The following is a 288,358-nucleotide window of genomic DNA, read 5'->3' as shown; positions in this document are numbered from 1 at the left end:
CGGGCCTCCTGAACTTGGGAGTCCAGAGAGCGCCCCCAGCACAGAGCCACACGGTTTATATACCCGCAGCGACCAATCAAAAGCTCTATAGTGTCCATGCACACAGCAGTCCAATCCGTGAGCTGATCATGTGAAAGGCATGCGTCTTCTATCCAATCAGCTACGGGATCACGTGGGAGGCATGCACCTCGTCGCCATTTTGTTGTTTACTTCTTTAGCAGTTCCGTTCCCTGCCAGCGCCATCTTGTTCACCCTGAGGGGGACAACGTCTCGCTCCCTTCGTTCCCCTGGAGGGAGAGCAGCATCCCGCTTCCCACACTGTTATTTGAGTATTAGGAGGCATACAAACTGGGTTAGGTCTTAGCACAGCCAGGCACAAGTGTCGCAGCTAGCTAAGCATAGGGTCCCTTATTTTTATAGCTGCACCTAATTTTAGCTTTGGGGGAAAAAGTTGAGGGTTATAATTTTTAAACTTTAATTTTATTTGGGGCAAAGGTGACTTCTTGTTTTTAATAGTGTTAGCTTAAGTCACTCCATCTTGGTTTGATTTTTAAGGTTCTTCAGACGTCTTTTGGTTTTAGTTTCTTCTTTTGCTTAACAATTCCTCCTTCAGCCTGTCTCCTTTTGCATTTCACTGGGAGCAGTAAGAAAAAAAGCAGGTGGCACTTCAAGACTTTATCCGACACTTGAGATTCTAAGATATCCTCTGCTAAGGACGCAAACCCTTCCCTCCCTAATTCTACCTGCCATAAAACACGGGGAGTTCTCTGTGAGCTCTCTCTGTAACAGGGATCAGCTTCCCTCCCGGATCTGAAAAGCGTGATCTCGAGTGTCAACCGAGGCCTTAGCAGAAGCGGCTCCTGCTCTCACACCCACATCTCTCTCCTCACAACCTTGGCTTCTCCTAATGTGGCCCTCAACACACTTCCAGTCTCCAGTACCCAGCAAACCTAGGTCCACATTTTTAAGTACTTGCTGTAGCCACACCTCATGGCTCAGTACTGAAATCTACATAGGTTAGCTGGGGGAAAGCTAACAAGATACCACAGAGCAGGTGGCATAATTAACTGAAGTCCAACCTCGAGGTATGGTTCACACGCCATCATCTCCAAGCACAGTTGGGCTTGGGGGTACTCGGGGTTATGGCTTCGAGAGATGAATGTTGGGAAAGACACAAGTGATTCCACAACAGTCATCAACAGCTGTACTTTCACTTTTTTTTTCTTGTTCTTCTTCCTTCTCTGCCCCTCCTCCTCCCCTGTCCCCGACGCTGTCTTTCCTCTTTCTCAGCATCCCGTGTCACATCAGGAGGTGTCAAGACCTGTGAGAAGCAACCGTCCATCGCTCTGTGGTGTTTCACTTGCACGTGTGTATTCCCACCCGAAGGCCAGAGTTGCAGCCCAGAAGGAAGGTATAGGCAGGCACAAGAAACCTGAGCTCATTCTCAGTGCTCTGAGCACACGCATGCGCACCTCTTCCCCTGCGGTGCGCTTCTCTCGGTTGTTTAACAAAGTGACTCCGAGATGATGAGAGAAGGAACTCCCCATCCCCTGTCCTCTGTGCCCCTGAGGGATTATGGGATTTTCCATCATTAAACAGGAGCCGTGTCATCCCTCATCCTCTCCTCTCTGCTGTGTGTGGCTCCCTCACAGTTCCTATTTCAAGCGGAAAATGTGATTCCCTGTGACAAATATGCCTCCTCCTCCACCCTGGGCCTTCCCCCTCCGCCGGTTCTCTGGGTGGCTTCTCCAGGCTCTGCGTCCACATCCCACTGCCCTGCCTGTCTCTGCTTCTCAGCCCACATAACCCAGCAACCTGCTTCGGATCCCAAGCAGGAGAGCGAAGGAGACATCCACAGCTGCTTAGATGGAGGCAGTGGGCAGTGGAAAGCAGGTGACTAAGCATCTGTGAAATGGGTTTGAATGTCCCCAGCTGGTCCACATGGAAAGAGAAAAAGCCCTGTGATGGCCCAGGCCTGTGAAGTTGCTTCACAACCAGAAATTTCTAGAATAATATTGCTCTTGTCAGGGTGTTTTGAAAGGACTGACTCTGTAGCCACAGGTGGGAACACTAAGGGGCAGCAGGGGCCCAAGGGAATCCTGATAGTGCCAGAGCTGCCCGGGATCTGCTGTGCTCCTATGGCATTGCTTGGGGGCTCCAGACCATTCCCCAATGGCAGCCCTGCAGGTGCACACAGTTGGAGAAGGGATGGCACAGGCTGTCTAGGGGCGGGCCCCGCAGGCTTATGCCTTCAGGGTCCATGTGAGAAGAGGAAATGGATAAAGCAGGCCAGATATTTGGAAGAAAAAGCAGAGTGAAGAGAGGGTGGGAATTAGAGATTTCCTTTCAAAGCCCTTGTCTGCAAACCCTGGAGCATGCCAGGGAACGCACTGCCCAAGCAGCATCCGGCCCAGGGGGCTCAGTGACAGCTCTGAATGCGATGCCTCTGGCAGCTGCTGCGGCCCAGCCTGCCTGGGGGAGGCCTGCAGACAGGTCTTGGTTACAAGAGCAGTCTCCTGTGCCTCGCCACCTGGGACGGTGTGCGGCAGGCCAGTGCCCAGGACAGGCTGGAAGTGCCTGAGCATTAACACCCCAGGAACAAACCACAGCCAGCGAGGAGCAGTGCTTGGTGGGTACGCACTCCAGCTCCCGCAGCCCGCAAGGACCCAATTCGGGGCTTTGTCCAGCTCTTGGCCACTGCGTGCCTCGCTCGTGACTTTTTCTTGGCTTCCTTCCCTTTCCTGTCTCACCTCCCTATTCCCGAGGGCGTTTCTAGCAATCATCAACAGAGTGAACTTCTTGCATCCCAGTCCTTGTCTCAGAATCTGCTTCCAGTGTTCCAGAAATAGCCTCTTCCCCAACGAAGGCAGCCAAGTAGGCTATTTCAACGCACATGGCTCTTGGAGAGTTCGTTACTCCATGAGTTAGCCCATCCCATTCTTTGATGGCTCGGGCCATCACAAAGTAACATTTGAAACTTCATCACAAAGTAACATTTGAAACTTCATCACAAAGTAACATTTGAAACTTCATCACAAAGTAACATTTGAAACTTCCTTAGAATGGAGGGGCAGCCCACCTTTTCTCTGCAGAGTAGTAGCAGGGTCCACTCTGTCCCCCTGGGTCTGTCTCTCTGTTTAACGTAACCTGAGGTTTTGTTGCAGTCTTAGTTCACTCTGAGAATAGAGAAGATCTCACCCTTTTCCAAAATGAGCCTGGACACAGGCGTGGGAGCCTTGGTTGTGGAGCTCCTCAGAGGCTGTTGGCCAGCCCAGCTCTGAGGGCCCAGCATACATGGAATTTCCGGGGCAGGGAAAGAAGCAAGGACCAGCCTGAGAGAGGGATAAAATGTAACACTGGGACAGAGGATGGAGCCTTAGGGAGGGCCAATAAGCCAAGGCGGGGCCGATAAGCCAAGGCGGGATTCCTTCATCAGGTTGTTACAAGTGGATTTAAAGTCCAACTCAAGAAAGCTTGACCAACAGCAAAGTCACATTAGCGTGTGTCTCTGTGTGATTAGCGTGTGTGATCTTATAGTCAGATCCACCTGCAGGTCCCGGGATCCAGCTTCTCAGGTTATGTAGCAGACAAGACAGCCGTCCTCATGATCCCCTCTGATGCCCCTGCATAGAGTTTATCATCAGCAGGCTCTCAGATCCTGGTTGCCCAGACGGTCTCTGGAAACTCCTAGTTCGCACCCTCCCAGTTCCGCAGTGCCAGGACCAACAGGAGGTCTCCTTTCCAAGAGAACCAGGAAGTGCTGTTGGGTTGATTCCTAATTGACCACCCTGGGTGACTCTCATAGGCCAGCCAGCAGCAGAGCCTTCAATAGTGGCTGCCAAGACAGTGGGGCATGTCACCCACAGTAGCCATGTCTGGACCCCTTGGTTACTGTTCGTAGAATAGGACCCACGAGGATGCTAATGGTCCAACTTGGCTTTGTATTTACTGTGGGACAGCCCACCAGGCAGTGGTCCACAGCTGGTCTTTCACCCAGTGTCCCTCTGTCCCTATGTATGCCAGGATGCCTGCATTTTACCCCCAAGCCAGAGCCACCCCTCCCCATGCGATTTCAGTCAAGAAGCAATGGTGAACTAAAATCCAGCTGGTAATGTATTTCTTATCTGCATTTGTAATCTTAATTGTATTTCCCAAAGAACTGCTCCCTGCGCTGGTACCGCTAGGCTTGAAAGACTGCTGGGGGGCCAGCGCCGCGGCTCACTAGGCTAATCCTCCACCTGCGGCGCTGGCGCCCCAGGTTCTAGTCCTGGTCGGGGCACCAGATTCTGTCCCGGTTGCCCCTCTTCCAGTCCAGCTCTCTGCTGTGGCCCGGGAGTGCAGTGAAGGATGGCCCAAGTGCTTGGGCCTGCACCCACATGGGAGACCAGGAGAGGCACCTGGCTCCTGGCCTCGGATCAGCGCAGTGCGCCAGCCGTAGTGGCCATTTTGGGGGTGAACCAATGGAAAGGAAGACCTTTCTTTCTGTCTCTCTCTTTCTCTCACTGTCCACTCTGCCTGCCAAAAAAAAAAAAAAAAAAAAAAAAGACTGCTGGGGGCATGTTCCCCCCTCGGTGCCCAAACCTCACCTCTAGCCACTGGAGCCTGGTTCATTGTAAGAAAAGGAGCAAAGAGAAAGCACATGGCTGGGTGTGCTCTGTTTCCATTTTTTTTAAATAGTGAGATGCAGACATCTATAAGGGTACTTCAACCCATTTGTGGACCATGGACATTTTATTTTAGAGCAAAAACTTTCAAAATCTACAGGTATTTTGTCATCACAGGGACTGTTCACAAATTTTTTGAGCATTCCCCATCCGTATGCATTTCAAAAATAATTACACCAAAATGAACTTACTGTTGAACTCTGTATGTCCATGATTCATTTATTTATTTGAAAGGCAGGGTTTTACACACACATACATACACACACACACACACACACACACAGAGAGAGAGAGAGAGAGAGAGAGGGGTCTTCTATCTGCTGATTCACTCCCCAATTGGCCGCAACAGCCAGAGCTGCGCTGATCCAAAGCCAAGAGTTTCTTCCTGGTCTCCCACTTGGGCCATCTTCTATTGCTTTCTCGGGCCATAGCAGAGAATTGGAAGTAGAGCAGCTAGGACTCGAACTGGCACCCTTATGGAATGCCGGCACTGCAGGTGGCAGCTTTACCCAGTACACCACAGAGCAGGTCCCTGTCCATGAACTTTTTGTAGTGCTCAGATACAAAATAAAAAGTCTCAGAAACCCCCATGCATCCACCTCCCAGATTCCCCCCCACCCCCAATCAACATTTTGCTGTGTTTGGTTCATATATGCCTTATTTTTGCTGGGTTATTTTAGACAAAATCACAGACACAATTCCATTTGCACCTAAATACTTGAGCAACATCTTACAAAGACAAGTGAATGCTATTATATATCCCATGCCTCACAAAATTATAATTTCATCTAATGCAAATTTCTCAGTTGTCTAAAAACATGTATTTTAGAGTCAAGTTTCCCAAATAAAAATTCATTCAAGGTTCATTCTCTGTATTTGTGTGTTGACCTCTCAAGCTTCCTCTAATAAAGGGATACAACTTGTCATCTAAACCTAAACACTTTTATTTTAGATTCTTTTTTTTATTTGAAAGACTGAGAGTAAAAGTGAAAGAGAGAAAGAAAGAGAATCTTCCATCTGCTGGTTCACTCTCCAAATGGCTGCAACAGCTGGGATTAGGCCAACTAGAAGCCAGGGTCTAGGAACTCCATCCAAGTCTCCCATGTGGGTTCAGGAGCCCAAGCACTTGAGCCATCTTCCACTGCTTTCCCAGGCACATCAGCAGGGAGCTGGACCAGAAGTGGAGCAGCCAGGATTCAATCTGGTGCTCATAGAGGATGCCTAGGTAGAGGCCTAGTCTGCTGTGCCACAGGCTGGCCTGAAGACCTACACACTTTTGAAAGTGAAAGAGATTATGGTTAATAACAAGTCAGAACAAAGAGCATAAACCATACATTGTCCAGGGGAAACCTTGTGGTGCTCCCCTCTGTTAAACACCTACCCCTCTCCCCAATGCTTTCATAAGGCTGTCCTACTAAGAACAAGGCTTGTTTTTGTCTTGGTTCATTGCCTGGGTTCTTATAGGTAAGAATCTGCCACCCAATGTTTGATTAAGTTAAATTTGCACTTGATTTTTAAAGAAAAAATTATTGATTTGAAAGGCAGAGAAAGAGAGAGACAGACAGAATTCCCATCTGCTGGTTCATTCCCCAAATTCCCCCAACAGTCCCAGGTCAGGGGCAAAGGCATGGTCTGGGAACTCAATCCGGTTCTCCCAGGTGAGTGTCAGGCACCCAAGAACTTGCACCATCACCGCTGTCTCCCAGAGTTCCTATTATTCAGCAGCTGGAGTCAGAAGTACAGCCAGGACTCAAACCCAGGCACTGAAGTATGGGACATGGGGATCCCAAGTGGTGACTTAACCATGCATGAGACTTAAATGTGCAGTGTTCTGAGTATCTTATTGCTGACACAGCAAATTACCACCCAAAACAGTGGCTGAAAATAGCACACATAGTCTTGATGGTTGAAGTCTGAAGCAGGTGGCCCTGGCACGGCGGGATACTCTCTTCTCACCTTTTCCAGCTTCTAGAACCTTCCTCCTGCTCCGGTCCCTCGTCTTCTTCCTCCATATTCGAATCCACAGGGGCAGCCTGAGCCTCACAGTGCCCTCTCGCTGACTTCTCTTGCCCATTCAATGGCCCTGGGGCTTACATGGCATCTACGGACACAATTCACCATCCTCTCCTTAGTCTAAGGTCATCTGATTGTGCAGCCAAGTCCCAACCACAGCCTTAACCCCTCCTTCTCAGGAAACCTGACACAGTCCTCATTTCTGGGGACTTGGACCTGGCCAATATTCTGGCAACCATGGTAGCTGACATCCACGCCACAACCCGTGGCACCTTCCCTTCTCTGTAGGAGAAGTGACAAGTAGATAATAGGGTCGGATCTGCAGGTTCCACGTCCCTGGCTTCAACCAACTTCAGATCAAAAATATTCATTAAAAAATGCATGTGTACTGCACATGCACGGACTTTAATTTCTTGTCATTATTCCCCAAACAATACAGTGAAACAGCTATTGACAGCAAATGCGTTGTGTTAGATCCTATCAGTGATCCAGAGATTTGAAATACAAGAGGACGTGTACAAACTACGAGCAAGCGCCACAATGCTTAACACAAGGAACTTGAGCTTCTGTGAATTTGAGGTTTCAAGGGAACTGGGGGGGGGGGGTGTCCTAGAACCAACCCCCCCCCCAAGAAACAGCCCTGGACTCAGCATCTTCGCACACCCCTCCCGCCTTCCCTTTCTCTGGCCATGTCCCAAGCTGTCCCCAAAATCTGACCCCATTAAAGGGAGGCAAAAGAAAGCCAGCACGGTTAAGGGCACCTGTTTCAGGTTCACAGGTCCTGGCTGCATGGCTCGGGAATGCTGTGTCCCCTTCTTGGCCCTTGTGTCCCCTCAGTAAAGGGAAGAAACAGATGGCCAAGTAAGGACAATTGAGGTGATAAACAATACTGTTGAGAATAGCATCTGGCATCGAGAAGGTTCTCCGTCCCTGGTAGCTGTTACTAAGAAATGGGAACAGTGCTTCCTGCCTGCCTGCTGTCTTGGTTTCACCTGCCATTGCTGCTGGCCCTTGCTGCGCTGGGAGCCTGACCCAGCTGTCACCACTGCACAAACTCCTGTAGCTGTCAGTGTGGACCTTGTCACGGGTGTCGCCGGTGGGGTCAGCCTTATCCGTCCCATCTCAGTAAAAGCAGAGCTGACTACCGCAAGAGAGGGTCCTCCCATCAGCGCGCAGAACTCCTCAACCAGACTCCTGAAACAGAGCAGGGGTTCTCTCTGTAAGACACTGGGTCCAGAGAGCTCATTCCAAGTATATGAACAAAAACCAAAGCCCCCAGCCTGCAGTGTAGAACAGGCGCCCAGGAGTCAATGCCGAGGGAAGTGGCCCAGGGGAGGCTGCCAGCCCAGGAGACTCGGGGTCCCTTGTTCGGTCACTGGGTCCCAGGGTCTGGCTAACCTCAAGCCCTTTAACCAACGAGGAGATACAGGAATCCCACTTCAGCTTCACCACACGGCACCGGGAAGGGAGAAGGTGGAACAAGAAACCACTGTCTCTCACAGTCCCAGACCGGGAAAGGACCGGGGTGACACAGAGAGGGTGGAACTTGGTGCTGGAATGTGGGTGCTTCCTGTGAGGGGCTTGTCTTTGCTCCCAGCTGTCCTGAAGCCATGAGCCCTTGGGCCAGAGCTGAGAGAGGGACATCCACAGCCAGGGACTTCCACAGGAGGACTAGAAGAGAAGGTGATATAGACAGACGCATGCGTACTTACCTACCTGCCTACCTGCGTATAGCTGTGCACACACACAGAGCCCCTCCAAAACTCATGGGAAAAATGAAATTAACTAAGTCCATTTCGATGCATTTTTTTAAAATCTGTGCACAGTTTTAAAAAATAACATGCGTTCCCCATGAGCTATTTGAATACCTCTCCTAAGCATAGAATTTTTTAAAAAACTGCATCAAAATAAGCTTATCTTTTAAGTCTACTTTCCACAAATGTTTTAAAGTACCCAAGGGCCTGGTGCTGTGGCGTAGCGGGTAAAGCTGCCACCTGCAGTGCCAACATCCCATATGGGTGCTGGTTCGAGACCTGGCTTCTTCACTTCCAATCCAGCTCTCTGCTATGGCCTGGGAAAGCAGTAGAAGATGGCCCAAGTCCTTGGGCCCCTGCACCCACGTGGGAGACCCAGAAGAAGCTCCTGGCTCCTGGCTTTGGATTGGCACAGCTCCAGCCATTGCAGACCAGCTATTGCAGCCATCTGGGGAGTGAACCCACGGATGGAAGACCTCTCTCTCCCTCTCTCTCCCCCTCTCTCCCTCTCTCTCCCTCTCTCTCTCTCTCTCTCCCTCTCTGCCCCTGCCTCTCTGCAACTCTGTCTTTCAAATAAATAAATGTGCACAGAAGAGCTGGGTATCTGAAGGAAGCGCTTTGATATTTGCATATCTTTAAATCTTGCTCTAAATGGTATCATCACTTTTCAATAGACTAAGCGACTATGAATAATTAGCAATTAATAATTATGATGCCTCATTAACTTAATAAAGGGTTATGTCTTTATAGCAAATGCAGAGCTAATTGAAGAAGAAAGTTAACCTGTACATTCCTGGCTCCCACAGGGATGGTCTCTGCCCATTAGGAGCAGGTGCCCAGAGTCCAACAAACTGCTCACCTGCGACTGGTTTATTATTAGCTCAAGGCGCCAACCTAGTGAGCACCAGTGACCTGGAGAGCCGGCCTCGTGAACTGACACCTAGCACGGGCCCAGCCACTAAGCAAACAGAAATCCCAGGAAACAAAGCCCAGCAAGAAGCCTGGTTCACAGCGCTCCGAGGGCTGCCCACCTGTGACCCAGAACACAACGATCCTGGGGACATGGGCAGTGTTGAAAGTTCAGAGTTGCCATTGCCAGAGCAGCCACTTAGGAAAGATAAATATAGGTCAGGCAGCCCTGTGGACCAGGAAGACAGAGGATGGGCGAGCACATGGCACTGGGGCCTTGACACACAGAGGGGCATGCGTTCAGGGAGCACAGATCCACCCACTGCCCTTGGCTCGCAGCCCTGCCCCCTTCCTGGGCCAGGATGAGGTTGCGTCCCCTAATGATTCCCCTGACCTGGCTAATGGCAGCCAGGGTGCGTCTTTCCAAAGCAAAATCCAATCCTTTCTACTCTCCTTAAAGTCTTTTTTTTTTTAAGAAATTTTTATTTATTTAGCTTAAAGGCAGAATAAGAAAGAGGGAGAGGCAGGCACACACACACACATACACACACAGATTTTCCACTGCCTTCCCAGGTGCATCAGCAAGGAGCCAAATTGGAAGCGGAGTAGCCGGGAATCGAACCTACACTCCAATACGGGTTGCCAGCATTGCAAGCTGTAGCTTAGCCTGCTGCACCACACCACTGAAAAAAACAGGCTCGGCCGGCGCCGCGGCTCACTAGGCTAATCCTCCGCCTTGCGGCGCTGGCACACCGGGTTCCAGTCCTGGTCGGGGCGCCAGATTCTGTCCCGGTTGCCCCTCTTCCAGGCCAGCTCTCTGCTGTGGCCCGGGAGTGCAGTGGAGGATGGCCCAAGTGCTTGGGCCCTGCATCCCATGGGAGACCAGGATAAGTACCTGGCTCCCGCCATCGGATCAGTGCAGTGCGCCAGCTGCAGCGCTGGCCGCGGTGGCCATTGGAGGGTGAACCAACGGCAAAGGAAGACCTTTCTCTCTGTCTGTCTCTCTCTCTCACTGTCCACTCTGCCGGTCAAAAAAAAAAAAAAAAAAAAAAAAAAAAAAAAAAAAAAAAAAAACCGGCCCAGCCACGCAGTCTGCAGCTACATCTAACAATGCCACTGCTTTGAAGAAACACTGTATTAACAATGGAGGTGCACTCGGGCTGATTGTGCAACCGGGGACCTGATACTCAGACAGCCTCAGAAGAGTCTGCCCAGAGGTATAGATGCAGCAGGCAGCTGAGCCAGACATCCAATGTGCGCTTGTGTGGTCCACAAGCCTCTGCTCCTAACCACGTTGTCATCAGCTTCCGACGACACCTGCTGTGGGAGATGTCGCTCTCCCCCAGGCTCCCAACACCAGCTCCATCCTCTTCCCAGCTGCCCCTCCAGCCTCTGCAGAGCTGCTGCCTCCCTGACTTCCTCAGGCTGGGTCATGTGCTCCACGTCCTGCTTATCCCTGTCCAGGCCCCATCCGCCAGGAAAGACTGGGCTCCAGCAGCAAGCTATCATGAGGCTTCCCAGGGCCAAGCCGTGATGTTTGCTTGCTCTCTTACACCACTCGTTCTTCCAGGGTTGCCATCCTTGCTCAGGGCCCAGGTGGACACATCCGGTCTTTGTGGTGGGTGGCAACATGGAGAGGGTCACCGTGGCAGGGGCCCAGTTCCTGCTGGCTCTGCTATGGTTGGAATGCATCCCCCAAGGTTCAAGTGTTGGAAACTTGACCGTCAGAAATACAGCAGGGTTGAGAGGTGGACTCTTCCATTGGTGGAACCTTCCAGAAGTGGAACCTTCCAGAAGTGGAACATTCTAGAGGTGGGACCTTACAGAAGTGGAACCTTCCAGAGGTGAAACCTTCCAGAGGTGGAATCTTCCAAAAGTGGAACCTTCCAGAAGTGGAACATTCTAGAGGTGTTTAGGGCACAAGGATTCTACTTCCATGATTGAATTAATGCTAATTATAGCAGAGTGAGGTTGGGTACCCTCTCTCACTTTCTCTGCAACATGCTGCCATGGAGGGACACAGCCCCGAGGCCCCTTTCCGGGGGGGGGGGGGGCCCTCTTAATCTTGGACATCTCAGCCTCCTAAGCAGTGGGCCTATGTGTGTCTGTTCCTTCTGTGTGCCCGGGTTGGTGGTGTGCTGTGGCAGCTGCCCAAAACTGGCTGGGACAAGCTGGCAAGGCAACGCTCAGCCCCGCAGCTCACACAGTGTGGTTCAAGGCAGGCCCTGGGAGGGGGGAAGCATTGCTCTGCACCCTCCTTGACTGGACGTTCATGGCGTCCGCCATGCTGGGTCGCACACACTGCGTTTGAACACAGTGGATCATTACCTCCGTGCCTGTGCCCTCTCACCTCCCCTGGGCTTTGATCTTTACTCCAGATCTTGCACCAAACTCCCCGGAAAGCAGAGATAAAGACTTAGCACTGGGATGGGCATTTGCTGACCAGTCCCTTCTTGGAGTGGCCCGGGTTTGAGTCCCAGTCCCTGCCGCCCACGTGGGAGACACAGATGGAGTCCCTGGCTCCTGGCTTTGGCCTGGCTCAGTGCCAGCTGTTGTGGGCATTTAAGAAGTAAACCAGCAGATAGAAGATCTCTGTCTGCCTCTATCTCTCTGTCTTCCAAAACAAAATGTAAATAAGTGAAATTATGGGGCTGGCATTATGGCCCAGTGGGTTAAGCCTCTGCCATATTGGAGTGCTGGTTCCAGTCTTGGCTGCTGATGTGCCTGGGAAGGCAGCAGCAGATGGTCCAGGGGCTTGGGCCTCTGCTGCTCATCCACATGGGAGACCTGGATGGAGTTCCAGGATTTGGCTTCAGCCTGGCTCAGCCCCAGCTGATAAAGCCCCCTGGGGAATGAACTAGCAGATGGATCTCTCTCTCTCTCTCTCTCTCTCTCTCTCTCTCCCTCTCCCTTTCCAACAAATAAACAAATCTTTAAAAATGAAATTCTTTAACAATATAAGTTCTGTTGCTATAAAAATCCTGGGATTCAATCAGTTCTAGTCACAATCTGCACTTTCCATGAACATTTTGGAGATCCCTTGAAAAACCTTTTTGCACTAGAATGACCTTATTTCTTAATTCCACATCCTAGGAGCAGCTGGAAGGACCTTGTGGGTCTCCATCGTTTGCACATAGAATCGATGAATCGAGACCCACTGGAATGAAGTCCAGGGCAGAGTCCCTTGTCCACCCCAACTCTCCCTTCTGTGGTCGCTCCAGTCACATGGATAAGCCTTCTCCTCAGCACAGACACAGCAGGCTCAGCCTTCCCCCTGCCCCAGGGCCTTTACACCTGCCATCCCTTTGCTCTGGTCCACTGCCTCACTTAACAGAAAGCTCCAACCACAGCTCTCCCTGTCTCACATCTGCTTCATCGTCTCCATCTCCTGATCACTGTGTTAAGTTACATTGTTGCTTTGCTTACTGAGTTTGTTTGTTTTCCTGCTGAAAACATGTCTCCAAGAGGCAGGGTCTTTGCCTACTGTTGTTTGTCACCATATCCCTAAACTAGAAGGGTATTTGGAGTTACAACGTAAAATACATAATTACAGGATTAATGAATAAATGAACTAAACAAACATGTAAATAAACAATTGATTGCTGCAGCGTGGAGAGCGAACCGTGAAAATACACTCCCTACAGAACACAGAATTTTTTTCTTTCTAGAGAAAATAAATGCATGAGTTCAGATTTTCCTGGATTTTTTTTCCAGGTCCTTAACCCATCAAAATCAGCCTTAGAGTCCCTTTCTGAAATGCATTATGACAAGCGAAACGTGGGTGAAGTAAATGTTTACTTGATGTTTATTATTGCTACTGTGTTGGCTAGCAGTCAAACTGATGACCCCATAGATTTGTTTTCTTGATGAGTGACAGGTGATGCCATGACACCAAGGTCCTTGGCATGAGCAGGGAATCCCACGCATTTCTATGGTCTTCCAGCTCCTTCTGCGGGAAGCAACGTTGCATAGTAAGACGCAAGAACACTCACTCATTTACTCAATGAAACCCCACTAAGAACCTACTACACCTCAGGCTGGGCTAGGCACCACCGTGAGCAGGCTGGGAGCCAGGTATGCGTGCATGTTAGCTATATCCCTATCATGTCTGAGACAATCTGTGACGTGGTGAAATCTCACCCAGGTTCCCACCGCTAGGGGGCAGCAGTGGTAGGCTGGCCCCAGGCTGAGGTCTGCGCTGGCCGCGTGCACAGCTCCTCTCTCTCGTCTTATCTTGCCTAACCCCACACTCAGTCCATGCGCGAGTCCTGGAGGACCTGGCTCCATCCCTTTGGCCCCTGTCTCCCTCCTCCCCCACCCTGCCAGCTAGCCTAAATCTCTCCCATAGCCTCCTGACCGTGTCTTGGCTTCTGTTCCTGCCCAAACCCAAACAATTGGCCAGAGTGCATGCGTCCTAGGGGGGGATTAGACTGCATGGCTCTGTGCATGAAGTCCCCCGTGTCTGTGGCTGCCTTGGGAGTAGAATCCTTTCTCTGATCCCAGCCTGCAGCCTCTCTGTGCACCCTGGCGTGGGTGTTCTCTTTCTGCCCACTAGGACTTTGTTTTTAAAAGTCCTTGAGAGGTGCATCGGTGAGCACACCTTCAGCTCCACACAGGAGAGAATGCAAATCAAAGAATCTTGGTCATTTCCCTTAGAGGAGGACTGGTCATATGATCTTTCCAGGGACAACAGGAATCCGAGTTTGGGGGCAGCGCTGTGGGGTAGCTGGTAAAACTACTTCCTGCAATGGCGGCATCCCCTATGGGTACTGGGTCTGTCCCAGCTGCTCCGCTTCCAGTCCAGCTCCCTGCCAATGGCCTGGGAAAGCAGCAGAGGATGGCCCAAGTGTTTGGGCCCCTGCACCCATGTGGGAGATCCAGGTGAAGCTTCTCACTCCTGGCTTTGCCTTGGCTTAGTCCTGGCTGTTGCAGTCATCTGGGCAAAGAGCCAGCAGATGGAACACCCACCCCATTCCCACTCTGTCTCTCCCTCTCTCTGTAACTTTTTAAAAATAAATAAATACATATCTTTAAGAAAAAAGAACTCAAGTTTTTTGTATTCTGATTTTCCAGTCTCAGCTATTGCTTCCCTCAGGCTGGTTCCCTCAAAGTGTAACATGGCTGCCATGGCTCCAGCTATTACACTTTTCCCCACATGACTCTTTCTAACCTTCCAAGAAACCCTGTGTGCTTCCCTTCACGTCTCATCTCACAGGCCAGGATTGTCTTAGAGGATCCTTCTTAAACCAGTCAACTGTAATGGAGAATAAACAGCCTCCATCATGTGAGACTTACTCAAAGTCAACGCTGCTGTGATGGAGTAGTCGATGTCCAAACAAACCTTGATTTTCTGTGATGAGCTTTAACCCCAGCTCTGCCCCTGGGCAAGGCGTGTGATGTAGGAAAGGTCTCAGATTCCTTCGGAATAAAGCCGAGCTCACTGAAGCGTCTACTCTCAGGGTTTCTCGTGAAGATGAACATAAAACGACTTTGAAAGACCCTAGGGCTGGGCCCAGCCCGAGGTCAGTGTCAGTTGTTCTGTTCAGTTCTGTTCTTTCACACCAGTTTGTGAATGGCCTGTGAAATCAGCTGAACCAAGGCGCAATTGCTGGGTCAGCCCTGGTGAAAACAAACAGTAGGAAGCCGGCATTCAGTCCTAGGGTTCTAACGCTCACAGCTCACATCAAAATCCCTGGGGCTGGGGAGGGCGCTGAGGTCTGACTGCGAGCAGGAGAAGGAGCGGGGCTTCCTGAGACCCTGTCTCCCTGCTGAGTAGCCATCCACTGCTTCCCCCTCTTATGGCTCCGGCCACTCACGTCTGTCACTCAACCCCGACAGAGAAAGACATGGGTGAGCCATGTTGGGCTCCGATCCCAACTCAGAGCCTCTGGATCCCAACACACTGGCTTTCAAGATCATCGGGAGACTGGGGGCAGCGCCCAGCCCACCACCATCTCGGGCAAGAGCTGAGATTCCAGGGCACTATGTGGGCACTTTACTCGCTGGTCTGAGTCATTTTAAGCCCTCTCAGATTCAGTCCGAAGCCTGCAGCAGGACTTCCAGCACGATGATAGAGAAGATCAGTGGAGACGTATGGTAATTTGAAAACATCTTTTTTAAAAGGCAGCCAACTTCACTTAAGAATGGTGAGAGGCCGGCGCTGTGGCTCAACAGGCCAATCCTCTGCCTGCGGCACTGGCACACCAGGTTCTAGTCCCAGTCGGGGAGTCAGATTCTGTCCCGGTTGCTCCTCTTCCAGGCCAGCTCTCTGCTGTGGCCCGGGAAGGCAGTGGAGGATGGCCCAAGTGCTTGGGCCCTGCACCCCATGGGAGACCAGGAGAAGCACCTGGCTCCTGGCTTCGGATCAGTGTGGTGCGCCAGCCGCAGCGGTCATTGGGGGCTGAACCAACGGAAAAAGGAAGACCTTTCTCTCCATCTCTCTCTCTCACTGTCTCACTCTGCCTGTCAAAAAAAATAATAAATAAAAATAATTTTAAAAAAAAGAATGGTGAGAGCAGGAACTGGTGCTCTGGCGTAGTGGGTAAAGCCACTGCCTGCAGTGCCAGCATCCCATATGGGCACCAGTTCAAGTCCCGGCTGCTCCTCTTCTGATCCAGCTCTCTGCTGTGGCCTGGGAAAGCAGAAGAAGATGGCCCAAGTCCTTGGGCCCGTGCTCCTGAATGGGAGACCTGGAGGAGGCTCCTGGCTCCTGGCTTCAGATCAGCGCAGCTCCAGCCACTGCAGCCATTTGGGGAGTGAACCAGCAGATGGAAGCATTTAAGCCCTGACACACTCCATGGCTCCCTCACCCCCAGCTGTAGCCCAGATGTGTACAACTAAGAAGACAGAGGCTCCATCTCCCCCCAACTCCCAGTGTGTCTCTCCCAGGCAGTACCACCACCCTCTGCAGCGCCCCCTCGTGGAGGAGCAGTTGTCTGCCCTCAACCCCACCCTCAGCTGCAGGGTGTTGTTCCCAGGGAGAACCCCAGGCATAAGCCAAAGCGTGGTCTGAGTACACTGACTTTATTTATTTATTTATTTATTTGACAGGCAGAGTGGACAGAGAGAGAGAGAGAGACAGAGAGAAAGGTCTTCCTTTGCCGTTAGTTCACCCTCCAATGGCCGCCGCGGCCGGCGCACCACGCTGATCCGAAGCCAGAAGCCAGGTGCTTCTCCTGGTCTCCCATGGGGTGCAGGGCCCAAGCACTTGGGCCATCCTCCACTGCACTCCCTGGCCACAGCAGAGAGCTGGCCTGGAAGAGGGGCAACCGGGACAGAATCCGGAGCCCCAACCGGGACTAGAACCCGGTGTGCCGGCACCGCAAGGTGGAAGATTAGCCTAGTGAGCCGCGACGCCGGCCGACTTTATTTTTGAAATGAGGATGGAGAACTCTACACCTAAGGGCATTGCAAAAAACAGTAGAGACTGAGGTGGAGATCAATTAAGAAGCAGTGGATGGTTCTGATATGCTTTTTTCAAAAAGGCAAAGCACAGAGAAGTTTAATACAGAGAACCAGGCAAAGAGAGAAACAAGAAGAATCACCCCAGGAGCACACACAGTGCTGGACGTTGGGCATGCTGTGTGCACACATGAGGCTGCACCTGTTCCCCAGGATGTAGTGTGGACTGAGAGGAAGTCCCCGAGCTACCCGCAGCCCCATCAACGCAGGGAGGAAACTTCAGTGGCACAAGGGGCTTCATCACAGATTCTGATCAAACCCTGCTCAAACAATAGGCTTCTCTGACCCTGAGAGATGCTGAGGACGCCAGCCTTTAAAAGAGTTCACCGAGTGCATGCCCAAGGCTCCGTCATCTCGGAATCGATCAGAGAAGGAACCTCTGAGCTACTGAAAACAGTCATGATGGTAGCTCCCAGCCACACACATAGAAATTGCAAAGGCATGAAGTTGGCTGGCCAAGGGGATGTCAGCATGACCACTGTGCCAGCTCAGGGGTAAGAACGAGGCAGCCAGGCTGAAACAGCAAAGTAAAGAAGAAAATATGATTTGGGGCAATGGAGCCTACATATCAAGGAAAATAGGCTTTGTAGAGTAAGTTCAGTTGAGCTACCATACAAATAAACAAACAGTCAAGCAAAGCATATGAGCACCTAATGTTGCTACAATATATTACCTAAGATGACCAGTTTCCAATAATAATGACAAGATAAGCAAAGAAACTGGAGCATGTGATCGCAGGAATAAATGCAGGTGATGGAAAATAACTTTGACAGAGTATAGATGGTGGAAATAGCAGACACATAGCGCGACAGCTATTATGAATATGCTCAAAGAACTAAAGAAAACTCTGCTTAGAGAATTAAAGGAAAATATTGTGAAAATGTTTTGTGAAGCAGAAATAGAAATATTTAAAGAAATCAGAGGGGCTGGTGCTGTGGCGCAGCGGGTTAAAGCCGCTGCCTGAAGCACTAGCATCCCATATGGGCACCGGTTCTGGTCCCAGCTGCTCCTCTTCTGATCCAGCTCTCTGCTATGGCCTGGGAAAGCAACAGAAGATGGCCCAAGGCCTTGGGTCCCTGCACCCATGTGGGAGACCCAGAGGAAGCTCCTGGCTCCTGGCTCCTGGTTTTGGATCAGCATAGCTCTGGCCATTGCAGCCATCTGGAGGAATGAACCAGCAGATGGAAGACCTCTCTCTCACTCTATCTCTACCTCTCTCTGTAATTCTGCCTTTCAGATAAATAAAATAAATCTTTAAAAAAAGAAATCATAAATTCTAAAGTTGAAAAATACAGTAATAGAAATAAACATTTCACTAGAGGGCTCAACAACAGAACTAAGCAGGCAGAGGGGCCAGCACACTTGAAGGTAGATCAGTGGAGATTCAAATTCTGAAAAAAAAAGTAAAGAAATTACTAGAACAGCACAGTAATGGAAGACACCTTTAAGCGAGTCATCTATGAATAAGGAGAAGGTGAGGAGGTAGTTCACAAGATAGAAAAGATATTTGAAAAAGCAATGCCTGAAAGTTCCCTAAATTTGCTGACAAAACAGTAATCTACTCATCCAAGAAGTTTCATCAACTCCAAGTAGGATGAATGGAACAAAGAAGCAAACAAAAACCCTGTGACCAGACACATCATAGTTAAAACATTGAAGCCCAAAGGAAAAAAATCTTTGAAGTCCACAGGATAAGAAGAAGCCACCAGATACAAAGGAACCACAATCAGAGTAACAGACGACTTCTCATCTGGACAGTAAGGGCTGAGACGCATTGGAACAGCACATCCAAACTGCTGAAAATTGAACATACAGAGACCAAACGGCCAGGGCAGTGCTGTGGCATGGTGGGCTAAGCCACCATGTGCAGCACCGGCATCTCGTGTTGGAGCCCTGGTTCAAGGGCAGCACCGGCATCCCATATTGGAGCCCCGGTTCAAGTTCCAGCTTCTCTGTTTCTCATCCAGCTCCCTGCTAATGCGCCTGAGAAAGCAGTGGAAAACGGGCCCCTGCCACCCACCTGGGAGACCCAGCTGGAGTTCGTGGCTCCTGGCTCAGGCCTGGCTATTGCAGCCTTTCGGGGAATGAATCAGCAGATCAAAAATCTCACTCTCTTTCTCCTTGTCCGTCCTTCTCTCTCTGTCACTCTGCCTTTTGAATGGCAGGTATAAACCTACTCATATCCCTACCGTGCAGTGTGACTGTAACTTTACACCATCCAATCCAAAGCCAGAGGCTGCCGTGCCGCATCAACCACATGAGATCTGCCGGAGACACTGCAGCTTCCAAGACACCGCATCGGCCGGCTTTCATGACTACAGTGAAATAGCTGAGGCAAGCAATTAGAAAGGAAAGGAAGGTATATTTGCCTCACAATTTCAAAGGCTGAAAATCCAAACAGCATGACGTAGACATTGGTGAAGTTCCCTGGTGGATGGTGGAGTACCCAGGGATGAAGGCTCCATGAGAAGCCAGCAAGTAGACACTGGGGGCAGACTCAGGCTTCTATAACAACCCTTTGGCTATAACTGCCTTCTAAGACCCACTCCCAGCAGTCAAAGATCTGGTCTCCTAAGGTTCCATCACCCCCCTCAAATAGCACCACCTTGAGGACCAAGCCTTTAACAACGGGACCAGGGAGGACACCCAAATTCATACCCAAACCATAGCAGACACAAACAAGGTGAAAGCAAAATGATGCAAAAGATAATATCACTCAAATAGCAGCCATAAGGTACCAAGAGTGGCAACACCAATATTGCATGGGAGAGACTTTGAAGATAAAACTTGTTATAAGCAACAGGGATATTTCATCATGCTTAAAGGATCATTCTACTGAGAAAATAGAATAATTATGAATATATATTTATTTATGTCTACCTTCTAAAAGGCCCAAGACACATGGAACAAAACATTGCCAGAATTAGAGTGGATTTATCAGGTTTTCATAACCATAACAGATACTTGAGAGGAGCTGCTTAGAAAAGAAGATGGTGTCTTCTCAGCCACAGTTTTGGAGGTTCACAGTGCAAGATTAGGCATCCTCAGGAATCTGCCGTCTGCTGAGGGTGGTGGGCGGTGGGAGGTGTGCAGAGGGAAAGTCACATGGTGACCCAGAAACAGAGAGAGCATCTGGACCAAACGCAGGCATGTGAATTCTATCTGCGCAAAATGTTTTCTGAAAATGAGAAGCCCTTATGTTATCCCAGGTCCAATAAAGTCCTGCCTGGCAGGAGTCTTGTCCGTCTGCCGTGTGCGACAATGTCCTTGCAGGTTCAGATGAAAGGGCCAAGTGGAAAGAACTGGAATCCTGGGTGGGATCGGGAGCCCTCCGGGCTTAGCCTTATGGCCTTGCACTAACCTGTTCCCCCATCTGTCAGAGGGGATGATGACACCTGTCTTCCTGGATTGTGGAATGACAGATGGCTTCATCTGGGATGCTAGCGCCACAGTTAGCACAGCACACAGCCTTAATAAATAATCATGATTCTCATCATCAACGCTCTCGAAGCACTGCCGTGAAAGTTAAAGCGAGGGATGCCGCTCAGGCACTGAGCGCTTGGCTTTAGCTCCTGATAAACAATAAGTTGCTTAGGAAAGGTTTGCTGGATGGCTGAATGAATGAATGAACAAATGAATAGCATGCCATTCTGGGCGGCTCAATTCCTCCTGAAAACAGATCTGATGTGTCAAAATGCTGAACAGCATGAAAAATAACCCCCAAAATGAAAACCCTAGAGAAATGGATATTTTAAGTTGGATTTTTTTTCCTATAAAAATGAACTATGAACAAGACAGATGGGGGAAAAAAAGGGTCCAGCCTTGACTTCAAACATAAATAAGGTGTGACAATAAAGGCAATATACAGCCATGAATATTTAAAGGGCGATAGCTCCAGGAGTGGGGAGCTCCAAGCTGAGAAACCCCACTTGGGGACCCCTGGCAATGGGAGGAGGGAGGCTGGTAAGAGGGTCTTGAGATCACCATACTCAAGGCAAGGTGGTATCCTGTTCTGCTCCTGTAAAAACCAAAGCCCAGTGGGATAAGTGGTGCTGGTTGCGGTAGAGAAGTGGGGAAAGCAAACATATTTATTTGGCATCTCCTCTATGGAATCCCTGTTATGTATTCTCCCAGCAAACCTCAGAAGCCGATACTATTACTCCCATTTCATGGATGAAGCAGTTGAGTTTCCAAGGAGAAGGTGACATCCTGAAAGGTGCACATTCTGTTCAGCAAGCATATCTCAGCCAGACGCATTGATTCCTCCCTACAACACTGAGAAGTAGGGACTGTTCTTTTATTCCTAGAACAGACAAGGAACAAGGGCAGAGAACCAAGAGGCGAGGTAATCTCCCGGTGTTATTCTGAGACCAGCCTGACCCCAACTGCAGGCTCGAGAGAGTTCACGTTCCTAAGCTTTGTTCAATGTAGATTCTCTGTGGCAAGCTAGGATTCCAACTCATTCCTCCCATTTCCAAGGCAAAACTTTTGCTCTGTCCCAGGCTGCTCCCTGCCCATGGGAAGCAATTCTAGAAAAAAAAAATGATTGGACCAGAATTGGAAAATTGTAAGTGGCTATTGAGAATCAGGTGAGGTGCACCTGGACAATGAGAAATGGGGTCGGCTCCAAAGGGGGCAGCTGTCCTTATGACAAGGTGCTTGTCATAAGGAATTGAGGGCCCCCATCTGCAGATTTTAATGGTGATTTTTCCATGTTGTAAAATACCGAGAGCCAAGTACTTCCTGTGTGAGTCCATCTATGTGAAGTTTAGAAAGAGGGTGAAGGACCACCTGCCGTGGAGTGAAGAGAGCAGCCCCCAGCGGCGGCGGCGGGGAGTGCCAGAGAGGGCAGTTGGGGGTGGCCGCATCCCATCTCCTGATCTGTGTGAGTTACAGAGCTGCGCTCACTCTGTGATAACTCACAGAGCTGCTCACTCTAGACCTGCACGATTCTCTCTATGCTTAGTATACTGAAGAGAAGTTTTCCTTTCGGACATCATGGAACTGGAATGTCATGTTCTATGTCCATTACAGCTCTCCGCACATTGAGGGAATCATTCTTTGCCCTCGGTTGTCTCAGAACATAAAATCATGCTGGTTTTTATTAAAATTTCATTTGCATTTTTTATTTATTGGAAAATCTCAGAGACAGAGAGAAGTGGACAAAGAGAAAGGGACCAAGATCTTCTATCTGTTGCTTCAGACCTAGATGCCCGTGACAACCAGGACGGGGCCGGGCTGAAGTCAGGATCCAGGAACTCAATCCAAGTCTCCCACGTGGGTGGGTGGCAGGGATCCAAGCTCTTGAGCCATCACCTGCTGCTTCCAAGGGTGCAGCTTAGCAAGAAGCTGCATCAGAATTGATGGAGCTGCGACTCAAAACGGAACTCTAATATGGGATGCCAGTGTGCCTGTGCCAAGTGCATGCCCCAAGCATGAGCTTTTCGGCGTGGAATCAAGCCAGGAGTTTCATGCATGGGCAAACAATAACATCAGGGGACACACAACTTGACCTAATACACACAAAGCCCTCGCAACCCAGTGAGCCTCTCCACGAGGATGGGTAGCAGCTCCCGGAGGAGGTGAGCTCCCTTCCTTGCAGGGGATGTACAGCTACCTGCTGGAGAAGAAGCTGACCGAGCTAACAGTGAGGTTCCTCCCGGCCCTGAGCACCAAGCAGTCTGACACCATTCACCCTGGCCCTCATTCAGCAAGGAGGCACGGGTGCATCCCCTGCTCCAGGCACAGGCCCTGGGGAACAGAACAGTGCGATCCCTCCACTCAGAGAGCTTGTAAACCCACAGGGCAGAGAGGCAGGCCATGGTGTGGCACGGAGAGCCCTGAGCGTAGACGAGGGGGCTCCCCTTCTGTCTCCGGGGGGGGGGGGGGCCCGTGCTACTCTAGGTGGAGGGACAGCACCTTGTGGGAGGGGTATTTCAGCTGCTACAGGAATTAGGATGTGAATTAGCCAGGCACTAGAAGGAGAGACGGATGGCAGGAAGCAGAGAAGCAAAGGCCCATCTGAGACAATGCGGAAAATTCAGCCCAATTGAAATGCACCTCATGGATGGCCATCATGGCCCTGAAGTCTGGCCACATCTTTGCTCCCAGGATTCTAAGAATGTGAAGTTCTGAGCTGTCATGGTTCAGCGCATCTATAGCTTTGTGATTTTAAAATTCTCGGAATTTGGTTTGCCCAGAGTTGGTGACTACACCAAGTCTCTGCCTTGCAAGTGCAATGAGTCTGTGTTTGGCTTTGGATTAATCCTCTGCTAGTGTAGACAGAACTAAAGAGAAGTATTTGGAAGGGGAAAAAAATCCCATCTGCATTCGCTCTGCCGTCTGCTTCCAATTAGACCCTGTATTCTCCTCGGCTCTGGGAAAAGAGACAAAAGGCAGCGCAGACAGGGCTCCTGCTTATACTAATGAGTGAGCCGCACAGGCACAGTTAATGCCAAGCCCCGTCCAGCCGCCGGGCCGTCAGCAGCAACTGGGCGAACACACTGACTAATTTATGTGGAATAAGAACACATTTTTACACGGTGTCCTGACACCAGGGCAGGCATTTCCTCCCCACAAAACAAGCCCAATTATCAGGGTCTGCTCTGTGGCCTTTGCCGCTCTACGAAAGAGTTGCAAATTTTCTTGACCTTTTATACTGCTAAGAATGAGAGCAAACGGAACAGAGCCCACAGAGCTTCATGGGTGAGCAGGAAGTTGAGTCTGGACAGGTGGGCTGTGCAGCTGGGGGCCAGGAGCCCAGACATTGGAGCAGGGGTGCTGGATCCCAGGGGATGGCTCACCCACCTATTGGTGGCTCAGTGCCCTCCATGCAAATTATCCGATGCCCCACACAGCCTGCCATAGTGAAGTGCATTAATGCACGCACCGTGCCTGGCATGCAGTCGGCACTCAATAAATGTTTATGAAAGGGAGGTCAGAGAAGGCTGCACCCTTATCCCACACCAAGGGTTGTTGGATGTATCCAATGAGTAGGTTCCCTAGTGCAATGTCTTTAGCACAGAACAGATCAGACAGCTAGCACTGGCCTGGCTGAGGTGTGGAGGGTAAATGAGTGGCACCAGAGGAGCGCCAGGGAGTGCTGCACTGGAGGGAACGGCAAGTCACTCACTGCAAAAGCAGGGTAGCTCCAAGCAGCCCAAAGCAGGGCGAACAAAGCAGGAGGTGGAACTGCGATTCCTAGAGGGGGGCCCTGGCCTCTCCCGCAAGCTGGAACACAGCACCGGGACAAACAAAAGTGACATCTCCTGGCTCTGGTGGCTCCAAGACTGGAAGTTGGGGTGCCAGCCCGGCTGGGTTGGGTGTGGAGGTCACCCAGGGCATATGATGGACGGGAAAGTCCTTAACTAATAATGGTGGCAAGATTACCCAGCTGCATCGGGAAAGGTAAACGACCTCATCAGCAAAGCCGCTGAACCACAAGCAAACTGAACTCAGCCTGGCTGGGAGGAGCTGCCTCTGCCTCTCCGGTTCCAGCCCTTTGAAGCTTCAGCCTCCCTGGCTGCCCCGCCCACGGCTCACTCTAGCTGGCTGCTCTGCGTAATTCTTCCTCCACCTGCAACTCCGGCCCCACTTAGGTGTTTCAAGGCGGAATTTGGGTAAGGGCCCTCTTCCCGGTTGCAGACGGCTGACTGCCAGCTTCCCTCATTCCATGGTTGAATGAGGGTGAGAGAGCACTCGGCATCCCATTCATGTAGGCGCTATTTCCATTCATGAACTAAGTTGCCCTGCAGAGGCCCCACTTCCTAATGCCATCACTTTTGAGTTAAGTTTCCCACGTATGAATCTGAGACAAGGGACAGACCTGGAGTTCTAAAGGTTTTTTTTGGGGGGACGAAGTAAGTCATTTTAATTCTACTTTTGTCCCAAGGGTCAGACATAACTCATACTGGCTTAAGAACAATGTTATAGGGGCCAGCGTTGTGGTGCAGCTGGTTAAGCCAACACCTGCGGTGCCAGCACACCCCACCCCCTGCCATGAGCAGAGGTTCAAGTCCTGGCTGCTCCAGTTCCCTGGTAGTGTGTCTAGGAAGGTAGCAGAGATGGCCCAAGTACTTGGGCCCTGCCACCCACATGGAAGACCCAGATGGAGTTCTTGGTTCCTGGTTTCAGCCTGAGCCACTCCTGACTGTTGAGGCCAGTTGGGGAGCGAACCAGCAGAGGGAAGATCTCTCTCTCTCTCTCTCTCTCTCTCTCTCCTCTGTTTCTCTCTCTCTTTCCTGCTTTCCTTGTAACTATGCCTTTCAAATAAATAAATAAATCTTTTGGAAGGAAGGATAAAAGGGAGGGAGGGAGGGAGGGAGGGAGGGAGGGAGGGAGGGAGGGAGGGAGGGAAGGAAGGAATAGAGGTTCATGTAACTGGAACATACTGTGATAAAACTAGCTCTTGCCTAGCTTAGACCAGACTGGTTCTAGACTACATTCAGAGCTGAAGCGAATTCTTGAGGGCACTGCTCCCTCCATCTCTGAATTCAGTTCTCCATCAGCATTGGCTTCATTCAGCCACAGGGGCTCTCCCACTGCTGTCTCACGGCCATCGGCAACTCCAGGCTTGCAGCCACCAGTAAAGTTTTCTTGGAGGAGGGAACATTTCAGGTTTGCGCCTCACTGGTCTGGTTTGAGTCAAGTGTGCATCCCCTGAGCCAATCATTATGCCAGCAGAGGAGTCTCTGCTATCTGATTGGTCAGAGTTTTGTTATGTCTCATGCACGTGTTACTGAAGAGGAGAGTGATGTTACAGCCTCAGAGTGAGACAATAACAGATCGGTGCAGTGTGTGTGTGTGTGTGCGCAGGCATGTGTGTCTGCACGTACACCTGTCTTTTTAAATGATTTTATGTTTGTTTTGCTGTGGTGGCTGTGGTTGTGTTGTTTTACTAGAAGAAGGAAGATGGATTCTAAGCAATCAAAAATAATGTGTCCATAGTGCATATGTGTAGGCGTCTATTGGTGCTTTTGAAAAGAATGTGCATTTATGTAGGGAAAAAAAAAAAAAAAGAAGACTAGAGCAGAGATGGCCAACATGTGATTCCCTTGTTCGGCCACACTTCTGATACTCACATGACATGACTAGTGGATTGCTAACACATGGCAGCCCTCTTCCCAGTTGAACCTGGAAGACACAGTCAGTCCCCGTAAGACGTGTTAGCCATTGTTGCACTGGGGACAAAGAGTCTAGTCTGACTCTTCTCTCTGATGCTGGGCGTACCTAATCTGCTTCAACCAGGAGGAGGTGGATAAGGGGAAAGTGAGACTGATGATCTTTCACACATCCATGTTGGAAAAGAGAAGGGATGGACTCTGTGCAAATGCTCCGAGCCAGGGTTTGTGGGCGCTCTCCTATCTGCAAGCTGAGAGCATTTTCCCCCAGCAGTAGGAGCCCAGGAATCAGATGGTTCTTTGTCCAACTCCCATCTTTGCTAGGTATTAACCCTGTGACCTTTGGCTAATGATTTCGTCCCTGTAGACGAGTTCTTTCATCTGTAAAATAGAAATAATCTCTGCCGTTGGGGTCACTATGAGGACTGAAGGGGCAGGGGCAGGGGAGCGCCCAGCCTGACACCTGCTCAGTGCTCAGACACTGACGCTATCTTTGTAGCCACTGCCGACAGAACTCCCGGCTGTTTTCCAGTTTCCAGGATCTTACTGGTGTTTTGCTTTTTAAAAAAAATCAGTTGAGGAAATTAAGATAACCGAGTGGTTTTGTGACAACCTTATGCAAAAATGTCTCCCTGTGGATCTTTCCAGCTAAATAGAGAACAGAATTTGAATTTCCAAAAGTAACTCAGTAAACTCTCTGATCACTGGGGAATGAGGGGACTGGTTAATCAAATACAGAGAAATCAGAGTTAATCAAATAAAGAGTTACTGTGTTGACCATGTTGGAATTAAGCTCACGGAAAGAATTAAAATACAGCAAAACACAGTCAAAGTGCCTCCAAAGAGTCCACATTGCCCAAATGATCAAACACCCTGGAACCTGGCACCAGGTTAAACTTTGGGCCCATGGGACCTCACATGGTCTCCATCATGGCCCACATCCCTGGGGCCCCAGCATGCACTTGGCACCTCTGTGGCTTTGCTCAAGCCATGATCACCCCCTAGGGGGCTTGAGTTCTACACCACTTTGCCTTTCTACTCTACTGTCTTTTGTCTCTAACTAGGCAGAATGGTATCTCCTCACCACGCGTGTGAAAGTGCCTGGAAGAATACTCACTGGGAGGAAGGTGCTCACAGAGCCCAGGGAACCTGGGCCTGGGACCCCAGAAACCCCTGGGACCCAGGTGGGCATTTGGCGAGACAGTCTAAACGCTCCTTTGGATACCTGCATCCCATACCAGAATGCCTGGGTTTGAGGTCCAGCTGCAATTCAGATTCTCACTTAACACTACTGCCAGGGTCTTGAACTGGCGCCCATATAGGATGCTGGCAGTTCAGGCCAGGGCATTAACCTGCTGTGCCTCAACGCCGGCCCCAACCATTGGGATCTCATGCACCAGGCACCCATCTAAGTATTTTCTATGCATTGACCCATCCTATTAAAATAGATGAGGAAACAAAGCCACAGAGAGGGTAGGCACTTTTCCCTGGGTCACACAGCTGGCAGGAAGCAGAGCCCAGGCTCTTCACCACCGTGGAACTAAAAACGCCTCTCACCAGCAAGCCCCAGAAGCAGCACATCGTGATACCCCTCTTTACCCAAATCATCTTTCTTAACAAGCCAACTCTCCAACATGTGTGCCCGAGACCCAGGGCACACACAATACTCAAGAACGTTCCACAAATCAGCGTCTACCTTTACTACAGCAATGTGCTTTGTTACTTACCATGATAGTCTCTCTTATTTTATATTATTTTTAAGCTCTGGCTACCATCTGCTTAATTGATTTCCAGATGCACTACTTAGTCATACTCTGCAGTTTGAAAAAATATTGTGCTAGACCAGAAGTTACGAAAGCAGTGGGGCAGGCACTGTAGCGCAGCAGATTAAGCCGCTGCCTGCAACGCTGATTTCTCATATGAGCACCAGTTCTGGTTCCTGCTGCTCCACTTCTGATCCACCTCCTTGCAAACGTGCCTGGGAAGGCAGCAGATGATGGCCCAAGTGCTTGGGTCCCTGCCACGCACCTGGGAGACCTGGATGGAGTTCCTGGCTCCTGGTTTCTACCTGGCCCAGCCCTGGCCATTTGAGACCTTTTGGGAAGTGAACCAACCAATAGATGGAAGATCTCTCTTGCTCTTGCTCTTGCTCATTCTCTTCCTCCCTCCCCCGTCCCCATAACTCTGCCTTTCAGATAGAGAAATAAATCTTTAAGAAAAAGTGCAAGGGCTTACTCGCCACTGTAAACAGTGCCAGGCTCATAGAAGGTCCTTCATCATTGCTGACCCAGTGACTGATGGCTCAGAGCTTGCGACCAGCCCACAGAATTATTTATTTTGCTTTTTTGCTGCTTCCATTTTTGAAATGTTTCTAACACATTCAAAGATTCAAAGAAGCATCCAGATCTCCACCATCCACTCTAGCCCATGTGGCTACTAGGGCTGCGTGGCCACAGCCACACCTTCCACTGCCCTCTACTGGGTTCCCTCACTCAGTCCCTAGCCCATGACATCCCAGCCCATTTAAAAATCTTCATCCCTCCCAGCTCATTTCCTGTTTGCTACCTACCTGGGCTCCAACAGGCAAACAGATGTGGTCTGATTGAGGACCTTAAGATTCAAGAAGAAAGAGGCAAAGTCCTACAGACAAGCAACCGCACTGAGCACTCCGCCCTGCCCAGATTTCCCCAGTGACCTCAAGGTACGGTTGCTTGAATGCCTGGAGACCCTGGACTGTGGACTCCTTTTAAATCCTTGCATTTGTCTGGCTAGACGGCCATTTTAAGACAGCCACACTCATTCTCTGCACCGTTTTTGCCTGGAGCTTTACAGAACCCACCCAGAGACCCAGACTCCCTTCTGGGAACGCAGAGGAGCCAGGTACTGACCAGATGCCTGGAGATTCTGCTGCTTGCTGTGCTTTGGCATCTGACCTGTGGCTCTAGACAGGCTGGGATGTTGGCACGGAGTTCTGACTCAGGGGCCAGGCTGCCATCTGCTTGCTGTGTGATATGGGGATGGGGCGGGGGGCGGGGCACAAATCTTTCAACTTCTCTGTGTCTTCCCCAGTCAAATTTGGAAGAATAGCTTGCATCACACAGGGTGTGGGAAAGTATTAAATAAGATAATCTGTGCAAAGTGCTTCGCCCAAATGCCTGCCCAGTCATTGAAGACTCAGCTGTGTTGTCAGCCTCGTTCTGCATGAATAATGTGGTGGGGTTTCTTGAGCACAGGAGGGTCTGTCAAAGGCTGTCACCCACTCAGGCTGCGGCTGAAGGGGAAAGACTCGATTGTGTTTCGAGTCCACCTCTTATATTCATCATTCCCCAAGCCTCTCCGGTAACCATGGTGACCCGGCTTACAGGTTGTCAAGTTCAAAACAATATGTTTCCAAGCAAGAAGCTTTGCCAACATCACCCCCCCTGATGAGAAGGGAATGAAGGCTCATGGTCCAGGGCTGAAGACAGGAGTGCGGCCGGGAGGTCTGTCTTCACACGACTTCTTGGCTAATGACGTCTAGGCAAAATGCGAGCAGGTCATTACTATTTAATGACCAGAGTAATAACCTTGAAAACCCACTGGCCTTGCGTTGAGTGTAGTGCACTGAGCCTGAGCTTGGGGATGCAGCTGCCTAAGAGACATTCACCACTCAGCTACTCATGTGGAACTCTGGGCTGGTAACAGAACCACTTGGCAGTTCAGCTTCCTCCTCCGTAACGCAGGCATAGCAAATCCTCCTCAAGTGGTTCCTAAAAAGACGTTGCAAGTCCAGACAGAAGAAACCTGTAATACCCTGCCTGGTACACAGTAGCCCTGCAGTAACCAGAAGTGCCGTGTTCCACTTCTGCACTTGTGGCTTCTCGGATCCGCCTTGTGCATCCTGTTTCTATTCCTTTGCTTTCTCCACCTGTCTGGCAAAACTCAATTCCCTACCGTTGAAAACATGCTCATCTTTTTTCCTAAGGAAATAGCTGCACAAGTGCACAAAGATCTTAATCACCATGGTGTTTGTAAGGACAAATGTTGTAAGCAATGTAAATATCTAACAATGGGGAATTGATTAAAGAAAGCTGCATTCATAGAATATGATTCACCTGAATAGAGTATGATACACATCTGTATTTATGGATGCAGAATTGATTGCTACATTATAAAATAAAAAGTAGATCATAAAAGAATATTCACAGGATGGTCATATTTAATAGACTGGTAAGTCAGTAGATACATAAATGTCCAAATATTTATAGTTGGGACATTTTTCTTTTGTTTATTGAACTTAGCCGTGTTGTCTACATTTCTTACCAAAATAATTATACTTTATGCAATAAAATACCTCTAACACAGCCCTGAGATTAAGCCTCTAGCATAACATGAATATCCATTTTCAAAAAAAAATACCCATTTTCTAAGATTCAGGTCAAATTGCACTCCCATCATGGGGTTCTTGAGTACCTCTGGTCACGCGGATTTTATTCTTCCAAGCAGGTGCTGTCCTTCACTCTGCTTTATGTCTATGGGCCAGTCTGTGTCCCCCCAGGTCCTGCTCAGCCACATCCTCCTGGAAGGTAAAGGCAGCCTTGCTTAGTCCCTGCAGGCTGCAGCCATCAGGGACTCTGTGAATGAATGAGTGAGTGGGTGAATAAATGAATGAATCCAGCCTTCGCTCTTCAAATGCCTGATGTGATGCCTTCTGTGTGCTGTCTTTGCAGCCTCCATCCCAGTCATGTGGGTGCCGTCTTCTTAGCTGATACTCTCATCACTCTCACCTCTGTTCCTCCTAAACTCCCTCCAGCTGGTTGTCTGAGACAGAAGCCAAGAGAATCTGACTGAGAGATCAGTAGACACAGTCCTGGCTCCAAGGGTGTAGGTAGGGAAGCAGCCATCAGCACCCAGGAAGTCGGAAAGGCTTTTCAGGAAGGGGACACCACAGCCATTCTTTGGTGTCACATTTAGTGTGAATCCTGGCAGAGCAGGGCACAACCAGGTGGCAGGAATCCGGGAACTGGTCCATCTTCCTCGACTCATCCCTTAAATGCCAGGTCCCAATGCAACATGGTGGAATGACTGATACTAAAAGATCCAGTGAGAGGTGGGCATTTTCACAGTGGTTAAGAAGACACTACTTGAGGCCAGCGCCGTGGCTCACTAGGCTAATTCTCCACCTTGCTGCGCCGGCACACCAGGTTCTAGTCCCGGTCCGGGCGCTGGATTCTGTCCCGGTTGCCCCTCTTCCAGGCCAGCTCTCTGCTGTGGCCAGGGAGTGCAGTGGAGGATGGCCCAAGTGCTTGGGCCCCTGCACCCCATGGGAGACCAGGAGAAGCACCTGGCTCCTGCCTTCGGATCAGCGTGGTGCGCCAGCCGTGGTGGCCATTGGAGGGTGAACCAATGGCAAAAGGAAGACCTTTCTCTCTGTCTCTCTCTCACTGTCCACTCTGCCTGTCCAAAAAAAAAAAAAAAAAAAAAAAAAGACACTACTTGAGACGCCCACACCAGCCCATGTCAGAAAGGTCGGTTCGAGTCCCGGCCCCAGCTCTTCTACTTTCCCTCCAGCTTCCTGCTAATGTGCCTCCTGGGAAGCAGCAGGTGTTAACTCAAGTACTTGTGTTTCCTTGACAACCCACATGGGAGACCTGGATTGAGTTCTGGGCTGCTGGCTTCAGCCTGGCCCGGCAGCCCCAGCTGTGTGGGCCTTTGGAGAGTAAACCAGCAGATAGATGATCTCTGAAGGCCTGTGCCTCTCTATCTCTCTGCCTTCCAAATAAAGTGAAAATAAATATATAAATAAATTTATTAAATCTCCTGGAGGGGCCAGCGCTGTGGTGAAGCTGGTAAAGCCACCGCCTGCAATGCCGGCACCCCATATGGGCGCTGGTTTGAGTCCTGGCTGCTCCACTTCCAATCCAGCTCTCTGCTATGGCCTGGGAAAGCAGTGGAAGATGGCCAAAGTCCTTGGGCCCCTGCACCCATGTGAGAGACCTGGAAGAAGATCCTGGCTCCTGGCTTCAGATTGGAGCAGCCCCAGTCATTGTGGCAAAATGGGGATTGAACCCCTGGATAGAAGACCTCTCTCTCTCTCTCTGCCTCTCCTTCTCTCTGTGTGTAACTCTGACTTTCAAATAAATAAATAAATAAATCTTTTTTTAAATAAACCTTCTGGAGAGAGTCTTTAATTCCCAACCTCTACTGCCTAGGGACTACTAGGGAAGCTTTGTTAAAATAAAAAAAATAAAAAAATAATAAAAAAAAAAAAAGCTCAGATTCCAGAGAAATTCTGATTTAATTAGTTTGGTAAGACTGGGCATCAGTACCTTTTAAAATCTCCCCCAAATTATTCCAGTGTGTAGCCAGAGCTGAGAACCCTTCTAGCAAGGGGTGGCGGTGATATCAGAGCAAGGCGTGGGGACACAAAGAGAGGCAGGCAGCAGGTGGGTGAGATCTTTGCCCCACCTGGTGTGGGAGGTTTCCCTCCTCCTTCACCACGCCCTGAGCCTTCGGCACCCTTGGAGCTCCATCACTCACAGTTAAAGCAGCAATGGCTGAGGTTGGTCCAGGCCAAAGCCGGGAGCCAGGAGCTCCATCTGGGTCTCCCGCCTGCGTGGCAGCGGCCCAAACACTCGGGACATCATCTGCTGCCTTCCCAGCATGCCCATTAGCAGGAGGCTGAGTAGGAAGCAGAGGCGGGATTCAGTCCTAGTCAGTCTACTAGGGATCCGGGCATTGCAGGGGGTGGTTGTCCCAACTCTCCAACACACACTCTCCTGACACAGTCCTCCCTCGACCCTTCTGTCCCCTTCTGCTGTGACTTCAGGGCCACGTGTGCTCCAGGCAGCCCGCTCACAGGGTGGAAAGCGGCTCTCTGGCCACCATGGCACTTCCACAACCATTCAACAATCTTTTCTGTGTTAAACCAGTTGAAATTTTGGGATTTTTTTTTTCTATTCCAGCAAAGTCTCGCCTAGGCTGACATATCTCTCAGATTCCACCCAGTCCCTCTTCCCCCATCACAGCCCCCACCAAAGTGCGGTCAGAACCATCACAAATTCCAGGGTTCCACAGCACAGCAGGGCAGCTGAAGTTCACGGTGATGTATTCCACTCTGTATGAAGAACTGAAGGAAAGGAGCTGGCAATCTCCAAGCACAAAGAGCAGATGGGGAAGCAGGAAGGCTGGCTGCTTTGTTTGATCTCTTTACACTAAGGGTGTGTATTGAAATATTGCAACACACTCTATAGAAATGTGCAAGTATTACATGGTCATCAAAAAATGTTCACATGCATTTGTTTAAAAAAAAACTTTGCAATAAAGTAACCTTGCATTTTGCAGAATTAAAGGTTTGAGCCATTCACAGGTTGAGGGATGGTAGGGTATCACTCTGCTGGTGCATGGAATAAATAAACATGTGTGTCTAAAAATGAAGAAGGAAATAAAAGTCCTCATCTCTCCCAGCAAAGCCAGCAGCAGCCTCTAAAAGAAAGCAGAAAAGTCTGGCTCCTAATTAGGCATTTTCTCCTGTCCTTGAGTTTAGCAAAAGGAGATCCATCCAAACGGAATTCATCACTTTCCAATGATTTCCTCTCGAGCAGGGAAAACAGCATCAATTAGACCCCAGGATGGATGTAGGTAAAACTTCACTTCCAACAAGGATTCCACCTGTCTTGCTTCTAATTGTCCATTTATTTCTCTCACAAACAATGCCGATAACCCAGCTGCTGGCTGCTCAGAGCAACGGCTGCTCCCGAGGGAGGCAGGCTGGGGGAAGTGGTTGAGTGTGGCATGGAGGTTTCCATGGTAATTACACACCAACCACCAGAAGGCTCTGGCCACTCATTAGCCACCCGCCAGCTAATTGGAAGAGGCCTTCAGCCCCTTGCTCATGTTCTGGAACATTTCTTCTGTGGGCTAGGAATGGACAGTCAAGGCTGTGTCCAGGCAAGGCCATGTCTCTAATCCCAAGTCTCAGGGAGAGCCCCAGGCATAGGAGAAGAGTCATTTATCCCACTAGTCCACAGAGAGCTGACATTCGAGAGCTGTCCTTGTTCAATTTTGGCATCTGGCAAACCCTAAGGTCAAGTCATGGCCATGAACCTAGGTTGCAGGCATGGGGTCCCTGAAGGGACAAGGTGAGCCAACCGTTTTGAGCAAGACCCAGAGAGTGGCCAAGGGTACAGAGGAGAAAACCCCACCTCTAGGGAGGAGGCTTGGGGACAGGAGGTATCAAGAGAACATTCTGGGCCGGCACCGCGGCTCAATAGGCTAATCCTCCACCTAGCGGCACCGGCACACCGGGTTCTAGTTCCAGTCGGGGCGCCGGATTCTGTCCCGGTTGCCCCTCTTCCAGGCCAGCTCTCTGCTGTGGCCCAGGAGTGCAGTGGAGGATGGCCCAAGTGCTTGGGCCCTGCATCCCATGGGAGACCAGGAGAAGTACCTGGCTCCTGCCATCGGATCAGCGCGGTGCGCCGGCTGCGGCGGCCATTGGAGGGTGAACCAACGGCAAAAGGAAGACCTTTCTCTCTGTCTCTCTCTCTCACTATCCAACCTGCCTGCCTGTCAAAAAAAAAGAGAGAGAGAGAGAGAACATTCTGGGGCTCACAGGTGAGCTTCACAGGCAGGTGCTCTGAGCCCCACTCTCAAAGGGATCCACCCTTGGCTGCATGTTCTGCTGCCACCATCTAAGAATGTTAAATGATTTTGAAACCCGAGATTCTGCCTTTTCATTTTTGGCTGAGTTCCACAAAAATTATGTAACTGGTTCTTAGTAATCAGGTGGGCAGGTGTTCTAAGCAGGTAAACTGAGGCAGTGGGCTACGATATGGAGAAATCCCCTGTGCACACAGACAACCAGTACTCCCCAGACCCCCAGATAACCCGTCACTATCTGCGTGGTCCGGGATTAACTACCTAATCCAGGACCTGCCCCTCAGCATCTTTATTTGTAATACAGAAATCAACAATAGCGACCCCATGCGGTTCAGGGAAAGATTGACATGCAATCATTACTTAATACAATTCTCTTGTTAACATCATCGCTGTTTTATGACCTTAATTGTGTTTCTGTCCTCATCTTGCTACATGTGCACCTGTTGAGGCTCCTGAGCGCCCCCAGAGCCATACACACTTACTCACAGACCTTGTCTCTCCTTCCAGGGGTTTCAGAGGAAGCCCACCTGTTTCCCCACCCTTCTGAGTTCTTCCGTCTTGCCAGCATCTTTTCTTTTATGCACATTTTTTCCTCACTCCATATCATGGCCTTGAAGGTTTCAGAATCGACTCTCGCCTTCTAATTTTATCAAAGAAACCTACCTCAAGGTCAGTGCCTTGTTCAAGTTCACCGAGTGAGACAACAACAGAGCTATGATCCCACCTTGGTCTCCCAGTGCTTTGCAAACTTCTCTAAGATATTCTATTTGCTGCTTGGACATTGCACCCTAAATCTCTGTGTCTGGAACTTAATCCCCAGTGCAACAGACTCTGATTCCACAAGTGGATGAATTCCATTATCATCCAAGTGGGTTCATTATCATGGGAATGGGTTCCTGATGCAAGGGTGAGTTCAGCCCCCTCCCCTGTCTCCTGAATGTGCTCCCACTTGCCATTCTGGCTTTCGCCGTGAAATGATGCTACAGAAATCTCTTCTCTAAGCATAGGCCCCTTGATCCTGGCCTTTGCAGCCTCCAGATCTATGAGGAATAGATCTGTGTTCTTTATACATTGCCCAATCTTAGCTATTCTGTTATTGCACAAAACAGCCTGCAACAACTTGGTAATTGCTCCTCATTTCTGCCAGCCTTGGAAAAGCACTTCAGCATGTGTGAGTTTGTAGGATCTGCTCTCTCCTCACTCGAATTCTCCAGGATAGAGGGACCTCCAGGAAAACCAAGAGCGTCCTGATTGGGTGCCGATCAGAGCGGAGCCTGGGCTCAAGGCATCAGTGAGCAGAAGGAGCTGCTTGTTTTAAACAGGAGTGGGAGTGAGCCAGCTGCAAGGCTAATTGGCAAAGAAAAGGAGAAGAGGAGATTGTCGGAGTGGGACCCAGGCTTGGCTCATCCGGAGACAGAGAGGAAAAGGCAGAGTCAGGGAGAGAGTGCATGGCGTCTCAGCTCCCGAGAAGATGCAGCTGGTTTTCCAGCCGGGCTAGTCTGCAGAAGAGCTCAGATGCCAGCTCCGAGTGTGCCTGGGTTCGAATCCCTCCTCCGGCTGTGGGACTCGGAGGAAATAGCTCTCCTTGTCTGAGTTTGTTTTCTCATCTCTAAAACGGGGCTGTTAATTTGGACCTCTAGGAATCAAGGTAATGTTTGAAGGTAATAATCCAGTTCATTCATAAAGTAGCTTGCACTGGCACCCAGGGCACCTCCCATCCTCAGGGCTAAGACAGTCACTGCCATGGTCACTGCAGTGGGCGTCAGCAAAGAGCAGCGAGATCCTTCAGCTTTGTCCTCCATTGAGTCTGGTGATTAGGAACTAGAAGGGTAGCAACAATAGGTGTCAGGGTGATAAGAGTAAGAATGAGAGGAGAGAGAGAAAGAGAGAGAGAGAGAGAGAGAGAGAGAGAGAGAGAGAGAGCATTGACATTCAGGCACTCTCACCCTGATCCACAGGTCACATTTGGCCTCACCCCAGACCTGGGGTGGGGGGCAGCCAAGGCAGCCAGGGAAGCCCTGACCCTGAGTCCATGGGTCCTGGAGACCCTGGCTCCCCCGGATAAGACAGGGACGAAGAGGACGCAGCACAGGGTAGTGAGTGAACGGTGGCAGGAAAATGAATGGGGGAGTGGGGAGGAGCAGCCTGCCATTAATCATCATGAAGAATAGGTCCCGGGGAGCTGCCTGGGGCTCCACGGTGATTAACGACCTTTGTAATTTCTCTGTGCATCATCCCAATTATGCAGAGGCACTGAGGGAGGCCCCGCCATCCCCAGGGGAATCAGGGCGGCTTCCGCAGGGCCCTGGAGTGAGGCAGAGAGGAAGGCTCTGGAGGCACCCCCCTCCCCCCGCCGAGGAGTTTCCCAGGGAGCTTGGACCCAGGGGCCAGGACTTGGTGGCGCTGCAGGCCAGCTCACAGAGTTCAGTCCAACACAAGGCCAAAGAAAGACATCACCAGTCTCTGGGGAAGGCTGCTGATGGGCGCCACTCTTGCCCTCAAACTCAGATGCAAAGAAACCCAATCACCTCCTTACAGGTTCACCTCAAGGTGTCCCCGCTTCCCTCCACAATGGCAGAATCTCAATGTTGTTCCTGAGTTGTGTCTAGGATCCGAGCATTGAGGCATGGGTGCTCGGCTGCTTATGGTTCTCAGCCGGACAAGTATATTGGGATTCATCCATTATCTGGCCAGAGCCCAGCTGTGGGTCCATGGAGGTTGCTGTCCAGCCACTTCACATTTCTGTTCCCATCCAAAGGCTTTCTCTTTGTCTCTTTGTCTCTGCTGTGCACCAAACAGCAATGTAAATCCCCCAGACCTTTCTAATGTGCCTGACACTCAAGAGAGATGCTCTGCTGAGAACTCCAGAAGCAAGGGCTGCCTCTATCCCATGTCAACCTCTTATCCTTGCTGCTCTCTTCCCGTTGACACAGCCATGGGAAAATCATCATGTCTCAAGCATCCTCTCCCCGTCCCACAGCAGTCCCTGGTAATAGAGCCACGGCCAGTCCACTAGGTTCTCTGGCCCTGCAAGAGTCAGGGGTTTTGATCACATGGGCCAAGGACTAACAAAGTGTTTCTGTTTGGCATCTGGAAACATTAATTGCACTTGCTGAGGCTAAGGTCCTCTTTCTCTCCCTCTCTCCCTTCCTCCTGCTTTGATTTTGCAAAGCAAGGTAGCAGAGGGAAGAGAAAGAAGAAGAGAGGCAATGGTTAATATCTTATAAATATTATCCTGCCACACTTACAGAATGTCGTGGAGAGGCTCGGGAGAAGAAATGAGCACAGCACGTAAAAAAAAATCAATAAAATTGTTCATGCACAGAGCAGTGTTTCTTCATTATTAAGAGCGAGGGCTTCAGAGTCTGGTCCTGGTTCATTCTCAGGCCCCCGTTAACTGCTGTGTCACCTTGAGCAAGTGGCTTGGTCACCGCCAGACTCACCACTCTCATCTGTGGAGTGGGGAGGAGCCGGCTGGTGTCTGCCATGCCCAGGATCCACCAGGCCGTGGTGGAGAGTGGGCAAAGGGTGAGAGGGCGTGACAAAACTCTGTGTAGCCACAGAGTTCAAGGTCTCATTGAAGCCAACAAGAGAACTGAGAGTCTGCAAGGAGATCATAAAATCTTGATTTGTACTGTCGTCCCCTGGATTTGCTCGGTTGGCCCAAAGCCCTATACAGGATGGCCTCATAGCAAGAGGGAGCCAAAGGGAGCCCAAAGCAGAAGCAAGAAAGAATGACACATAATAGGGAAAACACCAGGACTCAGAGGGCTCTAAGGAAAAGAATGGCGGTGATTGTGTCCCCACCATACACACACACACACACACACACACAATCACAACTGCACACACGGAGAGGAATTCCCAGTGAGTTGCAAATGCACATCTCTTTCTGGAAGTTTCTCATCAACACAGGAGACAGGGCATGAGATGATTGCATGGATCCTAAACCTAGAGGACAGGTGGAATAGCTGTCTCTGCCTTGCTTGTCCTGCTGAAACAAAATACGCAGAAGAGGTAACTTACGAAGGAGAGGGCGTAGTTTCTCAGGATTCTGAAAGCCAGCGAGTCCAAGGCTGAGAAACCCACACCTGGGGACGGCCATCCATCTCCCCTGCTGGAAGGCAGAAGGGGTGAGAGCAGGAGACAGGGAGCAAAGAACCAGAGCTGAACTCAAGTTCGTCTCAGGAAGCTCCTCCCGAGACGACCAGCCCATGCCAGTGAGGCTGGCACTGGTCCATGCATGAGGGCTGTGTGAATGGAGGGATGGTTGCTCCCCATCTCTAGCCCCCTCCCTGGGGGAGCTGTCACCCCGTCCTCCTCCTGGTAGGGTGGGTAGGGAGGGGCTACTGTCCCTCTCATGCATTTCCTGATTTCCAGCCTCCCCTCGTCAACACACCCATGCACACACACCCCTGCACACACACTGCTCCAGTAAGCATGAATGCACTTATTTTACTAAATGAGAGAAAAGCCCATTTCCCTGCAAAGTCCTCTGAGGCCCCTACAGTCTTTGTCTCCTACTTCCTGGATCTCTAAGATCCACTCTCACCGCGTCCCAGCCACAGCAGCATCCTTTCCGCTGCTCTAGGGCCACAGTCCCTACCCTGGCTGCACTCCAGAGAAACCTGGGGAAGCTGTTTCTTCCTTTAAAAATGCATTTCTATCTATTTAAAAGGTGGAGTTAGAGAGAGAGAGAGAGAGAGAGAGAGAGAGAGAGAGAGAGAAAGCATGTGCTTCTATCCACTGGTTCACTCTCCAGATGGCTGCAACGGCCAGGGCTAACCCAATCCAAAGCCAGGAGCCAGGAGCCTTATCCAAGTCTCCCATGTGAGTGCAGTGGCCCAAGCCCTTGGGCCATCTTCTGCCACTTTCCTGGACACAACAGCAGGGAGCTGGATCAGAAGTGGAGCAGCTGAGTCTCTCAAATTGGAGCCCATCAGGGATGCGGGTTCTGCAGGCTGAGGCTTAACCTGCTATGCCACAAAGTTGGCCCCCTGGGGAGCTTTTAAAACCTATCAGTGGCCAGGCCAAGCCCCAGACCAAAGAGATCATGATCTCCTGGGGCAAAGGAAACCAGGCATCAGTGAATTCAAAAGCTCCCTAGGGAACTACAATGAGTGCAAGGCTGAGAATCTCTCTGACGTTCTGGAGCCTTCCACACGCAGTTTCGTGTCTTCACTCCTATCGTCTGCCCCGTCCTTTGCACGCCGGCTCCTTCTCACCAGTCAGATCTCAAGCGGTCCTCTCATCAAAGCTTTCCACGAATATTTATCTAAAGCCATCACTCGCTTTAGTTTCTTCCTAGAATTCACCGCAACCTGTCATATTTATTTAGACGTTTGCTTATTCGCTGTTTCTTTAGCTGAAAGATTTCTCCAGCGGTGCCGAGAACCACTTCTGGCCTTGTTGGCCACCACGCCCCATGCCTCCCACAATGTTTGACCCATGGGAGGGACTGACACAAGAGTCGGTGGATGAAGGAAAGACCCATGCACCTAATAGGGCGGTTCAGTGGAAGACGTGGAACTCACAGGTCCCTGAGCCACCGTCAGGGAGGAGGTGCTGGACGCGAGCTTGCAGATAATGGAGTCCCCTCCAAGCACATGCATTTCCTTGCCCTCAGCCACCTCACCGGGGTCTGCAATGCCTTCTTCGTGGGGGTCCCTCCGTGAGGCTCACTGGTTTGCTGACTCCACAGTGCTCATTTAAGAAGCCATAGTCCAGCAGGCACCGCGGCTCACTAGGCTAATCCTCCGCCTGCGGCACCAGCACCCCGGGTTCTAGTCCCGATTGGGGCGCCGGATTCTGTCCCGGTTGCTCCTCTCCTAGTCCAGTTCTCTGCTGTGGCCTGGGAAGGCAGTGGAGGAGGGCCCAAGTGCTTGGGCCCTGCACCCACAGGGGAGACCAGGAGGAAGCACCTGGCTCCTGGCTTCGGATTGGCGCAGCACGCTGGCCATAGCGGCCATTTGGGGGGTGAACCAACGGAAAAAGCAAGACCTTTCTCTCCATCTCTCTCTCTCTCTCTCACTGACTCACTCTGCCTGTCAAAAAAAAAAAAAAAAAAGCCATAGTCCTCCAAAAAGGAGGCAAGAAAAAAAGCAATCCTTTCTCAGGGTTTCCACCTTTTGGTATTTGCACCTTTTGAAAGCATGCGTTAAGGTCCACTCAGTGAATTTGCTGGCTCCAAACAAGCAAAGATGGCAGCAGACCCAGAAAGAAGAGAATGCTGAGGATCAGCTCCATGTCTCACACAGTCTCCCCAGCGGCAGAACCCTTTCTCTTGAATTCGCCAAAAACCATGTCCTCTTGCTAAAACCAACATTCATTTCCTTCAGGGCAAGGAGTCATCGTTTTATATCAAGAAACCACATCTGTCTTGTTGGCATAATTTTGTCCCTTCGTTTGCTGAGCAGTAATCCCACCATGTTTTTTTTTTTAAGATTTATTTTATTTATTTAAAAGAGTTACAGAGAGAGGTAGAGCTAGAGAGAGAGGTCTTCCATCCACTGTTCGCTCCCCTGGTGACTGCAACAGCCAGAACTGAGCTGATCCAAAGCCAGGAACCAGGAGCTTCTTCTGGATCTCCTACATGGGTGCAGGGGCCCAAGGGCTTGGGCCATCTTCCGCTGCTTTCCTATGCCACATCAGAAAGCTGGATCGGAAGTGGAGCAGCCGGACTTGAACTGGCACCCATATGGGATGCTGGCACTGCAGACAGAGGCTTTACCTGCCATGCCACAGCACTGCCCCACCCCCCCCACCATGATTATTTCAAGGTTCAATCACTGGTCCCTGAACCAGGCTCCCCCTACTAGTGATTATTCCTTCTTAGCCTTCTAGGACAAGAGATGTCATAAGGGCTGGTGCCGTGGCCTAACAAGTAAAGCCACTGCCTGCAGTGTCAACATCCCATATAGGCAATGGTTCAAGTCCTGGCTGCTCCACTTCTGATCCAGCTCTCTGCTATGGCCTGGGAAAGCAGTAGGAGATGGCCCAAGTCCTTGGACCCCTGCACCTTGGACCACCTCCCACCTATGTGGGAGATCCTGAAGAAGACCTTGGCTCCTGGCTCTGGATTGGCACAGCTCCGGCTGTTGCAGCTATCTGGGGAGTGAACCAGTGGGTAGAAGATCTCTCTCTCTCTCTCACTCTATATCTCTCTCTGTGTCTCTCTGTAACTCTGACCTTCAAATAAATAAATAAATCTTAAAAAAAAAAGAGAGAGAGAGAGAGATGTCACATCCCCCATCTCTCATCCCAAGCTTCCCAGCTCATCCGTTGGTCCAGAATAGCTGTACTTGAACTTCTCATGTCCTCTCTTTCCCAGCAAGAAAAAAATAATTATCCCTTGATGAGATATTTTCCATAGAAATGACTACTGAGAAAATAAGATCTGCAGGTTGTAAGCTAATAGGCAGGAAGTTGACAGTAGCAGACCTGGTCCATGGTAGGTGCTCAACTAGAAAACAAACAAACCTGTAGTAGCTGTTTTTCCCTACTTGGTTGCTGTGTCTACTTTTGCCATCCCTTGCATCCCTGGCACTTAGCAAAAGACCCCATGCATTAGTCATGTGAGGAAGGTTTGCTGAATAAAGGACAAAGCCTATTAAGACGACATCAGTCCACCGTTACACAGGTAGAAACACTGAGTCACTGTGGCAACACCATCAGTCCACCGTCACACAGGTAGAAACGCTGAGTCACTGTGACAACACCAAGGCAGCTCCCCGTACTGCCCACAAGGTCAAAGCTGAACTCGGTTGGTAATTTCCTGTGGCACGGTGGCCCAGTCTCAGAGGCTCAGGGCTGCAGGCGCCCAAGTCCTATTGCCTGGGAAGGTGTCTATACAAGGTCACCAGTACACAGTCATTAACAGAGGGCTCCCAAGTTTATTTGCAGAAATCAAATCGTTGGTATGGAGAATTAAATGCTGCAACAGGACCCACTATATCCCCAAAGGCCGATTCACACAAGATGGCATTTTCTTGAGAACAAAGATAAAGTCTATACAGCATTCACAATTCTACTGAGCACGTTCAAGGTGGGGGAGAATCATTCAGCTGTGGCCTGAGTGAAAAAGAAATGGTATTTACATTGGAATAAGCTCATGGACAAAGAGACTCTTTTCTGATTGAACAAATAAGATAAAATATATTTTTAGCAAATACAGAATTGGCTCAAGTCACCCTCAAAAAATAGAGTGGGCAGCTCTGTATTTTCACTCTAGCTGATAAAGGAAAGTGATGTTCAAGTGACAGCAAGGACAGCTGCTGCCACTAACTGAGGGCTTACTATGCACCGTGTCAAAGCCTATTAGGTTGGTTATCTCAACTATGCTAAGTCCTTTCCTCTCTTTAGAGAGATTCAGTTGTCCAAAGAACTCCGCCACCACCAGCAAAGGGAACTGAACATTGCTCTTAAATCTCAAGTCGGAGGAACTCCAACAACATGGACAGGCTCCACCTGGCTCCTTCCAGGACGTAGAGGGGGTGAACTTATCACCTACAGAGGGAAAGCATTTATTCAAATCCCTGATGGAGGAAGTCGATGGCCACTGAGCTCCGACATTTTGGAACAGGTGAGCCATGTCTTCAAACGCATCTCATCCCACAATGGCAGTGGACGGGGGGAGGATGAGGAGGGGGAAACAATATTTGCCAGGAGCCACTGTGTCTCACAGGGCTCAAGGACTCTAAAGGAGACTGAGAACTTTTTAATTGGGCCAGAGCTGTGGTGCAGTAGGTTAAGCTTCCACCTGCAGTGCTGGCACCCCATATGGGCACCGGTTCGAGTCCTGGGTGCTCCACTTCCAATCCAGCTCTCTGCCATGGCCTGGGAAAGCAGTAGAAGATGGTCCAAGTCCTTGGGCCCCTGCACCAACATGGGAGACCCAGAAGAAGCTCCTGGCCTGGCTTCAGATCTGCCCAGCTCCAGCCATTGCAGTCATTCAGGAAGTGAGCCAACATACGGAAGACCTTTCTCTCTGTCTCGGCCTCACTCTGTCTGTAACTCTGCCTCTCAAGTAAATAAATAAATCTTAAAAAAAGAAAAGAACTTTTTTTATTATTTTTTGACAGGCAGAGTGGACAGTGAGAGAGAGAGAGAGAGAGAGAGAGAGAGAAAGGTCTTCCTTTTGCCATTGGTTCACCCTCCAATGGCCGCTGCAGCGGCCAGCGCACCGCACTGATCCGACGGCAGGAGCCAGGTGCTTCTCCTGGTCTCCCATGGGGTGCAGGGCCCAAGCACTTGGGCCATACTCCACTGCACTCCCTGGCCACAGCAGAGAGCTGTCCTGGAAGAAGGGCAACCGGGACAGAACCCGGTGTGCCGGCGCCGCAAGGCGGAGGATTAGCCTAGTGAGCCACGGCGCCGGCGAAAAGAACTTTTTAACTCCTCCCACAAACTGGACTACTGTTGGACAATACTGGAAAGAACTTCCTTAGAAGTAGATTAAAAATCAAGATCAAGGTAAGCAGAGATTTTAAAACTCTTATGGATCAACAAGAAAAAAATCTCAGGTATCTCTTGAGGTTTTTTTTCTCATTGGTTCAACAGAAACCTTGCATTTTCCTGCTCTGTGCTTACTCTAGCTATTTGGGATTCTAGCTAAAGACAGACAAATCCCTCTCTTGAGGACGCGTATACTCCCATTGTGGGATATAAACAATAAAAAAACAAAATTAGGCAGATAGTGAGCATCCTTTACCCAAAATGTGCAGGATTAGATTGATTGAAGATTTCAGAATTTGTACAGATTTGGGATATTTACTTATGTTTCATATCCATCTACACTGAAGGGAATGTCCTACGTCATATTTATTGACTCTGAATTTTGACTGTGACTCATACAATGAGGTGGAATTTTCCACTTGTGGTGTCAATGTTAGCCTTGAAAACCTTTTTTCGATGTGGAGCCTTCTTGTTCTGCACTGAACCCTCATTTTTTAAATAGTGCCTGGCACATGTTAGGTACCATATAAATGCCTGTTCCATGAGTGAACCTGTCTTTAAATTGTGAAATATCAGGCATGAACTCTAGATCAATCCAAATGAAAGATCTAGCTAAAGCATGCAGTTGTTAAAGAAGCATTCTGGAAAGCATAAGGATCCTATTCCAAACTACATCCCCTGCCTGTCTCCTACTAAGGAAAGTGATGAGGACTTCCCAAGAACTATACCTCTCACCGTGTAGTAGCTAACTAAACCACTGGCCCATTCCAGGAAGTTTCTGTCCAAGTATTTGACCTTCAGCTTCTCTAAAATTTGTGTTTAAAACAAAATTCTTAAAGTTAGGGCAAATAACATTAGAACACATAGAGCTGGCTCCTAACTATTTTTATAAAACCTTTCATTTTGAGATAATTCTAGATTTGAAGGATCTTTTTGCTTTTTACCTGTTGAAGTCTTAATTTCAGTTAAGTCCTTGATTGTAATGTAAATTAAAATTATGTTATCTCAGAAAAACAAGAAAGAAAGAGAGGAGGGAAGAAGGGAAAATCATTGAATTCCTAGAATTGTATCTATGACCTATGTTAAATCTGTTAAAGACTATAAAACTAAAAATAAATTTTGAAAGTGCTAACAGGCCGGCGCCACGGCTCACTAGGCTAATCCTCCACCTAGCGGCGCCAGCACATCAGGTTCTAGTCCCAGTCAGGACGCCAGATCCTTTCCCGGTTGCCCCTCTTCCAGGCCAGCTCTCTGCTGTGGCCCGGTAAGGCAGTGGAGGATGCCCCAAGTGCTTGGGCCCTGCACCCCATGGGAAACCAGGAGAAGCACCTGGCTCCTGCCATTGGATCAGCGTGGTGCACTGGCTGCAGCGTGCCAGCTGTGGCGGCCATTGGAGGGCGAACCAATGGCAAAGGAAGACCTTTCTCTCTCTCTCTCTCTCACTGTCCACTCTGCCTGTCTAAAAAAAAAAAAATAAGAAAGTGCTAACAAAGAAGTAATACAAAAATACTATGTGCTTATTACTCAATCACTCCAATGTTAGCATCTCAAAAATAACAGCACAATATCACAACCAAAGTACAGATACTGATACAATTCAACAGATAGAAAGTGTTTCTTTATTCCAGACTGTTAATGCATACTCCTCCCATAAAGCTTCACTCTAAACACACTAGTAACTAACCAAGGCATGAAGGCGTTAATCCTTTCCAAATAACTGTATTTTAAGATAAATCATTGAGTGAAAAATACAATTGAGTATACGAGAGGATGCACAAGCTCACTGTTACTCAGAGAAACACATAACAAAACAGTATCAAGATACCACTTTCTTTTTTTTTCAATGATAACCTTTTCTTTTTTTTCTTTTTTTTAACTTTTATTTAATGAATATAAATTTCCAAAGTACGACTTATGGATTACAATGAAGATACCACTTTCCATCAGTCAGAGAGGCAAAACTAAAAAAGACAATATCCAGTGTTAGTATGTTTACAGGGTAACAGGCATTCTCATAGTTCTGTTGGAAGTCTTGGTTGTCCTTAACAATTAATCTAGCAATAGCTACTACAATAAAAAGGCATATAGCTTTTGATGTTGACATTTCCATGCAGAAAGAAAAGTAGCCCTAAAGAAATATGAGCATGTTTATGACAACATCGTTTGGTTTACAGTGTCAAGCACACACATGCAAATACCCTGACACAGCCTGAATATAAATCAGTGGGAGAATGGTTGACTGCATGATGTCAATCCAAACTGTGAGATATTAAAAGATATTTTAACTGTGAGATATTTAAAAAGATTAATTGATCCAACCAGAGATCTGTAGGAATTTCTGGTATGATAGGTGAAAAAAAGGAAAGGCAAACTGTGGCATAATGTGTGCCTGAGAATTGATAGAGAAAAGCAGAAAACTCTCCCTGGCTTTTTTAAGATACAAGACCCCTTGAGAGGTGCAGTTTCAAAAGCCACTGCTGCACAGGTATAAATGCACAAGTAGTGGAGCCTCCAAAAAACACCCCCAGTAAAGGATTGGAGGGGCTGAGTCCCCAGTCAGAAATGCTTCCTGCACAGACCAGTGAAGCATTTATTTCACCCTTCATGTCTGCCCCACCCCTACCCCCAACCCCAACCCCACCATGCTCTCATCTAATGCTGCTGAATCAAAAGGTAAATGACACTGTCCTCGGGCAGAGGTGTTTTCTAGCCACCCACACGGTGCCTATGAAGCCGTCATCTTCAAAGGTGTTAATGAAGCTCTATGAGGCTCGATGTCCCCATCTATGTGATGGGAATAATAGCAGTCCCTACCTCGTAGGAGTGTTTTAAGAATGAAATGGGCTGGAGCCAGCCCTGTGATGTAGCAAGTTGAGTCTCCTCCTGCAAATGCCAGCATCTGATAATGGCTCCAGTTCAAGTCTCGGCTGCTCCACTCCAATCCAGCTCCCTGCTAATGTGCCTGGAGAAGCAGCAGAAGATGGCCCAAGTGCTTGACCTCCTGTTCTGATGTGGGAGACCTGGATAATATCCTGACTTTAACCTGGCCCAGCTCTGGCCACTGTGGCCATTTGGGGAGTAAACCAGAGGACGGTAGATCTCTCTCTCTCACTCTGTCTGTCTCTCTTTCATTCCCTCCCTCCCTCCTTTCTGTAACTCTGCCTTTCAAATAAATACACCTTTTAAAAAAGAGAATAAAATGAGTTAATAGATGAAAAGGCACTTAGATCTCCACCTAGCATATGGCAAGTGCCCTGTATATTCTTGCTATGATTATTAAGGTGGGATTTCTATTTTCCCTTATAAAGCAGGCTGTTTACAGTGAGACGCCCACAGCCTCTTTTTGTACAGCAAAGCAATGAGGCAGTATTTAATCACCACTGGCAAGGTATGCTACACCAGGCCATCTGCCCTCTACCTCATCTCCTCTACGCATCCTCACACAACCTGACGAGGTAAGCTCTGGGGTTGCCTTCATGTTGCAGAATTTTGGTACGTATCTCACTACTGGCCGTTTGCCATGCAGCTAGGATGAACACTGAGATTGCCATTCAGACCCAGAGTGGGGGGTGGGTGCGCCCAGCTCTCAGCTCTGAGCCACCACGTGCACTGCTGCACGGGTGAGCAGTGGCTCATTTCCAGGGGCCCCCACACCTGGCTGCCCAGGACGCCTTCCACAAGTAGATCTCTGCATCCTTCTTCCCCAACCCCCAGCCCACCACTCACACATATTGAATCAGGTACTTGAGAATGAATCTAGAAATACATATTTTGGCAAGCTCCTCAAATCATCCCCATGCAGTTACTCTGTACGTGTGTGTAGAAGCAAATCCAAAGCAGAGTTGGGTTACTGTTTAATCCATTGGGAATCCCTGTGGGGAAGTGAGTCTTCCCACCTAACCTAGATCCATCTGGCATTGCCTATCCTAAATTGAGTCAAAATCTCTACAACCAAAAGGTCCTTGAATGCTATGCTTTGTTTTCAATTTACATTTTTTTAAAATGCTTTCATTTGAAAAACAAGGAAACAGGGAGAGGGAGAGAGAAAGATAACTATCTCCCATCTTCTGGTTCTTTCCTCAAAGACCCACAGCAGCCTGGCCCCAGACAGGTCAAGTCCAGGAGCCTGGAACTCAGTTAGGATCTTCCAAGTGGGTGACAGACACCGGTACTTGAGCTATCACCAATGCCTCCCAGGGTGCACAGTAGCAGGAAGCTTGATTTGGGAGCAAAGGTAGGACTCGAACCCAGACACTCCAGTAGTGGGTGCAGGTGCTGCAAACAAGGTATTGACTGTGTGCCAAATGCCTGCTCCTGTAGCTTGCTTCTAATTAAACTTGCTTTGGCCCCAAACTTTCCAGGGAAGCCCTTTTCTGTCCTCCCGTTCTTCTTCCTTTGGCGTTCCATCCGCGCAGAAGGCTCAGCCTGCCTCATCTATTAAATGACCTACAGTTATGAACAATGGGAAGATAAATCTGTTTCCTTCAATGGAAGCATTTACTCAAAGAGTCTGACTCATCAAAGCTCCGGAAATTTTGACACATTCATTAATTTTGTTCAACTTTATTTGTTAACCATAAAACCCAGGAACCATATAAACTCTGAAGGCTTTGCCTGCTACATGAAGATGTATTTGTTGGGAAGGAGTGCTGAAATGAACACTTCCCTCCACACCGGGATTCTTAAAGTCATTACCCACGCAAAGGAGAAGAAGAACTTGAACACATATTATTCTATTAAACCCTATTCGTCGGGCTGGCACTGTAGTGCAGTGGGTAAAGCCACCGCCTGCAATGCTGGCATCTCATATGGGCACCGGTTCAAGTCCTGGCTGCTCCACTTCCAATCCAGCTCTCTGCTATGGCCCGGGAAAGCAGTGGAAGATGGCCCAAGTGCTTGGGCCCCTGCACCCATGTGGGAGACCTGGAAGAAGTTCCCGGCTTCAGATCAGCTCAGCTCTGGCTGTTGTGGCTATCTGGGGAGTGAATCAGCAGATGGAAGAATCTCTCTCTCTCTCTCTCTGTCTGTCTCTCTCCCTCTCTCTCTCTTTCTGCCTCTGCCTCTCTGTAAATCTGCCTTTCATATAAATAAATATTTTTTAAAAAGCAATATTTGCCGAGCACCTGCCACATGAAAGGCATTCCTTGGGGTCAAGCATGGGATGATGAAACTGATACAGTTTCTGACCTGAAGAAAGTCTTAGTGGGGAGGAGAGAGAGGAAGAAATATTTTCCTGTCTTTTGATCAGATAGCTATGCACACAGTAGGTGCATAATGAATGCTTGCTGAGTTGCTGAATTACATTCTTGAGCAAGAGGCTAAATTGCATTTCAGGAGACAGGCATCCACTGATTAGCAGACACAACTCAGACAACAACACAATCCAAGGAAATGTCAGGTTTGTCTTCCACGTGATAGAGGAAAGTGCAGAATCAGCTGTTGCTTGTTTCTCAAAATAGGCTGGCCCCAGTCTGGGGATGCCAGAGCCCTTCAAGACCGTGATTACCAGTGTGGTCTTTTTTTTTCCTCCAAAACCTCTCTTATGCTTTGAATAATGCCATCATTACTATGACTGGAAGGCATTCTCAAATGCTCCCGGTTGCATCTGCACCCTGTGCCACCTGCAAAGAGTGAAGCCATTTGTTCCACGTGTCTACATGTACGTGTGTTTTCCAGCGTAATTTACCACCACTCTATCCAAGCACAATCCTCCCACCGGCTCCCATGTACAAGTCCAGCAGAAGTTGGAGAACAATAAATGGAAATCGGGCAGTGAGATTGATAAAAATCCAATCCTGGGATTACTAAGCAATAAAACACACACGTCAGTGGAGTTCATCCAAATCAGATCCTAGGCTTCCCAAGCAATAAAAATGCACGTGCCACATTGATTGGCACACCCTCCTGAGAGCCAGCTTACCAGAAGAGTTTTTCAGGTCTAGATAGGGAAAAGAAACGGGAGGAGTAGGAGCCTGCAATCTTAACCAAACTGGGATTTTGTTTGTTTGTTTTGTTTTGTTGTTGTTGGTTTTTGTCCTGGAAGGGAGCAAAGCTTTTCCCACTGAGAAAGGTCCCTGCGTTATGTGCATGCTCCATTGCAGGTGACAGTAAGTGTCTTGGCTGCCACCACCGCCATCTCTGCCATCCCTCCTCAGAGCTGGTTCTGTCTTTCCTCGGTTTGAGTTAAAAATTGTAATTGTCGGGTTTGGTTATTTGTTTGTTTCCTATTCCTAGAGGGCAGAAAAATAGCCTCTCTGGCTCATGCTATATTCCCAGTGCCTGAATTTAAGACACCAGATTTGGTGTCATAACAGAGCGGGTGCCCAACAAGTATATGGGAGATGATTGAATAACCAAGTGGGGGAAACGTATCAGGGAAAGGAAACTGGGCTTGGAGTTATATTTAAACCAGGTCTGATTATTGCATTCAGTCCCCACGAGATGTGGGGGGAGTGGTTTTATAAATCTGGGACAATTCTGGTCCCCTAAAAGGAAAGGGTTAGATGATATTTGAGTACAAAAGTGTGTTTCATTTTATAACAGCTTAACTCTCCTAAGAGAAACATCAGTCATATTTGCATGTCTTTGAGGCATGAAAGGACTGCTTGGGGCAGGCCTTTGGCACAGTGGTTAAGACGACACCTGGGACCCCTGCATCCCATGTCGGGGTGCCTGGGTTTTAGTTCCAGCTCCACTTCTGAGTCCAGCTCTCTGCTGTTGCACACTCTAGTAGGCAGCAGGTGAGGGCCACCCAGGTAGGCGAAGTGAATTGAATGTCAGCTTCCTGGTTTTTGTTTATTTGTTTGCTTGCTTATTTAAAAGGCATAGTTACAGAGAGAGATCCTGCCTCTGCTGGTTCTCCCCAAATGGCCACAACAGCCAGGGCTTGGCTATATTTAAAGAGGGGCTACTCCACTTAAGGTCCAGAGTGAGAGGAAAAGACTCCCCCTGGCTGTTAGACACCTTTGCAAAACTCAAGTCCCCCTAGAATATATTTTATAAACCAGAGGATGAGATGTGGTCCCCTCTTATTTAATGATTCAATTATGCTCAAAACGATGCCAAATGAATGACTTCGAGACAGAAATGCAATGCCTGAAGCAGCACAAATGTCAGACACAAACAGGGTTTTGCACCAAGTTTCTTTAACTCAAAATCCCATTTGCTTTCCATTCTTCAGTCCATCCATCCATCCACCCACCTATCCATCCTCTTGCCCATTCATCTTTCCATCCAATCATTCATCCACCCCTCTATCCACATATCCATCTTTCTATTGGTTCATTTATTGAACAACTATTTATTGAGCCCTAAGCATTTAGAATATGTACTGAGCAAGCACAACAAAGTTCTTGCCTTTACCAACTGTCACTTTAGTGGTGAACTTAAGCAAGAAAAAATGGTTGATAGATAGGAAGGTAGACAGATGTTAGATAATAGATAGATAGAAATAGATAATAGGTAGATAATAGATGATACATAGATGATAGATAAGTAGAAAGAAAGAAAGAAAGAAAGAAAGAAAGAAAGAAAGAAAGAAAGAAAGAAAGAAAGAAAGAAAGAAAGAAAGAAAATCAGGATAAAGGGAACAGAGACTAATGGGGATGCTACCTTGCAGAAGGATGTCCAGAATGGCTTCGGGGAGGAAGTGACTTTTGAGCAGATGTCCGAAAGAATCAGAAGTATGTGCAGCCTGTGAATATCGACAGGGAAAGTATTGCAAGCAGATAAAACTGCAAAGAGCACAAGGCAGCAGTTCTCCCTGGCACCCCCTGTCCCCGCAGAGCACCTTAACCATGCAGTGGGGCCACCTGTGAAGAACAGTGAGAACACTCACCTCACATGGTGTTCCTGACGATTCAATGAGATAATCACTGATTACCCAAGTGCAACATATGACACTCAAAGAACATTTGCTGAGTGAGGGAAGATGGATTTGATTCCGGGTTCCCCAGATCTCTCAAGCATCAGATAGCTGCTGAGCACTCGTTCTAAGGAGGCTCTTCCATGTCATCATATTATTTAACCAGCTCAGTGACTCTAGGGAACAATCTCTTCTGAAGCCTGCCTGGCATGTGGGAAAACAGGGGCAGGCTGTGCACCCACAGCAGAGAGGATGAGCCAGGCTTTGACCTCATTCAAACACTTCTTCCTCTGTCTTCTGCAGACTCATCCAAAGCCGGAGCCGTTGGACTTAGTCACAAGGCCACCCTGTCTGCTCCAGTCTCTTGGCCCAGAGCTCTTGCTGTGGAGCCATGGGTCCCAGAGAACGGATTCTGCAAGAGGAAGAAGCAGAGCAATGGAAGGGCAGGTGGCCACTTTCTTTCCCAGCAGGTGCCTTTCTTCTGATGCCATCTTGAGAGAGGTGGCCTTTTACACTGACAAAAGACCTTTTTGCAACAGATCAATCATGGTTTTTGAAACACGGAGACCTTCCCTAGGAGGAATGTGATGTGAGGGAGCCCAGGAGAGATGTGGAAAGAGTTCTGCCACCTCAGTCACCCCCCTAGGTGCTCATGCAACTCCTCTCATCAGGGTACATGGACCCATCAGGCCTCACCCTAGATGCTACGATGCCATTGCTTCTGGTGCATGTTCCCTAACCAGCCCTGCTTCTCTCTCTCTCTCTCTCTCTCTCTCTCTCTCTCTCTCTCTTTCCCACACACACACACACACACACACACACACACTAGCTGGAAGAGATGTCCCTCCTGTGTATTCCCACACGCCCCTATCTTACGTCTCTCTTGGCCTTTATCACCCCATACCCTATGTTGTGAGTCTACTGGTCTGTCCCACTAGCCTAGAGTCACTGGTGTTTATAAAAGGCTTATAGCAGGGCTGAACTGAAGACCCAACTCTACCACTACTGGGTTGTGAACTGCAAGTATTTGAATTTCTTTTCTGGCCACATTGTCTTTATCTGTAAAGTGGGGATAACAATAGAAGACACGTTGCAGGGTGACTACAAGTATAAAGGGTTAATGCCCATAAACCACAAAGCATAGTGCTCAGCACACAGTGAGTATTCAATAATGACCACTTGCTATACGATGAACATTTCCAAGAGCTCAGAGAGTTTCTCCAGCTTGTTCACTATGGTATTTTTGGCACCTGGCACAGTGCTTGCTGTAACAAAAGGTGTCCAATGATGATTTATTAATTGAATGAGTGAGTGAAGCTCAAAACAGAAGAAAAGAAGATGGAACTCCTGGCTCTATCCTAAGCGTGGTAGCTTAGATGCATCATGATAACTCAGATGCATCATTTCCTGTCATCCCCATGAAATAGATTTCACTGTTTTCTGTTTTATGAAAGAGAGGTGATGTAACACAGCTCAGTAACAGAGCCAATTTTTAAAACAATTCTGTGTGCCCTAAGCTCTTGGTGGGAATACCAGCCCTTGCAAGGCAAAGCGCTAGAATTGGGCCATGGAAAAAGAGACCTGGAGACAAGCTAGTCTAGACAATAGAAACTGGTGACTAGGGTTGAAATTGGATCAATGAAGAAGAATATTTGGTTTGCTCTGTTTCAAAAATTATTAGGTCAGCATTTAAAAAATTGTAGAGTTGGGGGCTGGTGTTGTGGTGCAGCAGATTAAGCCACTGGCATTCCATATTTGAGGTCTGGTTTGAGTCCTGGCTGTTCTGCTTCCAATCCAGCTCCCTGCTAGTGAGCCTGGCAAAGCAGAGAAAGATGACCCAAAGACTTGGGGCCCTGCCACTCCCATGGGAAACCCAAATGGAGTCCTGGGCACAGCCCGGATGAGCCCTGGACATTGCAACCATTTGGAGAGTGAACCAGCAGGTGGACAATCTCTCTCTCTTTCTCTCTCTCTCTCTCCTCTCCCCCAATTTTACTCTCCTCAACAATCTCTTCAACAGTGTTGGGAAATTAGACCTATGCATGTAGAAATATGAAACAAGACTCCTACCTTAAACTCTAATAAAAAAGTCAGTTCACAATGGATCAGAGATCTAAATCTAAGACTTGAAACCATCAAGGATGGTTCAGGATATATAAGGAGATCAAGAAACTCAACAACAAAAAGCAAGCAATCCAATTAAGAAATAAGCAAAGGACATTAACAGGCATTTTGCAAAGGATGAAATGCAAATGGCCACCAGATACATGAAAAGATGCACAGCATCACTAGCCATCAGGAAAATGCAATAAAAACCATAATGAGGTTTCCCCTCACCCCGTTAGAATGGCTATCATCCAAGAATCAAAAAATCACAAATGTCGGTGAGGATAAGGGGAAAATGGTACCCTACACAGTGTTGATGGGAATATAAACTAGTACAAGACTGTATGAAGATTCCTCAAAAATCTGAAAGCACACCTATCGTATGACCCAGGCATTCCATTCCGGGGACTTTACCTGAAGGACATGAAGTTAGCATATGAAAGAGCCATCTGTACCCACCACCCCAGCCCTGTGTCTGTGACAGCTCAACCCACAATAGCTTAGATATGGAGTCAACCCAGATGTCCATTAACTAATGACTGTTTAAAGAAACTATAGAAAAAAACATGATGAACTACTACTCAGCCATAGAAAAGAATGAAATACCGTCTTTCACGATAGACTGCATATAATCAGAATCTGATTTGTTCTGTGAAATAAACCAGTCCCAAAAATACAAATATCATATGTTTTCCCTGTTTTGTGGTAACTAATATACAGAGTACCAAAAAATGTAATATATATGAGTGAAATTGACATTTTGAGATACGGCTATTGTTTACAGTTCTTGTCTATAATCCTGAGGAATAGTGGTTTTTGCTACCTACTACTTGTTAAATTCTTTATTTAGTGGAAGTTAAGTTTGTAACTATAAAGTAAATTGAGAGTATGGCATTGCAAAAATTAAAAGAAAATAAGAAAGGAAGAAGGAGGGGAGGTAGTATCAGAAGTATCATTATGTTCTTAAAACTGTATTTGGAACACATGTGTTTTGTTCCCTTTACACAAAAAAAATTTTAAAAATTCTTTAATATCAGACAACAGACAATATAAAACATAAGCTTGCTTAAGGTCACACAGTTCCTGACAAAGATCCGAATTCTGAGTTCTCCTTCTGCAATGATCTTTCCAGAAGTGTATTCTGAACATATCCAAGAAGCCTTCCTGCTTCAATATCTCATGCCTGCAGCTGCCCACAAATACGATGACTACAGCAGGCTTAATTTCCGGGAGAAGTAGTCCAAGTTGCAGAAGGGCACAAGGGACAAGGTGCAAGTTAAAGAAGTGAGGATAATCAGAGGAGGCAGAGGGTGAGGAATGAGACCCAGCACACCAAAATGCACCCCATCCCCACTGCCAGCTTCTCCCTGGCCATTGAGGTCATCAGCAGGATGCTCTTTGAACACTCCAGAAGTCCCAAAGTATAATTGCTTCTGTGGGATGCCCACCCATTGGAATGCTTCTGTCTCTGATGAAAGGGAATGCAGCCACCAAAGCCAGCCTTCAGGGCTCCAACTCATCGGTGGCTACCTGTGCACATCCATTCTTCAAAGCCTGGCATCTCAGAGTTTAGCGACACACAGATTTCTGGAACCACAGAAAGATTCCAAATAATGAATGAGTTTTGTAGGCAAAGCTAATCAGCTCCAGAAAAGTAGGGGAAGAGAAGGGAACCGGTTACGCTGAGTAGGTTGTAGAGGTTGCCTCTGTGGTCTCTGATGCTGCCTGAGTCCTGTGCTTTCTGCCACAGGCATGCTGGAAGCGTCAGCTGGGAAGAAGCTCCAGGTGTTGGCAACTCCAGCAGGGTGTGTGTGTGTGTGTGTGTGGTGTGTGTGTCTGCCTCTGTGAGAGAGTTCCCAAGCACAGTGTGATTTCTCAGGCACAATCGATCCTTCTACTGCTACACAAACACGGATATCCAATAACGCTTCCTTGGTTATTGGTCTGTGAAAGGCCAATCCAGGGGAAAGTGATTTGTTTATGCTACTAAGAGTAAGCAGAAAACGTTATATATTGTTGTCCTAGAGAAAAGGGAACAGAACACAGGATTTGTGAATTGAAAGCCGGTGATTACCTTGGCGATGCCCATAGTACAATAAGTACAAGCTCCATTATTCAGAGAGACTTATTTTCCTGGTGTTGTGTTTATACTTAAACTGATAGCAGGAGCACAGACAGAGAGCCCTCCCTCCCAAGGATTTATGCTCTCAGGACTATTGGACCAGGATGCGTCTGGGTTTGTGGATGAAGTCCACGCTCTCCAGCAGGATCTGGCCTCACCCAAAGCCAGCGTTTCTCCAAGCACCCGCCTACAATCCTGCTATGCCCCAATCAACCTCCTCGTGGATCCCCAGATACTCCATGCTCAGTCACATCTCTGGACTGTGACACATCCCACTTCCTCTGTCAACAACGACAACTGAATCACCTACAGTTAAAGTAGATTTATGGGTGAGCATTGCTGGCCACAGATAAGATGCCACGTAGGACTCCTTCATCCCATATCCTAGGATCGAGACCTGGGTTTGAGTCCTGGCTCTGCTTTCAATAAAGCTTGCTACTAATGAGCTACTAATGACCATTCTAAAAGGCAGCAGGTGATAGTTCAAGTACTTGGGTCCCTGTCACCCACGTGAGAGGCTATATAGAGTTTTTTCTCCTGGCTTCAGCCTGGCCCAGACCTGGCTGTTGCAGGCATTTGGAGACTGAACCAATGGATGGAAAATTCTCTATCCATGCCCCTCTCTTCTCTCTCTTTCAAATAAAATGAAGATAAATAATTTAATAAAATATCAGATCCTCATATTAGTTTGTTATTCTACTGAGGGAATTTTATAATAAAGATGTCAGAGTGGGCCACTGTAAAAAGAGTTTTTCAGAGGCCAGCATTGTGGCACAGTGAGTTAAGCCACTGTCTGCAGTGTTGGCATCCCATATGGGCAACAGTTCAAGTCCCAGCTGCTCCACTTCCTGGAAAAGCAGCAGAAGATGACCTAAGTTCCTGGGTCCCTGCCACTCATGTGGGAGACCCAGATGAAGCTCCTGGCTCCTAGCTTTGACCTGGTCCAGCCTCCAGCCCTGCTCATTGTGGCCATCTGGGGAATGAACCAACAGAAGGAAACTTCTCTCTCCCTCTCCCTCTCCCTCTCCCTCTCCCTCTCCCTCTCCCTCTCCCTCTCCCTCTCCCTCTCCCTCTCCCTCTCCCTCTCCCTCTCCCTCTCCCTCTCCCTCTCCCTCCTTGTGTGTGCATGTGTGTCACCCTATCCATATTTCCCTCTCTCTCTGTGATTCTGACTTTAAATAAATAAATCTTTAAATAAATAAATAAATAAAGGGACATTTTCAAAGAATTGCATGCGTGCATCTCTCTTTGCAAACCTGGTCTGGATCCAGAGACTTGCACAGGCAGCCTGCAGTTGGAGGTGGAGTCCTGGAGAGCGTACATGTAGAAGCCGTTTGCAGAGATGGCATTTGTATCAGCCCTGAGAGGCTTATTATGGCCTCCTAGGCAGCAGAGGCAAGAGCAGACTGAGGGTGGACACTGCTGTCCCTGCTACCAACTCTGCATGGCTTTCAGTGCAGGGTTGTGTCTCCTAAGATCAAGCGGTTTTCTGATTATTCCTCCCCAAATTCTGCTGGGAATCTGGACAGCAGGGGATGACCAGGAAGGGAGCAATCAGAGAGAAGGACAGAAGTGATTACAGCAACAGCACCTGTGAGGTTTCCAGAGAGGGGGTGAAGAAGGCACTGCTGCAGGACAATTTGTGTAACATCAGCTACCAATTATATCAGTTAGGCATGTGGCCAGCCGCAAGCAGAAGAAAACCCAACTGGCAGCGGCTTCAACAAGGAAGGGGCATAATCGCCTTAGACAACAAGAAGCCCAGGGGACACTCACGAGCAGGTGCAGCCACCAGAGGACGAGGCTGAGGTCCTTTCCTCTTGCTGTTCAGCCATCCGTGGCATTTGGCTCTTCTCCTCGTGACCACAAGGCAGGTGCCACAACTCTTTTTTAAAGATTTATTTATTTATTTGAAAGGCAGAGTTACAGAGAGGCAGAGGCAGAGAAGAGAGAGTGGGGGGTTCCTCCACCTACTGGTTCACTTCCCAAATGGCTGCAATGGATGGGGCTGTGCCGATCCGAAGCCAGGAACAAGGAGTGTCCTCTAGCTCTCCCACATGGGTACCAGGGCCCAAGGACTTGGGCCATCTTCCATTGCTTTCCCAGGCAATAGCAGAGAGCTGGATCAGAAGTGGAGCAGCCAGGACTAGAACCGGCGCCCATATGGGATGCTGGGACAGCACATGGCAGCTTCACCTGCTACACCACAGCACTGGCCCCTGCCATAACTCTTGGCAATGCACTGGCATCACAGTCAGGGAGGAGCACAGACACTGAAGGATGCATGACTGAGTCCATTTCTTTCCTTCAAGAAAGCAAATGCTTTCTAGTGCTCTGCTCAGTAGCATGCCCCTAAATGCCATTGACCAGTGCTGTTTATGAGGCTGTCTTTGCCTGGACAGTGACCTGGGAGGTCAAGATTTGTGCTCCCTAGCCTCTTTAGGCAAAGAAGGCAGGAGAGAAAGAGTTGGGAAAAAGAGTTAGAATGAACATACCTACAGTGTGTGCCCCTCAAGCATCTCTTAAGTTTGGGAAGTCTGAATCCCTTCATACTCATTATACTATTCTCCATACTGAACTCACAGCCAAGTCAAAACCCTCGATATGGGACTGAGTGGAAAGTTAACCATCACAATCAAGCAAACACCCCTAAACTCATTAGATAGCAGACACTAGGTTCAAAGGTCAGGGGCAATGTTATAAATGGGAGTTAACGGAGCTGTCCCAGTCTTGAACGGTTCGTGCTCCTGGTTGTAAGAGACAAGAGATGGGGAGAAAGAATGAGCAACACAGAAGAATCTGGCCATTCATTTAGTTAACATCGTTGATTTTCTTCTACCTGCCTGTCACTATGTTAAGGCATGGGGAAACAGCAATAAATAAAACTGCTAAGGTTCCTGTCCCCTTAAACATGATGGATCATGGGTTGCAAACTAGAGCCAGTGCCAAATCTGCCTCACATTTGTTTTTATAAATACAATTTTATTGGAAACAAGCTACACACATTGACTTATAGACTGTCAATGGCTCTGTTTTCATTATAATAGCAAAGTTGAGTAATTATGATGAGACCCTGCGGTCCACAAAGCTGAAACTACTCATATTTGCCTTATCTGGATGAGGGAAAAAATCTCTTTGTTCCTCGTCCAGTAGAAGACAAAGACAACAAATAATTAAATGCATGAATGGCCTGAGTTATTGTTGAGAATGATATTGTTATTAGATGATGTAATGAAGAGGAAAGCCTGGAAACTTTACAATGGCCAGCAGAGTCCTACTTGCAACAGGTCAAATAAGAAGGAGATGAGGGGTAGGCATACAGCCTCACAGTTAAGACACCACTGGGGCCATCAACATCCCACATGAGAATGCTTGGGCTTGAGTCCAGAGTCTACTCCTAATTTCAGGCTCCCTGTTAACGTACACCCTGGTGGCAGTATGCAGTTCTTGAATCCCTGCCACCCACAGGGAAGACATGGGTTGAGTTCTGGGCTCTGAGTTCAGCCTGGCTCAGCCCTATGGTGAGGGTGTTCAACAACAGGGACAAATGCCATGGAGCAGCAAATATCTCAGTGTGTCGTGTTTCAATGTTCAGGTGGAGTTAAAGTGGCCGAGCTGCCTCAAGGGGAAGAGAACATGGGATGGGTCTAAGATGTAGATAGGTTTTCTGCTATGTGGGACTTTGTAGGATGTAGGAAGGGGATTGTGTTTTATTGCAAAGGGAAATCAGACTCAACAAAGCAAGAGCTGATGATGAAGAATGAGTAGTCTGGTGCAAAAATGCAAGTAATACCACCAAATGTCTATGCTAAGTCCAGGTGTGGCAAAGATGGGCTGTACACCTGCCAGAATTTTTACTGCTTTGGAGGACTGGGGAAACTGAAGACAGAACATGCATTTAATACAATATTTATAAATCCTCTCACAGTCAGGTATAGGCATGCGACTAGAGTTTCAAACCAATGAGCTCCGAGCAAAAATTATGGAGCCCCTACTGGGCCCCACCCACAGACCCTCTGGGTCTGTGAACAACTTTGAAAGCCACATTCCAAAGTGGAGAGGCCACAGCCAGCAGAACACTAAAACATTGAGTTGCCACGTGAAGATGAGTTACCCACACCTCAGGAGCAGCAGTTTGGGGCTTCACAGGTGGCAGGAATAAATGTTTATGATATTGAGCCATTACAGTTGTTTGGACTTGTTACAACATTGCCTTGCCTTTGCCCATTGATGGTGGAGGCTAAGGTGGCAGTTGTGAGAATTTGATTGCCCAGCGCCTATGGGTGTGGCCAGCTGGCTTAGATCCCGGGGTAAGCATGAACGTCTCATTTTGTGCATCCCCTCCTGAAACACTGTTCGGCACTATTTTGGGGACTCAGCTAAACCTCCTGGATGCTTGCTCCTCCCCCAGTGACTTTGGCTTTGTGCTCCCCAGGGACTGGCTGTTTGATTCCAGTTGCCTGGGCAGCTCTAGCTTGTGCATAATGATGTTCTACACCCCATGTTTTATTTCTTGGGTTTTCAATCCTTTCATAAAAAATGCATGCTGGATGAAAGGTTTTACATACCAAACAGGCCAGAGATTTAGGGCGGCCAGCTTAGTGGTTCAAAAATGTTCCTTTTTTTTTTTTTTAATTTTTATTACAATCGCTCTGAAAGAAATCCCTATTGCTTGATATTAACAAATGTAGCCACTGAAGCAGATGCACATACCCAAAAACACCAGGAGAATTAATTACCTACAGTTAGATCCGTTTCATCCTTTTTTCTCCCAAGGCAATGCTGCAAAGATGAGAGCTCTTTTGCAGTCAGCCGCTGAGCCTCAAGCTTCCTGGTCTTGCATCAGGGCCACCAGGCAGTGGAGATGACATGAGGCTTGCATGGGAGAGACCCCTGGGTGTCCCCTTCCGCTAGATAGGTCCAGGAGTAACAGTTGGCTTCCAGTTTAACTGGAATCTGGATCCGAGGGATATCCGAAAGGCATGGGGTCTAAGAGTCAGACTAATAGCAGCTTACATCTGCATAGAGCTCCTGGCTTACAGCAGAGTTCCTTCATCTGTTAGCTCCATTGGTTTCTGCAAGGGAGGGAAGAAGGTATCTAAAATGGCTGTGATACCTTGTTGGCAATAATCCTAGCTATCAATTCTTTGTGCCTACTGCATGAATACATCCTCTCATTCAATGCTCGTGACATCCCAATGGTCACATTACCTTTGTATAATAGAGGAGGAGGCTGAAGTGTTGAGGGGGGAACTTACTCAAGGAAACCAATCTAGGAAGTTGTGGAGCTGGGATTTGAACTTAGCAAGTCTCGAATCAGAGTCCATAGTTAGAAGCACCATGCCATCTTGGGAAAAATCACTGGATTTGGAGTTACACTATTCAAATTCCAGCCCCAGTTCTGCCATGAATAAGTCATTTTAACTGGGGAAAATTGTTCTCTCATAAAAATGACATACTGCCTTTCTTAGTGATCTGGAATTTGTTCATGCTTTTTTGTATCTGAGACCTTAAACTAGTCCCTCCCAGGCTGTCTCTGAGCTCAGTCTTGTCTTGTTCAAGCCAACAGGACAGTAGCAAAAATGATGCAGTCATATAGGTGAAAAGTGCTTGTGCAATGAGAATCGCCCTCTCTCACTGCTCTTGGGGATTCTGTTACCATTAAGTGAATGAATTCAGACTTCCCTGCCAGAAGGTGAGACACACAGCCAAGGTCTCAGCTCCCCTGGGGCTGTATTATTTCATCCAGCCCCAAGGCAGCCACAGTTGGCTACAGATCAACTAAGTCAATCCAGAAAATCATAAGGAAAGTAAAAATAGATGTTGGCTATTTAAAGACACTGGGGCTGACACCGTGGCTCACTTGTTTAATCCTCCACCTTGCGGCACTGGCATCCCATATGGGCACCGAGTTCTAGTCTTGGTTGCTCCTCTTCCAGTCCAGCTCTCTGCTGTGGCCTGGTAGTGCAGTGGAGGATGGCCCAAGTGCTTGGGCCCTGCACTCCATGGGAGACCAGGAGGAAGCTTCAGATCGGTGCAGCGTGCCGGTCATAGCGGCCATTTGGGGAGTGAACCAACGGAAGGAAGACCTTTCTCTCTGTCTTTCTTACTGTCTATAACTCTACCTGTCAAATAAATAAATAAATAAAGACACTTAGTTTGGGAGTAGTTTGTTATACAGCAAAAACTATCTGATACAATTGGTCAGGATTAATTTTTACTGAATTACTGAATAACAGACAATCCAAAATATTAGTGGCTCAAAAATATATGTTTCACTCTCAAGCAAGTGAATTCAAGACCAGTAAGAAGGTATCATTATGATGCACATGACCAACAGGAACTTTGTTGTCCAAAGGGCTCTGAGTATTTAGAGTTTAGAAGGAACCTCAGCCAAGTGGCCTTGCTTGTACCTGAGCAGGGCACCTGTTGCTCACTCCCGCTTAGATGGTTGTGGACAGGACTCTGTCCTGACTCAGGTAAGAGAGTTCTATGTCCCTGTCGTGACAACTTCATCAGGTAGACTTTGTCATCATCAGAGCCTCTCTATGAGATGAGTATAATTATTATTCCTACTTTCAGATGAGCAACTTAAGACCAGAGATGTTTAGGGAGCTGCCTAAGGTCACAAGACATGAGTTTCAGACTTGGTATCATGTGTGCAGCTCGGAAACCTATTCCAGTTCATCTGTTCATTGCCTCATTCCACTAGTATTGATTAAACACCAAATGCTTAACTACTGTGCTAAGCTTTGGAGATGGCACCATCACCAGGAAAGACAAAATTCCCGCCTTCTCATTACTTAGTCTTAGAAGACAGATCAAGCGCTCCAACTCGGAGCTCCAATAGGTACCCAAAACACTATTGGGCCACGGTGATAAAGAGTGGAACTTCTAGTGGAAGGATCATAAACTCAATCTTCTCCCTTTCATAGACTAACTTTTAAAATATCTTTGTTTTCTCTAGAGAATCTCCCTTTTTGCTTCACATTAAAACTGGCATCCCATGAATCTGGAATTCACCACCAGGACAAATAAATAATAGGTCAATCCAGGAAAAGAAGCCAGAGAAGTTTCTAAGTCTTCTTCTATCTCAGGAAAGAGAAGTGCTTGGAGTTTACACCTGAAGAAGGTGGAAGAAAACACATTCTTCTCCCCATCTGCTACCTTATGCCAACTGGGGGTGGGCAGCCTTCCAACAGGACTAAGTCTGATCCCAGGATACGAATGTACCAGGTATGAGGAGGACAACAGGGTGGCAAACTCCATGTATTGGAATCACCTGGTAAGGAAGAATCTAAAAGTATAGTTTTTAGGGTCGAACATTTGGCCTAGCTGTTAAGACCCCTGCATTCCATATTGGAATGCCTGGGTTCCTGTCCTGGCTCCACTCCCCATTCCAGCTTCCTGCTAATGTGCATCATGGGAGTCAGCACGTGATGATTCAAGCGATTGGATCCTTGTCACCCACGTGGAAGACCCAGACTGAATTCCTGGCTTCTGGCTTTGGTCCCAGTCCAGTCCAGCCATTATGGATATTTGGGGGGAATGAACTAGCAGATGGGAACTATGTCCATCCATCCATTTGTCTCTGCTTCTCAAATAAACCAATAAAAACAAACAAGTAAAAGTTAAAAATAGTAAAAATTGTAGATTATATTTTTCCATCTCTTGCCTCCAGGCTGCGGGCTTTCACATTTCAACTTCCCCCATGTGCATGCTGTGGTGTGTTCATTTCAAGCTTGGGGACCAGTGGTGACCACGTTGGGATTTGAGTTTAAGAAATACTCTTGCAGATCTTTAGGACTTGCTACATTCTCTACAATTCCAGCTTTTTCCTCTCATCAAGGTATTGGGCCCCCTAATAGCAAAGAAATATCTTATTTGATGTTGGTGTTTTCCTGTGGGTAATGACCTCTTGGGATCCCATTTAAGGAGACAATATGATTGTGAATGCAACAGCCAGCAGCTCTGGACCCTAGCTGAATTCTATCAGGGTCCCTATTCCTTCTAATCACACTCTCCAGTCCAGTTCAGCAGGTGGTCAGGACATGGGCTGCATGAAATATAGACCATGTCCCTGAGGGGATCTGCAAGCATGTCATCATCTGCAGGAGGCAGCAGACTAGAACTGGCAGTTCTGAACCTGTGCCCAGCTCTCCTGCCATTCTTCTCACACTAACATCTGATTTGGCTCAGCAAATGTGAGGGTTAGATTTGGGCTCTCAGCTGCATCTTAGGAAAAGTTGCTTAAAGGGAGAGCCAAGATCACTACAGAATGAAGAGCTTGTTCCCCACCCATGGTCTGATCACTTACATTTCTTCTTAAACCCATATCAGGTTTACTTCAATGCATCCAAAACCATTTGGATTATGGAGTGGAGCCAAAGGTTTGGGGCACAGCATGGAATAACTAAGTTCAGGTTATCCTCATCCTTTTCCTTTCTTGTTTTGATTTGCATCTGAGGAGCTAACACACCAGTAAGTCCTATTCAGGGTAGTGGAGTTGGGTGACCCCACCACAAGAGAGTAAGTTGAAGAGCATAAGACAGAAGATTTTATAAATAAAAGGATAAAGAGTAATGGTGTATTATTGTAGTTAAGATGCATTGTTCTGCCAGCGCTGTGGCTCACTGGGCTAATCCTCCGCCTGCGGCACCAGCACCCTGGATTCTAGTCCCGGTCAGGGCGCCAGATTCTGTCCCGGTTGCTCCTCTTCCAGTCCAGCTCTCTGCTGTGGCCCGGGAAGGCAGTGGAGGATGGCCCAAGTGCTTGGGCTCTGCACCCCATGGGAGACCAGGAGAAGCACCTGGCTCCTGGCTTCAGATTGGCGCAGCGTGCCAGCCATAGCGGCCATTTCAGGAGTGAACCAATGGAAGGAAAACCTTTCTCTCTGTCTGTCTCTCTCTCACTGTCTAACTCTGCCTGTCAAAAAAAAGATACATTGTTCTATTGGATTGGACCTCAGCATCCACATTGTAAAAGAAGGCCAATGTTAGCTTTAACAAACTGCTTAACTCAGGGCTTGGCTGTGACAAGTAACAGATGGCATCCTGATCTTGAGTTTCAATTATTGTTAAAGTTCTAGCAGAGTTATCCCAAAGCCAAGGACTTAAAATGCAAATAAAAAGTCAAGTTCTTGTGCCACTCTGGCTCTAGAAGACAGGCTTGTCCAGGGACACAGAGAAAAAGAGTTTACAGGGGAGAAGGGTGCAGTGTTAATGGATAAACAGGAAACCATGGCTGGAGCTTTCAAAGGAGAACTTCCAAAGTGGGACAGATGTTAAAAATAAGACCTCAGGGTTGGCATTGTGGCATAGCAGGTAAAGTTGCTGCCTGCAGTGCCGGCATCCTATATGGGCACCAGTTTGAGTCCTAACTGCTCCACTTCCAATTCAGATCTCTGCTATGGCCTGGGAAAGCAGAAGATGATGTCCCAAGTCCTTGGACCCCTGCACCTATGTGAGAGACCTGGAGGAAGCTCCTGGCTCCTGGCTTCAAATCGGCACAGCTCTGGCCATTGCAACCATCTGGGGGAATGAACCAGTGGATGGAAGATCTCTCTCTCTCTCTCTCTCTCTCTCTCCCCATTTCTGTAACTCTGCCTTTCAAATAAATAAATAAATATTTTAAAAACCAGGATCTTAACTTGTAGTTAGAACAGAAACAGTAGGAAAGAGAAATAAAAGAGAAAGCAGATGAGGCACAGCTTAATAGGCTCCTGTAAACAGTGTTCACCCTGCAGGTGGGAAGAAGAGTATTGGGCCAATTTGAGAGGCAGCTTTTAGTGTGTAGAAATCCTGGCAGAGTCCACAGGAAAGAAGTAGGGCAATGCCAGAGGAGTGTTAGAGGAAGCTGGGAGAAACCATACTGCAATAGGAAAAGTAAGGACCACCAAAGGTATATGCTCACCGCTGAGGTGGCCCAAACTGTGAAAAATTCAAAACCTCAGTGAGGCAATGTCATAGGGAGAAATCTGTTACGGGAAAATGGCTCTCAAGGACTCCAAGGAGGTACACACTCTGGAAGTAGCATCCAACTGTAGCCCATTTCTGACACCTGAGGACCAGAGGCCAGCACCATGGACAGCTCTTCTGTTTCACTAGTGATCTCTGCCAAGCTCTCCCTCCAGGCCTCTCACACTAACATCTGGTGTGGTTCAGCAAATGTGAGGGCTAGACTTGGGCTCGCAGCTGTGTCTTCCTAAGACCAGACCAGGTTTATTTACTTCAATGCATCTATAACCTCTCACATTATGGCTCTAAGTTACACTTACCTGTAACTTGTCTCCAGGACTCCATGATTCAGAGGCCAGAAATGTATAATGGCGTCTTAAATTTGAAAACTGTGCCATTTGGGAAATAGGAGACAAAGGAAATAAGTGAAATTGAAGACAGCCCCATTATACATTTCCAAGATCAGGGAGTATAATAACCAACCAAACCTAATATTTACTGAGCACTTACTAGGTGTCAGGCACTCTCACAAGCTCTGATGTGAATTATTTCATTTCAGCTTTAGGAATATGTAAGTTACACATTTTCATAGGAAAATAAATCAAAGGGTGAACATTTTTCTCTGGGATTTGAGAGAGGAGATGTCACAATAAACCTTTTGATTAAGGAAATCTCACTGGGTTTCAAGTTTGTAGTTCTGCAGACAATAATGGACAAATGACTTGAATATACTAAAATGGAAACATCGTTCTCTTTTTATTTCTTATTGCTCTATATGCTTGGTGCTCTTCAAAGTCAGATGCTTCAGTAGTCTATGGCTTGTTGCAGGAATCAGATGGAGAATGTAAGAATCATTTTCAGTCTGTCTGGAAATACTTTCTTTTTAAGAAATGATACTATGGTACAAGAAACATTGTGTGCATGCTCTGGTCCCAGTAGCTCTAAAACTTCAAAAAAAAAAGTAGGCGACTCATAAGTTTCAAAGAATCTAACTTTGAGAGGCTAAGGGAACAATATCTGTTCATGGGGAAGTAAAAACAAAATCCAGCTGCCTACCAACAAGCAGAAGTTTGAAGGATACCAAAGTGAGACATCTTTGGCTGTGACAAAGCAAAACGAGAAGGGCATGGGGTAAGAGAAATAATTTTGTATATATTTTACAACTTTCATGCTTTTTTCAAAGTGGAAAAGAAGAAATGTATAATGTGATCTTTAAATAAAATATGGAAATATTGAAAGCTTTTTATGTCGCTCACACCCTCTTCTGGTTGGAGAACATTAACTCAGTGCCATTTTTAGAACACTGTGTGACCCTCTCTGGAGAACTTGTGTGAATACACATAGAGGTGGTTGGGAAGCAGCAGACCACTTATTTTAACTTGAGAGTCAAAGTAGATCTATTTTCAGGTTATTTAATGATCACATAGAGAACCCCGCGGCCCAGTCTTGACAGGAGATGCAAGAATAATCATAGCCGTTGGTTACGTGTTCACCCTAGGCTGGGCAGCATTCTGAGTTCATTCATACATGATCCTATCTAATTCTTACCATAATCCTTTGAAATGGGCACTGTTAGCATCCTTGATCCAAATCACCTGTTCTCTCTTCTCTGGATAACTGCAGTTCCTCCAAAGTAGTCTCCCCAGTTTTACTCACCAACCCCTATAGTTGCTTTTGCACTGCGGTACTCAGAGGAACCAATTTACAACAGGTCAAAGCCTGCCCCTCCTCTCCACAAAACCCTCCGACCCCTTGTTGAACTCAGAGCAAGTGCCAAGCTCCTTGTTCTGGCCTACAAATCTCTGTAGGGTCAATTCCCCAACCTCACCTCCTCGTGCCTGCCGGAGAACAGGGACCTGTGACTGCTTTATTCACTAGTGTGTCCCAAGCCTTTACAACATTGCCTGTCACATGTGGACACTCAACAATCATTTGTAGGGGAAAGGACTTAATGAATTCCAGTTTTAAAATGAAAAGTGATAGAACAAAGGTATAATGTGACTAAAGAACTGACCCAAGCTCCAAGCCCAGACATCCTGGACAGCAGAACCAGTGGAGCTGGGGCAAGAAACACGACAGAATCCATTAACCAAAAAGTGAGTTATGGACAATTTATGTCAAAAATCCCCTTGCCTCCATAACCTGCCCTTATACACCGCTCTCTTCTCTCCCTCTCTCCCTCTCACATTGATAAGTATCTATGTCTTGCACAGAGAAATATATAGATGACAGATAATAGAAAGACGGGTAGGTAGATAATAGGACACAATATAGATGTTCATAGAGAGATGAATTGACAAGATAAACCCTTGGCTTTTTTTATAATTACCCTGATTTACACAAAAAGTCCATAGCTGTTGTGAGAGTGAGCTTAGTGAGCTGAGGACTGAGAATGAGTGAGAAAGAATCAATACCAGAGGACTTGTGAGACAGGAGGAGGTTATTCATACCAATGTGTTTTAAAACTTTGTTCCTTCTGTATGTTCGCCCTACCTAAGTGCTGATTCAGCAGACTGGGATGAGGCCCAGGCATTTTTTTCAAACTTCATGAGTGAGTGGGTCTTACGTGCACCTCTGGATGAGACCTCTGGAGAGGGAGCATCTTCTTACTCTCGGATAACTGTGGAGTGGCCTTAATTGAATTAATGAACTGATTGGGTTTAGAGATTTCTTGAGACGTAGTTACTGAAGTGCCAGAATACTCACCTCACTGGTGTGTATTTAGCATCTGTTGTAAAAACTGGAGAAGAATCCTACAAAAAGAAGAGAAGACTTACCTGGGACCCTATCGATCATCTTCCCTGAGTGGGCAGCAACACGCCCACTGTGTCAAGCTGACACAGTCCTGCTTGAGGACAGCATGCTGTTCCTAGGAGAAGAATAAAATATGGGTGGAAACATCCAGCCCTCTCTTCTTCTCGGGCCCATTCCAAGAAGAATAGGTGCTCCCATTTTGTGAAAGATCCAGCTCGATCATGGTATGAGAATGTGGGCTGTGATTAAGTGTTCTCTCCTGTGGAGCACACACCTGCATCCGACTTTCCCTTTTGGTTTGCTTCTCAGTCTTGTCACCATCAGATGCTGCCGCTTCTTAGAAGTACAAGGCTCATCCTCCTTCCTAGCTGTAGAAAAGCAAGCATGGAGCAGACGGGCTGAGAACAGAAGACATCTGGCACCAGCCACCCAGAATCTCAAGACCGTCTCCTGGTCCCCTGACTTTGAGGTAAGTCATCCTTATGCTGGCTCTTTAAGGTCTATGAAGATCAGAATGAATAGATGTTATCCATAGAGAGTTCAACACATCTCAATGACCCACACACTCCCCAGCTACGCTCAACACTAAGAACTAGGATCTACCCACCTAGGATCTGGCCTGCCTCATCCATGTGTCAGTATGACCAGAGAAGGGGCCACGAAAACTCAACCAGGTCTGACTAGAGGTGGAGGCCTTGATCAATTTTGTGGTTATAGGTCTGATGACTTTGTGCTTGGAGTGGACCCTGGGCACCAAGGTCATAGCAAACAACAGGCCTCCTTCAACCACACAGACACACAGATCTGGGAATGCTAAACATTGGCTAGCTAGAGACCCTCTCATCACACACACACACACACTCACACACACTTACATACACACACTCACACACATATACACACACACTCACACACATACTCTCTCATACACACACTCACATATACTTTCATATACATTCTCATACACTCGCCACACACTCATACATACACATATTCTCTCTCTCTCTCTCTCTCTCTCACACACACACACACACTCAGCCCCCACTGGCCATCTCCTTCCTGTGGAGTCAAAGGCAATCTCATTGGACTGGACTGGAACTCCAGAAACTCCAGGACAGGTTGATTTCATCCAGCCTGGTGCCGAGGATCTTACACTATGGCCCTCAGTCCCGAGACAGAACACTCTGAGCACTGGTGCCTGCACAATTGAATCCAGAATCAGAATCAGATGTCTTCATAATCGTTCACACACAGCCCCAACTGTTGAATTTCTCCGTAGCTTCCACATCCCAGCAGCTGTCTTAGTCCATTTTGTGCTGCTATAGCAGAATATCACAGATTGGAGCATTTATAAAGAAAGGAAACTTATTCCTCACCATTTCTTGAGGCTGGGAAGACCGTATCAAGGTGCTAGCATCCAGTGATGGTCCTCAGGTTGCCTTATCTTATGGGAAAACAGCAGACACAATGGAGAGAGCCAGCGATCAAACCCACAGCCTGAAGCCCTATTATAGAAAGCATTATTAATCCATTCAGGAGGAGGGGGCCCTGATGGCCTAACCACCTCTCAAAGACACCACCTCCTGACACTATTGCATTGGGAATTAAGTTCCCAGCGCATGCTTTCTGCGGGACCCATTCAAACCCAACAGTCTATCCCATTTTCCAAATAGAATATTTCCCCAGGGATTTGCAAAGCATTTGTCTCCATTTCCATCCCCTACCCTTGCTTCCCTTCATCCCAGGATCTGGAAACTTCTAGCTGCCCATATGGAAGGTTTCTCCTAGGCACGTCCTACAGCATGCAGCCTTGCCCAGGCAAGCTGACACAATGTCTTCAAACATTTTTAATTGCCCTGTCAAACTGACAATTATAGAACTAATTATTGAGGAGACAATACCAGATACACTGACTGAATCAAGCATCAACTGAGTTTTTATGTAATTATGCAATTTAATGAATTGAAGGCTACAGTAATGGACTGTTGCTGGTTAATTAGGGACTCCCTTTATGCTAATAATGCCATTTATTTTCAACTCACAGTATTTATTTTCAGCGTCTAAAGCATTGGACACGTCTTCCTCTGACACTGGCGTGTTGAGTGTTTTTTCAGAGGGTTTGGCTGCCAATTGTGCTATTTATAGGCAGCAAACTTATTCCATTCACTGGCTGAAGAGCTCCAACTGGCTCCTATTATATTACAAGTATCTCATCTTAGACTTAGATTTTAATTATCCCGACACTGGGTGAAGTGCTCGTGTCTTCCTTCTTTCTCCTGAGTACTGAGGAAAATAAAATAAGAGGTTGTGGCAAATAGTCCTCCACCCTGTATCTCATCACAATCCATCCAATCCAAGGAGACAGAAGTCTCCTTCTTTTGTGCTTTATTCCTATTCCTTAGTCCCTCTTAATCTCCAAGGATCTCTTTCTTATCACATTCCATGATGAGAAACCAAAGTGAAGAGCAGGAGTTCTCAACCAGGGGCAAAGTTGCCCCTCTTGGGGCCATTCGTCAGTATCTGGAGATAGTCTTGGTGGTCACAACTGAGGACATTGCTACTTGGCACTCTACCAAGCAGAGGCCCGGGATGCAGCTAAACTCCCTATAAGGAACAGGACAACTGTATAACAAAGAATTACCTTGTCCAACATCTCATCCATTGTCTTGTCCATAGAGCTGAGGTTGAGACACCCTGGCATAGAGAACCAGGAATCACAAAGCAAATAGATTTTCACCACTTCAGTTTCATAGAGGAAAACAAATATTTCACAGCATCTAAAACATGATAGAACTGTCAAAAGTATGTGAAGTCAGCTACATAAATTGTGAAACATGAGTCATAGCTATGTTTGTTCTGCAGCACTGTAAAAACTTAGAGTTTTTTTTTTTATGAAAATAGAAAATTGATGAGCACTCTCTCTTGGAAGAAGCCACAGTTCCTGCCTTACTCATTGGTCTCCAAACATCAATCAAATCAGGCTTCTCTGTGACAAAGTTGTTAATTGTGTGAAGCAAATTGAAAAAGAGAGGGAGAGAGCAGGCAGGTTCACATCATGCTAAATTCAGCCCATGTTTCATTTTAACATCGTGTTCCCCCTGCCTTCTAAGAAGACATCTTGTGGCTTTGCCTGTCCAATAGCCATTTTCCCTAACCTAATTTTTTAGGATTATCTGTCACTTGGATTTGGTCTGTTGCTTTAGATGGTACTAGACTCTACTAGGTTTTACACTAAGCATAAGATCAGGCCTGGCCAGAAATTGTGGCCTGTTCTCTGGCCCTACTGATTAATTAAGGAGGTATGAGTGACCCAGGAGTTAACACATGACATTTGATGCAATCTATGGACCCCATTCTTCTCTGCCAGTCTAGAATCTGGGGTAGCAATCACCTGGAGCTGGCTGAGGCCACATTTGCTTTCCAGAGAAGAAAATTTTCCACATAGAGTGAAGTGAAAGGAGACAAGGAAGAGGAAGAGGAGGAGAAAGAGGAAGAGAGAGAGAAGAGCAATAGTACACTTATCCTGGTTCCAGCCATTCCTGCAGCCTGACTATTAGCCAACCACCATAATTGTGGACCAATATGCGATTTTCCGGCTGAAGCATCACCTCCTCGTTATCTTCTCTTGAGGCTCGTCCTCCTCTGCCAAGGCCCCAGTGTCTTTACTCCTGAGGACTCTATCAAGGGCCAGTTTCCCTCTCCACTCTCCCCTTCCTCGGTGAGGTCCTGCCTCCCCTCTCCCCTCCCCCCAGGTGCCATCCATGTGCTGAGGTCTCTCGATTTCCTGTCATGGAGTGCCATCTCTGCCCAACATCACCACTGCCTGCTGCCCATCTCCACTGGGAAGCCCCAACAAACCCACAACCCCCCGGCCATAGCTGCACTCTGTGTCCTCCCGACAGCCTTTCTGCCCTACGATTCTCGTCTCACGCATGGCTCTGCCATTGCCCAGGGACTCGGGTCAGGAAACAGACTCCCCAGCCAAATTCTCCTCTTTTCCCTCATCCTAACACCTTGACCACTGTGCCCGCCCTCCTCTGCTCCCCCACACTCCCTCATGTCTCCACATGTTCCATTCTCCATGCCTACCTCTGCCATGCTCCTAACCCGTCTTGCAATGCCTTTTCTCTTCTCTCCTTTCTGTTCAAAACCTTCCCAGACTACCCAAAACAGATTATGTACTCTTCCCTTGCACATCTGCCAGCACAAGTCACTTTTAACTTTTTTAAAATTTGAAAAGCAGAGACAGATAGCAATAGAGACAGGGAGACAGAGAGACAGAGCTCCTATCCCTAAATGCCCACAAGGACTAATGCTGGACCAGGGCTGAAGGCAGGATCCAGAAATTCAATTAGGGTATCCAACACAGGTGGTAGGAACCCACCACTTAGACCGTCGCTACTGCCTTCCACTGGCTATGTTAGCAGGAAGCTGGAGTTGGGAGCCAGACTCAGAGCTGGATATCCAACCCAGGTATTCTGATATAGGACACAAGCATCTCAACCAGTGCTTTCAACACTACACTAAATGCCCTCCTCATGTATTGCTTTTTATTAAAATTGCTTTCTTTGATAAAAGTTACCATTGTTGAACTTTCTATATATTTATGAAGCATGTCACCCAAAATGTCCTTAATGCCCATGACATATCCTGAAAAGATGTTGTGATCGCCATTTTTTAAAGATTTAAAGGAATTTTTAAAGATTTATTTATTTATTTATTTGAAAAGCAGAGTTACAGAGAGAAAGGGGGGGAGGGAGAGAGAGAATCTTCCTTCTGCTGATTCACTCCCCAAATGGCTGCAACACAAGGGTTGGGCCAGGCTGAAGCCAGGAGCCAGGCACTTAATCTGGGTCTCCCACGTGGGTGCAAGGGGTCAAGGACTTGGGCCATCTTCTACTGCTTTCCCAAATGCATCACCAGGAAGCTGGATGAGAAGTGGAACAGCCGAAACTGGAAGAGAATTCCTATGGGATGTTGGAATTGCAGATGGTAGCTTAACCTGCTATTCCACAATGCTAGCCCCCTGATAAAGGATCTTTTAAGAGCTTGGGTCAGTTGCTCAAAGTTGGGCACCCAGAGAAGCATCAAAATGTGACCTGATCCTGTGGGTTGCCCACACGCTGCACTGCCTGTGCAGCCTCTCTAGTGGAGAAAACAGCTCTTTGTGGAGGGATCCTACCTCTTTCTCTAGTGCACCACTCAAAGGGTAACTATGAATGCTTGACTGATTCAGTGAACAATGAATGAAAGCAATCCCATTCCTTTCTGAACAGGGTTTTTTGTTTGTTTGTTTTATTTCATTTGTCTTCTGCAAATGACAGGGTTGAGTCACAGTCAACTTTCAGATTTTGTGATGCTATGATCCTAACAAACTCTATCCAGCTAATAAACTTGAAAAAGTAAGTGACTCATCTGTTTCTGTCCTTGTATCAGTCATCTTCTATCTAAAAAGAACTTGATCATGTGCAGTTTGCATTGTCCAAGGAGAGATATCAAGTGAGCCGCGCTTTTAAAAATCACTTCTGCTGCCTTCATCTCTTTCCACCTCAGAAGTCTCAATCAATGAAATAAATGATATGCAAAGTCCCAAATCACCCGCCCCCCCTCCTCCTGACACCCTCCCTTGATAAAAAAAAAAAAGCACAGGGGAAGAGAAGGAAAAAAATCTTCCTAATAAAAGCAGAAAAAAGTGAAATGTTCTTGCTAAATTGGCACTGTCTTCTCTTCTAACACTCAGTTCAAAGTAAGTCTAATTAGCTGGGCTGACACTGGGAAAGTGAATTCTTGCATGGTTTGCACTTTCTCCGAATTCCATGGTAACAAAATCATCTGGAATGAGAGTGACAATTACCATACACATAATGCTGAGAACCTTACTGAGTTTAGGTGCAAACCACCTTGGGATTTCAGCGGCATGGGCTTATGAGAGGTGGAGAAGCTGAGGTGGATGGGGTGGGGAACTATGGAGAGAGTGGTTTTCCAAAGGCATAGACCAAGGGCTGAATATACATCATCCTATCATCCTGGGGCCATACTGTCTTTGGCTCTATTCTGGCCAGCACCAAAGCCCCAAATTGTCCTCAACAATGCATGAAAAAAGGCAGCAAGAGCCCAGGTGGCAGGTGGCACTTAAAACCTGATGTGTGGGAAGATCATAATTTCTGTTCATCTATAGCAAGGCTTCAGCAAATGGCTGAGAGAACAGGAAACAAAATCTGGTCCCCTAGGGGAAGAAGCTGAAAGAAACCCAAAGTTGGTATTGCAGCCAAAGTCAAAAGGGGTAGAAGGACAGGTTAGCAATCCGGTTCCAGGGGACAAGCAGAGATGCAGGCGGGGGGAATGAAGCAGCCGAAACTCAGAAGGTGACCACAAAGACAAGCAAAGGTTGCAACCCCAAAGGCTGCAGAGGCCAGGGAGGCGACCCCGAGTGAGTCACGAGGCCCAGCAGAAACAGGTGACCTGCACAGCACTGGTTCTACCTAAGGTGCGCAGTGGAGTCTTTTCTCAGGCAAGGGCCTTTTGTGTATTTGAAACATCCTTCACAATACATACAAAAGTATCCAATTAAAAATCAACCTGCTGCCAGCGCTGCGGCTCACTAGGCTAATCCTCCGCCTGCGGCGCCAGCACCCCGGGTTGTAATCCCGGTTGGGGCGCCGGATTCTGTCCCGGTTGCTCCTCTTCCTGTCCAGCTCTCTGCTGTGGCCTGGGAGGCCAGTGGAGGATGGCCCAGGTCCTTGAGCCCTGCACCCACATGGGAGACCAGGAGGAAGCACCCGGCTCCTGGCTTCGGATTGGCGCAGCGCGCTGGCTGCAGCACACTGACAATAGCAGCCACTTGAGGGGTGAACCAACGTAAAAAGGAAGACCTTTCTCTCTGTCTCTCTCTCTCTCACTGTCTAACTCTGCCTGTCAAAAATAAATAAATAAATAAACAAACAAACAAACAAACCTGCTATAGATTTATTGCATTTTGGGTCCCACCTAAAATTGCTTTGGCAGGGTCAGACCAGATGATTCTGTGGGCTGTATACAGGCAGCATGACAGACATTCGTCATGTCTGATCCAAAGGGACAACTGCTAGTCAACTCAGGGCCACCAAAACTGAATAAGAATACACTCCCAACGATACCAGGACTTCCATTTTTTTCTTTTAAAAAAAAAGATTTATTTATTTATTTATTTATTTATTTATTTGAAAGTCAGAGTTCACAGAGAGAAGGAGAGGGAGTGAACCAGTGAACCAAATGGCTGCAATGGCTGGAGCTGGGCCGATCCAAAGCCAGGAGCCAGGAGCTCCTTCCAGGTCTTCCACGTGGGTACAGGGACCCAAGGACTTTGGCCATCTTCTACTGCTATCGCAGGCCATAGCAGAGAGCTGCATTGGAAGTGGAGCAGCCAGGTCTCGAACCAATATGGGATGCTGGCACTGCAGGCAGGGGTTTTACCCGCTATGCCACAGCGCCGGCCCTTTCCATTTTTTTTTTTCCACGGGAGCCAGAAATCCAGAGTTTGCTTGAAAATCCCACACGTTTGGAAAGTTGGCAGCTACTTTCACATATTTTAAGATGCTTCACAGACCAAACAAAACTGTCGGAAGGCTAAATATGAACCCACAGCCTCCTTGTCGGAGTCTTCTGTGCTCAGAGCTCCTCTGGCACGTGGGATGTTGGCTCCATCGTGACAAGGTGACAATATCAATTCCAGAGGCTGATAGCTAAAGAATCTGAGTTCAGGTTGCACCTGGGCAACTGAGTGGGTGACAGGCTCCAGTGAAAGTCTCGAATGGCTTCGGAAATGTGAGATGAACTCAAGCAAGGCTCACACTGCGCTTTGAACCATAGTCAATGTTTAGGAAAGGAGTAGAGGGGGGAATTGGTACAGTATGTGCAAAATTTTAAAAGGAGACACTGCCCATAATTGGTATTAAAAAAAAAAACACACAAAAATCACATTCTGAAAGGCTCCATTCACAACCCTTTGCCATTCACTGCTTCTCCCTGCACACTCGCGGGTCATTCATCCCCTAGTGGGTAGCCTTCCTCCAGTGGTGGATGGGAGGTCATCGGAAATTGCTCTTGTGTTTTGACCTCAGGCTGAGAACACTGAGATGTGCTCCATGCTGCCTCCCAGTGTTCCCTGGTGGAACTGAGGCCCAGCTGCCCATAGTCTGCTCTGTGACTCCTTGTTGTCTCCATCTCATCTCCTCCGTTCCCGGCCGCTGCTTCCTAGAATCACTTCCCAAATGAACTACAGGTGCCCTGTCCCTGCTCTTAGGGGAATCAAATTAAACCAGTAGTTTTTCTATCTAAGAGGCAGTGGGTTGTCTGTGTGATGCATGCTGAAGATTCTATGGAGTGTAGACGGTGCTCTGGGAACAAGGAAGCTGGATACAACACATGTTTCGCAGGATCCAGAGAGTAAACCCTGGGCTGGAATGCTCATACTGTCAACCTAGGGGAACCTCTCTCTCGCTCCTTCTCTCTCCCTCTCTCAACCTGAGCCAGTATCATATAATAACATTGTCTTTAGCTATTTCACCTCCGGTTTCTGCATCAAGGAATTAATGATATGTAAATGAACCCCTAGGCACAGCACAGAAGATTCCGCCCCAGAGAACCTGAAGTGATCCCTTTTGTTAAGGGTCAGAAACACCCGGTTGGGCAAATTCCTCCTCTCCAGTGTGCTGAACTTTACCTAGGCTGCAGTGCGATCAGGTTCATCTCTTATGAGTCTATTACAAGCCGGCTTCTGCACATCACTTATCTGAACTCAGCTGATCCACAGAGAGGGGAGGAAAGTCCTCCAGGAGGCCAGAGATTCTGTCACAAGTCCTGCAAAGGCTGTTTACCCGTGTGTCACACAGAACTCTAATGAACTCAGAGCAAATACAAGTGACTTTGGATCAGACACTTCTAGAAAGCAACCTAGCAGCTGTGGGCAAAGGTGAGAGCAGCAGTCTGCAGCAGAGAGGAAATGCGGAAATCACGTACAACAGACAGAAGGTCACAAAGAACTGAAGCACTTTAGCACTTTCCAGCTGTTTAGTGTAGAGTCGCAAACGCCCGTGCACCCTCCCAAGTGTATAAAGTACATATAGTCTGTGAGATGACTGGATACACCAGCGCACCTGTGAATACACACACCTCCATGCCCACATGCAAGGCACATGCACGTGCACTCCTGCTGCACACCCATGCATGTGTGCACATACATACACACCTGGATGCCCACATGCAATGCATCCAAGTACACACATGCACAACCCAGTCACCCACATGCTGTTTTTTTCTAAATCGAAAAATGAGAAGCAGGTGGAGGCAAAGGTGTGCACTTGTCAGCCCTGGCTCAAGCTGTGATGGAAACAAAGGAACAGCAAGCAGTTTATGCAAAAAGTGGTTGGGAAGCCAAGGGCGTAGACCTGTCCCCTCCCTGTTGGGAGACTATTCAGAGTCCATGTCCTGAGATGTCTGGGGCATCCTGTCAGACCCAGGACATCCAACCAATGTGGTAGGGTGCTCCGCCTTTGTGTACACCATCCATGTCCCCATGGAAGGGATGGAAGTGGCAATATTGGCCCTTAGTCACCATATGCCCCAGAGCCCAGCTCATATCCTGGCATGCAGCCTTGCTGTCCACCCAATACCCAGTGAGCTGCAGGGAGCATGCATCCTCAAGCTCCTCCCCACCATCACACAGGTTAAAAGCTGCAGCGAAAGCCTTTGAAAAGACTGGAAGCAGATGGTTCAGACATCCCCTGATGGAAGGAATTCTAAAGCAGAACCCAGGAGCTGGAATGCTGAAGACATTTCTGGGAATGAAATCAGAAGAACTTTCTTCGTTTCCAACGATACGAGCTAGCGTTTGCAAAACCTTGGAGAGCCTTCCACATCTGTTTCTCTGTTCGGCTTCCCACCTCTGAGGACTCGGCAAACCTCCCAAGGATACACTACATCTTCTCATGGGCTGTTGCTGCTGATTAGGAAAGTTACCTGCAGGATGGAAACCATGCATACATTTCTCCTCTTTCCCCTTCTTCCCTCTTCCCAGAACTTATGTCCTTCCATGCTAAGAATAATGCTGGCCGGCGCCGCGGCTCAATGGGCTAATCCTCTACCTAGTGGCGCCACCACACCGGGTTCTAGTCCCGGTCAGGGCACCGGATTCTGTCCCCGTTGCCCCTCTTCCAGGCCAGCTCTCTGCTGTGGCCTGGGAAGGCAGTGGAGGATGGCCCAAGTGCTTGGGCCCTGCACCCCATGGGAGACCAGCAGAAGCACCTGGCTCCTGCCTTTGGATCAGCGCAGTGCGCCGGCCGCAGCGTGCCAGCCGTGGCGGCCATTGGAGGGTGAACCAATGGCAAAAGGAAGACCTTTCTCTCTGTCTCTCTCTCTCACTATCCACTCTGCCTGTCAAAAAAAAAAAAAAAAAAAGACTAATGCTGCAGACTCTCACCATACTGACATTCCATTTCTTCTTCTTCTTTCCCGTCTGACCATCACAATGCAAGGCCAATGTCAGAGTCATTATCAACGTAGGAAGGAGGAGCTTCCTGGTCTAGATGCTGCGTTGATGCAGATGCCCTGCAGGAATGAGATGGAGCGGAAAGAGAGAGCCAGAGGATCGTGCAGTAGGCACTGGGAGTGGCAAGGCCAATGCCACACAAGTAGGGGTCCTGAGGCAGATGAAGCTGGGGTCCTTGAGCAGGGGCAGGACACCTGCTGCCATGGCTGTACAGAGTTTGTCTTTTCTGGCTGGATCAGAGGTCCCTGAACAGGGCTGTGCATCAGATCACCTAGGAGGATATGAAAAACATAGTAATTTCCAGGCTTGGCATCGGAATCTCTAGCACAGTGTGTACATTTTATGCTCCTTCATAATCCAATGTATCCATTCTATGGACCAATTTAGAAATGATTCTCCCAGATGATTCCCATATTCCCAATTTGGATATCTTATGAGTAGAGTCATGGTGTGCTCTTAAGTTCTGATAAACCATGTGAAATTGCTTTTTGTAGGCAACATAGCCAAATACATGCAATATTATGAGATTCCACAGAGTATAAATTTCTGGGGCTTGGCACTATGGCGTAACAGGAATGCTGCTGCTTGCAGTGCCGGCATCCCACATGGGTACCAGTTCGTGACCCAGCTGCTCCACTTCCAATCCAGCTCTCTGCTATGGCCTGGGAAAGCAGTGGAAGATGACCCAAGTGCTTGGACCCCTGCACCCGAGTGGGAGACCTGGAAGAAGCTCCTGGCTCCTGGCTTCAGATCAGCTCAGCTCTGGCCATTGTGGTCATTTGGGGAGTGAACCAGCAGATGGAAGACACCTCTCTCTCTCTCTCTTCCTCTGCATCTCTGTAACCCTGCCTTCCAAATAAATAAATAAATCTTTTTAAAAAAAATTTCCGGTTTCAAGCATCAAGAGTTTTTCATTTCCCCTAAGGTAGGTGTTGCGTAAGACCCCTTGATTTCAAACTCTGTTTTTCAGCGTGAAACTTTTCTTTTAACAAAATCAGAGGCCCATCAAGTCCAGAAAACTTAAGATAACTTGAAAACCCTTATGGAACACAGCACCTAAAAATGATGAGTATGATAAACATTCTCTCAAATACCTGGCCAACTACACAAGAAAGTATAAGAAGTTTCCCAGGGGTGATGAGAGTGAGGAGGGGGTCCCTGACAGAAGCTGACACAGCAGGTGTCCCTGGGACATATGTCCTGAGCAACAACCAAGCAAGAAATTTGGATGCCTGGAAGGAGTCTAGAGATGAGGCTCTGGGCACAGGAAGGAATGGAATTAGACCACATATGCATACCTAAAGCAGGAAAATTCAAAGGGCTATATCCCAGAGAAGACATGGACCAGAATGATGCTACCCACAGGCACAGAGAGATGATTAAAAAAAAAAAAAAAACTCATGTCTTGTCCCGCACCAGACTTAGAGTTTGAGTTTACCCTGGACTCCCAAGCTGATCAGTTCACGTAGAGACCTATGTTGCTGCCACCCAGAGGACTCTAAAAGAAATAAAGAGAGTCCTGAGCAGAGATGACACACCACCATGTCAGGGCACAGAAGATTCCCACCGCTCAACTCCCACCGAAGATAAGTTCTAAATGCAACCATCACGAAACGTGAAGGGAACAGCTGCATCATGAGCAAAAATCCCCCGGTGATAGAGTCATCAAGAGAACTTACGATAACACGTCTACGCAACAGAAACTATGAGCGTGTGGACTCACCATCCTAGTGTCTGGACATCAGCTAAAAACAGTTTGAATCAGGCAAAAATGGGGAAGCCTGGGAAACTCTAACCTACCCGAGTGCTCAGAACACAGGTGGGACCCAGGTCCTGCAGGTAGCATGGGCTACAGACATTGTCACCACCCAGTTCTTTCTCCTCGTGTTTCCTCCCCTTCAGAATCACAAAGAAACGTTGGATATTCTTCATCATGGAGCCTCCTTCGACTCCTTCCTCTACCCTTACTCACTGCACAACTTGGGGAAAGTCTTAGAAACACTCTGGCCTCAGTGTCCTCATCTATAAAATGGGGCTGCACTACCTGGGCTGTTCTGCAGGTCACAGATGGTCGAGTGTTGGTGACCTGCAGGACACGAGGGCTCCCAAACAGAACAAAGGCAAATCACAACCAGAACAACTCAACTTTCGATGGTTGTGCAAGATTTGGGTAGAGGATTTGCTAAGGATATGCACATGCAAGAAAAACTGTGTTTATGCAAGTGGAAAATAAATTTCAGTTGAGTCAAAGTATGAAAGGATAATTATCGCTGTGCTAATCCTTCACCCCTTACCCATTCGCCCACTTTGACTCATTCTTTGCCTGGCGTGGCTCTGCTCTGTGGCCCAGGAGGCTGGCTCTTGCTGCTAACCCACCCGGGTGCCTCTGTCTTCTGCCTTCTAGTTGTGTCTGGGCTACGTGCACCGTCGGCCCCAGTCTGGAGGACAACGAGGAGAGACTTAGCCTGCGGTGACAGCTCCCCCTAGATGGCTTCTCTTCGATTTCAGCTCTTCCTGGGCTCTGATCACACACTCATGCCTTCAGTGTTCAGTGTTAAAAATTCCTCCCAGTAAGAAGCTCTCATGGCCTCAACATCCCTTCCTGTTCCCTTGAGTCCTGCACACACCTGTCTAATCTTCCCTTATTTATGTTTCTGCATTTTCCTCTGAATAAATTTCCCTGCTAAACCCTGCCTGATTCAACCCTTTAGAATAGGCCTGGATCCCACTCCTCCAGAGCAAAGAAATTTGATTTTTAGGAGAAATGAATTTATTGATACATTTTTTAAAAATCAACAACCATGGAATTAGATGTCATGGCTGTGTGGGTCAGGAATTTGGGCAGAGCTCGGGCTTCTTCTTCTGCTCTAGTGGACAAATGGCTGTGTCTGGAGGCTCTAAGAGGGCTCCATTGCATGTCTGGGGCTTTGGGCAGGGGTGGTATCTAGAAGATTAACTCAGCTGAGACTTACGGAGCAGAGCACCTGCCCCTGGTGTCCCACTGACCGGAGCACCTGCCCCTGGTGTCCCACTGACCGGAGCACCTGCCCCTGGTGTCCCACTGACCGGAGCACCTGCCCCTGGTGTCCCACTGACCGGAGCACCTGCCCCTGGTGTCCCACTGACCGGAGCACCTGCCCCTGGTGTTCCACTGACCGGAGCACCTGCCTCTGGTGTTCCACTGACCGGAGCACCTGCCCCTGGTGTTCCACTGACCCGAGTATCTGCCTAAGGTGTCAATGGCATCTCATTGACCAGAGCACCTGCCAGGTGTTCCATTGACTAGAGAATCTGCCTGTGGTGTCTCCAGAATATTCATATTTTTTAAATCTCACAGAGTTTTGGTTTTTGCATCTGCAAAATGGCCATAAATGTTGGATCTCTTCTTCCTACCAAAGGAGGATTGAAAGATTTGAAAGCCCCTACAAGCAATCCCAATTACAAAGAAACCTCCCTAACTGGAAAGCAGTGTTGTCGGTTGCAAGATGAAATCAGTGCAGCTCTGAGAATGGAGGGTCAGTGTCCAGCCAGGTTTTGAGACCAGAGAAAAGAAAGAAACCATAACTTTTTCAAAAAGAGAATGCTTGAGAGACTGAAGCCTCTTAATTCCTCATTGTGGAAGGAAAATTGGGCACTAAATTATTGATTGTCTTTTAAATTTTATGACAGGAGCAGTTTTGAAAACTCCACTGTTCTTTTTGGAAATAATTAATCTATTTAAATGTTTTAAATCTTTTAAAATATCTCCTATTAAATGGTAAAATGAAGGAGAAATGGAGCCCCCCACTCTCTCCTTTTCTCTGGGATCCTTGAATGGGATATGGCAAGATAGATACTAATCCTGTATTCATTTTTCTTTCTTGCTCAGAACTGAGTAGTAGGGAGACGAGGTGGCCATTTCTATGGGATTCAGTGGAAAGATCCAGAATTTCTGGGACCAGCATTCCATGTGAAACAGCCCCCTTTACTGCAAATAATAGAAAGGCCAACACAAAACAGCCCAAGCAAAAAGATGGTTCCTTGGTTCACACACCCAAAATATCCATGGGCAGAGCTGGCTTGAAGAAGCTTTGTCAATATCTCTCACTCCCTTGGCCTCAGGAATTAGTCTAGAAATGCACCTATCATGTGTGTCTCCCTCAGTATCTGGCAAAGGACACTCGTGCTCCCTCCCCTTGAGTTTTCTGGAGGGAAAGGGGTCTACACTGTGTTCCTAGGACAGATTTCTCCCTAGTTTCATCAACCAACCCTTCTTCCTCTGGAAAGACCATACACTTCTGCTGCGTTTCCCTTCCTGGTCCTAGGACGTCAGCTTTGTGTGGCTCCGTATTTGTGCAGACTGTGGGTAGACTCTGGGCGAGTCCTTCACCCAGGCTGGCTCACCCGGGGCCCTCCAGTTGTTTATATGAATATTTGAAAGGTAGAGAAATGGAGAGACAGAGAGGTGCCTTTCATCTACTGACCCACTTCCCAAATGCTTGCAGCACCCAGAGGTGGGACCAGCTGAAGTCAGAAGCTCAGAACTCAATCCTGCTCTCCAGGCGGCAGAAAGCCAAGTGCTTGTGCCATCACCTGTGGCCTCCCAGCACATGCATGAGAAGGTAACTGGATTGGAAACAAAACCGGGACTCTAATATTTGGATGGGAGCATCCTAAGTGTGCCGAAAGCCTGTCCCTTCTAGTTAGGCTTGCATGGTAGTTGGCCCTAACAGAGCAGTACGGAGAATGAGGGAAGGGGGCCATCACTGTAGTACCTGAGGCCAAGTCTGGCAGGAAAAAGAAGCCTCCTTGGCGCAACTCCCAGGAATCGGCCTCATTAGCTCTGCCTCGTCACATGCACGCCTTCAGACCAATTGCCGTGGCCCAGGAAATAAGATACTGATGGGTTTTCACCTAGGGTGCATGTCTAACCCATGAGCCAGAAGGACCTCAAGTTCATTGTCTGAGGCTGGTGAACGGCCTTGATCCAAAGAGAACTGTAATTTGATTTCAGAAATTACAGTGTGTGGATACTTGGTCATGCCCTACAGTAACTGCTTATATTTCTAACAGGATTTCCACTTTCACCTCATTCATTCTCTGGGGATCTAGGTGAAGAGCTTGTCTTCTGTCCACACCAGCTCACCAGAGAGGCAGTGAAGGCAGACGGCAGATGGTGGCTGTGACAGGAATCACGTGTGGGCCGCGGCTGGACCCTCTCCTGCCCTCTTCTTCCAGGCTCCCTAAGGCCACCTTGAACATTGTCATGGTGGTGACCAGAACAGAAAGGGGGCCCAAGAGACTGGCCCAACGCAGCAGGTGACACATGTCCTTCCAAGTATCAGGGGCAAAACAGCTCGGGCACCTGTGGAGGTATCTTGGGCTGGCTTAAGGAAACCGACCCAGGTAATCTCTTAGAACCAGAAATATGGAATTGTCTTGGGCTATTTTCTGTCACTGTAAGCACGCACCACAGACTGCATAGTTGATAAGGAACAGGTGCTTATTTGGCTCATGGCCCTGGAGCTTGGGGGTCCAAGGAAATGGTACTGGCCTCTGATCAGAGCTTCTGACTGCATCAGAACATGGAAGAAGGTATCCCCTGGTGAGATAGAGCATGCGTGTAATCTCGGGTCTTTCTTCCTCTTCTTTCCAAATCAGAAAAGCCATCATGAACACACCATCATGCCCCAATATACTCTTTTTTAATAAAATTTTTTGACAGGTAGAGTTATAGACAGTGAGAGAGAGAGACAGAGAGAAAGGTCTTCCTTCCGTTGGTTCACTCTCCAAATGGCCGCTACGGCTGGCGCTGCACCGATTGGAAGCCAGGAGCCAGGTGCTTCCTCCTGGTCTCCCATGAGGGTGCAGGGCCCAAGGACTTGGGCCATCCTCCACTGCACTCCCGGGCCACAGCAGAGAGTTGGACTGGAAGAGGAGCAACCGGGACAGAATCCGGCGCCCATATGGGATGCCAGTGCCACAGGTAGAGGAATAACCTAGTGAGCCATGGCACTGGCCCCAATCTACTCTTAAATACCACCCAGGGCTCCACCTCCAACTCCCATTCAAATATGGATTTAGGAGATTCAGTTTCTAACACATGAACTTTTAGGAAACACAATCAAACCAAAGTAGGAACTCCCCACTTTTGGCATAATGGAGAGTATTAATCAGAAAAAAAGAGAAAACTGGGATAAGAGACGTAGATCCAGTGGGGATATAAGATAGATTTTGTGGGGCTAGTGGTGTAGGTTAGCAGGTAAAGCTACCACCTGCTGTGCTGGCATTCCCGTATCTGCTCTGGTTCATATTCCACCTGCTCCACTTCCATTCCAACACCCTGCTGACGGTCTGGATAAAGCAGCAGAGGATGACCCAAGTGCTTGGGCCCCTGACACCCACACAGGAGACCCAGATGAAGTTCCTGGTTCCTGGCTGTTGCAGCCATCTGGGGAGTGAACCAGTAGATGGAAGATCAATCTTTCTCTATCTCTTCCCCTATGCCCCAACCCTGTATCTCTTTCCCTCTCACTGTGTAGCTCTGACTTACAAGTAAATAAATAGATTTAAAAATAAAAGATAAATTTTTACAGGAAACAGAACCTGAGTCAGGTCAGATGGAGTGAAGTCAGATTACTCAAACAGACCCAAGTGAACCTTGGGTTTGAGAGAACCCATGGTTAGCTTGAGAAGCTGTGACCTGGGTCCCTGGGGCCATTTGCAGCCACGAGGGCTGGGAGATGAACAGCTTTTCTCTGGGGAATCACACAAAGACCTGGGGTCACCTTACCACTTACTTGAACCTTCAGGCACACAGTTCCACCCGATAAGCGCGTGTCGATCACCAACGAACCCCAAGCATTGGGCTGAATGCTGGCAACAGAGGATACAACAGGAACTCACAAAACCCAGAATAACTCATGCTTTTAGGTCCTGCCTCGGGACCAAGCTTGGCACAGATGAACTCCCTGAGTCTTCCCCAAGCAGAGACCCCGACTGCTCTCCCCCATTTCACGCATGAGAAAACTGAGGCACACAGAGATGATCGGAGGTCATGGGGCCAAGGAGATGCGGGGCAGGGATTCTGAACTTGGAGAGCTGCCTGTGAGGTTCAGAGCTGAGAGAGGCGTGGTCATAGAAACACGATTGAAGGAGGTGTCGTCAAGACACAGTCCCGAAGCACAAGAAAGAGTTGCACAAGTGAATGAGGTGGAGGAGGGGGATAATCGCAGCCGGAAAGAATGTGGGGCGTGAGAACACCAGAAAAGGGGGAGTGAGAAACAAGTCCCAGGAAGCCTCGGGCGTCTGTGCAGTCAGAGGACAAAGAATGACAGTGGGAGAGGATCCTTGGTGCTGGAGGAGGCGGCAGGACCAGCAGCCAGCAAGGTGAATTAACGACACTACAGCATAAGAGGGAGGCCCAGCAGGTGTGGCAGGTGTGACTGCTACTCCACCATAACACTCAGGAGAAGTAGCACGACACCCCACCTTCTCCCCATTAAATCCAGTCCTGGACCCCTCACCTGGCCGGGAACTCAACCCCAGTTATCACTGGAGCTCCCTTGTCTCCCTGTTCCCCGGGATCTTACAAAGGCTTCAAAAAGCCTGGCACAGTCGGAGGTTCCTGGGCCACACGTGTCTCCTGACATCAGGACCAGCTACGTCATCACAGTGCAAACTGGAAACGCAGGGTCCCTCATTGAGGGACTGCTGGGCACTCAGCCAAGTCCAGGGCCCTGTGTGAACGCACAGGCTGTGTGCCCACGAGGCTGGCTGTGCCTGAGCCAAGCTGCTTTTGCAGTTTTTTATGGATCTATAAAGTCGCACATCAGTGCTGCTCCCTTAAGCTTTGGGCACAGGGTCTGCCATGAGGCTGGTGCCTGGCCTGTGTGCCCAGGCCCCCAGGGATGCCATTTCCCCAGGGGACAGTAAAGGATCAGACCTCAAGGCCCTGATGCAGATGAACTCCAAAACCTAGCCTCTTCTCGATCTTCGGGGAACACTCAGCTCAGACCCCAGCAGCTGGTGCTCTCCCAAGCGCCCCTGCTGAGCTCCTAGCTCAGCCCGGAAGTACAAGAAGCCCTGAGCTGCAGGAAGACCCTGCCTGCTCATCAATTTGAGGGGAAGGCAGGCAGATAGTTCTCATTTTTTTCTTAACAGCAGTAAAAAATAAAATACATCGTGGTAACTCAATACATTATCCTACACTGGAGTGACATGTTCAGATTTGTGTCCCCTAAAGATCTCTGTGGCCATGCTGTAGAAAATAGATTGTGTGAGGCGGGGGTCAGGGGGGATTGTGGACACACCAAAGAGGAGGCAGTTGCAGAGTCTAAGAGAAAATGAATGACCTTGGGTGCTGGTGCCAATCAAGGGAGGTAGACGCGTCCACACGGTGGTAGATCAGCTGCTACCGGACGCCAGGACCCACTCTCTCTATTGCTAATGGGACCCCAGCTGTATCCTGTTTGGCAGCATGTGTGTTTACAAATACCAATTCTCAGAGTTCCTTGAGACAAGGGTGGCCCGTAATTCAGTGTGACCAGTAAAATATAAAACGCTATTTGGTGAGGTGTCTGGGCTTTTGAGAAGGTAACAGATTCCGTTGGCTTCGATTTTTACATTGCCCTTTATGCTTTGCCCACAGTGCTTCCTGGAATCTAGGTGCCATGCCAGGAAATGCAGCAGCTATTTTGGGCCCATGAGGTAATAACCTTAATGCTTAATACACTGATGATCTCATAGAGCTGTTGATTCAGCCCTAAGTTGACCTCATCCCAGATTTTCTTGTTACCCAAGAAAACTAAAACTTTTTTTTTGGCCAGAGCAACTGGAATTTCTTTTACATCTTTAGAATGAATCCCCCAATTAATCAAGATGCAGGCTCAAGGATACCCGAGGTGGATTGTGGGAGAGGAATTCAGACGTGGGCGCCAACGCCTCGGGATGACCCCAGCCTGATCCACGACAGAAACCTCAACCCCACATAAAGCAGTGTCAAGCCAAATGTGAGGCTCAAGGAAGCTGTAATGTTTAACAGGGAGAAATATTTTTAAGTCGTAAACCTATTTCCTCCAAGATATTAAATCCGTAGCAGGAGCACACTCTACCTCTCGGAGCCGATGTGTTTATGAGCGGTGGAGATTATGATCCGAAGCCCTGGTGAAGGCAGCAGATTTTTAGGATGCTCCCAAGGCTGCAGTTTACTGGCCAAGAACTCAAATTCTGAACTCACAAGGAACTGGGTTCCAGTCCCCGCTCCGTCACGTACTAGGTGTGTGGCCCTGGGACACGCCGATTTGCTGCTATAGACTCTGGTCCCTCATCTGTAAAACGCAGCTTGAAGTCTATCACTCCACAAGGTCATAGTGAGAATGTTTACAAAATGCATATAAAGGGGCTGGCACTGTGGCGCAATGAGTTAAAGGGAGGTCTGAAGCATCGGCATCCCATATGGGTGCCAGTTCATGACCCAGCTGCTCCACTTCCGATCCAGCTCTCTGCTATGGCCTGGGAAAGCAGTAGAAGATGGCCCAAGTGCTTGGGCCCCTGCACCCATGTGGGAGACCTGGAAGAAGCTCCTGGCTCCTGGCTTTGGATCGGCACAGCTCAGGTCATTGCAGCCATCTGGGGAGCAAACCAGCAGGTGGAAGACCTCTCTCTCTATCTGCTTCTGCCTCTCTGTAACTCTACCTTTCAAATAAATAAATAAAATCTTTTTAAAAATGCATATAAAGTAACTAGCTGTATCTGCCCAAAAAGTACCGGGTCCCTTCCTCCCATCCTTCTCTCCACCTGCTTCTCGCCCCCCTCCACCCTCTTTTGGGTGTCTCCCCCTCCCCACCTAGTGCAGGACAAGGTATTAAGGCACATCTGAAGCCCTTCTGGGGATAAACACGTCATCACCCATTTCACAGATGAGGAGATAAGATTCAGATCATCACAATGGGGACTAGAACCCAGGTCTCTGGCCTCCCAGCCTCACACTTCCTGCTGTAGGAGACCTGCTTCCCTCCTCCCTCGGAGGGCTGGGCACAGGAAAGGGACGCAGGTGACCTGAGGGACGCTGGGAGCACCTGCCACTCCTCACCGGGATCCGCCTCTGCAGGACGCTGGGCTCCCTGGCTCACGCTGATGGTGCACTGCCATTGCTACACACTCCCAGCTTCTCACGAGATCCATCTCCTTCCAGTCTAGGCGCCAGCTGAACTACAATTCCCAGGACCCCTTGCAGTTGGTGCAATCATGTGATAAGTTATAGCCTATGGAGCAAGAGCAGAGGTGAGACAGGCCACCCCCAGATCCACTATAGAAAGTCTACCTTGGCTGGCGCCGTGGCTCACTTGGATAATCCTCTGCCTGCAGCTCTGGCATCCCACAAGGGGGCCGGGTTCTAGTCCCGGTTGCTCCTCTTCCAGTCCAGCTCTCTGCTGTGGCCCGGGGAGGCAGTGGAGGATGGCCCAAGTGCTTGGGCCTCTGCACCCACAGGGGAGACCAGGAGGAAGCACCTGGCTCCTGGCTTCAGATTGACAAGCACACCCACCGTAGCGGCCATTTGGGGGGTGAACCAACGGAAGGAAGACCTTTTTCTCTGTCTCTCTCTCTCACTGTCTAACTCTGCCTGTCCAAAAAAAAAGTCTACCATGCTTGCTCCACCATCTTTTTTTTTTTTTTTTTTTTTTTTTTTTTTTTTTTTTTTGGTGCCTTCCTCCGGTTATCAGTCATCGAGCCATGAGATGGAAGGAGTCTGAATATCTGACTGCTTCTGCCCTGTTAGTCTGAGTGCTCGATCTAAACTGCTAAATAAGTGACGAATTCGTGTCCAGCCTGTGGAGCCCTTCCATGCTTGGGTCTCCCCATTATTCTGTTACAGCCCAGTCTGCTCAAGCTCACACACATGCAGAAGTCAACTGGCAGCGTGCTCCTGACCGTGCGAGCCTCATTTGTTATTCCTTTAACATTTTTGTATTTTAAAAGCAATTGATAATACTTAGGTGAATTAAAAGTAGCAGCATTGCATCATTGATATGCAGTAAAAACTGAGTTTCAAAAAAAAAAAAAAAACAAACCTGAGTTCTGAGTTTCCTTTATGTTCTTCACTCCAAGCTTTCTAGTTTTCCCGGAAAGAACCGCAGTCCAAGAGTTCCCGAGCATTATTTTATCTTTTTAAGTTTTATTTATATTTATTTTTTATTTGAAAGACCGAGCAACAAAGACAGAAGGAGATCTGGTTCACTCCCCAAATGCCTTCAACAGCCAGGGCTGGGCCAGGTGACTGTCAGGCTCCCAGGAGTCCATCTAGGTCTCCCACGCGGATGGCAGGGGTCCAAGGACTTGAGCCATCATCTGCTGCCCCAGGGTGTGCATGAGCAGGGAGCTGGGCTGGAAGAGGGACCAGGATCCTAAGACGATGTGGGATGCAGGAGTCACAAGTGGGCAGCTTAACCACTGAGCCACCCATGAGCATGATTTTCTTAGAACTCTTTCCCATCTACACAAGACCCTGATGTCGAACCCCATCTCCTCTGCTACCAGTGTGTTCACATCACGGCAGTAGTTTGTGTACGCTCACATTGACACCACCACTCTTTTTCTTTCACCCTGTGTCTCGGAGAGCACAGAGCTTCATGAACAACGTTTAGGTGAATGCGCCCCAGTCCATACTATGGATATACCATTTGTTATTTTAACAGGTTTCCTATTAACCCAATGTTTATGGCGTGCTATTTAGGGAGTATCCAATATTTTGACATTGCAAGCATGGAGTTAGTATCCTTGTGCACCTCTCTTTGTATGCAATTCCTTAGGTCCTAGCCTCTGCAAAGAGCTTTCTGTGTGTTGAATATTTTCATGGGTATGTGATGGGCATAGCCTATTCCTATGAAAGATAGTTATCCTGCTGACCTGGCTTTTTTTTTTTTCTTCTTAAGTGAGTTTTATAGTTTTTTGTCTATCTTTAAAAAAATATTTATTTATTTGAAAGGCAGAGTGAGGGAGAGAGGGAGAAAGACAGATCTTCTACCCACTGGTGCACTCCCCAAATGCCCACAAAAGCCAGGGCTAAGGCCAGACTGAAGCCAGCAGTCAGAAATTCCTACCGATTGTGTCATATGGATGGCAGGGACCCAAGGGCTTGGGCCATCCTCCGCCGCCTTCCCAGGTGCATCGGCAGGGAGCTGGATCGGAGGCGGAGCAGCCAGGATTCCGACCAGCACCCCAACAAGGGAGGCAAACGTCCCAGCCAGCAGCTTAACCTGCTGCACTACAACCATGGCCCCTGGAATTTTGTCTTTCAAAGAACTTTAGAGGGGCCCGTGGGCAGTACCTCCTCTTTCTTCTAACTGAGGAGCCGAAGACACAGCTCCTAACTGCCTGTGGCTTTCTTTTTTCACTTTAAAAAATGTATTATTGGAAATGGCAGAGAAAGAGAGAAAAGGAAGAGAGAGGGCGCTCTCATCTGCTGTTTCCATCCCCAAGCAAATGTAACAGACAGGGCTGGGCCGGACTAAGGGCAGGAGCCAGGAGCTCCCTCCAGGTCTCCCCCATGGGTGCTAGGGACCCAGATACTTCAACCATCACCGCTGCCTCCCAGGATCCACCTTTGACGGGAGCTCTAGTCAGCAGCTGGAGCCAGGGATTGAACCCAGGTACTACAATGTGGGATGCAGGCACCGTAAATTCTAGACTAAAGGCTCACTCAAACCTTGTTCAGACTTCATATTGACTATATGTATTCTCTTCTGTCCTGTCCGTAGGTTAATGGTATTTGTCAGGTTTGGAAATTTCCTGGTCTTTATTTCTGCAAATATGTTTTTCCATTCCACTCGCTTTGGCCTTTGGGCGTTCCAGTTAAACATGAATTAGGGGGCAGGAATCTGGTGCAGCTGTTTAGATGCCAATGACTTTGCCTGGATCTGAGGGCCTGGTTCGAGTCCCAGCTCCACCTCCAACTCCAGCTTCCTGCTAATATGTGCCCTGGGATGGCTTAAGTGGATGGTTTCTGCTGCCCATGTGGGAGGCCCACATTCACTTCCTGGGCTCCTTCAGCCTCATCCAGCCCCGGCTCTTGTGGCTGTTTGGGGAGGGAACCATCAGATAGGAGATCTTTCTATTTTTCTTTCTGCCTTTAAAATAAATAAATATTTTTTAAAAAATGCATTAGGCTAGGCTGGTGTTTTCTTGTCATTTTTTTCTCTGTGTGTTTCGTTTTGGAGAGTTTTAATTGCTATGTCTTCAAGGTCAGCTGTTTTCTTCCGCTGTGTCTAATCTGCTCCTAATTCCTTCCAGTGAATGTGTATTTCTTCTTAAAGTTGTGTGTATTTTTATTTGAAGGGCAGGGAGTCAGAGAGACAGAACAGACCCCGCATCATCCTCTGGTTCACTTGCCACAAGTCTACATCAGATGGGGATGGGCCAGGCTGAAGCCAGGAGCCCAGAACTCCATCAGAGTCTCCCCCATGGGCGGCAGACACTGGAGTTCATCACCTGCTACCTCCCAGGGTGCATATTCATAGCAACTGAATCAGATGTACAGCAGGGACCTGAACCCAGGCACTCTGAAATGGGATGTGGGCGTTCCCAGTGGCATCTTAACCATCATGCCAAATGCTCACTCCTGTATGTGTGTGTGTGTGCAGGTATATGTATATATTATATATATTTACAAATATAATAACAGTATATATATAATGTGTGTATGTATTATACATATTTATATATATAAAACAGTGTATATATGTGTGAGTGCAGGTGTATGTTGGTATTCTATATGTTTACATATATAATAGTGTATATATGTGTGTACGTGGGTGTGTGTGCATTATATATACTTAGATATATAACAGTGTATATGTGTGTGTATGTGGGTGTGTGTGGGTGTGTGTATTATATATATTTATATATATAACACTATATATATGTGGGGGTGTATGTATTATATATATTTACATATATAACAGTGTATATATATATGGGGGTGGGTGTATGTATTTTATATTTATATATATGACAGTGTATATGTGTGTGTGTATGGTTGGGTTATGTATTATATATATTTACATACATAACAGTGTATGTATATGTGGTATATGTATTATATACATTTATATATATGACAGTGTATATATATATGTGTGTGTGTATGGGTGGGTGTATGTATTATATATATTTACATATGTAACAGTATGTATATATATATATAACAGTATGTATATATATATGTGTGTGTGTGTGTGCAGGTATATGTATGCATTATATATATAACAGTGTGTGTATATATATGTATATATATTTGCATATTAGTCATTGCAGATTCTATCTCCAAAATCCCACTTAGGTCTCTCTTGGGGTCTTCAGGTTTAGAAAAAAGAAATACAAGCTGCCCGGTTCAACTCTACCCTCAGATACATGGTGAGAATATATCTGTTCCATATAGGACCTGGGAGAGACCTCCACTAAGAAAGTGTTCATTGTTTATTTGAAATTCAAATGCAACTGAACATCTTCCAGTTTATCTGAAAACTTCAGTCTTTTTATACCTTACGTGTCTCTACTGAAAATACTCCATCTTTCCTCCAGCTTCGTGAAATATGGAACACAATTATAATAACTCTTTTAGTGGGCTTGTCTCTCGATTCTACCACCTGTGTTATTTCCAAGGAAGTTTTAATTGCTTGTTATTTCTGCTCGTTGTGTAGCTCCCTGCTTCTTTGCAACCCTGGTGATTTTTTGTTGAATGTCAGATCGCGGTGGGTGCTGCCTTTGAGGAGTGCCGGCGGGGGGGTGGTATTCCTCTAAGTCTTCTTGAGCTCTGTTCTGGGCTGCAGCAAAGTTGTTTGAAGACAGTTTGCTCTGGTGAGCATCGCTTCGGAAATTTCTTGGGTGGGAGAAGGGAAGACTCCTGTGGGTGCCCCACCCCAGGGCCCCAGGTCCTTTCTGAGTGATCCACGCTGGCTGGTGGCAGCAGGAACCATTCCCAGCCCTGTGCAAAACCCAGTAACTGGTCCTCCCGATCCTCTCAAGGGCGCCTTCCTTCACCACCCCCCCACCCTGCCACGGTGCCCTCTGTCTGACAGACGTGTGTCCATCATCACTTAGCTGAATCCTGGGGAGGCGGGGGAGGGGGAGTGAGGGCACGTCCTTGCTAATCTCCAGATCTTTCCATCTATCAATATTTATCTCTCAATATCTATCTCTCTGTCTCTCTGTAGCTGTAGCTCTCTCTTTCTCTCTCTATCTCTCTCGTATGTCAGTCTCTCTCTCTACCTCTGTCTCCATCTTTCTCTCCCTCTCAGCCTCTCTCTCAGTCTCCCAATCTCTCCCCCTTTCCATCTCTCTCAATAGCTATCTCTATCTTTCTCAATCTCTCTCTCTCTCTCCATTTCAACTAAAATTAAAATACTATATAATCCAATTGTCCATATTCGAATATCAAAAAAAAAATCACACAAAAACCCAAATGATTGTCTTTTCCTTAGAAACAAACAAACAAAAAACCCTGGAAGCTTTAGTTCCAGAAGTCTTCCTGGAGGAGACAACAGCGGCTCCCTTGACACACAGCTTGTGTCCTGCAGTGTGCCACACACCCCACCCAGCCCTGCTGTGCCACACCCCAGTGCCCATCACTCACTCTCCTTGCCTGCCTAGTACCCACATGGATGTGACTCCAGCAGATCCTTGAGATCAGAGACCCAAGCCCAGACCTGCAGGGGGAGGGAAGGCAGCAGACGGACCACCCTCTCCCGAGTCTGCTCTGAAGTGAGAGAGACAGGATCCCTGCCCGCAACATGCTGGGGCTGAGACGTGTGAAACCCAGCAGCTCACTGGCCCACCGAGAGGCCCAACACACAGAGTTCACGGAGACGCACATTACCAGAAAACCAAGCATGGAATTCGAAGCCTTCGCACGAAGCTAGTGTTCAATTCCGCCTTTCCATGAGCGCGTGTGCGGCATCTTCATACACCTGCTCAACTTCTGCATTGGAGTGCTGGGGCGAAGCTTCCAATGGGCTCTGAACCTGAACGTGGGGCCTCTCACAAGCCTCAGGTTTTCCCATCCATGCTGGTGCAGCTCTTGTAGTCTACTCCCCAGCACCGGCAGAAAAACGTTTTGTGGAATTGAGACCAGCACAGTGAATCTCATTTGCGCTGAGACTCTGTGTGTTCTACAGACGTATGGAGGTGCGGCCTTGGAGTCCATTCAGAAACACAGTGACAGTGTGTGCAGTGCTATGACACGCTTTCCTGCCTCAGGCCATTTGCACTGCCTGCTTCTTCTGTCTGGGAGAATCTTACTCCCAGACACTTCCATGGCTCCTGTCTCCTCCAGGTTTTCTCCTTGGTGAGGTTCATTGTAACCACACCACTTAAAATCACCACCATCCCTTCTCTCCCTCCCTAAATCTCTTAGCCAGCTCGATTTTTCCCCCCATGGCATTCATCACTTTCTTATCACATTATATAATTATATTATGCTTTGTGTCTACTGTGTATTTCTCCCATTGTGATAGAAGATCTGTAGAAAAGACTTCTAAAAATATTTTACAACTTTAAAATGTTTTCATTGGAAAAAAAAGAGACAGAGAATTATTCCAACCACTGATTCACTGCCCAGATGCCTGCAGCAGCCCTAGGCAGGCTTGGGTCCCAGTTCCCAACTTGGACCAATCCAAGTCTCCCATGCAGGCGGCAGGAACACAATTGCTTGAACCATCACCACTGCCTCCCAGGGCCCACAACAGCAAGACTGGAACTGGGAAGGATCAGAAGCCAGAGCCCAGCATCCTAGCCAGGTCCTCTGATGGAAATGCAGATTCTTAACTGCAAAGCTAAACACCCAGCCCAAAGCCAGCGGTATAGGTTGAGCAAGATTTCCCTCTGTGCACTTATGCAGTGGTTTGAACTCCAAAGTCTCGGGTTAATGATTAATGGATTAGTGGCTGATGCATTAAAGTGGAGGCTTAATCCAATTATGTCCAAAAGTGGGGACTTGAGAAGGGATTGCATTGGATTAGGTTGCTGGGGTAGAGAGAACACACAGGGGGCAGATGAAGAGTGAGCTCATGGTGTCTCTCAGCTGCCTGGCTCGCCACGTGATGGCTCCTCTGCACACACCCTGCCACTGTTGGCTTCCACCAAACACCATACTCCATCTCAGTCTGTGACCCTCCAAGCTACAAACCTAAAAAAGCCTTCTTTCCTCCCAAGTGGCTCCTCTCGGGTATTTTAGGTAAAGTAAGGAAAAGTTAACGAGGACAGCAGGCATTTTCATCTCATCTGTTCAATCTTGTGTCTCCAGCTCCCAGTACAGAAGCTGGTATACAGTAGGTACTCAATAAGTGTTGTTAAATGAATGACCATTGTCATTCTGCTCCAGCAGATTCGATGACAGCATTGTACACCTGCTTTGTTGAAAAAGCAAACAAACAAACTCTGGAAGCACGTTGGTGCTTTGGAAGCCAAAGTATTGAAAGAACCACAAAGAGTAAGACAAAGCTCACTCTGTTCTCCACTCTGAACATCCAAGGCTAACACCCATCTGACTGCTGTCCCATTCCCGTCTCCTGCTGGCACCGCCCTGGCTCAGGCCACCTTCATCTTAGCCCTGGACCACACACACACCCCCTGGACACATCCATCATCCCACTTGGTCAGCTTCCTCCAATTCTTTCCCTATGGGAGGCCAGTTCCAGGAGACAGAGCGTTGAATTGGAAACGAGCGCCCCCTAGGGACTGGGAGCACTATAGGCACAAGACTTTGTGGACAAACAAATGCGGGTGTGGTCTGAACTGGAGCAAGCTCACCCCACTCTGAGCAGAGGGTTCCCCACCTCTGGGTGCTTTGTGCAAGACACAGGCTCAGCTGCCCAGTGAACAGCACCTGACAATTCGGAGGCTTTTCTCCAGCAATCCAGGCGTGCAATAAACTTCACAGTAATTTATTTGTCTAAAATCAAATTAAATCTGACTTTACTCCCCCCATCCCCCTCGGCTGGAGGGAAATTCAATCTCATATTATTGAAGCTCCCTCCCACGGTCTGAACAGATTCCTGGAGGGTCTTATGGAATAAAAGGAACACGCCTGTAGAAGCATTCTGGGTGTGCAAGTTTATGGCCGGCCATGATGGACAGGGAAGACACAGGAAGGGGAGGGAAAAGTTGAGAGACCACGAGTCACGTCCGTACATCCCCAGGTCCTGCTGCAGGAAGGAGCAGGAGGGGGTGTGCATTGTTCTCAGGACCGGAAGCCCACCTTGCATTAGCTCCCCACGTGCCCTGCCTGCCCCAGTCCTCGCATCACAGAGGATTTGGACACATTCCTGGAGAACCCCATTAAAAGTTTATTCTGGATGCACAACAAAATACTGAAATCCATGCATTTTTTTATACTGTGCATTTTCCATAAACTTTACAAACATCCCTTGTAAGCATGCATATCTCTCTCCTCCTCCTCCCCCTCCCCCTCCCCTCTCCCTCCCCCTCCCCCTCCCCTCTCCTCCTCCTCCTCCTCCTTCTTCTTCTTCTTCTTTTCTCTCTCTCTCTCTCTCTCTCTCTCTCTCTCTCTCTCTTGCACCAAAATAACCCAGCCTTTTAATTCTATTTTCCCACAAGCTTGCTGAAGTCCTCTCTGACACACACACCCCGGAGAGAGCTGACGTCACACCAGGAGCTCTCTCGGACTGAGCTACTCAGCTCCCAGCCCTGCCAGGGTCCTCTGTCAGCCCCCTCCCTTTGCTCTGCCGCCTTTCCTCCCTCCCACCCTCACCCCTGCTGCGACAGACCCACAGGCTGCAGGCACCCAAGTCAGTACAACTCCAAATGCGACTCCAATGCCCGAGCAATGGAGCAACAGGGCCGGGAGGCAGAAACACAGCCTTATAAACTGTCTTCCGGCCCCGGGCAGGCGCCTGTGAAATGTTTGACAGCCCAGGAGATGGATCGGCACCACGGCTCGGGCCACGCTGCCAGGGCAGAATTGAAGCCATTCTTCCCGAGAACGGCCTCATACATCAGCCCCAACACAATTGTCAGCCCCGCCAGGCGACGCCACCGTTTGCCAAGCCCAGCCTCCACCTCTCTGCCTCCTCCGGCCCTGGGGTGGAGGTTGCGCTGCACTCGGTCTTGGGTGGATGAAGCCAGCGGGAGGTCCAGGTGCAGGACCCCACACCCACAGGAGCTCCTGAGCTGGAGGAGACGCAGGGGCAGGAACCCCAGCAGGAGCGACGACTTAGCAAGCGTTTGCCACACAAGCTCCGGGACACTTCAATCACGGTTTCGAGGGGGGGGGGGGCGTTTGGCACAGAGGTTAAGATGTCACTCGGGACACCCACTTTCCAATATCGGACTGCCTGGCTCCTCCTTCCTTCTAATGCACACCCTGGAAAGCAACAGGTGATGGCTCAAGTACCCAGTCCCTGCCATCCACGTGGGAAACCCGGATGGAGCTCCAGTCTCTGGTTTTAGTCTGGTTCAGTCTTGAAGTTGCAGGCATTTGAGGAGAGTAAGCCAATGAATGGAAGATTTCTTTCTCTCTCTATCTCTCTTTCCAATAAAATGAAAAATAATACATAATATTTTAAAGTTACCATTTCAATAAAATATTACAATGACCACCCATGTGCATTTTCCACCTCTGGGGGTGGTGCTAAGCCATCTACATGCATTGCATTTCTTCATTTGATGCTCATGCCTTTTTTTTTTTTTTTTTTGAGTTAGGCATAATCAGCCCGGCTTGCAGATTAGCAGAGTGAGGCCAGAGAGGGCAGAGGAGAAGAAGCTGAGAAGTGGCCCAGTGAGGCCGACTGGGCTCTGAGAAGCACGTGCTGAGATCACAGAATATAAGCCACTTGCCGCCAAGTGACGCCTGAGAGAAGAAAGTGGTGCAGGCGGACATCACATAGGCTCTGCCCACTGTAGGGGCTGCAGATCTCAAGGCTCCGCCCACATAGGGGCCGCAGACCTCACACAGACTCTCCCCACACAGGGGCTGCAGACCTCACAGGCTCCGCTCCGCAGAGACTTTTTTTTTTTTGACAGGCAGAGTTAGACAGTGAGAGAGAGACAGAGAGAAAGGTCTTCCTTTGCCGTTGGTTCACCCCCGCACGGCGCTGATCCGAAGCCAGGAGCCAGGTGCTTCTGGTCTCCCGTGTGGGTGGCCCAAGCACTTGGGCAATCCTCCACTGCCTTCCGGGGCCACAGCAGAGAGCTGGACTGGAAGAGGGGCAACCGGGACAGAATCCGGCACCCTGACCGAGATTAGAACCTGGTGTGCCGGCGCCGCAGGCAGAGGATTAGCCTATTGAGCCACTGCGCTGGCCTGCAAAGACTTTCAAATGAAGCAGCCCCACCGCAGCCTGGAGGCCAGCGAAGTCCAGTGGTGAGTGAGGGCTCGACGGCTCCGGCTGCATCTGGCCACACGGGTGGGCAGGGGGCTGGGAGGCCTGGCCACAGGGGTACCCAGGGAGGAGGGGAGCAGAAGCCATGCTTGAGGGGTGCAGGGAGAAGTGCTGAGTGCGACAGGACCACCGTGCACTGGTCAGGTTGTATGGCCGGCAAATGATGTCTTAAATACCCAAACCGTCCTTGGCAGAAAAAAATTTCCCCACCCTACAAAAATCGAGCATAGTGACTGTTCACCCAGCACTTACATGGCATAAAGGCTTATAAGTAATCTAGGGATAATTTAAAGTGTTAGGGGGATTGCACAGGTTGCAGACTGTGTGCAACGACTATGCCATTTTTTAGATTTATTTTATTTATTGAAAGGCAGAATTACAGAAAGAGGTAGAGACAGAGAGAGAGTGAGAGAGAGGTCTTCCATCCACTGGTTCACTCCCCAAATGGCCATAACAGCCAGAGGTGAGCTGATTGGAAGCCAGGATCCAGGAGCTTCTTCTGGGTCTCCCATGTGGATGCAGGGACCCAAGGACCTGAACCAACTTCTACTACTTTCAAAGGTGCATTAGCAAGGAACTGGAACAGAAGTGGAGCAGCCAGGACTCGAACTGGTGCCCATGTGGGATGCCGGTGCCACAGGCCAGGGCTTTAACCCTCTGCACCACAGTGCTAGCCCCATCTATGCCCTTTTATACACAGAGACCTGGATATCCAAGAATTTCAGTAGCCACAGCGTTTTGAGGATGACTGTATACAGACTGTCATAGACAGAGCAAGCCCTCGGCTGGGTGCAGACCACAGTTGCCTCCCTGCCACAGGGCCTGGGACTCCATTATTTTGCCTTGCAAAACAGCCTTAGACAACATGTACACAAATGGGTGTGCCAATAAAACTTTATTTACAAAAAAAAAAAAAAACAAATGGCCAGATTTGGTCCCCAGGTCCTAATTTTTGGGCTCTTGGCCCAGGAGAGTCCCCTTTGAAGACTCTTGTGTCAAATGCTGATTACAGCCCTCGCTGAGCCATCGTGCCTTGGTCAGGGCCCCTGAAATGGCATGCGTCAGCAGGACGCTGCGCCCTCCCGACAGCACAGGTGCGGGCCATCAAGTTTATTATTTGGCAGAGTTTGGGCCCCCAGCTTTGCTCTATGCTGATTTTCCCAAGAGCAGCAGAGGTGGGCCCAGAGCCGTGATCACCGATGCATCCGGGAAAGGGAGCCGCGCGTTTAATTAAATGTTATTCAAGAAATAAAATTCGGGCCCTCAGCTGACAACGCAGAATATTAAAGCATCAATTTCCTGAAGGAAACCTGCCTTAATGAGATTCTCCAAATAAATGGAAGGGGAGAAAAACATATTAATCCCAGCTGCTAATGTCAGTTCCATCAACCCAGAGAGACGTCTTGATCAACAAAAGCTGATGATATTGGTTGACTGCGAAAAGAACGCAGGGAAGATTCTGCTGAGTTCTGAGGGTCCCAGGGGCAGCCTGACCTCTGGAACAAAGACCCCTCCCTTTCCGTGAGCACCTAGGGTATGGCGGACGCATAGCAAATCGCACTCGCGTGGCCAAAGGTGCTGATGATTGATGGGAGCTGGCAGAGATCTGTAGAGGGGCACCATAGTACTCTGTCCTTGGTCCTGTCCCAGGCAACCTCCTCCTTACTGACTTGAAAAGATGCAAGAGAGACAGAGAGACTGACCTAATTTGTTGAGTTCAGCTTGCTGGAGTTCCAGTCATCTCTGGAAGACACTTGCAACCTCTAAGGTCTACTTCCTTTCCTTGCCTGACCCTTCAATCCCCTCCTTGCACCCAAAACCAATGCAAATAAGAGCTATTTACTCAATTGAAACACCATATTTGTGGTTAGTTTACCCTATTATCTTTAATATGGCTCATTCTTTAGCTCAAATAAATAAATGGAACACGATGTCTTAAAGCTCAGTTCTCTGCACCTCCATTTCTCCTTCCAAATGCCACATAGACAAGAAACCAGACAATGGGTGGAGGGTTCTTTTTGGTTCATTAGTCTCAGATGTGGCATCGGGCACAGCTGGCATCAAGTCTGCTTGTGTTGGGTGCTGGGTGATCAGAAGCGGCAATGCATTTCTGTTGATCAAACACACAGCTACAGGTCAAACACGGCAGTGCAATCCTGCACTGCCCAGTGTGAGGTGTTTGGGAGGGAAGTTTCTGGGTTTGTATTTTCCTAAGTCTGCACCTGGAGATTGGAGACAGTTCCCAGCATGAGTGGAGAGAATGTCAATCTTTATTATGGGCGGCATGCGTCTACTTTGGGGGAGTTTGATTGAATGTCTGGTAGGCACGATTAGTCTTCATGGAATACTAAATATAAATATGAAGCATCGGGAAAGACAACCAGATTGTGAAAAATCTCCCAAATTTATTTTTGCAGTGCTGTTAAATCCATTTCTGATTAAAATAATTCATCACTTATCTATAACGAGTAATACTAGATGGTCATCCGTTTGTGAATCTGTCTTAGGAGTAGGCACCAACTTAAAATGGTTTTTAATAAAAATACATTATTTTTAGCCAGCAATTTGGTTCTGAGGGCTGGTTGCTGACAAAGGGAAGGGAGCTGTTTTGTAAGTCAGTCAATGTTTCTCAGGAAATAAATTAAGGAGAAAACAGGAGAGGCAGCTAGCTTGCGATGAGATTCCAAGCCACGGTGCCTACCTTTGCTGCAAGTTGCATTTTTCTTAATTTGGGGTAGGGGGCAGGGGTGGGTGGTGGCTGTTGTTCCATTTTTAGTGAAGTCAATCAGACAGCTCCTATCTGCTCGGGCTGGGTTTGTAGTTTCCTTGAAAGTGTATGGCTGGGAGAAAATTTGAGAAATGGTCCAACATCCGCTCAGTGTTCAGCAGTTCCTTGTTGAGGCTTTCAAGGCCCTTGACAACATAAGCTCAGCCTGCCATTTCCTGCTACAACCCTTGGCTTCTGCTGCATCAAATTCTTAACCTTTCTCAGAGACCGTGGGCAGGGTGCGGTCTCTCTGCTATGCAAGGGGAATGAGAAAACTTATTCATGTATGCACGCGTTTGCTTCAAGCAGGCCTGGAGGGGGAGAAAAAAGAGTGGGGACAGACCTTGTAGCACCTGGTAGCACCTGGTAGCTGCCCACATTCCATATCCGGGTACCAGGGATGGAGTCCCACCTCCACTTCCAGGTTAGCTTCCTGCTAATGCACACCCTGGGAGGAAGCAGATGATGGCTCAAGCACTTGGGTCCCTGCCATGCCAGACTTGAGTTCTGGGCTCTAGACCTTGGCTTGGCCCAGCTCCAGCTGCTGCAGACATTTGGGGAGTGAATTAGCAGATGAGGTCCTGATCTCTCTCACTCTCTCTCTCTCATTCTTGCTTTCACTCCTGCTGTCTTTCCAACATATAAAATGGATATTTTTAATGAAAAGGAGAAGAGGCCGGCTTTATGGTGTAGCTGTTAAAACAGCCAGCTGCAATGCAGCCAGCCATCCCATATGGACACTGGTTCATGTCCTGATTACTCCACTTCCTATCCAGTTCCCTGTTAATGTGCTTGGGAAAAGCAATGGAAGATGGCCCACGTGTTTGGGTCCCTGCAACCCACACGGGAGACCTGGAAGAAGCTTCAGGCTCCTGGCTTCAGCTTGGCCCAGCCCTGGCCATTAGAACCATCTGAAGAATGAGCCAATGGATGGAAGATCTGTGTGTGTGTGTGCATGTGTGTGTGTGTATGTTGTGTGTGTGTGTGTCTCCCTCTCTCTGACTTTCAAATAAAAAAAATATTTTTAAATGGAAAGGAAGGAAAGGGAAAGGGAGAAAGTGGGAGTGTGGGAGGGAGTGAGAAAAGGGGAGAGAGAAGGCAGGAGTGGGAGAGAGGAAGGCAAAAGAGGAAGCTCTGAATCCCAGCAAACAAATTTCCAGGCTTTGCCACTGCCCTCCGCACCTCCTGGGATGACTGGCTCCTGCTCACACCACCCATGTCCTTTTGATTTGGCCAAGAAAGAATCTGTGTGTGCTTCCAGGTATGGACTCCTCCTCCAGCTCCCTGCCCCCTGGGTCTGAATGTGAACTCCCTGTGGGCAGGACTGGAGACACTTTTCCTGCATTGCAGCCCCAGATCCCAGCACAGCACCCAACACAAAGTGAGAGCTCAACCAACGTGCGCTGAATGAGAGAATGCTACACGGCAGAGTGGTGAAGAGAGCCTTTGGCATCAGGCAGACCCATCTGGAAGGGGCTGGAGGAGGGGAGACATGAGCTGACCGCTCTGAGGCTGCACCCCCACCCCTAGAGGGTCCACAGCCTGGCGCATGGGCAGTGACCTCCTCGCAGCGCTTGCTCTGTCATTTTGATTGTATTTATTCCAGTGGTAGCCATCACCTCCGCAGGTTGGATATTCCTGAAGGCAGGGTCCCTGCTGGCTTCTTATCTCTTCTGCAAGGTCAGCCTTAGGCTAGAGGCCAGTAAGGATATGCCTCTAAAAAGGGTTTGTTGACTGCCTGAAAGAGGAAGCAGATGAACAAGGAAGCATTCATTCTAGTGAAGAAAGAAGCAGGGATGCAGGCAGGAATCACTTCTGCTGCTAACTGGGACCCCCAAAAGGCACCTGAGAGGTGGGAGACCAGGTTCCAGAGCTCAGTCCCACCGCAGTCCCTTATGGGAGATTCAGAATGAGATAAGAGCTGGATTCAGAAGCTGGGTCACCTGCCAGTAGGGGGAGCCCTGCACAGCCACCTCGTTCCTGCTCAGGTCCTCAGAATGTACACCTGGAGGGCCCGTGTTGTGCAATAGTAGGTCAAGCCACCACCTGCAGTGCCAGCATCCCATATGGCAGCAGTTCGAATCCCAGCTGCTCCACTTCCAATCCAGCTCCCTGCTAATGGCCTGGGAAAGCAGCAGAAGATGTCCCAAGTCCTTGGGGCCCTGCCATCTACATGGGAGACTTGGATGAAGCTCCTGGCTTCATTCTAGCCCAACCCTCACCAGCTATTTGTGGAATAAACCAGCAGACAGAAGGTCTCTCTCTCTCTCTCTCTCTCTCTCTCTCTCTCTCCCTCCCTCCCTCTGTGTGTGTGTCTGTCTGTCTGTCTGTCTCTCTCTCTCTCTGTCTCTTTCTCTTTCTCTCTGCCTTTCAAATAAATGAATAAATATTTCATTAAAAATGGAAGGTCCCTGGAGGTTTAGCCCCCTGCTTGCTGCCTCCTTACCCTGGGCAGCCTTGTTCTCCTATGGTTCCCCCTTGCTGCCAGCCTGGCCTGGTCCCTGTCCTTGGAGCCTTACACTCTCTCTCCCCATGCCCAGCTGCTGGTTTGGGTCACGGCATGAGACTGCAGTGTCTTCTAAGTAACAGACGTGGCTCTTGTTTGTCCAACAATGTAGAGGCATTGTCACATTGTGGTGGCTTCCTTTTCATTTGCAAAGAAAAAACCAAGAACCAAAGGAGTTCAATGACTTTCCCTCTACTGTGTGATTGTGAGGCCAAAGCCAAGATTTCATCATAGGTCTGTCAGACGCTAAGACAGGGACGCTTAAGCACACCCCTTATTGCCTTCCGTGTGACACTCTTGGCTCAGACTCACTGATGATTGTATTATACCAATTCACTGTAACCGCTTCTTAGGTTCTTGCTTCAGCTGGGAACAGGGAAGGCAGCCCCTACCACCTGTTTGTAAAACTCTCCGAATGGGGAGCTCACTTTTTCACTGCCTCCAGCCCCTCTAGGTTCCTTTGCCACACTGTGAGGCAAGCTGATGATGCTCCCTGGAACTTTTCGACCCAGGCCTGGAAGCAGGGGGCTCTGCTGTCACTGCCCTGACTCCCATCGCTAAAGCCTGGGCTCATGTCCACCATTGGAGGGAAGCCTCAACCTTCCAGGCCCTGGCCAGGCTGAGTTTTTACCCAGGTGACCAGATCCCTGAAAGAGGGACCTGCTAGTTGTTCTAGACTCTATCTGGTGTGCCTACATATTCCTTTATCTTCTAATTTTTATTTGCTTTAATTTATTTGAAAAGTAGAGATAGAGGCAGAAACACACACACAGAGGGAGGGAGGGAGGGAGGGAGGGAGGGAGGGAGGGAGGGAGGGAGAGAAGAGAGAGAGAATCTTTCATTTACTGATTCATTCCCTAAATGCCTGCAACAGCCAGGGCTGGACCAAGCCAAAGCCAGGGACCTGGAACTCCATCCAGGTCTCTCACAGGGGGGACAGGGACTCCAGTATTGAGCCATCACTAGGGTGCACAGTTGCAGAGGAATCTAGATCAGAGGCAGAGCTAGGATTGAACCCGAGGCACTCAGGTCTGGGCTGTGTGTGTTCCTAGTGGCATCTTGGTCCCTGAGCTATATGTCCACAGCTGCACTTTCCTCTGTACCCTCCATGTCTACAGCAGCTCAACTCTCAGTAGCTAAAATATGGAATCAGCCCACATGTCCAACAGCAGATGATGGGATAGAGAAATCGTGGTATATATGCGTGATAGAATACTACTCAGCCATGAAAAAGAATGGAGCCCCATCTTTCACAAGAAAACATGTGCGATTGGAGACTTTAGGCTTAGTGAAAATGCAACGTATATGCATGAAATTGACATTTTGGGACTTGATGATTGTTTATGGCCCGCATCTATACTCTGGAGGAGCAGTGGTTTTTCTAGTTACTACTTGTCAATGCTATGTTTCGTAGAGGGTTAAGCTTGTAATTATAAATTGAAAGTATGTCATAGTAAAAATTAAAAAAAAATAAAAAAGGGGGAGGGGGTACGGTGGGGAAGTATCATTGTGCTCTTAAAGCTGTTTATACAGAAATCTGAATTTTTCCCTCTATATAATCTTTTTAAAGATTTATTTATTTATTTGAAAGTCAGAGTTACACACAGAGTGAAGAGGCAGAGAGGCGGCGGAGGGTGGGGGTGGTCTTCCATCTGCTGGTTCACTCCCAAATGGCTGCAGTGACCAGAGCTGGGCCGCTCCTAAGCCAGGAGCCAGGAGCTTCTTCCGGGTCTCCCATGTGGGTGCAGGGGCCCAAGGACTTGGGCCATCTTCCACTGCTTTCCCAGGCATCAGCAGAGCTGGATCAGAAGTGGAGCAGCTGGGACTCAAACCGGTGCCCATATGGGGTGCCAGCACTGCAGGCGGTGGCTTTACCCACTACGCCATAGCACTAGCCCCCCCCCCTTTGTTTAGATTTTTTTAAAAAATCACGCAGCCATGTTGGTGCCTTCACGACTTACCTTGGGTGTCTGGGAGAGCAGGCAGCTTCTGTAGCAAGAGATAGGAGAGACCCTGGGTTTTGAGTCCTTGATCCGCTTCCCTCCATTCTCTCTTTGTTTCATTGACTCTTCACGAGGAGTGCACTGTTCTGGCATTGAAAACCCAGCCATAAAGGAGACAGTCCCTGAGCTCAGAGATGCCCCGGGAAGCAGGGCCAGCGACATGGAAGCAGAGAGCATTAATACAATGTGAGGAGGAGGACGGATCACGCGATGCCTAGGCGACACTTGGCGCCATTCTTCATGAGACGCTGCCTCACCACCCTGTGGATGGCGTGGTGCCCCAGGACGGCCTGAGTCAGCATGCTGACCACTGCTCTGGCCTTACACAGGGCCCAGTGCTGACCTCGTGAGTGAATCAATGAACGGAAGTGAATGCCTAAGCGAGCTGGGGGTTTGTACATCGTCATGTCACAATGCAGAGGGGCTGATGCTGACTCCAGGAAGGCATTGCTAGGGGACCAATGGAAGATCACCACATGGACCAGGTGACCGGGGCTGTGAGCATTCAGGAAGGGGATCCTGGGGTGAGGAGACTGGGCCCACTAGACAAGGACACAAAATGTGGCAGAGACTGACATGTCATGCCTGACACGGGGCAGGCAGCTCTGAGTATTTCTTTAAAAAAAAAAAAAAAAAGGTTGATTTATTTATTTGAAAGTCAGAGTTAGCCAAAGAGAGAAGGAGATGCAGAGAGAGACAGAGAGAGAGAGAGAGAGAGAGAGAGAGAGAGAGTCTTCCATCCCCTGGTTCACTCCCCAGTTGGCTGCAATGGCCGGAGCTAAGCTGATCCAAAGCCAGGAGCCAGGAGCTTCTTCCAGGTCTCCCATGTGGGTTCAGGGGCCCAAGGACTTGGACCATCTTCTACTGCTTTCCCAGGCCATAGCAAAGAACTGGATCAGAAGTGGAGCAGCCAGGACTCGAACCAGCACCCATATAGGATGCCAGCACTGAAGGCAGCAGCTTTACCCACTATACCACAGCGCCGGCCCCTCTGAGTATTTCAAAGTGCTTGTAAAAAGTATTCAGTCTTGAGCAAATACAGTTAATTATCTGAATTTCTAGCACAGCCACTGAATCTGAATTGGGACCATGGGCCGGTGTGGCTTGCACATAGGGAGGAGAGGGCTGCGTCCACCACCTGTAAGGAGCAAACTTCCCTCCCATTTGCCTCCTTCTGTCCAGCCTGAGTTCCCAGACCTGCAGCCGTGACCTTGAACGTCTGCTTCCCAGGGGAGGGGGACTGTCCATGCTTGCAGAACAGACAGGCATGTGCTAAAATTCCCGGCACTGTCCGGCGACTTGGCAGGTGACGCGCCCTTTCCTGGCTCTGACAGATCCCCGGGCTGCAGATCGACCAGCGCGCCCACCCCTGCACACTGTGATTAGCTCGGGTGCGATGACAGCCGGCTGACATTAATTATCTGTGAGTTAGCGGCATCTGAGAGCACACACAGAGGCTGTCAGCCATGCAAAGCAGCGTCATGATTGCTCCCCTGCCTTGCAGCTGGGACCACGAGCAGGGACAAGGGCCTCTGGGCTCAAGGAGGGTGGCCGAGGGCGGCGCCCCTTCCTGGCGGGCGTCTGCCAACAGCCTTTGGGTTAATTCGTGAGAAGGTCAGGCCCCCAGCAGTGAGCAATGCATTACCCGTCTGCCTGCCCAGTGCCCCATCCATCACCTTCTGACAGTTCCACCTCTTCAATATTCTCAGATCTGTCCCTGTCCACGGACGTCAGCCTGGGCTCTCAGCGCTGCCGTCGCCTCCTACCCTGTACCTCCTCCAGTCCGGCCCCCTCTCAATGCTCTCTCCGTGCGGCAACCAAAGGGAATCAGTCAAACTCTACTCGGACCACGCCATTGCTCTGCTCAGAATCCACCACCCCTACAGACCCAGGGTGAGACCTGGGCCTCCTGCCTCAGCCCCACCCCAGCTCTGCATGCCCCATCACATCTGTTTCCTTTTTTTTTTTTAAAGGATTTGTTTATTTATTGCAATGGCAGAATTACAGAGAGGCAGAGGGAGACAGAGGTAAAGAGAGAAAGATCTTCCATCTGCTGGTCCACTCCCCAGATGGCCGCAACAGCTAGAGCCACGCCAATCCAAAGCCAGGTGCCAGGAGCTTCTTCTGGATCTCCCACATGGGTGCAGGGACCCAACCACCCAGGCCATCTTCTACTGCTTTCCCAGGCCATAGCAGAGAGCTGGATTGGAAGTGGAGCAGCTGGGACTTGAACCAGTGCCCATATGGGATGCCTGCACTGCAGGATTTACCTGCTGCTCCACAGTGCCGGCCCTATCACATCTATTTTCAATGTGTCCTGACTGCCCCCACAGACTCTTGCCATTTACTTTTACACATGCTGCTCCCTCCAACACCCTCCTTCTTCTCCCTACTCCACACCCTACTGTTCCTCAAATCTCATGTCATGCATCCCTTCCCACCCCCACCCTCCCACCCGCCACAAAGCTTCTCCACAAAGCACAACAGTTTCCTTGGTTCCAAAAATAAGCAGGTGCAGGTAGTGGCCAAAGGTATGAAAGCTGGGCTGGGGAGGTCAAGGTTCAAATCCCAGTCCAGCTCCTTACCAGCTGAGTGACTCTGGGCAAGGTGCTTGACCTCTCTGAGCCTCAAGTCCCTTCTCTGGGACAGTCCCAGTGCCAACCCCACAGGGTTGTTTCCAGAACAAGCTGAGCTAAGAGAGGTGAGAGGTCCCCGGAGCCCCAACACTTGCTGTTGCTGTTTATGCATCTCCTGCATTGGATCTCTTATCTCCATTTGGAGCCCTATTCTCAACAATGTGAATATTTGATTACTTTTTTCCTCTTCAGTATGCTCCAGTCCAAGGTGTCTTTCTCCACTATCAGCATCCTGAGAGGGATGTCTTTCTGGCCAGTGCTATACTTGGTGCTGAAGGGTAACCTTCTCACTTGACGCCAATAGCATCCCCTTCATTGTGACAGCCACAAATGTCTCCAGACTTCAACCCATGCCCTGTTCTGGACTCCAGGAGATCTGGGGGCTTGTGTAGACCCTGTCACTTCCTCCCAGTGCCTGGCCCCAGGCAAGAGTTCATGAAGGATGTACTCCTGAATGAAGGAGTGAGCAAACGAATGAATGAGTGCAATCCAAGAAATATCTGCATTAGAAAAATCTCGGGAAATATGAATCCAGAGACGTGGGTTCAAATCTTGCTTCCACTCATCCTACAGGGGGTCCCTGAGGGCAAACAGTTGGCTTCTCTGAGCATCAGTTTTCTTGTCTGTGAAATGGGGGTGGTGGTGATTGATGATCGTGGGCCCCTCCCACCCCAAGGAGCTTTATAAGGGTCATATGAGCAAATATATGATAACGTGTTAAATGAACTGGTGGGTGCTGTACAGATGGGTGGGGTTACAGTCCACCCCTCCTTTGAAACTGATGCAATGGCTTTGCTCCCGTCACCAGGCTGTGGTCTGCTTTGTCTGGCATCATCAGGATTGTGACAGGGCATGGGTACGTAATATACATTGTATGTGAGGCAGGTAATATATCCCTTCATTGCCCTTTTAATGTTGCTGTAAATATGTCCTCTGGAGGAGATCATAGAGATATGGCATGCGTCATGGCAAGGATGGAGTGGACCGGTAGGGTCTCCCACTTGTCAAGAGGGCAGCTTGTCTGTCGTTGCTCCGTTATGGATGCGGTCTTGGGCAGCTTGTGGAGTCAGGTGTGTCCTGAGTGATGGGAGGCCAGAGCACTTAATTGCACTATGTTTCTCATAAGCAGAGGAGCAGAGTGACTGCAAGGAGAACACCCTGCTCCAGAGCATGGTCCGTCCAGGTTCAAATCCACACTGTGCCATCCCTGGCTCTGTGAGCTCAGGTGCATCACCTGCTCTCTCTGGCCCCCAGTCTCCTTGTCTATTAAATGGGGTGAGGGACAGGGGTCCCAGCAGGACGAGAATTGTATAAAGGCTTGTCCTATAGAGGAGGAGCAAGGCCAGGGAGGCAGGCAGGGCAGTGGTGTCACCAGTGTACCCTGCGCAGCTCCCAGGTTTGCAAAGCAGCGTTGACTCGCAGGAGCCGCTCCATTCCTGGTGCTCAAGACTTGACTTCTAAAATGAACCAAAGGGCCGGCGCCGCAGCTCACTAGGCTAATCCTCCGCCTAGCGGCGCCGGCACACCGGGTTCTAGTCCCGGTCGGGGCGCCGGATTCTGTCCCGGCTGCCCCTCTTCCAGGCCAGCCCTCTGCTGTGGCCAGGGAGTGCAGTGGAGGATGGCCCAGGTGCTTGGGCCCTGCACCCCATGGGAGACCAGGAAAAGCACCTGGCTCCTGGCTCCTGCCATCGGATCAGCGCGGTGCGCCGGCCGCAGCGCGCCGGCCGCGGCGGCCATTGGAGGGTGAACCAACGGCAAAGGAAGACCTTTCTCTCTGTCTCTCTCTCTCACTGTCCACTCTGCCTGTCAAAAAAATAAAAATAAAATAATAAATAAAATAAAATAAAAAAAATAAAATAAAATGAACCAAAGACAAATCCTCTGCCATCTGCCAGCTCCTTAAGAATGGTATAGCACAGTGAGTGGGATGTGGGGGCCAACCCATCAAACTGGGCATGTGGCTCAGGCATCTCAGCCTTCCTCCTTGTCTGAGGGTAATGAGCACATCGTCTTGGGTGGATGCTGCAGTGGTAACATGGAAGCAGCAGATTCCGTCTCAACCATGAACTGGTGGATGCTGTACAGATGAGCTGTACAAGAGAGTGGGTGGTGCTCAGTCCATGAGCAACAGGACTGAAGTCTCCTCTGGCCCTGGGACAGAACTCCCCTTTGCAGTTTCATGGCTGGTCGTCAGCCCCTTTCTAATGGACCGAACTACAAAGCTGCTGGCTCGCCAAACCCAACAAACACACTCAAAATTAAACTTGGACGGTTCTCTTGAAGGCTCAGCCAACCCAAGATGTGACCAGTCCCTGTCTATGAGTATCTCGATCATGTCACTCCAGCACCTGGTCGGAGCCTAGAATTCAGCTTTGACCGCAGACCCCAGGGCCCAGCCCAAGCCACCTCACAGTAAAGCAGATGTCCAGGATCCTGTGCTCACTACTCCTCCCCTGGCCTGGGGTCGCACCTACAGGCTTTAGCCCACTTAGCCAGCCTACACCCCAGAGACCCAGCCGGGGATGTGAATCCTGCCCTGTCGAGGCCTTGCTTTTGCTGGCTATAGAGTGAGTTGCAGCTGGAAGATTCTTGAAGATGTCAGAGAAGTTCTTAAACATTATCACGTAACTCTTCGTTGAGTCTCTCCTGTGTGCCTGTGCACTACCCTCTTTTATGAGGTTAAAATTTGACCAGGATTCATGAAGACAGGAGGAAAGGGAGGCAGTCCCCCAGGGTGCAAAGACCCCAGGGCTGGCAGACTTCAGGTGGTCTCGGGTCTGCAAACTTCACACTTGAGGAAGGAGCTCCTATTTATGCTTCTGTGCTGGGACCAGAGATTCAGTGTAGACCAGCAGGTAAGAACGTGATTCCTGAATTCAAATCATGATTTGCCTATTGTTATGTGCAGCTATGGTTTCTGTCTCACTGAGCATTGCATTCTCTGCTCTCTAGTAAGCACTCAGGTGCCACTGTGATAGATGATAATAATTTAACCTATTGTATGAGGCTACTCTAAAGATCAAGATGGAGGCAGGCATTTGGTTTATCAGTTAAAATGACCATGTTCCAGGACTGGCATTGTGGTGTTGAAGATTAAGCTGATACCCGCAATGCTGGCATCCCATATGGGTGCCAGTTCAAGTCCCAGCTGCTCCACTTCCAGTCCAACCCCCTGCTAATGCACCTGGGAAAAGCAATGGAAGATGGATCAAGTGCTTTGGCTCCTATACCCAGGTGGGAAACCTGAATGAAGCTCCTGGCTTCAGCCAGGCCCAGCCCTGGTTGTTGCAACCACTTGGGGAATGAATCAGCAAATGGAAGATCTCTCTCTCTCTCTCTCTCTCTCTCTCTGTAGCTCTGGCTTTCAAATAAACAAATCTTTTTAAAAATGCCCATGTGCCACAGGCAGCAGTGATGGTTTAAGTCATTGTGTTCCTGCCACCTTTATGGATGACCTGGATGGAGTCCCTTGCTCCTGGCTTTGGTCCTGGTTCAGCCCTGGCCTTTGTGGGCATTTGAGGAGTGAACCAGTAGGTGGGAGCTCTTTCCATCTGTCTCTGTCTCTCAAATCAATACTTTTCAAAAATATTTAAATAAGGATCAGATTAAATGATGTATGTAGAGTGTTTTAACTCCTTGACTGATGCAATAACCCCAGGAAGAGCAGCTGTTCTGTGAAACAAGACATTCCTTCATTTCAAACCCTATCTTACGGCCAGCGCCGCGGCTCACTAGGCTAATCCTCCGTCTTGCAGTGCCGGCACACCAGGTTCTAGTCCCGGTCGGGGCGTCGGATTCTGTCCCGGTTGCCCCTCTTCCAGGCCAGCTCTCTGCTGTGGCCAGGGAGTGCAGTGGAGGATGGCCCAAGTGCTTGGGCCCTGCACCCCATGGGAGACCAGGAGAAGTACCTGGCTCCTGCCATCGGATCAGCGCAGTGTGCCGGCTGCAGCAGCCATTGGAGGGTGAACCAATGGCAAAGGAAGACCTTTCTCTCTGTCTCTCTCTCTCTCTCTCTCACTGTCCACTCTGCCTGTCCAAAAAAAAAAAAAAAAAAAAACCTATCTCATCAGAATCAACTAGAGAGGTCGTTAAGAACACACAGCTATGGGAGAAAGATGCGCGTGGTTATAAAAAAGGCAAAAACAGAAATCCTTTGGTGTTGGACTCGTTCATTATCTTGTCTGTGGGTGTGGATGCACAAACCTACACAGCTGATAAGAACTTACTACATACAACACACACATGCATGAATATATGAAAAACAGGAAATCTGAATGAGATCAGCCAATTGAATGAATGCCAACGCCCTTGTGTTGTTCTAGCCTTGCAAAACATTATCATTAGAACTGGGAAGACTGTAGGAAAGATTTCTCTGTGTAATTTCTTACCATCGTAAATGAAGTTAAAATTGTCTCAACACAAGTACAGATGATCAGACTCCTCCCACAGGGTTTCAGTAGATCTGAGAGAGTAGAATTTACATTTCTAGCATATTCCAAGATGATGATGCTGTTCTGAGACCAGATCTTGAGAACCACTGAGCTAGCACCAAGGCTAAAGTACTATATCAAGGAGGCCCCAAGAAGCTTCAAGAAGAGGGAAATGTTGCATTCACAGAGTGAGCAACCTAGGTCAGTGGGCAGACCCTGCTTCATAGTGCTTTCTATGCAAAGATGGCTTCACCATTTCCTGGTATAGATGATTAGCCCTGGTCCCTGCATGTCCTCCCATCCCTGGGAAAGGGGGAAGGAAGGAATTGCAAGAAAAGCAGCTTCTTTGGAAGCAGGGTAAGAGAAAACCCCACTCATCACCCCACTTCTATTCTATTGGGGCAGACATGTCACAGGGCCATCCCTAGCTGTAAGCGAGTCTAGAAAGCATTATGCTATTAAAGGGAAAAAGGATTTGGGGGATCAGACTGCAGTGGACTTCAGGTTTTTGGATTTCAGATGCTCAATTGGTAACGCGCATGCAATTGCTGCAAATTCTGAAAAAATCCAAAATCTGGAATACTTCTAGCAAAGGGCAATCCAACCTGTAACGGTAGGTGTAGCATGGGTTACACACTAGGTAAGGTCCCGGTGCCTAATCTGTAATCAGTAAATGCCATAACCATTGACAGCAGCAGCAGGACTGTAAGCACAGCCAGACCCCTGTTCTGCACCCACTGGCCCCACTATCTGCCACGCAGTGGCTTCCATGGCACTATTTGTATCCCACAAGTTGTTGAAATAGTTCGCACCTGGAATGAGTTGAGGTCCTTAAGCTTTGTGGGGAGATGGCTTCAGGCGCTTCCTTGGAATGTATCACCAACTGAACTACCCAGGCCATGCCCAAGTACAGGGAGCCCAGGGTGACTCGTCGGTAATGGGTCTGGTTGACTTCCCTTTGGAGATGTTGAGCTCAGCTCGCCCAGTTCCCTTACACAGGAGTGGAGGACAAATGGTTTCATTCAGTTAAGGGAGGTGGGTGTGAGAAGCTCTACCTCCCTCTGAAGTGAAAGATGGACAGCATTAAGGTAGACTATGGATGTTCATGGGACTCACTAGGACTTTTAATATTTACTTATTTATTTGAAAGGCAGCATCACAGAGAGAGAAGGAGCATCATAGACATTTTCTGTTCCCTGATTCACTCCCCAAATGGTTACAACAGCAAGGGCTGGGGCCAGCCTAAAGCCAAGAGCCTGGAACTCCACCCAGGTCTCCCATGTAGGTGTCCGGGGCCCAAGTATCTGAGCCATATTTTTTTGTTGTTGTTGCCTTCCCAGGTACAACAGCAGGGAGCTGGATCAGAAGTAGAGCAACCAGGACTCCAATCAGTGCCCATATGGGATGCTGGCTTCAGAGGCACTGGCTTCACCCACTGCACCACAGTGCCGCCGACGCCAGGAATTGCGGTTCAGTGATGGTGGCGGTGATGATGATGGTGATGTTATCAGTGGTTATAGGGTTTATTGATCAAGTAAGTATATATTAAGTAAGTTATAGTGATTACAGATTAAGTGCCAGGATCTTACACTGTGTGTATTCCATAACACATGTGTCTTTTTCAGAAATTCTTGGAACCAGATTTTGGAATTTTTCAAAATTTGCAATGTTTGCATAGACTTTACCAATTGAGCAGCCTTAATCCATAAACCCAAAGTCAAAACTGCTGCAAAACCCCAAACTGAGCCTGTCAGTACTCAAACAGGTTCAGGTTTTAGAGCTCTTCAGATTTCAGATGTTCAGATGAGGGAAGTTAAAACTGTACTACACATTAATCTTCCACCTGCAGCGCCGGCATCCCATATGGGCGCTGGTTCTAGTCCTGGCTGCTCCTCTTCCAGTCCAGCTCTCTGCTGCGGCCTGGGAAGGCAGTGGAGGATGGCTGAAGTGCTTGGGCCCCTGCACCTACACCAGAGACCAGGAAGAAGCACCTAGCTCCTGCCTTGGATCAGCACAGCCCCAGCCGTTGCGGCCACTTGGGGAGTGAACTGAAGGAAGGAAGACCTTTCTCTCTGTCTCTCTCTCTCTCACTGCCTGTAACTCTACCTATCAAATAAAAAAAAAAAAAAAGACAAACTGTACTACACACGGAGGCTTGGGGAGGTTAACATATTTGCTAAGGCCACAAGGCTGGCTGATGGTGGCTGCCTGGACATCAATTCAGAACATGCACCCTGCACCAGGTCAGACACTACCCTCTAGTCATCTAAAGCTAACATCCAGACCTCAGATGTATTTTATTTTTATTTTGGATGCTAGAGTGCATTAGATACTTAGAGCTGGTTGCCAATATTTAAATAGGGGTGATTTTGTTCATATTACTAAAAGTATATCCGTTTCTGGCTTCCTGGGGAAATTTATAACACCTAGCATTGCCAAGGTCACAATTCCCACGCGGTTGCAACTGCCTAGGGCTGTCCTTTACCAGGGCGATTTCTCTTGTTAGGTCACAGCCTTGCCTATAGGCATTGTATGTTCAACCCTACCACTTCTCCAAGGGACTGGGCAGGCTGGTGGTCAGCCATCTGGCTATTAGATGCAGCTGGGAGGCCTTGCTTGGACCCAAGCTTCAGAGACTGGCTTGAGGACCTCACTGCCCTTCCAGATGTCAGAGAGGGCATGCTGGAGTCAGGCAGGGCTGGGCCTGATGCAGAGTCCAGAGCCTCCACAGCCTTTCCCTTAAAAAGCGTGACATGAACTTAGATCAAAAGATGAAATTGGTTTGGGAGGGGGTAGGTTTTGCTGGGAGAGAACAATCCAGTGGGCGCCAGCATGATCAATGTCTCCTGAGTGAATTCCCCAGAAGCGGTGAAATTGCATGGAAGATTTGATCAAAGTCCCCCATCAGCCGCCAAGCCATAATGACTTCTGCGATTTTTTTTAACCAGGTTTTAATTTTTATGTTTATTATTTGGGGACTGATGGAGCAGCGGAAGCGCCTCAGCCTCTGGGTTGCACTTTCATTCTGTCCTGCGGAGCACTTCAAGAACGCGGGGAAACTCAATTGCAAAAGGAAAGCATTTGGCTCTCGGTGTTTCATGTTTTGTTCCTGTTCCCGAGGCTTGGAGACAGCTCTGGAACTTAATTAAAATCAATGGAGAAAAAGAATTGAATAAATCACAACATGAATATCTCTGGAAGTCTATATCACAGTGCAGCAGCACAGAGCTGAAAAGACGTTCTCTCCCCCCTCTCCCTCTGGAAGGAGGGGGTGGTGAATTAAAATCCTCTCTCTCTCTCTCTCCTTCCCTCTCTCTCTCTCTCTCTCTCTGCCTCTCCTTGGAGATCAGGGGTATGAAGAAGCAAGCTGTCAAGAAGTCAAAAGGGATAGATCTGCCATCAATGACATAGAAAAGCCCCAGCCTTGAGTGTGTGGGAGACGCCTTGCATTTTAGCTTTCCTCGGGAACCCTACCAAACAGTTGTGCTTGGCCCTATTTTGCAAATGAGGTTAAGTGATTTTCCCACAAGCCTGCCTAGGCGTCATCTGACTGCCGATGACCATCACTCACCTTGAACTTGGCAAGATTTCCTTCCCAAAATAGACCAGTGATTCTCCCGAGTGCTTGTGCACAAATTATTTTCGAGGGACCTGAATCAGACCCCGAAAGGGATGGGAAAAGACCCCAGAGGGCCCCCAGCCTGACCTTGTGGCTGAGTAACACAATTACACCTAAACTACTTGGGCCCCAAGAGGATCAACTTCATGCCCTTACAGCTCTGTGAAAGGAAATTCAACTCCAGCATTTAAGCTTTGAACATCCCTCATTCTCCTTCTCCATGGAGCTGTCCCTGGCTCAGATCTAATCTGAACCCTTTGTTGGCAGGCTGGAATATGTCCTGGGGGTAACTCTCAGAATGAATGATGGGTCCATGCCTTCCCTCATCCCTCCCTCCTCCAGCACTCCAAAAGTGCTGCCTCCTTGCCTCCTAACCCAGTGCCTGGCGCAAAGCCTGATTCTTTGATGTGAATTCCTTCCATTTGTGTTTTGCTCCCACCGTGTTGGAGCTCTGGGTTTGCAGAGGTGACTGGTCACTGACGTCCCCCTCCTGGAAGAAATCAGCACCTAGAAAGAGGACCCTCTTTTAAATACACTGCTGCAATGCAGTCATGGATCCCAAACTACAGGGAGACCCCAGAGAGAGTCCTGCTCTCCCTCTCCCTCTCTGTCATGCCACCACCTGACCACAACCCTCCTGTTGCCCGTAGGACAAGGGATGAACCTTGAGCTGGGTCAGATCTGAGTCTACACTGTGATAGCCTTGTCTCTCAGACTCTCCCTCATCCCCCAAGCGCCAGCCATACTGACCCTGGTATCCTCACACAAACTCCTCCTCCTTCCTCCTGCCACGCTTAATCTGGCCCAATTCTATTTATCTTTCCCAACTCTGCTTGAAGGCTGGTTTCTCACGAAGCCCTCCAGAGCCCTCCACCCAAAGAGTTCCTAGCTATTTGTTTCAAGCTATGCAACGTGAAACAGTTCCCTTTCATTCAACACTCAGCACTGACGTGGATGATCGCTCCAAGTCTACCTTTCTCGATAAATGGAAAACATCTATAAGCCAGGAAAGAGTCCATGGAGGAGATGGAATTTCCATTAGGTCTTTTTTTTATTTGAATTTTTAATTAGCTTAACAGATTCAATATAGTTCATAGACACAATTCTAAGAATATAATAAATTCCTTCCTTCCTTCCTTCCTTCCTTCCTTCCCTTTTTTAGGTTTTAAGATAACATGTTTTTAATTTATATTATTTTAAAAGGCTCAATGCTTGACGATTGATTGGAGAGACCAGAGGGCGACAGGGGAGGCAGATGAAACATGAATGTGAAAGGCGTTTTTCTGGGATTGGACTATCGCATGTGCATTTGATACACAGACACATGTCCTAGTAATTCCAAAGACAAACCGCCTCCGGTTCAGTGGCTTGCAGCAGGAAGCATGTATTCTTGTGCTCATGGATCTGCCGGTTAATTGCGATCCAGCTGACCTCTGTTGCTCTCGACTGGCAGCTCTACTATGAGATGCAGCTTGGCTGCACCTGGCTCCAGGCTCTGGGCTGGCTCAGGTCAGCTCCATGTGTGTTTGTTCTGGGCCCAGCCACCTGGGATATGCCCAGCCGGTAGTAGATCTCCAGAGCCCAGATAGTGATCAGGAACACTTGGCCAGAATGGGCACTTGATTTTCCCAGCTCCATTCCATTGGCCAAGGCCAAGGTTGGTGGGTCGAGAAACCACACATCCTGCCTCTACTGAGAAGCACTGCAAAGTCGCATAACAAAGAGCAAGGTGGTCCAGTTCTATATGGAGGATGGGGTGAGGAAAAGAACCGTTGCAAAAGGGATTCCATCTCTTCCAGCAAGAGTAAGCTAAGGAGGCAGGTGTTTAGCACAGAGGTTAACATGCTGCTTGAAGCATCCGCATCCCAAATCAAAGTGCCTTGGTCCAAGCCCCAGCTCTTCTCCCAATTGCAACTTCCTGCTAACGTGCACGCTAGGAGACAGCAGGTGATTGCTCAACTGCCTGGGTCCCTGACACAGACATGGGACACCCAGATGGGGTCCAGGATCCTGGTTTTGGCCTGACCCAACCCTGGCTGTTGTAAGCATTTGGATAGTGAACTAGCATCTCTCTCTCTCTCTCTCTCTCTCCCTCTCTCCCTCTCCCTCTCTCCCTCCCTCCCTCCCTCCCTCTCTCTCCCTCCTTCTCTCTGCCTATCTCTCAATTTTTTTAACTTTTTTAAAAAATATCTATTTATTTATTTGAAACTCAGAGTTACAGAGAAGGAGAGGCAGAGAGAGAGTGAGCGAGCAAAAGAGAGAGGGAAATATCTTTCACCTGCTGGGTCATTCCTCAAATTGCTGCAATGATCAAGGCTGTATCAGGCTGAAGACAGGAGCCAGGAGCTTCATCCTATGGATGCAGGAGCCCAAGGACTTGGGCCAACCTCTGCTGCTTTTCCCAGACCATTAGCAGAGAGCTGGTACAGAAGGGAAACTGAGACTTGAACCAATGCCCGTATGGGATGCCGGTGCTGCAGGTGATGGCTTTACCCACTACACCACTGTGCCCGCCCCTCAAGTTTTTTAAAACAGTAAGATGATGATGAAGAAGAAGAAGTACTCAAAGACAGCACCCAGGTTTCCATCTGTGTAAAGACTGAAATGTGTCTTCCAAGGTGGAGAGCCAGGAGGGAATGCGCCTTGGAGGGAGGCCAAGTTCTCCAGTGAGCCTACGGCATGCACAGTGCTCATGGCACACCCAAGAGGAGGGTCTGGCCTCCACATGTGTCTGTGTCTCAGGAAGGGCCAGGGGGAAATTTAATGACATCCTTGTAAAGATGGAAGCCAACTGTTTAGGGGATGGAGAGGAGAGCAGGGCCTGCGTCATGACATCCCTCCCCCACCTCCTTCCAGCAAGGGAGGGTGTGTGACCCAGACCCCCAGCTAACAGGATCACAGGAACCATGTCCCAGGGGGGCTCTAGGAAGGCTACTGCTCTACAAGTAAAAGAGAGGCTGATCCTTCTCTTGATCCCTGGCCCCGCCTTAAAACACAACAGGGTGGAGCTGGCACTGTGTCATAGTAGGTTAGGCCTCTGCCTATGGCACCGGCATCCCATATGGGTGCTGGTTCAAGTCCCAGCTGCTCCACTTCTGATATAGCTCCTTGCTGATGGCCTGAGAAAGCAGCAGAAGATGGCCCAAATGCTTGTGTCCCTGCACCAGAGGAAGCTCCTGGCTCCTGGCTTCAGATCAGTCCAGCTCTGGCTGTTGCAGCTATTTAGGAAGTGAATCAGCAGATAAATCTCTCAGTCTCTATCTCTCCCTTTCTCTCTATAACTCTACCTTTTGAAAAAATAAAGAAATCTTAAAAAAAAACACAGGGTACCCCTTCCTTTTTTTTAAGATTTATTTATTTGAAAGTCAATGTTACAGAGAGAAAGAGACACAGAGAGAGATCTTCCATCCACTAGTTCACTCCCCAGATGGCCACAACAGTCAGGGCTGGGCCAGGCTGAAGCCAGGAGCCAGGAACTCCATCCGGGTCTGCCATGTGGATGCAGGTGTCCAAGCACTTGGGCCACCCTCTGCTGCCTTCCCCAGGCCATTAGCAGGGAGTTGGATTGGAGGAGGAGCAACTGGGACTCGAACCAGCACCCATGTGGGATGCTGGTGCCACAGGTGGTGACTTTACCAACTATGCCACAATGCCAGCCTAGTCCTTTCCTTTTTAAATTATTTATTTATTTATTTATTTATTTCAAAGGCAGAACTACAGAGAAAAAATAAGAGAGAGAGAGAGAGAGAGAGATATCTTCCCTCTGCTGGCTCACTCACCCAGATGGCTGCAATGGCCAGGGCTGGACCAGGCCAAAGTCATGAGCCCAGAACTTCACCCAGGTCTCCCATGTGGGTGGCAGGGGCCTCAGCGCTTGAGCTACCCTCTGCTGCCTTCCCAGGCACATTAGCAGGGAGCTAGATCAGAAGCACAGCAGCCAGGACTCGAATCTGTGGGATACAGGCATCGGCTTAACCCCATAGGCCACCTTGCAGGCCCCTGGCATGCCCCTTCTACTGCACTTTGTGACATGGGAGGACAGGAAACAAGCTGGGGACATGGAGGGGAAGTGGAGAAAGAGCCTGGGCCTTTACAGACATCACCCAGCAGCGCTAACACCTGCAGACATAATTTGGGGGAAAGAAGAAATATCCTTATCGTTCAAGCCAATGCTACACAGGAATGAGATCCTAATTGAGCCAAAGGCTATAGACAAACTGGGGAGGGAATAATATCAAATATTTCATGGGTGGGCACAGAGGAGATGGAGGTAAAGGTAAGCAAATTAAAAGCTACAGGCAGCTTGAATGTGCAGAAAATATCAAGACATAATCTGAGCTCGAATCCATAAGGAATTTTACAGAGAGAATGCAAGATTTTTTGTCTACTGAATTTCACAAGCTGGAGCCCCCTGATGTCTTAAATGAGAGAAAGTTTGTGTGGGGGAGAAGCAGGAGACAAGGAGAATGAAAGAGCACAGGGAATGAGAGCTGGGCATTTGGGAGAACGTGGGACACATTCCCCCCTCTTCTCCCTTTTGACGGGCTTTCTCTTACCTGGACTCCAGGGCGCAGGCCGGGCCCCAGAGGTGGCCATTTAGCCCAACCAAATCCCCAGGACAGCAGCCACTAGTTTAGAGGTCGGTGTGCATCCCAAGCTGAGTTAATCCATGTGGAATCTGGGCCTCGCAGTAGGTGACAGGAAGAGATACTTTTTCTTTTTTAAGATCTGTTATTTATTTTAAAAGATTGTTTGGCATCAATGGATAAAGAGCATTTATTGCTCCCCATAAAAATATAGAGAAAGATGAAGTAGAAACAGCCCCTCTGGACGTGGTTCTGCAATTAACGCCCCATGCAGCCACCTGGCATTGGCTATTGTTGGCACGCACTTTTGTACACTGGACTTGAACTTGGAAGTATGTGAGGATCAAGCCAAGTGGATACAAGGCCGACTGAGACTCTGAAAATGGATCCAATTCAGAAAAAGCATAGAGAGAGGGAGGGGGAGCCACAACCTGTGACACTGGGGGATCCTGGCTTCGGATCAGCCCAGCTCCAGCTGTTGTGGCCATTTGGGGAGTGAACTAGCAAATGAAAGACTCTCTCTCCCTCTCTCTCTCTCTCTCTCTCTCTCTCTCTCTAGTAAATAATTACACCTTTAAAAAGAAATTCCTGATAAAAGACGTGAAATGGAGTAGGAGGAACAAGGATTAGTGACTACACATTCTACTTCCAAATGCTGGCACTGGGAGCAACAATTAAATCTCCTTCCCAGCTTTCTCACAAATCACCCTCCGCAGCTGTCATTCTTCAGCCCACCACTTTCATTTTACCTTTTTGTGAGGACACAGGAAAGAGGAGGCTGTCCGGGTGCTGGGATCTCTTTCTGTCTGAGCACCTGAAGGTCCCGTGCCCCTCTCCTCTGGGTGGGGAAGATTCGCCGCCCATCTGAGTCTCACTCCTTGTTATTGATTGCATTTGTTTTCCTTTACTTCCAATGAGATGCCACGCATGATTGTTCCCTAAAGTGCATGCGAGACAAGGCAGTCTTTCCAGAGCGGCCAGCAGCCTGCGTGGCTGCAGACCTGCGGGGATTATCCACGTGGGGCCAGAGCACTGTATGACTGTAACACTCTGAGCGAGGTCTGCAGCCAGCCCTGAATCACAGCAAGGCAGGGGCTGCTGCTGGGGGCTAAGTGGCTGCAGCTGTGCAGGTTCAAGGTGCGCAGAGGCAGGGAGCCGGCAGATCGTTCTAGCCACCCGTCTCCCAGAGACCCCACTGGGACCGAGAAGTGAAGGAGCTAAGAATCCAGAAGCACCCCATATGAAAACCTTCTGATGTGCACAGCCACCCAGGCCGATTGAGAGGCGCCTGGGGGAGCCCCATCTGATCAGCTTTTAGTTTAGCTAAGGAGAGCAAAGACACCGGAGATGAAGCAGACAGAGGCAGTGGGCTGTGTCTGTCGTGGTGTGGTTCGGGGAGCAAATACCACATAGGAAACCCATGGAAGGTCCTGGATGGGGGCAGCTGGAAGAACATCAGAATCTGTGCAAATGCCCGACACAAATGACCTCTGCAACAGGGAAAATGACTGATGGAGCCATGCTTGGGCTGGGTCCCGGGGGACTGGAGGACTCAGGTCTGCCAATGTCAACAGTGGCTGTTCAACTCAACCAGGCGGAAAGCAAGGGAAGGGTTGACCAGTTGTTCCAGGGCAGCCTGCACTCTGGAGTATCTTTGTCTAGTAGAGTTATTGAATACTGGCCACTGACTCAATTCACTGATATTCTTTGTTAAGACACCCTTTGCTGGTTCAACATGTAAGGAGCTTGGAAGGAGCCACTCCATCCCCAACATGCTCAAAGCTGAACAAACAGAAATAACAACTCTCCCGAGACCCATCAGAAAAGAGAGGCCACAAGGAAATCCGCTGTTCCAAAACTGGAGACAGAGAGGGATCCAAAAAAAATTACCATTTATCCAAGCAGAAACATCCCCGGGGGCCAGCGCCTCCGCTGGGAAAAGCTGACCTTTGGTTGATGAATTTCTAGCTCAGCCTTAGAAATTCTAGGGGCATCCAGTCGGCGCCCCCCCCCCCAACCCGGGGATGAGTTTTCGCCAGGACTCCTGCCCGGTTCTCATAGCAACTGTCAGAGATTAAGTCCCCTCGTGTCTCCAACAAGGGAAGGAGAAACCATTTTTGAAACCCCACAGTATCCTGTTCTTCTCAACAAGGCCTTCCTTCAGGAGAAATTGGTTTTGTAAAGCTTAACCTGCTGGGATTTGATCAGAGTCTAACTTACTTGGGGGACAGGAGATACCTAACTCCAGCCCCCTTCCAACCATCCTGTCCCACCTAACAGGAGCTACCAAGAACATTTGAACATAACACAGGGACACAGGTGCACCGAAAGACAGAAACCTAGCCATGGGCTACAGGCCACTCGCCTCCCCATGCACACTCTCCACGGCCCGCTTACTGCTGCTCCTTAGACTCACTACACTGTGTCCACCTTTCAACAAAGACGAACAGGTGAAAGAAAACACTGCACAAGCATCAGAACTGGAGTCTGACACCGCAAGATTGCTGAAATGACCAGTACAGGAATTTTTAATAACTGTAATCGATATGTGGAGGGCTTTTTTGGAAAAAATAAGAAGAAAATATGTGAAAAAAAGGTGGATAATGTCTGTGGAGAGATGGGAATTCTGAGAAAGAAGGAAAAATAAACGCTAGGTATAAAAATACCGGGGCTGGCCGGCGCCGCAGCTGACTAGGCTAATCCTCCGCCTTGCGGCACTGGCACACCGGGTTCTAGTCCCAGTCAGGGCGCCGGATTCTGTCCCGGTTGCCCCTCTTCCAGGCCAGCTGTCTGCTGTGGCCAGGGAGTGCAGTGGAGGATGGCCAAGTCCTTGGGCCCTGCACCCCATGGGATACCAGGAGAGGCACCCAGCTCCTGGCTTTGGATCAGCGTAGTGCGCCGGCCGCAGCTCGCCGGCCACAGCGGCCATTGGAGGGTGAACCAACGGCAAAGGAAGACCTTTCTCTCTGTCTCTCTCACTCACTGTCCACTCTGCCTGTCAAAAAAAAAAAAAAATACCATGGCTGAAGTGAAGAATGGTGTCAATGTAGCCATCAAGCCTGAGCTTGATGATCTAACAAAGAAGCTTCCAAAACCAAAATGCAAGAGAAGAGAGTTGAAAAAACTACAGTAGAATAGGCAGGCCTTTTGGGGGCAATGACATTAACTTACATGTAATGATACAAGAAGGGAAAGAACAAGTAGCAGAAGCCATAACGGCTGAGAATGGCCCCTAAACTAATGTCAAATACCAAACCAAACTCCAGGAAACTCAGAGAACACCACGCAGGATAAACACGAAACCAGACAACCCGTGTCCAGGACTAGCGTGTTCAAACTTTAGAAAATCAAAGATGGAGAAGAAAATCTTGAAAGCCCAGGGGAAAAACTCTTCTCTCTGGAGACACAAAGATAAGAATTATATCTGACCTTTCCCCAGAAACTGCAAGTAAAGATCATGGAGTGAGATATTTAAAGGAGCAGGAGAGAAAAAAGCAGCCCAGAATTCTGTAGCCTGTGCAAGTAGTCTAAAAGGAAAATTAAAGGTTTCCAAGATGAAAATTGAAGGAATTTGCTGCTAACAGACCTGCCTCGCAACCAATGTTTAAAGAATTTCTGCAAAGAAAATGAAAATAATCTACATGAGAAACTCAAATCTACATTTTTTTAAAAAAGGAAGATCTTCCAAGATGGGATAAGTAGAAGTACAATAAAAACTTCTATTTTTATTTTTATTATTCTTAATTATCTACTAGGTAAATATCTGTTCAAAATAATAATGGTAATGTGTCCTTGTTTGTGTACATACATGCATATACATATCAGGATACTTCAAGCAGTTTTGGAAAGGTGGAATTAAAAAATGAATTTATTTTCCTGCAAAACAGTTTTTGAGACCCATGCTTAGTTTTCTCATAATGCTTATTACCATGTACTTTCCCATGCCATAGCAGAGAGCTGGATCAGAAGTGGAGCAGCTGGGTCTCGAACCGGCGCCCATATGGGCTGCTGGCACTGCAGGCGGTGGCTTCACCTGCTATGACATAGCACCAGTCCCTACCATGAACTTTTTAAAGTGCCCTCATATATGCTTATATGTAAGTGAAATTAATCGTGGTAGCAATAGGAGAAATGAGAGGAAGGAGTTGGGAAAAGCCTGCTCTTTTTTTTTTTTTTTTTTAATTTGACAGGTAGAGTTATAGACAGTGAGAGAGACAGAGAGACAGAGAGAAAGGTCTTCCTTCCATTGGTTCACTCCCCAAATGGCCGCTATGGCCGGCGCTGGGCCGATCCGAAGCCAGGAGCCAGGTGCTTCCTCCTGGCCTCCCATGCGGGTACAGGGGCCCTAGCACTTGGGCCATCCTCCACTGCCCTCCCAGGCCACAGCAGAGAGCTGGACTGGAAGAGGAGCAACCAGGACTAGAACCCAATGCCCATATGGGATGCCAGCGCCACAGGCGGAGGATTAACCAAGTGAGCCACAGTGGCGACCCCGGAAAAGCTTGTTCTTATAAGGTGCTTGCAATACCTGTGAAGTGACCTCATGCTACTTGAAAGTAGATGTGGACTCGTTGTAATTGTGTTCCATCAACTCCAGCACAACCACTAAAATGACAGGAAACAGAGGAGGGGGGTGGTGGGATGAGGATGGTAGAAGTTCAGGGAAAAGGAGAGGAAAGCATAATTAATATGCTAAGGAAGGAGAGAAAATATATGATAAATATATTATGTCAGATAAGAATTTTATGTAGAATAAATATGATATAAAATAAATCTTCAATTAAAACTACAAAAGACAGAAAAGGAATAGCATACGGACAAAAGCAGGGACAAAGTAAGAGCGCCAATGGGGGGCTGGCGCTGTGGCACAGCAGGTTAAAGCCATGGCCTGCAGTGCTGGCATCCCATATGGGCATGCTGGTTTGAGTCCCAGCTGCTCCTCTTCCGATCTAGCTCTCTGCTATGGCCTGGGAAAGCATTGGAAGATGGCCCAAGTGCTTGGGCCCCTGCACCCACGTGGGAGACCTGGAAGAAGCTCCTGGCTCCTGGCTTCAGATCAGTGCAGCTCTGGACGCTGTGGCCAATTGGGGAGTGAACCAGCAGATAGAAGATCTCTCTCTCTCTTTCTCTCTCTCTACCTCTCTCTGCCTCTCCTTCTCTCTCTGTGTAACTCTGACTTTCAAATAAATAAATAAATCTTTAAAAAATGAAATAAAAAGTAGAAATTCAGTAAGGACATACTGGATCCCAGGACCACTACCAATCAGCTGAAAATAATCAATACTTAGAAACAAGTCCACTCATAGCCACAGAATATACATTCTTCTCAAGCTCGCACAAAACGCTCACCAAGAAAGACTCCACTCCCGGCCCCAAAACATCCCTGAACAATGTTAAAATACCAGAAATCATAGAGTGCTTTCTTTTTCAGACCACAGTGGAATTTGAAGTGAAAATGCACCACAGACAGAAAGCTAGGATATCCCCAAACATTTAGACATTAGACAGCATACTTCTACAGAGCACGTGGGTTGAAGAAGAAATCCAAAGAGAAATTTAAAAAATAGTCCCACTGGATGAAAATGAAAATGCAACTTATCAAAATCTGTGGGACGCAAAGAAAGCAGCGCTTGGAGAGGAAATGACAGCACTGAATGTGTATTAGAAGAGGAGACAGGGCCGGCGCCGCGGCTCACTAGGCTAATCCTCTGCCTTGCGGCGCCGGCATACCGAGTTCTAGTCCCGGTCGGGGCGCCGGATTCTGTCCAGGTTGCCCCTCTTCCAGGCCAGCTCTCTGCTGTGGCCAGGGAGTGCAGTGGAGGATGGCCCAAGTGCTTGGGCCCTGCACCCCATGGGAGACCAGGGTAAGTACCTGGCTCCTGCCATCAGATCAGATCAGCGCGGTGCGCTGGCCGCAGCACACCGGCCGCGGCGGCCATTGGAGGGTGAACCAACGGCAAAGGAAGACCTTACTCTCTCTCTCTCTCTCACTGTCCACTCTGCCTGTCAAAAAAAAAAAAAAAAAAGAGGAGACAGATCTAAATCAGTAACCCAAGCTACCACCTTAGGAAACGAAAAAGATAGCATCAAATGTAAGACAAATGAAGCAAAAGAAGATAATAGAAAAATTAGTGCATACATCCATGAAGTAATTGAGAAAATCAGCAACAAAACTGGTTATTTGAAAAGATCAAGAAAATCTACAGAAAATAGAGAAGACACAAATGACTAATATCGAAAGTGGAAAGGGGATGGCACTACAGATCCCTTATCTTTAAACATAAGAAGAAAATGAGATAAAAATAATAACAATAGAATATTTTGAATAATTCTATGCCTTCAAACTTAGTAATCTGAGTGAAATAGACTAACTCCCTGAAAGACTCAACGTGCCAAAACTCAATCAAGAAGGTAGATTATGTGGACAGAAAGCACTTAACACAGTGCCTGGCATGCAGGAAACACTGATTTTTTTTAAAGATTTATTTATTTGAAAGTCAAAGTTAAGCAGAGAGAGAGAGAGAGAGAATGAGAGAGAGAACTCTTCCATCCTCTGGTTCACTCCTCAGTTGGCTGCAATGGCCGGAACTGGGCCGATCTGAAGCCAGGAGCCAGGAGCTTCTTCCAGGTCTCCCACGAGGGTGCAGAGGCCCAAGGAGTTGGGCCATCTTCTGCCGCTTTCCCAGGCCAGAGCAGAGAGCTGGATTGGAAATGGAGCAACCAGGTCTCAAACCAGCACCCATATGGGATGCCAGCACTTCAGGCCAGGGCGTTAACCAGCTGTGCCACAGTGCCGGCCCTGAAACACTGGTATTTTAGCCACAAACTATAGGCACTTTGAATCCAGAACTATTATCCTCTTAGGAGGCCTGTACCCATGAGTCTTGTCCTGATGCAGGCTCTGTTTCTTGGGTTTTGGAGTTCCAGTCTGCTTAGGATTCCATGTATGGGTCTCAGGAATCCCCTGCTGTGTGATCTGGTCCGAGTGAGCCTGCCTGGGGGAAACCACTGCACTTAGCTGGAAGAGCGGATCCACTGTCAGGACAATGCCTGGGAGCAACGGCTTCCCGGAAGTTAGGGGAGAGGATGCCAACGGACGTCTTCATACAATTCCAGGGATGGGAGAGAAGGAAGCAGACAGGGAATAAAAAGGAATACAGGGGCTGGCACTGTGGCGTAGTAGATTAGGTCTCCACCTGCAGTGCCAGCATCCCATATGGGCAATGGTTTGAGTCCCTGCTGCTCCACTTCTGATCCAGTTCTCTGCTATGGCCTAGGAAAGCAGTAGAAGATGGTCCAAGTCCTTGGGCCTCTGCACCTATGTGGGAGACCGGGAAGAAGCTCCTGGCTCCAGGCTTCGGATCGGCACAGCTCCAGCCATTGCAGCCATCTGGGGAGTGAACCAGTGGATGGAAGACCTCTCTCTCTGTCTCTACCTCTCTCTGTAGCTCTTTCAAATAAACAAAAATAAATAAATCTTTAAAAAAAGGGGGGGAGTAGGAAAAAAAGTAAAGAAATATGGAGAAAAAGGTAAATCAAGAGACTGGGGGGAGGGCTGGGCTCGGAGGCCCCGTTCTGCACATCTATAGATTGCCCCAGCCAGAGCCAGGGGTCTCCTGTGATCTGGCCTGGTCCCCATAGTCCAGCGGTGAGCAACCACTCAGCAGCCTGGAGTGCAGCTCCAAGCCCGCTGCAGCCACGGCTTAATAAAGGAGTCGTCATTTTATTGTCAAGAGCATGTGCCAATCTCATCCAAATCAATTAATTCCTTAATCACACTGCGAAGGGAGCAGGACATGAAGCGTCCGTGTGGGAGCGATGAATATTAGCCGTATTTAACTGCCAAACGCTTCTGATACCATAAAGCATCCTCGAGGTTGCACAATAAAATCCAAAGTTTAATTGGTGGGTAACAAGGCCCCAGGCAATTGTACCTTATTACTGCTGACAACAGGAATATGTACGGGGAGGCCGCAACAGCCGGCTACTTAGAGCAGTGCCAGCCGCCAGTCACGGGGACAGGAAGTGATCAGTGTGCAGTCCAACTGGAGAAAGAGTTATGATGTCTTTCACCCTTGGATCTTTCTCAAGCTATGAATACGTTATCTCTCCCATCCAACTGTACATCAAGGAATGCCGTGGGACACGTGGAGAAATTGAGGATGGGGGATACAGGCAGGCAAACACTGGGAAAAGATAGGAGGCAGGCAGGTTGAGGCTGGTCTATACGGTTGGGTAAGTTGTGTACTGCATAAGGCTTCCTGTTGAAGGGGGTGAATGGAGCCTAAAACTCTGGCCGGAGCTCTCACTGCCAAGGCGTGTGCTTGGACATGGAGCTATAGCTGCCCTGAGAATGACAGTCATCCAGAAAGTGAAATTATTGTGTTAAAGGTTTATCTATTTATTATTTGAAAGGTGGAGATACAGAGGGGAGAGAAAGGTCTTCCATCCAGTGTTTAACTCCTCAAATGGCCACAACAGCTGGGGCTGGGCCAGATGGAAGCCAGGAGCCAAGAGCTTCTTCCAGGTCTCCCACAGAGTGCAGGGGCTCAAGCACTTGGGCCGTCTTCTACTGTTTTCCCAGGCGCATTAGCAGGGAGCTGGATCAGAAGTGGAACAGACGGGACTCGAATTGGTGCCCATCTGGGTTGCCAACACTGCAGGGGGTGGCTTTATCTGCTACGCCACAGCACCAGCCCCAGAAGGAGACTTTTTTTCTAATTTGTCCAACCACATGGGACACCTCTTTTGAGCTCCTTGACTCAGAAGGGTCATATTTTTCTTATTTACATACAGGCATGTTGGCCATCAGGTCCCTTAGAAGCTATTGCAACATTAAAAGAGTACAGGAACACGAATTCCAGTGTCTCAATTCCTGCCTTGGTCTAGACCAAGTCAAAAACAGAGACAGGGTGAGCGTTTGGACTGGAGGTGCAGACACCTGCATCCCACATTAGAGTACCCAGGCTCCATACCTGGCTGTGCTTCTGACCCCAGCTTCCTGCTAATGCACACCCCCGAGATACACCAGCTAATGGCTCCAGTAGTTGGGTCCCTACCACCTACATGGGAGGCCCGGATGGAGTTCACAGCTTCCGGCTTTGGCCTCAGGCCACCCCTGGAGCTCACTCTCTCTCTCTCTCTCTCTTTCTGTCCCTCTCTCTTTCAAATAAATTTTAAATTTTAAGGAAATATAATGGTTTTTAAAATAGGCAGTTCCCAACTTATAATGATTCCACTTCAAAAATTTCAACTCTGGGGTGGTGCAAAAGCTATATGAATGCAATAGAAAAGATGCTTTAAATTTTTATACTTTTCCAAGCTGGCACTGTGTGGTATGACACTCTCGCAGGACGCTGAGCCGTGGTGGTGAGCTCCCAGCTGGCCTCAACAATCCCGAGTGTAAACCACCAATAGTCTCCCAGGTGCTGTGCTGCTGCATTCTGAATTCAATGGTTGGATTCTTAAGCACATTTTCAATACATAATGGGTTTATCATAAGACAAGGAACATCTGTATATAAAAATATGCTAAACCTCATCCAGTATTTTTTTTACATTTACATTTTGAAATAAGATGTTGTTTTTCAGGTTGGCAAAGCTCGTAAAGCTGACAAATAAATATGTAGTGAATCCTCGTAGGACTGGGAACAAAGCAAATGTCCACACACAACCAGTTGTGTTTGACATTGTACAAGATCCCATGACAGACACAAATTTCGGAGAAGAAGTAAAACTACCATTCTTCAAAGGTGACATGCTGTATGCGTAGAAAATCCAAGACTCTGCTCCAATGTGCTACTGGAGCTAAACGAAAACTTAGTCGTATCACAAAATCCAACTAGAATATAAAATCCAAGTATATTTCTATATTCTGAAAGCAAAGAATTGGAATGAAATATTATTTATAATGCATCAGAAGTATAAAGTGTTTAGGAATGGATTAAATGAATCGTATGCAAGAATTCTGTGTGGGGCCGGCACTGTGGCACAGTAGGTTAAGCCTCTATCTGCGGTGTCGGCACCTCATATGGGCACTGGTTCCAGTCCCAGCTGCTCCACTTCCGATCCGGCTCTCTGCTATGGCCTGGGAATGCAGCAGAAGATGGCCCAGGTCCTGGGGCCCCTGCACCCACGTGGGAGACTAGGAGGAAGCTCCTGGCTCCTGCCTTTGGATCTGTCCAGCTTTGGCCACTGTAGCCATTTGGGGAGTAAACCAATGGATGGAAGACTTTTCTCTGTGTGTCTCTCCCTCTGTCTGTAACTCTGCCTCTCAAATAAATAAATCTTTAATAAAGAAATAAATCTGTGCTAAAGCAAATTACAAAACATCAAGTCATTCCTGAGTAAAATTAAGCAAGAATTAGCACAGGATCTACTATTTTCATGGATAAACTTTAAAGTTGAAAGTGTAAAGCTCCAAAAGGAAAGATGGGAAAATAATTTCACAACTTTGACTAAGATTTCTTAGGATGTCGCAGAAGAAAACAAAATGCGGTTCATCAAGATTGTAAGATGTTGCTCATCAAATGACGTCATCCTACCCAGGAACTCCTACAGATCAAGAACAGAAGATAAGCAGCCCAATAAAATCTGGCACAGGAGTTGAACATGGAGTTTACAAAAGGAGATCGGTAGATGGCTAATAAACACACAAAACGATGCTTAATATCGCTTCTCATCAGGGAGATGCACATTGTGCATATATATCAGATTCTCATTAAAATAATGAGCTAGAACCTCACATCCAACAGAAGGGTCAAAATGTGAAATACAAGCCACACCAGAAGCCCCACACATTGCTGTTGGAAGTGCAAAGGACACAGCCGTTTTTGGAAAACAGTTTGGAGCCTCTTACAAGTGAGATATCCATCAGTTCTACTCCTGGGCATGTATCTAAGATAAATGAAAATATACACCCACACAAAGAGCTGCCCAAGAATGTGACAGCTTTACTTATCCCAAACAAACTCCGTATCCAGCACGAGGAGGGCTGGATAAGCAAATCCTGATATAGTCATACAAGGAAATACTACTCAGCAGTGGTAAAGGATGAACCCCTGATAATAACGTACATGAATCTCACAGCCCCGTGTCAGGCACAAGATGTCAAACACAAGAGAGTGCATGCTGCGTGACGCCACTCAGATGAAATCAGCAGTAGAATCTACAGTGATAAAATCCAGAAGAGAGGTGGCATCTTGGAGCAGGGGTCAACATTAATTGGAAAACAAGCGTAAGAAAACCTCCCCAAATAATGCAATTGTTCTCTATCTTGTTTGGGATGAGGGTTACCTGGATCGTTGCGTGTGCCACACTGTGAAGCTGCACGCTGAAATTCTGTACATACCACACTGCTTGTAAATTGCATCTCAATTTGTTTTTAAAAAAGACCCTCACGATGTTTGCTGATGGATAGTGAAGGCATGAGCACAGTCGCAAGCATAGACTTCCGGTGAGGATACAGATGTGGTACAACCAACCTGGAGGGCGGTTGTGACAGCACCCATCAAACTGAGCAGAGTGCGTGCACACGTGACCCAGTTGCTTCGCTTCTCAGAGCCAGCTGCAGATAGATCCATGCATGGTATGAGACACCAAGAAAGATATCCTTTGCAAAACAATTTGCAGAAGCAACAGACCGGAGGAGGGAAAAAAATGCAGAACCATCCATCCATAAGGAAGGTTAAATAAATTAGAGTGCTACATTTTAATCGAATACAAGGAAGCTGTTAAAATAATAAGAGACATCGCCAGGTACTGATACAAAAGTGATATTCAAGATACATGATCTATTGATACACAAAGACAGATAACAGAGCTCATAATATTCTTCCATCAATGGAAAAATAAATGTGCATAATCTATGTCGAAAAGTACATTAAAATAAAACTGGATCCAGCCACCGCTTCTGGCAACAGGGACTCACTCAGCTGGGCGCATGAAGGTGGGGCGCAAGGGGAGAATTATTCTCTTCCTATTGATAACCTCTTTGATGGTAGGAGGGGTTTTGAGTTGCCTTGTTTTGTTAGGTTTTTAGAATTCATATGTTTTATGTAAATCAAGCATTTTCGAACAAGCAGAGGGAAAGACCTGCGCTCAAGGGAGTCCGTCCACTTTCCCTAGTCTGGACCTAGGCGCTTTCAGCTCCTGTACCTGGTCCCGGCTGGGTTGGCCCTGGCTCCACCTCCTGCAGCAGCTGCCTCCACCATTTCCCTGCCCACAGCCTTCCCACTAAGAGCCAACTGACCAGGACCCTGCCCGCTGCCTCCCCTCCCGGCCCTGCACGACCAGTGCACCTGCTGTCATCAAGTACATGCTCTCCCAACACCACCCTTCATCACCCAGCCTTTATTTATACCCGGTTGTTCCCAGGCAAAACAGAGCCACCCTTCCCTGGAACTGTGCCCAACCAAGGCAGAGGCGTGCCCCAGAATGAGACCATGAAATATCCCTGTAATTTTCACATGCCTTAAGACCCACACTTTTAAATATTTAGTAGATTATAAATGATCCAAAGCTGTGGTCCAGCATTTTTGCTATAACTTCTTAATGAGCCTGTGTGGACACGTTGCCTCCAGCCCGGAGTGGGACCATCATTGCGGTTTACCTGATGAATAGCAGAGTGGGGGCACGGGCCTGGCTGTGCAATGTGACCGATGGCATCCTGGGGGCCTTGCATTCACATCAGGGACAGATTCTCTGCACACGGCCTCCTCTCTCATTTTGCTGTGCTGAGATTTATGGGAGGAAACCATTGACCCCAAAGCCCAAGTCTTCCACTGACCCCCTGTGTGGCCATGGGTGCATAACATCCCCTCTCTGGGCCTCCTGGTCCTTCTCCATGGCACCAGGAAATCTCCATGGCCCGTGCCACACCCCGTGTGGGACTTCTGAGGGCCTGCAACTGTAATTATTGGTTAGGGGCCAGCACTGTGGTATAGGGGGTAAAGCTGCCGCCTTCAGTGCCAGCATCCCATATGCGCACCGGTTTGAGTCTTGGCTGCTCCACTTCTGATCCAGTTCTCTCCTATGGCCTATGGCCTGGGAAAGCAGTAGAAGATGATCTACGTCCTTGGGCCACTGCACTCACGTGGGAGACCCGGAAGAAGCTCCTGGCTCCTGGTTTCAGATTGGTGCAGCTCTGGCTGTTGCAGTCATCTGGGGAGTGAACCAGCAGATGGAGGACCTCTCTCTCTCTTTCTCTCTCTCTCTCTCTCTCTCTGCCTCTGTCTCCTTTAACTCTGTCTTTAAAATAAATAATAAGTAAATTTTTAAAAAATTATTGGTTAAAATGTATTTTCAAATGAAAAAAGTAGCAAAGGTATTATTTTTAAAAGCCTTTAAAACATGCTTCTTTAAAAAAAAAAGATTTATTTATTTGAAAGAGTTACAGAGAGGAGAGGCAGAGAAAGAGAGAGATAGAGGGGGTCTTCTATCCAATGGTTCACTCCCCAATTGGCCACAACGGCTGGAGCTAAGCTGATCTGAAGCCTGGAACCAGGAGCTTCTTCTGGGTCTCCCACATGGGTGCAGGGGTCAAAGGACTTGGGCCATCTTCTGCCGCTTTCCCAGACCATAGCAGAGAGCTGGATTGGAAGAGGAGCAGCTGGATCTTGAACCGGCACCCATATGGGATGCCGGCACTTCGGGCCTAGGCACTAACCTGCTGCGCCACAGTGCCAGCCCCAAAACCTGCTTCTTTTAAGAAGACTTGTTCCATGAAACCTCTGAAGGAAGCAATTTCCGCAGCTGACACTGCATCCCCCGCCCCGAGAAGCCACCTCCTGCTGCAACCCTGCCCTGACTCCCCTTCCCAAAGACGCCCCTTTTCAGCATGAAGCAGCCAGAGCAATCATCGCCCAGTTCCCCCTAACAGATGTTAGGGCTTCCATCCGGGAGGAGGGAATGTGAGGAGTCAGATGGGTTAACAGATAGTCAGGGGATCCCAGTGGAATTTGGGGTATAAAATATTTGCTTCTTTCCCCAAAACGTTACCTTTAGCAAGAACTAACAGGCTGCCCTCCTTCCTTCAGAATCTCCAAATTTACCATGAGAATGGCAAGGGAGCTCCTCCTGAGCTCACAGCTCATTGTGAAAACAAGTTATCTACCCCACCCTTAGCAGGCCAGACAGGATGGAGAACTGTGAATGAGGTCTTTGGATGGTTTTTGTCCTTGCTGGTAACTGAATGCCAAGGTTTTTTTTTCCTTCAAAAGCACACTGCCACCAGTCCCCTTTGGGTTTTCCTCTCTTGGAAGCCCCCCCTCCATGCTGCTCTGACTGTAGGTCCTTGATTCTAATAAACATTTTTAAATCTAAAATTTAAAAAAAAAAGATATGTCTCGGACCAAGAATGTGGTATAGGAGACTAGGCCCCCAGAACCCCATATGGGTACTGATTCTTGTCCTGGCTGCTCCTCATTCAATCCAGCTCCTTGCTAATGTGCCTGGGAAAGCAGTAGAAGATGACCCAAGTCCTAGAGCTCCTACACCCGCATAGGAGACCTGGAAGAAGCTCCTGGCTCCTGGCTTCAGATCAGCTCCGCTCTGGCCATTGTGGCCATTTGGAATGAACCAGCAGATAGAAGACCTCTCTCTGTCTCTCCCTCCATCTGTCTGTAACTCTACCTCTCCAACAAATAAATACAGTCTTAAAAAAAGACATGTCTCATTGTATATTAACATTCTTTTTCATTGCATCTAATAAATATACAGCAGCAAGGTGCAGTGTGCTAATTCAGTCCAGGTGTGTAAGGTCATCAGCATGTCTATCTCCTTGTCACTTCTTTGTGTCTGGAGCCTTCCAGCGCCTTTCTTCTGGTTCTCCATAAAATGCACAATCGGGTGCAGTAAACCGTGGTCTGCCTTCCTGCTGTGGAACTCTAGATCTGATCCCTTCTCTCTAACTGCATTTCAGCCCCCACCTGCTCTCCCACCCCTTACCTTCGCTCCTGCACGTGGTGAGAACGTACAGGCTCTGTGGTTGTACGTCTGAATTATTTCACTTAACATACCATCCTCTCATTGCATCCATCCATTTTCCACAAATGATAGGATTTTTTTTTTGACTGAGTAATGTTTCTACTCCATACGTCAGATGGACACATCGGTTGATTCCATCCCTACGGTGCTGTAGTGAACACGGCAGTGAGGGTGTCTCGTCCTCATTGTCCCAGCACCACTGGCACCACGTGGGACTCAGCACTACCTGGTGAGACAGAATCTCACCCTAGGCCTCGGTCCCCTGAATCTGAGCTCTAAAAACATCTCTAGACAATTTGTTTGCTTTGAGCTCCCAAGGAAAATAAAAATGCCCCAGAGGTTAACAGATAAAAGGAGCGCCTATGGGGGAGGGGGGCGGCATCTTTCTCATGTCCTCAGTCCACTGTGATAGGCACAGCAGGTGCATCGGTTGCCAAGTAGGAGTCACCACATCCAAGGCCTGCAGAGGTCAGGCAAGGAACGTGGACCAGCGAAGAAGCCTGGATGTGAGCCCATAGGGAATGGTGGCGACAGCATTATGTAGAGTGCTTGTTTCTTAAGTGGCCCAGATACTGATCGGTTAGCTGTTGCCGTTTCTTGTGATCTGTCTTCCCAAAGTTAACCTGTATATTCAGATTTCTGTGTACAATCTCTTAATGTTAAAACACTTCTCGGGTCAAACAGAACACATTTTAAGGCCATAGGTAAGAGCTGCTTCCTTGAGGCAAGATGAAGAGGTGGGTGTTTAGCTCAGTGGTTAAGATGCCTGTATCCGGGGCCAGCGCTGTGGCATAGCGGGTAAAGCCGCTGCCTGCCATGCCGGCATCCCATATGGGCACCGGTTCGAGTCCCTGCTCCGGTTCGAGTCCTACTGCAGCAGGGACTCAAACTGGTACCCATTGGGGATGCCAGCACCGAAGACGGCAGCTTTACCTGCTATGCCACAGTGCTGGCCAAAAATAAATAAGTAATTTTTTTAAGACACACCAAAGGAAGATGTGTGACTGAAGCGTGTTGGATACTGGGCAAGGTAGAACAAGCCTCTGAGGATGGGAAGGATGGTTAGGAAGCTGACAGGAGGAAGCCAGCATTACGTCATTGCTTGGTAAGTATGGTGGTCAAAAGCAGGGGAACTAATGCCCGAGTCTGTCCATCCCTGTCTTTGTGACCTTAGGTAAGTTAGCTCCGGAGGGACAGCCGTTTGGCACAGCTATTAAGACACGGCTTGGGAAGCCCCCACCTCCTATCAAAGTGCCTGGGCTCATGTTCCAGCTCCACTTCTAATTCCAGCTTCCTGCTAAGGCACATCCCAGGAAGCAGCATGTGATGGCTCAAGTTCACAGGTCCCTGCACCCACACGGGAGACCCGGATGGAGTTCCAGCTCCAGACTTTGATCAACGAACCAACATATGGAAGATCTCCCTCCCCACCTCTTTCTCTCTCTGCCTTTCAAATAAATAAGTAAATCTTTAGAAAAATAAATGTACCTGGACCAGCGTTGTGGTGTAGAGGGTAAAGCAACAGCCTGCGACACCAGCATTCCATATGGGCATCAGTTCACGTCCCGGCTGCTCCACTTCCGATCCAGCTCCCTACTGATGGGCTGAGAAAGAAGCAGAAGCTGTTCCAAGTGTTTAGGCCCCTGTTACCCATGTGGGAGACCCAGATGAAGCTCCTGGCTCCTGGCTTCAGCCCGGCCCGGTGCTGACCCTTGCGGCCATCTGGGGAGTGAACCAATGGATGGAAGACCACTTTCTGTCTCTCCCTCTCTCTCTCTAACTCTGACTTTCAAATAGACAAATAAATTTTCAAAAATAATGATGATAATGGTATGTACCTATGAGGGCCAAGACAAAGAATCAGCAGTCCACACTAAGGCACTTCCAGTAGTAGCTAGCCCAAAGGAAACGCACAATAACCGACTCTTGTGACTGTTATTATGTGCTGTCTTCTCTCATTAGCCCTGTAAAATGTCATGAGTACCTGTTGGGTGCCAGTGCACAGACTAGACCTTCCATAGCTCTCTCAACCTCCAAGATTTCCAAACAAGCAGCAGGCATACAAAGATCTGCTGCGTTTCCTTTGGGAAGCTTCTCTCTGCAGGCAAGATGCCAAGATGCCACAGCCTGCCCTAGCCCAACCCCAGCCAAGCTATTCATAGGGAAACCTTTCTCTTTCCCCACTGTTTTATTGCATGAAGTCTCTTGGGGTTGAAAACCCTCTACACGCTGTCCCCTTTCAAAGCAAAGCCATCTGTTCATTCAACAAACCTCTATCAACTATCTAGAAGGTGTTAAGTACTGAGCTAGATCTTAGGGATCAACTCTGTCATTGTGGAGTTTACATCCCTGGGGAGGGGAAGGGAGGGGAGGGGAGGGGTAAAGCATGACAATGCATAAATAAAAGTGACAGTGTCAGAAAACAGTACATTCCACCAAGTGGTGAGTTCAAAACCGAGGTGATCATTTCAGAGAGGGTATTCATGCTACACCTGCAGGTAGAATGTTTGGAATTAACTTGCCTTAAATGAAAAAGCTGGAGCCCCAACTGCTGTAGCCAGGAGTTCATTTAACATTTATTCTTTCATTTACTTATTCACTCATTCAGCTATTCATTCTGCAAGTATGCATTAAGGCCAAAGATTCACCTTCTACTAAGACTGTCTTCTACTAAGCACTGGGGAAATAGAAATTGATAGACTTAGTTTTTACCACCATAAGATCTCCTAGTCTGGTGATTTACAAAGATGCCCTAATAGACAACTACAGACCGAGAGAATGTTGCAGGCTAAGTAAGAAATACATGCAGGCCTTGGGCTTCAAGAGCCTATGGGGAAATGCAGTGAGCCCAAAAAGATTCTGATGGGCTTGTATAACTGCAGGTACTTGTACAGGGCTGAAGTGCATGGCGTGAGGCAGGGAGTAGCAGGAAATGAGACTGGAAAGAGAAGCAGGGGTTGGCATCAGTCTTCAGGAATACGCTGAGGATGCATTAAGCCTGGACCTGTTTGGAGAGCCTGGACAGAGCCATCTGGAAACCTGACTTTGGAATCAACCTCCCTTGACGGAAGCACGCAAGAATGAGCTGGGGTCATAATCCATTACTGGCACCTAGTGGCCAACATGTGCATAGCCAGCATTCCCACCTTGGGAAAGGATAGAAAGTAATTAAAAAAAAAAAAAAAGCCAAAAATGCAAAAAGAATCTTCTGGAGAACCTATTGAAGAAGTTGGGTACCTTCATGGGATTTGAGGGTCAAATTATGGGACCAGGAGGCCTGGCAAGTCTGCTCCTCCACCTGGCAGTAACCCTGCTCCTACTCTGGTTGTCTGCAGAGCGTCTTGTCTTTGCCTGAACTATGGAGCACTCATCTGTATCTCTGGACATTTGGCAGTGAGTCATAGAACCATCTCGTCGTATTAAGCAGAACTGCCCAAGCATGGGCCAAGCTGCTCCAAGGGGCAACGCACTCCCCATCCTTCAACAGGGCTCTGTTTCAGGAGGGAAGATGAGCTGCTGAGAACACATCCCATGAATCCGCGGCGCCCAAAGCAGCACCTGCATTGCCCCTCACTGACCTCCCCTGGATAAGAGCCACTTCTCTGTCGGCTTACCTAATTGCTTTGCTGTATTTAAAAAGCCAACGAGGAAAATAAACCCCTGCCCAAGGAGGAAGCAATTTTGGCATTAAATAAAAGGAATGTTTTTATCCTGCAATGAAAACGCTGTGATCTTGGAACACAATTTGCATAAACAGACAGTTTGGCTATAAACAACCTCACCAGTAACTGGTATTTACATATAGAACAACTCAGTCAAAACCCAATTAAAGGCTCTGATGGATTGGGGATTGTCAAAACATTTAAAAGGCTTCACAGCAGCCTGGCGATTTATACGCCTCGGTTGAACCAGGAGGTCCTGATTTCTCCTTCCATCTGCTCACTCCCCCACCCATAGCCAGGCATAGCAACCCCAAGCCCAGCCCATCACCTGGCATCCTGGCCTCCAATAGGAGGAAGAGACCTGTCAAAGAGCCTGGGGAGTGACAGAGACTTAGGGAAGAGGGAGTAGGGCCAGGCTGAGGTCTGCAGTGTGCTGTGTAGAACGTAAGCATAAGAATCCCAGGTATGGGGCCAGCTTCTGTGGCATAGCAGGTAAAGCCACCACCTGCAGTGCTAGCATCCCATATGGGTGCCAGTTCAAGTCCCGATTGCTCCACTTCCACTCCAGCTCCCTATTATGGCCTGAGAAAGCAGTAGAAGATAGCCCAAGTCCTTGGGACCCTGCACCCCTGTGGGAAGACCCCGAGGAAGCTACTGGCTCCTGGCTTCGGATCAGTGCAGCTCCAGCTGTTGCGGCCAATTGAGAAGTGAACCAGCAGGTGGGAGACCCTCTCCCTCTCCCTCTCCCTCTCCCTCTCCCTCTCCCTCTCCCTCTCCCTCTCCCTCTCCCTCTCCCTCTCCCTCTCTCTCTCCCTCTCCTCTCTCTGTGTAACTTAGACTTTCAAATAAATTAATTAATCTTAAAAAAAAAATCCCAGGTAAGAGTCCTGGCATCTGCAGCTCTCATGGGGCTCTGCTCAGATGAGGGAGAACTTTGGGAGGATCCAGGCAACAATGATGCCGGAAGTCGGGCAATCAGCACCATTGCGGTTCCAGGTTCTAAGCCTTCTAAGCGAATGGTTGAAGAGCAAGACAGGAAGTCAGATGCCCTTCCTGTTGCAGAAGAGGTGAGTGAGTCGGGGACTGAGGCCAGCCACAGAAACTAAACCAAGGTGCTGGAGAAGGTGGTGAGAGCTTTAATTGGAGGAGAGGATTCATGGGGCAAGCGGCTCATCCGGGGCACAAGGGAGCCCGCCAGGCCCAAAGCTACGCAAGTCCTAGGAGTAAGGCTTCTAAGTGCTCCGGCAATAGGCATGACCAGGCTCAGGTGAGCTTTCAGAAGACTCCAGCACAGCAGAACTGGAACAGCTTGTGTGCAGGGGCTAGAAAAGGCTGCAGGGACCCACGTTGTCATTGTTGCACTCCAGGCAAGGAAACTCAAGGGGCTTCCTCCATGAAGCCAGCTATGGCTGGTGCCCTCAAGTCCGAGTAGCACAGAGCAAGCTTGGAGGTGTGGATGGAAAGAAGGGAAAGAAGGAGGGAGGGAAGACAAAGAAAAGCAGAGAGAAAGAAGGGGTAGGAGGGGAGGGGAAAAGGATGAGGGAATGGGAGGAGGGGGAGGGAAAGGGAAGAGGATGAGGAGATGGGAGGAGGGGGAGGGGAGGGGAGGGGAGGGAATGAGAAACAAAGTGCAGAGCAAAATGCAGCGTGCAAGAAAAAAAGGTATGGAGGGAGGGTCGCAGGGTTTTCCAGCAGTGGCATTGTGGGGTCCCACTGAAGTCTCCCCAGAATTGCAGTGATGCACACTGACTTCTGCGGAATGTCACTCTTTGTCACACCTGGGCAAACCAATCTGTCCCATTGCAGCTGGCATGTTCACACCCTGGACAGGGGGGCCTGTCATCCCTCAGGTTTTTTTTTTTTTTTTAATTGAATGAGTACCAGACACTACGCTAAGCACTCCCCCCCGCCTTGGTCCCTTTTACTGATACATTTGCCATAATCTCACAAACACCCATTAATAAGAAGAGGGACTAACACAGCTACACAAATTCCATGAGCTCAGAGTGGTCGGGGAGCAGCTGCCACCACAATAAAATATCATCCCTAACAATGAAGCCCTTACTGTGCTGTACCCCCAACAATACGGGGTGCCTCCCTTCCATAATTTCATTTGATCCCCAAATATTCCTGAGGTAACTACTATTCTCCCCATTTCACAGTGGGCAAACTGAGGCCCAGGGGATCAAAAAGGCTTTCTTGAGTTGACAAGACCAGAAAGTAGCGGAAGCAGGGATACGTCTGAATCCCAAGCACGCAGGCCACATCAGAGCAGACAATTCTGGTGTGTGACTGCAGGGCATGACATTTTAAAGGTCCCCATTTCAACTGAACAGAATGGGTAAAATGGAACTACACCGACTTCACCCTTTCATCTCTCACACACACGCCACTAAATTGCAGCATCAACCAGGTCTTCAGTATTGTTGCATCGCAACCAAATCCACCACAGGGTCTAAATCCCCAAAGCATCCTCCAAGACAAAACACATGGCCAGAAAGGTCAAGGATATTGGAGGAAGAGATGTAGATATCTGTATATCTCCAGCTTTTCTCAGTTAGGTTCAACCCGTTGCTATGCTGAAAATCAAACAATCCAACTTTTATTGTTGTCAGCAGGAGCACGAATTTGAACAACATATTTATTATCACTGATTTCTGTTGTACAAAAGAACTTGACCTACAAGGATTTTATTCCATGTACCAAACAATTATTTAAAAAAAAAAAACATTTTGTTTATTTATTTGAGAGGTAGAGTTAGAGACAGAGACAGGGAGAGACAGAGAAAGATGGGTCTTCCATTACTCTGGTTCACTCTCCAAGTGGCTGCAATGGCCAGAGCTAGTCCAATCCGAAGCCAGGAGCCAGGAGCTTCTTCCCGATCTCCCACGTGGGTGCAGGTACCCAAGCACTTGGGTCATCCTCTACTGCTTTCCCAGGCCATAGCAGAGAGCTGGTTCAGAAGTGGAGCAACCGGGACTCAAACTGGCACCTATATGGGATGTGGGTGCCACAGGCGGAGGCTTACCCTCCTCTGCCATAGCACAGGCCCCCCAAACAATTATTGAGGACATATTTTGTCAAATAACTGTTAGATATTAAGGGATTTTGCTTTGTTTTGCTTTTGGTCAAAACAAGATCTCACTTTCTTCAGCTGAACACATTGGTCTCAACCAGAGGTGGTCATTTTTCAGCCTTCTATAGCCCTATGATATTGTAAATAAAGTTTTATTGAAACATGGCCACTTTTTCAATGCTATATCACCTGTGTGCTTTGCTTTGAAGGGAGAGTAGAAATTCCCTGGGCTCTCCAAAGAGGACCCCAAGTCAACGGGATTGCCCACCTTTGGTCTCTTGACTCCCTGCTCTCTGAGTGCAATGCATGAGGCAGCCCTTGGGCCACCTGCTGACTGGAGTTGGGGTGTACTGAAACTGCTCCTCTCCCCCACAGCCCCACAGTTTGCTGGCCAGCCCTCTCCTCCTCCATCGGTCAGAGCTCATAGTTAAGAATCAGGGGTGGCGATGGGAATTCGTCTCAGGAGAGTCTCTGGGACACTCGGAGCTTCGGGGGAAACCAGGGAAGGGCTCAATTGTCTTTAAGCTAGTGAGTCTCCTGTTCCTGGAGGTATACAATCAATGCCACAGTTTACATGTGTTTTACATACGCTGCATTTTGCTCTGCACTTTGTTTCTCATTCCCTCCCCTCCCCTCCCCTCCCCTCCCCTCCCCTCCCCTTCCCTCCCCCTCCTCCCATCCCCTCCTCCTCTTGTTTACATGCTGGAGGCTTGGACCTCAAGGCAGCATTACTGAAGTGGTGGGGCCTTTAAGAGGTAGGGCGGCCGGCGCCCTGGCTCAATAGGCTAATCCTCCGCCTTGCGGTGCCTGTGAGGGTGCCGGATTCTGTCCCGGTTGCCCCTCTTCCAGGCCAGCTCTCTGCTGTGGCCCGGGAGTGCAGTGGAGGATGGCCCAAGTGCTTGGGCCCTGCACCCCATGGGAGACCAGGAGAAGCACCTGGCTCCTGCCTTTGGATCAGTGCGGTGCACCGGCCGCAGCACGCCAGCTGCGGCAGCCATTGGAGGGTGAACCAACGGCAAAGGAAGACCTTTCTCTCTGTCTCTCTCTCTCTCACTGTCCACTCTGCCTGTCAAAAAAAAAAAAAAAAAAAAAAAAAAAAAGAGGTAGGGCATGGAGGAAGGTCATTGGGGGTGCTGTCCTCTGAAGACTAGTGTAGTCCTCACCCTGAATAAGAATAAGCCCGGCCCCTCCTGCTGCTGGTCTCCCTGGCTTCTGGTCTCGCCCCCGTGCCCCCTCAACCCCTCCCTCCAGCATACATTCTCGCCATTGTAATACTGTCATCTGCCGCAAGCCCTCATCAGAGCCAAGCCAGAGCTGGCACCATGCCCTCGAGCCTGCAGAACTGTGAGACGAATAAACCTCTTTTCTCCATCCAGTACCCAGTCTCGGGCATTTCATTATAGGAGCAGGTAACTAATACAAGCAGAGACAGCTGCTCGGGGGTCCCCTGAGAACACGCAGGCTGGAATGTGCAGCTTCTCAAGCACCATGCCCATCAGGTGCACGTAGTCACTGCCCTGGGTGCACTGCAGTCTCCTCTGTGTCGGGGCCTGGAGCCCTCGAATCTGTCCTCTCCCAGGAGCCAGGGCAGGCTTAGGCACTCCGCTCCTGAGACTGAATTCCCTCAAAGGCTGTGCAATCACATCAAAGACAATACCCAAACCCCTCCTGGTGTTTCCCTGTCCTCTGGCCCTGCTGAGTCCTCCTGGCTCAGCTGCTGCACACGCTCCCCCTGCTCCACACGTGTCCAGCGGCCACTTAGCCTCCAAGCATAACAACCATGTGTACCCCTCTCTCTCTCCCCTCCCTCGCTTTGTCCACGTGAGGAAGTCCCACCAGCTCAGGCATCCCTTCTCCTTTAAAAAAGCTTTTGGAATAGTTCCCAACTACATTCCCTATATTCTGTTCACAGTCCTACCGAAAACTCACCACACTGGGGGAGGCTAAGACGCCACTTTGGATGCCTGCGTCCCAAATCCAAGTGCGTGGGCTCAAGTCCTGGCTCTGGCTCCTGACCCCAGCTTCCTGCTAATGCATACCCTGGGGAGTAGTGGTGATGGCTCAAGTGGTTGGTCCCTGCCACCCACCTGGGAGACCCACATTGAGCCTGGTATAGCCCCAGCCACTTACCTGGGGCCCTGGATTTTAGAAGATTCCTAGACAACAGCATCTCCATGCTTCTATCTCACAGTATACATGGAGGGAAAGTGTAAATTTCAGGTCTAAAGACCCCAGAAAGCATTACTGTCACCATTACTTCTAGTTCCACCTCTCCAGTGGAATGACTATATTGATCAAGATTCTTTGGATTGTAAGGGACAGAAAACACTACTCAAAGTAATGTAAGATAATAATAATACAGGAACAATAATAACAGTAATAATGATAACAATCATAGGGGCTCTTTCTGTCTCATGTCCCTGGAAAGAGCAGGTGCAGGCTCTTCTGCACTAGGTAATGTTCTCCAATCTCGGTCTCTCTTGCCTCTCTTCTCATTTCGTCTCCACTGGCTTCGTCTGGGGCTGTCAGCACACGTGACAGCCTTTGCAACCACAGGTGTGACACTGGCTACAACAAAAAAGGGTCCCTGCCTGACAAGGGGAGACTAAAATCACCACCTCCCTGCCCCACCTGGACCATACTCTGTCCTCGGAAGCCGGAGACATGATTGGGCCCACCCCATCTCACACAAACTCAGAACGCGAGATGAGTGATTTTAGTGAGTGGATCCCAGAAAAGGAAAAAAATAGATTCCAGGTGGATGGGACAAGCAAAACCAACAATGTCCCCTTCGGCGACCTTGTGGAACTTCAGTTTCTTTTTTTATGATTTATTTTATTTATTTGAAAGACAGAGTTACAGAGAGAGGTAGAGCCAGAGAAAGAGAGAGAGAGAGAGGTCTTCCATCTTCTGGTTCACTCCCCAAATGACTGCAACAGCCGGAGCTGCACTGATCCAAAGCCAGGAGCTTCTTTCTGGGTCTCCCACACAGGCGCAGGGGCCCAAGGACCTGGGCCATCTTCTACTGCTTTCCCAGGCCATAGAATAGAGCTGGATGGGAAGAGGAGCAGCTGGGACTCAAACCGGTGCCCATATGAGATGCCATCACTACGGGCTGAGGCTTAAACCCACTATGCCACAGCACTGGCCCTGAACTTCAGTTTCTATATCTGAATGCCATGGCATCAAAGACACCTACCCCTGGGGCTTGTAGCCAACTGAAAGCCACTAAAACGGATCGACACCTGTAGTTCTTGCTACGGCAAGCCTTGTGTCCTCACCCCTTTAAAGAACCCTGCCCCGCTGTCTCCATCCCACAGCCTCAGTTGTGGTGGGGGACATGTTTACTCACCTCCATGGTGGCTACAGCATCTCCTCTAGGGTTTCTGCCTTCCCAGCTCCCCCTTTGTGGGTACCACCCCCTCGGTGCCCTACACTCCTGATTAACCTTCCACAGCATTGGAGTTCAAAAGCTACAGTGCCCAGTGATGTTGAACTTGGCTTGTACTTAACCTCATGCATTTGAAGGCCATCAGAGCTGAACTCTGCACCTGTTCCTTCCTGAATCCCTCAGAGTGAGTTCACTTTCACATCCTACTTTCCATATCCAATGCCTGGCCATCACAGCTCCTCATGTATTTCTTTTTAGGAAAGCTCAGAAGAAAGATATAGATAGATGATTGATAGATAGATAGATAGATAGATAGATAGATAGATAGATAGATATACACAGACACATGTGCACACACACACACAACCATAGAATTTGGAGCCCTCATTCTATTATCTCATAAAACATCATGCTCCTATCATAATTTCAATCCAGCGGGAGGATTTGCCGTGTGAGCTCTGAGATGCATACAAATTGCCCTTCTAAACCTCTGGCTACAATAAGCAAACTTCAGAAGCTGACAGTCTGCTTGATAAACACCTAATAAAGCTTAAATAATTATTGGAAGCAGACAAATGGAAGAGGAGAACAGCAAGAGAGGCTGTGGTGATCCATCACAGGGACGAAGACAGCGCCCCAGCAACTGAGAGGGGAGCAGATTCCAGGAAGAAGAAGAGAGAATCTCAGGCAGCAACTTCAGTACTCAAAGAATTGTCTGCGAAGCAGTGCCCACAGATGCCAAGAAATGAATGAGGTGGCTGTCTTTTAGGGGACATTAAATACTTCTTGTGTGAAGAAAGAGGTTCCAGGGAGAGAATAGAGTTGTCTCTTTGGGAGGGGGCTCAGGGATCCAGATTTCACACCCCATGAATAAGCTATACCCTGCCCCAAATCCAGTCTTGAGGTTGGATGAGGTCACATCTTTCTAGAGCACCATCCAACGAACTTGACCCAAAGCCACTAGGCCTTCCTGGCTTCAAGAAGCTATCCCAGGGGCCGGCACCATGGCTCAGTAGGTTAATCCTCCGCCTGCGGAGCCAGCATCCCATATGGGCACTGGTTCTAGTCCTGGCTGTTCCTCTTCCAATCCAGCTCTCTACTGTGGCCTGGGAAAGCAGTAGAAGATGGCCCAAGTCCTTGGGCCCCTGCACCCACATGGGAAACATGGAAGAAGCTCCTGGCTCCTGGCTTCAGATAGACACAGCCGTTGCGGCCATTTGGAGAGCGAACCAGCGGATGGAAGACACCTCTCTCTGTCTCTCCCTCTCTCTGTCTGTAACTCTAACTCTCAAATAAATAAATAAAAATCTTTAAAAAAAAAAAAAAAAAAGAAGGTATCCCAAACTCTTCAATGATTCACCAATTCATTCACTTCCCCAACAAACATTAAGTGCCAACTGTGTGCCATGAATAGCAAGAAACTTTCGGTGTAACCAAGGCTGGGTTGCATGTGTGTGCACTTGTGCACATGTGTGCATGTGTGTGTGCGCATGTATATACATGTGTGTTCGTGTGTGTGTGTGTGTGTAATGAGAGATGGACAGTATAACCAGGATATTATAACTACATGTCACTACACAAGCAATGGCTCAGGCTGAAGTAGACATCCTGGGAGTTCCTAGAGTCTCACCAGTCTGGTACAAGTGTGATGAAGGGAAGGCTTACCGGGGCAATTCCACTGACACTGAGCCCTGAGGGGGAAATGGCCCCAGGAGAAGCATGTCTCCAGCAGCGGGAACAGCACAGAAGTCCTGGGGGGTAGGCGTTTTGTTGGAAGAAGTCCTGAAACCTTAGCTCCCACACTGATGCTCGCGTCCACGGTCCTCGTGGGAAAGAACTACTGATTCCCCAGCTGCTGAGTCCATCGCTGCTAAGGTAGGGCTAACACAGTCTTCTGATGCCCATTTTAGAGGCAAGGACATTGAGTCACTGAACCAGTAAGCTGGTTGCTGCCTGTGTGGTCCCAGAATGTGCTTCTGCTTTGGACCTTATGCTGCCAACACCCAGACCTGCCCTTGGCCCGTGTGGCTCCTCAGCTCCAACCTAGGGAACCTCCCTAATTACTCAGTGCACTTCTGTCTCTCTTGCCATCTTCCTAGTTGGGAACCACAGTTCTCCTGGTGGCCCCAGAAAGCGCATTCCCAGTTACAATGTTCACCTCTCACTATATGCACACATGTACATGCAATGCACACACATGCCCATACATACCCACATGTACACACATGGATATGCATGTTCAGAGCACATGTATACATGTGCACATGTATGTCCATGTACATGCACACATGTACATATATGTGCGCGCATGCGAACACATGTACACAAAACCTGACCGTTTGCACCGACTTTCACCAGCCCTCCACAGATACTGGGCTTTCCCCTATCTTCCACACCCCTATGTCAGCCTCTATGGCTGCATCCACTTCCACGGCTTTGTCTCCAGACATGGGAAGGAGACACAATCATATGGCCAAGATGAACCTGTGACGGATGTTTGTCCTGTTTGAGAAACACAGAAGTGATTTGGGTACTTTCTTACCCATTCTCAAGGACTTTTAAACAAGCCAGCAATATTGCTTGGTACCATGTTGTTCTCCCCTATGAAACTGGTATAACTAAGACACATTCTGCCTATTGACAAAATTCTAAATATTTTACACACCCTCACATTTGGACAGCAATTCACAAAGAACTTTGGGAGCATTACCACCCGGGTGACAGAGCAGAGCTCTCCCCTCAGCTGAAAGCTAGTTAATGTGCAACCTTGGGTTATTTTGCTTTATTTTACTTATTTTTAAAATTTTAACATTTAACCATTTTTCACATTTTGCCTTATTCACTGCAGAGGCAGATGTTACACATATACACATATATACTATTTTTCTTGAAAACAAATATTAATATCACTAAGTGTGGGACTCACAGCAATGATCCTCAAGTGAGGAAGGAAGGTATTTTTTTTTGACAGGCAGAGTTGACAGTGAGAGAGAGAGACAGAGAGAAAGGTCTTCCTTTTATTGCTGGTTCACCCTCCAATGGCCGCCGCGGCCAGCGCACTGCGGCCAGCGCATCGCGCTGATCCGAAGGAAGGAGCCAGCTGCTTCTCCTGGTCTCCCATGGGGTGCAGGGCCCAAGCACTTTGGCCATCCTCCACTGCACTCCCGGGCCACAGCAGAGAGCTGGCCTGGAAGAGGGGCAACTGGGACAGAATCCGGCACCCCGACCGGGACTAGAACCTGGGGTGCCGGCACCACAGGCGGAGGATTAGCCTAGTGAGCCGCAGTGCCGGCCTTTGTTGCTGTTTTGAAGACTGGACGTGACTACAAGGTGGTTTGTGTGTGGTAATCTGATCCCCATTCCAGAAACTTCCCCTTCTGGGGTCCAATTCTTCACCAAAAAGTGTTACAGCCACCACACTTTCAACTGTTGATACAAGAAACTAGATCTGAACTAACCAAAGACAAAGAGCAGGTTGTAGCCTCAAAAACCAGGAAGGATTTGAAGGTCACTCCTGCAACCAAGGACCTACAAAGACCAGAGTTTCAGGGATTCAGCTTTACCCAAATTGCCTGTTTCTGCTCCCTCAGACCCTGTTAGCTCTTGGTTCTAGCTTTATTCTGAAAATAAATAGGGGAGGGCATTTTGCCTAGCGATTAAGGCACCTGCATCCCATATCAGAGTACCTGGGTTTGATTCTAGGCTTTGGCTCCTAACTCCAGCATCCAGTTAATGTAGACCTTGGGAGCCAACAGTGATGGTGCAGATAATTGGGTCCATGTCACCCAGATGGAGTGTCCGGCTCCCAGCTTCAGCCTTGGTCTCAGTCCCTCTCTTATTCCCTCTCCCTCTTCTCCTCTCTTTATCAAATAAATAAAAGTAAAATCAAACAAGCATAAAAGTTTTACATAATGTGGGAAAGTAACCACAAAAAAAACCAAATTCACATCCTCTTGGCATGTCAAAGCTAGCACGTTAGTATCTCCCATTGTTTATACTCCAAAGGGTTCTATTATTGGTCAAGTCTGGGTCAAATGACCTTCCCTACTGCAAAAGGTCAGGTTCAGAGACCACGACCAGAAGAAGGGAAGCAAAGGGAAACGTTGTAAAAAGCTATCAACAATAGATGTGCAACCCCGTAAATGCTGCTACATGAAGAAGTAGGTGTGCAAGGGTTTGAGGGTGTGGGGAAATTGGAACATGGGCTGGTACAATAACTCTATTCAGAAGTTAAAAAGGTATTTTGCAAAAATGCCTAAAGCATTTATACCTTTGATTTGGGAAGCCAATTTCTATGATAGCACCATGGGTGGAGGGGGTAAGGAGAAAGACACATGCCCAAGATTCCTATTTTTGGCACTGTTTTCAATAACAACAAAATAAATAATTGAAAGATACAATATTAAATAAATTGTGATATGTTGGTTAATTGAGATATAAGTAATCTTTAAATATGATAGCTGTCTATACGTATTGACATGGGAAGTTTAGAATATGTCAATAGAATATGTTTACTTCTGGGCCATCAAAGAAGGGGGTACATTTCTCTGAAGGGAGGAGAGAACTTCCACTTTGACTATGACCTCATCTAAATAAGGTCAGAGTTTGTGAATTCAAAAGGCTTCCATAGCCTTGGCAGCTCATGACAAGAGCCTTGGGTGATTACTGATGCCATAAATAAGAGTGTCAAATGTTAAATCAACAACAGGAGTCACTGTGCACTTACTCCCCATGTAGGATCTCTGTCCTCAATGTGTTGTACTATGTGAAATAATGGTATAACTAGTACTCAAACAGTACTTTACACTTTGTGTTTCTGCGTGGGTTCAAACTGTTGAAATCTTTACTTAGTATATACTAAGCTGATCTTCTGCATCTAAAGATAATTAAAAATGAATCTTACTGAAGACTGGGATGGAAGAGGGAGTAGGAGATAGGATGATTTGCAGGTAGGAGGGTGGTTATGGGAGAAAAAACACTATAATCCAAAAGTTGTACTTTCGAAATTTATATTTATTAAATAAAAGTTTTCTAAATAAATAAATAGCTCATTGGTTAAAGAAGGGAAAAAAATATGTTCACTTCTACTCTTCTGGACAAGGTCCCTGGTCCTGACCTTTTGTAACGCAGATGATCATGTAATCCGGACCTGACCATTTAGATAGAGTACCCTTTGCAGTAGGCACATGACCAAGGCAGGGCCAATCAGAGTTCTTCCCTGGGATTTTTATACAAATAATTTTTACAAGGCTGCCCTGCCTTTCATACTCTATGCAAACAGAATATGAATAGGACTGGGCTTCTAGGGACACTCAGTGATCCAGACAGAAAGGAACCAAGAATTCATCTGGTGCCAAACAAAGGGGATGACACAAACACCTCCAGCTGCCCCTCTGATCCAAAGAGTGGCCAAAAAAAAAAAAAAAAAAAGGACTGGTGTTGATGTTTTAGAGGTCACCAGATTCCACCCAGCTAACTTTGTCTTTCCCAAATAAATTGTGCATAAAAGAGACCTCCAGGGCTCCCTCGTGTGGCCTTTGGGAAGTGTGCCTGGTGTCATTCCACAAACCCCAGACTCCATCTGCCAGGAGTACGTGGCAGCGCCGATGAGCAATGTGTGGGCTGCAGACACACAAAAATGCATCCAGTGAATATTATTCTGAGTGTATTTGCTGATAACACATGCGCCCCCCCAAATCAATGGGAGAATTATCTCCTCCACACAACCGGCACAAAAGAAGGAAATTTTCAGTGTTCCTCCACCACAGCCCAGCTATTGTCAGTCCTGGCATGCGACACAATTCGTGCACAAGTGACTGCACAGCCAGATTTCGATTCCTACGATTCTGCACATGGACCATTTTTCCCCCTTTATGGATCCTCAACACTTAACCTACTCAATGGTTTTTATTTGCATTGATCACATTTTATGGTATGATTAAATTTGTATGGAAGAGAACCAATTAGTTTTGTTTTACACTTATTGAATGCACTTTATAGTCAGACAAATTAACTCTCCACTGTTAGGTTGATTTATCCAGTGGCAAGAAGGTTGGTGGGCCATGCAGGGTCTCATTCACAGCTGGGAACGGGTGGTTTTGTGTGTGGATGGGGGCTGGAGCAGCTGGTGCCTCTGAGAGACCACCCTAGTGTACTGATCCTGACTGCCCACTGGATCCCTGTGGGGTTATCTTGAGGGAGCAAATACAAGGCTCTTAGCTCCATATACATTGCACGAGCTGATCAAGGCTTTGTCTGAAGAGGAGCTATTTTCTCCTACAGAACGGAAAGCCAAAGGGGTAGAATTCAGTTCTATCCCTGCCTACCCCTCTCAGCTCTTTCACTGTCCTGCTGTGAGATTGAGCCAACAATTTAGCTTCTTTGAGCTTCAGTCAACAAAGAGGAGAGGAGGCAAAGGAAGGGTTGAAGGAGATTTCCACCTATATAAATTCCTTTGAAGAGCAAACGTAAGAAAGTCTATGAAACAACTTAACAGTGATAAAGCATCATCTTCAGGCTTGTTTTGTTCAATAGAAAATACAAGCAACATAGCATTGCACAAGTCAAGAGTAATTTGGACTCAAAGGACACAAGTTTCAAGATGGGTATTTGGTCTTGTGGTGCCACTTGGGTTGGTGCCACATCCCATACCTTATTGCCTAGGCTCAAGTCTCAGCTCAGCTCCCAATTCTAGCTTCCTGTTAATGCACACTCATGGAAGCCCAAGTACCTGGGTCCCTGCCACCCATGTGGGAGATCCACATGGAGTTCCTGGCTCCTGGCTTCAACCTAGCTAAACCAATTCTGCAATTATGGCATTTAGAGAGTAGATCAGCAGTTGGGATCTCTCTATCTCTCTATCTCTATCTCTATCTCTCTATCTATCTCTCTCTACCTCTCTCTATCTCTATCTCTATCTCTCTATATATCTCTATCTCATATCTCTATCTCTATCTCTCTCACTTCCCAGCCATGTGACATTGTGGAAATCACCTGGCCCCACTGAGTTGAATTGCCTCATCTGTAGAATGGGGATAGGTATCATGAATGAAATAGTTGAGACGCAGTGTTTTCCTGAGCCCCATAATCAAATGTCTCCCTCATTCTTCACCCTCTTACTAGGCTTCATTTTTCTCCATAACAACTGGGTTAGTTAGCTCTTATCCCAGGTCTGGAGGGTCAAGTCTGAGACCACGGTGTCCACAGATCTGGATTTTCCTAAGGCCTCTTTTGGCCTCACCCATGACTAGCCTCTTGCTGTGTCCTCACGTGGCCTTCTCTCTATGCATGGGCAACCTTGATATGTCCTGTCTGTCCAAACATCCTTTCGTGTTGTGGGCATTTAGTCTGGTGTAACCATTAGATGATAGCTAACATGCCCACATTCCATATCAGCGTGTCTGGGTTCAACACATTGTTCTGGTTCCTGACTCCAATCTCCTGCTAATGCCAACCCTAGGAGGTGTCAATGCTGACTCAGGTAGTCGGGCTCCTGCCACCCACCTGGGTTGGAGTAGGGGCAGAGGAGGGATCTGAGCAGCAGGGTCTGTGGACGTGGCCTTGAGCCAGCCTGGCAGAGTTGGCCTTGGACCCTGAGTGCTGTGAAAACCACAGAAAGTCCCCACCATGGACAGAGGGTGTGAATTAAAGGAGTCTTCTGGCTGGGCACAAAGGAAGGCACACATCGGCCTACGCAAGCTAAAAACAAGGCCATGTGAGACCCCGTGTGTCATAGGGGACCAGTGGTGACAGATGCCAACACCAAAACCAAACACTCCCTGACCCACTACCCCCTGCTGAGGTGTCAGCACCTCCAACCTTGGCCATGACCCTGGGCAAAGGGAGAGCAGCCAACTCACTGACGCTCAGCTCCCCCAATAAAAGTTTTACACTTTTATTTTTTCCATTCCTGATGCCGTAAGATGAGATTTGTAGCCAGCACAGAACCAGAATCCCCCACCCTAGCTTTGGGTCTAGACATGGGTTGTCCTGGTAATTTGAGGGATGAACCAGCAGATAGGAATTCTGTCTACCTGTCTAACTCTCTCTATCTATCTGTCTATTTTTCAGACGATAAATAAAATTTTTTTAATTCCTCTTCTTACAAGAACAAGTCATATTGAATTGAGGTCCAAGCTAAAGACCTTGCTTTTTTTCCCCTAATCCCCTCTTTAGAGGCTGCGTGTGCAAGCACCAGTGACATTCTGTGGGGCTGGGAGGTCATGGCTTGGCACAGGAGCCCTGAAGGGGACACAGCTCTGCCCATCACAGCACCCACATTATGTCTCATGCTTGTTTATAGTCTTAGATGCCTTGAGAGGCTTTGTCTTCTTCATCACTTTTACATAACACTTAAAATAGTGTCTGAGACAAAATATGTGCTCCATTGACATTTGTTGAATGACATAATGGACAGCGCTTGGTAGAAGCGACAGTTTCAGCCCATCCTAGCTTGGTCCTGAAGGCATTGACCAGCTGGGCTGTGCTTGATGGTCTCTGACAGCCTTCCTAGTCATTGACATCCAGCATGCTTCCTCTGTGACACACACACACCCCAGATTCAGTGAAGGCTCCAGGACCTTCGACTTACCACCTTAACTTAACGCTAATGTCATGAAAACCTGGAGCTTCAGGACTGGGAGGCAATGAGTATCATCAGATTCCACTCACAAACCAGTGAAGGAAACCCCTCTCCAGCATGCCCGGATCATCTCTGCATAGCCATCCCAGGGACGAGAGCCTTTACTCCTGGAAGCAGCCAGTGCTGTGGCCAGACATTGCCACCAAAACGGCATTTTGTGGACACAGCAAAGCATACATGGAGATGTTCTTTCTAGAACTGGTTTGTGATGATGACATAGGGAGTCAAATATTTCCAAGAAGGCAATGAATAATAAACTGGTTTACCAACACAGTAGGCTCATTTTCGTCCATTCAAATGAATTAATGAGATCAACATGACACTAAAGAGATGTCTCAAAGAACACAAAATTGGGGCTGACATTGCGGTACAGCCCGTTAAGCCACCACCTGCAATGCCGGCATCCCATATCAGAGTGTCAGTTAGAGATCTGGCTGCTCCACTTCCTATCCAGCTCCCTGCTAATGCACCTGAGAAGGCCCAAGTACTTGGTCCTCTGCCATCCACAAGGAAGACCCAGATGGAGTGCCAGGCTCTGGGCTTTGGCCTGCCCCAGCCCTAGCTGTTGTAGTCACTTGGGGAGTGAACTAGTGGATGGAAGAGTGCTCTGTGTGTGTGTGTGTGTGTGTGTGCAACTCTGCTTTCCAAATAAATAAAATAAATCTTCAAAAAGTGCAATAAGATAATAGGATAATATATACACATTTATTCATTTCTTCAGTGTTTGAGATATGTCTTAATTCTTTAAACGTGTTTTAAGGAAGAGGAGAAGTGTTGGCTTCAACTGAGCAGATGTAGGCTCCACACTCAGCAACTGGTCCCAACAGGGGTCAAGTGGAATCAGTGTTCTTCCTCTTCAACACCACACCCATGGTCTTCCGAGACAGGTGACCATACTGCCAGCCTTGGTGCTCTCAACCTAGAAGGGCCAGTATTCTGGCTGAACTGCACCTAGATACAGACTTCCACTCCCTTGCCCTCCTACTCATTGAGTTGTTCAGTATTTTTTAAAGTGTCTGCAGCATGAATACTAATATTCTCCTCCTCTGAGCTCATTGTGTAGTGAGAGAAACTGATACATGCTCAGATAACTCCGGTACAATGTCCTAACCAGGAGGCTTGCACAAACAGCTTTGAATTAGCAAAAAGCATGATTTGGCTGCTTTAGGAGGAAGTGGGCTGGGATATTCAAGCTAACATGACCACCCCCCAGGTGAGTGCTAAGGAATGACCAGCATGCATTTCTGGGAGGGTAAGTCAGGGAAAGATCCCCAACAGAGACATGGTGGGATGGAAAGGAATGGGATAAATGGAAGGATGGTTGGAAGGGCTGTGGCAGAGGGCTTGTGATGGGAAAAGACAGAAGAGTATCTGAAGATTCTACCCCAGGGTGGTGATGATTAGCAGGCTAACTCCTGTATTCACGTGTGACTGTGCTTACCTGCATTCCCTGTGTTGTCTCTTGCAAGACTTGCTCACCACACGTGTTGCACCCAGGTGGGTATAAAGCAGTGGAGGACTGGGGTGTGAGTGGCCTTCCCTTGACATCCACAGTTGTCCCTTTGACTCAGTGAAACCACAAGTCATCTGCCTGTGTGAGTTTCCAAGAAGGAGACCCTGTGCCCAAGGCTGTTGTACAGGTGAGAGAAACAGACATGAAAAGAGACGGCCATGGCCAAGGTCACACACTGAGTGCCTATAGCACCCAGGCCCAGAGAGCCTCACTTCCCAACAAATGTGCTTCCTTTTCTATACCAAGAAAATAGTGGGAGCAGTGTGGGTTTCAGCTCCTGTCAATCATTCCTACAGGTCAACTTTGACATTGGCCTTCTCAGATATTGTCACTGTCTGCAGTGCTGCCACGTTTTCCATGGCGTGCTCACAGCTCTTATCTCACCCACATGACAGCACAGGGGGTAACTGCTGTAAGCCCCCCTCTCTGCTCTCAATGGCATTAACCCCAGAGACTCCCATGGTGTCCCCACATTACCCAGTTCATGAGCAGCATACTTTGGGTCTCTTGCCTTCTGCCTCAGTGGACGTCCTACCATAGCAATGTTTCCAAAAATGGGATTCCCATCCCAAGAGCCTGGAGAGAGCGTGATGCAACTCAGGGAAGTCTAATTCCATCACTTGAAGAAAAACGTCCCCTCCTCCTTTCCCAGAAGGCCAAGCTGTGGTCCAGGAATGGATCTCTGAAGAAAGACATCTGACTGGAGCTGGAGGGAGATGTTTCCTTCTGTGCTGAGCCAAAGCCTTTTCCAGGCTCTGTAGGGAGTGAGGCTTCGACATGTTAATCAGTGTGTGTGTGTGTGTGTGTGTGTGTGTGTGATTCCTACCAATTCCTGTGGCTCTGGGCCACCTCCCTCACTCACAAAGCCGCTGAGTGGCCAAGGTCCTGCTTGCCTCGGAAAAGCGGAAGTCAGAGTTCTGGATATCTGAACACCGACAGCAAAACAGTAGGAAGACCTCGAGTGAACCCGGAAGGCACAGGAAGATAAGCATTTCCCAGATTTCTCCATCAAAAGCATGGACAGACACATTCCCCAGACTACAAATACTCACCAGCCTTGGGAGAAGGAGGAGAACGAGAGGACAGGAGAGGCTGACTTTGCCGAGCCAACAAGAAGGGGTCACGTGTCCTCCACCAAGGCTGAGTTCAGCATAGGAAGCTGGAGGAACTGCAGATCCCCGAGCTACCGTTGGGGGCTCAGAAGTAGAAAGGGCCTGTGTTCCACTCCCAGGACCCTAAATCTCAGAATTTGGCAGGACCCCAGAGCCCCTGCTCCTCCAAGTTGGAGTGGGGGCAGAGGAGGGATCTGAGCAGCAGGGTCTGTGGACGTGGCCTTGAGCCAGCCTGGCAGAGTTGGCCTTGGACCCTGAGTGCTGTGAAAACCACAGAAAGTCCCCACCATGGACAGAGGGTGTGAATTAAAGGAGTCTTCTGGCTGGGCAAAAAGGAAGGCACACATCGGCCTACGCAAGCTAAAGACAAGGCCATGTGAGACCCCGTGTGTCATAGGGGACCAGTGGTGACAGATGTCAACACCAAAACCAAACACTCCCTGACCCCACTACCCCCTGCTGAGGTGTCAGCACCTCCAACCTTGGCCATGACCCTGGGCAAAGGGAGAGCAGCCAACTCACTGACGCTCAGCTCCCCCAATAAAAGTTTTACACTTTTATTTCTTCCATTCCTGATGCCATGAGATTTGTAGCCAGCACAGAACCAGCATCCCCCACCCTGACCCACCAGAGAGAGCCCAGTTCCCACCTCCCCTGGCCACATCAAGGATGCTCAGACTGAGCCAGGGACTGGATTTCTGGAGAAAGGCGTGCTCTCACGGCATCTAGCTGCCTGGGGTTATCTGCCTGCCCATGACAAAAACAAATGGCTCCATCAGAGCAGACAGCGGAGGGAGAAGGCATGGGGAGGGGGCCTGACAGAGGGAATCGCTACATCAGACGTGCTGGGGCTGCTGTAGCGTGATCACGCCAGTTATGGATGGACATGGCGTGAAGGTCACCCCTGTCCCTGTGTGGGTCCCTGGTGTCCTTCTCTCCTCCCCCCTAGACCCTGGCCCCTCACCTGCACCTTGAGAAAATGCACTTCTCTTCCCTGGACCTTTCTCAATTTGGCTTCAGTGGGACCAGTATCTTCCATTCCTCTCTTCCTGGCCACCTCCAAGACAGCCCACTGGCTCTTTTCCTAATTTCAGGGCTCTGTCAGTGACTGCTGGGGACGGACAGAGAGCAATGAAGTCAGAGAAGAGAGGCACAGTTGCGATCATTACTGCGCTGCCTTTTTGGCACAGTGGTTACAACACTGCTTGGGTCACCCACATCCTATATTGGAGTTTTAGTCTGAGTTCTAGTCCCAGGTCCACTCAACGTCCCAACTTCCTGCAAATGCGTGCTCTGGGAGGCAGTAGTGATTTCACGAGTCCTTGGGCCCCTGCCACCCACATGGGAGACCTGGATTGAGTTCCAGGCTCCTGGCTTCAGTCTGGTCCAGCCCTGGCTACTGTGGCCATTTGGGGAGAGAACTAAGATATCTCCTCTATGCACATGCTCACTCCTGCTCTCCCTTTCTCTCTCTCTTTCAAATAAAAAGAAAATAAATAACTTTATCATTGTTATCATTATAATGCAGGTTACCAGTTCCATTGTTCAAGATGCATGAAGCCATGTGTCAAATGCATTGCCTGCACAGTTCCCTCCAACCCTCACTGCATCCCTAGGAAAACAAACACTATTATGGCCAGATGTTTGAGATAAAAAGAGTGAGGTTCAGAGAATCAGGATGACAGGCTCATATGTGATGAAGGCAGGGTTACTGGGACCCAGGTTTCCCTGCCCCTACAGCCTGGCTTAACCACTAACCCACTCAGAAAGGTTGCAGCTGCAGATACCTAGGGCTCAGCTCACAAATGCCACCACCTGGCTTGTGACTGACAAACAACCCTATAGTCTGCTAAAAGGAAAGCTGCCTCTCTCCTGGATAGGTCAAGTTAAGGGATGGATAACACTGGCCCTGAAGACCGTAGGAATCGGTACCTAAGGCTAAAAGACTCTGGGAACAGTCAGGTTTGGCAAGTCATTCTTCTCTACCTGTGTGTTCCAGCTGCCAACGTGTCTAAATGAACACCAGGAGCCCAGCTATATCCATCAGGCTGTCTCATCTAAGCCGCAAGGAGACCGTGCAGCTGTTTGCCTGGATCAGGGGTTAATGACAACTGCATCACTCACCTGCTTCTCAATGCTTAGAAAATCATAGGAGCAAGTCCTGTCTCCTTTCTAAGTCCTTTGCAGGAGAGAGACTTCTGTCATAGCAGGAGACAGTCAGGAGCTGACACCCCAAGCAGCTTGCCTAGGCAGTACTCTCTTGAGAGAGAACGTGAAGGAGGCAGACTGGGGTGCTGTAGGGAAACACTGGGCAGGTGCTGATTCCAAACCAAAAGAAAATAAACCAGGTTGAAGGACTATTCGTATCTTGGGCATCATTTTAATGTTAATGATAGGACTAAAACCTTAAGGCACAAAGGACTTTAACTCTTTCAAGTGTAAGTTGTAGAGACCCAACTCAAATTGTTCAGAGCACGCTAACAAAGCAACATGGAAAGGGGGGGGGGGAATGAAGGAGGAGAGGAGTTGGACTTAGGAACCCGTGTGACATACAGGTGCATGTGTGTTTCAGCCATGCTTGGATCCAGCTCTAGCAATGGCACCAGAACTGTCTTCCCATTTCTTGCTTTTTTTTTTTTTTCAGTTGTGTTGTCTCTACTGTCACACAATCCACTTTTATGATGGCAAGAGACCCGACAAAAATCTCCAGATTCCTATCCTACAGTTCAGCAACCCTCAGGGGAAGAATGCCTCTCTTTTCCCTTAGCTCCTGTGAAAGTTCCAGCACCCACGGATTGGTGCAGCTGTGAGACCACACATTTTCCCCTGAAGCCACCAACGCTCACAGCCAGTAATGGAGCTCAGGTTCAGCTCTGGAGCCAGAGTGGGATTTGCTCAGCTGGATGACAGAAGGAGAGTGAGAAATTTAGGATTCTTCTGTTGAAGACAGGAGAGTAGAAAATCTACTAGGTGGGCTTCTCCGTTGAAGAGGGCAATTTGGAGGACCAGAATTGTCTAAGCTAAGAGCCCTACCACATGCTAACCCACAAAGATTCACAGCAACCCCCATAACTGATTTTCATCGGCCAATAGTTTTGCTGTTGGTGAGGACACTCCAAGCAGTATAGTTCTGCCATGCCCCATGAGCTCATGTTCAAACTCAACAGTGGCCGGTCACACCTGCAGGGCTCCATCTTCTGCGCTGTTCCTGGGCCAGGAAGATAATTGGGGATCTACTGTTATAAGGCTCAGCCCCAGAAGAGGCACTGTTGGATTGTACATCCTGTGGGCGTTGGTTCACAAAGCTGTTGTATTAGTCTGTTTTCTGTTGCTGTAACAAAATAGGAGGCTGGGCGATGTATCAAATAAAAAGACTTCTCTAGTCCACAGTTGTGGAGGTGCCTGGCTCCAGGGAGCCCCTGGATGCATCACCGCATGGTGGAGACAGAGGAAAGTGACCATGTGCAGAGGGGGCCAAGGGTAGGGGTGGCCTCGTGTCGTACCAAGCCCATCTTCATGAGAACTGCTCGCTCCACAAGCCCAGCACTAATCCCTCCCAACGATGGAGACCCCATAACCTGTTGCCTAGCATCAGGCACCCCCTCTTGGGGGCTCCATCACCACCACACTGCGGACCAAGTTTCTGAGAGATGAAACTGGATGATGCGCTCAAACCATATCCAGACCATGGCAGCCATAAAACGTGAATTGGGGGAGTGGGCATTTGACCCAGCAAGTCCACATCAGAGTGCCTGAGTTCTAGTCTTGTCTCCAACTTCTGACTTCAGCTTCCTGGCAATGCATCAGGGATGGCTACAGTAATGGGATTCCTGCTATCCACATGAGGTGCCCAGATAATGCTTCTAGATCTTGGCTTCGGCCCCAGCCCAGCCCTGGGCACTGCAGCCACTTGGGGAGCAAAACAGCAGGTGGAAGCCTGCTCGCTCTCTCTCTCTCTCTCTCTCCCACTCTCTCCTTTCCCTCTTCCATCCCTCCTTCTAAACACATACATATCTAAATGAGTGGTGTTAATAAGCAGCAGAAGAATCTAGGATGACACCATTTTCAGAAAACCTCTGAGATATTCTCTCTTTCAGCCAGTGTGACCGTGCCAAATGCAACCTGCTGCCTCCTGTGGCTCCAGGGCCATGGATGATCCCGGACCTGCAATTGAATCATCACAGTGGTAATAACCCAATATGGCCTCAGTGCTTTGGGTACCTTATCTCGTTTCATCTTTTCCAATGATGCAACGTCTTCAAGCACACACAAAAAATAACGTGTGAGACCCATAAGTATTCTTTGCCAAGGTAAAACAGATGTTAACATTTTGCCATATTGCTTTGAAAGTCTTTGTGAAGAACCAAAATGTAACAGATACTGGTAAATGTCCCTTCTTTTTTTTTTTTTTTTTTTTTTTTTTTTTTTTTTTTTTTTTAATTTTTGACAGGCAGAGTGGGCAGTGAGAGAGAGAGAGACAGAGAGAAAAGTCTTCCTTTTGCCGTTGGTTCACCCTGCAATGACCACCGCGGCTGGCACGCTCAGCCGGCGCATTGCACTGATCCGAAGGCAGGAGCCAGGTGCTTCTCCTGGTCTCCCATGGGGTGCAGGGCCCAAGTACTTGGGCCATCCTCCACTGCACTCCCTGGCCACAGCAGAGAGCTGGCCTGGAAGAGGGGCAACCAGGACAGAATCCGGCACCCCGACCGGGACTAGAACCCGGGGTGCTGGCGCCACAAGGCAGAGGATTAGCCTATTGAGCCATGGCGCCGGCCGGTAAATGTCCCTTCTGCCATAGCTCTCAGCTCTGTCTACTCCCTCCTTTCCCAGAGACAACTTCAGTGGTGAATGAATGGGTCGGGGGTGGGATTTTGGCACAGTGGTTAGGAAATACTTGAGGTGCCCGTGTCCAATATCAGAGTGTATGGATCCAAGTCCCTGCATTATTCCAGATTCCACCAGCCTACTAATGTGCACCATGGGAGGCAGCAGGTGGTGGCTCAAGGGGTTGGATCCCTAAAACCCATGTGGAAAAGCAGATGGTATTCCTGGCTCCCAGCTTCAGTTGGGCCCAGCCCCAGCTATTGGGGGCATTTGAGGAATGAACTGACAGATGGAAGACTTCTGTGTCTCTCCTTGTCTTCTGCTCTCTGTCTCTGAAGTAACTAAAATTAATAAGTAAAAATGTTGAAATAATAATGAATGGATGGAAATGAACCACAAATATGTTGTGGACTTTAATTTTTGTAAGTATTTATAAATTATGCAAAAAGATACTTCGAAAATTAATGGAACATGGAATGAAAACTTTGTTCAAAAATTTTTCAAATCCATCCTTTTTTCATAATAAGTATTTTCAGTACACTTTTTAAAGACCACTCCGGGTGCATTGATTTCAAAATTGCTTGCACAATATTAAACTTACCTTTTCATTCCATTTTCCATTCTCCAAAGTTCCCTGGTTTGTCATATGTGTGCATGTACATACACAGGTGGGTGTATGCATAACTTTTATGTGTTTAACGTTCAGAGTTGGTGAACTCAAGGGGCTTCCATAGCCTAGACAGCTCATAGCAAGAGTCCCGGGTGATTGCTGACATCATAAATAAGAGTGCCAATTGTTAAATCAACAACGGGAGTCATTGGGTATATGCTCCCCATGTAGGATCTCTGTCCTTAATGTGTTTAACTATGAAACTTAAAAACAACACTACTAGTCAAACAATGCCCTATACCTGGTTCGGTTGTGTGAGTGCAGCCTGTTGAAATCCTGGCTTAGTATATACTAAGTTGATCTTCAGTATATGAAGGTAATTGAAAATGAAACTTGATGAAGGGCGGGATGGGAGAGGGAGTGGGAGAGGGGAGGGCCGCGGGAGGGAGGGAGGTTGGGGGGGGAAGCCACAACAATACAAAAGCTACACTTTGTAAATTCACATTTATTAAATAAAAAAAAACTATCTAACAAATAACAACAAAAAAAATAACTTAATACTTTACCCTTTTAGTAATTTTTTATGTTCTACTTAAAACTATTGGTTGAATTCTGTAATTAATACACAATTACTCTTAGGTGTTTAATCAATGCTATAACTAGTACTCAAATAGTATTTTACACTTTGTGTTTCTGTGTGGGTGCAAACAGTGGAAATCTTTACTTAATATATGCTAAATTGATCTTCTGTATATAAAGATAATTGAAAATTAATCTTGATGTGAATGGAAGGGGAGAGGGAGTGGGAGAGGGGAGCGTTGTGGGTGGGAGGGAAGTTATGGGGGGGGGGGAAGCTATTGTAATCCATAAGCTGTACTTTGGAAATTTATGTTCATTAAATAAAATAAAATAACTTTTATGTGTTTAAAATGTTCCATGTGGTATCCTTTCCAAACTTGTTCCCCTTTCAAAGTTAATTTTTAAATTCATCTGCAGTGGTTCCTGTGGGTCTTATTCATTCATTTCAACCGTGATGAAATACCCCGCAGTGAATAGACGTGTTTACCATTCCCCGCCCGAGAGAACGCTGGCTGCTTTTGCACCTTTGCAATTGCCAGCTGCCACAGTCAGCATCCTTGTTCAGTTCTCCTTGAACCCGTGAGGGACTTGCTCCAACACAAACATTGCCAGATTCACCGATATTGTCAGTCTGAGAAGGACAAAACAGTATCTCACCGTTGTGAATGTACTCCTAGTGGCCATGAGGCTACTGTCATGGTTTGCTGGACTTTGGCTTTTCTTTTAGTTATTTTGTCACATACTTGGTGTGTTGCGCTCTTTGTTTTAGAATGATTTCTGTGAGCACTCCTCAGACATCCTGGCTACCAATCCCTTCCTCACTACAGGGTCTGCGACTGCACTCGCTCAGCTTCACGGGGCCCATGGCACAGGGTGTATTTTGCCACAGAGGTGTTTTAATTGAATGTGGGCTGTCTAGCAAGATTCTCCTTTGTGGCTCAAGTTCGTCCTGTTGAATTTCAAAAGCTTTCCGGCACCACCGTCCCGGGAAAAGATTCCCCTTGACTTTCTTCTACTGTTTATTTTTTTATTTTTTTTGACAGGCAGAGTGGACAGTGAGAGAGAGAGACAGAGAGAAAGGTCTTCCTTTTGCCATTGGTTCACCTTCCAATGGCCGCCGCGGCCGGCACACTGCGGCCGGCGCACAGCGCTGATCCGATAGCAGGAGCCAGGTACTTATCCTGGTCTCCCATGGGGTGCAGGGCCCAAGCACTTGGGCCATCCTCCACTGCACTCCCTGGCCACAGGAGAGAGCTGGCCTGGAAGAGGGGCAACCAGGACAGAATCCAGCACCCCGACCGGGACTAGAACCCGGGGTGCTGGCGCCACAGGAGGAGGATTAGCCTATTGAGCCGTAGCACCAGCCCTTCTACTGGTTTTACATCTTTGATTTTCACTTGTGCAATCTGAATGTGTCTGGAACTTATTTTTTTCAGAAATGACTCATAATGTGTCTAATTTTATCTCTTTCCATGTTGGCAGCCCATTGCCTCAGCCCTGAGCACTGGTTTATAATTTTTTTTTAAGATTTTATTTATTTGAGAGACAGAGTTACACTGCACTGGGTACAAAAGTGTTGGGTAGGTAAATAAAGGACTAAATAGGACTCAGAGACATCACAGAGGCGGCAACCCTGGCATCATCTACTCACCCTGGGACGAAGGGACAGGGAAGGTTCTAGAATCATGAGAAAGGAAGGCGGCATGAGAAAGGAAGGGTTCTAGTCCCGGTCGGGGTGCTGGATTCTGTCCTGGTTGCCCCTCTTCCAGGCCAGCTCTCTGCTGTGGCCAGGGAGTGCAGTGGAGGATAGCCCAAGTGCTTGGGCCCTGCACCCCATGGGAGACCAGGATAAGTACCTGGCTCCTGCTATCGGATCAGCGCTGTGCGCCGGCCGCAGTGTGCCGGCCGCGGCGGCCATTGGAAGGTGAACCAATGGCAAAAGGAAGACCTTTCTCTCTGTCTCTCTCTCTCACTGTCCACTCTGCCTGTCAAAAAAATAAAAAAATAAACAGTAGAAGAAAGTCAAGGGGAATCTTCTCCCGGGACGGTGGTGCCGGAAAGCTTTTGAAATTCAACAGGACGAACTTGAGCCACAAAGGAGAATCTTGCTAGACAGCCCACATTCACTACCCCAGATGGCCACAACAGGCAAAGCTGAGCTGAGCTGAAGTCAGGAGCCAGGAACTTCTTCTGGGTCTCCCATGCAGGTGCAGAGGCCCAAGCACTTGGGCCATCTTCCACTGCTTTCCCAGGCCATCAGCAGAGAACTGGATCAGAAGTAGAGCAGCCAGGACATGAACCGGCACCCACATGGGATTCTAGCACCGCAGGCAGAAGTTTAGCTAGTCCATTACACCACAGCCCTGGCCCCTGATTTATATTATCTTATGCCAAACTCCCTTGTTAGATGAAGGTCAAGGTCTGGCCAGATGTGGCTCTGTTTTGTCCACTGGCACGCCAATACTGTTGTGTCCGTGCAGCATTCCCAGCTATTATGTTATTACGCCTCCGCTCCAAATCCACTCTTCCCCACTGGGCTGTGTCTCCCTGGGGCTGAGACCCTGCAAACCCCATTTTTGCTTTACTTTTGGCTCTTGCTTAGCCTTTGCTGATAGGGAAAAGAATGAAGCGACTGGGAGAGGAGCAAGGGCCCTGCTCCTCATTGACTACTTGTGACTTCCGGGAGCATCACCCGCCCTCACTCACCCAGCCAGGGAGCAGCTTCCTTAGCCAGGTGCCAGCACCAGCGTCACAGTGGCCCCAGGGAGGCAACTGCACCAGCTGAGCCACACTCGGAACTCAGCATGGTTCCAGGCTCCCTCCTCAGAGCCCCGAGGTCCAGCTGTGCCGCCTTCCTTTCTCATGATTCTAGAACCTTCCCTGTCCCTTCGTCCCAGGGTGAGTAGATGATGCCAGGGTTGCCGCCTCTGTGATGTCTCTGAGTCCTATTTAGTCCTTTATTTACCTACCCAACACTTTTGTACCCAGTGCACAGCTCCTTACGTTAAACACTCTCTGTTGAAACAACTGGTGTGGTCTCTGGGCTGTACCCTGGCTGACACAGCAGCTTTCTGGAATCTGGCCACCGGAGGAGGAAAAGTGCCCTCTTTCTGTTTTTTTCTGCAAAATCATCCGGGCTCTGCTTGCCCCCTACTTTCCCACATGAGGTTACTAGATCTTCTAATATTAACAATAAGCATCTGTGTATTCTCATAGCAATGGTGTGCATTCATAAATAAAAGTGGAAAATTACCAGCTTCACTGAGACCTTTTAGAGTTCTGCATTTCTTTTTTTATTTGGATGAATGGAACAGATTTCATGTTTTTCCAATAAACAGTTTCAAGAGTTCAGTGATACACTCCCACCCTCCTTCCTCTTCTCTTCTTTTTCTTTTAATTTTTACAATGACATACTTTCAATTTTCTCTGAAATCACAAGCTTAACCCTCCACTAAATAAAAAATTCAACAAGTAGTAAGTAGAAAAAAAAAGTGTTCCTCCAGAGTTTTTTTTAGATCTCCTATGTTTTGCATTAGGATGTTCTATTTTTCTCAATAAGGTTTATGCACGTCTCCTGCTAGACACATATATTTCTAATTAATTTATAGTCTTAACCATGATGCTACATTGAATCTATGTAATTACTGTTTTTAATTGTTTCTGGCTTGCATTTAAGATACAATTGATTTTTTTTTCTGGCTATTGATTATGTATCCAGAAACTTGCTGAACTGGTGTATTTGCTGCTAATACGATTGTATATCCTATGTCCCTCTTCCCTGTAACACTGTTAACCGTGAATAATGACAGCTGTGCTTCTTCCTGTACAGCCGGCTGGCCTGTCCTTTCTGTGTGTTTATGTGCAGGCCCACGTGCCTGCATCTCGTGACGCAGCCCTGCCTTCCACCCAGTACCAAATGGAGGCGCTTCCCTTTCCAGCCAAGATAGAAATCCAGAAATCGGATTTACCCTCTCATTGGGAAATCCTAAAATAATCATTTAAAAAATCCTGAAATGATGGCTTTAAAAATTCACACTCTCTGAGAGACAGGAAACAAATGAGGCGAGCCCTGTATCGCCCCAGCTCACGGCCCAGAGGAGGTCCTGGGATGGAAACACAGGAGAGGGACCTCAGGATGCCTGAGTGCCTCGCACCCCGACTGAGAGTCCGAGCTGGAAGCCTAGGATGGCCAAAGTGGCTGGAGCACTCAGGGTGGGAGAAAGCTTCAGCCAGAGACCTCTGGAGGGTACTAGCAGGAAGACTCAGCAGGGGACTGATCAGCTCCTGATCGTGAGAAATGCAGATGCCTGGTGTCACTGCTTGCATTTTGCCGTTTTGCAGAGCTGCTGTTGGATGTTGGTAGGTGCCTTTGCACGCAAAATATTACGTCTCCTACACCTGCTGCTAAAATGCCTTCCAACCCCTCTTTCTCTCTTGGGTGCTTTAAGTACCTCTATCTATTCTTTCCCCTCCCTGCATACTAAGGAATTTCCAGTACGTAACACTGAAACAAACAAACAAACAAAAAAAGCCTTTTTGCTGTGATTGAGAGAAATCTCCGGAAAAAGAAGAAAATGGTTCACCGATCCCCAAAGAGTTGCAGAAAAAAACCATAGCAGACCTGCAAAATGAACCTCCTGCAGCAGTGAGGCGGTGGGGATACTCACGCTCACCCCCACTTTCCTGTTGCTCCATTGGCTGTTCCTGCAAAGCTGAAGGTGGGAGCAGTCCCACAAAGGACTCTGTTCAATCACCCAGCCATCAGCTAGCACACCTATGCCTGTGAAACAGAACGAACCTATAACCCTAACAGGTTCCCAGTTCTAAGCAACCGTTCTCGTTGAATAATCTATTGCTCCGATAGTTAAATCTCAGTTGACATCTCTGCTGAGAGGGGCAAATCCCAGGAAGTTTCCATGAGAAGCAAAGGAGAGCTTTGGAGTTTCCCACAGATGTTTAAGTAACCACCTGAAATGCCGACATCCCATATGGACGCCGGTTCGAGTCCCAGCTGCTCCAATTCCACCTGGGAAAGCATCGGAAGATGGCCCAAGTTCTTGGGCCCCTGCTCCCACATCGGAGACCTGGAAGAAGCTCCTGGTTCCTGGCTTCAGATCAGATCAGCTCTGGCCATTGTGGCCATTTGGAGGAGTGAACCAGTGGGTGGAAGACCTTTATCTATCTCTCCCTCTCTCTGTAACTCTGCATTTCAAATAAAATAAAACTTAAAAAAGACATAATTTTGCCCCGTATGTTAGCTCTGTCTCACAAATTTTGATATGAAAATTTTTCCTCATCATTCAGTCATACATTTTTTCTTAGTTTCATTATACTTTTTCCTGGCTTCGTGAATTACCTATACATATACTATAAAGTTCTAAAGTACATTTTTTTCTAATTTTAAGATATTGTCATTCAGGAATGTGTATTTATTGGTAATTATTAAAATTTACTGTGTACCTTGGCCTCAGTCAGTTTTTACAAACATTCCAAGAGTTTTAGAGAGACAAATTTTATATTCTCCAAATATTATCTACAAAATTATATATATATATATGCTCAAAACATACTAGGTTTTTATTCAGATTATCTGTAGTCTTATAACTTTTTGTCTTATCAACTGCAGAGAGAGGTATGTTAAATTCTCCCTGGGGCTGGTGCAGTGCTGGCATCCCATATGGGCACAGGTTCGAGTTCCAGCTGCTCCACTTCTGATCCAGCTCTCTGCTATGGCCTGGGAAAGCAGTAGAAGATGACACACACCCTTAGGCCCCTGCACCTGCATGGGAGACCTGGAAGAAGCTCCTGGCACTGGCTTCAGATTCGCCCAGCTCTGGCCATGGTAACCATCTGAGGAATGAACCAGCCGATGAAGCTCGCTCGCTCTCTCGCTCTCTCTCTCTCTCTCTCTCTGCCTCTGCCTCTCTGTTACTCTACTTTTCAAATAAATAAATAAATCTTTTAAAAAGAATTCTCCCATTATATGTAGATCAGTATACTCACACGTGATTTTTTCAATACCTGCTTAAATATATCTTAAATTCTGTAAATTCAGAAGTGTCATATCTTCCTGGTGAGTCACTCCTATCATCAGTATGTAGCAATTTCATCTGCAATAATAAATTGCTCTTTCAAAAACTGTTTTATATTAATATGAATACACAAAATATATTATTTAGATTAGCATTGGCTCTTTGTTTAAAATTGATACAAAATAGGGCTCAACAAACTACTGCCTGATGGTCCAATCCCACCACCAACTGCTTTTGTGAATAAAGTTTTATTGGAACACAGCCATGCTCATTCATATTCTAAGGCTTCCTTGAGACTACAACAGCAAAGTTGGGTAATTGCGACAGAGACTTCATTGCTGGCAAAGCTCTAAAAAAATTTATGTGATTCTTTACAGAAAATGTTTCTTGACCACCGTGATACAATGCTGAATGGATCCAATGAATATTTATAGCACAGAGATGATACTGGAAACTATGCCATGGACACCTGTGTGCACTGCACCTCATTTAAGGGGGGAAAAAAACCATCAGCAGAGCCTTGGAAGCTGCCCATCAATTTCTCCCTGAATCTCACCTGCTCCCTCTCCCTCAGATGTGGTTTCCTCGTCCTCAGCCTCTGGGTTTGTCATCCCACCGTCTTCTTTCTAATTGTGCCATGTTTGTATTCGTCAACAGCACATCATTTAATTTCCCATGAGTTTTGAAATGTCAGTAGAAAGACTCATAGTGTAGTATTCCTTAGCCGTTTGTTTTTCTCGCTCAGTTTATTATGTTTTCCAGATTCATCCTTGTTGCATGGAGCTGTAGCTCATTCTCATTGCCATTTAGAATTTCATGGTAGGTATCAATATGTATCTTTCCCTCCCAAAGCCAATCAGTGTTTCCAGCCCAACTGCTCTCCTAAAAATGTGTTGCCATGAGCATTCCTCAGTGTGTCTTCTGCTGCACATGGGTGAGCATTTGATGAGGATACAGACCTAGAGAACTGATGAATTTCCAGGCCAGAGGGAAGAATTATCTTCACAAACAGTTAAGCTGTTTCTGAAAATGGTTACAAAAGGCTTGCCATCATGCCAGACCTCCTCAACCACTGGCAGCTCCTTCTTTTGGGGAGGGAGTGGCAAGTAGGGGATCTGATGTGATGCCTCGTGGTGGTGGTTGTCATTTTTATTTCTCTGACCATTCACGAAGTTGCCCATCTTTTCATATGTTTAACAACATTTTTGTTTCCATGTTGGTGATAACCATTACCAGTTGCTTGTCTATTTTTCAATGATGCTCTTGTCAATTCTATGATCATAAATACTTTCTTTCAAAGTGTTGTTTATATTTTAACTGTCTTTGTTTCTTGTTTGTTTCATGAGTTTTTAAAGATTTATTTATTTGCTCAAAAGGCTGAGTGTTGAGAGAGAGAGAGAGAGAGAAAGAGAGAGAGAGAGAGAGAGATTTTCATTCACTCCCCAAAGGCCCACAACAGCCAACACTGGGCCATGCTGCAACTAGGATCCAGGAACTTCATCTAGGTCTCCCACATGGGTGGCAGGGAGGCGAATGCCTGCACCATATCCACTGCTTCCCCAGCCACGTTAGCAAGAAACCAGAACACCTTGAACTGGCACTCAGATGACAGGACACTAGAATCGCATGTGGTGGCTTCACCCACTGCACCACAGTGCCAGCCCCACAAAAAAAATCTCTAATTATTTTATTTTATTATTTGAGGGACAAAGGGACAGAGAAAGATGGAGAGATACAGAAAAAATAGAGAGAGAGGGAGAGCTCTGATCCACTGGTTCACTCCCCAAAAGTCAGCAATGGGCATTTCTGGACCAAGCCAAAGCCAGAAGCCAGGAACTCAATCCCAGTCTCCCATGTGGGTGGCAGGGACCCAACTACTTGTGATGGCACCTGTTGGGTTCAGCTGTTCAGGTTAGCAAGAAACTGGAGTCAGGGTACAGAGCTGGGACTTGAACTCTGATGTGGAATGCAGGTGTCTCTACCACTGGGCCAAACCCCGTTGGTTATTCCTATATAATCAAGTATATTAGCCTTTCTCTTTATGATTTATAGTTTTCATGTACTATTTGGAAAACACCTTCTGAGAGATTATGTATTTGCCTTTATATTTACATATTTAGTTCCCTGGGATTGATTTGTGTGTGTGGTGTGAGGTCGGGAGACAACTATCTACCCACACCTACATCACACCCTCTTAAGTAAGACTTATAATTCCAACTAATAAGACTTATAATTCCAACTAATAGGCTTTATACTATTTTTTAATATTAGGTAAGGCAAGTTTCCCCCCATTTTCCTTCTCTGTGTGTGTCAGATATTCTCATGCCTTACTCTTCCGTAAAATTTAGTGTTAACATCAAATTCTACAAAGGAAAAAAAAAAAAAAACTTGTTCTAATCTTGATGAGAACAGCATTGATTCTTTACATTACCTTGGGAAGAACTCACAGCTTTATGACATCGAGCCTTCTTATCCATGAACATAAAATGTCCCTTTATATTTCCTTTACTGTCTTCCAAAAACACTTTATAATTTCTCCTTAAAGGTCTTACAAATCTTTAGATGTAGATTTCTTTATATGTACTATTACAATGGTATATACTTTATTACACTTTCTACCCCTGCGGGCTGGTTACTATAAATGCAATTTATTTTTGTGCATTAAATTTTTGTGCAAGAGTTGCATTAAATCCTCATACTAATTCTAATAATTTATCTGTAAGTTCTCTTCCATTTTCTTTATAAATAATCATGTCACCTGGGGATATTAACAGTTTATTTCTTCTTTGTAGCTTTTGTTTATTTTCTTACATTACTATGCTTGCTAGGGCCACTGTTGAATGAAAGTAGCAACAGAGGATACCATTTCCTTAAAAGAAATGATTTCCTCAATTTTCTATTAAATGTGATGCTTCCTAGAGGATTTTAATATGAGTCTAAGGAAAATTCCCTTTTATTCTTTTACTAAGAAATTTTATCAGCTTTTTCTACATACACTAAAAGTATTTCAGGCTATTTCTCCTTTAATCTGTTCATGGGATAAATTACATTAATTGGTCTTTGAATGTAATTCAAACTCACACCCCTGAAATACACCCATCTTGGGGCATAATGTGTGGTCTGTTTAATACAGAATTGGATTTTTTTTTTTTTTGGTAGCAATTTATTTTGAATTTTCCCATCTATGTTCCTAAATGAGGTTGCTCTGAAACCTTATTTTCCTATGCCATCCTCATTGGCTTGTAATGTCAATGTTCTGTCTCATAAAATGCATCAGAAATATTCCTTCTTCTTGGGGCTGGTGTTATGGAATAGTGGGTAAAGTCACTGCCTGCTCTGCCAGCATCCCATATGGGCGTTGATTGGAGTCCCGGCTGCTCCACTTCCAATCCAGCTCCCTGCTAATGGCCTGGGAACGCATCAGAGGATGGACAAAGTGCTTGGGCCCATTCACCCATATGGCAGTCCCAGAGGAAGCTCCTAGCTTCTGGCTTCAGGCTGGCCCAGCCCAAGTAATTGCAGCCATTAGGGAGTGAACCAGTGGATGGAAGATTCTCTCTCTCTCCCTTTCTATCTGTAACTCTGACTTGCAGATAGATAAATACATGAAAGAAGGAAAGAAAGAAAGAAAGAGAGGGGGGGGGAGGGGAGGGGAGGGGAGGGAGGGAGGAGGAAGGGGGAGGGAGGGATGGGGGGAGGAAATTTTCCGCTCTTCTTCTATATCCAGTAACAATTTCAAAAAAAGTCTGAATAACCCATGTTCCATATTCTTGGCTTGGGGAGCCCCAGTACAAATTGAATCTCAAATGCAGGTGAGGAACTGGGGGCCTGTGCTACGAAGTTGTGCAGGGACGCTGTCTACCCAGAAATCAAGCAGAAATAGGCCAACTCTGTGTCCTGCCCCTGTACAAGAGTGGATTTTTCTGGTCCACTCTTTCTCAGAAGGTGCAGCCTTCTTAAGGGCCCTGGTTTCTGTGGGTGTGATCCCAGTTCTAAAGCCACACAGTGAGAGGCTAAAGACCTTGTCTGTCCCGGTGCATTCAGAAACCCACATCCTCCAGTTCTAAGATGGGCACGGGCCCCACACGGCCACACTTGCACTAACGTGCCTGTCTTTTTCAATTCCTGTCAATGAAGATGCTGCCTTTCTTGTTAGCAAGCTCCTGTGTGTGTTGAAAATGATCATCCTGCCACATCCAGCATTTCCAGAAGTTTCGAAGTGGAAGCATTTCTAGGTTTCTGATGAGTTGCCATTGAATGGGTCCACCCAAAAGTGTTGGAAGCCCCGTCCCCCAGATTGAATGTTAATGGTGTTTGAGGATGGGGGACCCCTTGGAAGTAATGAGCATTAGATGAGCTCGTGATGGCGGGACCAGCATCATGACATCAGGTGACTATAAGGAGAGGAAGGGAGGACGGCGCTGTGGCAGGTAAAGTCACCGCCTACACTGCCAGCACCCCATATGGGTGCCAGTTCAAGTCCCAGCTGCTCTACTTCTGATCCAGTTCTCTGCTATGGCCTGGGAAAGCAGTGGAAGATGGCCCAAGTCCTTGGGCCCCTGCACCCATGTGAGAGACCTGGAAGAAGCTCCTGGCTCCTGGCTTCAGATTAGCACAGGTCCAGCTGTTGCAGCCATCTGGGGAGTGAAGCAGCAGATGGAAGACTTTCTCTCTCTCTCTCTCTCTCTCTTTCTCACTCTCGCTCTCGCTCTCACTCTCACTCTCACTCACTGGCTGGCAGCCTGCTCTGTCTCACCATGGGATGCACTCTACCACGTTATGATGAAGTCAGAAGGTTCTCAGTGTGTACTGGTGCCATCACCTTGGACGTCCCCACCTCTGAACCTGAGAGCTACACAACCTCTGAACCATCAGAAAAGCTGAGACCGTCACGTGGTCAATACCACCGATAGCGCCTCGGTGACTCATCTCCAGCAACTCAGCGATGCAAGAGTTATTATCCCAAATCAACAGCTGAGAAAAAGTAATCTGAGGGAGACCCAGCATTTTATCTAATGCCGCTTCACTGGTAAATATCAGAATCAGCCGCAGGATGATGCCGGGTGAGAAGTCCGCATCTTTAACCACAACAAATGTGAATCGCTCCTGACCCAAAATCACCCTTTCTCTACCCAGTTCCCAGGAAATGAGAGAAGGGGGACAACCCTGCTGTGTAGTCTCAAGCCCTGTCACAGAAGCAGCCCAAGAGGGAGCTCCTCTTTGCTCTCTGCATCCAGGAGAGAGTCTGGTTCTCTGGCTCACAGAACTGGTCAAAAAAAAAATAATAATTTTTAAGAAGAGTAATTTTGCACAGCAAGCAAAATTGTTAGGCAAAATACAAGCCAGAAATCAAAACTGCGACAAATAAGACAAAGTACTAACATTCAATTTATAAATTCCAGCAGATGGAAGATATCTCTTTCATCATTTCAAATAAAATCAATAACAATTTTTAAACAGTTTTTTCAAATTCATGCAGCTTTTTCATAATATACATTTTCCATCAATTTGTGTAGCATCTTCATATATCTGATAAGAAATTTATATCTAACACATATAAAAATTCTTTAAAAGGACACACCATTTAAAACGGCCAAGGCTCTGAACGCACATCATCCATAGAAGATGTGTAAATGGCCCAGAAAAGATGTTCAGTCTCATTAGCCATCAGGGAAATACGAATCAAAATCACAATGAGACGTTGCTCCCCATCAATGGAGTTACTGTAATAAAAAAATACAAACAATAAGTGTGCATGAGGATGAGGAGAAACAAGAACCCGTCTTCACTGCTGGTTAATGGAAATGGGGCAGTGATTTTTGGAAAACAATCTATCAGGTCTTCAAAGAGCTCAACCTGTAGTTACCATATGGCCCAGCAATGCCACTCCCAGCTGTATACCCATGAGGAAGGAGAAAACATGTCACAGGAAAACCTGTACACAAAAGTTGATAGCAGTAATAGTCACGGTAGCCAAAAAGTAGAAACAACCCAAATATCAATCATCAGATGAATGGATATACCAAATGTATATCCACTCAGTGGAATACTATTCAGCCACAAAAGACACAGAGTCCCAACACAGGCTCCCACAACATGGAGGAAGCTAAATTAAAAAGTCAGAAAACACCAGAGATTGTATGATTCCAGAGTATAGATGAAGTGGGTTTTATAGGAAATGAACGGGAAAGGCAAATCCAAGACATACAAAGGGGTTGGTGGCCATCTTGGAAGGAGGGGAGCAGATAAGATGTGGACAGGGTTTCTTTTAGAGAGATGAAAATGTTCTAAATTAGATTAGAGTGGTGGTTGCATGATTTTTTAATATCCTAAAAACATTGGCCTTTACATGTTAAATGGATGAATTATATCTCCATGAAGCTGTTTATCAAAAGAAGCAAACAAAAATCAGACATTGGTTGTCAGGTTGACATGTCTTTTTAATGAATGATGTGAATAGTGTACCTTGCCAAGGATGCAAGAAAATCAGTACCAGCGGAAATGTAAATGCATGCATATTTCCTGGAAGACAGTTTTAATCACATACCAATATCCTGAAAATAAGAATAACCTTTCCTCCAGCATCTTTGTCTAGGAAATGCAACCTAAGAAAACACCTAGAGACACAGATGCTCTCTGTATATCACAATGATATCTGTATTTTTTTAAGATTTAATTTTTTATTTATTTTGACAGTCAGAGTTATAGAAAGAAAGAGAGGGAAAGACCCAGACTCCCCAAATGGCTGCAACAGCCGGTACTGGGCCAAGCCAATGCCAGGAGCCAAGAGTTTCATCCAGGTCTCCCACATGGGTAGCAGGGGCCTAAGCACTTGGGCCATCCTCCACTGCTTTCCCAGGTGCATTAGTAGGCAGCTGGATGGGAAGTGGAGCAGCTAGGTATCGAACTGGCACACATTTGGGATGCTAGCATCGCAGGCAGCAACTTGACTTGCAACACCACATGCTGGCTCCTAGAGTGCTACTTTTAATAGCAAAGCAAGAGCACCCTAAGCATCCAACAATGAAAAACTACATAATTATGTAAATATATGAACAAATACTCACCCAGCCATGAAAATCAGGTTACAAAGGTCAGTACCAAGGAGAGGCAATTACTACAGTATACAACAAGTAAGAGCAAGCTACAAACCAATATGAAGAGGGTAATTCCAACATGGTAAAAGCAGCGATCAACAATACCTACCTGAAGATATTAACAATGATTTTCTTCACATGGTGACGCTATAGAGAATCATTTCTGTTTTCTTCTTTGCTCTGTTTGCTTCTAATTTCCCCCTGAAAGATATGGACCCGGATGTTAACAGCAGGGAAATAGAATTTTTCTGTATTTGGATTTCCCACGTCCCCTATCACCCTCATCTAAAAGATGGAACTTGATGATTGGAAGACTTGGAAGCCAAGGACCTCTCTCAGAGCATGCCTGAGACACCTTTCCATTTTTCCTAAGGCTACGGCTCTGAGTTCCCAAGCTTGGACTGTTTCTTTTTACCGTCCACCTAAGAAGCTCTCAGAAACAGATTCATCCCACTTCCTTGTAACCCCTCCACTCCCCCTCCCATCATTGCCCCCCAACCCCCCACGCCTCCACCTCCAGAGACGGAGTTGGTGCAATCTTGAAAAATGAGGTTTTCAGCAGTTGGGAGAACTGAATGCTGTGAGATGAGCCAAGGCAAGCCCTGCAGAGACCTAGAAACGATTTTGCTCTCCCAAAATATAAATTAATCAATTATGTCCAAAGAGGTGGAATCGATATTTTTATAAATGAGATGTTCATACGCCAAAAAGGGATGATTGTGCTGGTCATCTAATCTTTCACCTGCTAAATTATGGACTTTTTAGCTTGTGTCGCCAGCATTTGCCGACCAAACTTCTTTTCCAGTTTGGCATTCCGGTCACGACTTTCCAATTCTGTCGACCAGCCCCTCTAGCAGATGCAATGTGCCAAGGTCTCTTAATAAGCAATACACCACTAACAACAAAACCCTGTGTTCACCGGCTGCCCTTCTCTCCCAGGCCTTTGTAATGCTGTCTCATTGATCTTCCCAGCATCCTCTAGGACACAAGGAAATGATGTGCAATTGGGAACACTGGCAAGGCTTAGATAAATTGCAGCCAGATTGAATCCTTTTAATGCAAGAAGCATTTATTAAGTGCCTACTATGCACCACGACCACTCCAGGCACTAGAGCTACGAAGATCAATCTCCCACTCACTGCCCTCTGGGGCTCACAGTTCAGTGGAGGAGACAGGCACAGAAATAGCCAGTTGCATTGCATCACCATAGGCTCTGAGCTGGACAGCAAAACACAACACTCCGGGAACACAGAGGAAAAGACAATGAACTCTTCCTGTAGTCAGGAGGAGCTGTTCCTTGCAATTTTGGAAGGGTGAAGGATTGCTCAGTAAGCAGGTGAGGGGAAGAAGGGGTTCTGGCAGGGAAAAAAAAGGGGTGGGGACTGAAAAAAGCAGACTGCATTGAAGCAGTGGAACGAGGGAAGACGCCAGAGAGCAAGACGAGGATCAGCTCACAACAAGCTTCCTCTGCGGGCCCTTTTGTGAACGTCTGTCTTTTCACCTGCCCTGCCACCTTCTCCCGTTCCCCCAGTGTAGCACCTGCCAGTGGAAAGGCACCCCTCCCAGCCCTGCTCTCAGGAAGGGGATGGCACCTGCCCCCATCGCCAGCTTCCTGCACCAGCCCTCTCCCACCTCACAGCGATGAAGCCACGGGTTGGGCGCATGACCCAGCTCAGTCCTGGAGAAGTAAATTCTGGGGCTTTTGATAGATTATCGGGAAAGGGGGCACTGTCCCTCCAGCTACCATTTCTGGGCTGTTAAATTGCATCAGCGGAGCACATCACACCTGGGGAGAGCCTGCCTGGGTGGTACAAAGAAAGGTCCAGCCAAGGAGGGGACAGAAAGGTGACCCTAGTGACGTCACTTTGTGCTTTAATCAGTTGACTGTTGTCTTTCGATCACTGGCTGCTGTTATTAGTGAATTGGTACATCACTCCAGGGTTTGGGGAGTTAGGTCCATAGAAGATGATGTAAATTCTGGTTAAAGGGGGGGGGGGTGGTCTTCAAAATGACTTCAGACGGGGAAACTGAGATCCACAGGCATTAAGGGGCTGACGCCAAATGGCACTTAGATCGGCTGCAGATCCTGGAAAGAAGTAAGTCTTGGCTGGTGCCGCAGCTCAATAGGCTAATCCTCCTCCTATGGCACCGGCACCCCAGGTTCTAGTCCCAGTCGGGGCGCCGGATTCTGTCCCGGTCACTCCTCTTCCAGTCCAGCTCTCTGTTGTGGCCCGGGAGTGCAGTGGAGGATGGCCCAAGTGCTTGGGCCCTGCACCCCATGGGAGACCAGGAGAAGCACCTGGCTCCTGGCTTTGGATCAGCACGATGTGCGCCGGCCACGGCGGCCATTGGAGGGTGAACCAATGGCAAAAGGAAGACCTTTCTCTCTGTCTCTCTCTCTCACTGTCCACTCTGCCTGGAAGGAGAAGGAGAAGGAGAAGGAGAAGGAGAAGGAGAAGGAGAAGGAGAAGGAGAAGGAGAAGAAGTCTTGTGACTGTAAGACAAAAGCTGTTTGGTTTGCAACATTTTTGCTTAGTAGATCATTAACTACAGCAGGGCAGGTTTTGAGCCTAGTGGTTAAGATGTTGCATGGGACATCCACATCCTATATCAGAGTGCTGGGTTGAAAGTCCTGGCTCACCTCCCAATTCCAGCTGCCTAAGAAGACATACCTTGGTAGTGGTTCAAATAGTCCAGTCCCTGCCACCCACGTGGGAGACCCAGATGGAGTTCCTGACCCTGGGCTTCAGCATGGCCCAGTTTTGGCTGTTGTTGGGCATTTGGGGAGTGAACCAGAGGATGAGAGTTCTCTTGCTCGCTAGTTTGCTCGCTCTCTCTCTCTTTCTCTCTCTTCCCCCTCCCCATGCCTCTCAAGTAAAAATGAAATGAAAGAATAACATGGGTACTAGTAAGGCCTCCTGACACCACATGCCAGGCACTTGTGCTATAAGCCCTTTGTGGATGCCAACTCATCTAATCTTCTAACAACCCTATAGGGTAGTGACTATTCAAGGCAGGAGTCTGGGGGATACTTCCAGCCATCTGAGCTTACCATATGAAAGAGCAAGCTAGGACGAGGGGCAGGAGTGATTGGAACCCCATTTCAGCTCCAGGGGTCATCTAGGCAGATGGGAGACTTGAGGGTGATGCTGACTTCCAGGTGGGCAGAGATTCAAGACTCTGCTAAAGATTTGGGAGTCACTCTTTTGGGAGCAGGACGCCCCTACACACACACACACACACATACACACACAGGAAGTTTAGGAGCAGAGAGAACAGGGTCCATGGAGAAGATTGGAGCTCTGGTCAAAACAGTTGGTGCCTAAGTCTTTGTTAAGAAAACAAAGGCAGAAGCAAATATGGTGACCTTAGCCATAACCAAGATCAAGTGCTGGTGCCCTGGAAATGAGCTGGCTTAGCCACAGTAGTGCATTATGGAAGTTCCTAGAGGCCCCCACACACCTAGCTCCAGTGATGATGAGGCTGACTATTGTTTTTCCAGTAGCTTCTCAACCAACCCTATACAAGTTATCTTAACAATCCGTTCTATTTTGTGTCCCACTCTGGCTCCTAGCTCTTGACTGGAAGCATATGTTAAACCCACATTTCTAACACTTCAATACTCCTTCAGATAGGACTTGGATGTTTTCCCTATCATCCTAGGCTCTGTGATGACAAATAAGTGCATCTCCTGGTAAATTTTCAAAACAGCAGTAGAATTAATGAATATGTGAATGACCTCCATGGTGCTCACCAAGGGCCTGCTATTCATTCAGTGATTCTTCTGGATGTGTGTTATCTTGAGTGACATACTGCATTGGATGGATGGATGGATGGATGGATTGATGAGTAGTTGGGTGAAAGGGTAGATGGGGTAGGGTAGATAGATAGATAGATGAATGGCAACAATCTTTAGCCATTGTTTTATCTTTTAAGTTCTCTGGCATGGTACACATCTATTCAAAAAGAAGAAGAAATACACTGTTGGGCTAGGCATTTGGCTTGACAGTTAAGACACAGTTGGGGTAGCTACATAATATGTCAGAGGTCCTGGGTTCAAGTCCTGGCTCCCACTCCTGACTCCAGTTCCCTGCTAATAGGCACCCTGGGAGGCAGCCAGTGATGGTGAAATGGCTGGGTTCCTGTTACACATATGAAAGATCTGGATTGAGTTCCTGGCTGAGTCTAGCTAGGGACATTAGGGGAGTGAAACAACAGGGGGTGGAGCACTTGTTTCTCTTTCTCTCTCTCTCTCTCCTCTCTCTCTCTCTTTCTCTCTCTCTGCCTCCCTCTTGAATACATAATTTAATAAGAAATACACTCTGTATCCTCAATGTAGTTTTTAAGACCAGCAAACAAGAGAGTGAATAAATAATCAACCCCATCAAGTAATTAATTTCAGCTGGATAAGTATTATGAAGAACTGCAAGGTGATAAGGGAATATATATAACACAGATTGAGTATTTCTTATCTTACATGCATGAGACCAGAAGTGCTTCAGATTCTGGATGTTTTCAGGTGTGTGTGTATGTGTGTGTGAGAGTGTGTGTGTAAAACATCCTGAGATGGGACCCAATTATAAACACAAAATTAATTTGTTTCATAAACACCTTATTCAGAAAGTTTAAAGGTAATTTCACACAATACTTTCAATGCACTTATTGGGTATGGACTTTTCCAGCTCTAATGTCATGTCAATGCTTTAAAAGTTTCTTATTGTGGGGGATTTCAGATTTTAGATTTTTCAGATTAAGGATGCTTCACCTCTCGGGTAAGACCTCTCCACAGCTATGCCGATGAACCAAGACCTAAGGCACCAATCAGAGGTAGCCAAGGGTAGAAAGATCATGCTGCAGGTCAGCAAGGGGTCTCAGTCAGGAGTAAGTTCAAGATCAAGAAATGTCAAGAATGAAAGTCCAGAGGCATGCTGGAGCCAGGCTCAGCATGCTGGAGCCAGGCTCAGTGTGCTGAAGCCAGGCTCAGTAGACTAAACAGCCTAGCAAGAGCAGAGTGAACACAGCTGAAATGTCAAGAGAAGACTCTTGAAAAGGAGGCAAGATTCTAGGTCAGTGAGAAATTTTAAAGTCAGATGAAGGATTTGGGACTTGCTCCTGACCGTGAAGGGGAGCAGCTGACAAGTCTGGCATGAGCAGACACAGGCATGACAGCCAGAATAGCAATGAAGGAGGGAGAGCTGGGTAGAATGTGCTCCACCCGTTGCCTGTGATAAGGTTAGCGACGAAGGTAGATCTCCTTGACTCCTCAGCCCCACAGTGTGGAAGTCTGACCAAGGTGTTGGCGTTGATATAATCTGAGCTGTTCCCTTTAATAAGGTAAATAATTACCCTTGCACTAGGAAAAGCCTCATTCCCATTATCTCCAACATCCACCAAGACTGGGGGATTTGTTCAGAAATTATCCACAAGGCCATAGGGACACCCAGCTTTGATAGCCACTACGTTTCTGCAGAGCCCTGATGAATAGGGTAGCAGGTGCATTTAGGGCTTCAGAACCAAGCTTTCTCACCCATAATGACAGCTCCATTTATTGCATGTATATCCCATGCCTGGAACTTGCGAACAGCTTTATGTACATTATTCCACTTACACCTCCCGGCACCCCTATAACCACATTGGACACATTGCCTACTTCATAGATGAAATTGTGGTTGCAAAACACCCTGTCACTTATCCACAGAGCTAGTAAGAGTGTAGCCAGGCTCCAAACCAGACCTATCTTCAGAACTTCAGCTCTTCCCTCTAGGTTGCACTGGCTGTGAAATGCCTTCCTCGAGAGGAAATTTTCTGTTATTGAAGCCGGATATTGGGTTCCCAGAACTGTTCATTAAGAATGGAGGACACAAGTCCATAAGGATGACCTCCGGGTTTCCAAGGAGGCCTTGCCTCTGCAGGCTTCACCTGAATTACTTTGGACTGTTTGCCTGGCCTGGATCTGTCGCCTTGTCTTGGTGGATCCCACCACTTATTCGTCTGTGATGTTTAATCAGGCCATAGATTCCCCATGTATACTCACCCCCGACTTGGACAGAGACTTCTGCAGCAGTGAGGGTGGGGTATCAGACACCAGGGCTCATCCTAAATAACGCTCACTCGCACAGGAAGGGGCAGGGTGTCCCTCGAATCCATGGCTCTTGTCTTCATCTGAATGGCTACGGCATGTCCTGACCTATGTCCACAAATAAGGAAGGTCATTAGGCGAGCTAGCCTCACCCAGAGGCAGTGGACTAACCTGTACACATTCTCTCAAAAACAACGAGATGATGGGATATAGATCCCTCCTGAGATAGCCCTGTGTAGATGACAGTCTGATTTTGTGAGCAGAGAGGTGGCCTTCTGCTCCTAATACCTCACCATGGGAACACCCCGGAGTGGAAAGGACCCGCAGGTCCTATTCTCCTCGAACAACCTGTTTCTCTATACAGCCCTAACCAATAGGTCCCTAGTCCCGACCACTTAGCTTTCATCCACTTCTCTTCCTCCTCTCTCCCACGGCCCACCTCCAGCTGGTCCCATACCTGTTCCTGGTTTATTGACGTGTTGACTACAGCAACGTCTACACCCTGCAGACAGCTCTCTCTCCTCACAACCTGAACAATGGCAATCACAACTCAGCCCTAAAAATCCTCCATGAGACTTGCATCCACGAGATGGCCCCTTCCTCCCTCCATCCTGGATTTTGCACCAAAGAGTTTACTTGCCGCTTACTGCAATGCACTATCATTCGTATGTTACTGAACTAGCCGGCGGATGTCTTCCTGGCTTCATGAGAATCTATCAACTCTCTCCAGTAGGCCAGGCCTATGTTAAGCCTTGGTGATACAGAAATTAAAAGTACAGCTCCAGGGGGAGGTGTTTGGCACAGTGGTGAAGATGTCACTTGGGTTGCCTGCACCCCTTGTCACAGTGGCTAGGTTTCAGCCCCAGCTCTGCTTCCCACCAAGGTAGACCCTGGGAGACAGCAGTGAAGCTCACCCACATGGGAAGCTTGGATTGAGATCTGGGCTCTTTTTTTATATGTATTTATTTATTTGAAAGGCAGAGATACAGAGAGGAGAAGGAGAGAGCGCGCGCGCTTCCATCTGCTGGTTCACTCCCCAAATGGCTGCAATAGCCAGCACTGGGCCAAGCCCAAACCAGGAGCCAGGAGTTCATCCAGGTCTCCCACGTGAGTGCAGAGGCCCAGGCACTTGGAGCATCTTCTGCTGCTTTCCCAGGCACATTAACAGGGAGCTGGATCAGAAGTAGAGCAGGGGCCAGCGCTATGGTGTAGCAGGTAAAGCTGCCACCTGCAGTGCCAGCATCCCATATGGATGCCGGTTCAAATTCCAGCTGCTCCACTTCCGATCCAGCTCTCTGCTATGGTCTGGGAAAGCAGTGGAGGATGGCCCAGGTTCTTGGGCCCCTGCACCCACATCGGAGACCTGCAAGAAGCTCCCGGCTACTGGATTCGGATCGGTGCAACTCCGGCCATTGTGGCCAATTGGAGAGTGAACCAGTGAATGGAAGACCTCTCTCTCTCTCTGCCTCTCCTGGCTCCTGGCTTCAGATCGGTGCAGCTCTGGCAGTTGTGGCCATTTGGGGAGTGAACCAACAGATGGAAGACCTCTCTCTCTCTCTCTCTCTCTCTCTCTCTCTCTCTCTCTGCCTCTCTGTAACTCTTCCTTTCAAATAAGTCTTTTTAAAAATGAAGAAGAAGAAGAAGAAGTGGAGAAGCTGGGACTTGAACCAGCACTCATCTGGGATGCCACCACTGCAAGTAGAGGCTTAACCTTCTATACCACAGCACCAGCCCATGGGCTCCAGTTTTGGCCACAGGAATATCTAGGGAGTGAACCAGCCAATGAAAAATATCTGTATCTGTTTTTCTCTGTCTGGCTTTGTCTTTTTCAAAAATAAAAATCAACAGGTAAAATCTTGAAATTTCAGATTTCAGAAGCTCATATTTAGAGAAAAAAAACAGACAGGAAAGTACAAGTTGAACATCCCTAATCGGAAAATCCAAAATGCTCCAAATTCAAACTGTGTTGAGCACCACATGACCTCACAAGTGACTTCCTGTGACGGGTAGCAGTCAAACACAGGTGCGTGGGGCCCAGTTCTGTGGCTCAGCCGGTAAAGCTGTCACCTTCCACTCCAGCATCCCATATGGGCGCCGGTTCAAGTCCCGGCTGCTCCACTTCCAATCCAGCTCTCTGCTGTGGCCTGGGCAAGCAGTAGAAGATGGTCCAAGTCCTTGGGCCCTGCACACATGAGGGAGACCAGGAAGAAGCTCTTGACTTTGGCCTGTACCATTTAGGGAATGAATCAACAGATGGAAGATCTTTCTCTCCTTTCCCTCTTTTTCTGTAATGTTGACTTTCAAATAAATCTTTTATTTAAAAAAAAATGCACTAAAAGTATTGTATAAAATTACCTGCAGGCTATGTGTATTTAAATGTACATGAAACACAGATGAATTTTGTATTTAGATTTGGGTTCCATATCCAAGATATCCATTTTGTATATGCAAATATTCCAAAACCCCCAAAAATCCAAAATCCGCAGCAGCACTTCTCATCCCCAAGCATTTTGGTTAATGGCTACTCAACCTGTCCTTTCAATAAAACGGGCAAAGCACCACAAGCCTCCAAGTGCCTTCAGAGCACAGGATTAGCCAGAGTGGCTAACTATGGGGATTCCATGCAGGCCTGGCTGGCCCGTGCCCATCTTGATATCCCTAAGACAGAACCCTTGCCTCATAGGCACATAATGGATATTTCCAGGTGAGTCCAGTGGACGTATTCCCAGTGGTGACATTTCCGCTGGGTTTTAGAAAATGAGGCAGGAAGAACAGAGCTTTCCAGGCAGATCTTGGGCTCTGTACAAATAGCTGAAGACATGGAAGAATGGAGGGCTTTAAGACGAGAGCAGACTGCGCAGGACATCTGGAGAAGTGCTGGCATCAAAGACGAGCAGCCGCGCTGGGTTAGAACCAGTACTGAGGGGCCAACGTTGTGGCACAGCATGTTAAGCTGTTGCCTGCTACTCCTGCAACCCATACTAGAGCGCCGATTCAAGTCCTGGCTGCTCTGCTTCTGATCCAGCGCCCTGTCAATGCACTTGGGAAAGAAAAGGAACACAGCTCAAGTACGTGGAGCCCTGCCACCCATGTGGCAGACCTGCACGGAGTTCCATACCCCCAGCTGCAGGGACTGCTGTGGCCATTTTGGGGGATGAACCATCAGATGGAAGATCTCTTTCTCTCTCCCCTCTCTGTCACTCTGCCTTTCAAATAAATAAAATAAATATCTTTTTCCAAAAAGAAACAAGTATTAAAGGAACGTCAATGCTAAGTTCATGAGTCCAAAATGGACTCCAAGGCAAGAGGGAGCCATAGAATGTTTTTGAGCTCCATTACTGGATAGGATCACAGGAAGCAAGTTTGCGGGAGTTTGTACCAGTCTCCAGCCATTCAAATGACTCTTAAAGAGGCCATTGGTTGTTCAGACTCTTTTTTTATTTATTTTAATTTATTTGAAAGGCAGAGGGGCCGGTGCTGTGGTGTAGCAGGTAAAGCTGCTGCCTGCAGTGCCAGCATCCCATATGGGCACCTGTTCAAGTCCCGGCTACTCCACTTCCGATCCAGCTCTCTGCTATGGCCTGGGAAAGCAGTAGAAGATGGCCCAAGTGCTTGGACCCCTGCAGCCATGTGGAAGACCTGGAAGAAGTTCCTGGATCCTGGCTTTGGATCAGCATAGCTCTGGCCATTGCAGCCAGTTGGGGAGTGAACCAGCAGATGGAAGACTCTCTCTCTCTCTCTCTCTCTCTCTCTCTCTCTCTCTGCCTCTCCTTCTCTCTGTGTGTAACTCTGCCTTTCAAATAAAAAAATAAATATTAGAAAGGAAGGAAGACAGGAAGAGTTAGAGAAAAAGAGAGAGAGAGGAGAGAGAGAGAGAGTGATTGGTTTCCATTGACTGGTTCACTCCACAAATGGCCACAGCTGCTAGGGCTGAGCCAGGCTGAAGCCAGGAGCCTTTAACTCCATCCAGGTCTCCAACTTAGGTGCAAGGACCAAAACACTCAAGCAATCTGCTGCTGCTTTCCCAGGCACATCAGCAGGGAGCTAGATCAGAAGCAGAGCAGCTGGGACTTGAACCGGATCTCCAAGGCAGGATGCCACCATCATAGGTGGAGGTTTAACTTGCTACACCACAATGCAGCCCCTGTTCATATAACCTGATTATCTGTATCCTTGGTCCTACATAGCTGCTGTTCTGATGGAGCCAGATCATGCATCCTTGAAAACTCCAACCCCTGGAGCTGTCAGTAAGGTGAGTAATCACTAAGAGAAGTCACTGTTTGGCCAATTCCCTTCTCCAGATGGACAGGAAGTGGGTTCTGGTATCAGGATCAGATCAAATCCCTCCACCCATCATTCCACTTGTGTATGTGTATGTATGTTTGCGTGTGCCTTTTAGCATGCATGTGCCTGCGAGTTTAAATCTCCCCAGGAATGCAAAGATGGGTTAGATGTCTGAGTGTACACCATATGAATTCACATATGTATTCATTTACCTGGAGATGTTGTGCTTGTGAATATATGTGTGCTGTGCATCAGTGTTTCCTGTGTGTGTGTGTGTGTGTGCATCTGTATGTATTTGTGCTGGTGTCTGGGTGTAGATGGCGCATGGGGCATGCATGTCCTCCACCTGACACACTCCGTGCCCAGAGCCTGCTGAGGCCAGAGCCAGCCTCCTCCCTCTCTGCTGTGTGGCTCCCCATCGCTCATCAACGCGGCCTGCATTGGTTACGCCTGTGGCAACGAGGCCTCTGTAGAGAGTGTTAAATATCGCAACTGTTTATTGCTTAATATTTTTCATGCTAATGGCAGGCTAATTCACAGGGATTCAGGGCAGTGCATAAAACACCTTCTGCTGATTGCTCATTTTTGTGCCAAGGAAAGACTTGGCAGCCAGCAGCCCCTGTCCAGGGCCTCTTCGGCTCAGCCTGTGATGCCACACTGCCCCCCATTCAGTCTTCCCTAAATAAACTTGCAGCCCAGCTGAGTGCACAGCAAACAGCAATGTTTGTGTTTCTCTGCAGAGCAGGTGCGGCCAAAAGGAAGCTGGAGCTACATGCCATGGGGTCACCATACTCAGCCATGGGAAAAAAAAATGCAAGAAGGGACAACGAAGAGGTGAGCCCACAAAAGAACCTGAGAGTGACCAAGCTCAAATCCTGCCCACGTCTGCATCGGCCATGACCCACTGCCCTGGCTGATGGACAGTTACAGCTCCAAAGCATGAGCCTCCCACACAGGAAGCCTCCAACAGCCACTCTGTTAGCTGGGCATTTGCACCAAGCTTTGCACGGGAGTGTTCTCATTGAATCCTCAACGATGACTGGCTTAGGCAGTACCGTCTTCACGCTAGGGCTAAGGACAGGAAGTTCAGAGAGTTTAAGAGACGACACTAGACGGCGAGCCCTGTGTCCTCGGGTCCCTCGCCCCAGGGACGTTGCCAACGTGCTGCACTGCTGAGGCCGCGTGGCGGGGCCCGCACTGATCCCGCAGACCTGTTTGATTCATCTCACCGAGGTGTGGGTCTTTTTAAATTCTCAGTAGTTAGGAACATTCGAAAATTGGAAGACGACTGGTAAAAATCAAGAGTTCCAAACTGTTTTTTTTTTTTAAATCGGACCACGGATGACATTGATCTCCCACGCTTACTGGGTAACCACGGGACAGAGATGAGTGCCAGCTGCCTCTTGCAGAGGGTGCACGCCTTCCTCAGTTTGCCGCACTTCTCACCACTCCCTGTTACTCAGACCTTTTCACTTCCTGTAGTATTCAGCCAGTGCCTGTCCCTACTGCATAACTTTTTAGGTCTTTTTGGTAAAGGAAGACCTCCCCCGACCCCAACTCTCTCAAAGGGAGGAGGTGACTCATAGAGATGATTTCTGTGGGTTCAAACTGTTGGACACTTACTTAAAGACTGGCACAGGTCATGCTGGTATTTCCAATAAGACAACACAAAGCGGAAAGACAGAGTGGCAGTGTGTCCCTTTGGGAGTACAAAGAGAACCGATGTATGGGAGATGTAGCTCCAGATAAGTAGGAGTGTTTATAGGGTTTTTTTCCCCCTACATTCAAAATTAAGTCCCATGCTGGGGCCAGTGCTGTGGCATAGCAGGTAAAGTTGCCGCCTACAGTGCAAGCATCTCCTATGGGCACTGGATCAAGTCCCGGCTGCTCTACTTTCCATCCAGCTCTCTGCTGTGGCCTGGAAAGCTGTGAAAGATGGCCCAAGTCCTTGGGCCCCTGCAGCTATGTGGGAGACCTGGAAGAAGCTCCTGGCTCCTGGCTTCAGATCGGCACAGCTCTGGCTGTTGTGGCCATCTGAGGAGTGAACCAGCAGATGGAAGACCTCTCTCTCTCTCTCTCTTTCTCTCTCTCCCCCCTCTCTTTCTCTCTCTCTCTGCCTCTGATCTCTGTAACTCTGCCTTTCAAATAAAATAAATAAATGTTTTTTTAAAAAAATTAAGTCCCCAGGGCCAGCTCTGTAGCGCAGTAGGTTAGTCCTCCGCCTGTGGCACTGGCATCCTATATGGGCACTGGTTCTAGTCCCAGCTGCCCCTCTTCAAATCCAGCTCTCTGCTGTGGCCTGGAAAAGCAGTAGAAGATGGCCCAAGTCCTTGGGCCCCTGTACCCACTTGGGAGACCGGGAAGAAGCACCTGGCTCCTGGCTTCAGATCGGTGCAGCTCCGGCCGTTGCAGTCATCTGGGGAGTGGACCAACGGAAGGAAGACCTTTCTCTCTCTCTCTCTCTCCCTCTCACTGTCTGTAACTCTACCTCTCAAATAAATAAATAAAATCTTTAAAAAAAATTAAGTCTCATGCTGTTATACAAATAGGCTAGGGACTCAGCTCACCAAGTGGTTAAAATACAGTTAAAATGGCAGGTACCTGGGCAGATTTGAAAAGTGGTGATATGCAGATTCTTCATAACCTTTCCCTCCAAAATTCCTTATTGAATCTTTGGGAATTCCTTAGGCCCTCTGTGGTCCAACAGTGATGGGATAGTCCCCCCTCCCCACCATCACCACCACCAAATAACAAAGCCAGGGGCATGGCCCACTCTCAGCCAAGGCTGGAAAATCACTCCATGGCAGGACCGGGCGTTTCCTGAGCTCAACAGTGAGCAAGCTCCTTAGGAGAGAACAGGACTCTAAGAGTCAGCCCCTCCCTCGGGCCTGTGGCTGCAAGGTCGGGGACTGAATGCCACTACACAGCTGAGCCACGGTGGTCAAGTAGTCGCATGGCCGCGTGGTCCACAGGTGGCGGAGACCTCCCAGCTTCTCCAGAGAAGCCAGAAATCTGCATTGACTATGAAACACCCAAGGCATTAAACACTAATAAACAAAGCGTTCCTGGAGGAGTCACTTTGTAAATAACAATGCAACCTACCCATTAGATGCCAGACGTGAGCTACACACACAGCAGGCGATTATCTAAATGGCTCGCCACGTGCTAGGCGCTGGTCTGAGCACCTGATACACATTAACTCATTGATTTGCCCAAGAACTACCGCACAGTAGGTGCTGTGACTGTCACTTGACAGAGAAGGAACTGAGGCAGATGGGGGGGCGGGGTTAGGTCACAGAGGTAGTAAGTGGCCGAGCTGGGACTTGAACCTGAGGCTCATGCTCCCAGCTCTGGCACACGATCGCTCCACGGCATCCCCCTGTTAATTTTCACAGCGCAGCTTTGAGGCAAGCCATATGACCACCCCCATTTCATAGAGTAAGAAACTGAGGCCAGAGAGGAATGAGCACTTGCCCATGGTCCCAGGGAACCTTCTGGAAGGCCTCCAAGTCCTGGCACTGGGCAAGAAGGGAGAGGGGTGGACTCCTAGAGGGGAGGAAGGCAAATGTCTAGAACCCAAAGGTCGGGTTTTTTTTCCTGATAAGAAAAAAGGCTATGCTAGCTGTCAGACCATAAGCTGCAACCTTTGTGTTTACAAAGCCAAAAGGGCAATTAAATGAGACAAAATAAATCTCCCTGGGCCGCTGTCAATGGGCCTGGCAGCTCCGCTGTCCGAGCGCTGATTGACAGGACACAGTGCATACGGGCAGTGGACTCAGCCTCTGACATTTCTTGGCTGCCTCACCTCGCCCTGCAGCAGGAGGTGGGGCTCTTAAAGTGCCCTTGCCCCTTTCGCAGCAGCAGGGATCCTCAAGGTGGAGACCCTGGAGTGTGAGTTTGGGGGAGGGTCAGCAAGTGCGATGCAGGGCTGAGACAGGGAGGTGGCGGCCGCCCTCATGGTAGCAGTGGTAATGGTGACTTTACAGGGGCCTTTAAATTAGCGCCCATGGAAGGTTCTGTCTGGGCCCAGCACCGTGGCCCAAGGTGGGGGTTGAGGGTCAGTAGGGTGGATCTCCTCCTGGTCGTGGCCCTCAGTCAGGGTCCAGGGCTTGTGATGAGCTCCACAACATCACACAGAATGGCTTTGTTGGAGACATAGAAACCAGGATCATGAGAGAGGAAAAGATGCCCCCTCCTCTTCTCAGTCCCACACACGAGGGAATGGAGGGGAAAAGGCATGGTGGATGGAAAGCAGAAGGAAACCCAGGAATTTCACCAGCATGGAAATTAAGCAACAGCCAATGATGGAAGGCAAGAAACCACAAGGAACAAGCAGGCACTGTGGTGTAGGGGGTAAAGCCGCTGCCTGCAGTGCCGGTATCCCATATGAGTGCCGGTTCGAGTCCCAGCTGCTCCACTTCTGATCCAGCTCTCTGCTACGGCCTGGGAAAGCAGTAGAAGATGGCCCAAGTCCTTGGGCCCCTGCACCCACATGGGAGACCTGGAAGAAGCTCCTGGCTCCTGGCTTTGGATCGGTGCAGCTCTGGCTGTTGCAGCCATCTGGGGAGTGAACCAATGGAAGGAAGACCTTTCTCTCTGTCTCTCCCTCTCACTGTCTGTAACTCTACCTCTCAAATAAATAAATAAAAATTTTTTAAAAAGGCATTACGTGAGAAGAAAATACATCCAATATCCCTTATGAATTATTTGGTAAAATATACTAGCAAATGAATTCAACAGCATGTTAAAGGGATTATAAAGCATGACCAAGTAGGGTTTGTTCCATTTACTGGACTATGCAAAATAGTTCAATATACAAAAATTATTGAATGTAATAAGCCACATCAACAGAATGAAAGGGGGAAAACCACAATCAACTCAATTGATGCAGAAAAGCATTTGACAACACCATTTCATGATTTTTTTAAAAACTCAATAAATCAGGAATAGAAACTATCTAAACATAACAAAGAAGAGAGATGTAAGAAGCCCATATGTGAAATACCCACAGCCAGCACCATACTCAAAGGGGAAAGACTGCAAGCTTTGCTTCAGGGATAAGGAAAAGATGCCAATTTAAACCACATCTATTCAACACAGCATTGGAAGTCCCATCCAGAGATATGAGGCTAGAAAAATCAATAAGATACCTAGCAGTTACATAGCGGGAAGCAAAATTCTCTCTGTTCCCAGAAAACGTAATCTTATACAAGGAAAGCTCTGAGGAAGATGCCATAAAAACACTATTGGATCTAATGAGTTCAGCAAAGTTGCAGTATAAAAATCAGCACACAGAACACCCTGTATTTTCACACACTAACAATGCACAGTCTGAAAGGAGGACTGAGATAACAGTTTTATGTACAGTACCATCAAAAATATAAAATACTTAGGCATACACTGAGCTGCAGAGGTATATGACGTGTACACTGAAAACTGCAAAACAATACTGAAACATTTAGAGAAGACACAGTTAAATGGAAAGGCATCTCATGTTCATGGATTGGGAGAGCATATTGTTGAGATAATGATTCTCAAAGGAATATTCTATGAAATTCCTCTCAAAATCCCCACGATCAAAACATACAAATCCATCTTGAAATGTACAGAATTTCAAAAGACCCTAAACAGCCAAAGCAATCTTGAAAAAGAACAAAGTTGGAGGGCCTATGTTTTGTGTTTTCAACACTTACTATGGAGGCCGGCGCTGTGATGTAGAGGGTGAGGCCGCCACCTTCAGTGCTGGTATTATGTGTGGGCGTTGGTTCAAGTCTCAGGTGCTCCTCTTCTGATCCAGCTCTCTGCTGTAGCCTTGGAGGGCAGTGGAGGATGGCCCAAGTCCTTGGGCCCCTGCACCCACATAGGGGATCTGGGGGAGACTCCTGGCTCCTGGCTTCAGATCAGCGCAGCTCCGGCCGTTGCAGCCATCTAGGAGTGAACAAACAGATGGAAGACCTCTCTCTCTCTCTCTCTCTCTCTCTCTCTCTGCCTCTCCTTCTCTCTCTGCCTCTCCTTCTCTCTCTGCCTCTCCTTCTCTCTGTGTAACTCTGACTTTCAAGTGATTAGATAAATCCTTGAAAAGAAAAAAAAAAACTTATCATGAAGTCATTGTAAGCAACAGCATGATAATGGCATAGAAATAGATATACATACTAATGGGTTTTATTAGGAAACCAAGAAGCAAATCCTCGCATATGTGGTCGGTGATTTTCAACAAGGGTGCCACAACCATTTAATGGGGGAAATAATAATCTTTTCAACAAATTGTGTTGGGGAAACTGGATATCCAGTTGTGGGGAAAAAAATAAACTCAAAATGGGTTAAAAATCTAAATGTAGGCCAGCACCACAGCTCACTTGGCTAATCCTCCGCCTGCGGCGCCAGTACCTGAGGTGCCAGTTCTGTCCTGGTTGCTCCTCTTCCAGTCCAGCTCTGTGCTATGGCTCGGGAAGGCAGTGGAGGATGGCCGAAGTGCTTGGGCCCTGCACCCACATGGGAGACCAGGAGGAAGCGCGCCGGCCGTAGCAGCCATTTTGGGGGTGAACCAACAGAAGGAAGACCTCTCTCTCTCTCTCTCTCTCTCTCTCTCTCTCTCTCTCTCTAACTCTACCTGTCAAAACAAAAAAAAATCTAAATGTAAGTGCTGAAAGTATAATTCTTTTTTTAAATTTATTTATTCATTTGAAAGACAGAGTTACACAGAGAGAGGAGAGGCAGAGAGAGAGAGGTCTTCCATCTGCTGGTTCACTCCCCAACCAGCCGCCACAGCCAGAGCTGTGCTGATCTGAAGACAGGAGCCAAGAGCTTCCCATGGGTCTCCCACACAGGTGCAGGGGCCCAAGGCTTGGGCCATCTTCTACTGCTTTCCCAAGACGTAGCAGAGAGCTGGATCGGAGGTGGAGCAGCTGGGACTCGAACCAGCATTCCCATATGGGTTGTCAGCACTGCAGGCTGTAGTCTTACCCACTATGCCACAGCGCTGGCCCCAAAAGTTTAACTCTCACAAGGAAACATAAAAAGCTTTTTGACCTGAAATATGGCAATGATTTCTTGGATATAACATCAAAAGTACAAGCCACAAAAGAGTTAACAGATAAATTGGACATTATCAAAATTAAAAAAAGAAAACCTTGCACATCAGAGTGTGAGAAGACAACCCAAAGAATGAGGAAAAATATTTATATATTATATATCTGACATGAAAATTGATTTCTAGAACATATTTTAAAAAACTCCTACAACTCAACAATAAAACCAACTCAGTGAAAAACTGGGCAAAGAACCTGAATGAATAGTCACCAAGGAAGATAAATAATTGGCTAGTAAGTACATGAAAAGGTACTCAATATCACTTGTCATTATGGAAGCAAAAAACAAAAACTGTAATAAGATAGCACTTCACACCAATAGCCAATACTGAGACAGGGGAAGAGGGAAAGGGAGAGGGAGAGGGAGAGGGAGAGGGAGAGGGAGAGAGAGAGAGAGAGAGAGAGAGAAAATAGATGTTGTCCATGTAAAGAAACTGGAAACTTGGTGCTATGCTGGTGGGAATATAAGTGGTGTTACCATAGTGGAAAACAGTGGGGAAATTCTTCAAAACATTAAAAATTGGGGCTGGTACTGTTGTGTAGTGAGTAAAGTTGCTGCCTTCAGTGCCAGCATCCCATGTAAGCGCCAGTTCAAGTCCCAGCTTCTCCACTTCCAATCCAGCTCTCTGGTATGGCCTGGGAAAGCAGTGGAAGATGGCCCAAGTCCTTGGGCCCCTGCACCCACTTTGGAGACCTGGAAGAAGCTCCTAGCTCCTGGCTTTGGATCTGCACAGCTTCGGCCGTTGTAGCCAACTGGGGAGTGAACCAGCGGATGGAAGACCTCTCTCTCTCTCTCTCACTCTCTCTCTCTCTCTCTCTGCCTCACCTTCTCAATTTCTCTCCCTCCCTCTCCCTCTCTCTCTCTCTCTCTCTGCCTCACCTTCTCAATCTCTCTCTCCCTCTCTCCCTCTCTCTCTCTCTCTTTCTATGCCTCTGGCTCTCTGTAACTCTGCCTTTCAAATAAGTAAATAAATCTTTTTAAAAAACATTAAAATTAAATTAATATATGATCCAATGATTCCATTTCTGGGCATACACCAAAAGAATTGAAAGCAGGAGCTTGAAAAGATATTTCTACACCTGTGTTCTTAGCACCGCCATTCACAGTAGTGCAAGCACTCAAGTGTCCATCGACAGCTGAATGGTTAAGCGCAATGTGGTGTATACATACCAGGGAGTATTAGCTTCAGAAAGTAAGGCATTTTTGACGCATGCAACACATGGATGAACCTTGAAGATCATACACTGAGTGAAATAAGTCCATCACAAAATGACAGATAGTGTAGGATTCCTCTCCTCTGAGGTCCCTAGAGTAATCAAATTCCTGGGGACACAAGACAGACAGATGCTTGTCAGGGACTCAGAGAAGAATGGCTACAGAGTTTCCCTTGGAGGAGATCAAGTCCTGGATGCTGGTAGCAGTGGCTATGCAACTATGTGAATGTACTTAAAAATACTTGAAATGATAAGATTTGCATTATTTTAAACATTTATCCCTCTTCAAGTGCCGGTTTGTCCACTTAAGCATTCTAAAGGTGCAATGATATCAAAAGTAGATAAAATAGGAGAGAGAAAAGAGCCCCAGGGATTCAAAAGAATCCTACCTTTTGTAAAAATGCAGAAACAATACTCAGCCGAGCAGAGATGCACACAGATGTATTGGTTTAAAATATCCTTAACAGGTTGAAAAATGGTGAACAAAATAGAAACATGGGCAGATGTAAATATTCCAGAGACTGCTCTGTGTTAGGTCAATGTGCTGCTAAGGTAATTTATCATGAGAGAAATTGATGCCTTAGGAATGGGCTCTACCAAGCACTCTCCTGAAAATGCCGTGGTCCAAAGGGGAAGGGGGTGGAGTATGTATGCCCAAGCCAGATCCATCGGGAGCAACCACAGAGGGGAGGAGACAAAATGACAGCAATGTCGGATGAGTTTATCTTCTGGGTCTGCATCCCTCCTGGTCTCTCATTCCCAATGAGGCAAGTCACTGAGAGAAGCTCAGGCAAGAAGCAGCATACCTGGGACTCATCTGGCTTTGGCTCGGTCTCACCTGCTCCTCGGGAGCAGGAACCCTCCTTCCCCCGTGCTAACTGAGGGTGCTGCTGGGGACAGCCAGCACTTAGGAAGCAGTTGCTTTCCAAGTGCAAGTTGAGACGAGACCATACTATAGACACAGAGGACCGGAATGGGGAGGTGGCCTGTTGGAGTTCACAAGGGAAGGTCAGAGAAGCCTTCCAGGGGAAGATGTGAAAGAGAGATGGGGCGCACTGTGTGGTTCCATGGAGGGAGGCTGGTCCAGATGGAAGGAAAAGCCAGGGCACAGCCCAAGGTGGGAGAGTTTGTAGCCTGTTTAAAGAATGGCAGGGGATCTGGAGTGGCTGGAATGGAGTGAGAGACAGGGCAGTAGGAGGAGATGGAGCTGCATTGGGTAGGGCCGTGCTAATGAATTCTAGGGACTTGGGTTTTACCCTGAGTGCAGTGGGAAGTTACTGAAGGTACTAAGCTACCCACGTGAGAGAACTGGATTGAGTGCCCAGCTTGGCCTGGCCCAGTTTCAACTGTTGCAGGCATTTGGGGAGTGAAGCAGTGGGTGGGAGATCTCTCTCTCTCTCTCTCTCTCTCTCTCTCTGTGTGTGTGTGTGTGTGTGTGTGTGTGTGTCTTTCAAACAAAAATGATCACTATAGCCCCAGCCTCGTCAGGTTGCTGTGGGATTCAACAGAGCCCTTTCTGAGATGGCCTGTGCAGATGATCTCTCTACCACCCTACAAACTCTCCCGACAAGTACCCTTCCCACACTAACTGCTAAACACCTGAATATGGTTGTCCCCAGCAAACAAACACTGTAAGACATGAATTGTTTTGGCCCTTGGCGTTCGTGCTCTCTCCCTGCACACTACTCAAGGAGGAAGTGTCAGGGAGACCACAACCAAAAACTTCCCTGCAAATCTGTGTTCTGAGAAGCCTAGGATGGAAAGATACTAAGATTCACTGCCAAGGTCAAAGTGAGAAACATGAGAGGAAGCGCATTTCCCCAAGACTAAAAGAGAGGACATAGAAGCTGAGAGATCGATGGGTCTGGAGCATGCATGGCCTGATGCCTATTTCTGTCATCACCGACAGAGTGACTGCAAAAGCCAGGTGACAAAAACCTGCATGGGGTGTCTGAGGGCAGCTGGAGTCCCAACCTTGCAGAACATCCTCCTGCCCAAGTTGGCCACTGAGAGCTCTCAACCTCAGTCATTCAAGCAGTGGATGGTCTTCTCAAAGGCCAGGGAGCATCCCCAAATCCTCTGACACCATGTAAGACACCCAAACATGAGATAATCCCATGAAGCTCCTACAGAGAACACTCCAAAATGGCTGAGGTTAAGGTTGGAATGAGAAGGTTCACATTCAGAAATAAGGTTGGGCTCTGCAAAGCACTTGGTTTTCTTGCATGACTGAGCTTATGGATTGAGAGTAACACCTGCTGTGTGACAACATCCCTCCTGGGGCTCCTAACTGCCCCCCCCAACAACCACCAAGCCTCTTGGACCATCATAAAGGCCTCTCACTGGTCTGGCTTCTATTCCCTCCTGGCCTCACGTCTCACCACCTGCAACAGTCATGACACCTGCCAGCTATACCAAACCACTTGTGTTCCCCAGAGGTTCATGTCATGCTCCCTCCTGCCTCTGAGTCTTTGTGTGCATTATTTCCCTTTGCCAGAAAAGCCCTTTCACTCTGAGGCCGTCCTGAGAATCCATTCTGTCTCCCAAACCTCAGCTCAAGACTCAACCCCTGACCAAGCATGAATTAGGGGCCCCTGGGTGTTTCACAACATTGACACCATTCTCCTATCAGGCACCAGGTTCCATGGCAGTGGTCCATGCATGGATCTGGTCATGTCCACCACCTCCATGAGTTTATTGAATGTAAGAACAATATCTTCTTTATTACTGTATCCTCAGTGTCGAAAACATAACTCATTCTCTGAGCACACTCTGAACACCCGAACACACTCTCTGAACACATTTGATGAATGAGTAAGTGAGTAGAATGAATGACGTTTCTGGTTGTGCCTCAATATCCCCACATGCAAGACGAGGAAATCCAACTCATTGGTAACAGTTATGATGTTCTGTGACTACGAATTTCTATTTGGCTGAGAGAGCCACCACGGAGAGGTCAAATCTGCCTTTGTTGGTTCTTGTGAGCAGTGTTACAGGAGGATGGGATACAATGGAGGAAACATTCATTCTCAACTTTTTCAAACCCTTAGCAAAATTGGGAAGTTTTTTGAAAGATTTATTCATTTATTTGGAAGTCAGAGCATCAAAGAAAGAGGGAGAGACAGAGACAGAGAGAGATCTTCCATCTGCTATTTGCACTCCACAAATGGCCACAGCAGCCAGAGCTGGCACCACGTCGAAGTCAGAAGCAAGGAACTCCAATCCAGTCTCCCTTGGGGGTGTCAGGAGCCCAAGTATTTGGGTCATCATCCATGTGCTGTCTTCCCAGGTGCATTAGCAGGAAGCCAGATCAAAGGTGGAGCAGCAGGGACTCAAACCAGCACTCCAATATGGGATGCTGGCATTCCAAGTGACAACTCAACTTGCTAGCCCCAGATGCTGGCCCCCAGACTGGCAGTCATTGACTCATAAATTGATAGTCCATGGTTTCAGACAGAACTTGAGGTGATGTTTAAGATGACAGGGCTAGGACCCTGATCTCTCCATCTGATGGTTAACCTTCGGCTCTGGATTCAAACCAGGGGTTCCAGGTCCCCCTTTTCTTCTTCTCTTATCTCATAGTAACATGGGTTCCCATGTTTAACAGTGCTGCCATCAGCTGAGCTGGGTATCACTTTCTGGATTCACTCCAATGCCTGGTCCAGCTGACTTCCAGACATTGGTTATTGAATGGTAGCCGCTACCCTGGAGACCCATCCAAAAATTAGATTTCCTGATCTCAAACCCTGCTAATTCCTGCTTGCCTCTTGCCCTTAACCAGCTAAGCTGCAGGGCTGCAAGAATGCACAGGTGCACATTGCAGCTCCAGACCCAATGGGACAATCTCCAGGTAACTCTGACATTCAGTCATTTCACAAATACGCTCCTGCCGGGCTGGTGCTGTGGCGTAGTGGATAAAGCCGCTGCCTGCAGTGCCAGCTTCCCATATGGATGCAGTTCGAGTCCCAGCTGCTCCACTTCCTATCCAGCTCTCTGCTATAGCCTAGGAAAGCAGTAGAAGATGGCAGATGTCCTTGGGCCCCCGCACCCGTGTGGGAGACCCGTGGAACTCCTAGCTCCTGGCTTTGGATCAGCTCAGCTCCAGCCATTGCAGCCATTTGGGGAGTGAACAAGCAGATGAAAGACCTCTCTCTCTCTCTCTCTCTCCCTATCTCTCTCTCTCTCTGCCCCTCCTTCTCTCTGTGTGTAACTCTGACTTTCAAATAAATAAATAAATATTTTAAAAAAAGTGAAATGGACAAAGACAGGCTGCTCAGGCCAGCACATCTCCTGGAGGAGATTAGTTAGGCTAGATCTACAAGGCTGTGTCCGATTCAGCCTGGGTGAGAGATGGAGCAAGGGGGAGGTGGAGGAAGCAGCACGGGCAAGCTGTGGTTGGAGAGAGGTTGACAGAGAGTCTGTAAGCCGGTGAGTCAGAGGGAAGAGGGCCCAACTGGGAGGTGTAATTAAGTCAGCATCTTGCCGATGCCAAGTACTCAAACGTCTCCATCTCATTTCATTAGAAATGGAAAATCTCTGTAAAGCAGCCTGGACTATTTTTTTCCCCTTTCTTCCCTATTCTCATATAATTCAAACTTCAAACAGCCGCTTCCTACACTGCCTCGGGGCACCTAACCTGGAGCGTCCCTGAAGCTCTGCCAATTACAGCAGTCGGTCCACTTCCACTTACTAATTCTCCAGCGACTGCATTTCCCTAGCAAGGAGGCCTGGGTGCCATAGGGAGCCACGTGTGCCCTGGAGCCGTTACAGCACTCCCTCCAGGCACTAACCGAGTGCTGGAGTCCCTCCGGAGACCTTGCCACTCCCCAGGCACTTAATCTGCAATGTCTAGCCATTATTACGGGGGGCGGGAAAACATCCTGCCACTCAAGCTGCCTCCACACCTGCTGTCGCAGGGAGCTCTGCCCCTGTCTCTGCTGACTCTGTATGGTCACTGTCAACAGCACAAGCCACAGCCCTGCCACGACCCCCATTCTTTACGGCGGTGGGTGAAATTGATTGTGGTTGAAAGATCCACACTGGAATCAAATGAACTCCTCAATTATGGCTGCAATGATAAATCTCTTGTTTCCAGACATCCCCCTGGGGAGCAGTCATCTAACCCCAGGTTCAAGGTAATAGATATTTCGAGATGAAAAGTACAGGTGACTCTATTGTAATGACTGTCAGGTTATAAGATTCCTGGGGTTAAGGGATTCTTTCTCCCCATCTCTCAGCCCCTCACCCCCATCCATCTAACAACCCTGAAGGAAGTGTGTTCCAATCCTCTGCCCATCCACACGGCTTTCCCCCAGCTCCTGGGTCCATGACAGATACTTCCATACGGCAGGCTCTGGCCATTTCCACTGCTTTTTTTTTACAGGAAATATGCAGTGAGTGTTAATGGGGTTACAGAAAGATTAATAGAGCTTTCAGCGTGTTCGGGGCCGGCTGGACTCTCTTCCACACAAAGCCATCAGCTCAGGAAAATTTAATGGTGAGACTTAACCCATTAAGACAACAAACAGACAACCTCCACCCGTCTCGAGCTTAATCTTATTTTCCTTCATGATGATGCAAAGACTTCCTGGCTAGGGAAGCAAGGAACCAGCAGACTGAGTATGCCAGGCTCTGAGCTGGGTACACCCACAGACCCCCAACATCGAAAACCAGTGAAAATGGGCCACAACTGGCCAACAGCTGCATTCTGCTTGGTGTGCCAATGGTTTGGGAAAATCAGAATTGGTAAATTTCACACATAAAACCCAGCTTTCTTAAGAAATATGGGAGATTTGTCAGTACTATACCTGCAGAGGCTGGCGCTGTGGTGCAGTGGGTTAAGCCTCTGCTTGCAGCATGGGCATCCTATATGGGCACTGGTTGGAGTCCTGGCTGCTCCACTTCTGATCCAACTTCCTGCTAATGCACCTGGGAAAGCAGTGGAAGATGGCCCAAGTGCTTGGGCCCCTGCCACCCACATGGGAAACACAGATGGAGTTCCTGGCTCCTGGTTTCTGTCTAGCTTAGCCTTGGCTGTTGCAACCATTTGAGGGGTAAACCAGTGAATGAAAGATTTCTCCTCCCCCTTCATGCCGCACAGTAGCAATCCTCGGGCAATCAAGTGCTCTCCTCCCAGCCGAGGAGTGGTGAAGGAGCAAACAGGAGACAGGTTGGTGCACTCCATCTGTCACTTCTGGTGTCGCCGGCCACTTTTATCCTCTGTAGATGAGACCGCTATGCATCTCCTCAGCATGATCGCTGAGGATCAAGAGAATGGTGTGGCTCCAAGGGGAGACTCTAACATCAGCATCGTGTGTGGCATTTTCACTAACTTTCAGAATTCCTATTAGGGGGCCGACACTGTGGTGTAGTAGGTTAAGCCTCTGCCTGTGGCACCAGCATCCCATATGGGCACCGGTTCATGTCCCAGATGCCCCTCTTCTGATCCAGTTCCTGCTGATGGCCTGGGAAGGCAGAGGAGGATGGTCCAAGTGCTTGGACCCCTGCACCCAGGCAGGAGACCCGGAAGAAGTTTCTGACTTTGGATCAGCACAGCTCTGGCCATTGCAGCCATTTGGGAAGTGAACCAGCAGATGGAAGACCTCTCTCTCTCTCTCTCTCTCTCTCTGTCAAATAAATAAATAACATCTTTTTTAAAAAGAGATCCTATTACGAAAAAAACTACACATGGATTTCCAAAATTTTTGCAACAAAATAAGCTTACTTTTTCATTCCATTTTCCACAAACTATATAATATACCCTCATATCTCAACCACAGAGCTTTCTCCTACACATAATCGCTTACTCACAACACCCATGCCTACCCTGGGAAACTGGCTGGGAGAGGCACGGGTGTGCAAGTGCACTCTGCTGGGGGGACAAACTCACTCTCTTGCAAACACCATTTCTGAAAAGGTCCATCCAAAGAATGTGTGGCCCATCTGGAAAATTCCTGGCTCCTTCCTAGACCGTAGGGCCCTATCCATCCTTGGGGCAGGACTCGCCCTGTGGGCAGCTGTGTAAGCACCAGGGAAATGGGATCTCGATCTGCAGTCTCTTAGACACACACACACAAGCACACAAGCATGCACACATGTGTGCATGTACAAACACACACAAGCACACATGAACACACGTGCACACATGCACGCACACACATGCATACATGTACATACACATGCATGCACACATGCACACGCACACGCACATGCATGCACACTGCCGCCCTGGAGCCATGGCTTCCAGCGTCTGGCACCAACACTTCCTCCTTCCCAAGTATGTGTGCACATGCTCACCCACAGCACACATCAGGCTGGGACAAAGGTTTTACAGAGCAATTTTCTACGACCTGTCATGCTTCTGATGTTTTCGACTATCTGACCCTCAAGCGCACATGACCCTGACCTTCACGTGATCCCCAGGTGCATGGCCCTCACACAGTAAAATGCTCTGTCCTTGAATAGGATGTTAACATATTGCTGTGGGGTGCTGGGTAACTGGCATGTCCAAACCTCAGTCTCCTCATTTTTAGAAGGAAAAAAATTACTGTTTCTCATCACATAGGATGCTGGGCAAATTAAAGAAGATAATGCATAGAAAACACTTAGCTCTGCACCTGACACGATGTAAGTAGTTAATGACTCTAGGCTCCCATCATTATGGCTTTGATTTTTTTTTTTTTTTTGACAGGCAGAGTGGACAGTGAGAGAGAGAGACAGAGAGAAAGGTCTTCCTTTTTCCATTGGTTCACCCTCCAATGGCCGCCGCGGCCGGCGCACCACGCTGATCCGAAGCCAGAAGCCAGGTGCTCCTCCTGGTCTCCCATGGGGTACAGGGCCCAAGCACTTGGGCCATCCTCCACTGTACTCCCAGACCACAGCAGAGAGCTGGACTGGAAGAGGAGCAACCAGGACAGAACCGGTGCCCCAACTGGGACTAGAACCCAGTGTGCTGGCGCCGCAGGTGGAGGATTAGCCTATTGAGCCGTGGCGCCGGCCTATGGCTTTGATTTTTCAACAATAATTTCACCAGTCTGGAGTAGAAAGAAACTATGCATTCTCTACTTGTCCCAAAGCAGGTGAGCAGCATTTTTACATTCCTACAAACACAAAAGCATCATCATTATCGGCAGGTCCCGCCTTCGCTGTCCATCAAAAACCTCCTAAATCCTTCGTACGCATGGATTGTTCTTCCACCAACCCACTCACAGCCAGCAGGTGTGTCATGAGTGTTTCTAACCTAAGGGTTTGTCCTGGAGCTTATACCATCCAGAGCTCCTCTGGTCAGCCTTCCATTTTGAAACATGAGTCCAGCCACCACGAGACAGAAGCCCTCAGTGTACACTTGGGGATCTTTCTCCCCACCCAGCAGATCCAACCAGCATAGCTTGTGGTCTTTCAAGCACTTACTAGGGTTTCTCAAAGTGCAGGGGAGAAATCATTTTGCCCATTTCACAAATGAAAATGCTCTTTCATTTGGTGTGATTTGAAAACCTGCAAAAGGAAAATCAGACAGTTAGTGGTGGCATCTAGACAAACATTTAGGTTTCCTGAACGCTGCGATGTTTCCCTCTTGACACATTGCACACCTGTGCACAGAATCATCCGACACAAAGTCATGGTGGTGAGTATGTGAATGACTTACAAATGGCTGGAAATCTCTGACCGTATGCCAAAACCTAATGAAAAGTGTTCCTGGATTTTTCTGGAATATCTACATAGCAAGACCAGAAAAATCAGTACAACACAGCTTCATTTATTGAGCAGTCACATTTCTTGATCTCCCATAAGCACCCAGGAATCTCTGGACCCTCCAGTCAACTTTGCTTAAAGAAATGCACATTACACACACACACACACACACACACACCTGCCAAAAGAGAGAAAGGAAGAAAACATATGAGGCCCAAAATATCTGAGATTGACCCAAGAGCAAGGCTGATACCATGTTGTCAGGAGCACGAGCTTTGGAAGGCATGCTGGCTCTTCTACTGCCCAGGGGTGTCATCCTGGGCTGGTCACTCCTTTTCTGAGACTTTGCATTCACCTCTGTAGAGGAGAAATACTACTAAGGCATGGGGCTGTTGAGAGAGAATTCTATGATATGAAATATATCAGTCACTTGAGTTCCCAGGAAACAGAGCCCAGGATGGGATTCTGGGCTTGAGGGAGCGCTCAGGAGGACGGGAGTGAGAGGAGTGGGACGGAAGGGAAGAAGAGGGGTAAATGAGAATGTGCTCTCAACCCAAGACTGCCTGCAACCTGAGCCCATGGGAAGTTCAGGCTCACAGACTGAACCACAGGAACTGGTCTCAAATTGAGATGAGGGGGCCAGCTTAGGTCAGTCAGTTATTGGCTGCTGGCTGCTCCCTGGGGCAAAGGAGGTCGCTCCTGTCGAGGAGAGACTACTGCTATTCAGCTGGAAGAGGGGGCCACTCTTCAGCTAGGGGCCAGCTGGGAGCTGTTGTCAGCTAACAGTCATGGCAGCTGGAAGGTGGATGTACAATCAACAATGGGGTTCTTGGTGGGGCATCCACTGTGACATAGACTCTGGAAATCATAACTGTCCATCTGATGGTAGTTATCGGTATTTTATTTTTTAAAAAAATCTATTTATTTAATTGAAAGAGTTACAGAGAGAGGCAGAGACACACACACACACACACAGAGAGAGAGGTCTTCCATCTGCTGGTTCACTCCCTAAATGGCCGCAACAGCCAGAGCTGCGCTGATCCAAAGCCAGGAGCCAGGAGCCAGGAGCCAGGAGCCAGAAGCTTCTTAACAAGTCTCACATGCAGGTGCAGGGGCCCAAGGACCTGGGCCATCTTCTGCTGTTTTCCCAGGCCATAAGCAGAGAGCTGGATAGGAAGTGGAGCAGCTGGGACTCAAACCGGTGCCCATATGGGGTGCCAGCCCATTATTAGTATTTTAAAGCAGCCTCCCAATTCTCAGGCTAAGCCATCTTCACATCCTAAAACAAAAACCATCACGTATCTTAAGCATCTGTTTTTGGCCCCAAGACCTGACGCCGTAGCGACCCACTCTAAAGCAGTAACATCACGACGGAAGAAGATTTCCTCCTCTGATGTGGAAACCAGATGCCCAGAATTGCCCAACATCAGAGACCTCGGAGAACCCTTAGCAGGATGTTTTGACATTCGTAGTTCAGGCTTCAGACAACTGCTTCCCAGCGGAGACATGAACTCTGCGAGGAAAAAGGCAATGTTTAGGAAGTCAAATGACAGGCCAGATCAATTTGAAAAGCTTAACGTGTAGAGCTCGGGATGTGGAGTGATTATGCCGAAATGACAGTTTTTCACAGCAAATTTTCCTTGCCCTCTGCAGCCACATGAAACAGGGGTGTTTTTCCAGAGTCGCCAGGAAAACAGTTCTGTGCCAGCGGCACCTGTCACATGTCTGGCCCAAACCTCAGCCAACCAAACAGCTGCTAACCCAGGACTAGCTGAGAGAAAGGACACGCCTAGCTCGGTGCCTCACACTGTCTTACCATCATTCATCCAGCGTCATCCATGAGCTGACTTCTGTATTCAAGTTCCCAGTTAGGACCCCTCCCCTGAACCCCAACTTCAACCATCCAACCTAACCTGACACCTCCACTTGATGTCTAGCAGGCAGCTCAAAGTTGACATGACCAAAAAGAATCCCCCGTGTGCCCCTCTCCTGTCCCCCATACTCATATAGGAAGAGCTTGATTTTCTCGGTCACCACAGTGGGAACCAGCATCCTCATATCCCTCGTTCTCTCGCGTGGCCTGCCCGAAAATTCTGACTGTTCTACCCTTAAAACTAATCCACGATCTGACCACATCTGGATGTCACTCAACTTAACATCAATGTCACTCAGCTGAATCCCTGCAGCAGGCTTCCCTCGGGCAACTCTGCTCCTGGGAGTATGTTCCCGAGGCAACTGCAGAGATGGTTGTCATCTGGAAGTCAGATCAAGTCACTCCCTTGCCCCAAATCCCCCAGGGACCAAGTAACAATTGGATTCCTCCCTGTCGCGTGGCACCTGCAGATCTGGCCAGCTGAGTGCTTCTCTGGTGTCACCTGCCACCACTCTCTCTCTCTTTCTCTTTCTGTGCCAACAGACAGACTGAGTCCCTGGCACCTCTTAGGCCATGCCAGACGTGTCCTAACCTCAGAGCTTCCGTTCTTGCTGCTCCCTCCACCAGAAATACTGTTCCTCACACAGCAGCATGGTAGCTCCCTCAGGTCTTTCCCCAAGTGTTTCCTGCGCTTGAGTGTCTTTGCTGTCCTGCCTGCAGCTGGTCCTGCATTTGCAGCTGTTTGATTGGCCCAGTATTCCCAAGGTCTTTCTCCACCAAGCATTCTTTGATCACCTTATGCAAACAAACCTTATTTTTTCTGCTTTACTTATACTATAGACTTAGCATTTTCTGAAATATTTCTCTTTTTTAATAAATATTTGTTTATTTATTTGAAAGAGTTACACAGAGATAGAAAGAGAGGCAGAGAGAGAGGTCTTCCATTCACTGGTTCACTCTCCAATTGGCCACAATGGCCGGAGCTGCACTGATCCGAATCCAGTAGCCAGGAGCTTCTTCCAGGTCTCCCATGTGGGTTCAGGGGCCCAAGGAATTGGGCCATCTTCTAGCGCTTTCCCAGGCCATAGCAGAGAGCTGGATCGGAAGTGGAGCAGCGGGGATTCAAACAGGCACCCACATGGGATGCTGGCACTGCAGGCAGTGGCTTTACCCACTACGCCACAGCGCTGGCCCCATCTATTTACCCATTTATTGTGTCTGTTGTCTGCCGTACCCCCGCCACACCCAAGATTGCCCAAGGTTCAATCTATTTTCACCCATTGCTCTTTTCCCAGGACCAACAGCAGTGTCTGAAACAGAGTCTACACTTAATGGCTGTCTCCCAAACAAATGGATGCATGAATTCCCTGAAATATTCCTTTGTAAATAAATTCCCTTCCTCACATAAGTAAATTTCATTTTTAAGGGAAATGTATATTTGAATTGTAAAGGACCCCGTATCCACAGTCACAGGGAGAAGCTCCTCCAGAGATGAGATGTGATGAAAGGAAAATGCTGCTATGAAATCTAGCTAGGGAATGCTGCCAGCCCACTTCTCTCAGCCCGCGGCATAATCTCCCTGCTCTAAAAAGGGAAATCAGCCAGCACTTAAAGACACACGGGTAGCACCAAACAGACACTTTTCAACTAATCAAAAGAGTCAATAAAGAATTGAAAGATAAATTGCCTGCTAACTCCAGGACTCAATGTTAACCGTGCTCGATCTGCACATCACCTCAATGGCTTCTCCACCACCCATAAATATTGAGCATCCCACACTCCTGCGAGCGAAGAAATAGAAACAAACGACGTCCAATTTTCTGAGCACCAGTTCCTCCCACAATTTCCCCCTGATCTGTCTAGGGTAACTGTATTTTCTCAATTGCACAGGTCAGAAACAGCATCAGCATCTCCCTCACTCTTTCACATTACTCATATCCAGTCTGTCAGCAAATTCCGTTTACTCCACCATCAAAATACACCCACAAGCTGGCCACATCTTACCACGTGCAATATCCCTTTGCTAAGTTAACTGGTGGGGAGGCACTGAGAGTCGTTGTGCGTGGGTTCTGCCCTGAAGAAACTCACAGTGTGGTTGGGATATAAAGTGTGCACACACATAATGGTTGGTAAAAAGGAAGGTGTAGAGTGTGAGCCATGAGACCTGCCATGTGATGAGTGTTCAGTTTACACACCGATAATGCACCTGTTACTCACGCGAAGAAACGCCTCCTATCGTCCTGAAACCAGGGGCTTGGACTGGTCCAACCAAACAGGAAAGGAAGTGACAAGCTGTGAACTAGGAGTTGAGGCTTCTAGACACGTTGCACATACAGGCTGTCCCCTCTGAGATGGTCCAGACTGTTGGGCAGGAAGCACACGTCTCAGTCTGCCATGGCCCTCCCAGCCTGACAGTGGAAAGGGAACATGTGGCGCAGAGCTGCCCTCACCAACCTGCAGAGGTACAGGCAAGAAAATAATGCTCCCTCCTCTGCGTATGTCCCTGAGTTCCCGGGCTATTCCCTCTGCAGCATTACTGTGGGGAGAGCTGATGAAGACAGCACCTGACAGGAAGAAGAGGTGACTTTGACTGGCATTCCTTCAGGGACAGCTCCTGAGCAGAGGGAGCACTGCAGGTGGATTTCCAGGTCACACACACACACACACACACACACACACACACATCATGCTTCAAGCAGTCTCACTGGATTGCAAATCAGCAGGGTCTGGGAAGAAGAAATCCCACACAGGGTATGCCAGGGATGTGAAGAGTCCCCTGAGAACTGCTTATGACCTCGTGGCTCATGGAGTGAAGCAGGAAGAAGAAGGCAGACTGATGAGGGCTTCTTTCTAAGTATGTGGCTGTTGGGTGATTTGTGTATTTGTGGGATTCTAGCAGCACATACTCTTCTTCTTCTGCCTGCTACCTCTAGGTGTGAATGTGCCTCAGGGTTCTGGTCTCAGCCTTGCCCCTTCTCATACCTCCCATTCTTCCTGGGAAACCTGCGAGTGCCCCAGCAGTGCCATGCTGAGCATCTTCGGATTTATGGAATGAGTCAGAGTCTGTCCTAACTTGGGTATCCTCAGCACAGAGCCTGAGACAAAGACTCCATTACCAGGAGTGTGAGCGGCTCATCCAAGAAAGCAGGGCTGAGGGACTGGGGTGACGAGGAAGACAGGTGGGTAAAAAGTGTACATGAATGAGCCCTGGGGCTCTGTCCCCGGGGTACCCTGCAGAACCATGTAGAATGGAATTGTGCCACCAAGCAACGGAGAGACCAAGGCATTGATCCACTAGTTCCAGTCTCCCTAGTTGAGGGTCTCCCCCAGGATTTTTGTTTTTCATTTGATTTGAAAGGCTGAGAGACGGACAGATAGAAATCTTCCATCTGCTGAGTCACTCCCCAAGTGCTCACGACAGCCAAGACTGGGCCAAACCAAAGTTAGGAGCCTGGAACTCCATCCGGGTCTCCCATGTGGGTGGCAGAGGCATCGTTTTCTGCTGCCCAGGGTGCACGTTAGCAGAAAACAGAGAAGGAGCCAGGACTTAAACCCAAGCACTTCCTTTACAGGATGCAACATCTCAAGCAACAACTTAACCACTGTACCAAACGCTGCCGCCACCCAACCCCAAGGATGTTGACTCCACTTTCTGGCTGCACCTGCACTGAGCTGAGCTTCCTCAACTAATACAGCAAAGAATGAAAGACAGACATCACAGCATGTGCTTGATGCAGGACACCCGCCAAGGGCAAGGAACTGTCCACCTCCAAGTGCTGAAATCAAATGTGCCAAGGGACACAGCTCAGTACAGCCGGGGGGGGGGGGGGGGGCAGTGTCTGCTCCAAAAGGGGAAGGAGGGGAAACCTTTCCAGCATAGCTCTTTCCTCTGGGTGACCAACTATGCAACATACTCCTCTGCCTCAACATGTTCCAAACTATGTCATCATCCCCTCCCACTGCACCCAAATCTGCCGTTTCCCTTGAATTTGATACATGGAACAGCCCACCGTCCACTCCATGTTTGATGCTCCAAAGATAACATCCATTTCTCCCACTCTCTCACCTATCCAGCCAAAACAAGGATTCTGAGTCCAGGCAAGGTTTCTCCCTGGCCACCCCACTCCCATCATCCTCCCTTAGCTTTGTGGAGGTCACTCTCTGAAATACACTTGCCCCGCTAATGGCTCACATGTCTGCTGCCTGCCCCCACCCTTAGAACGACCTTCTCCTCCTGGTTCACTCCTCTCTCTCCAGCACTACCCAGTAGGTGCCCAACAGGTGTCTGTTGCATGAACAAGTAGCTCACAGAGAGAGGGTCCCACAAAGCTCCAGGGGTGGTCTCCAAGGCAGAAGCTAGTCAGCAACTTCTGAGTTCACAGCCACACTGTCTGTCCTTTTCTAAGGGCCGTCCCCTGAGATAAAAGCATGCATGATGCATGGGGTGTGAAGCAGCACCCTGGACAGAGAGGAAGCCCACAGGGAAGAGAGACAAACAGGGAGCAGAGCACCCCAGCTGGACACGTCTTCCATGATCACTGGGGCTCAATGCACCGTCTGGATTTTGTCTTCAGCATGAAGCAAACTTGCAGGGAAGTGACTGAGCCATCAGCAATCCCAGCTCTGCCCTGGTTCTCCCCCCCACACACACACACACACCATCCTCTCTAGAGTTACCAGCCGTACCACTGGCTCCTCAAGGACATCCACCATCAGTACCGCCCCGGGGGGACATTTCTCTTGCTGGTGCAACCAGAACTTGCTCCCTGAGAGAAGAACATAAAGATTAACTAGGTGAGGAAATTTTCCCCCTGGCTCTAAAGCTTGGGACATTTGTCTGATCCAGCACATATTCTCCAGGAGACAGGCTAAATTAAAATACTAATGGACTGCTGTATTTAAAATATATTTGCCGATGATTAACAGCTCGGGAGGTGATGTATGTTTCAATAATGTCTTATTACAACGTGGGGAAACCACAATAAATATTCCTGGGGTAATTAGCGGGCATTTATTTAACGTTTGGCAGTGTTTGCCAGCACACCCACCAGGGTGCTGTCAGTAACAGCCGGGGTCCTCCTGCATGCAAGGAGGGACCCTGCCCCCCAGGAGAGGGTCCTTCTTCAGAGGTCTTTGGTTTGGGCCACAGCGTTGCCGAGTGTGTGTTAGGAGATTCCTTGCTGGCAGTAGAAACAGGAAAGTTCACGAGAAGTTGGACTTGCAGCTTCTCTTGATGTTTCAAGAAGTCTGGCAACCTCAGTGTCCTCCCAGATCCTGAGTGGCCTCCCCAGGCTGTCGTGGCCATCAGCAGCACCACTTCAAGTGTTTCCAGAGCAGCCTGGGCCCCCCTAGATATTCAGGGATGCAGCCCCTCACACTGTTGCACTGGTCACCCCCAAGGACTTCGTCCAAAGGTTGCACAAACACCCAAGCAGCAATGCTAACAAAAGGTGGGAGCAGGGGGCAGCTTCGGAGCCCAGGGGACCATTTCTTGGACCTTTGAAATGTGGACAAGCAGGATCGAGCTTCCCGAGTCTTAACCCACTGCCCAGCCATGCCCGGAGCCCCTCTTCCATTGACCCTACCCCATCAAGAATCGCAGGGAGCACTGGTTGGTGCACAGTGAACACTCAGGGCCAGCAACTCTGATTTTATGTCTCTATTTGTCTGGGGCAGCTGTGATGAGCACAGTGTGTATCCTACATCATACAGTCACACACTGACACACACGTACTCACAATCACACTCACAACCACATACAATTTGCACATACACACTCACATACAATCACATAATCACACACACTCACACATACACACAATCACACACACATACTGACACACACATACACACACTCACATAGACACACATACACACAGATTCTCACATACTCACACACACAGACTCACAATCACACACTCATATTCTCACACACACTTAATCATACACATATACACACAGCTTCTCACCCATGCACACAATCACACATGCATTCACACACTCATACATAGATTCTCACACCCATGCACACAAACAAGCATACATTCACTCCCCCACACACAGATTCTCACACTCATACTCACACACTTACACACACATTCACACTCATTCTCACAATCACACACATAATCATACACACAGATTCTCACACACTCACATACATTCACACACACACAATCACACACATTCACACAATCACACACATACACACAGATTCTCACATAGCCTCACTCACATACACTCACACAATCACACACACTCTGACACTCACACACGCTCACACAGATTCTCACACACTCCCACATACACTCACAACCACATACACTGACACACATTCACACACTCATACACACAGATTCTCACACTCACACACAAATACACTCACAGAATCACACACACATACTCACACTCAGTCACACATTCACACACTCATACACACAGATGCTCACACTCTCACATTCATATACACACATAGCCTCTCACACTCACACACACAACAGACTGTGCAGGGCAGCAATGTGCTCAGCTGACATGAGGATCTCCGTGTCTCTTTTTTTTTTTTTTTGACAGACAGACAGGCAGAGTGGACAGTGAGAGAGAGAGACAGAGAGAAAGGTCTTCCTTTGCCGTTGGTTCACCCTCCAATGGCCGCCGCGGCCGGCGCGCTGCGGCCAGCGCACCGCGCTGGTCCAATGGCAGGAGCCAGGAGCCAGGTGCTTTTCCTAGTCTCCCATGGGGTGCAGGGCCCAAGCACTTGGGCCATCCTCCACTGCACTCCCTGGCCACAGCAGAGAGCTGGCCTGGAAGAGGGGCAACCAGGACAGAATCCGGCGCCCTGACCGGGACTAGAACCCGGTGTGCCAGCGCCACTAGGCGGAGGATTAGCCTAGTGAGCCGCGGCGCCGGCTTGTGTCTCTTTTCTACCTAAGGGTGCCCACATGCCCCAGTTCTGACTGATTGGTTCTAGGTAGAAGTCCCTGGAGAGACCATTCCTTCCCCAAGAACTAGGCAAAGCAGTCCCAGGGAAAGAGCCCTTGGCCTAAGGCAAATGAGCTCTGTGCAACTTCCCAGCCAGGCCCCAAGTCCCTCACATGACACCTTTGCTCCTTTTACACAGGCACGTTGAGAACCTAGGGGAGTACAGAGATGCAGAGTGGAAAGAAACTGGGTGCCCAGAGGACTGCGTGGAGCCCAGGCCCTGACCTGTGATGCGAGCAAGAAGTCCTTCTTCTTCCTTAAAGCCAGTTGGGGTATGTGTGTGATTAGCCTACCAGTCCCTCCCCCTCCCCCTCCCCCCCCCTCTTGATTAGCCTACCAGTCCCTCCCCTCCCCCTCCCTCTCCCTCTCCTTCTTGTGCTGATCCCCACAAGGGCAAGGCATCTCCATCTGTCCCTGGAAGGGGGTTCACCCAAGGAGCCACCAGAAGAGGAGATGAAGCTCCTCACCCTGGGGTCAGCACAGTCCTGACCTCATCCCCAACCCAAAGTCCCCCTTGGGCCCTCGCCCAACCCTGCTTTGCCGTCTGATCTTTGACCCCCTTCTTCCTGAAGTGGAAGCCAGAGTCTCCATCGAATGTCACTCAAGAGCAGTGGTGCCAGCTGCTGCTGTGGACTCTGCGAGCAGCTGGAGCCCAGCTCACAATCTGGAGTTCTCCCTCTCGCAACAGCTGGGTTTTCTCAATCTCTTCACTCCCAGAGAAATAAATGTGCTCTCTGGGCCAGCACTGTGGCGTGGGGGGTAAATTTAGCTGCCGCCTGCAGTGCCAGCATCCCATATGGGCACCGATTCAAGTCCCGGCTGCTCCACTTCCAATCCAGCTCTCTGCTACGGCCTGGGAAAGCAGTAGAAGATGGCCCAAATCCTTGGGCCCCTGCACCCATGTGGAAGACCCGGAAGAAGCTCCCGGCTCCTGGCTTTGGATCGGCACAGCTTCAGCCATTGCTGCCTCTGGGTAAGTGACTGCAATGACTTCTCACTGGTATCTACTCAGATTCCATCTCCAGGAAAAGGCCTCTAATTTGTGGCATCGTCTTTCTCCCTCAGACCAGACCCTGGTTCTTTTCCCCAATGCCTTGTTGCCCTCCTTACCTGCTTGCAGCTCCCACCCAGTCTACACCGATCCTAGGCCCTCACCACCCCAGCACAGAACAAAGCCCACTCACCATGGGGGAAAGAATTCATCAATTAACCCAGTTCCCCTAAAACCTGTCTCCAGGGCACCCTGACAAATCAGGCCCTGGAAGAAACACATTTCCTTGTTGTGTCTGATGATCACGACTTTGGAGAGTTCTCATCAGAACTGTGGTTGACAAACCACCCTTGTAGAGCCTGAACTTGGAAAGTAGCTCAAGCAGCAAAGCACAAAAGGAATCTACACTGCCTTTGAGACCTCAGGGGAAGCCCCTTTCCTCTGTCCCTGCAGATGGCTTCTTAGGGCTAAGAATCTCCTAGCAAGTGGATGTGTTGAGGAGCCTTGGACCTGTGGCTGATTTTGTAGCACAGCGAGTTAAGCAGCCACCTGCAGTGCCAGCATCCCATGTGAGCGCCAGTGCAAGTCCTGGCTGCTCCACTTCCAATCCAGCTCTCTGTTAATGCACCTGAGAAAGAAGCAGAAGATGGCCCAAGTACTTGGACCCCTACAACCCATGTGGGAGACTCGGATGGAGTTCCAGGCTCTTGGTTTTGACCTGGCCCTGCCATAGCCCATGTCCATGACCTCTGCAAGGGTCAATGGGAAATTCCAAAGAAGATAGTATTTTTTTTTTTGCCTCCAGAAGCAATAAATGCTCTCAAGCAAGAAGTTTGAGGCCCAAGCAGAGAAGGAGTGCATGTGGGCATCAGGGGTCCGCAGGCCGCTGCTCGTGTGAGAGAAAGCAGGGACACGTAGCTCCAGGAGCAGTAGACGCTAATTTCCAAACGGAGGAACTCGGACATTTTTTTCTGGGGGTTTTCAGGAGGCTTTGATGTGTCACCACCACCCTCTTGCCCTGATCAAGGAACTCTCCCTCCAATGTTTCTGTTGTCCAACCAATGTGATCCCCAAGTCCTATGAGGAGCCTGCTCCTCGTTATCTCCCCTGTCTTGCAGCTCTGATCACAACTGCAGAGGAGTTAGAAGGGGCCAGGGAAAGCCAGAGACCCCAGCCTCTCCCTTGGTCGGGCCCGGTCTCTGCTCTGTGAGTCCCTGTCCCCTGCCCCTCCTTCCTGAAGTGTGGGAGAACACAGGCTCTGGGGCCAGGTGGATGAATCCCAGCTCAGTGATCTCCTGGCCAGGCAACACAGCAGTTCAAGTATGTACACCAAGCACCCCGGCACAGGGGACTCAGGAAGCATCAGTTTCCACCGCCTGTTCCGCAGGTGTTCTCCTGAATCCCTGGGTCTCACCTGGGTCCCTGTGTCCATCTCACTCTCTGCACCCCTGTCCCTGTCCATTGCTGCTCTCTGCCCTGAACTGCACCCTGTCCGTCTCTGGATCAGTCTTTTATTTCCATGTTGCTTCCTAAACATTCTGCATTTCTTTTCCTCTCACAACTCCAGTTTTCTTTCTTTCTGGTATCATCTTGGCCCCTAAAAACTGGTCTCTCTGACCGGCACCATGGCTCACTAGGCTAATCCTCTGCCTTGCGGCGCCGGCACACCGGGTTCTAGTCCCTGTCGGGGTGCCAGATTCTGTCCCGGTTGCCCCTCTTCCAGGCCAGCTCTCTGCTATGGCCCGGGAGTGCAGTGGAGGATAGCCCAAGTGCTTGGGCCCTGCACCCCATGGGAGACCAGGAGAAGCACCTGGCTCCTGCCATCGGATCAGCGCGGGTGCGCCGGCCGCAGCACGCCGGCTGCGGCGGCCATTGGAAGCTGAACCAACGGCAAAAGGAAGACCTTTCTCTCTGTCTCTCTCTCTCACTGTCCACTCTGCCTGTCAAAAATTAAAAAAATAAAAAAACTGGTCTCTCTCCCTCCCTCTCCTGCTCTCTCTCTCAAATCCTTTGCTCTCTCAAATCTCTCTCTGTGTGTGTGTGGCTCCCAACTGTATGGCCTCCATCAAGTCCATCCCCATCTCTGCTTCTCTTTGAATGCCACTGTTCCTCTCCATTCCTGCCCCCTCCACCCATCCTCTGTCCCTCCCTCATCCCTCAAAATCCCACCTCTAAGGGAATGAGGGGGAGGCAGCCACAAAATGAGAAGCCAGAGCAGCCAAGGAGATGGCGGTGTTTGATTTCTCTGCATAGAGGCAGTAAATCCCGCCTGACGCTCACCCTAGGAAGATACGTGCCTCACTGTGCTTAGTGGCCGGGGAGAGGGAGCAACAGGGCACTGGGCAGACAGGGGATCCTAACTCAGGCCTGGGGCTGGAGCAGAGAGGATGCAGGCCTAGGGGCCTCCCTAGATGCATTCACACCAGAACCACCTGTCTCTCTTTCTCAGCACTTTTGTGTTTATCTCAGCCCACCTACCAATAAACAGCATCCATGGAGCCTGTGGGGACGCGAAGGCATGTCCTGGGCACATGCGGACCCCCAGAAGACCCCAGTTGTTCATTAAACTTCCAACCATGGTCTGGGTTTCCTTGTCTGCTTCTGGGCCTGCCAGTGGTCTCAAGAACTCACCGGGACTCCTATTGACATATGACACCTGCTCTGTGATTCCCCACCCTGTCCTAGCTTTCAGAGATTCCTTGCTCTTCTAGGCCCTTTAGCAGGCTCTGTATCTCCGCAGGGACCCTTCTTCTCCACAAAACAGCCAGCAACCCCTTCTCACCATTCCTTGATCCCTTGTCCTCAGAAAGAACAGTTGTCTTGAGTGGGACTAGGATTTGCCCATGGCTGGCAGTTGACTTAAAGTACCTGCAGTCTCCCAGCTCTGCACAGGACACAGCAGACACCTGATGAAGCAAGATCCACTCTCCATCCTGAAGGGGCTCCTAGTCTACCCAGAGAGAGAAGAATTCCATCATCACATGCAAAACTGGAGGTCAACCACAGGTCAGACGCGGCCAATGCACACACTGAATTCAACCTGCACGGTGGCTTTAAATGTTTTTCATTCACTGACAACTTTTAAAAAATTGGGAAATTCCTTATTACAGTTTGATTTTCTGGGTTCTGTTTCAACTTTGCCACAGCCAACACAAGAATTCTCTCATCCTATGAAGGAGGAAAGAAGAATAAGGAGCAAACTCCAGATGACCTATAAAACGGCACAGTCGAATGCATCAGAGAGCTGAGGGGGCCTGGTGAGCAAGAAGCTTGAAGTCTGAGGCGGGAGATTCAGGACAGCAGTCGGGACAGGAAGTCCAGATAGGACATCAGGGTGCCCTGCTCAGGTCAAGCAGAAGGGGCAGCCATGCCATCGTCCCACCGGGAAAGACTCAGGTATGATGTCAAGAGCAGTTAAAGATCAATGCAGGCTTGCTGACCCCCAAGACTCGAGATGGAGATGCAAGGGGAGTTCAGCCCCACTGAGAGACTGTTTCCCACCTCCATGGACCTCCCAGGATGGACAGACAGTGAGAGGAAAACCAGAAAGAGCAGCCGACGGAGGTGTGGACTCAGGGAAGGGACCTGCCACGCCTATGAGCAAGCATTTGAGCTTGCCCTACATACTTCCTGCCATCCCTACTCAGATCCTCTTCTCCAGAGTCTTAGGGAGAGAGAACAGAAAACTCAAGCCGTCTGGGCTCAGGGGAGGACTCACTGCAGCTGGGGAGGGTGGAAAAAAGAAAACCTTCTACCTGCTCTGCCTACGAGGGGTGAGCAAGGGGCAGTGCACCATCAGAATGGGGCCACAAGGAACTCGTGACAAACGCCTCCACCCCCAGCATGCTCCTCAAGGCCTGAGAGTCCCAGGCACCTGCACCCACACACAAGGCACGGTGGCTCCCCAACCTGCAATCTTCCCCTCGACCACTCTGACCGCCCTGGTCACAGGGACACCCACTAACTGCAGCAGCCAACCCTAAGACATTGGGACGCGGGTCCTGTTCATGTCACCATTGGATCAGAGGCAAGCATTGCATTCAGAGCCAAAGGGCTGGGACCAACCCGATCAGCCTGGTCCACAGCTCCTGCCCTTACCCACCACCACGTTCAGATCCATCACAAGTAAGGTTTTGTTGTGTTTGGTGTTTGGTTTCGGCAACTGGCTCTGGCCACATGTGGCAGGGAATAGACACCTAACAGGAACCTAGGGCTTCCCACAACCCACAGTAAGAAAAACCCTATTTGCGGCCAACGCCATGGCTCACTAGGCTAATCTTCTGCCTTGCGGCGCCGGCACACCGGGTTCTAGTCCCGGTCAGGGCACTGGATTCTGTCCCGGTTGCCCCTCTTCCAGGCCAGCTCTCTGCTGTGGCCAGGGAGTACAGTGGAGGATGGCCCAAGTACTTGGGCGCTGCACCCCATGGGAAACCAGGAGAAGCACCTGGCTCCTGGCTTCGGATCAGCGCGGTGCGCCGGCCACAGCGGCCATTGGAGGGTGAACCAATGGCAAAGGAAGATCTTTCTCTCTGTCTCTCTCTCTCTCACTGTCCACTCTGCCTGTCAAAAAAAAAAAAAGAAAGAAAGAAAGAAAGAAAGAAAAGAAAAACCCTACTTGCTTCCGACCTTTGCAAGTGTGGAATACCAGCCAAAGCTTCCAGATGCTTCAGAACTCCAGGACTCGGGGAAGAGCTCTGATCAGAAGAATGGGCCATCAGTCATGTAGCACCATCTAGCTTGGGACAAACGAGTGGCAGTCTGTCCCAGACCAGGAGACCAGGGTCCAGGTGGATATTTCAGGGGCTGCGTTACCCCATTACCCCTTCTGCCGAATTCTTGCTTCTTTCTTACGATCTCTCCCTGAGTGAACAAACACTGTTTTTAAATTTGAGATGGAGAGAGAGAGGAAAAAAAAAAGATAGGCAAAAGGAGAGAACTCCCATCTGCCGATTCACTCCTCAAATGCCAGCAGTGGTCCCTGGCTGAGGCCAAAGCAAGGAGCCAGGAATTCTATCCAGGTCTCCCACATGAGTAGCAGGAACCTAATCACTGGAGTCATCACCACGGCTTTCCAGGGTCTGCATTAGCAGGAAGCTGGCGTCGGGAGCAAGAGCTGAGAATTGGATCCAGGCACTCCAATGAGAGATGTATCTTCTAGGCCAAATGCCCACCATGGACAAATATCTGCTAGTGGCTAAGTCAACAGACATGTTAGCCAAGCAGGTAGTAGGTGCTCAAGAAACACTAACTGGGAATTTTTTTTTTTTTACTCTTGGAAAACCTAGTGAATAAATGAATGAAGAAACAAATGGTCAGCATATGTAACCCTTAGTCTGCCTTTTCTCTTCCATAAACTTGAACTAGAACTATTGCCTCTAGCATGGCCCTCTGGCCTTGGCATGACTAGTGATCTCATTTACGGATTCTAATAAGACAAAGAGATGCATACAATTTGGTAGAAATGAGTGACAGCTTAGCAACACGGCTACCACAAGAACAATATCAGCCAGAAGAGTGCTTTGGTCAGGACCACAAATTCAGGTACCAGAGGCTTGAGTATGAATCCCAGCCAAACGCAAGGTACTGAAATTCTCCGATCTTCCATTCCCTCATTTGCAAAATGGAGAGAGTCAAGGGCACCAGCCTCCCGAGTGGCCATGTGTATCAGGTGAATTTCTATTAAAGATGAGTTAAAGGCTTAGGACTGAGCCTGGCAAGAAAAATTCTGCAGAAGTGGCTTCCACTGCCATTGCCATGTGCCCATTTTAGGCACATCATGTTCTGTCACTTCCTGCCACATCTCTCAGCACTCGAATCCGCCCTCTGACTCCCAACCACAGAGAAGCCTTTTCACAGGTCTGGCTTCAGAAAACCTAAATGAAGAATGCCTTTTTTTTTTTTTTTTTTTTTTTTTTTTTTTTGGTCTGGCACTGAGACATCACTCACTCATCCAACAACACAAAATGCTGCGGCTTCGACTTCATCTGCGTTGGGAAGCCAGGGACACAGTCCTTGGAGAGCGTGAGAGAAAACATTGAGATGCTGGCCAGGAAAGGTCAGCCTTTGGCCAGTCTAGACCAGGAAAGTGCGCCCCTGTCCCATCTTAGCAGGCTTGTGAGTTCAGTTCTGCGCCCTCTGTTGGAGCACTTAAGTGACAGACACACCATGGGTCTTCCAGGACCTCAGAGAGAAGTGCCTGGAAAACACACAGGGCTGAGATCAATGCCTTTTAGGAGCCCCTGGAGAGAACATTCTGGAGTCCCCAGGAGGCGCATGTCCCTTCTCCATGCACTACAGCCATCCCCTCTCCTGACCCAGGTCCTCTCCATTAACCCAGAGCTCCGAGGTGGTTAAACAGCTGAGACTGTAAGACGCGCAAGTGCAGAAACCGTTTGTCTGGCTGCATGGGGCTGAGAACCTGAGTGAAGAAAATGTCAGGCAAGATCAATAAGGCTTTGAAAGGATTGGGCAGATGAGATGTGAGCCTAAGAGCACAGGCGTTGGTGGCCATGATGGATAGCAAGTGGATGGAAAGCAGACAGCAACTGGGGGAGCCCCGGCGAGAGAGCAGGGAAGCCAGGTGGAGAGAGGAAGTCCAGAGGCGTGGAAAGGACCCGGATGGGGAGGAGAAAGCCTGGGGTCCAGTCTGAGGTCACCACTCACTCACCATATAGTGAATTACTCTCTGAGCAGCAGGAAAACCTCAGGTTCTAGAATGACAGTTCTCCATGCAAGTCCTGTGTCTGCCTCTGATGAGGAGTGTGGCATTGGAAAACTTACTTAACCTCTCTGATTTCCATTTTCCTCATCATCTGTATAGTGGAGTTAATAAAGCAGTCACTCATGAGTCGTTTTGAGGATTAGATAAATCAGTACATTAGACGGGGGCTTGATGGACAGTGAGCATTCAACGAACATTAGCTGATGCTACTTAAAACAAAAAGAAGGGTGTGGAGAGGGTTGTTCTGGGAGAGAGATGGTGAGGCCAGGAAGGGGCAGTCCTGTGCATTTTACTTCTTTTTAAAAAAAATTTATTTATTTATTTGAAAGTCTGAGTTACACAGAGAGAGGAGAGGCAGAAAGAGAGAGAGAGAGAGAGAGAGAGAGAGAGAGAGAGAGAGAGAGAGGTCTTCCATTCACTGGTTCACTCCCCAATTGGCCGCAACAGCCGGAGCTGCACTGATCCAAAGCCAGGAGCCAGGAGCTTCTTCCAGGTCTCCCACATGGGTGCAGGGGCCCAAGGACTTGGACCATTCTCCACTGCTTTTCCAGGCCATAGCAGAGAGCTGGATGGGAAGTGGAGCAGTCGAGTCTCTAACCAGCACCCATTTGGGATGCCGGTGCTTTAGGCCAGGGCATTAACCTGCTGTGCCACAGCGCTGGCCTGCATTTTACTTCTATGTGTGCAAGATGGACCCCATGGGATGGCTCCTAGTTGCATGGTATTTCCAGCAGCCAGTACTCAGCTGAGAAATAGTTATTCGTACCAAAGTCAGGAGAGAAACATGCCGTGTTGACTCACGGAGGAAAAGCACAATGTCCACAAAATAATCATATGTGAGCATGCTTTCTCCAAAATCTTGGTTCTCCATTATTTTCTCCTTACAACCCGGCTTGGGCACGCAGTGTTCACATAGAAAGCAACTGTCCGGGCTTCAATTGTCCAGGCCAATTCTTGGATGTTGACTACCTGGAATGCCACAGGGAGGGTGATTTTAAGACTCAGTAACACAGAGCTCTGAGATAGATTGATGATGTCTGCCATGGGCACTGGTAAAAGAGGTGCCATCTGCGGTCTCATTCATCTTCAAGTGGCTTTAGCTTCTGAAAGCCTAGGAGCCTATGAATATTGCCAACAGATTGGAGGCTAAAGGGGCAGAAGCAGAGGAACAACAAATCCAGGGCCGGATGTTAAGTGGCCAAGTCTACCTGGCAGAGCCGTCTCTGTGCCCAGACTCAGGCACTTCTCCCCCAGCCATGGGGACCTAGGGAGGGAGGAAGGAGCTCTTGCCCAGCGTGCTACATGAGCCTGAGCATGCCCCCTCCTGGCTGAATCTCCCTGGTCCCAACCGCAAGAGAAGGCGGTGGCCCTTAACACGTAAGTGAAGGACCAGATACTGATGCTGATATATAGCCTTGATCTTCCTTCCAATGACAAGAAGAAGAGACCAGATGGGAGCAACGTCTCCCTGAAATGGGAGTCAAATACCTTCCGGGGTACTTGAGATCTGGGGACATCACCCTCATAGCCCCACAACTCTAACTTGGCTTCTACACGTCCAAACTCTAGATTGAAATATCCAAATATCTACTTTAATTTCTTGGATTCTTCAAAGACATCTGCATGTGATATGTCCAAAATAATGTCCTTTTTTAAGATTGATTTATTTGCTTATATATACGTATCTATTTATTTGAAAGGCAGAGCAACAGAGAGGAGGAGAGAGACAGAGTTTCCAACTGCTGAGTCGCTCCCCAAATGGGCGCCACAGCTGAGACTGCTCCAGGCTGAAGCCAGGAGCCAGGAACTCCATGTGGATCTCCCACATGGGTGGCAGGGGTCAAGCCCTTGGGCCATCTTCCTCTGCTCTCCCAGGAGCATGAGCAGAGAGCTGGATCAGAAGTGGAGTAGCCGGGACTCCAGCCAGCCCTGCAACACAGGATGCTGGTGTCACATACACCAGCTTAAGCCGCTTCACCAAAACATCAGCTCCCAAAATGATGTTGTCACAATCTGTGGCCACCAAAATCACTCCCACCGCGTGTGGTGAAGAAAATCCCTCCCACCCCGATGCTCAGTCCAAAAGCCTTGAAAGAATATTTGATCCTTCTGTTTTGTTAAATTTATTTTGTAAACACTCTGCCCGCAGGCCTCTCCTGGCTTACTCGTCATGACACCGATTCCAGTTCAAATGTCACCTCCTCAGGGAGGCCTTCCCAGGTCACACTGTCGAATTCAGGGCCCACAGACAAGGCCTCCGAGCATGCTGGTTTGGAGTCTTCGAAACACTGACGGTTAAGTAATATTTCATTGCACGTGAGTTCCAGGTCTTCATCCTGCTGTCTGTCAATGGGCACTGAGTTGTTTGTATAGCTTTCTCTTCGCATGAGATATACAGAGACAGAGACAGACTCCCCCATCTGCAAGTTCAGCCCCCAGATGTCCCTAACATTGGACGCTGGTAGTTTCCTAATTATTGAACTCATGAAAGGATGATGTCTGGGCAGATGGATGGAAGAAATAATAACGCATTTTCTACTCTTGTTCTACGCTCATCCGCCTTCTCCACTTTCACGTCCACCAGAACCCAGCTAACGGGGAACACACTCCTTCCTGAGACAGCCTCTCAGGAATGCCTTCTTGGGCCCCTTGTGAGAAGCTTCATGGACCAGGGGTCAAGGATGTGGACTCTGAGGGCCAGCATTTTAGCACAGCGGATTAAGCCACCTTCTAAGATGCCAGAATCCCGTATGAGCTCCGGTTGCTCTATTTCCAACCCAGACCCCTGCTAATGTGTTTGAGAAGGCAGTGAATGATGGTCAAAGAGCTTGGGATCCTGTCACTGACGTGTGAGACCAGGACGGAGTTTTAACCTCCTTGCTCCAGCTTGGCCCAGCCCCAACTGTTGTGACCATTCAGGGAGTGAAACAGTGGATGGAAGTTCTCTCTCTCTCTCTCTCTCTCCCTTCCTCCCCCCTCTGTAACTCTGCCTTTTAAGCAAATAAGTAAAGCTTTGAAAACAAAAAAAGAATGTGGACTCCGGATCCAGACTGCTCATCCAATTCTGTCACCTTCTATTTCTATGACCTTGAACAACTGTGCCTTAGTGTCCCCATCTGTAAAATGGGATGATAATACCAATAGTAATTCCCTCGCTGTGGGGTCATGCTTCATACAGCTCCATGGGTGTGCACAAGCACAGAGTGGGTCTTCACCTTTGGCTGTGTGTTGGAAACACTGGGAAGCATTTATAAGGTACCGATACCTGAGTCCCATGCCCAGAGATTCTAATTTTATTGGCATGACCCCAGGCCCAGACTTGGATTTTTTTTTAATTCTCCCTGGGTGATATTAATATACAGTGGCAAAATTTGAGAACCACTAATATAATGTGCTTGAATCGGTATCTGACACTTTTAAAGTACCAGGCACTCACATCTTCTAGGTATTGGGAAAGACTCCATTTCCTCCAGGAAGTCTTCCACCAAGGCTAAGCTGGGCACCTCTCCTGGGTGCTCCCATCACATTCCTCCCTCGTAACACCCATCACACTGGATGGGGACTATTCAGTCATTGTCTTCCACGCTAGCCCATGAGCTGTGCTAACACGTGTTAGCCAGGCTATGCATAGAGTAATTCTCAATGTAGTTGGCTGACCACATCCTCTGCCTCCGTAGGGCAACTCAGTTTCTTTAGCCTCACACACCCAACATCCCCAAGCTCTCCACAGAAACCAGGACCCAACTGTCTCCCCAGAGCCAGCGCTAGGCTGTTTGGCAGGTGTCTCAAACTTGAACACATGCAAGGCTAAGCTCTCTAACTCCTCCACACTTGGACTTCCCACCCCAGTTAACTGGCACCTCCACTTTCATTTTTTTTTTTCAAGCCAAACATCTTGAAGTCATCATGGATTTCCCTCTTTCTTTCACACTCCACGAGCAGTCCATCAGCAAATCACAGCAACCCTGCCGGTAAAACGTATCTCAGACCCAACCATCACCAACCGCCCCATCATGCTGGGGTCCACGCCACGGTTACCTCTCACCCGGAAGAATGCCACAGTGACCAATTGAACTTTATTCTCTCCCTTGATCTCCAACAGTCAATATCAACACAGTAGCCAGAACAACTCTCCTACACAAATGGGACCAAGTGACATCTCCATTCGAAACGCTCCAGTGAAATCCCGGGTTCTACCACAGCCTCCCACGGCCCTCAAGATGGACCCCCCGCCTGCTCTCAGGCCTGGGCTCCTGCCACTTCCCCAGGGGCAAGTTCTGCAGCGGCCACACACGCCCCCTTGTGGCCATTCAAACACAGCGCGCTCATAGCCTGTGTGCAGGCTCTTCGCTCTGTCTCCTCCCTCAGATTCAGCTTGGTTCCCTCTCTCTTTTTAATCTTGCCCTAGTGTTACACGGAGGCCTTCCCTTACTGCCCCGTCCACCCTAACCCCTGCTATCTCCTTCACTACTGTATTGTTTGTTTGTTTGTTTCAGAACACTTACACCATGTGCTGTGATATCTCGTCTTTATGGTTTTATCTCGACACATTCCGTAGACTGAAAACTAAGCTTATGATGCCAGCTGATGTGTTCCCAGAGCTGAATACAATGGCTTGAGCACATCATAGGTGCTCAAGAAACACTGAATGAATGACGGAATCTTAGGGATCTTGCATAGACTGGTCAGCTTCCGCTAGTTGGAGGGAAACCTACCCAGCAGTGGGAACCTCACTTAGGCATTGCCGGTTCCTTGGGGATGTCACTTGGGGCTAATCTCCTCCTCACTGAGCAGTATTTAGCTTCCAGAGGAAGATAAAGAGAATCCCTATGGAAGGGAGAAAGGCCTGACATTTCCTGGCTTTTTCGAAATATTTCCACTCGCACTCGGAAGGCTGCTTGCTCGTCTTGACATCTGTCTTCATCTGGCATGGGAAATAGCTGGAAGACACAGAGAGGCCTCGCTTATGAGTGTTGGGTGGTGGCTAAGGGGACCCCCCTCGCACGGATCCATCACAAAGGGCAGCCAGGGCCACTCAGCTCCGTAAGACCCGCCCCCGACTGCCCCTTGCATTCAACCATTCAGCCGAGATGCCCCCTGCTAGCTCCATTCATTTGCAGAATAATTATCCCCTGAGCTCTGAATGCTGCTCCCTTGTCCCTGCGAGAGGCTGTCAGGGAGGTTAGAGGAGCAACAAGTGATGGAACATGTCTGACCTCTGCTCTCCCGCTGGGAGGGGTGGCCGGCTGTGGTCAGGCTGGGGGACAAGGGCATGTGACAGGGCTCCCACGTGTCTGCCTGAGTCACTGACAGTGGCGCTTCCTCCAGCTCCAGGATGGCTGAGGCACAGGTACCCCCTCCCCCCACCACCAGTCTCCACCTCCTTTGACTGACAGGCCGAAGCCTGCAGGTGGAGCACAATCCCATCTAGGGGGCAGCAGGTCGCCGTCACTGTGCTGGGAAGGAATGCTTGTCACTCCAGATTTGCTCCGCCCTTCCCCGCCTCCTCTGTGCTCCAGGGAGGTTTGCATCAATCAGCTCCCTGGCACTCTGGCTTCTGGCTGGGGTCTGGCTGATGGAAGGGAGCTCAGATCAGAGGGCAGGAGGCGGAGTCAGAGCATTGATTCTCCTCACTGGGCTGCAGCTGGGAGAGGCTTCCCTTTTTCTAAAGAAAGTCATAGGTCCTCTTAGCTGACACACAGCAGCTCCTTCTGGGTTCCACCTGCTGCCCTTTCAGGACCGGGGGCTGCGGTGCCCACCCACCCACCCCCATTTTGGTGAGTCCTAGAGAACATCACTGCCCGGGTGCTCTTGTACATTCCCCCCAGTAAACTGTCCTCAACTGTGCTTTGCACTGTGCCCCGTGTTTCCTGCAAGAATTCTGAACGCATGGGGCTGTAGCTGGAACATCTGTGAATATTCTGCACAGGAACGCACAGCCATCTCCCTGGAACAAGAATCTCCGGCAACAAATACTTATCGAGCCACGAGATGCACCTGCCACCACGTGATGCACCTGCCACCACGAGATGCACCTGCCACCTCGTGATGCACCTGCCACGAGATGCACCTGCCACCACGTGATGCACCTGCCACCACGAGATGCACCTGCCACTGGGGCCGGAACATTCAGGAGTGGAAATAAAACACATGCAGGTCTTGGCCTCCGAGAGCTCCTCGTCTGCAAGGGAAGGAACTTCAAGTCCTTCCTCCCAGGCTGCATCCCACACAGGTCCCACCAGAGTCTCCAGAAGAGGGACCCCAAGGTGGCTTCAGTCCCCCAGGGCTTCGCACGTGTAGCCAAGAGCACAGACTCACTAAGGAAGCAGTGTCCCATGCGGATTTGCATATACAATTTTTGGAGAGAGTTGTAACTGTTTCCCTCATTTAACATAAAAGAGAAACTGAGGCACAGCGCAGGAAAGAGGTATAAATGGTGGCTTTCGTCATCATCATGCCCATTCCAGATGAAACTTGCCCGGCTGACCCTGCCCATGCCGCAGAGGCCTTAGCTCCAAAGGGAAGAAGGCAGGGCTTGCGACAGCTCCCAGGAAGGGGCACAGGGAGACACAGGGGGGTCTGGATGCGCGTTTGCACAGAAGCCAGGTCTGTCCCCGCTGCTCTGGCCCTCTGTTTTGGTATTTAGCAAGTGAAAAGCTAAATGCAAGTTCTGATCCTGCAGTAGGTGTTGGAAAGGAGGAGAGAACATCAGTGGGAAAACTGGTGACATCTTTTAAAAATCTGCAAACAATCGTGTGGCACTGATGGTAGTTTCTTAGTTTTGGGAACTAAGCTGTGGTTAGATAAGATGCTATGATTAGGGTGGGCATTTGGCAAGCAGTTACTATGCTGCCTGGGACCCCTGCATCTCATATCTGAGTGTGTGGCTTTGAGTCCCAGGCCTGCTTGATTCCAGCTGCCTGCTAACATGCACCCTGGGAGGCAGTGGTGGGTGATGGCTCAGGGACCTGAACCCAGCTCCCAGCTTCGGTCTGGTGCGGCCCCAGCTGTTGCAGGCACTTGGGAAGTGAACCAGTAGATGGGAGTTCTCATCTCTCGGCCTCTCCAATGAGAAGCAAAAACAAAACAATTTTTAAAGATACTAATAGCAGAAGAAGCCTCATGAAGAGTATTTAGGGATCTCTTCTGCAAAAGTTTAAAGTGAAAACCAAAATGGGAGGGCTGCTGTTCCCCTTTGAGATCAACCCAGAGGTCACACAAAGCAGCAGCCCTGGGCCAAGGGAGACTTGAAGTGCTTGCAGCCAGAGAGGCCTTCCTGTACTGTGACACGCTGGGGGGGGGAGGGGGGGGGAGAAGTCAGGTATCCCAGTCCACCCACTGTGGTTCCTGCTATGAGAGCCTGTTAAGCTACTTAGGAAGGTGCTGGGAAAATCTAACCTGTTTTTTGGGTTGGGGGGGGGGTAGTGCATTCCGTAGGTGTAGACAATACTCCCCACCTGTGAATTTCACTGCACCTGCTCCTAAGTGGCTTCCTGGAAGACCCACAGGGGCCCGGCAATAGGGGCTGGAGGAGAAGCAGACTCCCTAGGGTGCAATGGCTGTTGAGGGCTGCATGCCGTCACCCCAGCTCTGATGTATGCATTGAAGCCCAACCTCCATGACCCCACCATGTAAAGGCGGGTCCCTGACTTCTGCTGGGTCTGCTAAGAGTCTGGCGACTTTATGATGGCGCCAAAGCAAGATTGCATGCAATCACATTTTGCATTTGGATCTTTTCCCAAACTAGCAATATGCAGTCCCCTCTTGTCACCCCCAGTGCTGGTCCAGGGCAGTGAGCACAGCTCCCGGGCAGCCCCGTGATCGCGAGGGGAGATGGTGGTCACTCCATGTGGCTGAGAAAGGTTAGGGGATGCAATGCACTTTCCACTTAGTTTTTTTTCCAAGTTACAATGGGCTTATTAGGACACGACTACCTTGGAATCAAGGAGCGTCTGTAGCTGGTCTTTGGGAATGGGGATCGGGCCCTTTAAGAGACGATTAAGGCTATGGGTGGCCCTTAACCCAATGACTGCCTCTGGGGTAAGGCCTTGGAAGAGGCGATTAAATTCCACCTGGGTTCTAGGTGAGCCCTAATCTAGGCCCAGGGCCCAGAGAGAGACCTCGGGGACATGTAGCCTGGAAAAGGAGCTAGGGGCGGAGGTCTGGGGAGGGGGCGACCCTGGGTTTCCAGCCTCTGTTTCCACAGCTACCCCAACTCTGAGGCTAGGACCCCCTAGGGATGCACCTGCCCCTGGAGGAGGAGAGGAGGGGGAGAAAGAGAAGTGAAGGATACAGGAGGAGGAGGTGAGAGAGGGAAACGGTGAGCAGACCTGAGTCTGGGTCCCATCTAGCACTGGGTCTGCAAGTCCTTAAAGTATTGAAAAGCAGGGCTGGGGCTGTGGCGTAGCAGGTGGAGCTGCTGCCTGCAGGGCCAGCAACCCACATGGGCGCCTGTTCAAGTCCCAGCTGCTCCACTTCCGATCCAGCTCCCTGCTAATGTGTCTGGGAAAATCAATAGAAGATGGCTCAAGTGCTTGGCCCTGGCTGCCTACAGGGGAGACCCCCTGGCTCCTGGCTTTGGCCTGGCCCAGCCACAGCCATTGCAGCCATCTGGAGAGTGAACCAGTGGATGGAAAACCTCTCTCTCCTCCCTCTCTCCTTCTCTCTCCCTCTCTCTCCCTCTCCTTCTATCTCTCCCTCCTTCCCTCCCTCTCAATCTAACTCAGACTTTCAAATAAACATAGAAATCTTAAAATATTTAGAAGCTTTTATAATACTTGGCACACAGGAGCCCCACGTGTCCAGCACCCAAGCCATCCTGTCTTTCCTGCAGATGCCCAGGGCCCCCATAGTCAAGGGGGCTGCAGACCCTGCCCCAGCCTGTCAGTTGACCCTGTGCACTGGACAGTGATGACAACGCCTGCTGCCACCCTGCCCTGTCCCCTCTCTCATCACTTCCTGCACACCCTCAGCCTGCACAGCTGCCCGGGACCTCCAACTGCTGCTCTCTGGAGCCCTGGGGTTCTGAGAGCTCAGAGATCATGAAAGGAAAGACATCTTAGCCTGGTAGCCAAGGGAGCCCATCTGTATTAACACAGGACACAGCTGGATATGCGACAGCCACTCTGCACCTCCTGGCTGCCGTGGTGACCAGGCCCAGGAGTAGTATGAAATACAAGGAGCCCAGAAAGGAGCAGTCTCTGGGGCTGGGGGGCTGGATCCCCAACAGCAACATCAAGGGGCTCCCCTGTTGGACACCCCACAAAGTCTACAAACTTCAGCCCCCAGCCAGGCTCTTGGGGTGCTGGGAGGTCTGATGACCTGATGGGAGCCAGTCCTGAGAGGCACTGAGCAGGATTTGGTCGCCGGGGGATGGGTTGCATCAGGCTGAGATCAAGAGGAGATGGACAGGAAAGCTGGTACAGCGTGGTCGAATGATGCAGAGAAATCCAACCAAACAACATCCCCAGGAAGGGGGCCAGGGTCCCCAGACCCTCCTGATCCAAAGTTCGGGACATGTGTCTCCCTGTGCAGGGAGGCTGGCTGCCCACTCCTCCGAGCTCCCAACACCAGGAGGCAGGGGTCTGCGAAGAGGGGGCAGGTGGCACACGGCAGGTGGCCACACGTGGGGTGTTGGCCCCTGGCGACAGGTGGGTGACAAACGCCATGACAACGTGGCAGTGCCAGCCGTAATTGCTTCCGCCACACTGCGTCCCCGCCTGCAACATGACTAACAGGGCTGCAGGTGGTATGACAAGTCGGGAAATTGTTTAAGATTGAAAAGCACAGCGGAGGGAGCCGCGGTGTTGAGAAGTAATTACTTCCCCTCGTGGGAGTCGGGAGAGAACGGGCGCCCGCGGCGGTGGCGGCTGTGTGCAGTGTGCGGGAGCAGGGACGCCCGGGGAGGCACCCGTGCCTCCCATCCCTCCTCCCCCCTCACCCACCCGGGAGAGGTCCAAGCTCCACCACTGGGAGAGGCTCCTGACCTATTAAAAAATAAAAGAACGCCCAAACCGTCTCCCAAGAGCCTTGACACATTGTGAATGAACATATTAACATTTTACCACCCTCGGGGCAAAAAAAAGAAGCAAAGCAATATAATTGTGCTTTTCATAAGATAATGATCGAGTGTTAACACATTACCAATTCCGTATTTCCTATGGGCAGCGAGGTCTGGGCATGGCACATAAATTTAAAGTTTTAGAATAAATGCTTTCTTTCCAACCTGCCCGAGGATCTTCGATTATAATGGCATGTAAATCTTATTTGGACATGATGTCAGAAATCTAAATTTTATTTTATTTTATTCATTTGAGAGGTAGAGAGACAGAGGCTTCCCACGCACTAGTGTACTATTCCCCGAATGCCCTCAACAGCCACGGCTGGGCCAGGTCAAAGCCAGCAGCCAGGGACCGAATCCAAGTCTCCCGTGTGGGTGGCAGGGCCCCAAGCACTTGAGCCATCACCTGCTGCCTCCCAGGGTGCATGTGAGCAGGAAGCTGGGATCCAGGAGCATCAGGACTCCAGCCCAGGTGCCCCAATACGAAGTGCAGGTGTGCCAAGCCACGTCTTAACGGTTGCACCAGCCACCTGCCCCTAACTTGTATTTCTTTAACAAGTGTGTGTGTGTGTGTGTGTGTGTGTGTGTGTGTGTGTAACCACGGAGACACTAGCATTTATTATGTCCCAAGTAGGGGACATAATAAAACTTTATAAATAGTAGTGTATTTAAATCTCCTAACAATCTTAAGAGTGGGTACTGTCTACACCCCCATTTTCCAGATGAGAAAACCAAGGCAGAAAAGGGCTGAATGACTTGTCCAAAGTCAGCAGCCAGGGAAAGGCAGAGCTTGGATTTGAACTAAGGGCATCTGGCTCTAAAGTGTGCATTTGTAGCCCCAAATTGGGTGCATTTTTTAAGTATTTTGGGGAGGTAAGATCTGGGCTTTGTGGGTCCCTTGATGCCTCCCCTCCACTAAAAACAACACAAAAGACTTAGGCTCTGCAGGCCAAGAGCACACCCCCGGAGATGGGGTGGGATCATTTTGGAACCAGCAGCAGATCCTGACACACCTCCCACACCCCCACCCCAGCTAACCCTTTCCCTGTTCCCAACCCTAGTGGAGCTGGAGCCTATTCCAAGATGTTCCCAGGGAAAGTAATTTGAGGGCTGCCCCAACCCCATCAGAGCTCCGGGCTGTTCCATTTCCAATGCACCTGCCATACCCAGCCAAGGCTCTGCATGCTCCTGTCCACCCATAGGAGGGGCTCCACAGATGTCAGTACTGACGGGAACCAATCAGGGCTGTGATAGCCCCCAAGCTGGGACCCACCAGGAAGGGCCCCACCCACCCCAGCCAGCTGCCACACCTTCTCCAGGAAGGACTTCCTCCCTCACTCAGGCTTCCTAACACTTCCTGCCTTCTAATATCTCCCTGTGTGTTTATCTACCTCTTTGGATACTTATCATCCGTCCTTGTGCATCAGAATCAAAGCTCAGGCCAGCGCCGCAGCTCACTAGGCTAATCCTCTGCCTGCAGTGCCGGCACTCCAGGTTCTAGTCCCGGTTGGGGCGTCAGTTCTGTCCCAGTTGCTCCTCTTCCTGTCCAGCTCTCTGCTGTGGCCCGGGAGGGCAGTGGAGGATGGCCCAAGTGCTTGGGTCCTGCACGCGCATGGGAGACCAGGAGGATGCACCTGGCTCCTGGCTTCAGATCGGCACAGCGCGCCAGCCCTAGCGGCCATTTGGGGGGTGAACCAACGGAAGGAAGACCTTTCTCTCTGTCTCTCTCTCTCTCTCTAACTCTGCCATTCAAAAAAAAAAAAAAAAAAGAATCAAGACTCAGAGAAGATGTTGTATCCCTCGCCCCAGGTGGCTAGCACAACAAACACCTGTGGGACAAATGACTGGTTCTGAGGTCCCAGCCTTGGTGACATTTCTGAGGAAAGGGAGCAATGGTCATTCCCTAAAGTCACGCTCTCCAAAAGAGCCCCCTTTCAGGAAGTTTTAGGTCAGATCACAATAGAAGGGTCCAACAGAATAAACTCTTCAATGTGTATTTATTTTTATTGGTTTGGAAGGCAGAGTGACAGAGCGAGAGAGCGCGCGCGAGAGAGAAATCTCAGTCTGCTGGTTCACTCCCCCAAATGCCTGCAATAGCTGGAGCTGGGCCGGGAACTGAATCTGGGTCTCCCACAGGGCAGGCAGGAGCCCAAGGACTTGAGCCATCACCTGCTACTTCCCAGGATGCTCTTTAGCTGCCTGGGAAGCAGAGGCGGAGCTCAACCCAGGCACTCTGATACAGGATGCACGTGTCCCAAGTGCTGGTGACTTCACCACTGCCACACATTGCCTGCCCCGGGAACAAACTCTGTAGTCGGTTCACCTCCCGCAAACATCAGCCCTGGCTCTGGTCTCCTGGTTCGCTCCACACCCTCACTCCTCACACTGGCCCTGGGTAGACGCCTGCCCCCTGGCCAGGCTGCTGCAAGTGTCCCAAGGGCAGAGAACAGAATGAGCACTGTGTGTGCTGGCTGGAGGGAGACGGGGCGAGAACTCCATTCCCCAAGCGCCAGCTGTCTGCCAGGCTCTGGCTTAGACGCCGGCACCTTCAGCCGTAACAGTTACAGCCCCTTCCACACAGATGAGAAAAGTTAAGCTCAGAGAGAGGCCTTGTCACCCATCCAGCTCACACAGCAAGTCAAAGGAGGTTCCTTGCCTGGCTCACATCCGACAGCTGGGCGTGTGGACAGAGGTCGAGCCCAGGTCAGCACGAGGAGCCAGGATGCACAGTGGACCAGGAGGAGGCACAACCTCCCTTCTTGACACATGACTGGGTTTATTTCCCATCACTGCTAGAACAAGTGACCACAAAAGTGGTGGCTTAAAACAATGCAGCCAGGGGTCCGGTGTTGTGGCCGTAACAGGTTAAGCTGCCACCTGCAATGCCAGCATCTCATATGGGCACCAGTTCAAGTCCTGGCTGCTCTACTTCGAATCCCTCTCCCTGCTAATGCTCCTGGGAGGGCAGCAGGCAATAGCCCACGTTCTTAGGCCCCTGTACCTGCGTGGGGAGATCCAGATGAAACTCCTGGCTCCTGGCTTCAACCTGGCCCAGCCCTGGCCACAGCAGCCATCTGCAGAATAAACCAGCACATGGAAGATCCATCTCTCTCTCTCTCTCTCTCTCTCTCTCTCTCTTCCCTTTCTCCCATAACTCTACCTTTCAAATTAATAAAATAAATCTTCAAAAAAAATACAATTTGTCTATTTTCCAGTACCTGAGCCCAGAAGTCCTAAAATCCAGGTGCCTGGACTCCTACAAGAGCTTCTAGAAAATTCCATGCCTTTGCCTTTCCCAGCCTCTAACTTGGTCCATGGCCTCTTCTTCCATCGACAAAACCAATTGTGCAGCATCTCTGGCTACCCATCCAGCCATCTACGTATCTATCTATCTACCTGTCCATCCATCTGTCCATCATCTCTCTCTCCCCACCCACCCTTCTTCCCTCCCTCCCTCTCTCTCTTTTTCTCCCTCCTGCTTTTGTCATCATACCTCTGGCTATCACAGGGACCCTTGTAATGCACCAGGCTCGCCAGGCCCATCAGATAACCACGCAGGATGCCCTTCCTGTCTCCCAGCCCTTCACGGGGTCACATCTACAAAGCCCTTCTTGCAGGTGCAATGACATCGTCACAAGTGTTAGGGGTCACAAGGGGGAAAGTCATTACCAGAGGTAATTTGATGGGTTCTTTTTTTTTTTAAGATTTATTTATTTATTTATTTGAAAGTCAGAGTTACACAGTGAGTGAAATAGAGGCAGAGAGAGAGAGAGAGAGGTCTTCCATCCGCTGGTTCACTCCCCAGTAGGCCACAGCTACGCCGGAGCTATGCCGATCTGAAGCCAGGAGCCAGGAGCTTCTTCCAGGTCTCCCATGTGGGTTCAGGGGCCCAAGGACTTGGGCCATCTTCTACTGCTTTCCCAGGCCACAGCAGAGAGCGGGATTGGAAGTGGAGCAGCCAGGACTTGAACCAGCACCCATATGGGATGCTGGCACTGCAGGAGGTGACCTTACCCACTACACCATAGCGCCAGTCCCAATGAGTTCTTTTCCTCAGTTTAGGATAGAAAAAAAAAAAACTGGGGAGCCGGCACCGTGGCTCAATAGGCTAATCCTCCGCCTTGCGGCGCCGGCACACCGGGTTCTAGTCCCGGTCGGGGCGCCGGATTCTGTCCCGGTTGCCCCTCTTCCAGGCCAGCTCTCTGCTATGGCCAGGGAGTGCAGTGGAAGATGGCCCAGGTGCTTGGGCCCTGCACCCCATGGGAGACCAGGAAAAGCACCTGGATCCTGGCTCCTGCCATCGGATCAGCGCGGTGCGCCGGCTGCAGCGGCGGCCATTGGAGGGTGAACCAACGGCAAAGGAAGACCTTTCTCTCTCTGTCTCTCTCTCTCACTGTCCACTCTGCCTGTCAAAAAAAAAAAAAAAAAAAAAAACCTGGGGAATAATTTGCAAAAAACTTTATTTTTGTTTTGCAAAGCAACAGTGAAGGGTCTCATCCAAGAGATCAGACGCAGTGACCAAGTGGGCCGAAAGTTTGCAGTAAGTGCAGTGGGGTTGATTTCTTATGGGGGCACCTATTGGACGGGATTTCACATAATGTATGCTCATTGGCTCGGGGCCCATGCAGATGGTGACAGCCCGAATGGGAGTTGCTAAGAGCTAGCTCCCTCTTTGCTGGGCCCAGCTCCCCTTCTGCTAGTGCTGGGTGGAAGATTACAACCAGCTTGAAGATGATGTCAAAACCACAGGCTCCTACCAGAACAGGGTGTTAACAGTGCGGGGAGAGGTGCGAGCAGGTCTCAGAGCAAACCTCCCAGTCACAGCTCCGAGCCTGCGTGCACAAGGCTTTCTGCTAAAGCCTGAGGGTCCCACAGACACTTTAGCCCAACCAGACAGCCCCAACAGGATGCTGGGAGCTACTCTATCTGCCACAGAGACTGTGAGAATCCAGCACCCTACACCCAGCCCAGAGGGCGAGAGAAGGCATGGGAGTACATGTCCCACAACAGTCAAAAAATAAAAGTATCCAGGCTGGAGAACAGGTCAGATAAAGCTTGAGTGTGAGGCTCTAGGGGGAGCCTCAAAGGGCAACAGAGACCCTTCCAGAGAGCCTGCAGGGAGCAAGGCGCTGAGCTAAGCCCTCGAAGTTGGCTCACTGAACTCCCAAAGCAGTGATGTGAGGCGGGTGCCACTCTTCTCCCACACTATAGATGAATGCGGTTTTCAAATTTTTATTTATTTGCTTTTATTATTTAGTTGAAAGGCAGAGAAAAGACAGACCAGCAGAGGGAGACTGACTGTATACTGGTTCACTCCCAAAATGCCTGCAACAGGCAAGGCTGGACCAAACCAAAGCCAGGAGCGCAGAATCTACTCCAGGTCTCCCAGGTGGATGGCAAGGACCCATCACTTCAACGCCATGGCTACCTCCACAGGGTGCACACTCACATGGAAGCTGGAGCCAGGGCTCAAACCCAGGCGCTCTCAGATGAGAGGCAGGGGTCCCCAAGCACTCTTAACTCTCAAATCCCTGGAGGTAGGCTTTGACCCCAGGCTCAGAACCTCAACCACCATGCCCTGGAGCTGGGCCCTCCCCCAAACACAAGCCAACACTCGCACCCCGTTTTATTTTCCCAAAGCTCTTCCTGTGAAATTGCAGCTCCCAGCCATTGAGGGCAGCAGCTGTGCCATGCAGAGGCGAGGGGCTCACTTGCCTTGTATCACCCAATCATCACCCACAGTCCCACACACCAGGATCCCCACTCCTTATCGGGACGAGATGACATGAGAGATGATCATGGCATGGACAAAGCAATGAAGCCTCAGACTTTTAACCCCTGGCTGAGACCACTACTGCCCCCTGCTGGTGGACTCTCAAGCCTCCAATGGGACAGGCCCCTGGAGCCGGCCAACCCCCTCACTCCACCCTGGAGCCCTCTTTGCCCTTCCGCAGCCGCAGCCACTGATGGGGACAGTGTCAATAATTTATCGGTGAGATAAAGCATGTCCGTAAACACTGCTGGCAGAAGCCCATCAAGTATGCATGGGGAGTTGATGTTTCCCAATTCCTGCCTTGCCTCGGGACAGCATAAAGATGTGACCTGCAAAGGTGACATTTATCTCTAGAGAGAGCCATGCCCCAGCTCAGCGGATGGGGCCGGGAGCGCCACAGTGACACACAGGAGCAGTGTCCCCACCAGATCCTGACTCCAGCCTAGCAGTCTCTGTCAATCCTCCCTCCCGCACCCTACACACCTCCTGATATACAACTAACTCTGTGGACAGGGGCACGAGGCATGGCTCTAGGCTTAGGGGTCCCTGGGAGCCTAGCACTGGAGTCTTTTGCACAGCTCAAGGGCCCTCATGGCAATTTCTGGAGAAAGCAAATTAGGGACAGAGACAGGGCTGCCCTGCCCAAGGTCTCACCGTTTGCAGATCGCAGAACAGGTGTACATGCCAAGGCCCTTCGCCCAACAGTCTAAGCATTTCTCTGGAAGGCGACAGACGTTATGAGCGAGAGCCAAGGGTGAAAACCAGCACAACTCGGGAGCGGAATACCTGCAAAGGGGAACTGTGATCTCAGCACAGGTCCCTGCGCACAGTAGGTGCTCAGAAAAGGCACAGGAGGCACGGTGGGAGGGAAGGGAGGAGGCTTACACTTCCCTGCTGAAAGAGACGGCGGGTGAGCCTGACAGTTTTATTGTTCAATTGTTTCGTATAGATTTTGAATAAAAAATAAATTGGCTTCTTTTAACGAGGACGATCCTGCAAGCCTTGAGAACAGCGGTGAATCATGTGTGACTGCCCTTGGCTTTGTTCCTGGCCGTGGGAACTCCCCACTTACAGCCAGCCGCCAGGGCTGGAGAGCAGGGCAGGTGGGGGTGGGGAGGGGCCTCCCAGCCCCCTCATCCCCAGGGTCTGGCTCTGGAGCCCAGGGGGAGGAAGAGGCTGCTGCTGGGGGACACTTCTGTGTCTCTGGGCAACGCATTTGCAATCTGAATTAGGGATTCCTGGATGTCCCCCCTTTCTGTGCGATCTTCCCTGAGACCTGGCGCCAGCTGCTTCCTGCTCACTCTGGGATTCTAGGCAACTCACTCCCTTTCATCCATGAAATGGGTGGGCTTAAAGCTCCCCTCCCAGGACTGCTGGAGAAGTACATGAGTGACACGAGGCACAGGGAGTTCTCAACACAGGTGCTCAGCGCCATCACACTGGAGCTGTTCATGGACCGCAGGTATCATGAAAATACTGTGCGAGGCTGGTGCTGTGGCATAGCAAGTAAAGCTGTTGCCTGCAGTTCGGGCATCCCATATAGGCACCGGTTCGAGTCCCAGCTGCTCCACTTCCCATACAGCTCTCTGCTATGGCCTGGGAAAGTAGTAGAAGGTGGCCCAAGTCCTTGGGCCCCTGCACCCATTTGGGAGACCTGGAAGAAGCTCCTAGCTCCTGGCTTCGGATTGGCGCAGCTCCAGCCATTGCAGCAAATTGGAGAAACTGGAGAGTGAACCAGCAGATGGAAGACTTCTCTCTCTCTTTCTCTCTCTCTCTGCCTCTGCCTCTCTATAATTCTGCCTTTCAAGTAAATAAATAAATCTTTTTTTAAAAAAGAAAAAAAATATGATGCATGCATTGCAGAATGCTTTTGCACCAAAATAAATTGATCTTTTCATTCTATTTTTCCATGGACTCTTTAAAGCCCCCATTGTGCCTGATGTCAAAAGCCAGGAGCCAGCATTGTGGCGTAATGGGTTGAGCTGCCACCCGCAATGCCAGCATCCCTTATGGGCATTGACTCGTGTCCCTGCTGCTCTGCTTCTGATCCAGCTCCCTGCTAATGCACCTGGGAAAGCAGGGAAGATGGCCCAAGTGCTTGGATCCCTGCCACCCAGAAGCAGCTCCCGGCGCCTGGCTTTGACCTGGCCCAACCCTGGCCATTGAAGCCATTTGGGGAGTAAACCAGCAGATGCAGATTCATTCTCTCTCTCTCTCTCTCTTTCCCTTTCAAATAAATAAAATAAGTCTTTACAAACAAAGCTAGACATTGATGGTTTTCAATGGTAAGTGGTCATGTTTGCCAAGGAAAGAATTAAAGGAATAAGAACAGGAGGGGAGACCAGGGGATATCCAGGCAAGTTTGCTCAACTTGAGAGTGGATGGAGGATATGGAATTGCTCCTGAGGGAATCCTGCCCTATAAAGATCCGTTCATAAAGGGAAAGAAGTCAAAAGCAAGCCCCAGGAGACAGCGGGAGCTAGGAAAGGAAAGCCAGAAGTCAGTCGGGATTCTGTCCATTGTACTTGAAAGAAACCAACTAAAATTGACTCAATTAAGGGGAGCTTACAGCCATGTGGAACGCTCAGATTAGCCCTCAGCATGGCTGCATCTCAGCGTGGCTCTCACACTCAGTTTTCCTCTCTGAGTGCAGTTAACAGCATCTCCAGGCTGCCCCTCCACCTGCTCAGCAACTCCAGCGGAAAGAGCACCTCATTTCTGATAGGTCCAGCAAGAGTCCCAGAGCTGGTTTTCAGTGGTCCGTCTCAGGTCACATGCCCAGCCCTGAGCCAATCCTTGTAGCCAAGATGGGGGGGGGGGTGCAGGGGGACAAGTGCTAATGGTAGAGTATGGGTTCCTGGCCAATCCTTGAGAGCAGAAGGTAGCATTGGCCTCCTTTGAACCAATAGGATTTCATGAGAAAGGAGATTTCTCAAAGGAAAAATCCCAGTGATGTTTCAAGAGAGAGACACGACCCCAGAGGGGCGCTTAGCCTCTGCAGCCAGTCAGAAGGAAGGTTGCTTGGTCATGAGTCAGCCCCACTGCTCCTAGCTTTCGGCTCCCGCTCCAGCTCCACCAGGCACCCGAGGATCCAAGCGTCTCCTCCACTTCCCACCTCGCATGGAGCAGGTGTTGCTAGTCCCGCCCCTCTGAGTCTTGGAGACAAGCCGCTCCCTGTCACCATGGCACAGCTGGAGCCCAGGGCAGATCAACTCAATGCATGTCACTGTGCCCCTGTTAGTCCCGCAGGTGCTGGGCAGTGGGGGTGGACTTCTCAGAAGCTCTTCTCGCGTCCACCCTCCACTTCTGACCCGTGCTTAGTCCGCGGACTCCGTGATGTTTGGCCTCAACTCTCCATAAAGCACAACCTGGACTGGCGCCACCAGTACTTCCTGGCCATTTTGGGGAATCATCTCCCCACACACACAGATGCACTGAGATCTCACTTAGGCCAGAGGCAACTTTCTCCCCTCCACCACACCCCCCCCCAGAAGAAGTGGCCTCTGATGACCAAAATCCACTCAAACGCTACTGAGACCCCAGCAAACAGCCCTACAGGAGCCAGCCACTCTTCTGAGCCACGGCTTTTATCTTCTTCCTTTTGTCCCTTGAAACATCCTCATCTGGTTATAAAAGTTTTTTTCTGATGGTAGAAGGGTAACACCAGCTGATACAACAAAGGTAAACCCTATCATTTCCATGGCTTAGTATAACAGAAGTAGTGAGGTTTTCTCTCCCACCTGGAGCAGCCTGATGACAGTGTCCCTGGCCATTGGTGACACTGTATTCAAGGGACCCCCAACCCAGGGGAGAGAGGTGCCCCACTCTCCCCAGGGAGCTCAGAGTCGACTCCACCCCACTGGACATGCAGAAAAGTACAACCAACAACCATGGCCACTTCGGGCTCGTTTCCTTTTTCACTGTTTTAGTTGTATGTATTCCTGGGCACAGTGAGATAATGAGACACAGAGATTCAATAGGTGATGATTAAATCAGATTGCTTAGCATTGCTGTCTCCTTCAACACTTTCTTAGATGTGTGGTTAGCAATGAACAATGGCCCGGATCTATGGGGTACTGTACGTGGCATTTCAACAAACGCACACAATGTGCACCTGTCCAATCAAAGCATCAAACCACCTCTTGCAGGTCCCAGCCCGAAAGTGAGGGCTCTCAGGTCTGCTCACCTGCCAGAGGGGAGGCAGTTGAGTGACCACATCTAGAAGCAAGGGTGACTGAGAAACAAAGCAGCTGCAACCAGTGGCAGCTTCACACCCGGCCAGGGGGAGCACGCGTTTTTGAAAAGTCGCTGGCTAACTTCCATGACGTAACCTTTTTATTTCATCATTGGCCCCTAACCACAGGTAAACCACCCTTGGCACTGCCTCATGTTGTACAGAGCCCCCTTGCAGCCACATCCACTATTCAGTTCCCCAGTTACGATCTCATTGTCCTAACCAACCACACATCTCCTGCAGCAAAGCCAGGGTCATGGCAAGTTCTAAGTGGTTGAGTCCTCCTGGGCTCTAAGTGTTGGCACCCAAGGACAGATCTTCCTGCGCTCTGAGTATTGGACCCGAGGACAGATCCTCCTAGGATCTGAGTGTTGGATCCACAGGGCAGGGTTCCTGCAATGACCCTGATCACAAGGAGTTTGTCTTTTACACGGCATGGGTATTCATCAGCTTTCTGTCTCTGCCAAAAAATAAAAATAAAAATGCCTGAGGCCGGTTCCTTAGGAGGGAAGATGGTTTATTTTCAGCTTGCGGTATTGGAGGTTCACAGTCAGTGATTGGAAAGCCCTGTTAGCCTGGTGTCTGGTGGCAGAACACACACAGAGAGGATCTCACGGGGAGCCAGGAAGCAGGTGCATGGTCCCCTTACATAACCAACCCTTGGTGACACTGCCTACCCAGGGTAACCCCTCAGTGACCTAAACACCTGCCACTAGATGCACCTCTGGGACACCACACTTAGATCAAGTCTCCAGTCTTAATCCATCAACAGGATGGATTAACAGGAGACAGCAGAGGTTTAAGCATCTGTGTGACACTGAGGAACTAAATCCTGTTCAAACTCAACAGGTTTAATGGGACATAAGTGAATATCCAGGATGTATCTCTCTGGAGGCTGGCATTTGGTCCAGTGGTTTAAAATGTCACCTGGGGAGCCCACATCCCATTTTGGAACATCAGGTAATAGCTCAAGTGCTCTGGTCTCTGCCACTTATATGGGGGACCAAGACGGAGTTCCCAGCTCCCAACTTCCATCTGAGCCAACACTGACTGTTGTGGGCATTTGGAGAGTGAACCAGCAGGTGGGAGGTATATCTCTCTACCAATCTCCATCTCTCTCTCTCTCTCTCTCTCTCTCTCTCTCTCTCTCTCTCCCTGCTTCCATTTCAAATAAATAAAAATAAATTTTTAAATGTGTTGCTTAGGGGCTGGCATTGTAGCAAAGCTGGTTAAGCAGACACCCGCAACACTGACATCCCATATGGGAGTGCCAGTTCCAATCCAATTTCCTGCCACCACGCTTGGGAAAGAGCAGAAGATGGCCCAAGCCCTTGGGCCCCTGCCACGCATGTGGGAGATCCAGATGGAGTTCCTGGCTTCTGGCTTTGGCCTTGGCCCAGTCCTAGCCATTGCAGCCATTTGGAAAGTGAGTCAGCAGATGGAAGATCTGTGTGTGTGTGCACGCACATGTGTGTGTGTCTCTCTATGTCACTCTGCCTTTCAAATAAATAAATCTTTACAAAACAATTTTAATGACGCTGATCTCCATAGATGGATAAGGAAGAGCATCCCTGATCTAGCATTTAGAGGAAAATCACAAAACTAAGCTTCTTCATTAGTAAAGCATTTATACAGCATTTACTATGGGCCCAGGACTTCGCGTTTTTTAACTCGACTTAATCTTCGTGACAATGCTGTGACACTGATGACGACGTCAGCACGTGCAGGAGGGCAAAGGCCACATCCTTCCTGGCCCTTTCAAGGCTTTGTCAGCCCAGGAAGGCCCATCCATTTTTCTGATTAAAAAAAAAAAAAAAAAGCAAGTAAATTGAATAAATAAGCCCCTATCTCTTTAGGCCAATGTTAGCAAGGTTTTCTAGTCATTGCAATCAGACACAACCCTAATTCACATGCTTCCTAGATGGAAGACATGAGATCTACCTGCTCCCACAAAGGCGTCCATCCAGAGCTAAGGTGAGGAGGGAGGTAGGAGAGGACCCAGGGTCAGGGGGCTCCTCCCTCCCCTTGCCAGCTATGATCACTTTGTCTTTGGCTCCTCCCACTCCTGCTATGCCCCTCGACCTGCTCCCAGGACTAGGCCCAGGAGTCCTGGGAAGCCGGACCATTCCCCAGGGTCTTTGCTGTCTGAGGTCGCGGCTCAGTCAAGTTCATCGCCAGCCACTTTGCATCTCTGCCGCTCATTGCAATTCAGTCACGTCAGAGCAGCCCACAGGATCTGAATGCAATTTTCTCATTGAATTATGCTAAATCCTTCAGGGAAGGAGGCAAAATTATTTAAAACCTATAAAAACTAAAGCAACATTCTGGCTCTATATTTTAACTTTCTGATCATTATTTAGAGTTAACCTTTTCTGCCACTAAATCACAAGCCCGTTTTGCTATAGATCAGGCAGCACGGGCCATAAGGCACAGGAAAAGAAAAAAAACAGACAACCAGGCGAAGAAGAGGCCTGGGGATGGCTCCCCGGGCTCAGGCAGATAATAGAAATAGAGGTGGCATTTTGCTCTTGGAAATCAAAAGTATCAGAAGGTGATTCATTGAAGCAGCAAAAAAAAAAAAAAATGAGTCGTAGCTGCATTATTATAAATATTAGAGCAATAGATTAGGGGTGAGGTGTGTTTCTGGAGAATAATGCACTGGTTGGGAGGATGAGAATTCACGATTCAGGCAGATGAGGGACAGAATCCTGGGCCTGAGATCTTGAGAAATTGTTGATCCCCTCTGAGGCTCCATCTCCCCATATATGAAATGGAAAAAATAATAGTTCATGCAATTAGGAGATAAGTACTCTTATTTATCCTCACTTTTAAAATGAGGACAGCCGGGCACAGGGAAGTCCAGGGACCTGCTCCTGTTGTCAGAAATGGCAGAGCTGAGGTCCGGCCTCAAGCTTCAGACAGGGTCGCTCTGCAAAGTGAACGAGCTAAGAAATAAGAAGTGCTGGTTGGTGTCTGACATACAGATGGTGCTCAATAGATACAGGATGAGTGATTTGCCTTTAGAGAATTTGTAGGAATCTTTTACATTTATCTAAGTTGTATGAATTTGTGTTATGTATATATATTTATATAAATATGATTTTAAATAATCAGATTGAGTTTCTAGCTCCTGGCTTTGGGGTGGCTCAGCTCGAATTGTGTGGGTATTTGGGGAGTAAACCAATGGATGGAAGATCTCTCTCTCTCTCTCTGCCTCTCAAATTTTTTAAAATGCAAAACACATAGGAAATGGATGAAAAATAGCTTCTGCAAAGAAATAGAAGAGGTAGGAAAGAACCAAATGGAACTTTTAGAACTGAAAAACGCAAGCACCAAAATTGAAAGTTCAGCAGATGTACTCAGCTGTAGAATGAAGGGAACAGAGGAGAGAGCTCGCGAGCTGGACTACGGAACACCAGAGATGGCTACCCTGCACAGCACACAGAAACAGACCATAAAGAAAGGAGCAGAACCTCAGGGCCAAAACTTCTGACATTTCTGCTCCTGAAGGTCTGGAAGAAGAGAGGAAAGACAACACGGAAGGGCAGGCATCCGGTGCAGTGACTAATACACCGCCTGGGATCCCAGCTCCCCCTGGTGGACACTGGAGGCAGCAGATGGGATACATGGATTGAGATCCCAACTGCAGGCTTCAGCCTGGACCAGCCCCAGTTCACGCAGACATTTAGAGAGTGAACCAAAGGATAAAGACAAATTCTCTCTTTCTCTCTTCTTGCTCCCTTCCCTTCCTTCCTCTGCCATTCAAATAAATAAAATAATAACAAAATTAACTTTTAAAAGACTATCTGGGGGCCAGCGCTGTGGCACAGTGGGTTAAGCTTCTGCCTGCAGTGCCAGCATCCCATATGGGCACCAGTTCATGGCACAGCTGCTCCAATTCTGATCCAGCTCTCTGCTGTGGCCTGGGAAAGCAGTATAAGATGGCCCAAGTCCTTGGGGCCCCTGTACCCATGTGGGAGACGCAGAAGAAGCTCCTGGCTCCTGACTTCAGATTGGCCCAGTTTGGGCCATTGAAGCCATGTGGGGAGTGAATCAGCAAATGGAAGACCTCTCTCTCTTTGCTTCTTTCTCTCTGTAACTGACTTTCAAATAAATAAATAAATCTTAAAAAATAAGATAACTAGTGAAATAAAAATTCAATTAAAAAAAAGACCTTCTGAGGGAATAATGATTAAAAACCCACAAATTTTGAAAAGACATAAACTTACATATCTAAGAAGCTGATTGAACCCCAAACAGGATAAATCCAAAGTAATCTATTTGAAGACTTATCATAAAATTTTGAAAACTGGGGCCAGCGCCATGGCTCACTTGGATAATCCTCCACCTGCAACGCTGGCGTCCCAAATGGGCGCCGGGTTCTAGTCCTGGTTGCTCCTCTTCCACTCCAGCTCTCTGCTGTGGCCCAGGAAGGCAGTGGAGGATGGCCCAAGTACTTGGGCACCTGCACCCGCATCGGAGTCCAGGAAGAAGCACCTGGCTCCTGGCTTCGGATCAGCGTAGCTCCGGCCGTAGAGGCCATTTGGGGAGTGAACCAACGGAAGGAAGACCTTTCTCTCTCTCTCTCTCTCTCTCTCTCTCTCTCTCTAACTCTGTCAAATTTTTTTAAAAAATTGAAAACTACAATAGAAGTAAAACTCTTAAAAACAACAAGGGGAAAACCATACCCCCTACAGAGGAAAAACAAATCGAATGCTGGTAGATTTCTCAACAGAAAGCATGAAAGCCAGAAAGAAGTGGCACATGGTTTCTAAGAGCTGGAAGGAAAGAACCATTAACCCAGAGAAAACACCCTTCGGGAGTGGAGGGGGGATCAAGACAGTCTCAGAGGAGGAAAGCCTAAGAGAATTTGCCCAAATGAATGACTAACAGAACTTCTCTAAACAGAAGAGAAACAATAAATAAAGAAATCTTGGAACATCAGGAAGAAAGAAATAACACAAGAACAAAGATTGTAACAGCATCTGATGTGACTCCAGAGGTATGTGAAGGAAATATTCCAAATATATAGCAAAGCGGGAAGTAAAGTGTTGTGAGAGGAGAAGCGATTTCTACACTCCAATGCATGAAAGAATGAATCCACAAGTAGATTGTGATAAATTATGTGTATATAAATATTTATAAATATAAAAATATGTGACTATAAAGTAATACCAAGAGCAATGACTTAAATGCTACCCAGAGATACCCCCAAAAACACCATACTTAAGTCAAAACGGAATTCTGAATATTATTTAATTAACATGTAGGAAGTCAAGAAAAAGAAAATATAAGTTAAAAACAGAATAAACATAAAGCAAAATCTAAAATAGCAGACTGTGAGCCAACTGTATAAAAAGCCCACTTTGAACACAATGAAATGGGTAGCTTGAAAGTAAAAGGATTGAAAATGACATATCACACAATCTTAACCAAAAGAAAGGAGGAGTGGCTATATGAGGCAACTTCAAAAACTGGAAAATAGAATTAAAAGTTTATTTTGGTGCAAACAAAAAGTGAAATCCATTCGTACAAGGGATCTTCAAAAAGTTTATGAAAATGTAGGTAATGAAAAAATCATGAATGAATTTCACATTTTTTGCACCAAAATAAACACATTTTTAAGAATATCAAGACAGCTATTTGCTTATCCATTTATTTAATTTGAAAGGTAAAGAGGGGCTGGCACTGTGGCATAGCAGGTAAAGACCCAGCCTGCAGTGCCAGCATCCCATATGGGCACCAGTTCAAGTCCCGGCTTCTCTACTTGCAATCCAGCTCTCTGCTATGGCCTGGGAAAGCAGTAGAAGATGGCCCAAGTCCTTGGGCTCCTGCACTCACATGGGACACCTAGAAGAAGTTCCTGGCTCCTGACTTTGGAACGGGTCAGCTCCAGCTGTTGCAGCCAACTGGAGAGTGAACCAGTGGATAAAAGACCTCTCTCTCTGTTTCTACCTCTCTCTGTAACTCCACATTCAAATAAATAAAATAAATCTTTAAAAAAAGAAAAAGAAAGAAAGGCAAATAGAAAGAGACAGACAAAGCTCTCCCATCCACTGACTCACTCTGCAATTGTACGTAATAGCTAAGGCTGGGCCATGCTGCAGCCAAGAGCCAGGAACTCAGTTCAGAGTGACAGGGACCCAGCTACTTGAGCCATTACTTGCTGCTTCCTAGAGTGCACATGAGTAGGAAGCTGGATCAGGAGCAGAGCTGAGACCCAAACCTAGGCCCTCTGATACAGAATGCGGGCATCCCAAGTGATGTCTTAATCACTATGACAAACACCCATCCTTAAATTTATCTTTTATTCCATTTCTCGTAAACTTTTGAAGTACCATTGCAATCATTTCAGTCATATAAAGTAATATTTCAGAACATAGAAAATTACCAGAGGCAAAAAGAAACATCACATAATGATAAAAGGGGTCATACACCAAGAAGACTTAGCAATCCTAAATATGTATGCACCAAACTACAGGGCTACAAAATATATACAACAAAATCTAATAGAGCCAAATAGAAAAACAAACACACAACCATAGTTGGAGACTAACAGATAAAACAATGCATACAGCTACTGACAGACTAACAAAGCAACTAGTCAGGAAATCAGCTAGGATGTAGAAGGACGCCAAAGCACCACCCACCAACAGGATTTGGTTGACATCCTTAGAACATTCTACCCAAAAACAGAAGAGTACACAGGAGCCCACAAAGTCATACCCCAATATGCCATACCCTGTGTCATAAGACAAATCTCAACAAATCAACAGTGAAATCATACGGAATGAGACCAAAAACTGCAACAGACTAAAACTAGAAATCCAAACAGGAAAAAGAAAATCTCTAAACACTTGAAAACTGGGCAGCACACTTCCAAGTCATCCACGGGTTAAAGCAGAAGTCTCACACAAAAGAACAATGCGTTGGAGTGAAAGGAAATGGAAATACAGATTAAAATTTATGGAAAACAATTGCAGCGGTACTGTGTTAGAAAAAAGGGCGCCGAATCATTCATTCTAATCTCCTATGTCTAGAAACTCGGAGTCATAGATGTTTGATACCACTTGAGACATCTGCAACCCTTGTTGGGGTGCCTGGGTTCAAATCCCAGCTCGATTTTGCGTTCCAGCTCCCTGCAAAAAATACACCTCGGGAAGCAACAGATGCCAGGTGCTGGAGCCCTGCCACAGGATGGAGTTTCCAGTCCTTGGCTTTGGCCTGAGCCAGCCCTGGTTGTTGCAAGCATTTGGAAAGTAAACCAGCAGATGGGAGATTCTCTTTCCTCTCTCTCTCTCTCATTCTCTTTCAAATTTTTTTAAAAGTAGAAAAAGAAAAAGATGAAAATAAACTGAGAGAAACCAGAAGGTAGTGAAGTCATTGCTACGGTTGGATTCTTGTACCCCTCAAATATGGCAAAAATCCCAACACAACAGTATTGAGAGGTGGGGCTTTCAGAGCTGATTAGGGATTAGTGACCTTGCACAAGGGCTGGAGGGCACTAGCTAGGCCCCTGTGCACTTCCCGAACCTGCTGATACAGCATCATCCCCTCCCAGGCACCATCTCAGAAGTGCAGAACAAGTCCTCACTGGAAACGGAACCTGCTGGTGCCTCTCCCTCAAACTGCCAGCCTCCAGGACCTTGAGAAACAAACTCCTGTTCTTTGTCATCCATCACCCAGCCTCAGGTATGCAGCGACAGCAACACAAACAGACTGAAACCACAGGGACCAGCAGCAATTACTCACGTGCAAAACGGAACAGCAAGAGAGGAAAGCAGCGGCACAGACAGCTGGTTCTGTGACAGCACCCGTAAAATGGACACACCTATAGTGAGATGAATAGAGAAGAGAGACAGAAGACACGAGTTACAGATGTCAGGAAAGGACGGCGAGAGAGCATCAGGGATTCTGCAGCCGTCGAGGGGTAAGCGATCCTGACCTACAACTCTGCACACAGGAACTTGACAACTTGGCCCAAATGCACCAAGTCCTCAAAGCACACAAACAATTATGACTCACCCAGTCTTCTCTTTAATAAATCTTTTTTATCACTTATTTTTAATATTTATTTATTTTATTTGAAAGGCAGAGTTACAGAGAGAGAGGGGTACCTTCTATTCACTGGTTCACTCCCCAGATGGTCACAACAGCCAGAGCTTTGCCAATCCGAAGCCAGGAGCCAGGCACTTCTTCTGGGTCTCCCACATAGGTGCAGGTGCCCAAGGACTTGGGCCATCTTCTACTGTTTCCCAGGCCATAGCAGAGAGCTGGATTGGAAGTGGAGCAGCCGGGACTCGAACCGGCACCCAAATGGGATGCCGGCACTGCAGGTGGCAACTTTACCTGATTATGCCACAGTGCCAGCCCCCTCACTCAGTCTTGAGTAGACAATTTGACTCACCATATAACTACTAAGGAAATCAACATGCATAATTTTACAGCTTCCTGAAAATGAACTTCCCGGGCCCAGATGGTCTCCCTGGAGAATTCTAGCAAATGTGAAGAGAAAATTAACAGTGATTCTAGAGTCTCTTCCAGAAAATAGAAGAGGAGGCGGCACCTCCCAGTGCATGTACAGAAGCTAATACCATCTTGAACCCAAACCCACAAAGACAGTACCAGAGAGAGAGACCTCAAATTAATACCCTTCATGAATATACCCACAAAAATCTTGCATAACACATTCAGGGGCAGGCATTTGGCATAGCAGCTGATACTCTGCTTGGGATGCCCACACTCCATGTCAGAGCACCTGCTTCGAGTCCTGGCTCCACTCCCAATTCCAGCTTCCTGCTAATGCATCCCCTGGGAGGCAGCAGGTGCTGGCTCAAGTACTTAGGTCCCTGTCACCCAAATAGGAAATCTGGATTGGGTTCTGGGCTCCTGCCTTTGGCCTGGCCCATTTGTGAAATGACACATTGGATGGGAGATTCCTACCCGCCCCCCATCTATCTCTCCCTCCCACCCTCCCTCCCTCTCCACCACCACCCCTCCTTTAAAGGAAATGAAAATAAGCAGATACATAAATAAATTTATTTTTGAAAATCTCAGCGTGTAGAAATCAGTATACTAAAAAATGCTAGGACTGGCACCGTGGTGCAGTGGGTTGGTCCTCCACCTGCGGCGCCGGCATCCCATGTGGGCGCCAGTTCTAGTCCCGGCTGCTCCTCTTCCAATCCAGCTCTCTGCTGTGGCCTGGGAGAGCAGTGGAGGTTGGCCCAAGGAGGCTCCTGGCTCCTGGCTTCGGATCGGCACAGCTCCGGCCGTTGCGGCCATCTAGGGAGTGAACCAACGGAGGGAAGACCTCTCTCTGTCTCTCCCTCTCACTGTCTGTGGCTCAACCTCTCAAGTAGGTCAATAAAATCTTTTTTAAAAAAATGCTACATCAAGTGTGGTTTATTCCAAGAATGAAGGGCTGGGTTAGGGACCAGTATAGTGACATGCCAAGTAAAGCCTTTACCTGGATGCCGGCATCCCATATGGGCTCCGGATCAAGTCGCAGCTGCTCCACTTCCAATCCAGCTCTCTGCTATGACCTAGGAAAGCAGTGGAAGACGGTCCAAGTGCTCAGGCCCCTGCACTCACATGGGAGATCCAGAGGAAGCTCCTGGCTCCTGGCTTTGTCCTGACCCTGCCCTGGCCATTCTGGCCATTTGGAGAGTGAACCAGCTGATGGAAGACCGATCTCTGTGTCTGCCTCACTGTCTTTCTCTGTAACTCTGAATTTCAAATAAATAAGATGAATCTTTTGAAAGAGCTGGTTTAATATTCTCAATCAGCCAACTAATATAATCCACCATATTAACAGACAAAAGAAGAAAAAAATCAATCGTATCAAATAACATGTATTTGACAAAATTCAATGCTTATTCTTTGTACAAAAATACTTCAGAAAAATGAGAATAGAAAGGGAACTTCCTCAATCTGAAAGAATTTCATCACAACAAAAAAATCTACAGCTAACATTGTACTTAATTATGAAAGGCAAGTGCTTCCCCTCCAAGATCTTACTCAGCATAATGCCGGAAGTGCTAGCCAGGGCAAGAAAGCAAGACAGGGAAATAAATGGCAGAGAGATCAAAAGGGAGAGGCAAGGGGCTGGCACTGTGGCATAGAAGTAACGTTAAGTCTCCACCTGCAGAACCAACATCCCATACGGGCACTGGTTCAAGTCCCGTATGCTCCACTTCCAATTCAGCCCCCTGCTGATGCACCTGGAAAAGCAGTGGAAGATGGTCCAAGTGCTTGGGCCCCTGCACCCATGTGGGAGACCCAGAGGAAGCCCTTGGCTTTGGCCTGACCCAGCCCCAGCAGTTGCGGCTATTTGGGAAGTGAACCAGCAGATGGAAGATTCTGTCTGTCTGTCTGTCTGTCTCTCCTTTTCTCTATATCTCTGCTTTTCAAATAAATAAATAAATCTTTTAAAAAGAGACAAAGCAAAAACAGAACATGATTATTTACATCAGAAATATGAATAAATCTACAAAAATAAAATAAAAATCCTTCTAGAAGTAGTGCACTCAGCTGGTCCACAAGATGCAGGAAAAACATTCAAAAGTCAACTAGCAATGAACTCACAGCCATCGAAATCAAGAACAGGCTATCATTTCCTGCTGTTCAAAAAAAAAAAAGTCAGAATAAATCTAGCAAAATGTGCAGGATTTGTATGCTGAAAACTGCACAACAGTGATAGAAGAAACCAAAGACAAAGTAAACAAATAGACTCACTGTGCCTTATTAATGGATCGGGTGATTCAACACATAAAGACGATAGTGACTCTATAAAAATTGGTACAGATTTGTCATAACTCCTATTAAAATGGCAGCAATGGCTGGCACCATGGCTCAATAGGCTAATCCTCTGCCTGCGGAGGCACCCTGGGTTCTAGTCCCGGTCGGGGCGCCGGATTCTGTCCCGGTTGCCCCACTTCCAGGCCAGCTCTCTGCTGTGGCCCAGGAAGGCAGTGGAGGATGGCCCAAGTGCTTGGGCCCTACATCCACATGGGAGACCAGGAGGAAGCACCTGGCTCCTGGCTTCGGATCCGCACGGTGCACCGGCCACAGAGCACCGGCGGCAGCAGCCATTGGGGGGTGAACCAACGGAAAAGGAAGACCTTTCTGTCTGTCTCTCTCTCACTGTCCACTCTGCCTGTCAAAAAAAAATGGCAGCAAGATTTTCTTGCAAGCGTATGCAAGACTCCTCTTTAACCACACCTTCTGGCAATGTCTTCCCACGAGATTTTGAGATTTTCCATGGGTCTTGCCTTGCCCCATGAGATTGCAGCAAACTTGATGCAAGCTGAGGCTTTAAAAAGCATCTGTGTGTTTTCCCCCCTTCTTCTCTTGTTGCAAACAAACCCAGACTAGCAAAGGCCACCCTGGGCCAGCCAGCACCCAGCCCACCCACCGGCTGCCTGCAGACAAATGGGCAAGTCCAAGAGTGGCCAGTCTGGGCAGCCCAGACCAGCAAAACCACTCCCACTGACTCACAGGTGCACAAGAAACCAGAACCAGCTGCTGTTTCAAGGCACTGACTTTGGGGTGACTTGCTGTGTGGCATGATTGTGACAGTCGATAACTACTCCAGGGGACGACACCAGGACCAGAGAGTAAGTAACAGACTATATCGGTGAGTGAATGACTGCACAGGTGTTCCAGCCCAGTGGGAAACTCTAAGAATATGGAGTTCAGCTCCAGCAGCCTCCTTCTCATTTTTGGCCCCGACCACCCCAGGGTTTTCCTAGTAGGGAGAACAGAACATGAGCTTTGGAGACTGCAACTTAATCTTGGAAGCAACCCCAGGGGAGAGCGTCATGTCCTCATTTGAAAGGTTGGGGTACAGGAGCCAGCACTATGGCGCAGCGGGTGAAGCCAGCATCTGCGATGCTAGCATCCCATATCTGAGCACCAGTTTGAGTCCCAGCTGCTCTGTGTCTGCCCCAGCTTCCTCCTAATGCACCTGGGAAGGCAGCAGAAGATGGCCCAAGTGCTTGGGCCACTGCCACCCACGTGGAAGACCCGGATGGAGCTCCAGGCTCCTGATTTCAGGCTGGCTCAGCCCTGGCTGTTGCAGGCATTTGGGGAGTGAACCAGTGGATGGATGGAAGGGCTCTCTATCAATCTGTGTGTGTGTGCGTGTGTGACTCTGCCTTTCAAATGAATCTTAAAAAAAAAAAAAAGATGGGGAAACTGAGGCTGGGGTCGGTGCAGAGCTGGTCACATGGCTGGGAGAGGGAAGATGAGTCGGTGAGTCAAGGTCATTGTGGCTATAAAACACCTGCCATTTCCTGCACACCACACAGCTCCCTGAGAACGAGGCCCATGGAGCAGGTCCCCAGCCCCCTCCCCTCTACATGCTGCTTCCTGGTGCTCAGCCTGATTTTTTCCTTGCCCTAATGGGCCTATTAGATCCTTTGTCTAAAAACTTCTCAATAGAGGGCAGCAAACTTGGCTGTAACCTTAGCACACAGCTAGAAGTGTACATAGTGGCCAATCTTTATAGCTTTAATTGCCTATAAAATTACTCTCTATGCAGCCCCCGTATGGGTCCCCGTGCCTCCCTCCTCACGCCAGGGGCAGCATAGCTACTGCGTGTGTGCTGTGTGCTCTGGGGTCCACCAGAGCTCATGCAAACTTGGACTGCTTGATTGTGAGTAGGTAGCAAAGCATTCTGGTCCTCAGTTCTCTCATCTGCACATGGGAATAGCCATGGTAACTTGTGGCAAAGTGGGGAGAATTCAGTAAGACCACACACGTTAAGCCCTTTGGGTTGTGCCTGACAAGTGGTAGCTAATATGTCAAGATTCTGTTTTTCATTTGAAAGGCAGAGAGAGGCCGGCGCCACGGCTCAATAGGCTAATCCTCCACCTGTGGCGCCAGCACACCGGGTTCTAGTCCCAGTCGGGGTGCCGGATTCTGTCCCAGTTGCCCCTCTTCCAGGCCAGCTCTCTGCTGTGGCCAGGGAGTGCAGTGGAGGATGGCCCAAGTACTTGGGCTCTGCACCCCATGGGAGACCAGGATAAGCACCTGGCTCCTGCCTTCTGATCAGCATGGTGCGCCAGCCGCAGCGCGCTGGCCGCGGAGGCCATTGGAGGGTGAACCAACAGCAAAAGGAAGACCTTTCTCTCTGTCTCTCTCTCTCACTGTCCATTCTGCCTGTCAAAAAAAAAAAAAAAAAGGCAGAGAGAGAGAGATCTTCCATCTGCTGATTCACTCCCCAAAGGTCCACAACAGCCATCTCACAAATCAGGGTTTTGGTGTGGTGGGTTGGTTGGTTGGTTGGTTGACTTCTAGAAGGGCTGCTGTTAACTGTGCCTCTTGGTCCCATCGTCTATCCATAGAATGACTTTGATTTGAGTCCTGAACTTCCACTTGCCACGTTTCATCTCCAGAGAACTAGTCTTTTGGGGGAGTTCAGGCTCGTAAACTCTTCCTGGTTTGCAGGATCCTCAGGGGAAGAAAAACAGCAGACTCTTGGAGGTAAGCGACCTCCTCCCAGTAAGGAGTTAGCGGTCTGCAAGAAAGGGGATCCAAGCCCTGTCCACCTGCACCCAATCCAAGCAGAGTCTGAGCAACCAATGCCCCCAGTGCCATTGACGGCCCCCAATGCCGTCAGCCCTCCACTTGGCCTGGCCGGCTCCTCTGACCACGGTCCCACCCATCAATTCCGAGTGTGCATCCAGCCCAGGCAGACAGCACCTATGCATCTTTGCTGGAAGCCTGCCCCGCCCCAAGCTGCCACAGCCTTCTGCCTGTGTGTGAGACACACAGGAAGCCACACAGAAGCCCCACCCACAGGGGCAGGAGAACCAATGATCCGCTGCCTTTTCCCGAGAGTGACAATGAGGAGGTCTCACTGGCACTCTCCAGGGCTCCCCTGTGGGACTGAGCCCAAGGTTTCCTCCTGCGGACCTCACTCGATACCACACAGGTTTGCTCAATGTGGCACCACCCACCGCCTCCCCTGTCTCACTTCCTCACTTACACATTGTTCCTGCAAATGCTTCCTAGGAAAAATCTTACAAAATTTCACCTGAGGGGCTGAGCCAAGGGGATGCAGTTGAGCCTGAGAACCAAAGGAAGTCGGTCACGTGCACCTTGCCAAGCGCACCTTGCCACATGCACCTCGCCCTATGCCCCACGGCACACTCCTTTCTAAGCCTCTTCACTCATCTCAGGGGGATCCAGGCCAAGTATCACTGGGAGCCAGGCCTGAATCATTGAATGCAACCCATCGGTTCCCTGTGGGATCAATCTCACATTTTTTTCCAGATCACCCATGAAAAATAATTCAGAGACTCTCTCTCTCTCTCTCTCTCTCTCTCTCTCTCTCTCTCTCCAGTTACACTTGGGCAGTGATGTTCAAGGACTCCCCAGGACGTTTCTCTACCTGACAGCTTTATGGGGCAATAGCTATTGGTGTTATATGTGTCCTCAGATAGGTAGGTCTTTTTATACTGTGTGTGTCCCCATAAAAATGATTGGTTTTAAGTTGTTATTCTAATATTGCTGTGATTGTAACATTGGAGCCGACAGGCTCCGGAGGAGATGAGTATCAAGATCTGATGAAAAGAAGCGAGGCGGCCACAGCCGCCCACGTGGCGGGAGGGCGAGGCTGGTGGGCAGCTGTCCACCGGGCGGCTCGGGACTCGAATCCCCTTGTTTTTGTGCGATTGCAAAGACAATGATTAATAAGTGATAGCCTCATAAATAATCAAAACCGCTTCCCAGACTGGATAAACCGGAGGCAGCTCTTTGTGGCCTGAGGGGGGGCGGAGTTCAGAGGACCACAGAGAAGAAACCAAGGAGATGTTCCGAAGCAGAAGGGAGGGAGGAAGAAAACCTCCCGCTGCGAAAGAGTCAGCCAGCCAGGCAGCAGTGGAAACACAGAGACAGAGCCAGAGAGAGGCACATGCACACAGCCCAAGGCAGACACAGGGAGCCAGAGACACAGGCAGGTGTGGAAGCAGCCCAAGACCCCGGGCGGGAGCCCCAGACAGAGAGACAGAAGCCTAATTGGAGAGGAGGTCACAAATAAGTGACTCACCAAGGCAGACCCAGGAGGACATTTCAAGGGGGAGGAGGCAGAGGAGGAGGGACAAGAAAACGGGATGAAAGCAGGTGCACCCACACAGAGCCCGCAGAGCCTCAGGTTAGGAGCAGGACTCGGGAACCTGGTACCAGCCGTGCTTCTGCTATCGCTGGTACCAAAGTGGCCTCAGGCGTGTCACACTTTCTGTTCCTCAGTTTCTTGATCTGCAAAATGGGACCAGAGACACAGCCCCAGCATCTCAGCCCCCAAGGCTCCGTTTCACCCAGCATTCAGGGCCTCGTGCAGGACCCTAAGTCTGTGCTGGCCTCCAGGGCATAGAGCAAAGGTGGCGACTGCCCGTGTGGGATTTGCCTGCACCTGCCTGTAACTTCTTTTTCTCTCTATGTTTTTTTTATTTGAAAGGCAGAGTGACAGAGACAGTGACACAGAGAGAAAGAGATCTTCCATCCACTGGGCCACTCCCTAAAAGGTCCACCCAGAAGACGCTGAGCAGACAGGATCAGAATCTGTCGACCCTGTCTTCTCTGTGTGAGTACCAGGTAGCTACCAGCTTCATAACGCCACACCGAAGTCAGTGGCCTAAGGCAATCCTTGCGTCTCTCCATCACAAGACTGGCGGGTGGCTGTGAGCTCCAGGTTGACTATAGAGAGGGAGGCTGGAGCAGCCCTGCTTGGGGGGACGCATGTTGGCATCCAAGTTGAAGAGGCAGAGACGCCCTGGGAAAGTTTTCCCCGGGCATTAGTTACAAACTTGCAGAGTGGCCAGCAGAAATGCACACTGCCTCTGCAGAGACCCACATCACCCCTTCAGGCTAAAGTCCATTGGCCAAAACACAGGGATGCCGGAGCCTGGCACCTAGGAATGGGACAGGAATGTGTCCTTTAATAGCTGATCCATCACAGTCCTCAGTCACTTTGCCACGCTCCCGGTTCTCTGCTCCTGCCCCAGGTCATCCCTTCCTGAGCCATCCATGCCCCTCCTGCTCGGCAGTCATAAAAGCCAATGCTTGGCCGGCGCCGCGGCTCACTAGGCTAATCCTCCGCCTTGCGGCGCCGGCACACCGGGTTCTAGTCCCGGTTGGGGCACCGGATTCTGTCCCGGTTGCCCCTCTTCCAGGCCAGCCCTCTGCTGTGGCCAGGGAGTGCAGTGGAGGATGGCCCAGGTGCTTGGGCCCTGCACCCCATGGGAGACCAGGAAAAGCACCTGGCTCCTGGCTCCTGCCATCGGATCAACGCGGTGCGCCGGCCGCAGCGCGCTGGCCGCGGCAGCCATTGGAGGGTGAACCAACGGCAAAGGAAGACCTTTCTCTCTGTCTCTCTCTCTCTCACTGTCCACTCTGCCTGTAAAAAAAAAAAAAAAAAAAAAAAAAAGTCAATGCTTGTGGAGCATTCGCTGTGTTGCCGATGGGGAAATTGAAGTTCAGACAGGGGATATCATACAGCGAAGATGAGCCAGGATCGGAACTCAGAAAATCTGGTTCTGGAGTTGGGGACACGGAGCAGTCCCACGCTTCCGCCTTCCCAGGTCTACGGAACTTGCCTCGAGGGATCTGGATTCTATACACTCTGCAGTGGCATCAAGGGAAGAGCATGTGTTTCAGTTGGCCCTAACTCTGGGCCTCAGTTTCTTCATCTGAGAAATGGGGATACTAACACTTTCCTTTCTTCATTCATCGAGTTATTTTTTTAAGAAACAGAGAGACAGAGACAGAGATAGACAGAGATCTTCCATCTACTAGGTAACTCACCATCTGCCTACAACAGCTAGGTCTAGACCAAGATGAAGCCAAGAGCCTGGAACTCCACCTCAGTCTCGACAGGGACCCAACAATAAGGCCCACCACCTGCTGTCTCCCAGGGTGTGCACTAGCAGGAAGCTGGATTGGAAGCAGAGCTGCAAGGACTTGGGTCAAACGCTCCCATACGGGATCCAGGCATCCCAAGCATCGTCTTGACTGCTCTACCAAACACCGACCCCAGTAGACTAATAATTTCCTTACACGGCCACTAAGAATACTAACGGTGATATACACCCCCACGCACATGGCACCCGGCAAACTCAACAGGGAACAGCTGGTGTTAATGAAGATGAGACTGGGAGACAGTGACCTCCAGGGCATAGGCACCAGAGGAGATGGAGGTCTCTTTCCAGGAGCACCGTGTGTGTCAGCTCCACGTCACACTCTCCACCCACGCCTGTGATCCAAAAAGCATCACAGTTGATCCCCAGCCAGCCCTGATGGTGTCAACAGTGCTGGTATTCCAAGTGCTGTCATCTGTTCTGTTGACAGAGAGACAGCCTACAGGGGGTTCTGAGCCCATTTGGCAAATGCAATTAATTCCTTCAGCATTAGATTGTCTTTTCCTAATTGTCCACGCGGATGCCCAGCCAGAAGGAGAAAGGGTCGGGACAGAAAGGCCATTAATGTCGCTTCTTGGCCAGGGACGGGCTGTTCTGGCACAAGACTCAAAGCCGTGCAGCCACCATAGTGGAAACCAGATTGGTGCCTGCTGGGCACCATCCGGGCTCAAGAAGCTCCCCCGAGGCCTCCTACACACAGGGGTGTGTCCACTGTGGCACTGGGTGCTGCAGCCACTGTCTGTCACCTCTGTCAAGTGCTGCCTGAGGCTCCAGGCTCTAAGCCCTGAGTCTTCCGGCCATAGTCACGTTTCCAGCTGAGGCTGTGAGCCAGGCCTGACCCCTTCAGCAGGGCCATCCATCTCCCCAGCAGGCGGAGACTTTTGTCCCCAAGCTGAGTCTCATACGAACCTGGAGAGGCCCCAGCCCCCTCCAAACCATGGAGCCTACCTGGCTCTGCTTCTCTCTGAGTTCCTGCCTGGACTTCCCTTCTGCCATTGCCATGCCCATTCCCTGACCTTTTCAAAATAGCCACTCATGGGTGGGTGGTTACCACTATCAGCAAGCCTGACCCAACCTCCAAGTTTCCTCCGTCAAAACTTCTCCTCTGCCTATCACCATGTAGATGCTGCAACTCAACACACGAACCCATAATCCAACTACAGTCAAACTAAAGTCTCTGCATATTCATATGGAACCCTGATTGCAAAAGATGGACCTGCAACACAAACTAGCTCAAGCAAAATGGGAATGGAATTGCTTGTGCAGATGACGTCAAGGAGGAAAGGCCTTCAGGCACAACTGGATCCAGGTGATCAGGAAAAAAAAAATGCTCCCAAGGCTGTCTCAGTTCCACTTCTGCCTCTGTTGGCTTTATTCTTCCGTAGTGTGTGTGACCTGCATCAGTTTTAGAAAAATGACCTGCACCATGAGAATGCCTTTCTCCCAGAATTCTCAGCAAAAGTTAGAAGTTGAGGACTCTACCGAAACACAGGTTCATCCCAGGAGCTGGTGATGTGGAGGAGGGGATGAGTCTCACCTCAACTACATGGATTCAGTGGAGGGGGGTGGGAGGACCATCCTCCAGAGAAAAACCAAGGAGCCCTACGACAAGGGGGTGAGCAGCTATCGGACAGATCCCAACAGGCACTGTGCACAATTTCCCAGGCACTGGGACTCGACACTTGTCAATGTGCACCCTTCACGTGGATGAGAGAGGGAATGGGAGTATGGAAGACAAGGACGCCTGCAGGGAGGCAAAAGACGCCTGTCCGCAGAGCACAGGAGCAAAGCAGGGTGTACAGAGCAGAGAGAGCAGAGAGACCAGAGGCGAAGGTGCTGCCCAGGTCATTCAGACCTTGATGGCCACACCCACTAACTCCAGGTTGGGGGGGGGGGGGTGTCTGTGCCCATGCCCGTTCTCCTCTACTGAACTCCTGCCTCCTCTCTCCAGGTCACACAGCTCAGTTGAGACCTGCCCCTCTCCTGATCACCAAATGCAGCAGAGGCCATGTGATCCAGGCCTGCCCAATCAGCTCATCCCAGGCCCTCCTTGGCCAGTGATTGGTCCAGAGACAGGCAATTGAACAAAGCTCTACTTCCTGGACTATTTATTTATTTTTTGCACAGAAAAAGTCTTTCCATAGAACTGCTGAAATTAAAGCTCATGTGGACGTAGAGTTGCTGGAAGCTGTGACAGAGCCTGAGGGAGGGAGCAGAGGGAGACAGGACAGCAGTGGAGACTTGACCGGAGACATTGTTTGAGCTTCTGGATCCAGCCATGCCTGCAGGTGTAGTCTGCCCAGAAAAGCTTTAGGTTATGCAAAGCAATAAATTTCAGGTTTTTTTTCCATCCACAAGTTAAAGTTGAGTTTCTGTCACTTGTAATCTAGAGAGCCCTGATTCATAGACTCTCCTTCAAGCTATCTCCCCCACTTCAGTTCTTACTGTTGGCTGAGTCACCCATGCAGAAGCAGATTGAAACCAGAACAGGCGGCAGCCCAGGGTGTCTCACCCTAGAGCCTCAGTACCAGGTCATGGTGCATCCGGCTGTGAAACCCCACCTTCCCCATCCGACTCAGATCTGACCGAGGTGGGACACGGTCCAGCAGCCTTGCCCACCCCATCTGGAGGGTCTCGAAGGACATCTGCTCACCCAGGTCCACAGCAAAGCCTCCCTTAGCCCTTACCCAGGCTTCTGTCACTCCCATCAGACCATGAATGACACCAATCGGTATCAACAGCAGCATTAAAACCCTAGGACACTGCCGGATTCTTCCCTGTTCCTTTGTACATGGATTCGAGAAGAATGCGGGTCTCAAGTCATCCTCACACTCCTACTTCACTCCTTTATATGACAACTCAAGCCATGGCCTCTGGTTGGTAGACTCAACACTCACGTAGAAGTCTGCCGCTCCTCCTACCATATTAGCGCTGCTGGCAACAGAGATGTCAGAACGCAGCCGATGGATGTGCTGTGCCCTGTGCCAAGGCACTGGGGCATGAACAGAACAGGCTTTGGAGCTAGACAGATCTGGGGCCACAGGCCCAGGGTCCTCGTTGGTGGGACAGAGAGAAGATGCCTATCATAGAGGAACATGTAGGCAGCAGGTGAGAGGCGGGTGTCCAGCCCAGTGCCTGGCAGACAGCAGCCCCTGGATGAATGTTGTGTGAAAGGCAGGCAGGGAAGAAGGATGGAAGGGCGGGAGAGAGGGAGGGAGGGAACCACCATGGTACCTGGCATACTACACACGTTCAGTATCTGCTCACCCAGGCTCTCCTGCCAGAGCTCCCATTTCACACCCAGACAAACCCACGTTTGTAGTGTTCCCAGGTTCTATCCGGTTCCCAGTCCGGACTCCGCCCTCCTTGTCATCAGCTCCTGTCCCTGATCACCCCATGGCCACTTACCCGAGACACAGCTGCTTTGCTGATAAGGAGAAAGGGAAGCAGCCAGCCAGAGGGTCCCAAGCCACTAGAATGCCAGGGATGAGCTTACAGGTGCAGCTTAACCTTCGTCCCCACAGGCCTTCTTGTCCATCCTGGAAAATCTGGGACAAATCGCTAGCAGGTGCTTTCTAGCACACCCCCTGCACATGGCCCACCAGACACATCAGGTAGTAGGAGCAGATGCTTCTGTTTATAGAACCCTTATTTTGTGCCAGGTTGCAAATGGTGCAAACTTGGTCCAGCTCACAGATGCATTTTGTTTGGCCTGAAAGGTGTTTAAATATTTGAAAAACTCACCAGCATTGAAATATCAGAAAATCTCTCATCAAAAATCTCTTTCAACAGTCTAAAGAGCTGGACGCACGTTGCCACGTAGCCAGGGGATAGCAGTCTCTTTTGACTGGCAAGCCTTCCCATTAGCCATCGTGTATAGCAAACTGGCCCCTTTAGGCATTTGGCTGTAGCATTTTGGGGGTTAAAATAGATTCCCAGGGCCGGAGCTGTGGCATAGCGGGTAAAGCTGCTGCCTGCAGTGCCAGCATCCCATATGGATCCCAGTTTGAGTCCCATCTGCCCCACTTCCAATCCAGCTCTCTGCTATGGCCCTGGGAATGCAGTAGAAGATGGCTAAGTCCTTGGGCCCCTGCACCCATGTGGGAGACCCAGAAGAAGCTCCTGGTTCCTGGCTCCTGGCTTCAGATCAGCACAGCTCCGGTCATTGCGGCCAATTGGGGAATGAACCAGTGGATGGAAGACCTCTCTCTCTCTCTCTCTCTCTCCTCTCTCTCTACCTCTCCCTCTCTCTGTGTAACTCTGACTGTCAAGAAAATAAATAATTTTTAAAAAAAAGATTCCAGGCCGGCGCCGCGGCTCACTAGGCTAATCCTCCGCCTAGCGACGCCGGCACACCGGGTTCTAGTCCCGGACGGGGCGCCGGATTCTGTCCCGGTTGCCCCTCTTCCAGGCCAGCCCTCTGCTGTGGCCAGGGAGTGCAGTGGAGGATGGCCCAGGTGCTTGGGCCCTGCACCCCATGGGAGACCAGGAAAAGCACCTGGCTCCTGGCTCCTGGCTCCTGGCTCCTGCCATCGGATCAACGCGGTGCGCCGGCCGCAGCGCGCCTGCCGCGGCGGCCATTGGAGGGTGAACCAACGGCAAAGGAAGACCTTTCTCTCTGTCTCTCTCTCTCACTGTCCACTCTGCCTGTCAAAAAAAAAAAAAAAAAAAAAGATTCCAGATATCTATGTTATCTGTACAGAGCAGAAAAGAATTGACTGTCCCTATTTGCAGATGACATGACTACATATGCAGAAAATTCCAAGCACCTACACACACACACACACACACACACACACACACACCTAGAATGAATATGTGGACTCAGCAAGGTCACAGGACACAAAATCAACCCACAAAGGTCAACACGTTTCTCAGCAATGGATGCAGAGAAACCAACATTAAAAACGCAATCCCATTGACAATTTCATGGGGGGGGGGGGATGAAATGCTTGGGAATCAATCTAGCAAAATCTCATAGGGCATGTGTGCTGAAAACTACGAAAGAAATCAGAGAGATAAATGAAGAGATACTGTGCACTCATGGATTGGAAGATACAGCACGTAGTAATATCAATCCTCTCTTTCAACGTGCAAGTTTAAAATAACCTCTTTCCAAACTCCAGCAGGACGTCTGTAGATCCAGACAAGCTTACTCTACAATTAGATGGAAAGGCCAAAGAATAATTCTTGTAAAGTAGAATAAAGCAGGAGAAACCTTGCTACCCACTGTTAAAACTCGGTATAGAACTATAGTGATCAGGACAGCATGGCAGAGGCAGATAGAAACACAGATCAACCTAGAGCCCTCCCTCCACAGGTGCAGCCAGCTGATCCTTGACACAGGTGCAAACACAACTCAATGGGGAAAGAAGAATCCTTCCACCAAATGATGCCAAAGCCATGAGGGGATGGGACTTTACCCTGGTCCACAGCTCTAACTCCAGCACCTAGAACAGTAATTGGCACTTAACACGTGCTTGATAAATATCTGTTGCATGTATAACGGTTAGAAAACTGATTTTTTTTTTTTTTTTGCAGTTATGGTTCTGAATGCCTGGCTCTGTTCATCTTAACAACCCAAGAGAATGGGTCTTCCGTTATTATCATTCCCTGACTGAGAGAGGGGCGGATTTGGAGCACAGAGAGGTCAGGAAAATTGCCCAGTATCTCAGAGTAAGACCAGCCAGTAAAGGACAAAACCGAGCTCCCCTTGGCCCCCTGAGTGGCTGCATGGCCCGCTTTCTCCTGAAAAAGAAATTCAAGGTCAGAAAGCCTGCACGAATCTCCAAAGACCCGCGGTGCGCAGGCACTGGGCTCAAACTCCACCACGGCTCAGTCTGAGCCCAAGACCCCCCGCCACAGCTCTCCAAAACCTCCCGGGGTGCGAGTCGGCTGAAACAATAGCGGGGCTCCCAGCGGGGCGCGGTTCACTGAGCCAGCTCGTTGATCCGTTAATTGGCTTTCCCTGTTTCCAAAGAGAAAGCAGCCGATCAATATTGTGCTGGGCGATTCATCTTCACGCGCGCCACCTCCCAGGTGCTCCTCGCCCAGGCTCCCGGGAACGGGTTCCCGGGACGCTGACCAATAGGAGACTCCGAGGCAGGCGCGCCGCGTGAGCAGATCACAGCGCTAGCATCTGCATCGGTCCCAGTAGCAGCCTCCCTCACCTCACCCAGCTTCTCTCCGCCCTGGCACTGAGCACGCTGAGAGTCAGCCCAGCGGACACGGTGAGGGTGCAATTGCCACCTGCGAGATTGTATTGGCTGCAAGCTTTGAGATATTGATTTTTTTTTTTTTTGCTCCTTTTCTATAATCAGGTATATTGCCCAGAGTTGTAGAAATTACAGAGATGCAGGCTGCATACAAAATTGCTGATTCCACTCCCACCCGTTGCCAGAGGGCCTTCTTATTCTCCAAGACAGAGGAGAGAGAGAGAGAGAGCCGATTTCCTGAAATTCAGGGTATTGTTAATAGTTTAAAATTGAGCACTTCGTTTTGCCAACTAAACACAGCACAAGCAAGGCTCTTTGAGGCCCGGAGAGGTGGGGGTTATCATGAACTCTTTCCAGAAGGAAACTTGGGATTCCAAGATGTGCGCTTGACCTGCTGCTGCCTCCACTGTCCAGCCGGCCCTCCTTCTGAGAAAGGTGAGCAGCGACAGGTGTGGCAGGTTAAAGGGGTGTGTCCCCCAGAACTCACGACTGAGGCAGCGGGATGTGATAGCATTCCATTGCTCCAGAGGGGATGCTGTTTTATTGGTCAAAGCTTTAAGATAATGGCTTTTTTCCCCCTGCTTTTCTAAAACTGAATATATTGCCCCCAAGCCTCAGAAATGACTGTGATTGAGATGTGTGGGGCCCTTGAGACCTAATTAGACTTTGATGAGGTCTGGAATGTGAGACACCCACCACCACCACCATGAGGAAGGGGAAGAAAACCAAAATGCATTGGCCTTCTCTCTCTGCAGTGTGAGGACTCGCCCAGCAGGTGGAGACTGGAAGCTGACCACACTGACACCCTGACCTTGAACTTCTACCCCCATGACCATAAGAGATGAAGGCCTGCTGCTTGAGTCACCCAGCCTGTGGCATCCCCCTGTCACAGCCCAAGCAGACAGGGATGCCAGGACACTCGCCGTGTCCTGGGGCAGGGCTGCTGGTGACCCAGAGAGGCAGGGCTGCCAGAAGCCAGGCCAGGGTGGGTTTGCAAGCCACTCACACTCCTTCTGCCCAAAGACAATGCTGCAGACCCGAACATGCCCCACCCTTCTAAGCAGGACAGGCTGAGAGATATTCTATCTGGTCCCCATCAAAGTGACTCAGCACCAAAGGGACCAAGAACAGTAGGTGAATGACTGGGCCCAGCAAAAAATTTCATTCGCTAAAGCAAGCAGTGGTGGGGTTTGGTCTCTGGGCCATGTCCTGCCGTCCTGGAAGATGGGACTTGAGAAGCAAGTTTTAGCAGCAGCAGCTGAGCCTGTCTTCAGCCCCTCTGTGGCTCCAGATGGTAAGGAAATAGCAGCCCAGCCCAGAGAAGGGAGAAGCAGGGTCCCCATCAGCAGGGCCGGGGGTGGGGGGGGACAACCTTTTCCATGTTGTGGAAGCCAAACTGGACCTATCCAAGTGAAGCTAACAGCAAAAAAGTCTAATAAAAGGAAAAGCCAGAATGCACACAGCTCATCAAAGGAAGGTACTTCCGGCCAGCGCTGCAGCTCACTAAGCTAATCCTCTGCCTGCGGCGCCGGCATCCCAGGTTCTAGTCCCAGTTGGGGCACCAGATTCTGTCCTGGTTGCTCCTCTTCCAGTCCAGCTCTCTGCTGTGGCCCGGGAGTGCAGTGGAGGATGGCCCAAGTGCTAGGGCCCCTGCACCCACATGGGAGACCAGGAGGAAGCACGTGGCTCCTGGCTTCGGATTAGCTCAGCGCACCGGCCATATCGGCCATTTGGGGGGTGAACCAACGGAAAGGAAGACCTTTCTCTCTCTCTCTCTCTCTCACTGTCTAGCTCTACCTGTCAAAAAAAAAAAAAAAGGAAGGTACTTCCCCTCCCACGGAAAGCAGAACGGAAAAATGAATTTATTTGGGTGCAAAATTTGATGAAATGGTGCACCATTTCTTCACAATGCACACGTTGCATGAACTTGTTCAAGCCCTCCTCCCGCCTTGCCTTCCCCCACCTCCCTCTCTGGTGGTCCACTGCTCGTCCCCAGGCACGCTCATCCCAGTGGCTTCCTTCCTCTTCCTCAAACGTCCAGGCTTGCTCTTTCCCCGAGTCCTTGTTGCCCCTGCTGGGACCCCGCACCATGGGCCAGCCCAGCTGGAGGTTGAGAGACCACATGGAGCAGAGACAACCTGTTCCAGCCGAGGCCATCCGGGACCAGCTGAGCCCCAGCCAGCCTCTCAGCTGACCATGAATGAGCCCAGGCAAGATCAGCCAAGCCTGGCCCAGGTAGCCTCCTTGGATGAGATCTTCTGAGGCTGAATCACAGTGGACTCCCCGGTTGCTGTCCCCACACAGAACACAATCCCAAGTATCAGATCTTGACTCCAGATGCCAATCAAATCCTTCGTCTTAACCCAGATCACCACCTTTCCTTGTCTCTGATGGTTAATGTCACAATCCTCCAACCAGCCACTCAAGCCACAGGGACTCATCTTAAACTCCTTCCCCTACCTCATCGAGGTTCCAGGATTCACCAGCCAATCTTGCCAACTCAGCCTCCTAAATATCTCTTCTCTCCAACCCCAAGGCCACGTCCCTAGGCCCAGGCCACCATCTTCTCTTTCCCAGATGGCTACAACCGCCTCTTTACCCATTTCTCTGCCTCCAGCGACCCCAGTCCAATTCCCCCTCCGCACTACGGGCAGAGTCCTTCCTTCAGAAGCACAAGTGTAAGCTGCTCCTCCCCCCGTTTACAACCCCTCCAGGATCTCATGACCCTCAGGTGGGGATCCGAGCCCGTCCCAGGCTCCCAGGACCCTGCCCCATCCAGCCCCTGCCTCCTTCTCCAGCCTCACCTCTCATTGCTTTGCAAGCTTTAACCTGGTGGCCCTCATCCCTTGCTGGGAAACACGAAAGAGAAATCAGTGCCTAAGCCCCACCCCCCAAATCAAGACTTGCATGGTCGGGAATGCAGTGCAGGTGTTTGTAGTTTTCCAAAGCTCACCGGTGACTCCAACGTGCGGCCGGAGCTGGCAGTGTGGCTGCAACCCAAGCAAAGGGTTCGTGCTGTCCCCACGCAGGAACCTGGGCCCCGTGCCCATCTGCCCCAGCTCCTGCACCACCGCCTCCTTCTCCCTGCTTCACCTGGGAAGCCCCGAGTTAACCCTCACAACTCAGCTCCAGGGAATCTGCGCCCAAGCCCAGCTTCCCCGGCTGAGCTGCAGTCTTCCTGGGAGTTTGCACAGTCCCCTGGGCTTAACCCTTCCGGAGAGTTTACGACCCTGAATACTCACTGTCTCTGTCACCTCAGAGGGTTGGTGACCTTGCTGTGGTGACCTGGAGAGGGAGGGCTCTCATCACTACTGCACCAAGGCCTTAACACAGTGGCTCCCCTGTTAGACAACTCCATACACGTTTGTTGGGTGAATGAAAAGAGGCCCTGAAAGCAGGAATTTTACTGTCCTTTTGCTGCTTCCTCCCTCTCTCTTCCTTGGATGCCTGTGTACACAGTAGGCGCTCAATAACCAACCCGAGAGGGGAGCATCCGCCCTGTCCTCCCTTTCACAGGAGGGCTCTGGGGAGCAGAGACAAATCAAACTGAACTTCCTACACTTTTGCTCAAATGGAATTTGCCAAAGATGTCCTGAAAAATGGATTTAATTAGGGCCGTTAATAGGGGAGTCGTTGGCAGCTAAGATTTAAAGCCGAGGCCGGGAAAGGTAGCGCGAATTTTACCATTTTAAATTATACAGGAGGTGATTTCTCACCCTGGCCTTAATTATAAGAACGCATCTCGACGAGACTCGGCTCTGGAGGAAAGGAAAGCCGAAGGTGGAGCAAGAGCCGATGCCCCTTAGCAGAGCCGCTTCCGAGGCGAAACCGGAGAAACCCAGCTGCCTCCGCCACAGGTGCACCACTGCGGGAGGGGGAGGCAGGCACTGGCACAGCCAGAACTCCTTAGGCCAGTGCAGGTCAATGGCACCTGCTGTGGCTTTTAAGTGCAAACAACACCCAGGAGAGGGAAAGGGGCTGTGGTCTCCATGGATGCAATGAAATTCCACACAGGTTTTCAGAGTGCCCTGGAAGTCGTGCCTTCCGGTTTTGGAAATTCACGCTCCAGTGGGTTCCACAATCCCCCGCCCGCCACACACATACACACACACACACACACACACACACACACACTGACCGCCACCCAGTGACGGAGCCAAGTGAAAGGAGCTCCGTTTGCTGTCTTGGGTGCCCGCTGGGGGACAGTCTCTCCTCTGGAGACCCAGGGAACGAGTCTCACTACCTAACGGGACATCACTCATTCTGCAAACCCCTACGTGGTGTGGGGAGGGTTGGGGAGATAAGGGAAGCACGTGCCTTGCGGGCGGAAGTTCATAATGCAGATGGCAAGTTTTTCCTACAATATTATTGAAAACGAACATATAAAAATACCAGGAGTGGGGCCAGCACTGTGGCGCAGCAGGTTAACGACCTGGCCTGAAGTACTGGCATCCCATTTGGGCGCCAGTTAGAGACCCGGCTGCTCCACTTCCCATCCAGCTCTCTGCTATGGCCTGGGAACGCAGTGGAAAATGGTCCAAGTCCTTGGGCCCCTGCACCTGCATGGGAGACCCGGAAGAAGCTCCTGGCTCCTGGCTTTGGATCAGCGCAGCGCCAGCCGTTGTGGCCAATTGGGGAGTGAACCAGCGGATGGAAGACCTTTCTCTCTCGCTGCCTCTCCTCTCTCTGTGTAACTCTGACTGTCAAATAAATAAATAAATCTTTAAGAATAAAAAAAGTACCGGGGTGAACACCATGTCAAACATTTCGCTTAACAACAGGCTCAAGCCTGCACCTGCTCAACCACTGCTCCCGCCCAGCTGTGTCTCCAGGCCCTGGGGCGCAGGAGACCAAGCAAACCCAAACACACAACAGTGGCAGGGGCGGGGGCAAACCAGGAACAAAATTAGGGAGTAAACTACGCAGGGGTGGTGAAGAGTGTTACAGAGGGAGCCAAAGCAGAGAAAGGAGGAATTCCACACCAGCATCTCAAAACCCCTTCCCCTGCCCAGACTTTCCACCACCTGGTGTAGCAGAAAAGACACGGGTTCTGGGGTCCATCCAAGGGCCAGATCTCACCCTCTGCTGCACGTGCACGGTGTCTTAGAGCAAGTACGGTATGGCCCTTTTATGGCACTCCCTGAAGTGGGAAGGTCAAAGTCAATAACAACGAAGAGCCCTAGAATGCAGTGCGTGTGTGTGTGTGCGTGTGTGTGTGTGTGTGTGCACACCCAGGGGAGGTCTTTAAAAACTCCATGGAAAATGCATATTATGATAAAGCTACACATGAATTTCCAAAACCGTCACACCAAAATAAACTTACCTTTTTAAAATTTCATGTATTTTTATTGATTTGAAAGGCAGAGTGACAGAGAGAGAGAGAAACAGTGGAAAAGATCTTCCATCTACCGGTTCACTCCCCAAATGCCCACAACAGCCGAAATTAGGCCAGGTCCTGAGCCAGGAGCCAGGAACTCCATCGGGATCTCCCACTTGGGTGGCAGGGACCCAAGGACGTAGGCCACCCCCTGCTGCCTCCCAGGCACATTAGCAGAGACCCGGTCAGACACGGAGGCAGAATTTGCTCTCAGGCACTCTGTGACAGGAGCTGGGGCATCCCAAGTGGTGTGCTGGGCCCCCACAGCTGCTCCATAAAGTTCAATAACCCTTAGCGGTCACTACGCAGCAAGCCTGGGGCTCAGCTCCACTGCTCACTCACTCCCTCATGCAATGCAGCAGGTTGGAACAGAAAGCTGAGATGAAGCGGCTGGCCCAGCAACACCCCACACAGGTCAGCAGGCAGCACGCGGCTTGCCGGGTCTTCAAGCCGGAGTCATCGGCCATTAGAGCTTCCACAGTTCAAAATAAAAGCGGGGTCCTGCCCTGGCCATGCACAGTCCTCTGAATCTTTCTGAGCTTTGCCCTCACCTCTCTAATGCAGATGACAACACAATCCCTGTGCCCCCAGGACCCTGGCCTCCTCCTCGCCCTGCCGGGCAGGGGCCCAGGCTTCCAGGCCAGGGAGCAGAACAGCAGGTGGAGTTCAAACACAGCCCATGCCCTGTTCTCCAGACGGAGCTGTTTCACTCAGAGACACAGCAACGGCAGCTTCTCCAGTGGAGGGAAGAAGGAACTCATTACCCTTCCTGTTCCCTGTCGGGCCACCCCGTCCCTGCAGCCACGGCTCCTCTCGTGCACTTGCAGAAGTGGCCGCAATGACAGAGCGCCCTGCCCAGAGAGCGCTGGCGGCCCATCCCCGCTGAGACGTGATCAGTCCGAATCAGAAGAATTCCGTCCCTTCATTTGAATGAAACAGATGAACTACCGTTGGCATGCTGGATGGCTTCCATGGGCTCGGCACCGAGCGCTGCCCCCCCAAAAAAAGACACTAGGCTCCCCCCCAACCCGGGGGTTTATGTCCTTATTATCTGCCCGTAATCCCTTCTCTTGGTGAATGTGAAGGAATCTTTGGATGAAGGGGCCGCAGCTCACACTCAGCCGGCTGGGGGTGGTCCAGACCCTGGCAGGCCCAGTGGGGACTTTGTAACAGATGAGATCGCCTGCCAGGTGGGTCTAGGGGCTGGGCTGGCAAGGTTTGCTCCTCTGGGAGGTGGCTGGGGTGGAGCCCCACCACCCTCAGTTCAAAAGCCCCCAGCCAGAGGCCCCATCGACTGCCTCAACTCTGCTTGCACACGTGGAGACAGATTCTGGAGCTTGGGGCCTGGGGTTGCACCTGTGAGTCCCGCGTGCTCAGGTGTGGGGGACACAGGGAGTGCAGGTTCTACTCCCGTCCCACCCCCACCTCTCCACCTGCCCCCTCTCTGAACACCCAACCTCCCACACTTTCACACACACGCCCCCTATGACACAAGTGCCCACCCCCTCAACCCACCCACACGCCCCTGGTTCAGCCAAGCTCTCCCTGTCTGAGAGCCTGTTTGAGTCCCAGCTAGCATTTGCCTACCTCTTTCTACAGGGAAGACATAGAGGCTGGGAAGTTATGCCCAGGTGGCACAGCTAGGAGGAAGTAGGGTCTGAGTCTGAGCTTAATCGAGTCCGCACCCTGCAACCTGGTGGAAGCAAGACACCTGGTCCCACCCCGCCCCTCCCAGGGCCCGCCACTGCGGACTTTCCAGGGATTTGAACTTGAACTCCCCGCATCCTCCCAGCCCCAGGTGATTCTCAATTGTGACCACGCCTATGAATGTCCGTGGCCGGCTCGCGGATGAATGGGATTTGCGGGGGTCAATTTCCCCCACCTTACTTGGCTCAAGTAAGACGACCTCTCACCTCGGTTGGCGCGGGACTGTCTGGGTTCGAAACGGAAAGGCGGCGACCCAGGAACCCTGACTGGTGCTAAGCTGAAAAATGCTCTCCCTCGAACGGGTGCTGCCCGTGCGGTCTGCTCTCAGCGCCCTCTGCTGGCCACAGAGAGGTCCGCTGGGAGGGGCGCGGACCTCTCTGCCTAGGACAGACTAGGAAAGCAGCAGCCCTGCGAGGATCCTGGGAATGTTCACTTGTCTGAGCCCTGAGCCTGAAGCCCCTCTCCTCCATCCCCAAGCCGGGGGCGGGGCTTCTCTGAGGTCCTGGCCTTTTGTCACCAGCTCTATTCCTTATGTCTCCCAGCTTCCACTTCTTCAAACAGGTCCCACCGCAGCCTTGGGGGAGCAGGGGTGGGGTCCTTGTTCTTAGTGTTTATGGGGCACTCACCAGGTGCCAGGAGGGGCCTCGCGTACCCTTCACCGTGACCCTGGGGGACAGTGGCTGTCCCCACCCAGCCCCAGACTCCACTGACACCCCCAGCCAAGTCCTTTGGACCCTCCAGGGTCAGCCGCAGGTTGCGCAGGCCAGCTGGCTGGAGGCTGCTCACCCACGCCTGGGTCTGTCTCAGGCTTTCTCCAGCAGCAACCTCCGCCCTCAACATGTGTTCAGCAGAAGCCGGCGGGGGGCGGGGGTGGTAGCTGCCCCAGTGGGGAAGGGGCTACTGGCTAAACAGCCTAGGCTCTCAGAGCACGCCCCACCCCGCAGGGCTGAGCTCGGAGGCCACCTTCTGCCAACATCCAGCTCCTCACCTGTTTCCTGCAGAGAAACCACTGATGCTGACATTGTTTGGAAGGAGCTCAGACAGGGTAGGTACTTGCCCAAGATCACAAAGCTAGTAGATGGAGGATCCTGGGGCTTAGCCGGGCTCCAGAGCTGGGGGCTGGCAGAACCGCAGTGGGAGGTGTGGGGGAGGGGGCACAGATGTCTCAGAACCACCCAGGAACGTGGTCCTCACCGCCCCCCCAGCCATGAGCCCCTTTTCTGCCCAGACCCCTTCCCCCAGGGTGGGCCACCAGGGATGTAACTAGTGCCAGGGTGAGGCAGCATTGTTCTCCCACCCCCACCCCACCCCTGCCTCACAAGGCTTGTCACCATGACAACCAAGCCAGCCAATCAGAACACTCAGTTTTCCAGGGCAGCCCTGTAAGTTGAGTGACCCCTCCCCAGGCCAGCCAGAACCAACACTCAGAGGCCCTCCCCAAGGCCCCCTCCTCCTGGAGAAACCAGATCAGCGGCCCCCCATTTTCCTCGAAGGAGAAAAGGGGGAGTCCTCGGCCTGGGATGTTGTAGGGCAAGAGCGAAACGCAGCGTCCCCCGGCGTGGAGCCCCTGAAAGCTTCCCGCAGTGACCTGGGGAGCTCTTGCAGCAGTGCCAGCTCCGTGCAGGGCATGCGACAGCCCCGGCTGGAGGAACGCAGCGACGCCAGCCTGGTGAGCAGCGGCTACGCGGGCGATGAGGAGAGCAGCGAGGTGGACCTGGTGGACAGCCGTCGCCTCCTGCGCTTGACCAAAAGGCTCCACGCCCAGGGGGGCAGCTCCGAGAGCAGCCAGCTGTGCAGCAGATCCCCCCCAAAAAAGTTCAAGCAGAGCCGGCTCGGCAGCCCAGCGCACAGCACCCAGCAGACTGGAGGGGAACAGTGAGACGAGGCTGCCCACGGGCAGCAGCAGCAGCCTGGGCAGCCTCAGCTTCATCAGCCCGGGCAGCAGCATCCTTACCTACCAGGTGAGCAGCGGGCTGCTCAGTGCCACTAGCGGGCCGCGCTCCAGCCAGGCCAGCAGCACCCAGAGCCTCGGGGCAGACAGCAGTGTGCCCAGCGCCCCCGACAGCAACACCAAACTCCAGGAGACCAAGGCAGCAGAAGTGGGCAACGTGACGAGCAGCAGCCAGGGCACCCCCGGCAAGCAGCCGTCCCAGGAGCACGGGCCTCTGTGAGAAGACCCCCCCACACCCCCAGCCTTCTCCATCAACGCCTTGAAGATCCACCAGCATGAGGGCCCAGCCAACCCAGACCACAGCCAGAATACCAAAGCCAGTGGGAAAATGCACGCAGGATCGGAGTCCGCAGATGTGTGGGTCCGACCTGTAGCAGACTACATGTAGCATTAACTATGGTTGCCAAGTGCCATCTATAGCGGGACACTCGGTAGCCAAGGATGAGACCAGCGGTATTAACAGGGCTGTATCCCACAAGGCCGAGAACAACTGCCTCGAAACGGCCAGGGAGAGACAGCATCAGGACTGTGAACGTGAGTGAGGAGCGGTCCCTCGCAAGACCTATATCCAGCCATCTGCAGTGAGCAGCCTCACAGCAGGACCAGCTGCAGCAAAACTCAGCGGTGGCGTCAGCCGTGGCCAGCGACAGGTGCCCGCTATACTGAGAGCCCCCTGCTAGGAAACCGTCTTGAGCAGTGAATGCCACCTACAACCGAACCCAAGCATGACAAGCTCAGAAGACAGGCGCGCCATCGCGGTGGGGCTGGTCCATGTCAAGAACCACCTGCAGGGACCTGCCCAGCCTGAGACGGGAAGTTCTGGGGCCTTTCGCCATCATGGCCCCGCTGGGTGGGCAGGCTCACGTCTCCACCCCTCTCCTTGTCAGGATAACGGGGAGCACCGTGGGGCTGACCCCGCAGAGCTGGGAGCTGAGTGAGTCGGCCAAGGGGAGGAGACCAGAGGCAATGGTGCAGTCATCCAGTGGGTGCCTGGGGGGAAGCTGAAGGGGCTCCCGAGACAATAAAAGGTATCTGGAGAGGCCAGACGTGTGCGGGTCTGTGTGGGCCTCCCCCGGCCCAGGTTTCCAGGGGCGAGCCTTGAACTTGCGAGAGCGCCTTGGGGAAGGCAGGTGGTGTGGTGCCCGGGTCAGAGGTGCCCACATCCTCCAGCAGGGCACCTAGTTCAAGTCCAGGTTCCTCTGTGTTTCAGATCCAGCTTTCTGCTGATGCACCTGGGAGGCAGCAGATGGAGGCCCGAGGGTTTGAGGCTCTGCCACCCATAGGGGAGACTCAGATGGCGCTCACTTACCTGTACCACAGGCACGGGGGTTTCTGTCTTCTTCATTCACATAAAGGAGAGTGTGCCCCCATGGACAGAAGCCACCACGTGTCTCGCTGGGCCCCTCAGTGTCTCCGGCCTCAGCGGTTCTTTGCAGTTGCATTCTTCTGCAACATCCTCCAAACCCCAACGTCGCTCAGCAGGGTCTGAGCACCCATGACCCAGCACAGACCGGAAGCAGACCCAGCACTGACCGGAAGCAGACCCAGCGCAAACCGGAAGCGGAAGCCCTGCTCCCGCCCAGGCATCCTCCCTCGGGGATGGCTGTCAACACACCAGAGACAGGGGCCTCTCAAACCACAGACTTCTGTGTCTCACACTTGCGGTGCCTAGGAAGGCCAAGGTCAAGATAGTGTGTGTGTCAGGAGTCTGCGGAAGGTGCACCTGTTCCTGGGGATGGCGGCAGGAGCTTGCTGGGGTCTCTTTTGTAAGAGTGAGGGTTCCACTTCAAGACCCCACCTCCTAACACTGCCTCATCAGGGGGAGTGGGTTACAGTGGACAGACTGGGAGGGACGCAGAGATCCCGTCTACAGCAGCCAGTGAGCCCTGTCTTCTACACACACAGCTCCGGGGGAAGCTTGGTCAGCTCACCGCGCCCCACGACCGCCCTCCGCTCCCTTCCCTTTAAGACATTCCCCTTGCTCCAGGGACCCCAAGGAGAAAGGCCAGCGCCACAAGGAAAGCCGGGGGCCCCCACTGCAGTGACAGCTGCCCGTGGACCCCCTTGGTCCAGAGCCCCGGGCTCCTCAGGGCGGCCAGAGCTCTCCTGTGTCCCTTGGCAGCAGCCAAGGTGTCCTAGCTGAGACCTTCCCAGCTTTCCCCACTGCAGGGAGATGAAACCGCCGCGCACCCTCGCATGCAGGTGTAGGTGTGAACCTGCTGCTCATGACACCCGGATGAGCAAATCACCAGCCATGGGGCTGCCAGTTGGGTAGAGAGGCACGTGCGTTTCACCTCGTGAGAAAAGCGTCTGCTTTTTCAAAGGTCAAGTTGCCCTCGCCCTGTGTTTGTCGGCTTTTTCTTCTTTTCCTTTGTGTAACCGTGTGGGAGGGCAGTTTGTGTCAGTCTCCTAGTGCTAACTCCACTCTAGGTAGGGGGAATGCAGGCACGGACAGGATTTGAAGCCGGGAAGCTTTTTTTTTTTTTTAAGATTTATTTATTTATCGAAAGAGTTACAGAGAGAGAGGAGAGGCAGAGAGAGAGAGAAAGAGGTCTTCCATCCGCTGGTTCACTCCACAGCTGGCCGCAATGGCTGGAATAATCCGAAGCCAGGAGCCAGGAGCATCCTCCAGGTCTCCTTCATGGGTGCAGGGGCTCAAGCACTTGGGCCATCTTCTACTGCTTTCCCAGGCCATAGCAGAGAGCTGGATCGGAAGTGGAGCAGCCAGGACTCGAACTGGTGCCCATATGGGATGCCGACACTGCAGGTGACGGCTTTACCCGCTATGGCTTTACCCACTATGCCGCAGCATCAGCCCTGCCAGGCAGTCTTAACCATGAACATCTCTCCCAGCCCTCTCTGCTTCCAGGCACTGAGGGTCTCCCACACTCCCAGGCAGGAAGTCACGCCCACACGCAGGGACTCCCAGGCAGTGGCGTCTCCTCTCGCCACTCCTGTAGCCCTCCCACAGCCCCCCGTGCGGTGCCCTCACGTCCACCTCCGGGTCAACAGCCTGGCTTTCTCCACCCACCCTCCCCAGCAGCACCGGGGACCCAGCAGGCCCTGAAGTGAGCAGTGTATTTCAAGGCAGCCTGGTGATTCTTTCTCCCCTGTCCAGCAGCCCAGCACTCAGGTGGCAGGGTTAGAATGATGACTTGGCGGAGGCACAGGCTCCTGCATTATTAACTGGGCTGGAGAGAAAGCTGCTTACAAATGCGGTCTGTGCAGCCGACCGCGGAGACAGGAGAGAGAGAGAGAGAGAGAGAGAGAGAGAGAGACTGGGCCCGGGGACCTCACACTCTCCATGAGGAGAGCCCTCTCTTCCTGTCTGCCCCCTTGACCTCCATCCTGAAGCCAGGACACAGGCTGTCCCTCACGCTCCCTGCACCTGCACTCCACCCCTCTTCCTGAACCATTCTCTTCTCCCCATCCCAAAAGCAGTCGGTGAACCGGAAGGACTCCCTGGATAGCGCGCTCTCCGAGCCAGGAGCTTCCGGGGCAAGCCAGGTTCTCTTCCCGCAGCTCATCACAGGCACGTTGTCAGGAGGAAGAAGGCTTCTTATCTTGGGTCGCCCAGAAGCAGATCCTCCATGGGACTTAACGAGGAAGCCACGGCAAGAGGGCTCCCAGGAGATGCGGGAAGCAGGAAAGGGTTACGCGATTGTGTGGTCTCGCTCACCTGAGCCCGACACCAAGCAGTGCTGTGGAGGATGGACTGCACCCTGAGTTAGTCCCACCTTCACTGAGGGGCCCTGAACTGGGACACGTGATCAGGAGCTCTCAAGGGGCTGGGCAGCGAGGGCTGCCTCTGGCAAGGCTGTGTTGGTCACCGCAAGATCAGGTTGTGATGGGGAAAGCAAAGCTGCCCCCTCCCAGGCACCTGCCTGTGACACAGCACAGGGCCCCTGCCGTCCCCTGCCCCCACCCCAGGAAGCCAGGCAGGTAGTGGCACCATGCTCTTGAACCAGCCTCCTCCAGAGCCGTAGACTCAGTAACCCTCTGCTCTTCATAAATCGCCAGGTCCTGGGCCCCCTATCACAGCAGCAAGAACCAGACTGAGGGAGCCAGTGCTGTGGCACAGCGGATAAAGCTACCACCTGCAGCGCCCGCATCGCGTATGGGCACTGGTTCCAGTCCCAGCTGCTCCACTTCCAATCCAGCTCTCTGCTATGGCCTGGGAAAGCAGCAGAAGATGGCCCAAGTCCTTGGACCCCTGCACTGGTGTGAGAGACCTGGAAGAAGCTCCTGGCTCCTGGCTTCAGATTGGCGCAGCTCCGGCCGTTTCAGCCAACTGGGGAGTGAACCAGCGGGTGGAAGACCTCTCTCTCTCTCTCTCTCTCTCTCTCTCTCTCTCCCCCTGCCTCTGCCTCTGCCTTTCTCTCTCTCTCTCTCTTCTCTCTGTGTAACTCTTTCAAATAAATAAATAAATAAATACATGCTTAAAAAAAAAAGTGAGAATTCCACACAGAACTCTGCTGTGCAGAGGGCGCTCACCGGATGCCCCCTTTCCCACCGGGGAGTCAGGGACAAGTCGGGGTGCAGGGGCAGTGGCAGGAGGGAGGACAGACACAGCAGGTATCTTCTGTCCCGGAGTCTCTGTGGGCGCCAGCCAGTGAATTATTCATCAGGAAACCGGCTTGAGGTAGTTTCTCAGTCTTAATTTTCAATTCCCCTAATGCCGGCCAATTCTCTGCTGAGAACCTCTCAATTATTAATGTTTCTAAAACAATATTTGTTTTTGCTGCATCCAGCAACAAGCTGTGGCCCCACAGCAGGGGGGATCTGGCGGCAAGTCCCGCGGAGGCAGCCTTCTTACAGGGGTCAAGGGTGCGTGAGGCTGCGGCGGCAGCAGCAAAGCCCACCAGACACAGGGACTTCACTCTCACGACAAAGAAACTGCGATCGCAGCCTGAGCCCTCAGGGGTGGGTGGTGTGGCACAGGACGCTGCCCTCTCGGTTCATCCCAGCTGCTCCCGCTTCCAATCCAGCTCCCTGCTAATGCACCTGGGAAGGCGGCAGAAGATGGCCCAAGTGCTTGGGTCCTTGCACCCATGTGGGAGACCTGGAAGAAGCTCCTGGCTTCTAACTTCAGCCTGGCCCAGCCCTGGCCATCACAGCCATTTGGGGAATGAACCAGAGGATGAAAAAGTCTCTCTCTCTCTCTCTCTCTCTCTCTATCCCTTAACTCTGCCTTTCCAATAAATAAATAAATCTTTTAAAGCAAAAAAATATATATAGCAAGAGCATCTGCCATGTATTGGGGCTGTTAGATATCAAGTACAAGGCTAAAGACTTTATTTTTATTTATTTACCTCTCACAAAAACTCTGCAGCTCAAGACTGTTCATTCTTCTGTTACAGTCGAAAAAAGTGAGACTCGGAGGGGCCCCCTCCTTGACCTTGGTTCCACAGCTCTTGGGGGACAACAGGGTTCGGACCCAGTTCTAAGTAACTCCATGGCCAGAAGACTCCCTGTGTTGGACCCAAGGCAGCAGGGGCTGGGTGCTGCCTGGGATTTCAGCTGCATCAGGAGACACCTAAAGCAGACACAAGGAAGAACTTTCTGGAAGCATGTGTTACTTACTCCCCAAGGGCATTTGAAGCAAGGCATTGTTTGAAGGGGGGTAGGTATGAGACAGAGGTCTGGAGGGAGGCATGGGACTGACCACAGGGGGACCTGGAGTCCTGTGAGAGACTCCTCCCTGCTACTTTGTTAAGATTTGTTTACTTATTTATTTGAAAGGCAGAGTTAGAGAGAGGGAGAGAGAGAGTTCTTCCATTGGCTGGTTCACTCTCCAAATGGCAGGAACAGCCAGGGCTGTGCTGGGTGAAAACCATGAGCCAGGAGCTTCTTCTGGGTCCCTCACATGGGTGCAGGGGCCCAAGCGCTTGGGCCATCCTCCACTGCTTTCCCAGGTGAGTTGGCAGGGAGCTGGATCAGAAGCAGAGCAGCCAGGACTGGACCTGGTGCTCTAATAAGGGAAGCCAGTGTTGCAAGTGGTGGCTTCTGCACCCCAACGCTGGCCACCACTCTCCTTTATTAGCGTGTGACCCCAGAGCGCCAGATGTGGACAGTGACAGGCGGCAGAGATGAGGGCTGGAAGACTCCCCCTGCTGGCAGCGCCATGACATCTGTGTGTCCCCTTTAACACTCACACCTGCTCACCAACAAAGGTTATAGCGGCGACCCCCCAGGGTCTGCATCGGCAAGAAGCCGGAGCCAGGAGCCAGAGCCAGGTACAGCTGCATTCTAAATGGGAGTCCAAACTGCCGGACTTAATGCCCCCACCCCCACTTCTCATCCCCACCCTATCTTCCTAATCACCAGCTTCCTTGTTTTTAAAACCAGAATCCTCTGCTCAGCAATCCGAACGGCATCATTCCAAAGTCTAATTGGCCCAGCTTACTGTCAGGTATACTTCCTCGACCAATCAGATGGGCCTGGGGCGGGGTTGCCGAGTATAAATATGGCCGTAGTGCCTACTTGAGAGGAGAGGGCAGTGGTCTAGGCTCAGCCGGAAGCCTCCAGGGTGCTCCCCCTCCCCAGGGGTTCCCTGCCTCCTGGAGCTTGAAACCTTAATCCCGTCCCTCTCCCCCTTGTGTGGGCTGGGAGGTGACTCACTTCTAAAAAAGAGAACATTGGGGCGCTCACTTCCCCCACCCCCATTCCCCAGCGTCTCCTGCCCGTCCTGGTCCCTCCCTTGGCTGGAAGCCAACTGCCTGGTGTGCGCACCCCAGAGGGAGGGAAACGGCCGGCAGGGACTCGAGCCAGGACTAGGGCTGTGGCAGCCACGTGAGTGGGAGTGAACCGTGAGCCCACCGTGGCCCTGGCTGACACCTTGGTCACAGCCTCGGGAAAGGCCGAGTCGGAGCCCCGCTCAGGCCACGCGCAGATCCCAGACCCACAGAAGCTGTGCCATAGTGTTTGCTCTTTCAAGCCAGTAGATTGGGGCGTTTTCTATGTATATATAAATAAATAACTGATACGCTAGGGGAAGCGGTTATAGCTTGGCAAACCCCAGGGAAAGTGTCTCCTTGCCCTCAAGAACGGTGAGACGTGTTGGGCATCTGGCACAGCGGTTAGGCTGCGGCTTGGGATACCCACATGCCGCGTCACGTCCCAGCTCCATTCCTGATTCCAGCTTCCTGCCGCTGCGCATCCTGGGAGGCAGCAGGTGACGGCGCGAGTACTTGGCCCCTGATTGACAGTCCAGAGAGAGCTGGACTGAGTTCCAGCCGCCTGGCTTTGGCATGGCCCCACCCTGGCCATTGCAGACCCGTGGGGAGTGGACCAGTTGATGGAAGATCTCTCTCTCCCTCTCCCTCTCTCTCTCTCTCTCTTTCTCTCTCTTCCACACACCCCTGTCTCTCTGCCTTTCAAAGGTTTGCATCAGAAGCAAGCTTTCCACTTCCAGAAGTCAAATACTCCCTGTAACAGCCTCACCCTGAGCCAGGAAACCTTACAGGAGATCGGCCCCCAGGAGAAAGAAAGACTATGCCAGGTGCATTCTTTAAGTTTACAAGGACAAGTCATCTCCGGGAGCTGCAGTGTTAAAAATGTGTTGCTGGTCATCAGGGGAATGCGATTTGAAAGGACAATGAAAATCCCCTGCAGCCCCACTGGAATGGCTCGAATTCAAAGGACGGTCAGCATCCAGTGGCGGCAAGACTGTGCACCCATGGGAGCTCTGGTATGCTCCTAGCTTGAGTGGGGAATGGTGCACCTGCTTTGGGGCACTTTTTGGTGGCGGAGGATGGGGGAGATCTCCCAAACCTCACGTAGCCCACCCCTCTGACTCAGCAATTCCACTCCTGAGTACACATCCGAGAGACATGATTGTTCACATCCACTAAAAGGAATGAATGAGAATGTTCCTAGCAGAGGCAAGTCAGAAACAGCCCAAAAAGCCAGCAGCCATGAAGTGGATGACCAAATTGTGCTAACAGTGCCCGCTGGGGTGTGGCTGTGCAGGGAGGAGAGGAGAGGCCACTGCCACACATGCCTAAGCGCCATCCATGAGTCCCCCAGGTAAGACCTCCAGCCTAAGAAGCCACGTGCAGAAGGCACATAGAACACGGTCCCATCGACACAGAAACCCAGCGCTGGCGGAGCCCAGGCTGCGGCTCTCTCCAGAGAGCAGCCACCTGGACAGGGCTCGAGAACGTGCTCTGAGTGCTCCATATCTTTTTCTTGGTGAGCATTAAGCTATGTGTGCTTTCCTAATATGCAGTTCCTCAATAAAAGAAAAAAAGTTAGGGCAGGCATTTGGCATAGCAGCTAAGACCCCACTTAGGACACATATCCCGTGTTGGAGCGCCTGGGTTTGAGTCCGGCTCCACTTCCAGTCCCAGCTCCCTGCTCACGTGCACCCTGGGAGGCAGCAGATGATGGCTCAAGTACTTGGGTACATGCCACTCACATGGGATTGAGTTCCTACCTCTCAGCCTGAACCTGACTCTTGTGGGCATTTGGGGAGTGAATCAGTAGATGGGAGGGCTCTCTATCTCTCCCTCTCTCTCTCTACTCCTCCTCGAAAAAAAAAAAAGTCAGATGTATGGATATCAGCGATATAAAGAATCAATTTTGTAAGTACCCCCCAATCAATGACACAATCACCTCTGAAACAGATGCGCCCCCACATCTGGGTAAGTCTGGGGTGGGAGGAGGAGGAAGAGAGACAGGTATTAAAGATAGATACGGGGCCGGCGCCGCGGCTCAATAGGCTAATCCTCCGCCTAGCGGCACCAGCACACCGGGTTCTAGTCCCGGTCGGGGCGCCGGATTCTGTCCCGGTTGCCCCTCTTCCAGGCCAGCCCTCTGCTGTGGCCAGGGAGTGCAGTGGAGGATGGCCCAGGTGCTTGGGCCCTGCACCCCATGGGAGACCAGGAAAAGCACCTGGCTCCTGGCTCCTGCCATCGGATCAGCGCGGTGCGCCGGCTGCAGCGCGCCGGCCGCGGCGGCCATTGGAGGGTGAACCAATGGCAAAGGAAGACCTTTCTCTCTGTCTCTCTCTCTCACTGTCCACTCTGCCTGTCAAAAAATAAAAAATAAAAAAAAATAAAAAAATAAAAACAGATAGATACGTAGATAGATGATAGATAGAGTTGATAGATAGTGGATGGATGGATGGATAGATAGATAGATAGATAGATAGATACTTCAAAAAACTTCACAGGTAGAATAAGAAGTGTGAATTTATTTTGATGGAAAAACAATTTTAAAATCCATGCACAGGGCTTGGTACTGTGGTGTAGTGGGTAAAGCCACCACCTGCAGTGCTGGCATCCCATATGGGCATTGGTTCAAGTCCCAGCTTCTCTACTTCTGATCCAGCTCTCTGCTCTGGCCTGGGAAAGCAGTGGAAAATGGCCTGAGTGTTTGGACCTGCACCCACGTGCAAGACCCCGAAGAAGCTCCTGGCTTCAGATCAGTGCAGCTCCTGCCATTACAGCCATCTAGGGAGTGAACTTGTGGGTGGAAGACCTCTCTCTCTCTCTCTCTCTCTCTCTCTCTCTCTCTCTCTCTGCCTCTGCCTCTCTTAACTCTGCTTTTCAAATAAATAAATAAAACTTTAAAAAAATCCACACATGGTTTTCTCATAATACACTCTTTCCTTGTATTATGAACCAAAAATAAACAAATAAATAATAAAAAAAATTCTGTACCAAATCTGGTTTCTTTCACTCCAAAACCAACTCAGTCCTTTGGTTCTGTTTTTCTGTGATTGATTTGAAATCCGTGTGGGGCCGGGGCCATGGCTCACTTGGTTAATCCTTTGCCTGCGGTGCCAGCATCCCATATGGTCGCAAGATTCTAGTCCCGGTTGCTCCCCTTCCAGTCCAGCTCTCTGCTGTGGCCCGGGAAGGCAGTGGAGGATGGCCCAAGCCCTTGGGCCCTGCACCTGCATGGGAGACCAGGAAGAAGCACCTGGCTCCTGGCTTCGGATCGGTGCAGCGCCGGCCATAGCGGCCATTTGGGGAGTAAACCAACGGAAGGAAGACCTTTCTCTCTGTCTCTCTGTCTCTCTCTCTCTCTCACTGTCTATAACTCTACCTGTCAAATAAAAAAAAGAAAGAAATAAAGAAATCCATGTGGAGAGAGACAGAGAGGCAGACCCGCACCGTGCTTCAGGAACTCCGTTCAGTCTGCAGGAAGCAAGAGCCACACTGGAATGGAGGCAGGAGACGGGCAAAGGCAGAGCCGGTCACCCGGGCGAGAGCCCCTGGCTTTCCAGCTGGTGATTGGAGGTGAAGAAACAGGCAGTGGACCTGAGGCTACGAGCAGGGGAGCGTGTGGGGGGCAGCTGCTCTGACCAGTGGCGCTCATGTTTCTGCCTGGGCAGCTGGTGGGTGATGAGACCGTGTGCCATTCCCGGGCCAGGGTGGGCAGGGAAGGCAGAGGACTGGCAGGCCCGCGTCAGGCCCCGTAGCTGCCTGGAAGGGAGATGGGGAGCAGCCTCTGAGTCCGCCTCCAGCCTCTGGGAAGGCGGTGCAGCTGTGCAGGGGCAGCTGGGCCAATGGCAGCCTGCAGGGCCAGCCGAGAAGCGGGGCAGCCCCGAGCCAGCAATTTGGGCAGGGGCCCTGTCCTGTTTCCAGGTCATGCCCCACTCTGGCCTCGTGGAGGGCCAGGGGCTGTGCGCATACCCAGGAGGGCTGGGGCTGGCACAGACGCCTCCCTGTCCCCCTCTGTTGGCTCGGAGCAGCTCCTGCTAAGACATCTCATAAAAAGAGCTCCAATTGCCTTTGATACAAACCCACAAGAGCCACTGTAGCCACAGTCGCTCTTCAGTGGCTGACCACTGGGGCACCAGGACAAGTGCCCTTGTCACCACCAGGGGCACAAAGGCCCCTGGTAGCAGGGTGTGGGGCTGCCCTCCTCAGGGCTGGGCGAACTCGAGGCTGAGAGGGTCCCCCACGCCCTGTGCTTCATTAGCAAAGCCTCTTGGTCTGCCTTCCAATGACTGTATGCTCTACCAGCCTGCGCTGAGCCGCCGGCATTGCCCACCTGCCTCCTCGCTGCTTTCTCTGCTCCTGCCCCGCCCCGCCCCGGACCCCCACCACATCTTCTCAGCACGGCAGCCAGACTGAGTGTTTAACACCTGAGTCAGGTACGTCCCTCCTGTGCCCACAGTCCTGCCATGGCTCCCACCTCAGTCTACAAAAAGTCCACACGGAAGACTTTCTGAACTGAGTTCCATGTTGTAGTTACTGCTGGTCATATTGGTCTCCTTTGAACTCAGCCAGCATAGCTGTGCCCCAGGGCCTTTGCACTCACTGTCCCTCCATCCTGCAGTGTCTACACCCTCATCTCCTTCAGATCAGCCTTTCCCGGGCTAGCATGTCTCCAGCTGTCCTCTCCCTTCCCCCGACTCGTTCCCCCCTGCAGGAATGGGCTCCTGCCAAGCCATGTATTTCTCTCATTGATTTCATTCATCCCTTCTACCACTGACTCCACAGGGACAGAGAATCAGGGCTGTTTTGTTCAGTAAGTAGAATGCTACCTTGTGTTTAGTAGCAGAGGGTAATGTTTGTTGACTGCGTGAGTCAAGAAATGAATTATGACTGGTTGGGACCCTCATATCTTTCCTCCTCACACCAGTCCTTAAGGATGGGTATGATTGGGGCCGGTGTTGTGGCGTAGCGGGTTAAAGCCCTGGCCTGAAGTGCCGGATCCCAGATGGGTGCCGGTTCGAGTCCCGGCTGCTCCACTTCCGATCCAGCTCTCTGTTATGGCCTGGGAAAACAGTGAAAGATGGCCCAAGGCCTTGGGCCCCTGCACCCACGTGGGAGACCTGGAAGAAGCTCCCGGCTCCTGGCTTCGGATCGGCGCAGCTCTGGCTGTTGCGGCCAACTGGGGAGTGAACCAGCAGATGGAAGACCTCTCTCTCTCTCTCTCTCTCTCTCTCTCTCTCTCTCTGTCTCTACCTCTCTCTGCCTCTCCTTCTCTCTCTGTGTAACTCTGACTTTCAAGTAAGATAAATAAATCTTTAAAAAAGAAAAAAGGATGGGTATGATCATGCGCATTTAATAGATGAGAACATGGAGGCTCCGAAAGGCCACGGAGCCCTGGCCCAAGGGCCCCAGCTCAGGGCGGCAGAGGTCAAGTTCCAGCCAAGGTTGGTTTCCCCTCTGCCACCTTCACTCGCACTGCTGCTCCCCTTGCAGGGAATGCTCCTCCAGGGCCAGCCCGTTGTCACCTCCTCCGAGAAGCTCTCCCTGATCCCCCTGCCACTGCATCCCCTTCGGTCCCTTCACCACCTCCTGCCAGGTCCAGGCAAAATGAGGGAGGCACAGAGGGTGGGTTTGGAGGGCAGGGAAACGCCTGACCATGACCTTGGGCTCCTGGCAACAGTGTCCTCTCGAGGGACACTCACAAATGCATGGGAAATCAATTTGCCAAATGGCCAGTTTACCAGGGGGTCGATTCACTATAATGATTTCTATTCCCTTTATGAAGTTCTAGCAATTTGTGTTGCAAAATCATTTCACCAGACTTGTTAGGCTTGAGTCTCAACATAGCCAGAGGGAGGAGGAATCTCTGTAGCAGCCAGGCATGTCTGCCTCTGCCCTCAGAACGGCTGGGAGCATCCCCCGAGGCTTCTGTTCATGCAGCCACTACAGGCAGTGCTCTCTCAGACAGAGGGCCATGGCCATGCCGGGTGGGTGGTTTCCAAGGCCACAGAGCGAGGGGCAGGACTAGGAAGAGGCATGCAAGACATTAGGGGACTCAAAAAATTTAAGAAACAACAACAACAACAAATCATGAGAAGCATTTTAGCATGGTATTTTTTAAATCAAAATTGGTGCAGTGGCCGGCGCTGCAGCTCACTAGGCTAATCCTCCGACTTGCAGCGCCGGCACACCGGCTTCTAGTCCCGGTCGGGGCGCCAGATTCTGTCCCGGTTGCCTCTCTTCCAGGCCAGCTCTCTGCTGTGGCCCAGGAGTGCAGTGGAGGATGGCCCAAGTTTTTGGGCCCTGCACCCCAGGGGAGACCAGGAAAAGCACCTGGCTCCTGCCATCGGATAGGCGTGGTGCGCTGGCCGCAGCACGCCAGCCGCGGCGGCCATTGGAGGGTGAACCAACGGCAAAAGGAAGACCTTTCTCTCTGTCTCTCTCTCTCACTGTCCACTCTGCCTGTCAAAAAATTGGTGCAGGGTGCAGGCAGTTGACACAGATTAAGACATCACTTGGGACCCCCCACATTTCGTATTTGAGCCCCTGGGTTCAAGCCCCGGCTCTGCTTCCAATCCAGCTTCCTGCTAACGTACACCCTAGGAGGCAGTGAAGGGCTGGAGTAACTATGTTTCAGAAAAGTGCCTCCATTGGGAGAGGCAGGCCCGACCCCCCCCCCCCCAAAAGCAGCCTCACTCTGGGGAAACCGAAAGTTACAATGGGACAGCTTGCTAGCCTTCACCATTCAAGGAAATCCCCTGGGTCTGACCCAATCAGGAACAACCAGGTTCAATCGGGAAGTACCGGAGGTGACCCCAGCCAATCCACTGTTACCCCACACCCCTCGATGACATAATCCTGCTTTAAAAGAGCATTCCTCTGCCCTCCGCTATGCAGTTGAGTAGACGGGGGTCCCTGCTGCAGCTTGTACTTCCGAAATAAACCTTGCTCTTGCATTTCAGTGTGTTCAAGTCTCTGGCGGCGTTTGGGGATCCGACGATCTGGGCACAACAGCAGCAGGTGATGGCTCAAGTAGAAGGGTTCTTGACACCCATGTGGGAGACTTGGATTGGGTTCCCAGACTCAACTGTTGTGGACATTTGGGGAATAAACCAGCAGATGGAAGATCTCTCTCTCTCTCTCTCTGCCTTTCAAAAATGAAAATAAATAAATGTTTTCAAATTAATTCCAAAATCCCATGAGGAGCAATATAAAGACATTTCTACAAAGAGACAGAGTTAGAGCGATGCTGTGGCAGCCACACTGGGGCGTGAGGCAGAAGAAAGAAAAACAGGGCCTGTCTGTTTGTGAAGTGTGTGCATCCTGTTCACCCTGCGTGTTTTCTTCGCATTATTCTAACTTCTAGAAATATTACATTAAAACATTTATAGACCCACGCTTCCAGGAAGATGAAGCAGACTTGTTTTCCCTGTTCTTCCAACTAAGCACAGCTAAAAAACAAATGTGGCCATTATACATAAAATAATCATACGGATCTGAAGGATGTAGGGAAGGCTAAAGAATGGGGACTTGGGAGCATTGTGGTCAGGATTCTCCTCTCGCCTCACATAAGGGGTCTTCAGAAAGTTCCTGGGAGTGGGGGCAGGCCTGTGGAGCAGAACTTAGGGCACCAGTTGGGACACCTGCTTCCCATACCCAAGTGCTCGGATTGGGTCCCGGCTCCACCCCTGATTCCGTTTCCTGCTAATGCACACCCTGGGAGGAAGCTGGTGATGACTCGGTACCCAGGT

The 288,358-nt window shown here is 49.3% G+C and overlaps 1 protein-coding gene and 1 long non-coding RNA gene across 14 annotated transcripts; one reads left to right on the top strand and one right to left on the bottom strand.

Annotated features, from left to right (window-relative positions):
• Positions 1 to 135,617: 135,617 nt before the first annotated feature.
• LOC138846924 (uncharacterized) lies at positions 135,618 to 273,288 on the bottom strand. Of its 13 annotated transcripts, none has more exons than XR_011384439.1 (10): positions 272,974 to 273,288; positions 249,520 to 249,598; positions 217,848 to 217,929; positions 204,856 to 206,650; positions 194,531 to 196,555; positions 193,837 to 194,071; positions 183,815 to 183,967; positions 177,890 to 177,981; positions 170,673 to 170,761; positions 164,646 to 165,282 (listed from the first exon to the last, which is right to left on the bottom strand). It is a non-coding gene; the product is annotated as an uncharacterized lncRNA (long non-coding RNA). The 13 variants fall into 13 exon arrangements; XR_011384438.1 differs by having other exon boundaries at positions 217,848 to 217,924; XR_011384432.1 differs by lacking the exon at positions 217,848 to 217,929 and adding an exon at positions 176,265 to 176,406.
• A 42-nt stretch (positions 273,289 to 273,330) lies between these two features.
• On the top strand, positions 273,331 to 274,980 carry C19H16orf82 (chromosome 19 C16orf82 homolog; the record flags this gene model as incomplete). The annotated part of the gene is made up of 1 exon (XM_051847947.2): positions 273,331 to 274,980. A coding segment is annotated over one exon (534 nt), but the record flags the coding sequence as incomplete, so codon positions are not given.
• Positions 274,981 to 288,358: the final 13,378 nt, after the last annotated feature.

This window comes from Oryctolagus cuniculus, chromosome 19 (genome assembly GCF_964237555.1).
Source record: "Oryctolagus cuniculus chromosome 19, mOryCun1.1, whole genome shotgun sequence".
NCBI classification, from domain to species: domain Eukaryota; kingdom Metazoa; phylum Chordata; class Mammalia; order Lagomorpha; family Leporidae; genus Oryctolagus; species Oryctolagus cuniculus.
This window is presented reverse-complemented; position numbering and strand designations above follow the sequence as displayed.